This window comes from Miniopterus natalensis, chromosome 4 (genome assembly GCF_054644295.1).
Source record: "Miniopterus natalensis isolate mMinNat1 chromosome 4, mMinNat1.hap1, whole genome shotgun sequence".
NCBI lineage: Eukaryota > Metazoa > Chordata > Mammalia > Chiroptera > Miniopteridae > Miniopterus > Miniopterus natalensis.
This window is the reverse complement of record NC_142084.1, coordinates 79,591,405-79,832,763: the sequence shown is the minus strand read 5'-3', so window position 1 is coordinate 79,832,763 and position 241,359 is coordinate 79,591,405. Positions and strand designations below refer to the sequence as shown.

The 241,359-nt window shown below is 48.1% G+C and overlaps 3 protein-coding genes across 8 annotated transcripts in view; 1 reads left to right on the top strand and 2 right to left on the bottom strand.

Moving 5' to 3' along the window:
• The first annotated feature begins 8,234 nt into the window (after positions 1–8,234).
• Positions 8,235–52,117, top strand: PDE6A (phosphodiesterase 6A). Of its 4 annotated transcripts, XM_087816080.1 has the most exons (23): positions 8,235–8,708; positions 15,581–15,733; positions 16,417–16,506; positions 17,115–17,255; positions 19,634–19,708; positions 25,614–25,678; positions 29,437–29,503; positions 31,577–31,624; positions 34,357–34,506; positions 35,118–35,261; positions 36,011–36,076; positions 36,278–36,424; positions 37,249–37,356; positions 38,437–38,546; positions 40,089–40,176; positions 40,372–40,472; positions 40,866–40,973; positions 46,912–46,975; positions 47,277–47,351; positions 48,815–48,898; positions 50,451–50,598; positions 51,398–51,400; positions 52,041–52,117. In XM_087816080.1, the coding sequence occupies exons 1-23, from the start codon at positions 8,235–8,237 to the stop codon at positions 52,115–52,117; spliced, it is 2,586 nt and encodes an 861-aa protein (XP_087672206.1). The 4 variants fall into 4 exon arrangements, with proteins under 4 accessions (XP_087672206.1, XP_087672207.1, XP_087672205.1 ...); XM_087816081.1 differs by lacking the exon at positions 51,398–51,400; XM_087816079.1 differs by lacking the exon at positions 51,398–51,400 and having other exon boundaries at positions 48,815–48,902; positions 50,410–50,598.
• A 9,966-nt stretch (positions 52,118–62,083) lies between these two features.
• PPARGC1B (PPARG coactivator 1 beta) lies at positions 62,084–159,500 on the bottom strand. 3 transcript variants are annotated; one of them, XM_087816913.1, is made up of 13 exons: positions 159,353–159,500; positions 137,092–137,100; positions 87,636–87,800; positions 80,912–81,127; positions 77,664–77,780; positions 75,095–76,205; positions 74,289–74,325; positions 73,628–73,692; positions 71,736–72,522; positions 68,886–68,961; positions 66,545–66,666; positions 63,728–63,882; positions 62,084–62,819 (listed from the first exon to the last, which is right to left on the bottom strand). In XM_087816913.1, the coding sequence occupies exons 1-13, from the start codon at positions 159,428–159,430 to the stop codon at positions 62,719–62,721; spliced, it is 3,039 nt and encodes a 1,012-aa protein (XP_087673039.1). In that variant the 5' UTR covers positions 159,431–159,500; the 3' UTR covers positions 62,084–62,718. The 3 variants fall into 3 exon arrangements, with proteins under 3 accessions (XP_087673039.1, XP_087673040.1, XP_016066091.2); XM_087816914.1 differs by lacking the exon at positions 77,664–77,780; XM_016210605.2 differs by lacking the exon at positions 137,092–137,100 and having other exon boundaries at positions 87,636–87,809.
• Positions 159,501–224,594: 65,094 nt separating this feature from the next.
• The window catches only part of ARHGEF37 (Rho guanine nucleotide exchange factor 37), a 20,259-nt gene continuing 3,494 nt past the window's right edge, over positions 224,595–241,359 (bottom strand). Inside the window, exons 3-12 of the mRNA XM_016210638.2 lie at positions 240,455–240,602; positions 237,456–237,655; positions 235,739–235,869; positions 234,940–235,044; positions 233,215–233,325; positions 232,196–232,525; positions 229,459–229,587; positions 227,122–227,317; positions 225,519–225,682; positions 224,595–224,840 (exon numbers count right to left, since the gene is read on the bottom strand). Coding sequence (XP_016066124.2) covers positions 224,631–224,840; positions 225,519–225,682; positions 227,122–227,317; positions 229,459–229,587; positions 232,196–232,525; positions 233,215–233,325; positions 234,940–235,044; positions 235,739–235,869; positions 237,456–237,655; positions 240,455–240,602 — 1,724 coding nt within the window. The 3' untranslated portion in view covers positions 224,595–224,630. The remainder of the gene's footprint in view (positions 224,841–225,518; positions 225,683–227,121; positions 227,318–229,458; positions 229,588–232,195; positions 232,526–233,214; positions 233,326–234,939; positions 235,045–235,738; positions 235,870–237,455; positions 237,656–240,454; positions 240,603–241,359) is intronic.

The following is a 241,359-nucleotide window of genomic DNA, read 5'->3' as shown; positions in this document are numbered from 1 at the left end:
TGCCTGGGCCCGGAGAGCCAGGCGAGGTAGAAGCGCCGGGGACGCCGCGGAAGCGCCGCGCCGGGAGCTGTGAGGGGCCCCGCGTGTGCGACGGGCCCCGTCTCCGTCTCCGACTCCTGGGACCCGGTACCTCCCCGCCCCCTTCACAGACGGGGGCCCTGAATGGGAAAGGTCAGCGAGAAAGTTAGAGGCTCCTACCCGAGCGTAACTTACTCTCCGTCGAAGGGCCCAGGAGCCAGGGGCTCCCTTTAAAATGTAAATTAAAATGTAAAGTAAATAGAAAATGTCATTCCAACTCTCCTTTAAAACCCCCAAGGGGCTGAATACTCGAGACCCCGGCTCCTTCCGCCCCCTCGCTTCCCTCCCTCCCGATCTCAGAGAGTGGAAGGGAGAGGGCAAGAGAGAGATAGAAACATCAATGATGAGAGTCATTGATCGGTTGTCTCCTGCACGCCCCCGACTGGGAATCGAGCCCACAACCCGGGCATGTGCCCTGACCGGGAATCAAACCGCGATCTCCCAGATCCTAGGTCAATGTTCAACCGCTGAGCCATGCCCGGCGGGGCTTGGAGAACTTTTAAAAGATAACAATGTTCAGGTCCCATCCCCAGATATTATGATTGAATTGGTATAGAGTGGGATCAAGCATTGACATTTTTTTAAATCCCCCCCTCCCGGGAGATTCTAATGAATACCCACAGTTGGTAATTATTAGATCTATATATGTGTGTGTGTGTGTACACACACACACACACATATATATAGTGGCTCCATGGTATTCCATTGTTTGGGTGTACTGTCATTTAAACATTGAGGAATATTTATGTTGTGTCCTTTTTTTAAATATTACAAGTAGTACTTTGAAGGATTATAGGTATTTTTTTTCTGTATCACCTCTCTCCTAATCCCCAGAGCAGGCTTGGCCCTTCTAGATCTCTTGCCTCTCAAGGCCACTGTGTGGCAGGGCAAGAAACAACCATTCTCAGGCTCAAAAAGAGATCCCCTCCTGCTATAGACCTTTGAGGGAAATTAGGAATTGTCCTGGAGGAGGAAAGGAAGGAGAGCCATGTGGTTAGGGGGAAAGGAGATTTTTAAAAGCCTCCCCAAGAGTGAGATGGGGGCCTAGGTTTTACAGGATCCTTGAGTGGCAAAGATCTGGGCCTCTCCCTGCTCTGGGAGGCTGGAGCCATAGCAATGACCCTGAGCCTGGGTGAAGAACAGAACTGTTGCCCTTTCAGGGTCCATACCAGCTTAGATGAGGGGCACATTCATGGTAGCAGTGTGGACTGAAGGCCAGAGGGCTTTTTCCTGGCTGGACTGAGTTAGACCAACAGACCTTCACATGACCTTGGGGTGAGGCAGTGGTCACCATAATTATCAGGATTGAATATCCTGCCTACACTGTGGGATGGTAGCTTGGAACATATAAAATTTGATTTGGAAAAAGAAAAGAAATACCTGAGGTGGAGCAGAATTCACTCTTGCCACAAATATTTAGGTACAGAAAGTGATCTGTTATTTGATGTTTCATGGCGATCACACGCCCCAGAGTCTCAGATTTGTCCTTTCAGGGATATGCACAAGGTGCTGTGGGAGATTGTCATTCAAAATGGAACATGATCTTTGCATTAAAATATTTACTTTCCCATTATCTCTTTACTTAAACTCTCACATTTTTGAATAGCCAGGACAAATCAAAGAATTAGTAATGAAATTGTTCTTTCTGGTCAAGTTTTTTATTAAGAAGATAAGAATATAATCAAGCAAGTGAGTAAAGATTTAACAACACAAATGTTCATTAAGAATATCAAAATCAGAAACAGCCTAAGTAACTAACAGTTGAAGTATGTTAAATTATGCTATAGCCACCCAATGGAAATCTATGAGGCCATTAAAATCACATAGTAAAAGAATATTTAATGCACAGAAATATGTTTACATATATGGTTCAACATACAAAATGTATATTGCACAGTCACAGTTTTGTTTTTAAAATTATATGATTGGGAAAGGAAGATGTATATAAAAATATTTCTCTGAGTGATAACCATTCTTTTTATTTACCTGAATTTTCTCAGTTTTCTACAACACAAAGATGTATTACTTTCTAAAGAGAAAAATAAAAGTTTTGTTTAAAAATATGAAAATAGATGTATTTACATTACTTCTGCTTTTTACCAAATATCACTGCTTCATACTCAGCTTACAATATCATTATAAATGGCTACATTTATTGAGAACTGTCCATCAACCAAAGTCAATACATATACTGCCTCTAATCCTCACAACGGCGCTCTAAAATAAGTATCATTGCTAGCCACAATTCGCGAATGAGAAAATTAAGACCAGAGATTAAGTAATTTGCCCAATGTCAAAGTTTGTAAATTACAGGAGAGGATTAAAACTCAGCTCACTCTAGTCTGAAAGCCCAAGTATACCCTTTTACCTGTAGCCCTTCCTATTAGTATGGTCACAAAGTTTCTTTTTAGGGCCTAATTTTACCTGATTTTTCAGGATTCCCGAAGTTCCTAAATGCTTTTGACTTACAGATCCCTTTTAGAATCAGAGCTTTTCAAAAATGCACAGAAGGTTAAAATGCACATAAAGACAAACTTTTACATGGCTCATTCATCGACTTGGGTGAGACCCTCAAGGTAAAACAGAGAACTTCAAAGACTAGCTCCAGGGACAGACCCAAGTAACTGAATAAAGTCACAAAGTCAACAGGTGGCCAAACTATTAGGAACTGCTATCAACTCTGGGTTAAGGGTAAAATTAAATGAAATATGGGAGTGCACCAGGTAGTATGAAATGAGGGTGGAGACCAACCAGGCTGTTCCGGCAGTTCTAAGGGCTAGCTGGTGGGGCCAGAGGACATGGGGTTTGGAGAGCCAGGAGGGGAAAGGCCTTTGATCAGGAAATAGAAGCTAAATCAACATTTAACTCCATTGAAATGCCCTAAAGGGGGACACTCAGTGCCAAGTTTCCTACTGGGGCCCAATGAGACACTGATTACCCAGGCTTGCACAACTGTTTCTCATGCCTCCCTATCAGACAATCTTCTGTGAAGAGTCTTTCACACTCTTCTTGCTTCTATGCCCACTTCCTTCTCTTCATTCTCTTAACCTTCGTCCCAGGCCAGTCCCGCATATTTCTGGAAAGACCTCAACAGCTTCCATACTAACTTGCTATCCCCAGATTCAAATTCTTATTTAAATACTGATGTCTGTGTTCTTTTTTGCCATGTCCTCCACTTACATACCTTCAGTGACAGGGAGCTCACTCTCTTTAGAGTAATCCAGGCTGGACTCCTCTGCAGGGTGTGATCTCGGCAGGGCGGGGCCACAGGGAAGTAGGAGGGGGGGCAAGTGCATTTCCCCAAGCTGATGTCCTATGGAAGGGAGTGCTCAACCCAGGAAATTTGGCATCTGTAGGCAGTGTGGGAGAGGGATTCAGCCCAGGACCTTGCCAGCTGTCCCTTCAGCCCTCTCACTGAAGCCACATAACCCAGCCCCTCCCTGTACCTCAGTTCATTCTGAAGCTCAGTCTTTAAATCACCTCTGGACCCAGCAATTTCACTCCTGCATATATACCCAAGAGAACTGAAAACATTAGCCACACAGACTTGTATAGAAAGGTTTATAACAGCCAAAAAGTGAAAATAACCCAAATGTCCATTAACCAATAAGTGGATAAATAAAAAGTGATTTATCCATAAGTGGAATATTATATGGCCATTAAAAGGGACCAAGTACTAATACATGCAACAACATGGGTGAACCTTGAAAACATTATGCTAAGTGAAAGTACTCAGACATAAAAGGCCAAGTATTATATGATTCATATGAAATGTTCAGAATAGGCAGGCCCGTAGAGAGAGAAAATAGATTAGTGGGTTACCAGGGTATGAGAAAATAGATTAGTGGTGGCACGGCATAATGAATATACTAAAAACCATTGACCTGCACACTTTAAGACGGTGAATTTGTGTTATGTAAATTATATCTCAATAAAAAGAATTCTAAAAAAAATCACCTGTGATTTGAGTGACCTAACTTTTCAAAGCTTTTCAGTTTTCTCATCTGTGAAATTTGGATCTTGGAGTAATGATCATTCTAAATAAACAGTTCCAGCTGTTCTTCCAGGAGAATCTTTTAGCAAGGCTTGTGGTCAGAAACGGAGAGGTCAGCCATTCCTGGCCCATCTTCTTTTACTCTAAGCCCATCTGGAGTCATGGGTCCAGGAGTGTTAGAGACACATTGTTCAACTCTCTTCTTTCATTAATAGGGAAATATAAAGCTTTGAGAGGGGACAAGACTTTTTATGGTCACAGAATGAGTCAACGGCACAGTTGGGCCTACAGTCCTGTTTTCTTCTATTCAGCAGCACATGTGCTTTTCTAGACTGATTACACAAAAAGATCTCTCCCAACCCTACTGTTAGCCCTGCTCCCAATAAAAGAAGCTAGATTTCCTTCCACTGATGTTTAAAATCAGGCCCATTTAACAGGCCTGTTAGGAGGTACCCCCCTCCCCCTCAAATACCAGCTTATCCGTGTCCATCCAACAGTCAGGACTGAAGGTTTTCAGCAGATTTCCTGCAAAACAGTTGCCTATATTACTGACCAGAACTAAATCTGGTGTGGACATACTATAGAAAAGAACCTGGGCTGGGCTTTCCTTTTTTGGAAAATTTAAAAATGGATACAATTTTATTCCCCTCCTCAAAAAGCTTAAGTTTAAGGAGAGTACAGACATGCAGAAATAATACAACCTAGAGTGTAGAAACTCCCACTGACATGGAAGGAAACCAATAGTTTGGGGTTCCAAGTAGAAAAAGAGTCTAGTTGGGGCATCAGGAACCCACGCAGGGAATGGCATTTGGACCTGGTGGTGAGGGACAAGCAGAGGGCACAGCAAGAATGAAGATGCAGATGCCAGGAAGGGTGAAAAACACTAGCGTGGAGCTTTGGATGTAAGTAGAGAAATTGTGAAAAGCAAAGCTAGATGATGACTTGGGGCCAAGTTTTGGAGAGCTATCAATACCAGGACTTTTTAATTTTTATTTTTTAACTTAATTTAATTTCTTTTTAAAACTCAAACTTTTTTTTTTTTTAATATATCTTTATTGATTTCAGAGAGAGGAAAGGAGAGGGAGAGAGAGATAGAAACATCAACGATGAGAGAGTCATTGATCGAGCCTGCAACCCGGGCATGTGCCCTGACCGGGAATCAAACCCTGATCTCCTGGATCCCAGGTCGACGCTCAACTGCTGAGCCACGCCCGGTCAGGCCAGGATTTTTTTTAATTGCTTAATTTTTGAGGGATGGGGTGGAAGTTGGGATAGGTACTTTTATATACTCTGGTATTGGGTTGGAGAACAAAATTAACTTTATTTATCCAAACCCTAGACAGCTGCAAGCTCTTTGGGCCTGGGATTTCAATTCTAGGTATTTTTACTAAGAAATATAAGGATATTCATTACAGCATTATTAATAATACTAAAAAGTTAGAAACAACCTAAATATATAACTGTAGAGCAGTAGTTCTCAACCTGGGTGATTTTGCCCCCAGGGGACAATTTTTGATTGTCACAACTTGAGGGAGGGTACTGCTAGCATCTAGTGGATAGAGGCCAGGGATGTTGCTAAAATCCTACAATGTACAAGACAGTGTCCCATAACAAAGAATGACCTGGCCCCAAATGTCAATAGTGCCAAGGCTGAGAATATAAATATTTATATATTAATTAATATATATTCTCCAAGAAAATATTTAAATATACAAAAATATTGGCAATGGTAATATCTGGAATTATGTTTGATTTTTTTCCCTTTGTGTCTTTCTGTGTTTTCTAAATTTTAATCAAGAATATGTAGGACTTTATATTAGTTAGGGTGCTACAGAGAACTGGCTCACACAGTTACAAAGGCCAAGGACGTCCCACAGTCTGCCGTCTGCAAGCTGGAGAACCAGGAGACCCACTGATATATTTAGCCTGACTCTAAAAGAAGGCCCGAGAACCTGCAGAGCCAATGGTGTAAGTCCTGGTCTGAGTCCAAGAACCAGGAGTGCTAGCGGCCAAGGTCAGGAGAAGACTAATGTCCCAGGTCAGACAGAGGGCAAATTTGGCCTTCCTCCACCTTTGTAGTCTGTTCAGGTCCTCAGTGGATTGGATGACAGCTATCCGGGCATCCCTTAGCCCGGTTAAGTTGGCACATAAAATTAACTATCACAGACTTATGATTAAAAGAAAAAACTTACTGAGCATTAAAGGAAAAAACATACATTTACAGCGAAGTGCCAGGCAGAGCTGCAAGGCCTAGGGAACCAGCCCTGCTCTCATGGAACTCACAGTATCGAGGTGAAGACACACAACAGGCAAGCAAACAAAGGACGAACAAGGTGATTCCTAACAGTAATCAAGGCAGTAAAGGAAATGAATGGGACAGCATGGCAGGCGGGACCCGGGGGGGGGGGGTGGGGGGGGTTCAGTTGGGAGCCACTTGGGATAAGACAGCTGGGGACGACTAGCATGAACTGAGACCTTGAGACCTGAGGCTGAGGAGAAGGTGGGCTTTGAAGAGCTGGGGAAGAGCATTCCAGACAGACGGCTCATGTCAATGGCGGAGGGAGTGTGTGGAGAAGTTTAGGCTGCTGCATGGCCTGCCCAGACCAGGGGTCACCTGTGTACACAGTGCTGAATGGATGCAGCGCCCTAAGAATTTTTATTTATTTATTTATTTATTTATTTATTTATTTATTTATTTATTTATTTATTTTTAAAATATATCTTTATTGATTTCAGAGAGAGGAAAAGAGAGGGAGAGAGATAGAAACATCAATGATGAGAGAGTCATTGATCTGCTGCAGCCCGCAACCCGGGCATGTGCCCTGACCGGGAATCGAACCCTGATCGCCTGGATCCTAGGTCGACGCTCAACTGCTGAGCCACGCCCGGCTGGGCCTAAGAATTTATTATACTCTATAGTAAAGGAAGTAATCACTTTCCATTAAAGTTCATTTACAAAGTTCAAAGTACCAGCCAATCCATAATCCTGCCGTCCTCAGTGTTTACAATGTGGCGATGCAGGGCTCTAGCAGATATATTCAGGGAAGTTCAAGTACATCCACCCACAAAGTGTCCTCCTCTCCTAGCGTGTTGGGGAGGAGGCACTTCAGTGAGCAATCTGGTGTTTCCAGGTCCACTGGAGCTGATAGCATCTCGGTTATTGTGTGCATTTCTGACTGCCAACCCATGAAGGTAGATACTGTGTCCAGAAAAAACACATTAAGGCGCCAAGAAAAAGATCGGGGTGGGGGTGGGTTGATGGATTTTAAATCAAGTTAAACCTTTACAAAAACAATAGAAACTAAAATGGTAACTAGAGATTACCTCTAAGTAGCAGGATTATGAGCGGCTAATGGTCTTTTTGCGTATTTTCTACAGTGATATGTCTTTTGTAATAAAAGAAAAACTATGAAAGGTATTGTTTCCATGAGGGCCCAGCAAATTCTAAAGCGAGAGGATCTGAAATCTGAAGCTGGGAGAGACTTTGATGCAGAGATCGTGAGATCGGGGCCCAGAGATGCCAGACTCACAATGTACACAAGAGAAGCAGGCTGAGTGGTGAGCGTGCAACATGAAGCCCCAAATTAGGAGGCCCTGGGGAAGGGGGCCTGCAGGGTAGGGTGAGGGGCTGGCGGATGGGAGCTGAGTGGGCCGGCCCTCTCAGTTGGAATCATTCCTGCTGTGGAGGAAAGAGAACAGTTCTTAGAGCTTGCGATTCTCCAAGAGAAGCCAAACAAATCTAAGTAGTAAATGTAGGATTCTGTGTCAGCTGTTGAAAAACACCATGCAGGGCAGAGAAAACATCCACAGTAATAGGCCCCTCTTTAGTTGAGCTCACTTCCAGCCCTGGGCAGAAATCTCTTCTCAGTTATTAGTGGACCAAGGTGAAAAGAGAACTCTCACCTTCTCCCATCTGGGGCCCAGCAGCATCCGGAACACTCTGATCCTCATAATCCTCATAATAATCCTTGGGGAATATTAATGATTTAATCTCCCAAGCTCACTCCCTGTTCTCTGCAGCCATATCTGTGAGATTTGCAGACAAGACCCAGAGAAGGTGGAGTAGAGCACATCCTGACTCAGTTTTGCCACAGACGGCAAAACTGTCCTTAGAAGGCCAGTCTCAGCCCCTCCGCAGACGTCACCATCGGACTCCCCGGCCATGGGTGAGGTGACAGCAGAGGAGGTGGAGAAGTTCCTGGACTTGAATGTCGGCTTTGCCAAAGAGTACTATAACCTCCGCTACCGAGCGAAGGTCATCTCGGACCTGCTGGGGGCCAAGGAGGCGGCCGTGGACTTCAGCAGCTACCACCCGCTGAGCAGCGTGGAGGAGAGCGAAATCATCTTCGACCTCCTGCGGGACTTCCAGGAGAACTTGCAGGCCGAGAAATGCATCTTCAATGTCATGAAGAAGCTGTGCTTCCTCCTGCAGGCAGACCGCATGAGCCTGTTCATGCACAGGGCCCGAAATGGCATCGCCGAGCTGGCCACGCGGCTCTTCAACGTCCACAAAGATGCTGCCCTGGAGGAGTGCCTGGTGGTGCCCGACTCGGAGATTGTGTTCCCCCTGGACATGGGTGTGGTGGGCCACGTGGCACACTCTAAAAAGCTCATCAACGTCCCCAACACAGGAGAGGTACCCTCTTCCCCATGAGAGGGAGGGCGGGGAGGCATTTTCCATGGGGTCCTGGGGCGCCAGTGGGGTCGGAAGCTGCTGGCCACCAAGACTGGGCTGGTGATGACTTGGTGCTTCTCTTTATTTATTTATTTACTTATTTATTTATGACATTTTATTTTTGGGGGGGGAAATTTAACAGTTGAGCTTTAAAAATAGTACAAAGAACTATCTCTTTCACCTAAATTCACCAATTGTTTACATATTGCGGCATTTGCTTCATGTCTCCAGTTTTTCTGATCCATTTGGGGGTCAATCACAGACAACATGCCCTTTTAATCCTGGGCACTTCGCTGCGTGTTTCCAAAACAAGGACAGATCTTACACACCCACAGCACAATGATGAAATCCAGGAAATGTCACAGTGACACAATGCTATTATCTAATAAACAGTCATATTCCATTTGGCCAATTGTCTCAGTGCAGATATTTTTGGAGGGTACAGGCCAAATATTTTACAGGAATATCCCTCCATCTGGGCTTGTCTGACACGCTTTCATGATTAGATTCAGATTATGTGTTTCTGGCAGGATATCACAGAGGTGATGTGGTGTTTTTCTTCCTATGTTAAATCAGGAGGCAGGATGACAGTCTGCCTCACTACTGGAAATGTTAGCGTTGATCACTTGTTGAGTAGCTGGCTCTTTCATCTAAGAGTCCAGTGTTCTGTAGGATCCTACTAGCAGCTCTGACAAAGACTGCTTTGATCTCCTGGAGCAAATCCCTTAAGTGAAGTTCTCCCCATAGCCCTCTGCCAGGGCCAAGCTTCAGACCTCAGCTTAAACGTCACTTCCACAGGGAGGCCATCCCAGGTCCCTCTGTTACAGTCTCCTTCCTAACACCAGTTATCACAATAAATAAGCCCTGGAGCCAGGGACCATGCCTGCCTTATTCTCTACTTTATCTTGGGACCCAGGATCCAGCAAATGTCTGGCACAAAGCAGATGCTCAGTAAACACTTGGCACAAAAGACTCACAGTCAAGTAATTATGCCATAATTACAGCTGACCCTTGAACAATACGGTTTGAACTGCATGGGTTTTAAAAATCCATGCATAAGTGGACCCACACAGTTCAAACCCATGTTGTTCAAGGTCAGCTCTAATTCCTTTTGCATCTGTTTCACCTGAAAGAATGTTTGCCCCATGATGGCAAGGTCCATGCAGGCCTCATTTATTGCTGTACTGGACAAAACAGGAGCCTGTGCTCAGCTATTTCCAAGCTCTATCTTGGATATTTTTGTCTTTGTGCTCACCTGACCTCTGACCTTACTTCAGATTAAAAATTTTAAGGTTAAAGGAGGCGAGGGAGGGGGCTTCAGAGATCATCTCATCCAACTGAATTTCTTTGATGAATGAGAAGCCTGAAGCTAGGAGAGCTTGAGAAGGGCCTTGCTCAAAGTCACTAAGGAGTTAGGGCAGAGCCAGGACTTCATGTCCATAGATGCAGAATTCAAATGCGTCATCTTCTTGACTTGGGTTCCTTGGCAGGTCAAGGAGCATGAACTTGGGCCTGTGTGGGAGACAGTTTTCTTTGAAACACACTGGGCTGGACCTCCCATAGAATCTCCCTCTTCCTCGCCTCCCCTTGGACATCCAGGGTGAGGGCTAATGGTTCTGCACCCAGGGAGCTTTCCCGGGGACTCACCTGTAACTGGATTGGAGTATGTTCTCCCTTCAAGTCTCTCTAGACTTTAATTGTAGCCAACATGAATTGTCACAGGTTTATGACATACTCAGATTATACCTGCTTTACAGAAGATGAAACTGAAACCCAGAAAGCTAGTTAAGTAACTTGCTGAGAGTCATGCAGCTAGAAAGTGGCGGAGTGGGGATTTGAACTCGGGCACTCTTCACTGCCCCGCTGTGCTACAGGCCTCCTTATCTAGAAAACGACGGCACTGGGCTAGGTGCCGTGCACCAAAGGTCACTTCACATTATACGGCAGAAAGTGAAGATGTTGAGCTTTGAGGTCCGATCTGGGTGTAAATCATGACTCAGTCACTTTCTAAGAACATGGCCTTGGCACATTGTGTGGCTTGTCAGGGCTCACTTCCTAATTTATAAAATGGGGTGAGAATACCTATTTCTCCGTGCTGCTGTAGGATTGAACAAGAGGATTATTTCTCATCTAGCAAGGTTCTGGGAACATGATAGTGGCTCACAGTGGCAGCTTCTGCTTCTTGTTACTATTATTCCTGTTTCGTTGTTGTTGGGATGGATGCTATACCTGGTCTGCATGGGATTTGGAGAAGAATCCAGTAGTGCCCTTCTGGAGCTTTCGATTTAGATTCTATTTATAGGAAAAACAGAGAACGGAGGTGCCCAGAGCTCCTCCAGACTCTGATGTTGCAGGACTGAGGGTTTAGGAAAGTTCTCTGATTTGAAAGATCCCAGTCCAAGGGTTTGCTGAGCCCTGTGCTAAGGGATGGCCTGCCATGTCCTGTTCAAGCCCAAGAAGTCAGGCCTATGTTTCTCTGGAAATTTTCCAGCCTTGGGCAGTCTCCCTGGCTGGTGACCCAGGCCTGGGATGAAGTCAGTCCAGGCCAGCAATCCTTGTGTACTTGGCATTTGCATGTGTTTACTTCTGTTGTTCCTTCTAGAGAAATCTTACTCTTTTGGGGGCTCTGACAGTGACTGGGGGTTGGTGGGAGAAGGCGAAGGAAGATGGTATAGGCTGGGGTCTCAGTTGTCCCTAAACCTAAGTGACCCTCTGAGCCTCAGTGCCCTCATACACCTGGGAAATGGTCACAATCCTGGCATCTGTGGAGTTTGAAGCCATGAATGGAGGATTCCCAGGGTTGTGATGTGGTTCCCATGCCCTAGCATACCCCTGCTCATCCTTGGGCCTTCTCAGGAAGGCTTGCCATCAGGATTGCCAGATAAATACAGGATGCCCAGTTTCATTTATTATGTAAACAAAGAATAGTATTTTAGTATAAGTAAGTCTTTGCAATATTTAGGACACACTTATACTAAAAAATTATTTACTCACCTGAAATTCAAATGTAACTAGGCATCTGTGTTTATCTGCTAAATCTGGCAACCCTCTTTGCCATTCAGTATCTGTTTGCATATTAATTCTTTTTTTTAAGGACTGGTATTTATCAAATTTTGTTTTTTGCAGACAGTGGCCATCTGAACCCTGAGATAAATTCATTTCTTTCTTTTTAAAAAAACTATTTTTATTGATTTTTATAGAGAGAGGAAGGGAGAGGGAGAGAGAAAGAGAAACATGGATGTGAGAGCAGAACATCGATTGATCAGCTGCCTCCTGCAGGCCCCCACTGGGGATCAAGCCAGCAACCCAGGCATGTGCCTTAATCTGGAATTGAACCAGCAACTCAATAGTGCATGGGATGGCACCCAACAAACTGAGTTACCAGTCAGGGCACATATTAATTCTTTACCCTTTCTCCTATTAGGAAAGCATGAGGACTGTCTCCTCTTGTCTTATTTACCACTGGTTTCTGGCACCTAGTTCAGTGCCTGGGACAGCATGGGCACTCAGTACAGATTATTGAGTGAGTGAATAAATGATGGCTCTTTTCTAGTGGATGGTGATGTTGTGCTCTATAATCCGAAAGATACATTTGGTATTTGTTCCTGACACAGAGCTCCCAAGACCTTTGTAATTCCCTGAGTGTTAGGAGCATCTGACATGGAGCTCCTAAATCCCTTGGAATTTCCTGGGTGGTAGGTGTGCTTTTCTTCTAATGAGACAATTCTTGGTGGGCTCCAGGATGGGGTCTATTCACCAAAAAGCCATGATTAGATGTTTGAACTAGATGCTTTCATCCCCACCCTCCATTTTCCAGAAAGGGGAGAGGGGTTAGAAATGGAGTATAATCAATCATGCCTACATACTGAGGGCTCCATAAAAATCCTAAAAGTACTAGCTGTAGAAAGCTTCTGAGTTGGTGAACACATACATCCTCATGCCTCAAGGGTGGCCCACCTCAGCTTTATGAGGACAGAAGCTTCCATGCTCAGGACCCTCCCAGGCCTTGCTCTATGTATTTCTTTACGTGCCTGTTCATCTGGATCCTTTATTATATAACAAACCTGTAAACCTAAGTGTTTCCCTGAGTTCTGTGAGCTATTCTAGCAAATTATCCAACCCAAGGACAGGGTCATGGGAACTCAGTCAGAAGCACAGGTGACACCCTGGGACTTACTATGGGGGTCTGAAGTGGGGGCAGACTTATGGGACTGAACCCTTAACTTACGGGACCTGATGCTGGCTCCAGGTAGATAGTGTCAGAACTGAACTGAATTGTAGGACACTCAGCTGGTGTTGGAGAACTGGTCAGTGGTGGAGAAAACACGCACACATCTGGTTGCAGGAGTGGCATAAGGAATGTGGTAGCCATGTGACAGTAAAGGAAAACAGCTTTCCCGAGACACTGACAAGTCCCATTTCTGAAGACTGAACCTGAGAGCACTGTCATTTCAAAGAGTCTTACATCTGTTGTCCTGCTTTCCTGCTCTCCCTCTCTTTCCATGAGACTGGGAACCCAGCACCCTAGATCAGAAAGAAACTTCAAGGATAGCCTGTCCAACACTCTGTCTATACCAAAGAGGAAACTGAGGCCTGGAGAGGTTTCAGCTACTTACAATGTATTGATTGGCCCCTGAAGCCACTCAGAGAATAAGTCTCTCCCTCCCTGGGGCTCCAGGGTACCATTCATCCCATGAGGCATCCTACATCATGATTTGAATTGTGGGTTCATGTTTTTACATGATGTCCCCACTATTCTGTGAGAGCCCGATGGGGACAACCTCATCTTTCTTACTAGTCTCAGCATATCCAATGCCTCTCGCAGAGCCAGTGCTCAGCAAATATGAATGAATGAATGAATGAATGAATGAATGAATGAATGAATGAATGAATCAGAGTATCAGTGAATGAACAAAGTGGCCATACCACTTGCCAGCAAGGGAGTTATCTGTAGAACAGGGAAAGTGACAGTTCTAGGTGACAGGTTGATGTGAGAGTTAAGGAGAAAATATATGTAAGTTACCTGGCTCTGGGCCTAGTACATCACTATTATTCAGTAAATAGTAGATCTCATCATGGGACACAGTGGAGCTTGGCACTGTGAACATTGAAAAACAGGAATTGAGTAATCTGGAAATGAGAGGCAGTGTTGCATTGCACTGGAATAAAATCTAAACCCTGTACAGTGGCCTCCGCGGCCCTGCCGGGCAGGCCCTGCCCATGTCTCTAATTCCCTTGCCCTCCACTCTCCCTGTCCCTCCCTGTGCTTCAGCCACACTGATCTTTCTGTCTGCCAGCCCCCTGCTTTTGCCTTCTCAGATGCCGGGGAGGCCCAAGTATTGCTTTCCCTGGTAGAGGCGAAGTGGCTATTGCAAGACTGAGCGGACCCCATGAAACGAACTGAGCACACCCCACCCAGACTAGGGTTCCGGGACACATCAGTGTCCTTAGAGAAGGACACGGAAAATGCTTTGCGGCTAATGCCTCTTTAGAGGCTTTGTTTAATCTGCCAATGCTAATTAATTCAAGGACAGCAGGGCAGGCTTCTCTTAACTCCTTTACCCGTCACCTGGTTTGAAACAGCTTCATTGGCAGCCATGCCGCGGCCAGTTCATTTCATCTCAGTCCGCCTGGAAGAAATCCAAAGATGTGGAAAATCTCACTTTGAATTTCTGAATCGTGGGAAAGATTCTGCACAGCCATTTCTTGCAAAGCTCTCCGAACTGGCTCGGTGAAGTACATTTCCATTCTCAGAACAGCATGAACTGGGCATGCCTGGGCTGGCATGTGCCCCAAGCAATACTGACAGTTGGTAAACCTTCCAGTGCTACCAGGAAACAGAAAGGTGGATTCTTTTGGATTTAAGACAACAATTCAGGATCTGTCTCCTCTTTCTGACCACACAGACTGCGCTGCCCTATACTGGTCTCCCAGGCTGCTTTAGGGATGGAGGGTGGGAGGGGTGCTCCTCTGTACTCTCACAACTTTGAGCCAACCCCTAGGCCCTGTATCACTATTATGGATCTATCAATGAACTGGCCTGAATTTTAGTCTCCCCTGAATTTCTAGTGTTTAGCATAAGGCCTGAGGCATAGCGGGGCTCCCATTAAGATTTGTAGAATGGGGATATCCATTGGACTGCTATCCACTGGTGCTAGAATTGGACTGTCAAAAAAGCTGAAAGTAACACATTCTTTTGTTCAATGACCGGAACCCAGGTCTAACCTTATCCTGGCTTTCCCAAAAGGCAGCGGAGTCAAGGGCAGGTTTTAGGAGTCAAGCACACAAGTAACAAGTAAAGTTACCCTTCTCGAGTTTCAGTTTTCCCTACCATAAGATGGGGCACTAATGGTCCCCATCTCCTAGGTTATTGGGAAGATTAAAGTGAGATGATGCAGCTGAAGTGCCAGGAACGATGCCTGCTAGCGACTATGATTATTACACTCACCAAGGTCTTCTTCTCAGTCAAGTTTCTATTCTGGGCTTAACTGTCATCACCTCAAGAGATCCTTCTCTAAACCTCCCTCCCCAGGCAAAGTCAAGTCCTCACGCCCCCATCCCAGGCTCCCACGTGCTCTCATCTCCTCCATAGCCCTTAGTAGGTTCAATCTCAGACTTTCTTCTTCTACTAGACTCTAGGGGTCTCCAGGGCAGAAATTCTCTCTGATTGCCTTGCCCTGCAGAAGGAGACGGAGGACATATCTCCATTCTCTTGTCAACAGAGAACAGTGAGCCCCCTCACCCCGCCCCTACCATGGGCACCTGGGGCTCTGGGATGTTTTGTCTTTGCCCTTCATCTGCCCACCCATGCTTTTCTCTCTGCCTTCTTTCAGGATGAACACTTCTGTGACTTCGTGGACACCCTCACAGAGTACCAGACCAAGAACATCTTGGCTTCCCCCATCATGAATGGGAAGGACGTGGTGGCCATAATCATGGCTGTGAACAAAGTGGATGGGCCCCACTTCACCAAGAGCGATGAAGAGGTAAGTGCTTTAGAAACTGCTGGGTTGGCCACGCTAGCCCATTCTCCCAGCTCATGAAGTCTTCTGAACCTTGCTATTTGGCTTGGCCTCGGTTTCCCCATCTGTAAGACAGAGCAGCTGGCCTGAAACTCTCTCTGAGGGAGGCAGGGCAGGGTCATGGTTAAGGCTTTGGGCTTTGGAGCCAGGAATGTAGGGATGATTGTTCTGGCTCTGCTAGCACCTAGCTGTTTGACTTGGGCAAGTTACTTAATTTGCCTGAACCTCTGTTTTTGTGGAGGGGTTTTGTAAGAAATATTGACGTGGGGTTTTCCTTAGCTGGGTGTCTGATTCCTGGGCTTTAACATAAACAGTTTTAAAATCAGGATTATTTTACTGTCTTCATCTCTCGGGTACTTGTGGTGATCAAATAGGATAACATACCTAAATGACCCATCCCAGGCACTGCAAACTCAATAAATAGTAGCTATTTTTCATTAATCCACCCCCATCGACATTGACATTCTACATTCTGTGAGTTTTACTCTTATAATGCAGCATGTTATGAGTCAGCGTTCCACGCTCCATCTGCTCACACTGCCTCTGATGAAGCTTTTAAAACATTCTAGCATTTGCTGACGGTAGAAGTGGCCAGAGGAGGGATTTCTCTTTCTCACCTATTTCCCCACATGCTCTTTGATTTTCAGATTCTTCTCAAGTACCTCAATTTCGCAAATCTAATTATGAAGGTGTTCCACCTGAGTTACCTGCACAACTGTGAGACTCGGCGGGGCCAGGTAAGGGGTTTGGCTCAAGGGAACGATGCATTGATATAATCAGGCAGGAGAGGCAGGTGGTGATAAAAGTGCCTGGGAACCAGCACACAGTCTCCTCCCAATGCCCCTGGCATCAGGAGGAAGTGGGTGTTTAAAAAGCTCTATTCCAGAGTGATTATGTGCACAAGTTTTCAAGTCAGATCACTTGGATTTGAATCCCTTATTAGATCTAAGACCCTGAGCAAACCACTTATTCTTGCCAAGCTTCAATCTCCCCATTTGAAAAGTGGGGATCATTATGTTTCCACCCTCAAAAGATTATTGTATAGTAAATGAGATGATGTGTGTAGAGCACTTGTGCTCAGTTGATGTGTGTTATTGTTATTCTCTTTAACAACCTATGAGATCAAAGAAATGGAAAGAGTTATAAGCAGCCAGTTATTTCACCTCCCTGAACCTCAGTTTCTATGTCTGTAAAAGGGGGAGAATTACCTCGTCTCCAGCTCAGCGCTGTGAGGGTGAAATGAGATAAACTCTAGAGAACCTGGCAGAGTTGCCATTATTCTATAGCTCGGGGAGCTGCCGCTTTGTGCCTCAGACCCTTTGCCTGTGTTTTGCGCTTTCTTCAGATACTGCTGTGGTCTGGGAGCAAAGTCTTTGAAGAGCTTACGGACATCGAGAGACAGTTCCACAAAGCCCTGTACACGGTCCGAGCCTTCCTCAACTGCGACAGATACTCCGTGGGGCTCTTAGACATGACCAAGCAGAAGGTGAGAAAGGAGCGGCCCTTTCCAAGAACACGTTCCATAGGCACCGAGAGGAGCCAGGCGTGGCGGCCCTTCCAGCTGCACGGGGCAGAGGCTGGCAGAGTGTGCACAGCTGTGGAAAGTTTTCATTGTTTTCTACCGAAGAGAGGAGCACCGACATTTAAAGGGGGAAAGTTAACCTAGGGCACAGGCGAGTGAAAACAACCTGTCTCTCCCCTAGCCTGCTAGAAAAGCGCGTGTACATGAGAAGAAGGCTCGAAGAGTTGGTGCAGGTGAGTGATAAGGAAGTTTCTATGCGGGGTGAAAGTCCAGAAAGAAGAAAGTTGCCAACTTCAGGAATTCTCAGAATTAGCCCAAAGGCAAAAGCCTCTCCTATGGTTTGGAGAGCCCAGGACTGACCCAGGCAGTGAAGTGGAGGCAAATGCTTAGGCCTGGTCCCTCCGGGTGCTCAGGGGCCAGGATTGTCCCAGATACACTGGCCAAGGAGGAAGAGCCTGTAAGGCCCCTAGCGCTGTTTTCCAGCTCGATTTTCCCGAGCTAACTCTCACATTGCTCTTTCTCTGTCTTTGCGTCCTAATCGTTTTCTGCCTTGGAACAGATTTCCAGAGTTATTTAGATTTGTGATTTCCTATCCCAAAGGTCCAAGGTACAGGATTCCTGTCGGTTTCACTTTAATGCCTTGTTGTGCTGAGCGCAGTGCACAGAGCAATGGAGACTCTGCCAGTATTTGGTTGAATGAATAAATGAATTGCAGAATTTGGGGTTGGAAAAAAATCTTAGATCTGGTGTAGCAACAAACCCTTTGATAATCCTTCAGAAAGTAGCATATGCATGAATTCATACAAATGAATGGTTCTTTTTTAAATCAAAAGCATTTCTGAGTGGCTGATCAGAAGACTCCATCCTAAGGTGCCCAGTTTGCACCTTAAAGGATCTGCCCCCAGGTGCAGGCTACTTGCTCTATGCTGCAGCCTTCTACCCCCTGTTTCTTTAAACATCCTCTGAAAGGGTGAAGTCACATTTCAACAGGAATATTCCAACTTAGTGATCCCTGGAACATGGAACACCCTCGCAATTAGAGGCGGTTGGACCGCATACAATCACTCTGAGAACTTATTGCCCAGGGAGCTAAGCTCTTACCCGAGCTATGGACATTATGAAAGAAGTCAATAAAGCCACTGAATTATACACTTTAACTGGGTGAACTGTATGATATGTGAATTATATCTCAACCAAGCTGTTTAAAAATAAAAGAAAGAGGGTGGGAGGGAGGAAGCAGGCATAAACATGCCCCTTTTTCCACCAACCTCTTGCCGATGACTTCTGCTTCTCCTCGGGACCATCTTCAGAGCCTCTCAGTGTCTGACTCAGATAGTGCCAGCCCAGAGTACTTGTCCTTCCGGGCTCCTCTAACATTGGTGTTCTCCTTCCATTGCTGTTTTGGTTCTTAGCCCATCCACCTTATTATAGTCACTCGAGTCCTTGCTTCTTTCTTCCATGAGGCTGTAAGTTCCTCCAGGGCACAAATCGTGTCTTGTCCATCTCTGTATACCTAGCAGCTAGCATGTTCTGGGGTTCAGGTGGGGCCCCAGTTCATGTTTCACCCAGAATTGAATTTCATCCTCTCGTCAGCAGTCAAGAAAAATCTGACTCCCTCTTCTTGTCCTCTGGGAGGTATTAGAATAGGCAAAACTCCGTGACAAAATTGGTCAAATAAGAGAGAGGCCAAGAGAAGGAAGCTTGGCATACTATTCACAATAACCCAGCACTAATCTATCAGGGTCCCTAAAAATTAGCAAATGAACAGAGAGGGCACTGGACGGCAGAGGCCTCCTTCGCCAGGCCCAGGCTCGACCCCATGCCAGCTGTGTAGCTCCGTGTTCAGCAGGAAACCAGCTGGGGAGCGGCAGGGAGGAGCCTGTTGCATGCAGTGTCCCAGCTGGTTTCTCCTGAGCCTGGATGATGGTGCAGCACCTTTGTTGGCCTTTTGCTCTCTTCTTTCTGTCCCCATCTTTGCCAGGTGTCATCTTTCATGTTGAATCTCAGATACAAATCTATCTGTCTCTATTTGGCACCATTGTTTTTTCTTTCTTATTTGGAAAAAATATATTTTTTTTCCTGATTACAAAAGCAATACAATTTACTATGGAATAATTGCTACATAAATTATAGTCTCATTCCAATCACCCAGAGAAAATCAATTGTTAATGCTTTGTTACTGTAGGTACTATAATACGATTTAATAAGTCCCCTCCTTATTGGACACTGAGGTTGTTTCTAAATTTTCACTATTATAAATGATATTGCAAAGAACACTGTTTTAGCTAAACCTCCCATCATGTATTTTCAAGACATGTAATTATTGTTTTCTTCATTCCTAGGAATTCTTTGACGTGTGGCCAGTCCTGATGGGTGAGGCTCCACCGTACACTGGTCCCAGGACTCCAGATGGAAGGGTAGGTTTTTCTCTGGCCTGCTCAATATGATAAAATGTTTAATGAAATGCAAATGTAAAGTACTATGCAAACTGCTGACTTTTTTTTATTTTTATACTTGGGTATTTATCTTCTCTGGGTTGGGTTGTCTCCCTTAAAGTTATAATTTCTCACTATTGCCAAGTCCTGTAATGTACAAGGTGTTTTAAATATTTTGTCAGAATTTCACAGTAACCTAGTGGGGTTGGCCAAGAAGGATTCAAAATTCTCATTCCGCAAAGGAGAACATAACCCCTGAAAGGTTAAGCAACTGCTCAAGAATCTACCCAGCAGGAGTTCAGAGTGTAGACAATTAGACCTGGAAATATCCTTAATATCTCATTGAGAGTGTGTAAATTGGTAGCCAAAGGTCAATTCCAGTGAATAAATAAACTTGTTTGGCTGCATATATTTAAAAACCTATCTTTTTACTTAAAAGAATTGAATTGGTAGCTTCGCTCTTAAAAAGTCAAGCTATTTCCCATAAATACTTATATCCTCAGTTTCTTTTAGAAAGGTAGATCAGTCAAATCTGGGCCCACAATCCCACAGGGTAAATTTATTTGGAGCTGAGCAGTAGCTACCTCCTTAGAATGTGGCCTGAGCTCTCCAGTTTGCCACAGTCCCCTCCTGTGAACACCTGGTCCCCTGCTCACATTTTTGTTTCTGTCAGGCCTCTGGGCATTCGAGTTCATGACCACTGGTCTCATACCATTGCTTTTATTCGAGACGAGGCACAAACACTTTAGAGAAGCTGAAATGATATGTGTGGAAATGGGGAAATGATCCAAGGTAAACAGACCGGGTACTCAAATGGCCTATAGAACCTGTGGAATGACTAAATAACCTCCGTTGAGGTCACACGGGATAGGTAAGCAGCAGAGTCATGCCCTGAACTGCGTTTTAATCCAGTGCTCGTCCCACAAGCCCTTTTAGCTTATCTGAATGGTAGGTCAATTTCTGCTGGGAGGCTTGATCCCACCCAGCCAGCCCTAACCCTAACCAAAATAAAGGGGTGTGTGTGTGTGTATATGTAACAGACTTTATTTAGTCAATTCATACTTTGGAAATTCAAAATAAACACCCTTGCCTCTGAGCTTTATTTATACTCCAGAAGAGATCTCAACTTAGAAATCCACATGTTCTGCTGTGCTTTATCCAAAATGACCTTTATAGTCTGCTGTCATCCAGTTTCAAACTATTCTTTTACCCATACAAGTTCATAATTTCATTTGGGGAGACAGTCTTCAAGGATTGCATCCTGTACTACTATCACAAATGATTTGGCTACCCTTTTCCTTTTTAAGTACAGCTTTTCATGTTGGCATGGCTGACGTGTTATGACTTTTTCCTCCAAAATATGAGCTGGACTTGTATCTTCTGGAAATTTAGAAGGGAAAGAACTACAGTAGAGATCACCATGGCTTTCAGACACCACCAGCTTCAACTAACGTCAGTTTCCTTGGCTGCTTTGATATTCAGCAATCTGAGCTAAGCCGAGATCAGAGGTCATCTCTAACTCTAGGATGGCCAGAGAAATGTCCGGCTCTAAGTTACCTGGCTGTTCATCCTCGAGTACCCCGATCTTTAAGATTGAACTGAACAGGATATTTCTCACTGAGCGCCAGCCCAGGAAGAGCTGCCCATCATTTGATCAATTCAAGACGTTTTGGTTTCACTGAGGTAATTAGCACAGTAATGGTTCAGACTTTTCTTTCCCTAAGCCCTTCTCATCTCAGGTAGCAAGGGCTCAGTCAGTCCTTGCAAGGCTATGAGTCATTACACTGAGATGGAAAGGGCCAGAAGGCAAAGGACTTTGGATTTGGTTGGTTGCTAACTTGTAAGGTGAGCTTGGCCAGATAGTCCCTTGGGCCTTCCGTTTTCCCGTCTAGAGGAAGCTGTCACTGAACTCATCCCCAAAATCAGTTCCAGGTCTTGACACAGCTGGTGAGGATGGCACACATAGGCCCAAGCTAGGGCCCAGACACAGCAGGACGGGATTGGCCAAAAGTGGATGTTCTGGAAAGAGCATGGGCTTGGAGAGAAAAAAAAGTCCAAGTTCAGATCTCTGCTTCACCAGCTAATTCTGTGGCTTTAAGGAACCTCTCCAAGCCTCACCTTCCTCATCTGTGCCATCTGGGTCATCAAGCTGACCCAGTAGGGCTGTGGAAACTAAAGCGAATCAGGGGCTGACACACAGTAGGCACACCAGTCATCATGGCTCCGTGGGCTGAATCTCACTATCTGCTGGGCACTGTACCTAGACTATGTAACTTCTCCTTCTCCATGAGCTTATGAAGGAGGCACCCTCACCTTCCCCACTTAGCAGCTGAGGAGATGGAGGTTGGGAGGGGTCAAATAATTTGCACTGATTCAAACGCAGGATGCTTTTCTTTCTGGTAACTGACATTGCAGTCATGCTTTTTAACATTCCCGGTTGTCCTCTAACATCACTCCCTTACTTTATCTGCCTCACTTTTATATTAAAAATAGAGCTTTTGTCTGGATTTTGACCAATTAACCTCTCCCCAAATCTTGGGTCTAAGGCTCCCCAACAGCAGCTGCCCCTCACTTCACTTCCTTTTAAAAATGTGTGTGTGTGTTGATTATTAAAAAGTTATACAGGCTGATTAGGATTTATGGGGAAAAATAGCACTTGTTTTAAAACTAGTACATTTCCATGCACAATGATCTGCCTATGGCTATATTTGTGGCTCTTTCAAAGGCCCTTGTGTCATAGCCTTAGCTGCTCAGGTGGAAGGTAACAAAGGTGCTCATTGATGGCCTAGTTTTGATTTTCCAAAGGCTGGCGAATTCCTTCATGAATATGGCCTTGAAGGCAACTTAACTGAGCTAGAATGCGGAAAAAGCCCTATTTACCTAGGGTACACTGACTTTTTTGTTGCTTTCTGTGAAAGCAAATTAATTCTCTGTAGGTTTAAAAAAAAAACACCCACGTCCATTTCTAACCTTTCTAAAGGGGTCTCGTGAACACCCTGGATAGGACAGGCAGCTTGCCTGGGAGAGCAGTGAGCAGCCCAGGCCCAGGGACAGATGAGCCTGCAGCAAAGACCTGCAGAAGGTTGAGAAGGTCATAGAAGTCAGCCCCCCCTTCTCCCAGGTGGAAACTTAGCTCCACCAAAGCCCCAGCAGCTAAAGCAGCCACCTTTGCTTTCCGGAACTGCCTACAGGGTCCAACTGCACGTTTTAAAAATGTTCTTAGCACAATTTGTTTATGTTTACCGAATAAGCAATGCATGAGCACAGTGAGAAGTTCACACCGTACAGAAGGGACACCACGGAAATGCAGCCTCCTGAGGCAGACACTGCCTGCAGTCCACCTTTTCAGGAGTGTCTGTGGATATCCAGATACTCCTGGCTATAGATATGCATTGCACCATTACCACCCTCTACACATGGGATGATCTGTTTTGTGCCTTACTTTTCCTGCTCGACCATATTTTAGCATCTTTTTTATCAGCACACATATAGCTCCATCATTCTGGAGACATGCAGAGTGGCCAGTGTACTCAGGCATGCAGTTTGCTTGGAGGGCGGGGGTGGGGGTGGGGGGGTGTAAGTCTTGCTGTTTGTTCTCCTGGAGCCTCCCCCTCCACCTTTTTTGGATTCTTGCTGCCTCCTTCTGAGCCAGGATTGGCCAGTTGCTGACATGAAACCAGCTATGTATGAGGGAAAGGGATCTTCAACTGTGTCACCCTTTCCCTTCTCCCCCTTCCTGGATTATTTAAAAAGCCACCTGTGAAAACCCATTATTTAATAAGTGTAATAGAACCACGCACACAAAATGATGGCCATTAGGTTGTCTCCAGTCTTTTTAAAACAGTCTGACTGAGACCCCTGGATAGGGCAAACAATGCTTTTACCCACATTGGGAGTTTATCTATAGGATTCGTTACTCACTACAAGCAGAATCCCTGGGTCAAAGAATGTGTGCATTTTAACCTTTGAGGGATATTGCTAACTGTCCAGCCACAGTCTCAGAATCATAGCTGGGAGGGCCTTTAGGGATGCTCTAGTCCAGTTTTTAAATTTCTCTGATTATCTTAGAACCCTAGACTTCCACAGTGGCTGCCCTGGCCAGGGGCTGATGGGGGAGGGAGGACAGGAAAGGGAATGAGAGAGAATAGCAATGAGGATCTCTGTCCCCAACTCTGCTGCCATTAGGGCAGCTCTGCTTTCATCTGCCCTTTATGACTAGATCCCAGGCCTTGTTTGGGGAAAGAGTTCTGCTGCTTAACAGCAACAACAAACACACACCACTGATTTCACGGCTGGGGAAACTGAGGCCCAGAGAGTCCACATACTCAAACCAAGAGTAGAGCATAAGTCTTCACTCTAGAGCTATTCTTAGCTCCATTTCATCAAGCTGTGGGGTTCATCGAGTCTCTCTCTCCTTGGACGCTTCGTGCTCGAGGGAGCTCATGTCTACCCTGGGGCAGCGGACATCCTTGGAAGAGCTCAGGCTTCTGCCTCCTGATTAGCCAGAGTGTGCCTCCTGGAAGGGTTCCGTCACTGTTGCTGCTGCCAACGCTGGTCACTGAAGAGCAGAGCCTCCCCCGCGTGGGCTGAAGGAGGTCATGATCGCCTGTCAACCAGGTGGACCTTCAGACACCCTTGACTGGATCAGGAAGTTTTCTTTGTGAAGGTTCTGAGTCAGGAGACTTGGGTAGGGCCCAGGTTTCTACATGACAGTGTCCAGAGCTCCACTTCTCAAAATATCTGTAGTAAAGGAACTGTGATCTTTGCATATTTCTAATCCATTTTGAGCTGATACTTTTTAAAATGTGCTAAAATATATAACTAGAAAAATAAAAATTTAAAAAAGACATACAAAGTGTCAGCCCCTCCCCTCCATTTTTTATTAGTTTCAAGAGACCTAACTTAACTCAGCCATACTGCTGTAAGTTTCTAACTGCCGACTCTCGGTTTCTGTTTTCCTATCATCGTGGAACAGCAACAAATAGTTTACAGACAAGTATCAGTCCAGGGGCCCCACTTTGAACGCCCCTGTTCTAGGTGAGAGTGATGCAGAGAGTAAAACACTATTTAATTAAGCTATTAGCCTTAGGTGACATAGCAGAATGAGCTCTGAGCATAAAAGTCAAGGTCTGGTCCTGGCTCACTATAAATGAGTCCTTTCCTCTCCTCGCATTTCAGTCTCCGCATTTTTGAATGCTTGCTACCTGATAAGGTAATGGCGCTTTCCCTGGAGAGCTGAGGGAAAGGAGCTGTGTCAGTATCCAACTGTATGTGAGGAAGTCGCGTAATTAAACAGATCTATTCTGAGAGATCGGGAGTTTTAATGGTGCAAGGAGGTGGGAGAAATGAAAGAGGTGGAAAGTGAGTTAGAAGGCACGAGGCGTGATTGGGAAGACAGGTCGGAAAGAGCTGACAATTCAAAGAGAGCAGCTGGGCGGCAGGAATGAATGAGAAAGGGGGCCGTGACCACAGAGCTGAGTCCTGCATGGAGGATGACTCGGTTGACAATGATTCTAAATGGGACAGAAGCCTCCTTTCAACCTCTTTTTCTCCCTAGACTCCAGCAGCAGTCTCTCCCTCTCTCCTCCTTCTTGGGCTCAACTTCCAGATCCCCGTGGAACACGTCCCATCCTTCTTCCCAGCCCCAGATCCCAGCCGCTGCTTGGCCACCGCGAGCTGGGCCTAAGGAGGAACACGCTAAAGCCTGAGAGCCAGCTGAGGACACTGAGCCTCGCAGGCAGCCCGGCGCACCCTGGGAGAGTCAGGCCGGGGCTTCCAGAAAACCGCGGGGCACAGAGAGGAAACGAGGCCCGCCTCAGGGGCACGCTCCTGCGGAAGCTCTGGCTCAGACGCTGAACGCATATATTTCTCTCTCTCTTTTGCCTAGGAAATCAACTTTTACAAGGTCATCGACTACATCCTGCATGGCAAGGAAGACATCAAAGTAATCCCGTAAGTCACACGACCACACCGAACTTCAAGGGGACAGGGAATGCCACCCTCTCGGGGTCCCCAAGGGAAGCGAGAGTCAGAATATTTGTAGACATTCTGAACGGCTGCTGGGGTGTGTGCCGTCCAAACTAACGGGGGGATTTGATAAGTAAGTAAGTAAGTAAATGCTTTATCAGACCAGGAGATATTAGGCAAAATAAAAGTTTAGGAAGAACATAGAGCAGGTGCACAAAATACAAAGTGACCATTAGGATGCTATTTCAATCTAAATACACCACAAATTACTTTAGATACATATCAACTGAATGTTCCAGTTAATGACAAATGTTGCCGTGTTGGACAAGTAAGAAACCTCTCCCCTTTCACAGATCCTGAGGTACGCTGTTTTCTACTTTTTGACTTTTCGGAAATAGAATCCGCGAGCCTGCGCGGCTGCTGCTGCCCCGACGGCGGTCAGTGCCGCTGCGCGCCTGCCCGGGCGAGGACTCGGCTCGACCGCTCACGCTGCTACGCCCGCAGCTCAGCTTCATGCAGGATCGGTTGTACCCACACTGAATTTAATCGCCATATAAAGTGACTTAAAGAGATTATGCGATGACGCAGCACCGAAACCAAAGTTGCTTTGAGTGGCACAAAAAGACAGGAAAAGGGTATAAATTCTGTTAAAAATCTACATCTAAACTCTAAAAGAGCTGTGTTGACATTACTAAAGTAATAATTATAAGTTCAAAAAGAATTGCGTTACAGATTAATTGGGAGCATTTTATCTTTCTCCGTTGCATATAAAATATAGTTTTTCAAAGAACTGATAACTTCCTAGAAATGAAGGAATACTCTAGGTCCTGTTTACAAGAGACGGGTCTAAAAGATAAGAATACAGAGAGGTTGAGAGTAAAAGAGTGAAAAAAAGGTACACATGCAAATATCAGTCAAAAGAAATCTGATGTAACTATAGCAGAGGGCCTCAAAAGAGGAAAAAGAAAAAGCTGACAGAAATATAAGATAACAAATTCATGTGTGCTAACTGATAAGAGGAACAGACTAAAAAAGCAAATATAGAATATAGAATATTTGAGTAACACAAGTAACAAACAATAATAAAAATCTAATTTTAAAAATCCTCATACGCAAGTAGAAAATATTCTTCTGGGGGGAAAAAGGAATGCACTCCCAACTAACCCACGGGTAAAAGAGTAAGTCAGTGGAGGTTAGGGTACACTCTGGACTATAAAATAATGAAGATAGTTCATACCAAAACCTATGTGGTGAAGTAAAATCATGCTGAAGGTGAAATTTCCAGCCTTAAATATACATATTAAAAAAGAGTAAAAGCTGAGAAATAATGAACTATGTACCCACCTCTATCAGTCATGTTCTTAACAGATAAGAGGTGTCATATTCAAATTAGGGTAATTCAAGGAGGGATTATTTACAAAGGAACCAATTACAGAGGTGTGGGTGAAGTGAAGGAAGCCCCAAGATAATGTGCTAGTAGTGATGTTGTTGTGACCACTCTTGGGCCCAAAGAGATGTATCTAGGTCCTGGGAGGAGAAAGAGTCATGTAGAGCAGGGCACCTTGAGAGAAGCCGTGCCCTTCAGTCAAGGAACTTAGTGAACCAAAACCAAAGCAACCTTGCTGGGGGGGGACCCAGGGAAATAAGTAACCTGACCTCGCTGCTCTACCTTTCTCCAGTCTTTGGCCAGGTCTCCCCACTGGGCCAAACTCAGCCAGAAGCTAGGCGGCCAGGAGCCCTATTGATGAGCCATAGACACATTGGCCTCCTGGGACCCAGAGGAACAGGCTGGCAAGTAGATCTAGAGTGACAAACAGAAGCAATTCACCACATCAGCTCAAGAAATTAACAACAAGCAGGCACAAAAATAAATCCAAAGAAAATAATAAAGAAAAGCCCAGAAGTTAATGAAATAGCAAAAGGTAAATGATAAACAAATGCCAAAAGTTTGTTCCTTGAACAGATTAATAAAATTGACAAAATTTCTGGCAAGACCAAATAAGAAAAATAGTCAAATGAGCTGTATCAGGAATGAAAAGGGGGGATGATAGCTACAATGATACAGATGTTACAAAGATAATAGGGTGATATTATGCCAAAAATATTTTAAATATAGTTGAAATAGGCAACTTCTTAGCAAAAGAAAACCTACTAAATACAAATCAAGAAGAAATAAAAAACCATAATAGTCTTATAGCAATAAAATAAATCGATACCTTCCTACAAGGATGCTACAGGCCCAGATGTCTTCAGGGGTGAGTTCTACTAAATACTTATGGAAGAAATAAAACAATTCTTATACAAAGTATCCAAGAGAATGGGGGGGGGGGGAATAGCTATTATAAACTTGATACCCAAACCCAACAAGGGCTGTATGAAAAAGAAAATGCCGACCAAGCTCAACTGTGAGCATAGATGAAAATATCCTAAATAAAATTTTAGCAAGTAATAACTAAAAAGGATTATACTTCATGACCCAATTGGGTTTATTCCAGGAATGCAAGGTTGGTTTGACATTTAAAAGATCAATCAATACAATTTGCCACATTAAAAGAAACATGATGTAATTATCCTCATAGAAGAGAATTTTCTTAATCTCCTAAAAAGAATATTTTTTAATGTTTGAAAATGCTAAGTATTGACAGAGATGTGGAGCAAAGAAAACTCTAATATACAGCTGATGGGAGTGCAAATTGGTACAACCACTTTAGAAAACAGTTTGGCCTTATCTGGTAAAGTTGAAGATATGCACATCTTATGACCTAGCACTTCTACTCTTAGGCATGTACCATGTAGAATTGAGAGCACACATACATCAGATAGGTCATAGCATCACTATTTCTATGAGCCCCAAACTGAGAGGGAATGTCGACCAATAGTTGAATGGATAAATTGTGTTACAATCATACAAGAGAAAACTCCAATTGAATAAAAAGAATGAATTATAGCAACATGAAAAGAAGCCAAATGAAATAATATATATTGTATGATTCCATCCAAAGGAAGTTGAAAAACAGGCAAAATTAAACTAGAGAATACTGGAAAGCATACTTAGATGGTAAAACTATAGAAAAGCAAGAATTTCACATATAATGTCAGAACAATGGTTATCTTTGGGGTCGGTCAGGGAGAAGGCTGTCATTGGAGGGGCTGGTCAGGGGCTTCCAAGGTATGGACAAGGTTGTTCTTGAGGTGGATATGGTTTCATGGATGTTAAGTTTCAAATGATTGATGAAGATTGTAATGAATTTTTCTACATATATATTTTTCCTCACAGTAAACAAGTAAAAGATAACAATGCTAAAAATTGTAATATTGTTGTGAGGGATAAATAAGCATGTAAAGCACCTCGCTTAGTGCTTGGTATGTGGTGGGAGCTCACCATGGAGGAGTTTTCCCACTCTCTCTATGGTATTAACTCTCTCTACATAAGCCTTAATGGAGAGAAATGATGCTATCCATTTTTGCTCAGCTGCCAATAACAATCTGTTGAATGAATGTTGTCTCTTTTCTTGGATAGTCAAACTCAGTGTGCAATCAATAAAATGTAGTTATCACTCTGGCTCCAGTGTCTAAATTGGACGTTAAGATGCTTAGTGAGATTTGGGACTCATTCAGGTCTAGTGAACGTAAGCAGGTGCGAGGAGCAGCCATTGTGTGGAAGGAGGGCAAAGTACCTGATTCAAGTTTTTAGTCCAACTGTTCCTACAGCAAAAGTTACCATTTGTCTTTGGCCTTTACAGGAATCCACCTCCTGACCACTGGGCTTTAGCAAGTGGTCTCCCCACTTACGTTGCCCAAAATGGCCTGGTAAGTAATACAACTTTGATGGGGGAGAGTTTTAAATCAGGTGGAGGAGTGGAAGGATTTCAGATCAAGAGAGGGGGGGAAATGATGAGAAGTGTGATGTATAAAAGCCTGATGCTCTCGTTTCTCAATTCACTTGAGAGTTTGTCCAAGGAGATGAACAGAAAATTGACATTTGAGAAAATATGATACATGGAAATAGTCTCACTGACAAAGATACTTATGCATATGTCAGAGACAAAGTCGTGACTGGCTGGTCTTCCAGGTTCGCCACGGACTAAATCCCAACCTCTCCTGCCAGAGACTTAGCTGCCGCTTCCAACCCCTCATCTCGGCCACATTTCCAGCCACACCATGGACAGCAGAACTCAGAAGCTCTGCCTCCCACCATGTACCACCCACTCAGGGTGGAGTGAGAGCACCCCCTGCTCCAGAGAGAAGGGTCGTGTCTGTTAGTGGCACATCACCCCCCTATTTGAGCCTGGTTACCCCTAAATCATTCCCCAAGCACGCACAGAAACAGAAGGAGGTGTCTGAAGACTTAGGAGAGCATAGGAAATAAAATGGAAACCAAGGAAGTAAAAAGCTTCAACAAGAAGAGAGACAGCCAAATGCAACAAAAGTGATCTGTGAGCTAAGAATGAAAACCCCATTGGGTTTGGCAGTTAGGTCACTAGTGTGCCCGCTGAGAGGAGATCTGGTGTTGAGGTGAGGCCAGAAACCAGGGGGAGTCTGCTGAGGCGTGGAGGGGTAATGAGAAGGCAGAGATGCGAGAGAAGAGGGAAAGGCCTGGATGGTTGCAGCAGAGAGCACTGGGCCAAGGGAGGGTTTCATTGTCAAAGATGGGAGAGACTTGCCTGCCGGGCGTGGCTCAGCGGTTGAGCATCAACCTAGGATCCAGGAGATCGGGGTTCAATCCCCCTTCAGGGCACATGCCCGGATTGCAGGCTCGATTCCCAGTCGGGGGCGTGCAGGAGGAGGCCGATCAATGACTCTCTCATCATTGATGTTTCAACTCTCTCTCCCCCTCTCCCTTCCTCTCTCTGAAATCAATAAAGATATATTTAAAAAAAAGATGGGAGAGACTCAAGCATGCTCATGGGCTAAGGGGAAAGAACCCTCGGAGAGGTCATAGGTCAGGAGAAAATAACAGCAACTGATGGAATTGGTCCAAGGAGAGGCCCGAGGGATGGAGCAGTGGGTGGGCAGTTCTCAAAGGAGCAGGGACAGCTCGCCCTCTGGGTGGTCCATAGGGTGGTCAGGCCCATTGGGACAGGCAGGGTCGCTGCAAGTTCATATGATGCCTTTTTTGAGAACTAGAAAAATCTGTCCCTTCTCAATGATGAGAAGAGAAAGGCTGGGGACATGGCTCCGCAAGTCAGGACCAGACAGAATTTCAACTCCCAGCGTCCCCTCAGCCATAAGCCTTTGTGCAGCACACACGCTACACAACTGTACACGGTGGCCCCACAGGAGGGCTCTGGAGGGACCGGGTAAGTGCCATCTGCACGGTAGGTAAGGTGGTCCGATCTTCAGGAGAGGAGCCTGGCAACATACCGCAGAGCTACAGCTCTGTGCAGTGGAACACAGTGCAACATGTGGTTGAATATTCAGTGTCCTACTTGGCCGTTTATACCCCAAGCAAGGAAAATCTCCCTCCTGGGAAAACAAACAAAACAGAAGCCACATGTAATTGATTCAAAGATGCTTAGAATAGCATTATTTATGTCCATAAAAAGAAAAAAAAAAACCAGGACACAACCCAAATCTGCAGCAAAAGGAGAAGAGCAAAACAGGATACTGTACATACAGCTCTTAATAACGACAACTTGTAACCATTACTTTTTCAAAGCTTGGAAATGACGCAGGAGCAAAGTGACTGAGAGGTAATGTTTGTAAGGTAGCCTTTCTGTCCAGTAGCCTCAGTGAATAATTCAAAGCCGCCTTGCGCACGTCTACCTGATGACGTAAATGCCTTGGGCAAGGATGCGGTGTTTTGGAAACAGCACGCATTGCTTTGCCTGGTACTCTGTCAAGTCTAATAATAGCTCCATTATCCCTCTTAATGGCGTTCAGATTTGTAACATCATGAATGCACCTGCGGAGGACTTCTTTGACTTCCAGGTAGGTCATTTTTACTTTCTCTATTAGTCACATGACACTTTCCCCCTGAAAGATTAGAACATATTAGAATCCATCTACTGTATTGGAAAGCAGTCTCAACAACGTGGAAACACGAGTGGAAGAAGGCCATGTGCCCATGGACGTGGAGGGAGTTCATTTGGTGGAATTCCAAGGTCCCATTCTGTTTAAACATTCATACCCTTTGGTTTCTGGCCTCAGGACCTTTGCTCATGCTGTTCTTTCTCCAGCCGTCATGTTCTGCCCAAATCCCCTCTGCCCTTCAATGACAGCCTCAGCTGCTATGAAATTTCAATGAAGTTTTATTTTATTTCCCCTGGCTGAATATTATTTCTGCTTCCTTGGGATTTTCATGAAATATTGTTTAGTATTCCAGTTGATTTTGTATGTCTCCTTCACAAATGTTTATGAAGGGTATGCTCTGTGCCAGGCATATAGGCACAGTGCTACCCTGGTTACAGTGGTGAACCAGGCAGGCGTGGGCTTTGTCTCCGGGGAGCTCTGATCACATGGAGGGAGAGGCTGGTCAGGACAAGGCACAAGGAATAGAGGAGGAAATCTCTCGGGGTGGGGATGGGGCTGACTTAACCTGAGAAGACTCAAGGAATGTGTCCTTGAGACATTATATTTGGCAGTAAAGAAAGGAAAGATTTCAAGAAAGAGAAGTCTTATTGGAAGAAACTAGATAGGCCAGCGACTCTGAGTGAGGGACTGATGAGGTGAGGAGCGGGAGATATAGACAGAGGCCAGATCACGCAGAGCCTGAAGGCCATGCCAAGGAATTTTCCTCTCTGTTAGTGTATCACCCTTCGTGTTGTATGAGCCTTCCTTGTCTTTTAGGCTAATTCCTTTCAGAAAAATATTGTCTTCTTTTGGTCAGAGGTGAGATTTTATACTTCCTGACCTCTTCAGCTCTAGGTGTCCTGTCAATATTTGAATTTCCCATACTAAGCATATGAAAAACAAATCTTTAGCAATCAGGAAATCATTAAGAAGAGGAGCCCAGCTGGGCATGGCTCAGCAGTTGAGCATTGACCTTGGATCCAGGAGATCACAGTTCAATTCCTGGTCAGGGCACATGCCCGGGTTGTGGGCTCGATCCCCAGTCGGGGGCGTGCAGGAGGCAGCCAATCAATGACTCTCTGATCATTGATGTTTCTATCTCTCTCCCCCTCTCCCTTCCTCTCTCTGAAATCAATAAAGATATATATTTTTTAAAAACCTAATTCAACTTCCCTCTTTAAAAAAGGGGGGGGCAACCCCCACTACTAGGAAAATTAGTGAATTATTTTTTACTCCTTAAAGAACATTACAAAAGTGCTCAGAGGGAACATACTCCTAAGTTAAAATTTCATGTCTCGCCTTGCCATTTTGACCATATCAGCGCAACAAGCCCAAACTGCTACTGAGAGTCGTTACCCTGATTATAACCAGGCAGAACGTGGTTTTTACCCAAGTCATCTGATGGATTACAGTTTCCCCACATCAACAAATCAAATCTGATCTTGTTTTTAGATTCCAGTCTTCCCCATCCCACTCATCCTCCGTAAAGTCACATGAGTAATTTTTTTCAAAAACATAGGTAATATCAAGTAACGTCCCTGCTTCAAAATCTTTAATGTTTTACCATTTCACTTTCAATAAAATATGTTCCCTTATCATGGCCTTCATAGGGACAAGATTCCCTGAAGTCTAGGTAAAGAGTCGGGGAAAAGGCAGCCCTTGAACTCATTCCCTGACTACAGCCCTGTGCTCTTTGAGGGGCGTTCTGTATTCCTCTGGGGACACTCTCCCACCAGGTGCTGGGTTCCAGTGTTACTTAACTAATAACAATTATCATCTTACCACTATAAGAATCTTAGAACTTTTGAACTAGAAGATTCTCCAACTCCAGGAAGCCTTCCTTGACTTTCTTCCCTCCCTGGCTCCCTTTGTATCATAAAGAACTTCCCACACGCAATGTAATTGCTCATTTACTTTCCAGATTATGAGCCACCTGAGGACATCTGTGCCTTATTTGTCTTAGTTTCCCCAGCCTCTAACTCAGTTCTTTGCACATTATAAGATGTCAGTTCTTTGCACAAGATATTTGATAAATATTTGATGACTCAGTGGGCAGAATCTAGAAATGATATAGTCCAGTGATCCCCATTTTATAAATGATGAAAGTAAGGCTCAGACAGATGAGAAGGGACTCCCAATGGGCACCTTATGGTTGACCAAGAAATATCACCTCTATTTTCTCACTGGTTCCATGAAGCACATACTCTTACTACTGTCCCCATCTATAGATGAGAATACAGAGCCCAGGGAGATAAAATGACATGCCAAAGTAGCACAGAAAGTCAATCAAGAGGCAAAGGCACAGGTTTCTAGGGACTTAATTAATTCCAAGTTATAAGAATCCCCAGCATGGCTCCTTCTAAGCCAGTCTCCTGTGGTCGGTGCCTGTATTGGAAACACTGGCTCCCTGAACTATTTGTGCACACTGCCTGGCATAGAATGGCCCTGACATCTGAGGAATGAAAACAATACGACTCTCTGGCCTAAGGCGCTCCAACCACATGGGCTATCTGCTCATGGCGTTTGCTTGGTGGCCGAAACCATGCAAAACCCAACAGGGTCTGTGCTCTCGCTGTCCCCTTAGCCAGTCAGGGTCATGACGCAGCATGAGGTCGATCACAAGGAAACCTACTCCAGCTCTTATCTTGCAGAAAGAGCCTCTGGACGAATCTGGATGGATGATTAAAAACGTCCTTTCTATGCCTATTGTGAACAAGAAGGAAGAAATTGTGGGGGTGGCCACGTTTTACAATCGCAAAGATGGGAAGCCCTTTGATGAAATGGACGAGGCCCTCATGGAGGTACCGTTTGCAAGGGGTCCTCTGCCACTGAGATTTGGACACTCGGAGCCAGCTGGCCCCACGCGCGGCTTCTGGAGCTGGCGGCGGGGACCCCGAGGGCTGCGGCCTTTCCCGTGGAGGGGGGGACCCCCGAGGGCTGCGGCCTTTCCCGTGGAGGGGGGGACCCCCGAGGGCTGTGGCTCACCCCGGCCACGTGACCCTCACTCAGCTCCCAGGCCCACTTTCCTCGCTCTCACTCCTGCACTGCCACATGCTGTCAGAGAAATCCACATTCCCTTTTTAAAAAAAATCAGTAAACTTTACCTTTCAGAGCAGCTTCAGGTTCACGACAAAACTGAGCAAAAAGTACAGAGTTCCCACCTACCAACTGTCCCCGCTTACACACAGCACATCCCCTTTTGTGACACTTGGGTACATCAGGGCTTTATTGAAAGTGCATTTCTATGCGTCATTTTGCCCTCACTAGATCTCTTTGCAAAGCTCGTGGTTTATCAAACCCATTTACAGATGAGAAAATGGAGGCTTAGAGAACCTTGCCCCTAGTCACAGAGGCAGGAACAAACCTGGCTGTTCCGCCTCCAATCTTTCCTCTTTTTTTTTTTTTTTTTCAGTCTTTGGCTCAATTCTTGGGCTGGTCCGTCTTAAATCCTGACACCTATGAGTCAATAAACAAACTTGAAAATAGGAAGGATATTTTCCAGGACATGGTAAAATATCACGTGAAGTGTGACAATGAAGAAATCCAGAAAATCCTGGTGGGTGAAGCTCTTTTCTTGTTCTCTCTCTAGCAGAGACTTTGCCCTGGCGATGAGGTCGGGGTAAGGCGGGCCTGAGACCTCCGTGAGATAGATGCCCTCTCTGGCTGGCCAGAGGATGATGGTCGGCCTCTCAGGGACCTCTCCCTGGGGCCAGCTCTCTTAGAAGAGACGAGGAAGCCAAAGAGGAGTTTGGTGAGCAAGGCAGCGAGACAGAGGGAGTTAGATGGTAGTAGGGAGCCCTCACTTAAATTTATCACTTTACAGTTTATCGGGCAATTTCACACTTACATCGTTGGATGCTTACAGCAGCCCGGTGAGGTGGGCAAGGTAATGATTTCTATGCCCATTGTAGAGATGGAGAAATTGAGGCCCAGAAGGGGGAAGTAACTTGTCCCCAAATCATCCAGCCTCACTTAACCTTTATCAGGACAATAGGCAAATAGTCTACCATAATCTAACTTCAATTTACCAGTACTTCTATTGACCCCGTTTTACAGATGAGGAACCGGAGGGCCAGAGGCATTCAATAACACTGCTAGTAAGTGGCGGGGCTCAAATTTGGTTGCCGGCTCCAAAGCCCACAGCTTTGAATTTGCTCATCCGTGAATGTTAAACAGCAGCTTCTCTGAGTTGGTGGTTCTGTCGCAAGGACTTCAGAGGAAGGAGAAAAATGAAAATGTAAAAGCGGAGGCATATTTAGACCTTGGCTGTAGTAACCTACTTTTTCTCTCTGCTCTTCTGGGCAGAAAACCAGAGAGGTGTATGGGAAGGAGCCGTGGGAATGCGAGGAAGAGGAGCTGGCTGAGATCCTGGTGAGCGCTGGCCCTGACATCACAAGCACAGGGTGTCCTCTGAGTGTGTGTGTGTGGCGGGGGTCTCTGCCAAGGGTGACCCTTGCTATTCTGCTCTGATCCTCCCGGTACACCCAGATCTAGGACAGGCCTAGGTGGAGACAGGGAGAGACCCAGGAACACTTCACTGGCCCTAATCACTTGACTCTGGTCCATCCACAGCAAGAAGAGCTGCCAGATGCAGAGAAATACGAAATTAACAAATTCCACTTCAGCGACCTGCCCCTGACCGAACTGGAGCTGGTGAAGTGTGGGATTCAGATGTACTATGAGCTCAAAGTGGTGGATAAATTTCATATTCCGCAGGAGGTAAGGTCCAACCCCTTTGATTTCCCCTTTGCTTGCTTGCTTGCTGGAAACTTAAACTTAATCTATACTTAAAAATCGTATACCTTTGGATTTTGGGATTTAATGTATTAACCATGTTGCACAGGTGAGTCATTTATCAAAAATGAAACACAAAGTTCCTCTGAACTGTGGCATTTGTTGGGCACTGGTTTCTTGAGGTAGGTTCTCAGGCTATAGTCCAACAGAGGTGGGAAATGTGGGTTAAATCAATTTAAAGAGGACTTTTTCCCTGCAGGGTTTCTTATTGTTAAACCAGGGGGATGGAAGTGGACACAGCAGGGGGAAGTGGGGGTGTACTGTGTGCAGAAGTTCCCAGACTTGTTGACTCAAAGTGTTACCCCAAGCCACATCAGCACAGCCTGAGAATGTATCAGAAATATAATTTCTCTCTCCCTCTCTCTCTCTCTATCTCTCTCTCTCTCTCTGTTCTAATAAATCTGAGCCTGTGTTTTAACAAGCCCTCTGGGTGACTTTGATGTGCACTCAAGTTCGAGAACCACCGATTTAAATACCCCTTTTGTTTTCCTTCCCAGCAAGGTTCATGTTAGCTTCTCCCGGGCCAGGAGCTCTCTGGGGCACAGTGTGGGACTCACTGCTGAAACTCAGCCGGTGGAAACAAGTGGAGTGACTCCTGTCCCCTGATTTCCTAACGTCTGTTTCCATAGTGGTTGGCAGTTTGCAAAGAGCTCGCAGGGCATTGCTGCCCCTCTGGCTGGTCCCGCCTCCCGGTCCAGCAGGCCGGGTGCGGGCCTGGGCGCAGCCTGAGTGATGTGCGTGTGTCGCAGGCGCTGGTGCGGTTCATGTACTCCCTGAGCAAGGGCTACCGCAGAATCACCTACCACAACTGGCGGCACGGCTTCAACGTGGGGCAGACCATGTTCTCCTTGCTGGTGGTACGTCACACAACCGGCCTTGTGCAGCTCCACGCACAGCGGCAGCGGGGTTCTTCTCTATTCATTGCTTTTAAAATTATGCAAAAGAGCGCATGCTTAGCATAAATGAATTCCAAGACTAGAGAAGCATATAAAATAAAAAGTGAAAGGAAGCTACCCCCAACCCCAGTCCTGTTATTGAGAGGCAACCCTGGCACAGCTCCTTCCAAATTTTCTACTAGAAGCTTTGAAACATATTTGTACACACATGCGCCTTATTTTGTTGATAACCAATTGAATAATATTATCCTGTAATATTCTTTTTTACTTGAAAATAGGTAAAAATACCAATCACATGCTTTATATATTTTTTTATTATGGTAAAAATATACACAACATAAAATTTACTATTTTAATCATTTTTAGGTGCTCTGTTTAGTGGCATTAAGTGTGTTCACAATGCTGTGCCTCCATCACTACCATCCATCTCTAGAACTTTTTCATTTCCCAAACTGAAACTCTGTCCCTGTCAAAAAGCAACACCCCATTCCCCACACTCCCCAGTTCCTGGTGACCCCCATTCTACTTTCTGTCCTTATGAACCTGAGTAGAATCAGACGTATTTACCACCCTCTCCTCCAAAACCCAACAAGGAGTTAAGTATGTGAGGGAGGCTCAGGGAAAGATTCTTCTGGGCTGCGCTTGAGCCGCAGATCAAGCTGGGAAGGTTAATTTTATCAGTCCTGCCGTGTTCAAAGCCCTCTGAATCCTATAACCTGATGGCTGCAACTTTCTCAATGATCATCTAGCCTGATGTCCTCCACCTCTAGTGTGCAGATTGGGATACTGAGGCCCAGAGAGAGATGGGACTGGCTAAGGTCACTGAGGAGTAGGGAGGGTGACCAACCATTCCCGTTTGCCTGGGACTGTTCTAGTTCAAGCACGGAAAGTCCTTCATCCCTGGCAAGCATCTGGCCTCCCTGCAACAACAGGGGCAGAGCCAAGGTCAGATTGATGCTTCCGAGCTCTAGGCCCTCCACCTGCCCTCTCGGCCCTGCTTTCAACCTCACAAGAGAGTGGCGCCTCTGATTGTCCTTCTAGACTGGAAAGCTGAAACAATACTTCACAGACCTGGAGGCCTTGGCCATGGTCACTGCTGCCTTCTGCCATGACATTGACCACAGAGGCACCAACAACCTCTACCAGATGAAGTAAGGCAGCCCTAACCCCACCCGCCTCCCTACCACCCACCCCGGGCAGGATTCACTACCCAAGTCTGAACAGCTCCCAGGCAGACTCACTGGCCAGGGGGTAAATCCCACTGTCCACAGCTTCCCACTTCCTCCTGCCCTTTGGGTCTGGGCAAACTCCTGTGACAAACATAATAATGATCCCCAATTATGTCCACACCCCAATGCCTGGAGCCTGGGAATATGCTGCCTTACATTCAAAAGGGATTTCAAAGCTATGATAAAGTGAAGGATCCTGAAATATAGGGATTATCCTGGATTATCTGAGTGGGTCCCATGTAATCAGAAGGGTTCTTATAAGAGGGAGCAGGAGGTAAGAGAGGAGAGAAGATACTACACTGCTGGCTTTGAAAGTGGAAGATAGGCTACAAAATCCAAGGAATATAGGTGGCCTCTAGAAGCTAGAAAAAGTAAGGAAACAGATTCTCCCCTAGTCTCCAGAAAGAAAGGCAGCCTGCAGACCCATTTTAGACTCTGAACTCCAGAGCTGTCAGATAATACATCTTTATTGTTTTAAGCCATTAAGTTTGTGGTAATTTGTTATAGCAGCAACACAAAACTAATACATTAAACTCTCTTCCTTCCCTTCCTACCACTGCAAACTTAAGCCAAGAGGTTAGTCACTGATAATCATTCGTCCACCTTGTATTAATAATGCTCCTAATACAAGTGTGGTAGGCCTACGCTAGGCAGAGGAGGTACCATGCTGAGTAAAACAGGCACAGTTCCTGTCCCACGGAGCTTATATTCCAGGCAGCCTCTGAAGCTCAGTCCTTGAACTATGATCTTGGTGGACTCTCATGACCACCTTGTAGGCTGGGCAGAGCAGGAACTAATGTTATACCCAAATTACAGATGAGGAACTGAGGCTCTGCCCAGCGCCCATAATCTGTAAGTCGTTAACAAACACTAGAACATGCTTCCCCGAGTCTTCTCAATACTCGCACGCTGCTCCAAGACTAGAGATTGTGTTTTCACTTTATCTTGTGAGAAGCTAAGTACTGATGTCAGTGCTTGGCACATAGTAAATGCTGAACAACTTAATAAAGACAAGAATAAACACATGGCTTTAGAGAATTCAGTGGCTTCCCTAAGGCTCAGGTATGGAGGATTTGGGGCTTGGTGACCATTAAAGACTGGTCCAGTGCCAATGTCCATGGATGGCTATAGGAGATCCATGAATCTCTAAAATTGCATTTGTCATTGTGTGTGTTTGTGCCCTTTTTCTCAGGATGAGTCCACAAAATTCAACAGATTCTCTAAGGAGTCTATGACCCCAAGGAGACCCTCAGAATCAGTTGTGGAGAAAGCTAAAGCCTGAGAGTCAGGAGACCTGATGTCTAGTCCCAGCTCCCACTCTCTCACTGTGTCACAAGTTCCTCTCACTCTGGATATCAGCCTCTCTGCCTGGTGGCAGGGCTGGTTGATGTCCTTAACCTTCATCTTGGCCATTCCATGTTGATTCTCTCTCTATGTGTGCCTATTTCTTTCTCTCCCATTCAGATCCCAGAACCCACTGGCCAAGCTCCATGGCTCCTCCATCCTGGAAAGACACCACTTGGAGTTTGGCAAAATGTTGCTGCGAGATGAGGTAGGACAAGGGCCCTCTGCACTGGCTTTGGGGCCTGCACAGGGGACCCTGTCTCACATGAAACCCGAGAGTGGCCAGGCAGCGTTCTTCCCATTGGCCTGGGCTGCCTCTCCACCATCTGGGTTGACCATCAGTAGTTGCGTGACCTTACCGCCAACATCACTTCTCACATCTCTCCTCCGATCTTCTCTTTAGGGCTTGAATATCTTTCAAAACCTCAATCGCAGGCAGCATGAACATGCAATCCACATGATGGACATAGCCATCATTGCCACAGACCTCGCCCTGTATTTCAAGTTAGTATTTCTTCTCGCTTTAAGAATAAGTATAGCAATGGCAAGGATTATAATCATAACAAACACCAGAGTTCCAATTGATTAATGTGTGCTGTTTGCCAGGCACAACCCCGATGCTATGGACCATTCATTCTTGCCACAACTCTGTGAGTTAGATATTATTGCCCCCATTGCATAGATGGGAAACTGAGATCCAGGGGCAGAGATTTGCTAAGATCAGATACCAAGTCTGACAGAGTCTGGGTTAGAGCCACTTCCAGGCCCTGGTTCTTTTAACCTTGTTTTGTTAATCATGCCGTTTTAAGAAGCCTCTCTCTGAAACTGCCAATGTTAGAAGCCCAGGTGTTGCCTAATTCTAAGATTTGCTCCGTTAACAAATTGGTGTGTTTGTAGGAAGAGGACAATGTTCCAGAAGATCGTGGATCAATCTAAGACGTTTGAAACGCAGCAGGAGTGGACACAGTACATGATGCTGGAGCAGACGCGGAAGGAGATCGTTATGTGAGTTGAGGTGGAGCTTAAACCCTCTTATCTCAGGGTCATAAGATGAGCTGCTAAAGTGACAGGCCCTGCTGCCCTCTGAAGACCCCGGGACACTTTCCATTCTGGAGGCCTTCAACATATGGGAAAAAATGAAGTTATGCCAAACCAGAACTGCAGAAATCATGCTATCCTAATTTCCTTAGTATGTAAAGTGTTAATACAACTCAAGAAAGACTAATCCAATAGAAAACTGGGCAAAAAGCACGAACAGATATTTCCCAGAAAAGGAATTAAAGAGGGGTATAAACACGTGAAAAGATGATGACCGTACTCATATTAAGAAAAATGCAAAGTCAGACTACACTGAGACATAATTAATTGTTTACACTCCTATTGGCAAAGATTTAAATATTTGATAACACAGTGCAGTTGGGCAGAGTGAGGGCAACAGGCAAGCTCATTCACTGCTGGGAATGTAAATAGGTGCAGCCCTTACTGTGGGCAGCACCCACGACGATGTTAAATGCCCACACTCTCTGCCCTAGGAAAGCAATCCACACCTAGGATTTACCCTCTAGGTGTTCTCCCACCTATGCCAAGGAGTATGCACACAGTTACTCATTGCAACATTATTTGTAATCACAAAAAAGATTGAAAGCAACTTAAATATCCATTTTGGGGCACAAAAAGTCAGCCAGATATTTCACCAGCAAAATGGGTTGATTAGGGAACAACAAAAAATTGCAGTCCAGAACAAGCAACCATGGAGGGTCGCATACAAGTCCGCTAAAATAAAGGAGAGGGAACTCTTCCCGAGAGGGAGGAGGAAGGTGGAGGACTGCTATAAACAGAGATCTCCCTGTGGTTCTTTGAGGTCAATGCAGGGCACGAGAGCTCCCCCTTCTGGCCTCCTGATTACATTTTAAATAAAGTTTTTGTTTTCCTAGTTTTTTTCACAACTACATAGATAACTTTCATATAATGGAATGCCATACAGACTTTACAAAGAAGGATTTCCAAGATACAGTTTTTTAAAAAAGCGAAAGGCCAGACTTCAATCATTGAGAAAGCCAAGGTATTCTTCAGTGGAAGTCTTCAAACTGAGGCCCACAGGTCCCTCCCCCTTCCTCCCCAACCCAAAGCCTTCCAAGAGGTGTAGTGGCAAGAATGGCCTCACGGGAACCGGGGTTCTCTTTCGTAATATTATCTTCCTAAGAAAGCACAGTGGGTGAGGCCTTATCAGTTCCCTCACTCCTCTCCCACCTTAAAAAATAAAGGCAAACTCGCCCTTTCTTGAATCTTCCTATGGAGCAAACACCTCTGTGACATCAAACAGAGGGACTCTTTGAGGCCTGGCCAGTTTGGCTCAGTGGTCAGAGCATCTGCCCGAGGACTAAAGGGTCCTGGGTTTGATTCTGGCCAAGGGCAGGTACCTTGGTTGCAGGCTCGATCCCTCGCCCTGGTTGGGGCATGTGTAGGCGGCAACCCATTGATGTGTCTCTCTCACATCAATGTTTCTCTCTCTCTCTCTTCCACTCTCTCTGAAAAGCAATGGGAAAAATACCCTCGGGTGAGGATTGAAAAACAACAACAACAAAGGGATATTTGAAATACTGGTGTCCTCAAAGCGGCTTCTAATCAAGGCATTGTAAACCCAAGGAAGGGCTTCAGGCCTTCTCTTAGATGTTTTTGCTGTTGTTAAAAGCAAAACAAGGCATTAGCAAAAGAGAATTTTGTCCTGGGTTGTACAGCGGGGCAGCAGGAGCTGAGGCATTCTTCATGCAACAATCCTACCTCTTTCGAAGAATGTGCTGCTGTCCAGGGATGTCCTGATATCAGGACAAAGGGGCACCTGCAATAAGTACTGAAGGCAGCAGCAGCTGATGTCATCCACTCCACTATGGCCTGTCCCACTGTCTATCTGCCTACCTACCCATCTATCTAGTCTACCTACACATCTAGCATCTATCTACCTCTACCTTTCTTAGGATTAAAAATTTTAAAAATTAGGTGGGTGTCATCGGGATGCATCCTAACATGCTTATTTGAACTGAAAAATAAAATCAAACTCTTCCTGACAGAAACAAGTCTGACTCACCTGCTTTTGTTGAAGGTAAAAGACTGGCAATTCCAAGTATGTTGTATGACAAACATTCCCATAAGTTAAATGAGTCAAATCTATAGCTTCAAAGTTTTGATGAAACATAGTTAAAACTTGTTATAATATATACAAAAAATTTAACACTGGGAGATATATTAGAATTCAGGATGCTTTAATAGACCTAACTCATTCTGAGGATCTCAGGTTAACCAGAGTGCTGTGGAGAAACTGTCAGGGTGTAATTTATAGTCACATGAAGTCTTGGTCAAATCTTTATGGCATGCTTCACAGAAATTGAGGAAGCGAGTGATCGTAATGTTAGCTTTAAACGAAATTAAAGGAGAATCTCATTGAATCGTCAGCTGATCGGTCATTCAGAATAATGAGCCTGGTATGATTTTTAATGGTTAATTTGGAGGAATTCAAAGAATCAGGTGACATTGTTGTAACAAAATTCCGCCCATTGCCAACGTTTCTAATTACCTGCATCTGTAAAAAAATTTTTAAAATAAAATAGCATAAAATAGCTATTAAATCCTATCACAGCCTAACAATAAGAAATATTCATTCATTGACTGATTTTTTTTAAAATAGCCCCATCCTGTCTCAGTAAGAGGTGAATTTCAAAAAAAAAAATTTAGAGTGTTTAATAATTATTTCTAAAAATAGGTAATATGTATATTTTATTGTATTGGTTAATTGTGTAAAAATGATAACTTAATCCAAAAGAAAAAAATTCAACACTTGGAAGCCTACTGTCAAAGAAAGAAAATTCTTCACATAAGTTCAATTAATGGACATATTTAGTTGCAGGTAAATATGAAAGAGGTCAGTGAAAGACTTTTAATATATATTATACGTATACATGCTCAAAAGTCTTTCACTGATACATATACAGATATACAGACATATATGCATACACATGTATACACACACATATATAAAAAATTAGAATAGCCCTGGCCGGTGTGGCTCAGTGGGTTGAGTGTTCTCCCATGCACCGAAAGGTTGCCAGTTCGATTTCTGGTCAGGGCACGTGCCCAGGTTGTGGTAAGGGTAGGACACCCAGTTGGTGTCAGAGGGAAAAACCCAACACTCCTTTCCTGTACTTTGATTAACTTGGATATGTCAGTGAGCTTCCTCTAGTCAGAGGTCCAGACCTAACCCCTTGACACATCCTAAGCCCACTGACTTCCCTAGATTCCCACATAACTATTTCTTGGGTCGCCCTATTTCTATCTTTACTCTAGGGCCAAGATATTAAAATAACTCTTGAGTGTGGCTGTGACTTCCCTTTCTTCATAAAACCCTTTACATCTACTGCCACTAAATTCCAGATTTTACTCTGGACAGTCTGACCAAAGCATGAGTTGGGAGGGCTCAGAGATCCTCTAGTGCTGGGCTGTGAGACCTGCCAGCTGATTTTGTACAGCTGGTAAGGGTAGGACACCCATTCTTTGAGCTAAGAATGACTTACATTTTTTCAGTGATTGAGGGAAAAATCAAAATAACATTTCCTGGCAAATGAAAATTATAAGAAATTCAAATTTCAGTACTGATAAATAAAATGTTATTATTTTATGGAGGCCTGCATTATGAGTTTTGTGGGCCCTGGGCACTTTGCCTTCATGTCTTCTTTCTCCATTAAGATAAATAAATTAATTAATTAATTAAAATTTTATATTTTATGATTGTGTTAGTATAAAAACAAATATAATCCAGGCTGAATTATTATATATCCATCATTATTATATTCTCTTTTTTCTTCTAATTTTAAAAGAAATTAAAATGAAAACATTTTCATGAGTCCCTGAAAGTATCATGGGCCCTAGGCACTGAGCCTAACAGATGAGTTACCCTGACTTTCTATGGCTGCTTTCACATCACGAGGTTCAGTAGTTGCTATGGAGACCCCTATGGTCTACAAAACCTAAAATATTGACTATCTGGCCCTTTACAGAAAAAGTTGCCAGCTCCTGGTCTAGTGGTTTTCAAATGAGGAGTGTGAGGCCCAGAGAGAAAAAAGTGACTTACCTACTGTCAGTCACATGGACATTAGTGGAGCAGCAAGGGCTGGAGCCCAAGTCCCTCCGCCCCCTCCTGCACACCCACACCTTTCTCAGGCTCCCGAGGCCTCCGCAGGCCACACCCTCCGGGGGTATCTGTGAGCCCTGGGCGCTTTGGCTGGTCAGAGAGCAGGGCCACTGAGCTGCACGGCTGAGTGGAAGAGGCATTTGCTTTGGGGATGGGCCAGGTGAGCAGCTCAGCTTGTTTCAGGCCGCCAAGCGGACTCACCTGGGTGCCCTGAGCACATGGGCAATGTGATGAAGGTGACAGTAATGAAGACGAGGGTAATGCCTGCATTAGCAAAATCATCTAATGTGACAGTCACGTTGCTCTTAGGACGGATGTATTACATCGAACCATGCGAAACGGCTGACCTTTTCGACTGTTTTTGACCCACAAAATCCGTATTTCATATGATCCAGCCCAACATGATTATCTAATTTTACGAATGAGCAAATGGAGACTCAAACACATTAGCTCGCCTGCCTTGAATGCAGCAATTAAGAAGACTGAGGATCTAATTGCTCTGATTCCAAAGCTCTGTGCGGCATTTTATGCTGTTCTCCTGTTCAGCTCCATCCCCTGCTCTTGATGGCTTGCCTGCCAAGAGGATAGGTACAAATTTCTCAGCATACAGAGTCTTCACGGCTTACTCTTGCTCCTCTCCACAATAGCCAAGTTGTCCCTTACTCTCCTCCACCCAGACACCTCCCTCTTCCTCACTTTGCACGTCTAATCTACCCGCAAGCCCTGTTGCGTTTACTTCTCTAATGCCTTGTCTATCTGGATACTTCTTTTCATCCACCCCATGCACCAATCTGTCTACAAAACATTTAGGTGTGTTTCCCCAACAGCTGGGAGTGATTGTCACCTGATCTCTCCAGCCAAGGACAGTAAACATCCAGTGCTCTCCTGAAGCCACGGCCGTGGACTTAAAATGTGGACACAACTGGTAACAGGAAGCCAGTGATTCTTGTATGCAAAGCTGAGCATTCATTTGCTTAATCTATTTGACAGTGAGCATTTAGAAGTTTTGACAAATCCTTCCTCTACTTCTTAACACAAGGCTTCCTCACAATGACCGAGCCACACTTCTCCCCCATGGGGCAAAAAGTGGTTCTTGGGAGAAGAGTAAAAAATCTTAGATGCTACCATGGTCTGTGGCCCTCCAAACAGATATACAGTATGTCTGTGGCATTAAAATTTCATGGTGGAGCCATTCTAGAAAAAATGCCTAAAAAGGGTCTTTGACAGTAGAGAGGGGAAGATGATGGGAAAAAGGTTGACAAACATTGTTCTATACTAGTCAGGAGAGAAGGAACTCTGAAGATGTGATGAGATCGAAATGAAATTGATGTTTATGAAATGCCTAGAACAGTGTGTGGCATATAATAAAAACCCAATATATGTTCACGATAATCATCAATATTTATTGTGCACATACTATGCCTAAGCACTATGCTAAGATTTTTACACACCTTATTTCATTTAATCTTGCACCCTCTCCATATAGAAATTACCACTATCAGTACAGACAAGGAAACTGAGGCTTAGAGAGGTTGGTTTAATTGTTCAATGTCAAACTCCTGGAAATTGACAGAGGCAGCATTTGAAATCACTGTCTGATTTCAAAACCCCACCTCAAACATGCTGAGGAAGTCACCCCTCTCCTCATAATGGGGTGAGACCTACTAATGGGGGGACAGAAAGAAGAGATAGATGGAATTAACTAGTACGTGCAGCCTTAAATAGCTCTGGACTGATGATGGGTGGTGTCCTTGTGTCCAGGGCCATGATGATGACCGCCTGTGATCTCTCAGCCATCACCAAGCCCTGGGAGGTGCAGAGCAAGGTATGGACTCCTCCTGACCCAAGAGGAGGGGAATTCCAGTACTGGTGACAGCAGCTAAGGAAGCTTGGACCCCCCAGCTCCAGAGGCAGTCCACCTTGGCTCCATTCTCTTCTGGCAAGACATGGAAGTCACTTTAGGACTCCTCCCCTGATGACAACACAGTGGGGGTGGCGGGGCAGGGTGGGGTTTATGTTTGTGCTGAGCTGGAAATCCAAGTGGAGTAGAATAGAAGCAAGGGAGAGGAGCAGGAGGATTGGGGCTGGGGCTTAACTCCTTGGGTTGGGGGTTCTGCCCGTTGCAGGTAGCTCTGCTGGTTGCTGCTGAATTCTGGGAACAAGGTGACCTGGAGCGCACAGAGCTGCAGCAGAATCCCATTGTGAGTAGAGAGCGGACGTCAACCTGATGTTGGGCCTGTGACCTCATCCTGATGGACATTTGTGACCTTGCTGAGACAGAGAAATGTGTCCATTCCCTATAAGGACATAGAGATGTGTGACCTTACCATAGAGATGACCTTTCCGTAATGCAGGGTTTGTCGAAGTGCGGGCTGCCGTCAGCCTCCTTACTGGGGAACATGTTAGAGATATAAACTCACAGGACCCACCCTAGACCTACCTAAGCAGAAACTGTGGGGGTGAGTCCAGCAAGTGTGCCCTCCTAGAGTTTGGGACCCCTGATCCAATGTATATGTCCATAGCCATGTGTCCAATGTATATGTCACTCAGCTAAATAGACATTGACAAGCGGACACCAAAACTTGGATTTCTCTTCTAGTTCCAACAACCTGGGCACCCACCCCCTCCCCGCTCCCCGGCCCTGTTCTAACAGCACAGAGCGTGCAGGGGAAGAAAGATCTTGTTTGTCAAGCTGCTAACCTAGCGAAGTCGACAGTTGAAATCAGCTGGACAGTCTGACAGCTCCCTGCACTAGGTAGGGCAGGGCTAGTAAGTAAAGGTGGAGTAAAAGGGAAGACACTTTGGGGGCAGAATCACAGGTATGGGGATGGGCTAAACCTGTGAAGCGCTGCAAATGCCGGGGCACCAGGTGAGGCTCCGGCAGGGCCCGAGCGCGAGTGGCAGGCTGTGAGGAGCAGGCAGAGCAGGAACAGCAGGGGCCGGTGGCACCTGTGACTCCCGTCTTCCCTTTAACACCGTACAGTGTAGAGAGCACGGTTCATGGACTCTAGGCACCCACCAGCCAGACCCAACCATCAGCAACGGCCTGCCATTGTTTCATCTACGCCCCTCCCTTCCCCTGCACTGCTAATCTTTTGGCTGAAGTATTTTAAAGTAAAGATGTCATTTCTTCCATAAATGCTTTATAGTATGTATCTCTAAGAGAGAAGAATTTTCAACAAACACACACAACCGCAGTATCATGATGACACTCACAAAATTAGTAATAATTCTTTAATAGCACCTAATCCCTAGTCTGTCCACTTTCCCTGAGTAATGAAAATCATTTCGTTTGATTTGCTCAAATCAGGATCCAGTCAAGGAACAAACACCCTCCTGTTGTTGTGTTTCTTAAGTACCTTTCAATCAACAGTCATTTCCTCGCCTCTTTTTTTCCTCTTGTGTGCCTTTTATTTGTTGAAGAGGGTGGGTCCTCTACTGTTGGGTTTCCCACCTTCTGGATTTGGCTGACTGGCCCTCGTGGTGTTAATATGGGCCTCTATCCCTGTATTTCCTGCAATCTGCTAGTTAGATCTGGAAACTTGATGAGTTTGAGGTTCGGTCTTTTGTCTTTCGGCAAGAATACTTCATAGGTAGCGTGGGGCCCCTGGCTGCATGCTGCCAGGAGGAGCCAGTGCCGTGAACTCTGTCTCCCCCGTGACAGCCCATGATGGACAGAAACAAGGCGGACGAACTCCCCAAGCTGCAGGTCGGCTTCATCGACTTTGTCTGCACCTTTGTGTACAAGGTGGGTCCTCCGCTTTCTCGGGCCCAAGTCTTTGTCTTTGCCTTTGATAAAGCTGGGATTCCCAAATGCCATCGGGAATACTAAACCCTGGAACGTGACCAGTGGGTGGCATTTTCCAAAGCCCTTCTCCTCTGCAGTGGCATCTGGTCCTCAGGGGTAGCCCTCAGGGGTCACATGGGACAAATGACTAAGCATGGTTTCAGACAGGGAAGGAGGAAGCACTGCGGACTTACAGCCTCCTAACTCCCCAGCTGGGGAAATGTGACAGGTCAGAGTAACCCAAGTGTCAGAAGATGACCTGGAATTTCTCTCTGAGCTCTTGCTCAAAGCTAACGTCTCCCTCTTTAGAAACCCACTGCCCCCAATTCCATTATCTGGGCCACTGTTCACCTCCCGCTTGTTACTTAGGCCATGATTACACATGAGGAAACAGAAGTCGGAGATGAGAAATGACAGGCCCAGGGTCACAGAGTCAGCCACGAGATGGGCAGAGAGCCAGGGCACCTGACCCTGGGTCCAGGGCTCTTTCCGTTGTGCGAGCTGTACCCCTTCTGCTAGGAAGTTCAAGTGCTCTCAGAGGTGAGCCAGGCCTCTCTGCCATAACACAGGCTCACGGGGGCCTCTGAGCACCGGGGCAGAGTAGCCGATGTTCTCCATCACCCTCAGCAATGTCATTAAACGAGGAGACTGGGCTGAGGGCTTTATGCGTGTCAGTTACCACCACAGCCCTGCGAGGTAGGGATTATCGTCTTGATTTCATGGTTGAGGTGAAGCTCTGTAGCTGACCTGCCCAAGGTCACACAGCTTGTGGCAGGGCCTGGAGCTGGACCCAGGCAGCTCTGAGCACAGCCGGCCGTGGATTCACCCTTCTCCCTTTGGGTGAATCTACCCTGTCAATCTGCATATCAGTTTCCTCACCGAAAAAATCTGGGGGTGATGAATCTTGTTTTCCCTTCTCCCAGGAGTTTCTGAGGGGAGATAAGCGCTCCGTGAACTGTAATGCACTGCGCTCAGCGGCATGATAGTTATTCTCAGAGCTAGGAGCACTGAAGAATCCCCTTCGCCACAGCTTCATTTCGCTCAACAAGCATTTACCGAGTGCCTTTGTGTGGGAAGGGGCTTCCTGGAGGAGGTGCCGTCTAGGTGGAGGCCTCACGGGAAAAGAGGGCAAGTTAGAGCTCCAGCCGTGGGAAGGGCCTGTGTGCAGCCCACGGAAGGCGGGCTTCTCTCCAGCAAAGGGCAGAGGCTGGGGTGCCTGGAGGGCTCACGGTGGGGGGGGGGAATGGGACAGGCGCCGGGACTGCAGGGCTTTGAAAGCCATGTGCACGAGTCTGGCTCATCCTGAAGGGCTGGGGGAGCCACAGGAGGGTTTTAAGCAGAAGAGGGGTGGGATCTTGCTCCCTGGAGGCCACACAGCATCAGCATGCACACCGCTGGGTGGCGGGAAGCCTGCCACCTGCCCAGGCAGCTCCTTCCAGGGGCAGACAAATCCAGCTGTGCCCCGCCTGCAGCCCGACCCTGCTCTCTCTCTCTCTTTCTCTCTCTCTTCCAGGAATTCTCCCGTTTCCATGAGGAGATCACTCCCATGCTGGACGGGATCACCAACAACCGCAAGGAGTGGAAAGCGCTGGCCGACGACTATGAGGCCAAGACGAAGGCTCTGGAGGAGGAGAGGCAGAAGCAGCAGGCAGCCAAGCAAGGTTCGAGGGAGGGGGCGGGAGCCCTGACCCCCACGCCGAGTGCTCGCAGTGCCTGGCCTGGCCGCAGAGCCCCACACACGGGGTGCCATTCAGGCCTCGCCGCCTCCCATGATTGTCCCCATTCTCTGTAGGAGGGCACTGAGGCTCCCAGAAGGACTGTAGCCGAGTCATACCATCAGTAAGCGGCAGAGCCTGGTTCCCAAGATTGAGGCTTCCAGCAAGGATTCCCTGACTGCCCCGCAACCAGTGTAGGACGGGTTCCAATTTGAAGGCTGTGGACATAGGGCCCTGCTCAGGGACAAACGAGAAAACCCAAAATTATTGGTTGGAAGGAATTTTAAAGGCCATATTTCCAAACTTCTGTCTGATGTTTGAATCCTCCCTATACCATCATGAGCCTTTGCTTGCATACTACCAGTAACAGAGGGCTCACTACCTTACATGAAACCTCACTATTAGCTCTTCCTTGAACTGAAACTGTTCTCCTTGTTGAAACTTCCACTTAATGTCCAGTCCTGCCTTCAGGAATCGAATGGGATTCGTTTCTTCCTTCTCTCCCCAGTCAGCAGCACCTCCCCTCCCCCAGCCACTTCCTTTACTGGTTGTGTGGCTCTAGCTCCCTCACAGAACATGGCTTCTGGTTCCCACCCCACGCTGACTGACCTTCCCTCTTCCCATGGTTCTTAGCATGGACAGGTCTCCAGCTCCCCTCTCCTCTGTGTGGGGTGATTCTGAACTGGCAGCTACAAATGTGGGGCCACCACTCAGGGGTTTATAAGTTGCGTCTTCACAGCTCCAGGAGGTGTACGATGTATCACAGCCACCACAGACTTGTATCATAAACCCAATTTTCCAGAAAATGGCAGTCAAGTGTCCAGAGGAAGAAGTGTCTTTTTTCTAATTTGCACAGATTGTCTTACGGGCCAGTGGCAGGTCTGGGCAAACTTACAGCCTGCACGATGTCTTTTGTTTGGCCTGAATTTGTTTAAAATGTGAATTTGCTGTCTGCATTTTAAAATGGGGATATATCCAATTTTTAAAATCCAGATTTCCATCATGTCTATTTAAAAGATCAAGATCTGGCCACACCTGTCTGGACTTCTGCGTGATAACAATTAAGCGGAGCTGAGTGGCAACCCCACCCCCACCACTTTAGGTGGGGCAGTGGAATCTCTCATTTGCCACAGTCCCCCCACCCCCTGCTGTCTCTCAGACATTGGTGCCAAGTGCGGGTTGCCATTTACCATAATTGTTATTTTTCTTAGTTTCGAGAAACATTCTTGCTCTGATTCCCCTTATACTTGGCTTGCCTTCCTCATGTGTGGTTATCTGTTGGCCCCTGAAAACCCTTGCATTTGCAACTCCTGGTCAACACCAGTGCAAAGGAGAAGCCTTCTGCAGCCTCCCCTCACCTGGCGTGTTCTCCTTCTGTCTGATTGCAGCCACGGGAAATGGGCCTGGGGGGAATCCCGGCCCTGGAGGAGGCGCCCCTGCATCCAAGTCCTGCTGCATCCAGTAGCCCACGCGGGATCCGCTGACCAGAATGGCACTGCTCTTCGTGGGAAGAGATCACCCGAGCCAGGGCAAATGGGACACCTTCTTGAGAAGTAAAAGAGTCATAGGATTTGGAAGCTGAATGAGAACTTAGCTTACATCTTACCTAGGGGCTTTCAAACTATGTTTCAGGCTGGAGAACTTTTCATTGAGCTAAAGCCAACATTCTAGCTTTCGTAGTCATCAATTAAATACCTAATTAATGCCAGATTCACCTGCTTACTTAGAATCATTTTTGTCCTCATGCTTTTTCTACTTTATTATAAACACTTTCAACCATTCTCAAAAGTAGAGAATTATAGAGTGAATCCCCACCTATGACCCTATTCCGATATGGAGCTTCAGCCACATTTGTTTCAACTGTCCTTTTGTATCTTTCAACTTCTTGGCTGAAGTATTTAAAAGAAAATCTCAGACATATCACTCCAGACATACGGGTGTTTTCCAACATAACCACATCATTATCACGTGCAACAAATGAGCACCTGAAATCCAGCTGTGGCCGATGCTATGACAAGTTGTCAGGCTCTTTACTGAAGCGTGAAGGAGTCGTGGTCCCAGCAGCTGTGAATGCTGGGCAGACAGCCCTCAGTGGCAGCCCCTTGGGGATTACCTCACCTGCATAGGAACACTTGGCTCAAGGTCACATCCTTTCCCTGGGTGACACGCATCCAATGACTGATCCAAGCCAGGAGTTAAGGTCTGGCCATGTTGGCCCAACTCGGGACAGCTCTGCAGGGCCGTTGCAGCTCCAGGACTCCTCGTGGGGCCCACCAAGGCTGTCACTGGGCTCGCATGACAGCTTGGCTTCTGCCCCAGGCATTGTCCTAGGGGCACTCCTTAGTAACCACCCTGCAGACTAGGTCCAAGCAGAGGCTGCCTTTTGGGGAACCCACCTCATGACAGTGGTCCTTCTCTCTCATTGTCACTAAGACGTCTAATAGTTGGTTTGCTTAATCTGGTCCAAATAAGCTTTACACTTTTAGTCGGTATGTCTCTTAAGTGTGTTTTAATCTGTAACAGTGCTCCCTCTTTTTCTTGTTGCAGAAAGTACCAGTTGTCCCAAATTCTAGATTTATCCATTTGCTGCTTCTGTCCCTGGTTCTCCTATAAGCGGGTGTTGGCTCTAGCTGCTTTGAGGAGAGAGAATACATAGTTCCTCTGAACTGTTTGTAAACCACTGATCCACTCTAACCTCCCCTTTTCTAGATAAATGAGGAAATTGAAGGCCAGGGAGGGGATGGGCTGTGCGAAGTTCATGGCAGTTCCCTGGCTTCCCTCCAGCAGCAGAAGCCCAAGCTCAGGAGAACACGGTGTACAGGGCACATGCCCCTGTGACTCACACAGCAGATCGATCCGAGTTCCTGACGCATGAGCCCGGCCCATAGTTTCAGGACATGTCAATAGGGAGCTGGGCCTGGAGCCCTCATCTTTTAACTCCCAAGCTCGATTTCTCTGCCCTCCTGAAACTGGCACCCTCGGAGCAGTGGTCTTTTAAGCAAAGGCATGTCCCTAAGCACATCACATGCAGTGGTTAAGTGGCAGAGTAAAGAAAAGAAGTGTCACTAGGGAACATATAGGTGATGCTGCGGGTGCAGGCTCTGCCCCCCGGGCAGGTTCCCTCCACTCTTTGCCATGCCTGACTCAGGGCTATGGTTAGCACCAAATGATACCACTCACGATGAGGGTTGCATCTCATGTTGACTAAGTGTTTCTAATGTCCTAGGTACTGTGCATGATCTAAATTCATCCTCACAACAACCCTACAGGGTAGAAACAATTACTAGCCCCATTTATCACATGACGAGGAAGAGACTCAGAGAGGTTAAGGAACCTGCCCGAGGACACCCAGCTGATAAGTGGTGAAGTCAGAACTGAAAGCCAAGCAGCCTGACACCAGACTCCTGGCTTGTAATCATTTCCCCTGCAATGTACTGCTTCTGAGAACCAGCCATTTTTAGGACTTTGGAGTTCATCTATGCAAAATGTTTTATTTCATAGCTGAAAAGGCCAGGGGCCTAAGAGGTGCCTTGTCCAAGTCTGCACAATACAGAGGTGACAGAGCTGGGTCTCAAACACAGGTTTGAGGCTCTAAATCTCCCATTCTATTCCTTGTACCATTGAAGGGACTATTTCTGTGACATTGGGGCGTGGTTGCTTCCCCGGCAGTCATCAGGCCATCAGTGGGAACCTCTCACTAGGTTCATGAATTCCTGATTGATGGGGCTGGCCCCTGCAATGAACGCAGAAGCACCCTTCTCCTGAGGTTAGCAACTAGCAAGGGGGAGACAGACACTGAGTAACGAATCACATAACGTCTCTAAGGACCTCACTCCTGCCAGAGAACCCTGCTGCTCAGTGCCAACACCCCAATCATTTTAAAGGGAAAAGTTACGACGCGTTCCCTTCCAACCAAAGAAATCCAAAATTTCCAGGTGAAAAAATAGATCACCTGAACGACGACAAACTACGTATTCCTGCGGGCAGTAGACAATTAGAGACTAGTTTGCACGCACGTATCAGGAGGTGGGATGCTCACTGCGCCTGCCCTAGATGTATGACTTTCTCCGTCCACATTTCAGACCCCTGGGGGCACGTGGGTATCCTGCACTTAAAAATACTAATGTTAAAAAAACCCACTCACGTTAAAGTAGCTTTAGGGCAAAATAAAGGCCAATAAACCCCAGAGTGCTTTGAAACTGAGGAAATACATACACATCCAAGGCTCAGTCCTGGAAAATGCCACTTCTTCGGCGCTCTGGCTGGGAGTGAGCAAAGGAAAACGTTTGTAGTTCCCCAAATACAGCGCACGATTCAAATCTGTTCTCCACATCCTCTAACCAAAGTTGCTTTAGAGTCGTCAGTCGGTGAGTGTTTCTGGCTGAAACCACGTCAGAATACCTCCTGCAGCACATTCGTTTAGTGTGCTTGTGTGAAAAAGCTAATACGCCCAAATAAGGAGCCCTTGTTCAGAAAGTGGCACCGCTTCATAAAAGTCACGGCCAGAGCCAGGAATGGGACATCTGTTAGGTGAGGGGAGTCTGAATGATTCATTATGATCCATGAAAAGTGCTGTGAAGGAAGGAAAAGTGAGCTCAGAAAATTGTGGATGGGCCCGGGACACACCCTGACCAGGGTCTTTTCTGAGAAGGTGACGCCAAAACCAGAATCCTTTCCCCAGCCCCTCAGCGAGCACACAGGACCAATAAAGGAAGACACGCCTGGGCAGGGCTGTGGGTAGTATTTCCTTTTTAATCTCCATAGTGTATTTGTTAAGTTTATTTATAAGCAGATCACTTCACTATTTACAGTACATGAGCATAGAGATTCTACAGTTTTTGTGATGTAAACAATAACTCCACAGTGGGAGTCTGAGAAAAGAAGCCAGTTCTGAAGTATTTACAGACGTTAAAATAGAACTTTATACTCACAGAATAATAATACATAGAGCAATTTGGTTAAATTATCTATGAAACTATAGAATCTGACAATGTACAAATACAGGAAAACATTTTCTCATTTAGAAGGTAAGACAGATGAATCACACCAGAAATAAAATAGGGACATGACAACCACGATAATTAAAAGCAAAGAAGGTTTCTTCCTTGCCTCTACGGATAAAGTATTTATATAAATAAGGACACAACCCAACGAAATGGAAAAAAATATATAAAAATCCTCTACCAATTAAAAAAAATAGCAAAACTAAAAACTCCATTCCCAATCATTAGCAGTGTCCTTTAAAAAAATTAAAATTTAGCTTTCTATTATAAATAACAAAGCGATGTGTCCCTCTGTGTAGGTGAAATTCTTGCACCTTTCTCAATAAATGCATCAATGTAATTCCACACATACACAAACACAGACAGGCATGTGGGTGCACACACACTCACACACACACACACACAGCCCTGCACTCATGCACCCCAGGCTGTAGCTACCTTGTTGAGCTTCCTAATAAATAATGCCCCCTACGGAGTACCCCTGGGGATGCCCAAACCTCACAAGGTTAGCCATTCCCTGGTTTGACCCTGTCACAGAGCCGGGGAAAGCCCTGGCTTCCTATTGCTCAGAATTCTCCAGGCTGCATAGTCACACCAAGAGAAAAGGATTTGAGTCCAAGATTTGGAAATGCTGGAAGGGACCATGGGGACCACCTTGCCCAGTCGATTAAGGCTAGCTACAAATACTGTCTCTTTAGGAACCTGGGGGAGGGGAGAGAGATCTTCTGTTGGTTTCAACATTAGCAGCTGCCCCTGGAAGAAGCAGCTGCTCAAAGCCAATGCTAAGACCGTGGCACAAGGAGCTGAAGGGGGTGAGTATGAATTTCCGGAGCAGATGGCACTGAGCCGGACTTCTGGATGGTCGTCTTCCCCAGAAACCGCCTGGAAATCCAAGTGGTCCACTTCCCTGTCCCACTGACCACCCTGACCACGCACCCCTTGAGATTTCCAACCTGTTTCTATCGGAATAGAACATCCCTCAAGAAACAAAGTTGGGGATAGTTTATGACTTTTTATTCCTAACACAAAACACTTGACAAGATTTTAAAATACAAAATATAGAAACAGAAACAAAACAAACTAACAACAAAAAAATATATAACCTGTTTGGCTATTTGGTGGACCCTATCACAGGCCATGGCCAGCCCCCACACGGAATCCTGACACCCAACCTCTTTGCTTGTACTGAGAGTACAGTGTGGGCCACCTGGCAGAGGTTCACTTAAGGTCAGCAGCCGGGCTGCTGGTATTGCAGTTACAGTAAACCCCTCCCGGGCACCGGGACACAGGGTCCACTCCTGTCTCCTCTGTCCACGGCAGACAGTGCGCTGCTCAGCCTGTGTGCATCTATGTGGTTGATCCTTAATCCTCCTGAGTGGTATTCACGGGGCTCTAAATATTAAAGACAGTTCACCCATGACATCACATTTCATTCCCAAATTGGGTGTTGGGCAGCAAGGTGGCCTGAAGGATTTATTTGCCTTCCATCTGGGTAGCTGGTGGATACAGTCTTTGGCCACTAGATGGCGACTAGACATTGATAAGGCAAAGTGCTGAAGTGGAAGCGAACCAATCCCTTCAAAAATCACCCAGAGCAAGGCCAGCAAAGTGGAAACGGTTTTATTAGGCTTCCTTGAAGGATCCTTTGGCCAAAAAATGCAGCACAGAGGGGGTTCTAGCTATATAAACACCTCTCTGAGGTGCTGCTGCACAGCCCAAGGGCTGACCACCTACAAAACTGTATTTTTCCAAGCCCCCAATTTGGGCAGTTGGGTTTCTGAGCTGCTTCCAGGCGTGCAAGGCATTCTGATGAAACAGAATATCTGATAATCTGACCCTTCAAATCACGAAGAAGCTTCAGTCACCGCTGCAAAACCATTAAAGAAACAAAAAACCAAAGCTGCCCTAAACATACGCAGTGTGATTGAGGCCTCCTGTTGCCCCATATGTTTTACAATCATTTGAAAGAAATGCGTGAAAAGTGCCTAAGTTAAGCTGTTTTGAAAAAAAAACAAACCAGTGTATTGCTAGAATTGTCTGAGAGCAAGAGAGAAACAGCCAAGTGGTCAGAACATTCAGGTTAAAAGCTGTTTGGTGGGGTGACGACAAGGCTGACGTGAGGTTTGACAGTGCCACCAAGCCAAGCTGGGGTGGAACTTCGCACCATCCCCACTGGAAACTATGGCTTAGATCTGTCCTGCGGAGCTGGCCTCCTGGTATAGGGAAGCTCTGCCAGGACTGTGTGGGTTTGAACCAGCTGCTGGTTGGTTACCTTGCGGAGAATTTCACCCTGAACATGAGCTGGGCACAGCCAGAGAAGGGAATCTGAGCCTATCAGAGGTGAAACGGACTCGAGTGTTCACCCTGCCCAATATTCTCATTTGCTAGATGAGGAAACAGGCCCCGGCTCACATAGCAGGGAAGAGACATTGCCTTTTTCGCTCTGAGATGGCTTATAGTTAAATGACTTGGTCTGCAAATCCATTTCAATCAGCTGGGCTGTTTTAATTTTTTTATATAAAGAAGATAGGAACCAAGATCTAATCTCATCGTTCCCTGTTTCTAGGGCCTCCAACAAAGAGGCCAGCAAAGGGCTAGGCCCAGGATTGGCTCTCCTGCTGCTGGTATCTCAGAAGGTAACTCCGTTCTCTTCTCCCTCACACCAGCCCCCTTCCCTACCCCCTATCTCGGTCCCTAGGAGAGTATCTCACACAGCCAGAGGCGACCATATTTTCCAGTGTAGACACAGGGAGCCAGGCTGAAGTGTTGTGGTTTTCTCAAAGTGCTTTTATTGGTTCAATGCAAAGTCAGCCTCTGCCTACTTCCTGGGCATCCCGCAGCAGGCTCCCAAGGGCTCTCCCTCCTCCAATGTGTTTTGGGCCAAGGGCATCTCCGTGTACGTGGGTTTCCTAGCTCCCACGCTCTCCCTCCATTTACCCTGTACCTCCCGACTTGGCACACAGCCCTGGAGCCCATCTGTGTGTGCAAATGCCTCAGGGACTTGGGGACCAGCTTAAACATATTGCACGTAAGTACTAAGCAGCTTCCTTCCACCCCAATGGGAAGGGGTGAGAGGGCCCCTCTTCTTTGGCCAATGAAACCATTAAGTTCACTTTATGTGCTACTGTACATCCAATTTCCTTCCCTGATCATATCTAAGAGTGATAGCTAAACTGCAAATGCTAAGAGAATTACTGCGGTTTTGACGTGAAGTGAGTCAGATCAGCAAATCCTCTGGGGGGGGCTTGTACTTCACATTGGAGTTGACCCATCTCTCGAGCTGCAGGCTCAGCTGTGGTTTCAACTGACCCTGAAGCCGGGGTGGGGTCCTGACCTGTCCAGGCATTAGAATCTCGCTGTCAGTGTCTTCCCTGCTCCCTCCTCTCCCCACCTGCACAGCGGCCTGGGCATGTATTGCCTAGAAGAAATCGCTGTCAGAACGTCAACAAGCATAGGCTTTAGGCAATGAAAGCTCCTGATTGCGTCATCTCTTCCCACATCAGAGCTTGCCTGCTGAGTGTTGGAGCTCAGAGCGTTCCTCCCTTCCTCCTCCCGCCCCCGAAGCCCTGCCTCTTCCAAGCGTGTCCCACATGCAGTGCTGCCAGATCTCAGGGTAGCTGCAGAGCCCCCAAGGGTGCTTTTGGATTCCAAGCAATTCTCTTATTGGGGAGAACAAGGTGTGAAGGGATCGGGGGTGGGAGCTCTAGCTACACTCCATCCACGCATATTCTTTACCTCTTTGATGCATTTTCCTTCATAACCAGAGCCCCCGAGAGGGAGGATTCTGATTCAGCCTTCTACTGACTGAGGAAGGAGATGGAAGAATTCCACTTAGCGGTTGGATCGGATATTTTTGGAAAACACCAGCACAGCACAGAGACGGACAGTACAACCTACCCGGCGCGGCAGCTACCGGCACAGCCTACAGCAAGCTTTATGGCAATCACATGTAAACATCATCGAGAGCAAATACTAGGGCAGAGCTACAACGAGATGGTTGCCAGTGGCAGCTGCTCCCTCTGGGTTATTCCTTAAGTTGGTGGAAAAGAGCCCAAAGTTGACTAGTTTTCCTGGAGAGACCTTGGGAGTCTCCTTGGTAAGTAATACGCAGCACCGAATGAGTCTTCCGGACAGAGGTGGTCTGCAGGGTCAGTCAGCTTTAGAACCTGTAGCCTTTTCTGTACAGGACAGTGAGCAGAAACTGCTGGACGTCCTTGGCAGGCATCCCCTCCCATCAGCGGCCCCAGCTCTGGCCTTAGGCACATCCCATCCCACTGCCATGCTCAGATCTCTGCTCTGCTCAAGGGCCGAGTATAAGTAACTTCAAGGGCCCTATATTAATCTGAAGTGAAAGGACAGCTTCAGCTGACCCAGAAGAGGGGACAGACTTGTCCTTCACTAAATTTGCATTTCTTTACCCTGAAGTACTACCTGCCCATGGTAGAACCTCTGGCCTAGTGCAATCAGGGAAGAAGCCAATCGGAGGGGCTTAGAGGTGATCTAGTCCAATTCTGAAGCTAGAGTTCTTTCCTACTGGCTTCTACATGGTGAAATCTCAAGGGCTCAGGGGAGGCAGCAGACAGATTAAATTCCATTCCATAACCATTTGTTGTGTGCCTACTGTGTGCTAGGCAGTGAATAGCTATAAAAGGAATTTAGAATGTTCAGGCCTGTGCTGTGGAAAGTCCCTTTTCTTGGTCCATCCTCATAAACCCCACCTCCCCCAAACATGTCCATGTCTGCTATTCCACTCTCCACTCCCACCCCAAGTGGGATTTTGTGTCACAGTAATATCAGGAGTCTTGTGCCAAGGAATGACTTTAGGGAAATTTACTCTCACAGGTCAGGACATGACAGACAGGAATGGGCCAGCATGAAACTCAGCCACCATATTAATGTGTGATGGAAACCTTTAGAAGATTAGCCCAAGATGTCAAATAGGTTAAGCTCTGATCAATTAGTAATGTTTGCCCAAGGCACTGTGATGAAGATTCTAATAGCATGGCCAGGCTCAAAGAACATGTGTGCTGTGATCAATTAGTTATGTCTGCCACGGCCAGGGATGTGGCTATAGTGGCGCACATGCTGTGTATCTGCCATCTTCAGCTAGACACTGCCTTAGCAGAAGCTAAGACTGTAGAGCTGTCAGGGACCTTGGAGATCACCTTGCTTAATTCTCCCCCAGTCTATTTCACAGAAAAGAAAATTGGGACCCAAAGAGGTAAAGTGACTTGATACACAGCTCAGATTCCCTATTCCTTCCAAAGCCTGTCTCCTCCAGCCTTCTGTGTGGGCTTGGAATATGCACACCACCTAGGACAAGCTCATCAGCCCAGTTTACCTACTGAGGTATTTGAAAATCTTAAAAAAAAAAAAAAAAAAATCAACTATCAATTCTGAAAGGACTAGGCCTGGCATTAACAATAGGTTAATTTCGCTTATTTAGTTTAATGAGTCAATTTCAACTTCGTTAAAGCAGCAGGACCTTTTTTATTTTCTTTTTCAATACAGAAATTTACCAAGGAGCACTGATGTCTGAAAGAGATCGAGTGGGAGCTGCTCTTTCTGAAGCAGAAGCTACATGCTCATCCTCTGCCCCGCCATGCTCTCCCTCACAAATGGCCCCCCCCAAGGCACCTGCAGAACACCCACGCTGGATATGGTTTTGACATTACTCAAGAACACAAATTTTAAAGTAAAGCCCAATTAGAATGTTCTCTAAGTTGAAAATTAGCTTGGAGGTTGTTTTATCCATCCCCAACCCTCACGTCCTCTGCCTGCTTCCCAGTCCCATGCCACCCAAACAACCTTACAGCTGAGGAAAAGGAAAGACAAGCTGGAGGGAGTAAGATGGCTTGGTGACTGGTCCAAAAGGATGACTGCTCCCAGATCACTTGTCCAGGACACTCCAGGTGTGTCACTGAAGCTCTGATAACATGTCTACAGGTATAAGCAAACCACAGTACACCTTGGATCAAAACACACACCAGAGCTTGAACTCACCTAAGCTGGCGAATCAGCTGTTGATGTAACCCCCATGATGAGCCTCAGGTTTCTAGTTTGTTGTCCAATTTAGCTGAACTCACCTCTACCAGCCCTGAAACTCTGCATCTTTACCCCAGCTACTGTGGGAGTATAGGACGAGGGATTGGGAGGCCTGGGCTGGGTTGCTGCTCTGTCTACTGACTGGCTGTGGGACCTTGGGCAGGTCATTTTACCTCTTGGAGAACCGCCTGCCTCACCTGGAAGGAAGCTCACCCTGCCTTCCTCATGAGGATCTAAGGACTCATGGCCAGGCAGAACCTCTAAGTGTGAGCTGGGCACCCGCTGAGGGCTCTGATTGTAATCGAACCCGAACTCACTCAATGAGAGACAGGGCAGGGCTTGGCAGATAACGCCCAGAAACCTCTCTCCACTGCTCCTCATTGTGGCTGCAGGCCGCACCTCCCCAGCCACCCGGCACCTCTGGGGCATTCTGGCAAAGGGAGCAGAGCAGCTCAGTGGCAAACACCTCACGACAGTGCATAGTTAAAAAATCAAGGAAGCGATACAATAACCCCAGGCACAGTACATCTGAGCCATAAATACATTATTTTAAGGATATACTTCTTTTGTTCTTCAATTAAAAATGAGTTTATAATCCTGATTCTATTCACAAGTAACAATTTCATCATCACACGCTACAGACAAGAAATGTTATGGTGAATTCAGCTGCACGTCTACGCGGGGAAGTCAGTCAGGAAGGAAGGGGCGGTGGGTGACTGACCCAGCACTTGGAGACGCACCCGGGACAACCCGTCGGAAGCGAGGACACTAATGTGGCAGTGGAACGTCAACACCATGGAAACTCACAGACAGAAGCAGCTTTGTTCAATGTAAACATTGATTTTTTTTTTTAAAAGGACAGCAGTTTCAAGTCTCTCTCTCTCTCTCTCTCTCTCTCATGTCCTCTCACGCGCTCGCTCGCTCTCCTTCTCATAGACTTATTTTCTTTGAAAACGTAAACATATTGAAAGGGCCTTGTCTGAGGTATTGAGGTATTCCTCGGAGGTTAAGGCTGTGATCAGTGCAGGCTCTGCTGGGCCTCCTTCAGTAAGCTGTCAAAATCCATGGCTTCGTACTTGTTTTTCACGGACGCAGGAAGGGCCTCTTCGGAATTGGAATCTGGGCGGGGGGTGGAGGAGTCAGTGAGTGGGGAAGGCAGTGAGCAACTTAGAAAGGACAGACGATCAGAAAATCGGCCACCGTGGAGCGCACGCGGCCCACGGCCTCGGAGAGCCCTGGACAGCGAGCACCGGCCCTGCCACTCGCTGTCACACCTCCGCTGTGTGGCCAATGTCTCAATGGGGTGGGGGTTGACCTAGAGCCCCCCAGAGCTCCTTTATCCTATAATTCTACTTCCCCTAAAAGCTTCCTGCCCATTAGCAAATCACTGTGCATGTCACCTAAGGCAGCCTACAAAACTAGGGTGACCGCACTGTCTGGATGGATCTGGGTCCCAGAAGTGGATGTGCAGCCAGGGGGCGCGCTGTCTCGCCTGGAGCCCTCCTAGGTCTTCCAACGCTCGGCCCTGCTCTACGGAGGCTGCGTCAGACTCTCCCCTACAAATAATTATCTCCTAGATGGTAACTTCTTTGTCTTTCTTCACCAACTTCCCCCCCAAATGGTGAGGGCATGGCCACAATATTGTTTCACTGTGGCCCCTAGTGGACAAGGCTGCTGCCTGTTGGGGCCACCATGCAATGCCCCTCAAGGGGGCCGGGCAGCTAGTGGCCCTATGAGGGCAAAGAAACAGCAGTCACGGCTCTGCCACCGGGCTGTGAAGACAAGATTGGACCCTCCAAGAGGCCACGGGAGACCTGAATCTCTCTTTTTGGTACCAGTCCTGGGACAGGACAAGATGGGCCAGAGACCAGAAGGAAAGCAAGATAGCAGCCTCTAGGCAGAGTGGCTGCAGAGTGACACCAATCGGCACACTGGAGCCTGGGTGTGGGGCCTGGGTTTCGTTAAGGGAGGCTTCAGTCCCTCGCGCTTCGGGTCCCGCAGGAACGCAGCGGGCCCCGCGGACTTACCGTAGTCGGTGTACCGGGGCCAGCAGAAGTGCCGGAGGCCCCCGTAGCTCAGCTGGAGCGAGGGCTCGTTGTGCTTCCGCAGGGCAGGGCCGTTCCTCAGGGAGAGCGCGGCGTGCTCGGAGCACCGGTAGGTGATGAAGCCGTGCTTCTCGCCTCTGAGGGTATGGGACAAGGGGGCCGTGTCACTGGGCCCGCTTGGTCGACACTGTCAGACCGCCCATGACGAGATGGGGAGCGGAAAGCCAATGATTCAGTACCCATGTCACAGGACCCCCCCAAACAGAGATGGTGAGGACGATGCTATGCTGACCTCTGCAGTGTGACAAGAGTAAAAGCAGGCGCTTTACTGAACGCTTGGCAGTGCTGGTCAGCACGCAGCGCCCCACGTGCTCTTCAGGACCACCTGGGAGTGGCTGCTGCTCGGGGAGGAGGAAACAGGTTCAGTGGAGCTCAGAGGCTGCCCAGAGGCGGTGGCAGAGCAGGGGATCCGAACTCAGGCCTCCCGCCGTGAAGGCTGATGCTTCACACTCCCGTTTCGGTCAGGATCCCCATCTTCTGGATTTGCCACGCCTACGCCCCCATCCTTCAAAGCCAGCCCCAGCTACCACTTCCTTGGCTGCTAAGTTGGCCTCACCCTCCCTATCCCTGGAATTTTCTGCACATCTCATCCTTCATGGTTGACATCTGTTATGTCTGCCTGCTCAGCGTCCACTCCCCTTTCTCAGACAACAGCACCACGTGCTCAGCTGGACTCGGGGCACCGGAGTAGGTCACATGATTGTGGCCCTCCCTGGCCACTGTGATTTGTTCAAGGGTGAGCCTGTCATCCAAAGCAGAACCCCAGAGAATCCACCCCAGGTCTTTGCTGGACCCGTAAAGGAGATTCCTGCTCCCACTGGGAGGAGATAAGCTTAGAGGCGGAGGCAGCCACTTTGCCACCATGAGGGAAGCCTGCCACAGAAGGATGCCAAGACTCGGGGAGCCTCAAGTCAGTTCTATCCCCAACCCCGACTCTTCAGTTCCATGAACAAGAGAAAGAATCCTGACTGATATACCTGGCTGCGATGAAGACTCAGGGGCAGAGACAATATGGAGTTTCCCTACCACCCATGACAGGCTTACCAACAGTAGGCACCTAATAAACACTCCACTGAATCATGTTTCCTGACACTTCTCTGAGTCAGGCCAAAGTCGGACTCCTTCTGCCTCTTTAAATATGTCTGAGACTGGTAGTATGTCTCAGACTTGGGTGTGCTTTTAAAATATTAACAAACTGACCCTTCTCTTTAAATACTGATTTGCTTTTTGCTTTTGTATGTTATTGCCATATGGTATCCTGAAGACTGCATAGAATTTAACAGTGCCATTTGTATAATGGCTCTTTTTTGGAAATTGTGCTAAATACACGTAACATAGTTTACCATCTTTACTATTTTTAAGGGTACAGTCAGTAGTGTTGAATATATTCACACTGTTGTGCAACAGATCCCAGAACTTCATCTTGCAAAACTGAAACTCTGTACCCTTCAACAACTCTCCCTACTCCCCCTCCCCAGCCCTGCAACCACCATTCTACTTTCTGTTTCTATGAATTTGACTACTCTAGGGATCGCACATAAGGGAATCATACAGTATTTGTCTTTTTGTGACTGGCCTTATTTCTCTTAGCATAATGTCAAGATTCACCCATGCTTATAGTATGTGACAGGATTTCCTTTCTTTTTAAGATTGAATAATATTCCATCATATGTATATACTATTATTTTCTTTTTTTTTTTTTTTTTACTATTATTTTCTTTATCCATTCATCTGTGGATGGACACTTAGGTGGTTCCCACCATCATTGTGCACAATGATGCTATGAACATAGGTGTGCAAATATCTCTTTGAGACCCGTATATACCCAGGAGTGGGATGGCTGGATCATATGGTAATTCTATGTCTAATTTTTTAGGCAACTTCATACTGTTTTCCATAGTTGCTGCACCATTTTACGTTCCTTTCAAGAGTGCATAAGGGTTCCCTTTTCTCCACATCCTTGCCAGCACTTGTTATTTTCTGTAGCCATCCTAATGGATGTGAGGTAAGCAATGATTCTTATGCAGACACTATTTTCTCACTGAGGCTTTAAAAAATTATTATTAAACTAGGATTTAAAAACCATAATAACTTAGCTTGCAAGTATAATAGGAGATACTTTAGAATTATTTCAAAAGTGATCAAGTTTTTGACATCTAAGTTGTGCATTTATATATAACCTATTCTTGCAGATCCCCTGCCAGATGAAACACTGCTTCCCCAGGTGAGTGAGGAAAAACCAGGTTGCCCGGGAGAATGGAAGGTCTGGGAGTGGCTGCTGCAGAGGAACGGAGGGGGTGTGAGAAGCGTAGGGCTTGCAGCACAGGGATGTCCCAGTGCACGTACGCCTTTAACCCCCAGGGGCTGTTTGCTGCCCTGTGCCACCTGAAGCAGACACGTGGGCTGCAGATCTAGCTCTGCCACAAACTAGATGCTCAATTAACTTGTCTAGAGCTCCCCCAGAAAGGACAGTCATACAAAGAATGAATGTATACGTTACAGGCACAGTGTTGGGAAGTTTAAGAGAGTGCACAAGGAAACTAACTGGTACTTAGTGAACCATCAGCAGGTGTTTGCTGCTATTACTGGGCTGCAGGATCCTTACTGGTCCAGGTCCAGGCAGTGGATTTCATCAAATTCGTTCCACAAACCTTCTAGGACACCTCCTGTGTGGCCAGCCCTGGATAGGGGCCTCTGCCCTCCCCGCCCCCTCCTCTACCACAGCCTGACTCCACTCACCTCTTGCTTCTCCTCAGCACCTGGCACTCCACAATCTCGCCAAACACTTCGAAGCGCCTCTTCAGCTCGCGGGAGCTCATGTCGCTGGAGAGATTTCGAACATACACCACTCGGCCTTCACCCTGCTCGAGAAGGGGGACACAGAGGGACCCAGTCATTGCCTGCCTTCCCGGGGCCCCCTTGGTGGCAGGCTCCCATGGATTCCTCATCCCCAGTCCATGACACCTGGCTGAGCAAGTGACACCAGCTGGGGCTGGAGTCAGAGAGAGGACACTGACAGTCACTATCCCAGAGGACCTGTCCTGCTGGAGAAGGGGGCTGCTGAAGGTCGAATGGGGTAGTGACCCCCCAACGGAAGCAATTGCTTCCTTGAAGAAAATGAGCAGAGACTGGGTGGAGAAAGCAGGGGGGCTCACTGCTGTTAATATAACTGCGTACTCAACAGCTTCCACATTTCTCTTGAGTCTGAGACATTTTTTTGGTAGTGGGGTAGGTGTTGGGGTGGAAAGGCAAGGTGGTAGCGGGCAAGCCTTGGGAGTCAGAGTGGGCTGGGAGAAAAGCGATAGGACAGGGTCACAGGGCTACTGGAGCCAACATTAGCCTTGGTTCTGCCAGGGCAGTGTGTAGGGTGGGGAACCTTTTTTCTGCCAAGGGCCATTTGGATATTTATAACATCATTCGTGGGCCATACAAAATCATCTTTAAAATCAGCTATGAAAAAAGCTCCTAGCTTTAGTGAATTTCGAGTCCTGCCTGTGGTTGCCTTGAAAGGGCCAGACCAAGAGACTTCACAGGCTGGTGGATGTTCCCCACCCCCTGGTGTAGACACTGGAAGCAAGGTCACCTTCAGGTGGGCTCGGGACCATGCCCGAGAGCCCCTAGGACAGCCCAGCAAAGGGAAGGGGTCGGGGGATGCCTGGCCTCTCCTCATGATCTTTGATGGCATCCAGTTAAAAGCCCAGTACTACCATTGGAAGAATGGCTTTGACCTGCTGGAGAAACTCCAGCCATGTTCCTGGAAACCTGTGCTCCCATAGTTTGGACAGGCTTTCTCTGGAACAGGTTAAGGCCAGTGATTCTGGAGCCACCCCATTCTTATACCACCATGGGTAGGGAGGAAAGGCCTGGGGCTACAGAAGGGCTCTGCTGTCAACAGCCATGGGAACCATGCATCCCACACCAGGATACAATGGGCTCAGTTAAGCTCAATGGGAAAATCCCCTCCCCCAGCCTCCTGGCAGCTCCTTGAATTCATCACACTCTTTCCTGCCTTGGCCCCATTGTTGCTTGGTTGGCACCTTTCATCCCTGAGGGCCCAGCTCCTGAAAGATGCCCCCACCCCAGACCACCACCTAAATACATCTTCCCGGACAGCCAGAGCGTCCCGTCCTGGCTGACTACTTTCACCACACTTCTCCCGATCTGTAATTAAGTGTTTATTTTTGGTTTATGAGTCTGTTGTCTCTCTCTCCCTCTCTTCTGCCCCGACCACAGGAGTGGGGATCTCATCTGTCTTGTTCATTGTTGTTGTCCAGGCCTAGGACAGTGCCGGGCATGTCATAACTGCTGAATGGTCTCACAGAGATTCTAAGAAGATGCTCCATGCAGCCTATGGTCTTAAGCACCTGCTTGTGGACAGCTCTGCGCAGGCATAGCCCATGTGTGCCCCCTGACTCCTCCTGAGGTATCCGTCATGGGGAAAGCAATCAAGTGAGAGTCTGTTTCTTTCTGTGCTTCTGTCTTACTATCCCTTCCCTCCTTTCCAATGACATAGAGGGGCTGGCTACACCCTAACGCATCCCCCACAACTTGCCAATTAATCTTCCCTGTGGGGTGGGTGCTCGGCAATAGGTTCACCAGGCAGGGCTGGGTCTGTGGACTCACTTTGGGAGAGGATTATGGAGAGTGGGGAGTAAGGGACAGGCTCTCTTGGTCCCTTAGACCTGATCAAGCTGGGGGACCCTTAGGAAGCATAAGGCCTAACTCTCTTACGTACAGATAAGCAAACTGGGACACCTGCCCAAGGTCACACAGAAGGTGGTGGCGGGGCTGGTCAGCCCAGCTCTGCTCCCCCTACATGGCCTGCCCTCTGGGTCCTGTGCAGCCCCAGATGCTGGGTCCTAAATCACCAGCAACTGTATGCATCACAGCCAGCTCCTTTGCATGGTGCCACCTTTGATGCCCTTTGGTGACCCTTGTGCTTTTCCAAATGAGAAATATAATTATCTTCTGCAGGCCACAGACAACCTCAAAGGGCTTTGGAGCTACCAAATCCCGGCCCTTCCTGACACCCCTGCTGATTCCCATTCCCTGTGGGCTCTGGGGACCCCAGGTCACTTACAATAGCCTTTTCCCGCCGCTTCCTGGCATGCCGGACGCTTGGCATTCCGTCTGAACACGGCCCTCTGCTCTCACATCTGTCAGTGAACAAGCAAAGCAGAGGCACTCACTCTCGGGAGGGACCACAAGGGGCAGGGGTGGAGCTGCTCCAGGAGGCAAGGGCCGCTTCTTTCTGGAACTCACTCATGAGGGCAGAACTGAGGGCCCCCTGGCCTCAGCAGCGACTGCCAGCCCCTCAAGTGGGGCTGAACACTGACACACAACTTCTGCCCCCTTCTGGGACCAGATCGCTGGGAACCACTGCATCACTGATCATAACCCTTCTGAACCTGGCCTTTCCATGCCTTTAGGAATAGCAAGGCCCTTTTACTTCATTCTAGTATTTGATCTGATGGAAAAAACCAACGAGGTCTTATGTTTCCCCATTTTCCATATGAAAACCCTGAGGCTCAGGGGAAATATGGAATTTGCTGAAACTAGAGAGCAGGGAAGCCAGAGATAGAAGGACCCACTGATCTCTATTGGTGCCTGGCCCAGAAGCAAGCCCGGCCATCACAGCCCCATGTCCAGTCTGGATATCAGGCTACTCAGTCCAGATGCACAGCCCGAGGAGGCCCATGGGTGCCTCATGCCTGTGCCTTCCTGTCTGTCTGCAGGCTACCCCACCCTCTGGAGGGAGCACGGCATGTGGGGTGTGGCCGAGTCCAGCTCTGCCACATGCTGTCTGCATCCTTGGGAATCCAATACAGCACAGAAGATAAGAGCAGGGCTATTGAATCAGACAGCCTGTGCTTGAATCCTCCCTCTACCACCTCCCTGCTGGGTGACCTTGGGGCAGGTAAGTAAGCCCTGTCGGGTCATCTGCAAAATAGGAAAAAGCAATGGTCTCCACCTCCTCGGCCTTCTGGATCAAGTCAGAAAATGCACGTCAGTGCTGAGCCCAGGAACTGCTCAGTAACTGCTTGCTATGTATTTCTATTGAACCTCTTTGAGCCTCAGCTTCCTCATCTATAAAATGGGGATAAGAAGCAGATGCACCCTCCAAATGCATCTGTGAAGCTCAAATAGGGTAAAAGAAGGGGGCGTAACCTGTGAACTTTAAAGTGCTTGCTAAACAATAATAGTACCATCATCCATTTGCAACAGAATTGGCAGTTTCCCATAAAGAGTCGAGAGTAACTGGAAGGTTCTGAGGGGTTTGGGGTTTGTGTTTTCAAACCAGCTCAACATGCTTCAGGTTGAGCAATGTTTGGTAGTGAAGCACAGGGAAAGAATCGTGGGTCTGGAGAAGGCTGATGACAAGTTTACCAGGCTTACCAGGTGCTGAGCTCTGCCAGGCAGCCAAGCAGGAACTTTCTCCAGTGAGAAGAAAAAGCCAGGCCTGAACTTGGCCAAAGAGCGAGAAGACATGGGGGTTTCTAGAGAGGCTCCCAACTCTTTGCCAGCAAGCCCATGAACGCAGGCCCTACCTAAACATCCCTGAACCTGTCAGGGGGGGAGGAGGCCGAGCAGCTCCAGCTCCATTGGGTTACAACAGAAATGGAACGTCAGTAGCTTCTGAGCAAACGTGGCAGAGAAACTGCCTAATGTAAACACTGAGTCATTTAGCTCAGAGCAACCCCTAGGGAAAGGAGAGCGAAGCCGGAAAGAAAGAGAGCTCAGAGAGGTCTGCCGGAAGACGTTCTGATTGATCACCCTGGCTTATTCTATAGAAGGGCTTTTAGAGAAATCACTGGGGAACTCATTTTGAGTAACAGCCCAGGGCTTCTAAACATTAGTGTCTGGGGAGTCCCTTAAAATTGAATGCCCAGTTAGATGTCTATGCACATTTTAATGGGGGAGAAGAAGCCTTTGCTTTAATCAGATTTTCAAACAATTAAGAGCTGCTGGTGTAAATATGTAAATAGAAAGCTGAATTTCTCTAAGAAAAGGTATCTTTCTATTATCAAATTCTGGTTCACTCTGGGAACTCTGGGCGTCATCACCTGGGAACTGGTGAGAAATGCAAATTATCTTCTCCCACCTCCCAGACCTACAGAATCAGACACTCTGGGGATGGGGCCCAGCCATCTGCTGTTAACAAGCCCTCCAGGTGACTCAGCTGCGTGGCTTGAGCACCATCTAGTGGTCACCCAGGTGCACCTCAGGCAGAGGGTTTGGGACCTGCGCCAGCATCAGCACCAGCACCAGCACACCTCAGGCCTCCCGGCAGGAAGATCCCGCTGGGATCCGGGAGAGAAGCAACCTGTCTCCACCAAAACCTGTCAAACCTCCATTCTTTATGCCCCGCTCCCCACTGACATTTGGACCGACTCCCTCTGCAGTCCGGTTCAATGAGCAAAGATGGGGTGAGCGAACAGGCTCATGACGCACCACCGCCTCATCGCTGTGCAAAGGTAGAAGAGCTCCCCGGGGGGTGGCTGGCTGTGGAAAGTCACAGCGCCGCTCAGCAGTGCCGAGAAATGGGAATAAACCTTTCACTGCTTTAAACCCAGGTCTTTTTCAGAACACAGAATAGAATTATGCTGATTTTCCTTTTACACGTTAGTGTCACATAGATATTAAACTGTGTGGGTAAGTATGTTTCCACAAAAATCTATCCATTTTACAAATATGTAAGCAGAAAACAGATGAGTAAGAACTTTGGGCCACTCCTGACTCCCTGAGCAGGCTTCACTCACCTGCGGCACCTGCCCACGGCTCCCCCAAGGAGACACCTTCAGGCGTGTAACAAGGCCATGGACCACACAGGGAAATGCACACCCAGTTTCAAGGCTCCTCCCTCCCCTGGCACCCTGGAAACTGGGGTTCTCAGGTGCCCACCGTCCCTCCTGAGGCCACCCATCTGTACCTGAAGGTCCTGCGGATGGCTGGTGACCGGGAACGGCAGGATGAGGAGCCAGAGCTGGAGCGGCTGCGGGAACAGAGTTGCCAACTGGCCTTGCTTGGGGGGCTCTGGTAGGGGCAGTGGTCAGAGCGAGGGGGGCTGACCCCCGAGTCCTCGTCATTGTCCTCCTCCTCCTCCTCCAGGAGGAAGCTGCTCTCGCCACTGCTGCTGCTGCTGTCCTCAAAAACAGTGTCATACTCAGGGCTCTTGCAGGAGGCCAGGTCTTCGTCTTCCAGGGCAGTCTCCAGGAGCCCAAAGTGCTTCGTGAGGCTGGCGCGAATCTCGTGGTCTCTCAGCAGCAGACTGTCCTTGGGGGGTGCACCTGCATCACAGCTTCTGTGTTCCTCCTTGCCAGAGGGCTGCGCCTCAGCCTGCGGGGCACCTTGCTGGGGCCAGTCCTCAAGGTGGACCCCAGATGGCTCCCAGGACCTCAGCACCTTCCTCTGCAGGGCACCCTCCGGCTTGAGCACCTGGCAATAGTCATGGTCTCCAAAGGAACAGGAGAAGGGGCGCTTCTGGCCAGCCTGGGAGGCGGGCTGGGCTGTGGCATGCCGCAGGTGAGACAGGAGCTCACTCCGCTCCGGGTGCTTCTTTGGCAGCTTGTGGGCCGCCCCTGTGGCAGCCCTGAGCTGGAGGCCCTCCAGGGTGGGGAGGCTGGGAGCTATGTCTTTGCCTGGGCTGTGCTTGATGTCCGGCTTGAAGGGGTCCTCCTCTGTGGGTTTGTACGGAGGCGTGGTGGGTGGGGTGAGTCCTACCCGTGCAAGAGAAGAAACATGAGCTGGAGACTGATCACTTCTCTAAGAGACACCTAGTTTGGGATGGCAAAATGTGACTCCACTCCCAAAACCCAGCAGGCATCGCTAATGGATTACTGCACTGCTGGCTGAGCCTGGACGTGGCCTGGAACTCCTCAGAGTCCACCATCCATTTTTTGGAGCTGACATGTGATGAAATCCATTCGCCTTCCCTTCTGTAGCCTGGCAATGGCAGCCGAAGCCTCCGGGTCACCCAGAATAACTCTTCCTGCTCCACAGTCATTCAACAAGACCTCCTAACTCTTCCTCCCAACTGCCCGCAACCCGGAGGTGACCACCAGGCGTCCTTAGTGCTCCTGCATCTGACCTTGGCCTCCATTCTACCCCATGCACAAGAGGGAACTTGGTAAAATACCACAGATCAATTCCTCTCTGGGGCTGCCGAAGTCTGCAGGATCAAGACCAAACCCCTCAGCCTTGTATTCCTTGCAGTCTTTTGTGGCTGCTCTTTCCTGACCCCATGTCCTGCCATGTCACTACACCAGGTGACCAGTCTCCTCAGGTGCATCTGTACTTTTCACTCTGTGCTTTACTTGCGCTGATTCCGCTGCCAGGGATAACCCTTCTTTGTCTCTGCAACTACTACTCATCTTGCAAGCCCAGCTCAAATGCCCCCTGCACTGGGTGCCCTGCAGATCTGCCCAGGCTCCCCTCTTAACCTCCCCCCCACCTCTGCGCTCCCAGAGCTCTTATGCATACTTTGGAACTAGTGAGAACAAAACAGTCCTCATTACGGTGTGATTGTCTCCCACATAAGACTATGACTCCTTCAGGGGAAGACATGCGTGGCTCTGTCTTTTCTGACCCTGACATCAGCTCACAGGCCAGCTGGCAGATGAATGGCTGAGCAGGCTGGTGACTCTCCTCCTGATAACACCCTCATTGTACATCTCAAGACCCAGCACAGCCAGTGCCACAGTGACAGGGAGAGCTCAACGGGGCACCCCTCCCTGCTTGAGGGGTTGCTCAGTGTAGGGGACTCGTTGCTGGGCATTGTGCCAGCTCCCCCAGTGGCAACCCACAGCGGAGCCCCCGGCTCACCTGCCGTGCCACAGAGTTCCACCGTCAAGGTCTGCTCAAAGCTCTTCTTGCCAAAGGGAGGGTCACTGGTGGGGGCGGGGAACACAGAAAGGAAAGAGGCCAGTCAGCAGCAGCCCCCTGCCCCCCCCCCCCAAGCATTCCAGGAGGGCACAGGGACACCACAAAAGACACTGGTTCTGCTGCCCATGGAAGTAAGGCTGAGGAGAATTTTCTGGGGACTCCCCTCCCATCCTGGCTTTTAGAGGAATTCAAAGCGCAAAAGAGATCTACTAGAGAGTGGAGAGAGGACAAGGATCCTCAGCCTCCTTATTTTACAGATTGAGAACCTGAGGCCCAGAGAGGGAGAAAGACTTGCCCAAAGCCACACAGCATCTCCAGCTTTTCCCCATTCAGAAAAGAGCTACCTCCCTGGTCCTGGAGAGCACAGCTTACAAAATGGCAGAGGCCTTTATTCCCCATCCTTCCCTGGGCCTGCAGAGACCAGCTTCTAATAACAAACTCCATTCTAAGGAAGCCCAGCTCCTGAGGGCCCCCACTGGGCAATGAGGGCATGGAGTGGGAACAGGGCCAGGCTCAGGGCTGGTGAACCACCCAACCCCCTGACCCCCCCAAACAGGACAAAGTCTCATGGAGTAATAAAACAATAATTTCCAAAATCTACCTTTGTGACAAGGTCAGCATGAGGCACCTGGGAGAGTCTGAAAAGACAAAAAAGAAAAATATTAAGATTCCTCAACACGGCACCATCAGCAAATGTCTCCCTCAGGAGGAGACCCAAACTCCCACGGGTACCAAGCAAAGCTCCCTTCAGGCATGTGACCCAAAGCCTCTGCCATTTTTAAGGAAGGGCAGGAACAACCCAGAGCCACCTCCATTCCCAGGATCTTAGCAACATTAACAGCTGGCAGATCTAGCTGAAGGGATCACTAGGTATCTCTGTGCCTCCATTTCTGTCTGAGAATGGAGATTATAACAGAACCTGCACACAGGCTTGCTGTGAGGAGTCAACGGGGACACTGTGTTAGACCGTGCCTGGCACAGTAAGTACACAACAGATCATTGTGATTATTACCACTCCTATTGTTACCATTTAAAATTCACCTTCATTGTGGAGCCGAATTTATAGACACACCTTCTGTCGCATCATGACCCACGGAGTCTTCTTTAGAGCACTTATCACAATATGTAATCATCTTCCATTTTTGCTTATTTTTTGGTCGCCTGTTACCCCCACTGAAACACAAGCCTCATCGAGGCAGGCATCCCACTTCTTGCTCATGAAGTGGCGCCTGGCCCACGCATGATGTATGGGTAATTCCTGCAGATCTGCCCAGCTAGACCATTGTACAGAAAGGAAAGTTGAGATCCAGAGAGAAGGAACTTGCCCAATGCAGGGCTCCTGGCTCCCAGCACAGGGGGTGCACCCCATCCCACCCCTGCCCTCTCCTGCAGACAGAAGCCGACTACCTCTGGAAGGGAGCCGTGGGCAGCTGGGGTCCTCATCTGTGTCCCCACACCCACTCTCACAGGGGCTCTCCAGAGCTGGGATCTGGGGTCCCCGGAGTTGCTGCTGGTCTCGGCCACTGTCCTCGTTGGTGGGGCTGCCCAGCTCCCCCTCTGTGTCAGAGGCCTCGGGTGCCGGGCACAGTGAGGGCGAAGGTCCTTGGGGCTCCGGGGGCTCCAAGGGGCCCAGCGCCTCGTCAGTGAATGTCAGCCAGGGGCCCAGCTCAGGGTTCAGTCTCCGGGAGCGCCGCACGGGGCACACCGAGCTCTCCAGCTTCCGCCCCAGCTTGGTCCACGGCAAGCCTCGGCCTGGCCTTCTCCAGCCCCACTCCTCCTCTTCCTCCTCCTCTTCTTCCTCCTCCTCTTCCTCCTCTTCCTCCTCCTGCTGGACACGGCCTTTCACTTCCAGCCTCAGCGGGCGCAGGCTGGGGCTGGGCCCGGCGCCCCGGGGTGAAGCCGCGACCCTCACCTCCTCCACAGGGCGCGGGCGGCCGGGGGACACCTGGCCTTCTCGGGGCCTGTGCTGGGGCCTGAGCGAGGCATAGACGGGCGTGGCCAGGCGGTAGGGTTTGCTGACATCACAGGGGACATCTTGAGCCAGGAGTTCCCTCAGGATGGAAAACTCAGCCCAGGCGGCTTTGGAAGGATGCTGGGGCCGGGCCCAGGGTCTGACCTGCTTGGAGGGGTTGCTGCAGGGCTGAGGGGCGGGCTCCAGGGCCTGTGGGGGCAGCTTCCTCTGGGGGAGGCAGTAGGTGTGCATGTAACGAATAAGCTGCACCACTGCCTGCATGTCCTCAGGGGAGACCTGGGTGCCAGGGCCTGCCCTGCCTGGCACCTGGGAGTCCCAGGGAGAGGCTGGAGCTGGCTGGGGGCTCGGGCAGTCCTTCCCAGGCTCCTCATCCTCTTTGGCAGGGAGCCGGGGACTCAGGGGGGCTGGTGGCTGCAGGCCCCGATCAGGGGAGTGGGCTTTAGCCTGGAGACAGGATGGCACCGAGGTGAGGTGCTTATGCAGTTCTGTGCAGCTCCGGCTCTGAGACTGCGTCGTGGGGCCCTTCTTCTCTTGGGTGCTGTCCATCTAGAAAGGAAAAAAGACCAGAGTGAGGAGGGAGGCCCACACTGCTCCTCCCTCTGCCTCGCCCCTGTAGCCACGGGCGGGGCTCAGCAAAGATCCTCAAAACTTGTGAGGTTTCATCCATTTTATCCCCAGCTTCCAGCACAGAGTCTTGGCACCTGGCTGCGCTCAGGTGATGAGGAACGAAAGAATGACCAGCCCCCTAGCATGGGTCTCGCCCCTTCCAGAGTCACAGCAGAGCCCTGCTCTGAGCATCCTGCAGCCCTGTGTACAGCCTTCAGTACGAGTGCCAGGAAGTACATTAGCGGTTGCCTGGGGCAGGCGTGGGAGCAGGGATTAACTATAAATGGGGGCACTGGGGATCTTCCTGGGTTGGTAGAGATGCTCTAAAACTGGATTGTGGTCGTGGCTGCATGACTCTGTAAATTTACTAAAAATCACTGAATTGTACTAAAATGGGTGCCTTTTATATTTAAGTAGCACCTCTATAAAGCTGTTAAAAAAAAAAAAGCAAAATTCAATAGCTTCACAGTACCCATCTGATAAAGGGAAGGCCCCTTGGCCAGGCATTTGGGAACCTCTGCAATGTGGCCCGAGGACAGCTCTCACCAGCCTTACCTGTCCCCACTTGTCAATAGAGGCTTTCTTCCAGGGCACCTGTCTCTTTGCTGGGGCCAGAATGGCTGTCAGGTGTGTCTCACATCCCTGGGGCACTTTCTAGCTCCCCAGAGGGCAAAAAGCTGGCTCACCAAGGAGCTTAGCTGCTGTCCCCTCAACAGAACAGAACACGAGGGGTAGACATTTGATTTGGGAGATCAGCCAGGGAGGGGGCACAGGGACAGGTTCCTACACAGAGCCACTGTCTGAGAGAGAGGCCATCCGACACTGCTGTGAGGGTGTGGGACTGCAGGCCAGTCCCTGCAGGAATGTTGCAGGACAAGAGGGGAAGGGCCGTGTGCAGGCTCTGAGGAACAGGAACACTGGGAAATTGCCCCTGAAACCTCTCCTTGGAAGTCTCGGAAGACGGAGCCGAAGGGGAAAAAAGGGCTGGCTTCACTCCTACGTGCTCCCAGTAGAGTTGTCCACTCTCCAGTGGCTTCCCTGAAAGAAATCCCAGCTCCTTACTGTGGTCTCTACAACCATGAGATCTTCTGTGTCGGACTGTCACCCCATAGAAAAAAACCCCTGAGGACAGGCCATATCTTCCCTGTCCCTGCTCTAGCCCAGTGTTTGACACAGTGCCTGGAAGGTGGATGTGTGTGAGAATGTCTGGGGTTCTTTCTAGAACCCCAACCTAGCCTGGGTCTCAAGAAGCACCCAGCACACCAGCTATAAGGATGGTATGAGGAGGAGGAGGGAAGCTGGAAGCTGATTGAACTTGAAACCCCTAACAAGAGCTGAAAGCTGCACCCCCCGAAGCCACCTGGGGCCAGGTGGGTTTTCAGGCATGCATAGAAATACCTTGACACAAGGCCGCTGACTTTTCGACCTGAGGCCTGCCCGGCGCCAGGTGGTCCCTTCCTTCTGAGTGTCGGAGCTTGACGCTGGGTAGGATGTGGCAAGCAGGAGCTTCTGCAGCTGCGGGAGAAGCAGAGAGGAGAGGAGCTAGGGCTGACCACAGCCATGGAGAAGGGAAGAGGCCCGAGCCCCAGCTGGCCCCTCGGGACTGACCACACCCTGACCCAGGTCATCACAGGACCATGGAAAGAGCATGTGATGGGCATTTAATGACCCAAAATACGTTTCCAATAGTATATTCTAATCCCGAACAGATCTTGGGTAATGCCTGCCCATCCTGTTATAATGTCCAGGGTGGGGCAAAAACAGGTTTCCAGTTGTTTGTATGAAAAATAATACAATTATTAATAAATAATAACACAAGAATAAACTCTGTGTTGTGCATACTCACAACTAGAAACCTGCTTTTGCCCCACCCTAGACATTATATTTTAACAGAATGGGCAGGCATTACTCAAGGCTGTTTGGGTTTCTCAAAGTCACAGATATTCTTCTTAGGCAATTAATTTTGAAAAGGAGTAACATTTTACTGGGATGCTTATGTGTATTTGGGGCTGTTAGACAATTGGCTCTCCGTACTTAATACTATGTACATAGCACCTCCGGCCACCCAGCTGCTTCTACACAAGTGAAAGAACGAGACACTTCAGCTTGTCTGGGATTTCTAATTTTTCTAAAATGACTGCTGAGACCTTACACTTCCGCACCCAGAGGGCAGATGCACAACGTATCCCAGCCAAGAAAGCAGGCAGCTAGGTGCAAACGGAGTCCTATCGGGGATCCTATCACAGCCAAGGTTGAGAGCAAGTGAGGAAGTATGACAGGTTTTTGCTAAAGTACCAAGTGATCTTGGGGGGGTCATGCCCCCCAGGACATCCCAGCAAGAAGTGCCAAAGGCCCAGGAAACACAGAAAAGACCCTAGGAGTTGGAGGATCCCCACCTAGACCCCAAACCAACACACACACACACATCTGTGATTCTCTGACATGGACAGGAAAAGTTCTGCAGACTGGAGGGAAGGGACCTGGTTCTGGCCCAGCTCAGACCCAACTCATCATGAGAGCCTCCCTGGGCAAGTCCTTTCCCTCTCTGGGACTTGGTGTCTCCAATGGTATAACAGGGGCAGATAGATTAAATGACTATATCTGAAGCTTTTTTTTGACTCAGGAGTTCCTCTAAGAATACGCTAGAAGCTGCTGACCTCAGAAAAACGCACAGGAATGTAGAGGTCCATCGGTCCTTATCAGTCCAATGATGGACTCTCTGGGATCCATGACACCAGGTTAAGAACTGAGCATGTGGGTGCCATATAAGGGCCTTTCTAGAACTCTGAGTATATTGAGAGTCTAGAGGGTGAATCTGTTTCCTGTGTGCCTAGCACAGTGCCTGAAACAGAGGTGCTCAAAAACATGAAATGAAGGTAATCTAAGGCACAGAAGGGAACAACCTGTGGCCAGCAGGGGTCGCTCTCTATCTCCCAGAGGTTTGGTCCCTCTCCAGAGGCCCATACAGAAATGGCACTGAGAATAATTCTTGTTACTACTATTAATGGTTGTATATTACAACTATTACTTAGAGAGCATTTATTGAGCAACTACTATGTGCCAGGCACTGTTCTGAGTACTTTACATGTATTACCTACTGTATTCCTCCTAGCAGCCCAATTTGAGATAGACACTGTTTTTGACCCCACCTTATAGACCAGGGAGCTGAGTCAGAGAGGTTAGGGACACACAAGCATTCATTGGTGGGGCGGGGATTCAAATCCAGGAGGTTTGATTCCAGTCTGAAAGGAAGCATGACCCCTATCAGCAGGAGCCACAATGTGGGACTGCACATACAAGGTGCTTACCAAATGGTTCATACTCCTTTGGAGAACTTAAAGGAAGCAGGAAAGAAGAAAAGGCATCCTGGGCTAGGAGGCAGAATACCTGGGTTCCAGTGTTCACTGGCACACCGACTTGCTGTGTGACCACAGAAGAGGCCCTCCCCACTCTGGGTCTCCATTTCCCCATGGTCTTGATGGTTACCAAGGGCCTTTCCAGCTCAAAATTCTCCATGACCCCAGGCCCCTCCCCAGATCCAACAGGCTCTGATTTTCTGAGTCTCACCAGCCCCCAGGAGCCATAGCACCAACGTGAGGATCCCAACACAGGCGAGTGTAGCTGGACTTTATCTCGGCTTTTGTACCCTCAGCCTGAATCAAGGGCAACTGCTATGAACAACTCTTGAGGTCTAGACACAATTGAGAATCTGATAAAAGCTGAGGTCTTCTCCCCAGAAAGCTGTGATTCATGTGCACATTCCCACATTCCACATATACTCACACAGATAGCATTTAACCTTGGCTGATGGAAGTATAAACCAGTCTAACCTGTTTGGAGGGCAATCTGGAAGTACGTGTCTAAACTAAAAAAAAAAAACCAAAGAAGCCCATATATCTGTAGAACTAAGAATTCCATTTCTAGGAAATTTATCCACTTACATGTAGTAAGGGTCACAGCATTGTAGCAATAAAGGAGTTGGGACAACATATATATCCATCAACAAGGGGACTGGTTAAATAAGCTATGGTACGTCCTTACAAAGGAACACTATGCAGCCAATAAAAAGGATGGAACAGAGCTACCTGTTTTCATCTGAAAGCGTAGCCATGACACACAGTTCACTGAGAAAAGCAAGGTGCAGAGCAGAGTATAATGTAGGCTCCCTTTTTGGATTTTTTTTTTTTTTTAAAAAGATGGAAGAGGAAAGTTATATAACAGATCAGTAACCATGGTAACAGATGGCGAAGGAAAAAGCGATGATGAGATGAGTAAGGAAGTTTTGCTTCTAACTATTCACATTTGCTGCCTGAGTTTTTACTGTGTGTGTGTGTATAATCTTAAGGAAAATGCTTGCATGTAATTTCAAGGTTTTGCAACACAATTAAGGTCAATCCATGAAATCCCCAAGGGCCTACAGAATGCACATGAAGACTCTGTGACGAGTCCAGCTGTACAGGTGGTAAAGGTGAGGCCCAGGGAGGCCTCCCATGCCCCACCCAGGCTGTCTGCTGTGAACCCTGTTGCCACTGATGCACAGAGACCTCTGCAGGGTCTGGAGCTGGTTTCTCTATACCCGCTAGCCCTACAAACAGGCACCATATCCCAGGCCACCACCATCTTGTCAACTGGAAACAGGTTCTCACCAGTGAGAGCTCGTCCACCTCAGGGGCTGGGACTGGGGAGCTCTCCAGGGAGGGACTGGAGGGCGCAGATGAGGGGGCAGGCGACACTGAAGCACAGGATGGTGCGTCTCCATAGTCCAGGGCCGGGAAGGCAGCCAGACCCACGTCATCTTCGGGGATGTCATCCAGGGTCTTGGTGAGCGCTGCCAGGAGGGCCTCATTCTCACTGTCGATGATCTGGAACGCAGGGGGAGCAGAGAGGGAACACGATTAGTCAGTACCTTGGGCTCAGCCGTCTCCACGGCAGAAGCCTGCTGTGCACCCGCAGCGGCACCATCGTCGCCCTCCTGCCAAACCCTCGGATGCTTCCCTATCAGGTTCTCTCAGTGCTGTGGTAGAAGATGCCCGGGAAACGTGTTATCGACTTTAAAAATCTCAGAAGTTTAGTTGCAGGCAGCAGGTGATAGTGAAGATGGCCTTGCCCTGGGAGTCCCGGGAGTATCGGGAGTGTGGGGGACACCCGTCCCCTCCAACAAGGAAAGTGGCTCTGCACCACAGCCTCCTGCATCCAACCCGGGGGACACGGCCCTGAGGCTGGTTTATGCCCCTGGTAGCAGCATCCCACTGCAGGTCCCAGCCCCTCTGACCCTTGGGCCCAGGCAGGCAGTGGAAAGGCTAGAAGCTTCAGGGTTCAGCCACGACGATGACAACCACAGCTACCACTTCCCTGTGGCTTCTCTCTCATTCACTCAGAGAGAGGGACTTAGTGTTATGGGCAGGAGTTTAGGTTCTGGAGCTGGGGTTGAATCCCAGAATCCATACTTTTCAACTATGTGTCCTTAGGCAAGTTACTTAGTTTTTTTCATCTGTCAGATGGGATAACAGCAGTACCTACTGCATAAGGTTATTGTTGAAGACTAAACAAGTTAACATAAAAGAGTGCCTGGCACACAGTAGGCACTCACTGCTCTCACTGCTACTATGAGAATTCCTGCGGTAACGGTGGTGGTGGTGGTGGTGGTGACGACAGTGATGGTGGTGATGACGACGGAGACGGTGATGATTGTGGCAGTGGTGGTAGCGACCATTCCTCCCCCATCTCCTGCCTCCCTGCCTTCCCCTAACACACGTACTGAATGGCTACTCCGTGCGTGGCGTCGTCTGGCGCGGAGTAGCCATTCTCACTGGTGATACAACGTGCCAACGCTGGTACAGCCCCTGCCCTCGGGGAGCTTACACTCCAGTGGGGAAGAGTCGAACAGGGAAACAAACAAGATCATTTTGGAGACTGAGAAAGGCTGGGAGGAAAATAGAAGGAAGCCGTGAGGAAAAGAACATGGCGAAGATTTACAAGCTATTTTGAGGGTCAAAGAAGGCTGCTCTGAGCAGCTGAAACTGAAACTAGTATAGGCTGAAAGCTGAGATGGCACCGGCCAGGCAAAGGGTGCAGGAAAGGAGATTCGGGGCAGAGGGAAAAGCGAGTAACAAAGGCCTGGGACAAAGGATTTGGCTGACAAGAGGACCAGAAAGGCTCTGGAAATAGTGCCTCACGGCAACCTCTAAGAGCAGGGCACTGCTCTAATCTCCATCTTACAGGTGAGGAAACTGAGGCTTGTAGAGACTGAGTGAGGTGTCCAGGGTCACACAGCAAATCCAGGACAGAGGCAGGGCTTACACTGAGCACACCACGCACAGATGAACCAAGACCCTTCCTTCTCTGATGTCTAAGATCTATAACAACGAGGGTCATCAAGCACACCTCTAGCCCACCCAGACACTAGCTCCCCACCCCCTACCCCCCACGCCCAGAGGGCCTGGAGCATGGTGATCACACTGCCTCTAGGTGAGGCAGCGAGGACCTCATTTAGTAATCCCTGGCTGCCGGGCCTGTTCTGGCAGGAAGCACATTCTGTCACATGATGCCTCCCCCAGCACTCTTTCCCATCCCAGGTCAGGCTGTTTATCCTTTCTTCAGGAAGTTCATCTGAAATACCCATCTCGTGACGGCCTTTTGGCCCCACTAAATCTGTTCCAGGCCTTGCAGCCGGAGCAGCAGCTGAGTAACTCAAGGGGAACATGGGGAGAAGAGAACAAACGGATTTGTAATTTTTGGAACACAGCTAAGAATAAAAGAAAGGTCAAAAGGTTTTGGTTGGGCCCGACCCAGGCCCTGGGGGTGGGGGAGCCCAAGGGTAGATTTGGACCCAAGGACTATGGCTCAAGGATGCAAGGAGCTCACTTGACTTCTCCCACTCCTGCCCAAAGACCAGAGTCCCCCCGTGTTCCCAGAGTGATCTGTCTAGCCTGATGGGGAGTTAATGTCTTGGAACCTGGGGCTCAATGAACACTCTTGGGGCTGACCACGTGGGGCTCTGCCACAACAGGCTGATCTTGGACAAGTCGTTTCCCTCTTCTGAGCCTCGCTGCTTTGTCTGTAAAATGGGAAGCCATGATCCCAGGCCAGCCTCCCTCCCAGGTCTACTAGGAAGGCAAGTCTGGAAGTAATGATGAAAGTGCTTCCATGCCTAGTGCAGTGCCTGATGCACAGGAAGCACCCAGGCAGATTTTTTGAATGAAAGAAGAAATGAACCAAACAATGAATTCCGGCCACGAGGAGAGACTGTGATCAGGGTTTCAAAGAATAGATTCTAGAGGGACGTTACTCAGAAATGATGTCATCGAGCACTGGACGGAATGAGAATTCCCTTTCACAGAGGTAGCCGATGGCCCAGAGATATTATGAATTATCAAACATCAGCTGATTCCTCAGGGATCACACAGTGACCAGGGATGTTAAACCATGACCCAAGTGCTCGCATTCCCCTTACTGCTAACCAGATGGGGCTGTTCCTTCCTCACCAGCATCTTTCTTAACACAGCCCTCCAGGCAATAACTGCCCATGGCACTCATGAGGAAACTTATTTGCCATTCTTTTTAGGGTAGGGATATGAAGGTCCAGGAAAGAGACTTGTCAAGGTCACACAAGACAGCTAGTCAGACGGGGGTCAAGGACTTACTGTGTGCCAGGCACTGTGCTAAAATGAATACAAAATGGCAGAGACCTCAAGAAGCCCCTAACAGGTTGGTATAAACAAAATAACTAACAAAAGGCGTCCACGATCTCCCCAGCCCTCCCTGAGCTGCTCCAACTGGGGTTGGAGGCCCTGACCTGGCCTGGGAAGAAAGGCCACTCCTGCCCACAGAGTTGGCCCCACAGAATAATACAACAGGGAGAGCTGGGCCAGCCCTCTCCTCTTCCTGGGCCCATTAGCTCGACTCTCCCAGCTCTGCTTGGAAACCGAGTGTAAATTAATGGAGAGTTATTCAGCTGAGGAAGGGATATTAATAGCCTCAGCCCCACCCCCAACCTTCCTAAGCTGATGTCAAGAAGGAGGAAAAGGAGTCTTTACGAAATCTGAGGGAAAACGCTTCATTTTGGGCGGAGAGTGCTGGAAGAAATGTCACAGAACAGAATTTATGCTATTGGGGCTGGGAGGATGCTCAGAAATCCTCTGCTGTCCAGGGGGCTTAACTGGGGTTCCAGAAACCCAGGAAATCCATTCCCCCTCCCCACCCTTTGTACCAGGAATTGGTCCATAGATTTCATCAGAGTCTAAAGGACCCTGTGACTCTCCCCCAACAGGTTAAGAACCACTGATTGAATCCATGTTCCTTCCTCATTCCTCACATGGGGAAACTGAGTCCCAACCAAAAGAAACTACTTGCCCAGGGCCATGCAGCACATCATGACAGACAACCAAATGCCTGCTTTCTCTAAAAATACTTACGAAGTGCGTGTTGTGGCCCTGACCCTGGGACCCTGGGACCCTGGGACCCTGGGCACAGAGAGAAATGGAAGGTACCGTTCCTGCCCCGAGGGGTTGTCAGACCTGTCACAGCAGCGTGTTCTCCACTCTCCCACTCTGTTTCCATAGCAATGGTGTCATTTGACTGTCAGAACATGGCTCTGACAAGGCAGTGCGGCTCTATGAGTCCCACTGGTCAAATGAAGAAACTGCCCCAGCTAGTGGCAGAAGGACAGAACCTATGGCGCGTGAGTCCCAGCACAGGGTTGTGGAAATGGGTCATGTCTGGTCCTTGGCAGGAAAGAAAATATTACAATTGGTGCCTTCATTCAACACATATGATTGAGTCTTGACAATGTGTGAGGGCTCATCGGCCAATAAAATGCTGCTTGTTCTAAAAGGAGCTCAAAGTCTAAAGGACACACATGTAGACACACACATACACATACACATACACATACACATACACATACACATACACATACACATACATATACACATACACACACACAAGATGGGAGCCCAGGAGAGGAAGTAACTGACCAACTGCCTTAGAAGGAGCCAACCTGATGGCTGGAAATTGAAGGACGTAGTCATTTGATAAATACGTATGAAGCCCTGAGAAAGTGCCGGGCATCGTGCAGAGCCCTGGGACTATAACAGCGCACAATGCCTCATAGCCCCCACGCTCGTAGGGTTGACAACAGGGACAGGGGAGGAATCAGACACCAATCGCATGCATCACAGACGTGCATCGATGCATAATGGGAAGGGCTGGCCTGGTCTTGAGAGAGCAGGTGGGGAGCACAGGCCAGGAAGGGGCGAGGAGCTGGGTGGGTGGAATTCTGCACAGTCCTAACCGACTGTGAGGATTCTGCCTTCCTTGCTGGGCCGGGAACCTCGGGGGGGGGCCTGCACCAGGCTGACTTGTGTCTGAGACCATGTCATGTACATGGTAGGACCTTGGCAGGACCTTGCTAGTGAGACTGGCCAGTCTCTGAGTAGGCAGGGGCCTGTACAGTTTAGGTGGGATGGTCTCCACACAGCATTTAAACCCCTCTCACATAAGCATTTTCTGGAAGTTGGCACCCTCTAAGGGAGGGAACAGCATAGCGTAGGTCTCATTCCTTTTGTTCATGTAAAGAGTGAAGGTCACCAAATGGAAACAGCCCTGGAGCCCAGCCCTGCTGATCCTCATGGGGTTGGCAGAGAGGTTGTATAGTAGTGGGGGGCATGGGTTTCTGGGTTAGAGTCTTCACCTTGACCCTTCCTAGCTGTGGGATCTTGGGCTAACAAGTTAGTTAACCTCTCTGAGCTTCACTGTCCTCACCTGTAAAATGGGTTATTAATAGTCCTTTACTTATAGATTAGAATAGCTCTAGGGGGAAAAATCAAACTCCTTACCATGTCCCACAAGACCCTGCACAATATGGCCCCTGCCTACCTCTCTGACTTTACCTCCGGGCACTTTCCCCTTAGCTTCTACCCTCCAGCCCTTCCATTCCCCAACAGGGCAAGCTTCCCTGCTTCCCAACTCTTTACTTACTGCTTCCTCTGTCCCTGCTCTTTGGTCTTCATGAGGCTCCTTCCTCTCACCCTTCAGCTGAAGCATCTCCTCCCCAAAGAGGCGTTTCTCGACCACCCAATCTTTAGACCCCTTCTCGCCCCAGGTTTATTTCCTTTTGTGCCCCCATCACAATGACCACTGTTTGTTTATGTGTCAGCTGATCTAGGGTCACGCTCCCCTCTAGACTGTCCAGTCCACTGGTGAACACAGTGCTTTAAGCACAGAGCGAGCTCCATAAACATTTCTAGAAGCAACGATATAATCTTCAGGACTATCTGAAATGATGCTATGGCGCACCTGCATGTCAACTGGCACATAGTATTTGTTATTATTATCACTAGATTGCCAGCCAGGCGCAGGGGGATAGGTCTCTCCCCAGTCTTCATGGGGGAGCATATTTCACCCGTCACCCAGCTTCAACAACACTGCCAACCTTCTTTCATCTGTTACCCCCCGAGCCACCAATACACCCGCACACGCAAATTAATGTGGAATGTATTTTATTTATCTTTTTTTATAAGTTCATTTGAGCCAAACTGATGACATGTGCTGGGAAGCAAGATCCCAAATGCTCCTGGGCTTGCTTTATTCTGGAGCAAACCTCAGACATATCATTCCTCGTTAGAGGGCTTCTCAAAGGAAATGCCACCCATTACCTGCCCCTAGGCTGGGCGTGGGAGCACATGGGTTGAGAGGCATATGGATACATAGCAGTTCTCAGCACTGAGTATTTTAAAGACCCTCTAGGCCCCAACTGAAAAATAGAGATAACTGTACTTAAGTCTGAGAGTTGTTAAGAGAATTAAGTGAAGTAATTACACAAACAGGGACAGTCCTGCCACAGAGCAGCTGCTCAGTAAACGAGAGGCACTCCCATTATGGCATCATTGTGGCTATAAAGCCCTGGCTTGGGAGGCAGGCTGACGGGGTTTGAATCTAGCTCACTACTGGCTAGGTAAATGGCTCTGCGCACATGACTTTACTTCTTCAAGCTTCAGTTTCCTCATCTGCAAAATGGGGAAATAATCATGCCTGTCTCACAGGATAGAGAAGAGAACTGCATGAGATACTACAGGGAAGAGAGGACTTGGAACCTGCCTTGACCCACAGAGGGACTGGTTCTGATTGGGGCGCACAGAGAGAGCAGCTCTTCCCAGCCCTCACTTTCCAGAGGCCCGGCAAGGGATGACAGCTGCCCAAGATCAAGTGCAGATCCAGGACAAGAGACACGGTCCCAAGAGCTTAGGTGGTCCCAAGAGGAGATCTCTTTGCACAGGCAAGTGCAGAAGGAGGTGGTGCAAGTGGAGCCAGGCTTCCAGGGGCAGAGAGGGACCTGGCTGGGCAAGAGGTGGCACGGCTCGGAGGACATACCTGGAAGAGCTCCGAGTCGTCGGGGCTGTACTGGCTGGGCTCGGTGTCGGAGCTCTCGGGGCACCATTGCAGCTCCCCAAAGCAGGTGGCCGAGTCGAAGTCACTGACATCCAGCTGGGAGAGGTCAAGCTCCGGAAAGTCAGCACACAGTTGCTCTTCCCCGGACTCCACACCCTGAGGAGACAGGAAGGAAGGAGGCTGGTCAGAGCAAAGCTTGGCTAAACCCAAGCGGGGACATCTTACTCATGATGCTGCCAGCCCAGACCTTCAGCTGCCCTTGGCCAAAGCCATTTTGCCAAATGACCAAAAAATGTCAAGTTCTGCCCCACTCTCTTGCAGTTGTGGAATGTACCAGGAGCTAAGCCAGGCCCTAGCAATACAATACTGCCCGCTGTTCTCTCCTCCTCTCCTCTGCACTCCTATATATCCCTTAAGGCCTGCCCACGTAGCACCTCTTTTTTCTTAGCAGCAATGTTTTGTTGAAAACTTTATGAGAACCTATAAATAGAGACGTACTCCTTTACATACTTGCCCCCAGCTGAAAGGGGATTTCTGGAAGGCAACAATCCCTCAATATTAATAATGAAACAACAAAAACAGCAATAATAATAATGCCTGATGTTATCGAGTTATTACTATGTTGTGGACAAACACTTGCTCATGTTCCCAAGGACTCTACAGGAGTATCTGTAAAGTCTAAAATGTGGAAGACATTAGACAACAGGTAAATAAAACCAATATCACCCGCATCATGGAATATTACGGTGCTGTTGAAGAGAACGAGGCGGGTGTATATGCTCTTTAAGACATGTTAGACAGCCCGGCCGGACGTGGCTCAGTGGTTGAGCATCGACCTAGGATCCAGGAGATGGGGGTTCGATTCCTAGTCAGGGCACATGCCCGGGTTGTGGGCTAGGCAGCCGATCAATGACTCTCTCATCATCGATGTTTCTCTCTCTCTCTCTCTCTCCCTCTCCTTTCCTCTCTCTGAAATCAATAAAGATATATTAAAAAAAAAAAAAAGACATGTTAGACAAAAAACTAAACTGCAGACTATCAGTAGGTAGAATATTATCCCATACATGTAGAGAGCAAAACCAGGCTACACGTTTCTCTGCGTAATTAACACATATGCAACACACAGGAAAAGGTCTAGAAGGTCCACCTGCCAGTGGCGGGTGTGGACTCTGGAGGACTCTGATAACATCACTGACTGAACCAGTGCTTCTCAAACTGTGGTCCCAGGATTGGCGGTGTCAGCAGCAGCTGGACCACGTTAGAAATAATGCAGGCTCTCGGGCTGAACCCCAGACGCCCTGAATCAGAGGCAATCACTTTCTCATCCCAATCTCCCAAATTTAACAGTTACCAATAGAAGGGCTGCCCTGCTGATTTAGAAATAGTCTGAGTTGGGAGGCTGACACTGAAATGGCATAGCATAGGCCCTGGGTGGATCCCTGCTCAGTAGCTGTGAAACCTTGGACGAGTCCCTTCACCTCTGTGGAGCGCAGCTACCTCATCTGTAAAATGGGAAACCCCCACCTGCCTCATAAGGTTAAGATGAAACGATGGTATAGCCCGGTTTGGCAAGTGCTCAAGAAATTGTAGTTCACAGTCATGGTAACAAATTTTTTAAAAATAATAAAAACAACAGCAGTTTTTGGCAGGCAGAGGGGGCGGAACTGCATTAGAGAATGAAAAGAGGGCTTGTGTGACACTTAGAAGAAATAGGTTTAGCCAGGCCTTTCCTTAATTGTTTCCACTTACTAGGCCTCATAAATTATGAATAAATGTATATTATTAGCTCAACTTGACACAGGAAAAAGGCTTTTATCCGAATTTAGGTCAAATGTCTTAATTGGCATTTTGCAAGAATCCTACATGCGTGGGCTACACCGGGGCAAGCTTCTCTCGAGTGGTCCGCCCTCTGCTCTCAGGCGAGGAACCACGGCGCTCAGGCAGTCTCTGTCTCCAGGGACACCCCTAACCACCCTGCCCTCCACCTACCCAGTCTTTCTCCAACCCACGAATTCAGCAACCACGAATACTAAGCACCGCATCACTCTGGGCCCTGCCAACACCCTGACCACAAGTCACCACCACTCAACTGCTATGGCTGTAGGGACACTCAGGTGGATTCACAGCCACCCCTGGGGACTCCCTTCTCCTTCTTGCCCGGGGGACTGCTGTCTTGCCTGCTCTAGATGGAAGGCTGGTTTGTTGCTAGTTTTGGACTATTATGAAAAGTCTGCAATATTTGTGCATAAGTCTTTGTGTGAACATGTCTTCATTTCTCTTGGGTAGATATCTAGGCATGAACTTCCTGGGTCCTATGGTATGTGTGTGACTTTATAAAAGCTACAACTTGTTTCCCAAAGAGGTTGTACCACTGTACATCTATCAACTGTATGAGAGTGCCAATTGCTCTACACCCTCACCAGCACTTGGTATTGTCACTCATTTTTAATTTTAGCCATGCTAGTGGGTGCATTCCAGCACTTATAAAATGCTATGAGCCAGGTACAGTGACACAGAAGACTCAGTTCATTCTTTCAGGGGGTTGACATCTTCGTAGGGGAAGAAAATACATAAATATTTCATTATAGATCATGTCAGTACTGCGAAGGAAACAAACCAGGTGCGCTGATGGAGGATAAGGGGGGTGCTATCTTAGTTGGAGGAAGGGGGGTTGGGAAGGCTTCCTGGAGAAGCTGTCATTTGAGTTGACACTTGAAGGAGGAGCCATGTGGTAGAAGACGTGGGAAGAACGTTCCAGGCAGAGGGCCCAGCAAAGGCAAAGGCCCAAGTGTGGACCAAGCCCAGAGCATGAGGCACTGACCAGAGGTCAGTGAGGCTGCAGCTCAGTAAGCTGGGGGGGGCGGGAGGGGGGTGCAGATGCCTTCAGAGAGGCAGGTGGAGGCGGATCAGGTAGGGATTGTAAGGGATTTGGGGTTTACTACAAGTATGATAGGGGCGGGGCCAGCCTAGAAGCAGCCAGATGGGTTAGGCCAGTGGAGCATCCAAGAGGTACAGGAGGTGGGACAGGGAGGGCCCAAAGCAAAGACACAAGGGTGCTGGGCAGCTGGGCCTCCCTGGCCAGCAAAGCCCCTAACAATAACCCTGTGGGGGGCTCTTTCTGTATGTTCCTGATCCCCTTCATCCCAGTAACTCAGAGCAGCCACTTCTGTAGGACTTGTTCCCTGAGGCTCAGAAACAACTTTATCATCAGAATCCCAGAATCCCAGATAGGCCAGGAACCAGCAGCCCTGAGAGGTTGTCCAGGAGAGTTAATGCAGACAATCTGGGAGTCAGAGGCCCCTTCAAGAACCAGATAAAAGCTATGGAGAGCTTTTATGCTATCCATAAAATATGTGTGTGTGATGCATATGTGCGCAAGGAACTGATACTTAACTTCTAAGCCTTCAGAGATGCAGCTTAAGGACTCCCGACTTGGTTGATCTCCTTCCCTCACTCTGCAGTTTCCAGATATGGAAACTGAGGCCCAAGAAAGATAATGAATTCTCTCAGGGTCATCCAGTGAGGGTCCTTCCCATCAAAACCATGCCACCTCCTTTAGAAACACCCATAAAACGGCCATGACTGCTGCACTTATTGACTACCCATAACAGCTCGACACACTCGAAGTGTATCCAGGACATAAAAATAAAGAAGCCTCAGCTCCTTGGCCTTGTCAGTTAGGGCTGAGGCCACCCTCGGTAAAACCTTTAAGCTCTGCATGAGTAGTGATCTCTCTGGCCTTCTCCATATTTGGAGAGGCTTTTGAAAGGGTGCTAGGGATGACCCAGTTCTCTCTAAAAGGTCTGACTTGAGGCCTTGTTCTGCACTGGCCGCCTGCCGTGGGCCCCAGCAGTGGAACTGGGAGGTCACAGCACAGGACCAGGCCACTGCTATTATTGAGCACTTACTATATGCCAAGGACCACGCTGAGTGTAGTGCATGTATCCTCCCATCAGATTCTTCAAATACCCCTGCAGGGCAGGTGTCACGGTCCCCACGTGCTAATCAGGAAACTCAAAGACTGAGTCACTTGTATTAGTTTGCTGGGGCTGCTGTAACAAAGCACCACAGACTGGGGCTTAAATAATAGAAATGTATGGCCCCATGGTTCTGGAGGCTGGACGTCTGAGATCAAGACGTTGGCAGGGTTGGCTCCTTCTGAGGCCTCTCTCATTGCCTTGTGGATGGCTGTCTTCCCCCTCTATCTCTTCACATGTCTTCCCTCTCTGTCTGCCTGTCTCTCTGTCCAAATTTCCCCTTTTAATAAGGATTCCAATCATACAGGATTAGGTTCCACCCTAGTGACCTCATTTTAACTTGATTAACTCTGTAGAGAAACTATCTCCAAATAAGGTCACATTCTGAGGTCCTAGGGATTATGACTCCAACATATCTTTTTCTGGAGGGCACAGTTCAACCCATAGCACCCAGGATCCCAGAAAGGTGAAGTTCAGATTCAAGTCCAACTCTCTTCACTCCCTACAAAGCCTGTCATCACCCAATATCCTGCTTCTGAATGTGAGAAGGACCATTCAAGACCATTTATTCCCATTTAGAGATGGGGAGACAGAGCTCCAGGCGAGGGCTGAGAAAGACCCAATCACACGGTAAGTTCATGGCCAAGGAGGACAGTTCTGGGGCTAGACGCACTGCACTGTGCACCAGCCTCATCTGGATGGCCCCTCAGGGAACCCCCCATAGGTCTGTTCACACCCCTGCCATGGGACCCTTCTGATTGCTGGGCCTTCCACACCCATTTCTCCAGCAACACCACACTCTACTCTGAAAGGGCTGTGGCTGACCCAAGCCAGGGAGATAAATGCCCCTGGCAGTGACTTAATGGTGCTTCATCCAGATTCACATAAGTGGCTTCACTGGAAGCCTGTGTATCTTGTTGGAAATCGATTACCTGCTTAGGAAAGAATGCATCTTCAAGAGAAATTGGTGGCTCCACTTTGCCGACTGCAATCAGCAAATCGCCTCGCTTAGTGCCTGGCCCAGAGTGCATTTTCTGAGTTAACTGAGTGGAAGGAAGCAGGAGGGGGAGGGGGTGGCTACAGCGACAGAGCTTGGCTTCTGGATCTGTCCCTACTCACTATGCATCCTTCTATGAGTCACCTCCTCACTAGGGTTCTCACTGCCCCTTCTGGAAAAGAGAACATCAAACAGACAGACCATATGGGCCCCTTTTGCTCAAGCATTTGATACAATTCTGTATGTATCTAGTTTCTGAGATCCACATGGGCCTGGGGAAAATACTTAGGTAAAACTCAGTATTTAATGAGCAAATCATTTGCAGAGGGGGAGACAAGGGTGCAGAGAGAAGGGCAGTGCTGAAATGGAAAAAGGCCTAGACAGAAGGACAAAGAGCTGGGCCCTGGCTTTGCTACTAACACTAATGCTTTGTGGGCAGGACATACTTTTTGCTGCCTCAGTTTCTATTGACAAAACGAGGAGGAAAAAAGTATCCTACCTCACAGGGTTTTTATAAAGATAAAGTAACATAAGTTGGGAGCCAAGCATACAGCATGCACAGTTGACATTCAAGTGGCATTCACAGCCATGATCTCACTGGGACCCTCCCCCAAGATGCAGGAAGTAGTCAATGATCACAGCATCGCCATTTGACTGACGGGAAAAGGGGGGCTCTCAGAGGGTCACTGCTTCTCAAATTTGTCTTCTGACCCTTCCCCTCAGTTCTAAACCTACTGGCTCTCTCATCCCATGTTCCTTCAACCTTGGCCGGCCCCTGATCCCAGTGTCATCAGCGCTCACGGTTTCTGTTGATGGAGCGATCACAGCTCTACTTGTTGCTGAGCCCCGAGCCTGCCCAACATGGAGCCTTAGCAGCCACTATTAATCCATTAGACCTGGCCTGGTCTAGACCTGTGACCCTGTGCCTCTACTTGCCTTCTAGGAAGGAAGTGACGTAAGTATTCATGAAGTACTCACATAGCCATTTCATTAGACAATCTTCTCTCCTCCCACCTCTGTGATTTGACTAGCCCCCCACCCTAGCCCTTCCTAATGGTGGCAGCCCATTGATTTTTCCTTGGGGAAGCCCCCTTCTGCTCCACCCAGGAGGTCCAAGTAAGCATAATCTGGCTAATTTATGTGCTTCGTCTAGTGACCACAACAACTGGTTTGACTGGGTCAGAGTGAAACCCAGAAATTTGCTGGAGCATCTGGACAAGGGGGCTGGAGAGGCTGGCGGTCATCTTTGTCACTACCTGGGAAAAGCCTGTCTAAGAATGAAGCCAGCACAGGGAATGCAGAACCACGAAGCAGAGAGAGGTAGAGTCCGCAGATAAAAAAATTATTAATAATATAAACACTTGGATCCAGCTGTGCCTGAAGCTGGGCTATTCCCTGTACTCTGCAGTACTGTGAGTAAATTTCCTTTCCAGATTACATGCCAGTTGGAGTTTCTGTCACCTATCAGTAAAAAAGTTATGGCTAATTCATATCTCTTACATTAAAAAAACAAAAAAATTGAATCTTTCCACTGTCTTTCAAATTAGTTCAAAACTCCTAAAGAGGCTTCTAGGAGAAAAGTAGGAAGTCATTGGTCTTAGTCCCCACAGGAATACTTACAGCATCCTCTGAAATAAGGCTCAGGATCCTGAAACAAAAGGTTAGTTCCAGAAAAAGTAAGTAGCAAATGGAGGGGCTCTGAGCCCAGCTTAAAAGAACAAAAGACCCTGAACTTAGAGATAAACCAAATCATTGACAGGATCTCCCACAAAAACCCTCCCAGCTCAACATTTCAGCCTGGCATTCAAGACCTTTTCCATGCGGAAGCATCTGGCGCCACACCTGCCAGGCACAACCTCGTGATGCGCAGCCCTGTACAGTGGGGCTCCAAGCCCCAGTCTTGCAGCTGCCTACTCAGGGCTTAGTGTCAGGCGACCCAACAGAAGGTGGCCAGCTCTGGCGAGAGTGGGTTCTCCAGCCCAGAGAGCAAAATGGGGTCCAGGGCTCAGAACTGGGCCGCAAGGCCAGGCCAGACCCAGCCAACCAGGGGGGATGACCAGTTACTAGTGACTGGGGAAGGCAGCTCTGTATGGTGGGCAAGGCAATAGGATGAAGGAAGTCTGGGTCCCTGTGCTGTGACATGCCAAACTGGCCCTGGGACATCCATCTAACTTAGGATGTGAGAGGGTCTCGACTTGGAGCTTATTGAACTTTTTGTCATTTGGGGGGCTTTTCTGTTACTTGCAGCCAATGCTAATCCTAACCAGGCCCCCTCAGGACTTTGGTACAAGGCGAGCTCCCCTGACCAGCCTCCACCTAATCAACCAGCCAGGTTAACCAACTCCACCATCTCGTCCAGTAAAAATGCCCAACGTGCCGCAGAGCTGCAGAAGATGCTCTAGGTCACCTGCACGTCTGCTCCCACCAGCTGCGTTGTTTGTTTATTGGGAATCAGTTGTGTCTCTTCCCAAATCTGTTGGTTACTATAATTACAAAATTTAATTAAATGGTTCATATACAGAAAATACGACTACAAAAGAAGTGATTTCAAGGGAAACTAAGATGAAGGCTTTGGAAGGATTCAATAAAGTTGCGATGTTTTTAAAAAGCGCTATAAAATTATGTGTTGGTGAGATAATAGTAAAAGGTTAGGAGAAAGTGGCAAGAATCTGGAAGGATTCTGCACTCAGGTTGCTTGCCAAGAGCCTAACTTCTTGATCCCACTGACTGAATCCCACTCTGGAACTCAGAGCCCTGGAACTATGGGTGTAGACTATGCAGAGAGACAATCTGGATTTTCAGTGCCAGCACCAGAAGCTGTCCTGTAGCAAAAGACTGGCAAAATGAATGGACATGTCTTATGGCTTCATTAAAAGATAATGTTAGGTATTACGCTTTCTGATTCTGTTTTCACTGACATTTTCCTCGGAATTCCCCTCTCCATACCTCTACCCCCAGCTATAGTTCCCACTCTCATCAGATAAGGTGACTATTATATATAGATTCCCACCTCCACAGCACAGGAAATAAATCCATACAATGAACTGCCAAAACCACAGAACCAAGGGTGGGGGCCCTGGAAGAGACTAATGCCTTATCACCCGAGATCCACACAGCCACTTCCTTCCTGGCAGGGCCAGGACACAAACTGGGATCTCCAGGGTCCCCGTCCAAAGCTCTTTCCAAAATGATAGGCCACTTCCTCCACAGCTGTGGCCTGTACACCAACATGTTTTGTGTTATATCTGTCCCCTTTTAAAAGGCAAGGGAAAACAAGAACATAGTCTCCTGGGGCGAGTGTTATCTTACTCAGGCATCTCCTTTCCCACTCCCTGTTGCCTGCAAGCAGCCCTTTATCCAATAGAGATCTGTAAAGTCTCTTGTAGCTGTGCCCAGGTGAGGTTACCTGGGATGGAACAGCTCTTGGGTGTCCTGGCAGGTGGCTGTGCAGAGCCCAGACTCCTCTCCCAGGGCACTAAGGTCTCAGAGGGTGCCATCAGCTATTTCCCCTCCCCACTGCAGTTCCTGGTATCTGTTGGGGACTGTCTTTTAGCAGGCACAGGCTGCCCCAGGCCTGGGAAGGTAGTGTATGTTTCATTTTTTTATTTTAAAACAACAAAAGCTTGAAATATACTCTGTGACACAAGTGAGTGAGGGAGCCAAGGTGTTTTAGGGGCAGCGTAACATGCACAATTGTTTGCCTGTGATTGCAGTCAATTTTATGCACTTAAATTCAAGAGCCCTTGAATTCAAAGGAGAGTGGCAGGAAAAGTGTTTGGTAAACTGCAAAGCCTGTGCAGGTATCCATTGTTGAGCTCTGTTGACTCAGCGTTGCCCTTGGCTCATCACTTGCTAGTTCCAGGGAGTCACTGAGCCTCTGCGCATCTCCAGAGATCAGCTCCCTCAAGAACTGTTGTAAAGCTTGAGTTTCCATCCCGGGGCCTCAGTGCTGGCAGCTCCCTGGGCCTGAGATGCCTCCTCGGTCTTTCATCTCTGTATGGCTAGCCCCTTCGTACCAACCCCATCCCTGATTAAGTGTCCTTCCCAGACGGCCTTCCTGACCACTGTATCCTAAAGTGGCCAGCCTGTCTCTCTCTTACCCATCACCATGCTGTAATTCCCTCAATTAGTGCTTCTAATTCTCTGATATTTCCCAGTATTTTAAAAAATGATGGTAACATATACCTAAAATGAAATTTACCATTTTAACCATCTTAAGTATGTGATTCAGTGGCATTAAATGTATTCATGTTGTGCCACCATGGCCACTGTCCCTCTCCAGAACTTTCCCCCATTTTTCATTTATCTAAAATGAAAAATATCGTTGCCTTCTCTGGTGAGTAGCTCTATGTGAGCAGGGGCCGTGAGTCTTGTTCCCTGCTGTTTCACCAGTGCCCACTGAGTGCATAGTAGGTGCTCAATAACCCAAATGAGATCAGTGTGGCAGCACCTTGTAAAGGGCAGTACACAAAAGCAAGAGAACGCAACATAGACATTTTTTTCTATAACAATCCCAAGACCAGGCCAAATTGCTTGGCAGCCTGTTACCAGACTGCGATTTGAGTCCTGTCCAGCTGTGGGGGAGCAATACTGCCGAGAGCTACGTTCCTGGTTCCAGGCCCCTTTGTGAGGTCAAGAATGAAGATATTCGATCACACAAACCACCTGACATCTACACTCACCATTTCAACACATCAGCTCTACAGAGAGCAACATTTTATCAGTTGCTGAAGGGCAGGCACAAAAATAGACCGCCAGGATCAAATGCCACCCTCAGCTGCTCTCTTGACACTCAGGGGTGGGCTGAAAAGGCCTTAGTATATGGGGACCTGAGGCCTGGGAACCCAGGAGGGGGCTTCTTTGTCACAGTAGGGCGCAGAGATTGGAAGGTGGAATCAGAGCCAGAATCAGGGTGAACTCAGTAATGAAGACAGATCACATTTAAGGCAACATTGTAAAAAAAAAAAATTTTTTTTTAATCAAAATTAATGTAAAAAAAAACCCACACTAAGCAAAATATCAATATTCTCAATAAAGACAGGGTCAGTGGTACTGATAGGTACCTTGTCTTTAGGCACTTATCTGTCCCTGCATGGCACTCTTATTGTTCCTGTCTTTTTTCTTTCTTTTTAATTTGGTATTCTGCTCAGCATAGATATTTTGGCATCCATTGTTATTATTTTAACATGCTGCATTAAAATATGATTTATCTTGATTACTGTTTTGGCATCTCTGTAAATTCTGTGCCTGAGCCAAGGTATCTCCTTGGCCTCACCCTAATCCCAGCCTGGGTGGAATGAGACAGTGAGAGTTATTATATGTGCATGTGACTAAAATAACATTAGATCGCATTCTAGATCATGTCATGCCTCAGTTTCCACATCTCTACAATGGGGCCCATAACCCTCTGGCTGCTGTGGAATTAACTGTCCCTGCCTGGTCCAATGAGGTATTCTTGGATGGAAGAGTGTTTGGGAAAACTCTAAAGTGCTGTCCCTATATAAGACACTGTTATTAAATTTTTATCAAAGGTAAAAATCAATGGTCTAACAGAGTGGCGAGTAGCATTCAGTTTTGCAAAATACTTGCCCTCTTTATAATGAAAGGAATGAAGTTTGCTAAATGAATAGGTTTTGCTTAAGAAGAGAGAGATAAGAGCAGATTCAGGGTCTCCCTGCAACCAGGACATCCCCTCCTATTCCATCCGTTCAGATCCCTTTCCTGAAACGAAGGAAGGCAGAGGGTACAGATGCCTGTGGGAAGCATGCCTGTCCCACACGGCTGAAAGGGGCACCCACTGACAATCTAACTGAGCTGTGGTGATCAACTGGCAGGCGCCTTCCTTCTGTGGGGTTTCCTCAAAATCTGAACATGCCCAGGGGCAGGGGGTGAGGGGGCCGGCACGTGCCAGCCATCCTCATATGTCAGATGGACCAAAAAGTACCTGGTTTTGGGATAATGAAAAAATTCTGGGAATAGAGAGTGGTAACTTCTGACAACACTGTGAATAACCTTAATGCTACTGAAATGTACCCTTAAAAATGGTCGAAATGGCAAATTTTATGTTGTGTATATTTTACCACGATAAAATAAAAATAAATCTAAAAAAGTACCAGAGACCTAAAAAAAAAAAAAAAGAAGAAGAAAATAAAGAAAAGTACCCAGCATACTCCATGTGGAGGTGTTCTCTGGGGTCCTACAGTGTCTGTGTTCTTGGGTTCTATTTATGTGTCTCTTGCCCTGGCTGGCAGGGGAGACTGAAGGAGCTGGGCCAGGGCTCGGCTGAGCAACTTTTTTTTTTAACCTGTTAACACTGTTATAAATAACCCAGAAAGAGGCAGAAAGGGGGTCCTGGCAGGAGAGTGAAGGTCAGGCAGCCCCTTCATGGCATTTGAGGAAATGTCATGCTCAACAGGCCAGCACGGTGCCAGCTTACATCTTCAGCGCAGTGCTGCCCAGGGTCGACTGTAGCCTTGCGATCGTGCCAGGAGCCCCTGGGGCAGCTCTGCCACCCAGGAAGGGCAGCCCCAAGGTGGCTGGCTCCCGGGGGATCTGAGCAGGGAGGAGACTGTTGCATGGGTGGAAAGGCATTGGATACCTAAGGATTCCCCCAGTCCAGAGGACAAGGGCTGAAATCAGCTCCACAAGAACCCGGGACCAGGGTTCTGCCACCAACACACCAGCCTCGGCTCGTCAGCCAACATAGGACCATCCTGCTGAGGGACAGATGACTCAGCAACTGCCCCTGCTGAGGCTGCTGCAAGCGTGGGAGCCAGGAGGGGCCTCACAGCCCATCTGGCCCTGTGGTTCCCACGCTGGGCTCCCAGGGGAACCCCCTGCAGGATCTCCACCCCCGCAGCCCACCAGGACGCTGGGCTTTGAAGTGGGAGGGATTATGAGAGAGCTGATTAACTAGGTTTTCCATTTTTATGAACTAAAAACCATATAGTGGCAACCCATCATACTCTTATTTAGCCTGAGTGAATTGAATGTTAGGAGCTTGGCAAAAAAACAAACACATAAAAAGCCAAATCTCTATTTCTTTCTTACGTATTAGAAATACAGTGGCATTGTATTTTGCACAGGAATTCTTTAGCCTCCCATGCCCACGTGCCCATACCTATTATTCATACACTATTTCATGGCAATTTAAGGGCTCTAGGAAGCTAATTTGAATCCTCAAACTAAAAAGCCATTCCCCCGGTAGGTGGTATCCACCACTCAGAGTTCCTGAGTGGCATATGGAAGCCCAGCAAAGCGGGTATTTAAAATTCACCCATTCTGCCCTGGCCAGGGAGCTCAGGTGGAGTGTCGTCCCATACACCAAAAACGCTGCAGGTTTGATCCCCAGTCAGGGTATGTGTAGGAGGCAATGGATCAATGTTTCTCTCTCACATTGATGTTTCTCCCCCCACTTCTAAAATCAATTTAAAAAAACAACAACACATATCCTCAGGTGAAGATTGAAAAAAAAATTTAAATTCACCCATTTTACAGATGAAGAAGCTAAGGCTCAGGAAAGTAACATGACTTTGCTAAGCAAAGTGTGAATCCAGACTCAATCCCCAAATTCTTTGCTGCCATGGCCTCCAGCCGTGCCACAACCTCCAGCCTTCTACTCAGGTTGACCACAGCTGTTAATAACACAGTGGGGGGAAACCTCTTTTCCTTACACGGAGCAGGTTTATCGACCAGACTTTGAAATAAGGGGGAGGGGAAAGTAGTTCTCAAAGCCCTGCTAGTACTTTGCGAGTCTTTCTGAGTTCAGGAATCCCAGGTAACAAGTCGCTGGTGTGGATGGCGAAAGAGTGAGCCAAGGCAGGGGACACGACAGCCATCACCAGGGAGCTGGAGGCAGAGCTGAGACTAGAGTTAGTTGCTCAGTCTCCTGTATAAAAGCCATCCCTGCCTCCTCACTGCCCCTGACAAAAACCCGAAGTCCTCGCTGTGAGTGCAAGGCCTGGCACAGCCTGGGTCTGCCTCTTCTCCCACCATCTCCTGGATTCTCCTGCCCTCCCCCCACTGCAGACATAGTGATCTTTTTCTTGGCTTGGGCCCCACCTGGGACACCTAGGCCACTTGCCCAGCATTCAATCTCAGTGACAGAGACCTTCCCCAATAGCTATCCCACCCAGTCACTGTAGATTATATGGCCATGTATTATCCACAGCATGAACCCACGGACTGTCTGCGTCCCCTTAGAATGTAAGCTACATGAGGGCAGTGGGCTTGTCCTCTGCTGACTCCCAATACCTGGAATAGTAGCTGGCACAGAGTAGGTGATCACTAAACCTTTGTGGGATGGGTGGGGCAGGTGGTGGGGCAGTGAGTAGAGCCCCCATTTCCCAGGTCAGCTGGGCATCTCTGCTTCATTTTATTATGATGCCTGCAAGGTCTCCCTCTCATGCACTCCTATTCACTGGGGGTGGTGTTGGTTTCCTTCCCCATCCATTCATTCCCTTATGGAAATCCCTGCCTTTGCTTTTCCAGTAGGTCAGATGATGAGAATCCCAGATCCTTGAGCTCCCAGATAAAGCTGGTGGGAAACAGATTCTCTTGGGCCTCAGCAGGCCCTCCCTGGTCATGTGGTCAGTGAGGGCCAGAGGAGAAGGGAGGCCAAGGAGGCCTGCTTAGGAGACCCCCACTCAATCATGTCCTGTGTGGCCCAGGCCCTGGCTCCTGACAGCCACAGGTGAACCTGCCTTATGTAGAGAACCATGTTCACTGGGCACGTAAAGTAAATTTGTGTAAAACAAGTAACACGTTTTCATTCCCTTCTTTCATGTAACAGGGATGTGTCCCATGGGGTGGTATTGCCACAGGCTCCCTCCCCCCCGACCCCGCCGGGGCCAGGTCCTCTGTACTATGCATGAATGGTGGAATTACAGGCACCGAACTGTGAAAAAGGGTAACCATCTGACAGTGCTTATCACCAAAGCTTGATGGAAAACAGGCAGGAAGTGGGGAGCTCTAAACTGAGAACAGTGAGATCTTTCAGGGAGTGAGGTTCCTGCCATCCCTACAAGAATGTGCCACCTGAACCCACTTTCCTGCCCTACTAGGCTTCTCCCACCTACTGAGATTGGGGGTCTTGAGGCTTATAAAAACCCTTTATGCTGTAAACCAGACATTCTCCCATTTGATCCTCACAACAGGACAGAGGTAAAGGTATTTTTCTGATGGGGAAGCTGGAGTTCAGACAGGGGAAATAACTTGTCTAAAGTCACAAAGCAAGTTAAAGAGGAGCAAGACTAGAATCCCGAGACCTCTGACTCCTAAATGAAGCAATAATGGAGAGCACTGATTGGGAGTCAGAAGCCCGAATTTCTGCATTATGGGCATGGGACCTTGGACGAGCCCCCTCCACTTCTCTGAGTCCCCATTCCCCCATATTCCCACCTGGTCAGCCTTGGAGACCATTGTCAGTCAGCATGGAGTTTGGGACATACAGAGTCAGTCCATGATGTCCTAAGCATGGTGGGAAAGCCTGTGGAGGTGGAGAGCACTGTGGGATGGAGTGTCATGGTGGTGTGTGTCTGCACTAATGTTGGGGAGGAAGTATCGGCGATTTGCTAGCTCCTTGAGATGCTACGCAAAGCATGGTCCACAGATCGGCAGCATTGGCCTCCCTGGAGCTTGTTAAATTCTGCAAAATCTCATGCTGAATCCCTGAACTCCTGAATCAGAATCTGCATTTTTACAAGATCCCCAGGTGACTCACATGCACAGTTTGGGAAGCAAAAATTTTTAAATCAGGAGTCAGATCATAGCACGTGACCTTGCTTGGGTTTGACACCTAAATCCTTTGAGCCCCAATGTCCCCACCTGTAGAGTAGAGATGATTTGTACACCTCACAGGACCGCTGTGAGGGTTATGTAAGATCACGCATGCCCACAGCTTAGCCCAGTGCCTGGCAGGTAACAGCTGCCCAAATTGCCAGTTTCTTTCTTCCTGAAAGGCCAGAAGGAAGAAGGCCTCTGCTTCCATTCCAAGTCCTGCCTATACATCTGGGAGGTGAGGAAAGACCCCACAGGGCAGCAACAGATGGGGCCACGGTGGGAGCAGAGGGAAAGAGGAGAGGAGAGGAAATAAAGAAGCAAAATAAAAACAAGCAACAGAGATTATCTGAATTCCCAGGAGGCAGGCAACATGTGAAACCAAGAGACATGGCCATTTCAGCTCATGTCCTAAACTAGGGCTATCAAGCACTGCCAGAAGCCAGCGGGCTGGGAGGGATGGATGAGCGAGCAAGGGCCACAAGCCTGTGTCCCTTCAGGTCACACGTGACAATGCCTTTCCAGCCCAGCTCTGAACCAGTTCTATGGCCAGGGCAGACACAAGGCCGACCGTCACTACAGCAACAGACAGAAGCTGAGGGCTTGGGCTCTGAGGACACCAATCCAGGGGACTGTCAACCCAGAGAAACTGGACAGTGGGAGGCTGAGCCATGTGATCTTGGCCGAGTGATTTAACCTCTCTGGGCCTCAGTAAAAAGGGGATAATAGCCCCACCCACCACCTTAGGTTCTAATGAGGATTTAATGAGAAGGGCTTTGCATAGTGTCTGGTGCAAAGCAAGTGCTCAAAAGACAAGGACCATTAGTGAGATTACATGGGAGTCTTGAAGCAACTGCTGGAACAGCTGCAGCTTCTCTGTGACACTGGAGCTTCCTCACCATATAATCATGGGGTAAACTCTTTAAGCTCTGGCTGACTCAGTGCACACCACAATCAACTCACACCTTAATGGCAGCCACAGCCTCTGCTTCCACTCCAGCTCCCTCCAGGCTGCTGGACACAGAGGAGCCACAGCCATCTTCCCAAGATGCAGAACGGCCTGTCCCGGATTTCTCCCCGATAAAGACCAAAACCCTCCCTCAAGTCCGTAAGGTCCTGCATGATCTGACTCCTGCCTACCTGTCCTGTATCATTTCCCAGTATTAATGTACCACGCTCTATCCCAACTTTTGGTCCCACTGGCCTTCTTTCCACCCCTGGTACTTGCCAGAATCTCCCCCACTTAGGGCCTTTGCACATGCGGTTCCCTATGCCTGGAACATCATCCCCACACATAGATCTGCTTTGCCTAGTTATCTCCTATCTATCCTTCACTCCACATCCTGGGGGAAGCTTTCCTTGAGCCCCGAAGACCAAATGAGGACCCCTACTTCACCCGCTCTCAGCTATCGGGAGGTCCTGAGCCTTCTAGAGCGCATCACAATTGGTAATTATTTGCCTGGGCATTTGATTAATGCCCACCACTGTATCCCCAGCACCTTGCACATAGTAAGTGCTTAATAAATACTTGGGAAGTAAATAACCCCATTCTCTGACAGCCACCTCACCCCCATGTCCTAGGAGGTCCCACCTTCCCTCTCACTTGATCCCCTAGGCCTTAACTCTCCACACACATAGGACAATCCCCAATGCTGCCTGATCCTCAACTTACATCCATGACTGACAGGCCCAGCACCAAAGATTCAAATGTTTCTAGATCTGATTTTCTTGAAAGCAGTGTTGGGCCATGGCCAGGGGAGGCGTGCGCTGCCAGCCTCAGCAGTAAACGCTGATGAAGCTGTCTGGACCAGCTAAGCTGAGATGAGGAAATGCCAAGATTTAAAAGCATCGGAACCCATTTATTTATTGTTGTTCCTGCACTTCCAGGCTATTTTAAGTTTCAGATTGATCTGTTGCCCCTCCTCTCTCAAAATATTGCTCCAGAAACACCCAACACACACCTGGCCTACCTGTCAGGACTCAGCTGCCCCCTGTCCCATCTGACACACAACAGCAGCAAAAATGGAGGGCTGTTCTCATGTGCCAAGTGCCTCTGTGAACGGTAAGTGCTTTCACTGAAAGTCCCCAACAGTACCAAAGGGAGATATTATTAGCACCATTTGAAAGATGGGGAAATAGATACTCAGAGAGGTGAAGAAACCTGTCCAGAGTCACACAGCTGGAAAGTGCTAGGACTGAGATTTGACCCCTTATCTTTCAAATTCAAAGGTCAGGCTCGGCTCCTAACCACTCAGCAGTATTGCTTCCCTCATTCCCTGCCAAAGGTCCTCTTACATGCTGTGGGTTTTCTCATCTGGTCCATGCCCCTCCAGCTATCTGTAAGGACCACGCCACTGGTCAAAGCCACCTATCTCATGTGCACTTCTATGGGAAGATCGCCAAGCTGAGCTGTTAAGAAACAGGGGAAGTTAACGTTATGTGATCCTGTTTTTACTTTTTTAATAAAAATGATACATGGATGGAAGGACAGATGGGTTGTTTAGATGTTCAGAGATTATTGCTAAAAGACCACACAAGAAAACATTAAGAGTATGGGAACAGGAATAAGGAATTGGTTGGAGACAGTGGGAGGTCAGACAATACTGACTTTCTATTTTACATGTTTCTTTACTCTTTGAAGGTTTTATTTTTATTTAGTCATACGCATGCTTCCACCCATCCTGCAAAGCCCAATTCATATGCCATCTCCCCTGTGGAGCCTGCCCTGATTGTCCCAGCTTGTTCCTCCTATCAGTTCCTACCGTTTTCTGCCTGCATCTCTCTGGGCACATAGGCCACTGAACCTGTGTCCTCAACATGCATGTTAACATGGAAGCCCCCAGCCAAGCAGGAGCCCCAGGGCCTGGGTCAGTGTCTCAGGCCTCTAGGGTCTCCCCCAACACTGAGCCTGAGCCTCTGATGAGGTGGGGGTGTGGACAGCCCTGGTGAATGAATAATTGTTTTGCTTTCTATCTTGGTCCTTGGCCTTCTGAAAACAAGGAAGTTGAATACTCTAAAATGGAGCTTGGGGGTGGGGAGAAGAAAGCAGAGGATCAGAGGGTAAATTCAGCTCCTGGAAGCCTGCCCAGTGCTCGTCCCTGGGAAATGAGTCAAGCACCACTGATGCCAGCAGACAGTCCATTTGGGCCCTGAGGTCACCAAACCTTGTCATAGTCCTGCTTATTAAATATAGAGGTGCGTGAAATGAAGCCTCCACTCTGGTCCTGGGGCTCTGAGGAAGGAACAAAGAGACAGGGATGAGAGGCAGAGTCTGTCCCCTATTCCCCAGTCCTGACTGCTCACCTAGGAAGCGTTGGGCTAAGGTTGGACCCCAGGTTGGACTTGGCTCTTGGTCTTGGCAGGAACTGGGTGATAGTCCCGTCTGCCAGGTAGCAATGGGGTCCCTGCCCTCCTCAGCACCCAGCCCCTGCCTGAGGACCTCTGAGAATTTGGTGAAATTTGGCCCGTGATAATCATCATTTTTTGTTGAGCCTCCCTTTTGTGCCATGCATTTTACAGACATCTCATTTATACTGTGTAACAACCAAGTAAAGACAGGCAGACACGCTGGCCAGTACATTTTACAGATGGGGAAACTGAGTGTCCGGGAAGGTAAGTATTGTGCTTGAGATCCCACGGCTAAGTTTGTGACCTTGGAACTGAACCAAGGTTGCAGGCAAGGAAGAGCCTCAACTAGAATTTCATTGCAAAAGCTACGTGACTGTAGGCAAGCCACCCAACGGCCCCAAGCCTCAGTTTTCTCATCTGCTCAATGGGCTGCCTGCCAACAAGGAAGCATGAGAATCAACTGGGCTGAATCACGCTTCTCTGTCTCTGCACATACCCACTGGGGGCACAGGGGTGGGCTGAGAAACACTCGAAGGCACAGGACAGGCACGGTGCCTCTTCTCAGACCTCCATTTCTCTCCCATGATTCAGCATCATAGGAAATTAAATATTTTCACTAGTAAGACAATCTGTCTTCTATTCTTTTTTAAAAAATAAATAAATATGCTAAAGACTAGAAGGCAAAAGCTGTATTAATTTTTTCAGATAAATTATGAATGGTTTTCGTGCTGTAGATTCTGCTTAAATTGGTTGTAGGTTTCGCTGATGGGGCTACTGTGGAGGCAGCAACACGACTGTTATGTGCATCAGCTTTGGAATCAGAAAGAGCTACATTAAGGTGGGCTCAGTCACTAACAGGCTGTGTGACCCTGGCCATGATACTCAACCTCTCTGAGCCTTGGCATCTTTATCTGTAAAATGGGAATAAGATCATGCTTTTAAAGCAGGAGTCCTAAACCTTTTTTGAGCCATTGGGTCCTACTGGCAATCTGGGAAGCCTAAAATAAAACAGGATTATAAAGGAAACCAATAATATTAAAATACACTCATAAACTATTTAAAAGAGTAAATTTATGTTACAGTAATATAACAGGCTTCCTTATTACTGTATTAAATAATACCTAGTAGCAAGTGCAATGATCACCAGTAATTTCAAAGTAGCGATGAACATCAGTATTTCTAGATATCTGAAATAACTGCAACGTAATACGAAAATATCTATAATTTCCATTCGTGACAAAAATCACAGGTACCCCTAAGACTTTTATGGTTTGTCACCTACATTCACAATGCAAGGAAATGCTAAATTTCACTCAGAGGTTAGCGAAAATAAAAATGTAATAATTTTTTCCATCCAAGTTCACAGACCCCCTTGAATTCTATCCCCTGGGGTAGGTTGGTTGGACATGAGGTTAAGAGGCTCAGTTGTAAAGCACGTTACACATGCCTGGCCTGCTCTGTAAAGGTTCTTCAGGGCAAGCTGGTTCAAGCTATGCCAGCCTCTGCCCCCAGACACAATAGGGCCCAAGGTTCCACCAGCATGCCCTTAGAAGTCCTCTAGGGGAGTGGCTTGAGCAGCCCTGAGCCCTGCAGGGGCTCAGGGAGGGCTGAGGGTCATGCCTGGTTATTGGGTGAGGGAGGGAGGCCCTTAAAGCTAATCCAGAAGCTTAGGGCTGGAAGAGGGTTAAGCCCCAGTTAGATACACACTCGGGCTGTCTCAGCTCAAAACAGGCCATGTCCTGCCTGTGTCCTCAGCTACTCCTGCAAAAAAGCCCTTTCAAATCCTCCCTCTTTGACACCTCTGCTTGGGTGGTCTATTGGTATCTCAAGCTTATATCCAGTGGAATTCTATTTCCATCCAAGGCAGTTTCTCCTTCAGTCCTCTCTGTCAGTAAATAGCACGCCCTTCACCCAGCTGCTCAGAAGCAAAAGTTGGGATTCCTCTTTCCCTCACCTTCACATTCAATCCATCAGCCAGTCCTGTCTACTCCCTCTCCAAAGTACTCTTCCCTCTATCTCTGCTCTAAGCATACTAGCTCATGCTATCATCATCTCTTGCCTAGACTCTTACAATGCTGCCTAACAGGTCTCCCACTTTCATACCTACCCATCTCACCCCAAGCTGGTCTCTCCTAAAGTAGCCAAAATCACCTTTAAAAAATGGAAATCAGAGCATGTCCGAATCAAAACTTCAAAGACTCTCCAATTGCACTTAGAAGAAAATCCAAACACCCATGGTTTACAAGGCCCTTCCCTACCTTGCCAGCACCCTCTCCAGCCACTTTCTGCCTCACTCACCATGCCCCCAGCATACTGGCATTCTTAACATGAGAGCTTAAAAACTGGTCACTGCCCCAGGGCCTTTGCACAAGCTATTTTTGCATGGCTGTCTTCTTCTAACACTTAGACCAAAGGTCACCTCTTCAGAGAGGCCTTGCCTGACCAATCACTATAAAGTGGCTACCCTTCCCTACTCAAGTTCACTCCCCACCACATGGCTGTGTTATTTTCTGCACTACCCACATCGCTGAAATAATCTTATCTATTTTTTTTATGTTTGTCATCTCCCACTTGCATGGGCACTCCCGACTGCTGGGAACTAGTCTATCTTACTTCCTACTATATGTTGGCACATATTAGGCACTCTTCAGATTTTACTAAGCTTATTTTGCGTAGGAAAATGGGCTGGGCTCTTGACATGCACTGTCATTTAACCTTCACAACTGCTATTATTTCCATTTTACAGAGAAAGAAACTGAGGAGGCCTAAGGAGGTTCCTCAGCTGGTTGAGGTCTGAGGCCAAAGCCAGGTTCTTAATCACTGCATTATACTGCTTTAAAAAAATACCCCACCAAAATCATCCCCAAACAGAAGACAAGGGAAGGATGACTCTACAGGAAGATGCAGGGGGGTAGAGCTAAACTGATGGTATCCCAGTCCTCATGATGCCGTGGCCTCATCCTGCCCAGAAGCTGTCCCCTCCTGGACCACTCTGCCTAGAGGAGCGACTGGCAGGGATGTGGCGCCCACACCTGATTCATCTCTGCTTGCAGTGCCCGGGAAACTCCCCACAGCACCCTTCTCCTCACCTGCCTTTTCCCAGCCTCTAATCTCCAGATCTGTTTCCAGAGCTGTGGAGTGTCCTCTGCTTCGGAAATTCCCTAGTCAACTCTGGGGCAGACGGGAGACGTGACCAAGAGGCCAGAGATGGGATCGTAGAACCGCAGGTAGGAAAAGACCCGGACAGCCATTTAGTCCCACCTCCTCCTTATGCCTTAACCAAACAACAGCTGCAGGTACTTCCTGGGGTAGGCAACCTCTTTATCTCCATTTCACAGATGCGGAAACTTGAGGCTCAGAGAGGTGTGCTAACTTCCCTTGGAGCCATCCAGATAAATAAATCCTCGAGCTGGGATGGAACCCAGGCAATCTGACTCCCTAAGCAGTGACACTTCACCCCGTGCTAGAATAAAAACAAGACCCTTTTTGTTTCAGAGCCACTTCAAAGGAGGCACAGGTGCCAGAATTAGAGAACAGAATGAAAGGGGCCCTTCGAGCTGGTTCTAACTCTCCAATTTACCATGGGAGGAAACTGAGGCTCAGGAAGGGAAGGTCTGACTAACCCTCTGACTGCATCACACTGTTTCCTGTGGCCCTGGACACAAGGCGGGGTGTACAGGGGGCATGTTGGGAGTGGGAGGCACCGACCCCCCCCCCAAAGGACCCACTCCAGGGCTGCACCCCTGGAGCCTGCATTCCAATCTTGTTACGCAGGAAAGGCAGGTGCTCGGCAGACAATGCTGCGTCCACAGCGGGCGGGAGGCAGCTGTTGTGCGGGAGCTTGCCTTAAACAGAACTCCCTGTTTCCATTTTAGCCCTGTTGCTATGGGATGAGCCAGGCTGGGACAGCAGTCTCCTTATATAGGGCAAAGCAGGAATCCTTGCCCCCCTTCTCCTAACACAAAGGCAATGGACACAGAAAAGACAAAATAAGCAACTGCCCTTTAGAGGCAAACACATCTCTTTGCCGTTTTCCTGCTTAGAGAAGTGTGTGCCTGTGTGTCTGCGCGCACGTGTGTGCACTTGCAGGCGTGAGCCATAAAACAGCAAATCAGAACAAAGTGCTCTTGCCTGGGTTTCAGACTGAGATGCAACCATATACTCCAAGCCCAGTCCCCTTGCCTCCCCAGACCTCAGTTTCCCCATATGGATATGCAAGACTCAAACGAGACACTGTCTAATGTCCTTCTTGGGTTTAACATTTGATAATTCTATGAAATCCAGACGATCCAAAAATCTTTCCCACTCATTACAGCACCAACACATGAGTGACAACGCCATCAGCCAGTCTGTCTGCACATCCTTCCCCCTCACACCTCCTGATCTTGCTCTAATTTGGGCTGAATTTTTACCCTTCCTTGATAACTCAAGTCATCAGGGGTTGGCAAACTTTTTCTGTAAAGAGACATAGTAAATATTTGAGGCTTTTAAGCCATAAAGTGAGCTGCTCAGCTCCGTGGCAGTAATGTAAAAGCAGCCACAGACAATGTGGAAACAAAAGGGTGTGGCTGGGTTCCAATAAAACTTTTTTACAAAGAAAGGCAGCCGACTGAATTTGGCCCTCGGGGCCTCTGGGGCTGATCCCCAGAACCATCATCTTAACCACCACCCCCTCAAAGTGGTCCTTTGCCCTGACACAGCGCTGGCCCTCCCCTTGGGGCCCTGGCGTCCTCAGAGCTGCTTGTCTCTGCCCTTCGGTCATCATCTCCTGGCCTTTGGATTCTTGGTTTGTGCGTCTTCCTTCTGTGAGCCTGCTGTCTTCAAGATGTTCCACTTCTGTCTGCTTAGGGGCCAGTTCCAATCCTCAGCGGACTGGTCAACCAGATCTCCAAGTGGAGGCTCCACTCTAAACCAAGAGTCAGTGGGCTCTGAAGAGAACCCCTTGGGGAACAACAGCACCTGGTCTCCATGAGAATGGTCTGGCTACCACAGGCTCTGCACTAGAATCCCAAAGGCAGAGGCTGCTGGATGAGATGTGTGTGGAGGCGTGAGGAAGCCGGGCTGTGGGCTGTCCTCCCCACAAACACCTGTTGCATGGGTGGGCATTCTTTTAAACAAGGGGCCACTTATGCTATTACTAATAGTGCCCTGGGATTTTCAGAAGACAGAGGTTGCTCTGATGAACCGAACCAACTTCTTTCAGTCTTTCCCCTGGGACTTGTTGCTATAACCACTTCTCCCTTCTGACAGGAAAACATCTCATGAGTCAGGGGCTTCTCCTGGCCAGCAGAAACCACTGCCCAGCCCAGCACCTTCCCTACAGTCTCCACCCAGCCCTCCACCCAGTTCTCGGGAAGGCGATGAGGCAAGAGCAGGCAGCACTTGCTGCCCCCGCAGGCTGTCCTGGGGGTGATCCAGCAGACCAGTAGCCCCGAGGGAGGGAGGGCACACCCACCACCAAACCCAGTGGCCTTGGCTCCCTCCGACAGCATGAAGAAGCGGAGGATGTTGGGTCCCAATGCTGCGGTCCCTGTCCTTTCATCTGCACATCTCTGAAGGTCTTCAAGGAGAAGACCCATGAACTTCTTTCAAGTGACCCCAAGGGCAGATCCAAGACACCAATACAGGGAAGTCATATATTTTCTGTACAAGGAAGAATGTTCCAATAAAGTCCTCCTTTTGCTGCAATTTATAGTACAGAGGTCGACAGTGAACAGCAAAGGGCGCTCAGGCACCCAAGAATGCACGCGGCTTTAATTAATGTGGATCAAGTCTGTGCTCTTCCGTTTCTGATCCTTCATTAGTATATTCTTTAAGCCTCACAACGATCCTCAGGTAGAAATTAATAGTCCCACTTTGCAGATGGGAAAAGTCAGGCTCAAAAAGGTTGTAATGAGAGGGGAAAGTAGGGTAGCCAGCCAGGATAAGACCGCAGCTTCCCAGCATCAGCACCTGCACAAAGCCATGCTCCTTAAGTGACACTCAGAATTCGAACCCCATCCCCTTCCATCCCCAGAGTGGAATGAATTCATGTGGGAGGTGGTCGTGGTCTTTCTTTGACCCCTCCTACCTCTGGGGTGAGCTGCTGATGTGAGAAATGATGGGGTAGGGAATCCACGTCTTAGATGCCCCAAGAGGGAAGACTTATGTACGTGTACACACACACACACACACACACTGCCAAGGATCAGAAGTCTCCACCAGAGATCAGGAAGAGCCCTGCTGGCTCCAGGACTCGCCATGCTAATACCCATTTTACAGCCTCTTGCCCTGCCCTGCCCTACCCTTTACTCTAAACACCCTGAATGTTCCCTCTTCATCACCTTTGTACATACCTTTCACCACTCAGCCCACTCCCGCCTTCCCTGCTAAGGTGATTTTGTTCTCTGCACCACGTCTTCAAGGCCCTGCCCTTCCAAGTATTACTAGAAGACAGACACCCTCTGGCCTGTTTCCACCCCTCCAGTGCCTCAGCATCACTTCCCAGTGGGGAGGCTTGGAACCCAATGCCAGGGGATTATGGTGTGTGTCTTGGGGTCACCTGGGGAGCCCTGAGGCCAGCAGGTACACATTCATCTTATGTTTGTTGAATGAGTGAAACTGTTATAGGTGTATCCTTTTATATTTAAACAGAAAAACCACAAGGCACTGGGATAAGGGGCCGGCACTCATCTTAATCTGTAAAGGCTGTAAAAAGGGGGAAAGAGGACAGCTGGGTGCCAGTCCAATCAGACCAGCTCTCCTTGACTCCTTAACTCATTGGGTCTTAGGGGAAGATTCTGTACACAGAGGGAAGAAAAGCATTCCCACAGTGAAAGAAACAAAAACAAAGAACTCCCTTCTAGCTCCAACATTCTCTAATTACCACCCTTTCTGCAGATATAGACTTTTGCTCTAAAAGACTAGCCTCTTCAGGCAATGAAATCACAGAATCACAGCACCAAAGGAGACTTTGCACTTCGGTGGCTCCCCAGCCCCAATCCAGAGCAGGCACATTCTGCAGCTCCTTGCACACCTCCAGGGATGGGAGCTAATAAGGAAGCAGGGGGTCATCTTAAAAAAACTCTTAAGATGGAGCTCTGGGCATCTTAAGGTCTTTTGGCTGCCCCAAGAGCTGGGGGTAGGTGGCTCAGAGAATGGGCCAAGGAGAAACCTCATAGAATCAAAGGATAGTCTTTTTATTTATTTATTGAGGTATAATTGACATATGACATTATATTGGTTTTAAGTATACAACATAATGATTCAATATTTGTATACACTGCAAAATGACCACCTCAGTAAGTCTAGTTAACATCCATCACACAGTCATAATTTTTTTTCTTATGATGAGAACTTTTAAGATTTACTCTCTTAGCAACTTTCGAATATGCTATACAGTATTTTTAACTATAGTCACTGTGCTGTACAATACATCTCAGGACTTATTTATTTTATAACTGGAAGTTTGTAGTTAAGAGACTCAGCATTTCCCAAGGTTTGGTTCCTGAACCCCTGCTGCAGAATCTCCTAGGGAAGCTGAGAGAAATAGTTTTCTGGGCTCTACCCCAGAAGCTCTGAATCCATCTCTGGAGGAGATCCAGGAATCAGCATTTTAAACGAGCTCCCAAGTGATGATACAACCATCACTGTGCACTGTCCAGACTCCTGCCCCAGCCTAGGAATCTATATTTCACATATTCCTTTTGAATCATCAGGTACCATTTCACAGTGGAGTCACTGAGACCCACTCCCAACAGAAGGAATGCACCAAGGGTGATTGACAGGAAAGCAGATCACCAATGAGCTTTGTCATTCATGTCTTTGCTTATTTCGTCAGGTCCAAAAACAAGGGCACTTGTACACTCTCAAGGTGCATCATCCTAGAGTCAGACCCTCTACCAATTGTGTTCCTTTTGTTATAATTCTTTAAGCCTCAGAGGCCCCCAGGAAGCACAGACTGCAGAGCAGCTCACTCTGGAATTGGCGGTTTTGGGGCTGTTGCTGCTTGGACAGGGAGTGTGGCTGCCTGTCGAGCTGCCTGCAGACGGGAGAGCCAGCAGAGGCATGCAGGGGTGAGGGCAGAGGCACGCCCCAGAGGAGAGGGGTTACTGAGCCTCAAGTCTGGGAGCCTGGGTTGAGTGGTGGTAGCTTCCACCTGAGTGGAGAGAACCAGCTCAGGGCTGACCAGGGCGTCATAATAAATGATGCTGCAGAAAGGCTCTGGTCCTTTGCCTGGTCCTGAGAAGAGAAGTCCATGCCCAATCCACCCACCCCACCCCACCCATTCTGAGTACTTAATATGTTACTAAGCAAATCCCTAACATTATCCCTTTGACCCCTCAGAATAATCCTATACAATTGGTACAGTTATCAGCTCTATTTACAGATGAGGACACCAAGGCTCAGAGACGTTAGGTAATCTGTTCAAGATCACACAGCTAGGAAGTAGCAGAACCAGGTGAACCCAGGCAGTTTGACTGGCAATTGGGCCAGACTCTTAGGTTGCCCCTGCTTCCCCTTTCTTACCTTCCACAAAGTCTTAAAAAGGTGTCACTGAGCCCTAAAAGGCTGACACGCAGACCAGCAGAACAATTTCACCCCCATGGGTATTAATGAGGGCGTGAGTTAGTGAGGCATTGCCTGAGCAAGAAAGGAATTAGAGATGCTGCTTCAGGTAATCCCTTCCAGGTGAGAGCACTCTACAGTTTACAGTGAGAAGCACCATAATGAAGGGATTCCCAGCAGTGACCCCAGGACCAGGCTATCTGGGTTTGAACCCTGCTCCCACAGCTATGTGACCCTGGGCATGTGACTTAGTATCATTCTCAATATAATGAGAATGATGATATTAACCACTTCATAAGGTTGTTTTGAGAATTTAATGAGAATAGAAGTAAATCACTTACAACAGTGTCTGACACATTTAACTGCTTGCTTTTATATGTATGACAAGGAATTTCACATTTATTACTTGATTTGATCCTTGTAACAACCCTGCTTGGCTCAGACAGCTGGATTATTTGTCCCCATTTGCAGATGAGAAAAGTGAGCTTCAACAGGAAAAATAACTCCCACAAAGACACACAGCAAACAAACAACGTTAAGCCTGTGAGGTCTCAAGTCACTTCCCAGGCAGGCTCCCACTTTGCATGTTTCTCTTCTGAGCCCCAAAGTTGCCTCTATTTGTTCTGCTGATTCATGTCTAAAAGGAGAGAGCTAGGGGGAAAAAAGTTTGCCTATTTGACAATCATACTATCACTTTCAGTGCCTGTGCCCATGGCAGACACTGCTAATCAATCAATCACAGGCCTCTTTCCTGCTGAGCCAGCATCTAAGCTTTGGATTCTTCAACACAATATTCTTGATAGTCATGACCAATCGATCACAGATGGTAGATGGTCAAACCCAGCCCTTCCACTGTATAAACAGGCTCTTCTATCCAAGTTCAGATTACTTCCAAATCTAGTTATGATTGGGAGACAGGGGTGCCTATAGCTCAGTCACATCACTACATGTGTCAACATCCCTGCAGATCCTTCCCAAAAGTTAGTGTCCTGTGGATAGAATGTGGTCATAGCAACATCCGTCTTTCCTTACATCCACAAAACTGCCCAATACAGATGGCCTGCTTAGAGCTGGCAATCGCATCAGCTATTAGGGGAAGCAGCTGTTCTTAGCAGACATAGGCAGGTCTGCTCTCTGTGGCTGTGGACACCGGTGAAAGGTGTGGTAGGTAACTAGTTACTAATCATATTTTAAAACTCCAACCTAGAGAATGATTTGGTTTTAAGTAAAGGGGCACCCTCAACAGGATTTTTATCCCTCCACCCTCTCTGGAGAACAGTACCTTCCCATTCTAGATCATGCACCAGTGCTACTGAACCCACATTTCCCAGACATCATGATTGGCTCAGGGCTGAACATGTGCCCCAATCTAGACAAGGAGACAGCCCCAGGCTGCTAGCTGGTGCTTCTGGAAAAGAGATGCTCTCCTCCTATTGCAGTTGCTAAGCTGAGCCTTGTGGCCATTTTTTTTCCATTGATTGGGAAGAGCTTGTGGAAATGAAACCCCCACAAAGCAAAGCACAGTTGAGAGATGGAGCTTCTGAACCCAATAAATTCCCTTTCTTGGGGGCGGGGTTGTGGGGTGACCATTTTGAGACAGCTCTCTTTCACTTATAACCAAAACAATCCTGGCAGTTAAATACTCACATTCTGATGTGGGTGGGGGAAAAATCGAGCAGGAGCGTGGCCCTGCAGCTCCTCTTATCCACACCATAGCTGGTAAGTAGGGGAGTGAGCCTGTGTTCTTACACACATGTTGGGGTAGAATTAAAAATGTTTCAAAATCATTGAGCATAACCCCATGGGTTTTTTCTGATGTCTTTTTTCTACTCTAGGCACCTAATAAAATTGAAAGGGCTTGCTTCGGCCGAAGGGGTTCGTGCTCTGCTTCTGAGGCCAGGGAAAGGGTTCTGTTTCTGTGGGCAGGAGGCCTTCATTCATTCATCTGTTCATTCATTGCTTTACTCATTTTACTGACATTTATTGCTGTTGAACGGTCTTCACTCCAACCCTCTGAATTCTTCTCTACCTTTCCTAAGACATCCACATAAGACATTCCTCCTGACCATCTCAATTTCTGGTTTCTGCAGAGTCTGCAGCATGCAAGTAGCTGCGGTTAGACCTGAGGCCACGCGGGATGTCTGGGCAAGCATCTGCACAGATACACCTGACTCCAGATCCTGGATCCTGCCCCTGGAGTGTCTTCCCACAAAGAACGGGTGTCGGGCTCAGACCTCAGTTTGCCTTCACTCTAAGCCAAGCCTGGCCCAGACCCTTGGGCAACTAGCCTTGTAAATGTGGCGGGAGGGTCAGCAAATGATTCTATTCTCTGGCCTCTTTTAGTGCCATCCTGAGTTGGGGTGCCACCTGCCCCCGACAGTCACAACTCTAAGCCACAGCAGGCTCCACAGACACATTTGGACCACTTGTGTGGCACCATCAAGTAGAAGACAAGACCAAATGCACAGCAGGCTCTTTATAAATACTCAGCACTAAAATATATGGGGAGAAAATAACTTCTGAATGATAAAGATTTATGAGTCAGTTGAACTGCGACGTTCCATCATCAGACTATAAACTATAAAGGCGGGAGCCCGCATTTATTGGGTGCTTACTAAGTGTCAGGCCTTGTGCTGTATCATTGGAGACAGAAAAAATTATTATTCCACCCCCTCCTTCACAGAGGAAGAAACCAAGGTTCAGAGAGGCCCAAGATCACCTGGCCAACAAGCGATGAAAGCCAAGATTCAAACCTGGGTCTGTCTGGCTGCAAAGTTCATGCCTTTGGTCTCTTTGCCTTATGTTTGTTCTACCTTTAGAACTAAAAGAGCCCTCAGACAAGAGCATACGGTCCAACCCCTTGTTGCACAGACCAGACTGAGGCCTCAAAGGAAGAGGCCTGCTCGGGACCCGGGGTTCCTGCAGCCCTGGGTGAGGCCTCTCCCCAGATCTCCTGAACCCTGAATATCAGTATGGAGAATTCTCTATTGCTGAAAGTATAGAAGCACTTTCTCTTTCCCAAACAGTTATTTCAGTGGTAACCTGTATCAGGCGACTACCTAGCACTGGGACTACAGCAGTGATAGAAAGATGGGGTCCCCACCATCCAATCAGGTGGGGGAGTCCCCAGACCAGTGCTCAGGTGATCAGAACATGAAAAGGAACTGAAAGAAGTTCAGTTGGTTGGAGTGAGGGTCAGGGAGCCTGGGAGGGAGGAGGGGGATATATGGGGGGCCAGAGCCTGAAGGACTTCTAGGCCACAGCGGTGGTACAGCTCGCCTTTGCCCTAAGACCACGGGGCTTCACTGAGGGGTTTCTGCTGGACAGGGACATGACAAATCTGCATTCTGGCTGCCATGGAGAGATGGGGCAAAATGGCAGCAGGAACTCCAATTACATGGCTGTCTCATTGCCCAGTGTGACAGAGTGGCCTCTGAGTGGAAAGGAGTAAAATGAAGAGAAGCGGGTAGACTGGATGGATTGTGATCTATATTCTGGGGTGGGACTGAAAAGACTTGGTGATAGCCAGACTGTGGGAAGTAGGCAGGAGAAATTGAGGGCTCCCTGGTTCAGCACTGCGGCAACCTGGGTGGAAGAGGCAGCGGGAACAGAGCTGGGGTGGGGGTGAAATGCAACAAGGAGCTCCACCTTGGGCCTGCTAGATTTGGGGCACCTAAAAGCAGGTGAGCAGTGCTGTCAGCCTCAAGCAGGCGGGGCAGGCAGTCTCCAGTGCCCACCCTGCCCAGACTGGGCCAGGCATCTGCATGTGCATGTGCATGTGCACGGAGGGGGTGTGAATATGGCTGTTACCATGCTCCTGTTCATATAATGCTACAGAGCAGATTCACACGCTCCCCAATCCTTTCATCTGGTCCTCAAAGCATCCTAGTGAGTTCTCCCCATTTCACAAATGAGAAACCTAAAACCCAAGAGATCAGATGAATGCCCCAAGGTCACAACTCCATCCCATGTGTGCTGTCTTCTAGGCCCCACACAGTAATCATGAAGGTCACTGATTCCCCCTAACTCTTTTATGAAAAACTCTGCACAGCCTTAACTGAGTCTCCAGGGGAGCAAAATGGGGCAGATGTGCTGGTAAAGACAAGTTCCTTAATGCCGTCAGTGGTTCGAGTCTTGATGAAAATTAAGTAACTGGTTTCTGGGGTGTTGAGTGTGGCAGGAGGGCGAGAGATGTGTCCCAAGGGTGAGGAAGGCCTGAGTGGGCCAATGGTCTCTTCTGCTCTGTCTTATTCCAGTGTGACATAGACACCAGGACCCAGGAGTTCCGATGCCCATTCCAGAACCTCTGCCCTAAGCACCCTGACCTTCCGTCCACCCTGTGAGCTCAGAACCAGCGGCCTTCACACAAACCCTTTCTTCTCTTCATCTCTGCCCCCTCCCCACCTCTGTCCCAGCAGGCACTTGGCAGCACCCCAGAGGCCCGCTGGGAGTCAGGAGGGAATGTTGAGCATCTGGCCAGAGCCCAGGCCAGCCCTGTGGGTTCACATTAGGGCACCTGCTAATGTGCAGGACCCTGGGGCCAGCCGCCCTGTGATTGGCTGGAAAGACCTGGCATCCAGCCATCCCAGCACCCAGGGCCCCATGACCCCAAATCCCAGCTATAAATAGATGAGAACCTGACAGCCCCCCCTGCCTATACCCAGCCTCCCCATCCTCTTGGCCAAGAATGAAAGGGCGCCTTGAAATGGTGCAGAGGCCCAGACAACCAGCTCAGCTGCTCTGGACCCAAACCTTCTGCCAAGCTCAGGGAATATGCTCCATCCTCCAGAAGTCTGAGGATCTGTCAAAGCCCGGGCCCTGCTCAGCCCACATCTTGTTTCTTTCCCCAAAAACTATCCTGGTGTAGCTACTGCTTCCAGCCCCCAGATTTCTGAGTCATTTGAATCACACTTTAATATGCTGCCACTAACAAGGTATTCATTAGGGACCCACTGGCCACTCCCAGGGGAAGAGGGTGTGCGTGTGTGTGCATGCATGTGTATGTGTGTGTGTGTGCATGTGTGTGTATTGGGGATGCTGGTCTTTGCAGAAAAAAATGTTAGAGCTCCTTTACAGCTTTGAGGATATTAGACCAACCCTTGCCCCTTACCTTTCACAAAGGGAATAAGTAAGCCTTACTCAAGGTCACGAAGTAAACGACTGGCAGAGCAGGGACCCGACTCACAGGTCAGCAACTCACCCAGCCTCAAGCTGATCACGAGCCCTACTCCCAGCCCAACACCAACTGGGGTTTTTGCTTATGCTGTGCCAATGGCCTGGAGTGCCCTTCTTGCTTCTCTCCCCTTCTCTTAATATCACCCTTCTTGGGTTTAGCCCACTACCACCTCCACCAGGAAGGCATCACAGCTGTCCCAAACCCTACTCCCCACCAACAGATATAGTCCCCTTAATAATGCATTTACTGAGTCACTTGCTAGGAGTTGACCAAAAGTGGCATTAACATTATTTTCCTTTACTTAGGAGTAATGAATAGAGTCCATCTCTTAGTAGTAGCTGTCATCATACAGGTAAGAATTGTGAGGCCATATCCAAAATCAGCAGGAAAGAGTGCAGTGATTGATTAGTGATGTCTGCCTGGTCACAGAAGATGTCAACTCTCATGCCAGGTTTTGCTATCCCTGTTTTAGCATTTACTCTTCACTCTGCTGCCCGCAAAGACTAAACTAAGACTTAACTTTCAGTTAAGACAGAAGCTGAGCTATATAGATCAGTCAGCTACAGGAGTTGGCAAGTTCAGACCTGAACCCAGGTCACAGAATGGCAGCCATCCAGAACTGGCAGAAATCATCCAGTCCAGTGCCCTAAAGGACAAAGGACAGCCAAACTGCCAGGTGACCGTTCCACCTGCCCTCTCATACCTCCCATGGCAGGAAATTCCCTATCATCCAATGCAGGCCAGTTCATTCCATCTGGGGGCAGTTCTGGCTGTTTGGAAAGCTCCTTCTTAGCCTGAGCTGGAACCTCTCCTCATGACCTCCACTGGCCAGGGCCACCCCTCTCCCATGTCAAATATTTGCAGGCAGCTCTCATGCCTTCCCGGAATCTTGTTTCCTCTAAGTTACACATTTCTACAGCACCTGTCATTTGGAAGAACACCTGGTTTAGAGTCATTCTGCTTCCATTCCTTCCTCTAAGAGCACATCTGTTTGCCTATTTTGGTAACAGAACCATCTCCTCCCTCATTCTAGACCCCAGACTTCTATTAATACAGCCAAATGTTCAGAACTATCAATAATTTTTTGAGCCCAGCCAGGCATGGCTCAGCAGTTGAGCGTCAACCTAGGATCCAGGCAATTGGGGTTCAATTCCCCGTCAGGGCACATGCCCGGGTTGCGGGCTCGATCCCCAATCGGGGACGTGCAGGAAGCAGCCGATTAATGACTCTCTCATCATTGATGTTTCTCTTTCTCTCTCTCTCTCTCTCTCTCTCTCTCTCCCCCTCTCCTTTCCTCTCTCTGAAATCAATAAATATATATTAAAAATAATAATTTTTTTAGCTTCCCCATTCTTCACACTATACATCTCCTCCAAATACCCTTCCTCTGCCAGGGATCTATCTACACAACTAGAATAATGCTGTTAGAGAAAGAAGGGCCTCAGAGACCCCTAGGTTCAAACTTCTCACTCCTCTGACGAGGGAGAAGGGCCCTGTCTCAGGTTCAATGCTGAGATGGTGCCAGACTAGAACCTAAATATCTTCCTCTCAGTCTTGGACTCTGCCCACCAAACACTAGGTAATGTTTGGCTTGAAATCTTGCACCCAATTCAAGGTCAGGCGAGCCAGCCTGGGTCATACTGAGGACTGCTGACAGGTCAGGATGAGAATTTGAGCCCTGCAGGCATGGGGCTAGGCCCTGGGCCACACTTAGCTCCCGCTGGTCTCCACACAGGGCTCATCCTGTGTTAGAACTCGTGCTTGGGGCTTTACCCTCCTAGGTGTGTGGGCTGATGATGCTCCAACCTCACATGGCTATGCTCCCCAACTCCTGCGTGCCCCCCCCAACTGTGTCTTCTTCCTGAGCATACCTGTGTTCCTACCACACCAGCTTTGTCTTGGGATCCCTTCAGCTCTTTCAAACGTTCTTTCCAAGAGGTCTCAAAAGTCAATTCTGAAACAAGCCTTCCCTGATTTTTTCTTCCTTATGCACCCCCTCATCATCCCAGAGCTTGTCACAATTTTGTTTTCTTGTCTCTATGTCTCTGGAGAATTCATGGATGCAGCAACCTATCAGTCTTTACATGAAGTTGTATCCTCAGAGTCTGGCACACAGTAAATGCTCAATAAAAACCCAAAGGCACAAATGTTGCATGGTGCCTGAGATGGTCCAATAACACTTTTGGGAAAGGGGATACCAAACTTGACCTTGAAGGCAGGAGACGCAGCCCCTCTCCCAGATGCAGGAGTGCCTGTGGTTTTCCCGTTACTAAGCACTTATGATACACCAGGTACTTGCATTCACTGCAGATTTCTAACCACCCTCACCGCCATCTAAATGATGGGGAAACTCAAGCTCAGAGAGGCTTAGTGATGTGTACCCACGATGTGGCAGAGATGGAATTCAAAATTCAGGACTCTTCCATGAGCTGCACTCAGATTTGGAGCCTGGCCCCCATCTAGACTTTACCTAGTAGCTAATAGAAACCAAGGAAAGACCCTACTGAGAAGGGGCTGACATGAGCCCTTCGATCTGTGACATTAAAAAAATAGGTCTCATAGAGAGTAACAGCTTTCTAGGGTACATACTCCATAAAAGACTGGTCTGTAAGTAAACTCCTTGTCAAACACAGACACTGGGCACAGGTCATTTCTCCCGTGAGATGTTTCTAGAACCTTCTGGATACTCTCTTTCCATAAAATCCTGGAAACTGAGGATAATTTTAAGATCACAGAGTCAGTCAGACTTCCATTTTTTCAAACAAGGATACGGAGGGCACAAGGGCTGGGTCTTGCCTGAGATCCTAAACCACCTCCAGGTAGTTACAGATCCAGGATGTCAGGGCAGGAGGGCAGGGGGACCTGGAAGGGCGTGAAGAGCTGTGACTTGTAGGAAGGGTGAGCTTCACTCTGAGGTCCCACAGGGCTGAGCCACGGCCAAGGATGGGAGCTGAGACTGCAGCTCATGTATCCTAAGGAAGCACCTGTGACAGTCAGTCTGTGAGGTAGCGACCAAAGATGGTCACAGGCAGCCTTGTGAGGTAGCGAGGGCTCTGGGACTGGGTGCATGCAAACCTGAGCTCCTTGGTGGGACGGGAGGGGCTGCAAGCACTGGATGGTGGGCGGTCTCCATGAGAGCCTTGAAAGTCCCCTTGACCCAAAGAGCCTGAGAGCCCTGCTCTGAGCCTCTTCTCACTCACTGCCTCTGGGGTCCCTCTTGCTACTGGAGTTCTAGGTAAAGTCAGGATGCCTCACAGACCCCTCCCCCTCCTACCTGCCAAGTTGTAGGCTGAGGGTAAGAAATAGACTAAAGTTTTCTTGCCAGGAGCGTGGGCCTCCTCACCGCTCTTAGTTCAGGGGCATCTGCTGAGACCCAGCTAATGCTGGTCCATGCATGTGAGCAGCCTGGTGCTGTGTGTGTGTGTGTGTGTGTGTGTGTGTGTGTGTGTGTGTGTGTGTGTGTGTGTGTGAAGAGAGTTTTAAATCCCTATATCCAAGTGTTCCCCTCTTGGGAAGCTGGAGCTCTGGGAGGAGCATGGGGCGGTGCAGCTCTCATGGGGAGAGAGGACCAAAGAAGGCAAGAAGTTAGGACCGAGGGGGAGGGGGCAGGCCACAGGCAGTTTCCTGAGGAGACCCAGGCTGTAAAAGGAGTGAAGAGGCCTCCGTGATCCATGAGGGACAAGAGAGACACTTAACTCTTCCCTGCCAGCATGGGACAGTAACAGAATTTCCCAACACATTCCTGGGCATGGAGCCAGCAAACCCCCTCCCTCTCCCGGCCATTAGCACTACTCTGGCCAGGACTTACTACTGCCCAGGGCTGGCAATGGCCCAGGGGTGGTGGGCTTTGTGAAGGAGGTAGGAGAGCATTGGGACGAGGGAAACAGACTCTGGAGACAGTGAGAGTGGCCTCAGATCCTGCTATGTCAACCTGGGCAACCTTGGCATGATTTTGGGGACTTCTCTCAGAACAGGAGTTTCCCCATCTGTAAAGTGAGCAGACTATGTGTGTGTGCATTTCAAATGATTGAGAAAATTACTCTAAAGCCCTGGACATAGGAAGTCCTTGATAAAAAGTAGATGAAGCAAACCACAAAACTTCCTTGGCAATAATGACAACAACAAAAATGGATGCAGACTGAGTTCTGGCCCTGGCCCTGCTGCTTCATGAAGACCAGTCCCATCACCTTTCTGAGCCTCCGGCCCTACATCTGCAAAATGGAGATAATAACCTCCCTCTTGTGAACCAAGTGCAACGGACCAGGAAATGGTTGTTTCTGTCATCGGAGAGCTGGGTGGAGGGTGAGGTTAGGACTCAGGGCAAGAGCTAGGCAGGAACGTGAGGATGTGTGCACGTGTGTGTGTGTGCACGTGCAGAATATAAGCAGCCTGGGAGAGCCTCACCCTGTCTGCTGCCAAAGGAAAAAGGTTACTGGGCTATTTCCACCCTCCGCTGAGAACTACACACAGTCCTGTTCAAACCTGTTTCAAGTCTCAGAGCTAGTAAGTGGCAGAGCAGGGATATAAACTCAGGTCTAACTGCTCAGGTCCCTCTGTTACTCTACAGCACCGGCCTCTGGGTGGCTCACTCCTGGGGCTCCTGGATGAAGTCATTGCAGCCTAGCTGTGGCTGGCACCAACACCCACCTCACACATGATTGCAAGATCTGTGAATGCCAGCCATGGATGGTACCACTGCTGGGGTCATTTTGGAGTTCCAGGTTGGCCCAATGCTTTGATTTGGGAGCCTGGGATGCTCTGTGTCCTGGATATACAGGCAGTCCCATACAACAAAAAGCTGCCTGGATATACAGGCAGTCCCATACAAAAAAAGCTGCTTGGCATTTCTTTTGCAAAACACTGAACACAGGCAAACTTTTCATGGTGTAGATAGGGAAACTAAGGCTCACAGAGGGAAAGGAATATGCCCATGGTCACACAATAAGATAGCAATGGAAATGAGGCTCTTCCTACTCCCGTCCTGTGCTCTACTCTGCTGTCTTTTCTACAATACCTGTAAGAGTTAAAACAGAGTGCAGAAGTGGTCCAAAAGAAATATACTTGCCCGGCTGACTTGGCTCAGTGGTTGAGCAGCATTGATCTATGATCCAGGAGATGGTAGTTCAATTCCCAGTCAGGGCACATGTCCGGGTTGAGGGCTCAATCGCCAGTGGTGAGTGTGCAGGAGGCAGGCAATCAATGATTCTCTCTCATCATTGATGTTTCTATCGCTCTCTCTCCCTCTCTCTGAAATCAATTAAGATATAGTAAAAATAAATAAATAAATAAATATTTATGTATGAGGAAGCTAATAACAATGATGGAGCAAAAGGGGTGAGGTCATGGCTGGTCAGGGAAGAGAGGAGGTGGTGGGCAAAGGGCTGTGCAGTCAGTGCTCTCTCTATGCTAATCACTAGGGGGTACTGTTGGCCTCAGCCAGCTTGGTTGTGCTGGAAGAATGTTAGAAGGAGACCAGAGAGGGAAGACGGGAGAACCCTATCCACTGATTTCTACCTCACTTGACATACTTTCCTTATAAACCATCCAGTGCACCTAATGCTCCAACTCCCTTCCACGCTGCCTGTGGAGAGAGCTACAAGAAAATGAATGAATTGGAGACAGAGGTCCAAAGACAGATGCAGATCAGTAAAGCCACAGAGACCCAGAGGCCTGAGCACTTCCTAGCTCCCATGCTAGGACAGAGTAGGGGAGCAGGTAGCACTAGCTGAAGCCTCCAACACAAGAGATGCCCAACTGCAGACTCAGCATCCCTTCCTAGATCTCTTAAAAAATGCTTATCTCAAGTGCCAGCTCCAACTGATTGGGAGGACTGCCTAAGGCACTGTTGCAAAGGATTCTGAGGCCTGTCCAGATTCAGGGGGGGAAATGTGGTGATTGATTAGTTCTGTCTGCCATGGGTGCTGAAAGGGGAGTTTCAGCTCCTGTGCCATCTCAGGCATCACTTTCTTCCTTCCAGGAATCCTCGGCAGGCCTCACTCTACTGCATCCTCCAAGCAACCTGGGTAGTGGGCGGAGCAAGAATGATTGAGCCGCTTTGAAAGGAAATAAAGTGAAGGCCTGAAGATCCAATGAAACTGCCCAACGATACACAATGAGTCAATGATGATCATGGAGACAAGAACCTGGGACTCCATCTCTCTTCCTATTACTGCTCTGCCCCCTGCTCCCTGGGGACCCACAGAAGTGCCTTCTCAGCAGCTTCATGGGCCTGTAGTTATGGCTTCTGTAGGAGGGGTGAGAGTTCAGCCACGTGAGGCTATCAAGAGGCTATTAGAGGCCTCCACAGCAGGGAATTGCCCTACCCCACCCCTCAACTGTCCTCGAACACACCTCACCAAAGAAGGAAAGGGGAGACCAGTTCATGTGGAGTTGTGTGACCCTTTCCATCCGTCTGTGCCTACCCAACAGCTGCTAGCACCAGCCGCAGCTCTCCCTCCTCTCTGACTGTAGGGACATGTCCCTCAGCTGGGTCATAGCCCCAAGTCTCAGGTGAGCCCCTAGACCCTAGAAAATACCAAGGTGGAGTAACCACATCAAAAGGTCACGCTGGACAGCAAGGAACACTGCACTTGGAGTCCACAGAGACTTATATTAAGGTTTGGGCTCTGCCACTCACCCACCCTGGGGCCTGGCCAAGTCCCTACCTCACCCTGAGATTCAGTTTCCTCTCTGTTCAATGAAGATTCATGGCCCCCAAAAGCCAGTCCGTGGACCAGCCATAGCAGAGCCATCCACACACGGGGACTTGTGTAAGCACATATAGGCCAATCACAATCCCAGACCTGAGCAAATACCTGGGCCCAGAGCCTGGAGTCTGCACTGTGAACCAGTTCCCCAAAGGACTGATTTGGGGACAGAACACAACCCCTGGGCAAAAGGCCCTCACAGCTCCCAGACCAGCAGCCTCATCTCCATGACTCCCGTGAGCGGGTCCCAGAGAATCTCAGCCACTTTCTGAGGAGGTCAACAGGGCCTAGCTACAGAGGGGAGTGTCCATGACCAATACAGAGCAGAGGTGGGAGGGAGAGGACGTGAGACTCAGATCACCTGTGGGGCAGGGACCCAGCCATGCTCATCCTTGAACACCTGGAAGCCCGAAAAGGGCCTGGCTTATAAGGGATATAGCCTGCATGCCGTATGAATAAATGTCACAGCTGGGAACCTCAGAGGTCACCCCAATCCCCCCTCAGTGCTCAGATGTGGCAACTGTAGTCAGGCAGGTCATCATGGGACCAGTCTCCAGAAGGATGACAACAGCATCAAATCTTTATCGAGCCCTTATTCAGTGCCAGGCCACTGCTAAGCACTTTACCTGTATCATCCCATTTAAATTTCACTACCCCTCAGGGGCATGTAATATTTTCAGCCCCATTTTGCAGGTGAAAAAAATTGGGGTCTGGTGCACACCATAAGCAGCAACACTAACTTTACCCCCAGCCCCATGCCCATGCTTTGAATTTCTCTACTATGGCACCTGGCCTCTCACCAGAGGGAGCAGGGGGTTCTACCAGGCTTTCTGCCTTATGGCTGCTGCAAGGTACCAACCCCTGGACTTCTGCTGGGGCTCAGGAGAATCCAGGACAAGTGCCTCATCTGCTCTCCTAAGTGATGCTAAAATAGCCCAAACAGGCAAGCTGGGGCTGGAGCCCTGAGGCACACCTGTAGACACACCTCCTTTCTGATTGACAGGGTATGCAGGCTGCCATGGGGCCCTGCTCAGGGCTGGGTGAGATTCTGGGGACAGAGTACCAACATCCTACAGAAAACGTCAGCAGGGTGCCTGGCAAGAGGGGTTGGCACCCCGGGCCCTGTCCATAGTCACCCAGTCCTAGGGAGTCACCATCAGGCCAGGCAATTAGGTTCCCTCCTTCAGAAGTTCACACTCAGCTCCCTCCCCAAAATACCTGCCCCACTTCTCCACCTGCTTTCTGTCGCTTCAGCCACAGTGCCAACCCCACCTCAGTCCATCTCCCTGGCTGTTCGGCCTCCCACCACCCTATCAGTTAGCTTCAAAGCACTGGTGCAACGCATAATTACACATTGATTTGTATATTAATTATTGTCTGTCTTATATCTTCCCCCCCCCATCCCTTTCCACCAAGGCAGGGATGCTGTCTATCTTGTTCATTTACCCAGTGCTGACAAACAGTGAACACTTAATAAATGCTTATTCAAGAAAGGAGTAAATTCAATGGGGAGGCAACATGCAAAGTTAAGAGTGAGTGGTCCCAACAGCAAGGGGCTGACAGAACCCCAAGGGGCAGAGATCACTCAGGGTTGGGTCAGGTAGGGAAAAGGGAGTCAGTCAGGGAAGGTTTCCTGGAAGAGGAGTTAGGCTTTGAAAGATGGGTAGGAGTTCAACAGTCATTTTAAGAGAGTGGAACTTCACAAGGCAGAGGTAGAGAGAAGACCAGGAGGGGATCAGGCTGGAGGAGAGCCGCAGGGCGGGGACCAAGCTGAGACAACCTCTAGTAGAGGCTACGTCGCCCCACCCCTGCCCACCAGCCACAGAAGGATCCAGCGGTGTCTTCCCTCCTGTGGGCAGCAATAGTTGAGAAACGTCAACTGACAGATTGAGTCATATACTAGCCCACACAAAACACTAGGCAGAGACCGTAACAGGGTACCAAGGGGCACAGGAAACGTCAGGCTTTGGGAGACATGGTTGTGATTCCTCTGGAGGCTGCTTACTAAGAAGCTGTAGATCTCATCTGGCTGCACAAACCACCACAGCAATGTCTGCCCACAACCACCAGAAGGTACACACTGAAAGCACCAGCCCAGCCAGCACTGCTAACCAAAAACACCAGGTGCCACACCCCAGTAGCAAATAGCATCCTGCAAACCCACCACAGCCAGGCCATTACCTTACACACCAGATACATTCATGGTGTGACCATCACCAGGGGACACCATCATACGAAACCACAACACATACGCAAGGTCACAAGCACTGTTGCACCAAACCTCACCACAATGCCACCACCTCTGTCACCCAGTTAGCAGTTATGGAATATATAGTAAACGCACAGCAATACCACACAATCCCCATAGCCAAATCCATTGTACCAAACACCACGATGGATGCATCTCTAGCACAAACCCTACATCCCACAACAGCCAGCATGACACAAACGCCATCACACCCTAACCCACCATTGACAAAGCACAACAATGTCCCTGCCAAATTACCCTCACAGCAATGTGTCTCAATTGCCAGCCCAAGCTCACAGCAAAGGCCTTCACCACCAAAGCTACTAAAACGAACTCTGACCCAACATCTAGCACTATGCTTGTGCCTGCGTATCCAAGGATCACGGGGTGATCCCAACACCGAGCAGATCAGAGCAGGCCCCTCAGAGGGCTCTCCACCCTAACACTGTAGTTATAGCCTGCCTAATCTGCTTCTTCCTAATCTGCTTCTTAACTCCACTGGTTGCTGAGCCCATGCTGTATGAGGTCCATCCTGGCCACACACCATAGCCACAGAAGACCAGGACTCACAAGTCTGGTTTCCCATCCCAATGTTCTTCTTGGCCCCTTTGGGACCTGTCTTTTCCACCCCACCCCTCTCCCACCCCAACATTCTAAGTATCTTTCCACCTGGTACATTCTCCAGATACATGCTCCCATCTGTCACCCTGGCTGAACTCTCAAAGGAAAGTTGAGCTGTCATAGAGCTGAGGGGGCTCTGGAGATGATGGAGTTCTCCCCTACTGCAAGCAATGTCCCCCAAAGATGTCCACATCCTAATCCCACAAACCTGTGAATGTGTCACTTTACATGGTGAAAGGGATTTTGCAGATGTGATTAAATCAAGGGTTTTGGGATAGGAGATTATCCTGGATTATCTGGGTAGGTCTCACATAATCACAAGGGTCTTTATCAGAGAGAGGCAGGAGAATCAGAGTCAAAAAAGGAGATATGATGATGGAGGCAGAGGTCAGAGCAATGTAACCACAAGCCAAGGAATATGGGCAGCCTCTAGAAGCCGGAAAAGGGAAGGAAATGGATTCTCTCTCCTTGACCCTCCAGGAAGGTCAACATCTTGATTTTAACCTACAGAATTCTAAGATAATAAATATTTGTTTTAAACCACTGAGTTTGTGGTTAATTGCTGCAGCAGCCCTAGAAAGCTAATACAACCCTCATTTGATGTGTAAGTGAAAAAACCAAGGCCCAGAAAGAAGGGAGTGGCTGGTGTCCCTCAACTCTGGGGAAAGACCCAAGGAGAGGGGAGATGGAGGGCTTCCAGTCCCAATGAGAACCCACCCACTCCACAGCTCATCATTTAGCCTTCTTGGTTATCATTTGTAAAGGGGAAACAAAGGACAGAACGAACAATGTGAACAAATGCTAGAAAGTTCCAGAGCAGCACAGTTCAGCTCAATGAAAGGAACACCTAAGCTGTCAGATGCCCAAAGGGAAGGTGATACCCCCCAGTGAGAATAAGTGTTCTGCCCTTAGAGGTGACAGCTGAGTGGGTACAGCATTTTCAGGAATGCTAAGAGAAGCTTTCTCACTTTGGGAAGAAAGGTAGACCAAAGGATAGCCACAAAAATTCATGATTTGAGAAGATTCTAGATTTCTAGAATTCCCCTACATTGAGAACAAGGCTCTAGATTGCCCTTGCAGTTCTAAGACCCGCCTCTGCCCTTCAATAAAGTCTGAGACCCCCTGCCTGTGAGACATCCAAAAGGCATCCCTCCTCACATCCTCAAAGCCTCCTGACTCAGAGAAAAAAGCAGGAAGACTCTTCCCCTGGGAACCCTAAATAAACCATCATTTCTAAACAGTAATTTTATTACCAAGGAATCTTTGCAGCCAGCCTCACCCAGAGCCGGGGAAAACGCTGGAGACACAGGAATGTCCCCGTGGGCTCTCGTACCTCCCTGCACAAACACCCCCTCAGAGCCCACCTCCCTGAACTTTACACCCCACCCAGCCCTTACCCTTCCCTCTGAGCCAAGCCAGCGTGGGAAATGGGCCGAGACGTCCAATGTTACAGAAAGAGGACTGTTGTTCCCTAGCTCGGGCAGACTTCCTCTCCCAGCGCAGGGCATCCTTGCCAGGGGCCAGGAAGTTGCTAGGACAGCTCTCCACCCACTCAAAGCAGGGACCTTGTCTTCATCTCCACGCCAGCCACACCAGCCACACCAGGCCAGCACCACCAGCCAAAGTGACTTGGAAAGAAACATGCTTATTCCTTACACCCCTGCCACCTCCCCTGAGTGAGGGCTGGGTCCACAGTCAGGGTCTCAAAGTGCAAGCAGGAAACCTGCTTCTTTCTCAGAGCCACTCAGAGAACACCCGCCTTCCCCAAAGAGGCTGGCCACCTGACTTAAGGGGGCCAGGGGACAGGAAGTAGGAGAACAGATCACCCCATCATCTCACATTTGCCTTCCATGGAATCCAATGAAGCCATGATGGGTGCTGCCAGGCTCTGAAAAGGACACGGGCAGAACTATATAGGCAGGGGGTGACCACGCTGCTTCTGTAGGCTGGCGGCAGACAGAAACCAAGAGCACATTAAACTCTCTGGGATCCAGGAGCTGGATAGATACTTGGTCTGGGCTTGGTTGAGAGGCAGTAAAAAGATGAATTCTTCTGGGTACTTACAGGAAGGAAACAAAAACACTAACTCAAAATTATATCTGCACCCCCGTGTTCACTGCAGCATTATTTACAGTAGCCAAGACACGGAAACAACCTAAGCGTCCATTAATGGGTGAAGGGAGAAAGAAGTGGTACATATACACGATGGAATAGTACTCAGCCATAAAAAAGGAAATCTTGCCATTTGTGACAACATGGATGGATCTCGAGGATATTATGCTAAGTGAAATAAGTCAGACAGAAAAGACAAATACCATATGATCTCATTTACATGTGGAATCTAAAAAAAACAACGAACTCATAGATACAGAAAACAGATTGGTGGTAGCCAGAGGCTAGGGGTGGTAGAGGTAGTAAGTAACAGTGGTTAAAAAGTACTTCCAGTTATAAAATATGAGCCGGCCGGGCATGGCTCAGCGGTTGAACATCGACCTAGGATCCAGGTGATCAGGGTTCGATTCCCAGTCAGGGCACATGCCCGGGTTGTGGGCTCAATCAATGACTCTCTCATCATTGATGTTTCTATCTCTCTCTCTCCCTCTCCTTTCCTCTCTCTGAAATCAATAAAGATATATTTCAAAAATAAATAAATAAAATAAAATATGATGTAATATACAGCATGGTGACTACAGTCACCCACACATTGCCAACACTGTCCCCCAAACATAACAGGTGGCCTTCAAATATTGCACATTTGAAAATTTTTAATTAAAAAACTAAAGAAGGTTAAGATCACACACAAGCTTTGGACTCGGGCTGCCTGTTCAGCTCAGGTTCTGGAGAGAAGCCCTAAGGAGCTGCTTCTTCTCTGAGCCTCACACGAGCGCACTGACTTTATCCTAGCCCCTCATCCTTGCTGGGCCTCAGCTCCTCTCTGGGAAAATTCTGGAACGGTAGCATCTGAGGTCTTTCCAACCTAATACCTTGTCTCCCCGGGTCTGTTACCTTCACTGGCCAAGGATCAGTTCATCCTTGTACCAGAGCCTGTCTTAATTCGACCATGAATTAATTCACTGGCTCCATATCTTTAACCAACTCTCACCACCGCTCTCCAGCCTCCATGACTGATCCAGCCTCCTCTGCAGGGCTGAAGGCCACCGTGCCCAGGGCTGATGTCCCTGTGGGTTCTTGTCCTTGCTCATCGCCCCATTAATCCTGCTCCCACACACATCCCACCAGCCCTGCCTCTGGATGAGCCACCCTACCACTACTTCTGCTTTTGATCCCCAGCCCCGTCTGCCCTACCATTATTGTGAAGTGTGGGGGTGCATCTCTGGACCTCAGTTTCTCTATCCAATGAAGGCACAAGGACTCAAATAGAAGTTCTTATTTTGGGCCTGTGCCTGGCTATCAGTCTATGAAATCACATGCAAACTATCTTGTGTTTTGAAATTCTTATCTAAAAAGAGTCTATACTGTCTTCAGACTCCCGAACAGAAGCTCTGCCCCCCAAAAGGGAAAAAGCCCCAGGAGCAATGGTGTCTGAGGCCTTCGGGCTGTCTCCAGACACATTCCACACCTGGGACCGAGAGCAATGGGCATCAATAAGAGACTAAAACACCCTCTCTTTGCCCTCAACTCCACCCTTCACAGTCAACATGCCCTGAGTACAGGAAAAAAAAACGGAAACACACCAAGTGTTTAATGCCTTTCATTCAACTTAAGAGCCAAAGCGAGTGATAACTTTAATAAGAGATAAAAAGAAAAGGTGAAGAGTCACCCCAGGACCTGGGGCCATGATGAAACTCTCAATTCCACTGTGGTTTCCCCAGAGACCAGAATGAAAACTGCAGGACCTGGGCTAAGGGCCAGAGGGAGAGAGGCTGCAGGGCCAGGGAAGGAGAGAGAAAGGGAGCAGGGGACAGGCAGGTCGCCTCCCTGAAGAGACCCGAGGGGCAGCCCACAAGGAGAGCCAAGGGACAGAAGTTACAGATTCAGCTCAACACCCACACATCACCAACACTGTCCCCCAAACATAATAGGCGGCCTCCAGAGACAGTGACCCTGACCTTCCACATGGGCAAGCAGCGGCTGGAAAATCCAAGCCCTGCCCGGGAGGATGCTGGATGAGATGCCCTCTAAAAACCTTTCCACTCTTGAGAGTTTCAGAACCCTCCCTCATGGCCAAAGAGAAGGCTGGGGCCTGGGAAGGCGGGAGAGACTTGTAGAGAGAGGCGCTGGTGGGGAATCCGCAGGGAGGCTGTCACAGGATCTCCTGACCTAAGTCACCGCACCTGCTCCTCCGCTTGTCACTGCCCTTGCATTTTACACCCACCGTCTCACCTAAGTCCTGGCAGGAACCCAGGGAGGAGGAGGGTCTGGCCAGAGAACAGGATGGGGAGTAGACTGAGCTAAGGAGGAACAGCAAGATAGAGACAGGCAGAGCAAAACACAAGTGCCCGTGGTGGCAAGCACTGTGCTAGGCTCTTTAAGCACGCTTTTTCCCACCTCACCCTCAGGGCACCGCCATGAGGCCGGTGCTACTGGCATCCGCGGGGTTAGGTGTGCTCCCCTTGTTATGCAGGAGGGGCCTGAGGACAGCGGGGACCCGTAGCCTGTCAAGTTAACAAGCCACAGAGGATTAGACCCCAAGCCGCCCCTCCTGGGCCCACAAAACAAAACAAGGTTGTGAAGTGTGAGAAGGAACTGGATGCTGGGCCAGCACCAGTCACTGAACAAATTTACCCAGGTGCCCGTGCTGCTTTATTAACTAGAGCAGCAGGAAATATGCCCCGATTCCAGAAACTTTCCTGCTCCCCCGGCCTGCCCCCCCCCCCCCCCCCCCAGTTCAGGGCATGAGCCTTTTCTTTTATGTTTATTTCAAGGATGGACAGGCTCTCCTTGAATGCTCAGCGAGGTGTGCACAGTGGGACCAGGTCAACTGGGATCTGCTACCTCTCAGGGCAAATTCCAAAAATGACTCTGCCCCTCCTCCTCTTAAGAGGCAGCCAGGCACAGCAGGCCTCTGTCCCTTTCTTATTTGTGTGGCAGGTGCATGAGATTGTTAGTAGGACAGTGTCTGTCATATTTGCATAGCATTTGGGCTCCGCTTATATTGCACTCCACAATGTACAAGCAATGCCAATCCCAAGCGGATCCCAGACTTCCGCACACCTGCTGTCACCGCCGTGAGGGACAATGACATAAAGAAGTTGTGATGATAACCACGTGGCTGCTATAGATACATGAGGTCCCTTTATTCTCATTTCATTCTCACACCCTTTGAAACAGGGTAGGGAGCTCAGTAAAGCCAAGTCACTTGCCCAAAGCCACAGAGCACATTAAATGGCAGAATTCTCAGACCCAGCACTCAAGTTGGTCTGAGCCAAAAGCCCGGCCCTTAGCTACCATCCAATGCCAAGGGGCCCTGCCCCTGGCTTCAGGGGCACTGCAGCGAGTCTCCAGCCCAACATTAAGTCCCACTCCAGGAATTCTTCCCAGGAACCGCCAACACAATATTCTTTTCCTGCCTGGGCCCATCAGCCTCGACTGTCCGACAGTTTGCTGATTGCTGGTCCACGCAGTCTGCTGGCCCATGGCTGTATACAGGCGCTGAGCACAGGGCCTGGATCAGCATATGCCTAAGGAATGAACCAGTGGACATCCCGGCCATGACCTTGGCCCCTTGCAGCCTCTCCTGCATTGTGTGTGCCGGTTCGGCAAGAACCCTACTTTGTCTGTCCCCCCATAGCTCCTTGCATTTATAGATGCTCCATCCGATGGGGTGAAGGAATTACAGGCGAGGAAGAAACTTTCCTCTACCCTCAATGTCCTTCTGGCTGGTCTAATAATCAAACAGGCATGAGAAAATAACCAAATTTAATACAAACATATGTATGGAAACGCGAATACATGAGAGAGTCAGAGACACAGCCCCCAATGCACACCCTGCCCAATAGATAAATCAAAAGATGTTATCTCTGCTAATCTCTTATTATGGGCAAAGCCTCTCATCCAAGTTCTTCTGGGTAGTTCAGGGAGGGCAGAAGTTTCTCTTGAGCCTGTGGCTAAAGTTGCCTTTACCTCAAAACAATGCACATACTAGAGACACATTTTGGGGTGAGTCATTCTGGACCCCACAGAATCTAGCATGGAAGATGTGGTAGGAAAGCCCTGGGTTCGAATCCCAGCTTTGCTATTAACACACCACCTGATGGGCCAGTAGCTTAGTCTCTGAGCCTCAATATCCAGGGCAAGTGTGGGTAGGTGTGGGTGCCCCTCAGCTTGAGGGACTCTTGGTGACCAGGCCCTTCACCAGCTCCCAAGGAGCTGTCCCACACTGCTGCTGGAAGCAAGCCCAGTGAGGGATGTGGGTCATTCTTAACCAAATGCACTTCCTCTGGTTGGGAGGAGGGAGGAGCAGCAGGAGTGCCATCTTTGCATGAACCAGCACAAGGGTCAGGGGCATAGCCCAACTTTCATTTATGCTTAAGTTCCACTCCGGTCAGCAGGCAAGTTAACCCTCAGAGTCTCAAGCTCCTGGCCACCAAATAGGCATGGTGGCAGCACCTCCTCTCTCTGGCTCCTAGGTAGCAGCTATTGTTAGGGCATTCTCCTGGAGGGGGCTCATCTCTAGATGAACCCTCCCACGCCCACTCCAAGGGGCAGGTAGTTATTTCTCATTTTTACAAATAAATGAAGAGGCAAAGAGTCGTCAATTACTTGCCTGAAGGTATGAGTAAGACCAGACTCTCAAGGGGAGAGACCAAACCACAAAAAAAAAAAAACAGACTCTCCATCTACATCCATGAGGAACATCACCTGCTGTCATCAAAACAGCAAGTTAAAAAATGTAAGGCCACAGAGAAAGACCGACTATAAGCCTTAATAAAGATTAATGAGACTTTCATAAAGATGTATAATCCAGTAGAATGTTAAATGAAAAAGTCACAAAGACAATATAACCTGATTTTTTTGTAAAGGAAAAATGTATATGGGAAGAAGGACAAAAGAAATGTTTATGACGGTCGCTTCTAGGTAGTGAAATTAAGGGTGCTTTTTATTTCCCTTTGGAGGGTATATTTCTTTAATGTTCTTCAATAAAGATTTAATTCTTTTATAATAAAAATTTTTTAAATATATAAAACATAAAGCAGAAGTAACTCTTATAAGAATAAGAGTAATTGTGAATGTATAAAATTAATGGCCAATTCTTCAATTGATTATATCTGCTTTAAAACTGGGAGTAAAATGTGAAAAAACTGTAATTATTAAATATTTGTGTTTTTTTTTTAAAGCGGGCTATGACCCCACAGTAGAGACATAAGATGCCATGGAGCCTGGGAGGAAGGCTCGAGTACAATGGGCAGAACTAGTGACCACCCAGGAGATCCCATTTGGATTCAGATCCCCCAGCCAGTCCTGGTACTTGTCTTTTGAGGTAAGTCTCACCACAGTAACTGCCGTGTACAGCTTCAATCATAATGATGCTAATGTATGCAATGCACAGGCCCACTTCTTCCTCAACCCAGTAGACACTAAGCTCTAAGACAGTGGGATGGTCTGTCCTGTTGTGACTGCCCCTAGCACCCAACACAGAGCCTGGCACAAACTATGGCTCAATAAGTATTTGTTGACCAAATGATCAGTCTAAAGGATGTGAGTAAGGTGAGAGGCAAGTTACCCAGCCAGAATCCACCCACAGTGGGACATGAGTTGGCACAGTGACCTTTAGCCCTACCACCATGTTCCCTCACATGGCCATCATGGTCCCCAACACCAGCTGGCACAGACCACAGACAGTGCTATGTGTGAGATGGGGGACAAGAGTCATAGTATAAAGGGGAGGGAAGGAGAAAGGTCCCCATCACCCAGGCTGTTGTTAGGGGAGATTAATCCAGGCCAGAAAATGCCCCAAGCTGCCCACCTGGGCAGGGGTGTCCATAAGAGTCCAATGCCTCCATATTAATCTGTGTCACTCCAGCCCTGTGACCAGGGGCTCCCTCTGGCAGGGCTTCCCTTCCTCCTCCGGGCCTACACCCCCCCACCCTCCCACCCCCGGGTCTAGCCCTGCTGGTTTCCCTGCATCCTGACCCTGCCCTGGGCCCAGCTATTCCAATTCTAAGAACCTCTTTCTTATTAAGCCACCCAATTAGCCCCACTGACCTCAACTCTCTGCAGCTATCTGAGCAGCCAGGCGTTAAATCGCGGATCCAAGAGTGGAAATTGACTTTGTGTCCGCAGTGGCTGTGGATGCTGACACCATTAGATGGAGAGCCAGTGAGGAAGTCCTCATTCGTTAAGACAGCCTGCCAGAGCTACTCTGAACTCCAGAAGGCCTCAATTCTGCAACTTACAAAGATCTTGAAGATTTTACTCATTTCAAAAAAATACTGTACCTCAAGCAATGGCCTAAAATGCATTTACTCAGTCACTCACCTCACCTAGGCTGACTTGATGATCCCCTCAGGTGGGGTCTGCTCTGATTAATAACTAACACGTCACCTACTCTGAAAAGATGCTCAAACACCCCAAGTCCCTACACAGCCTCCCCTTGGATCTGGTTTGCACAAGTCGTGGGTGTAGGTTGTGAGAATGACAAGCTCAGCTACTCACGGCCAGCTCCCTTGGTGACTCCACTGCCAAGAACCCCTTTCCCCCAAAGGGTTAATTCCTTTCTGGTTTCTGGGACGTCAGCGTGAATATCACCACAGAGGGGTTTCTAGACCACCCATTCCAAAGTGGCTCACAACCCTCATCATCACATGTTCTTGTCTTACTGATTCCCTTTCTCAGGACTTATGTCTAGGCTGCAGTCATCTTGTTTATTTTCTGCATCCCTATGCTAGCTTGTCACCAGCAGGACTGAGTCTAGCTCACTGCTGTGTCCCCAAGTCCAAGCTCAGTGGTGGCACACAGGAAAAGTACATTAAATATGGGCTGGATGAGAGGGAAATGCCCCTTGACCGAACAATGAATGAGCCAGAGAGACCCAGGTGAAGCCAGATCCAGTCTCAGTGGGACATCAGACAAGGCACAGGACGATAGGGCTGCTGGCCCAGTCAAGGAGGTTCTGATCCCCTCCGCTCATAAGCCAGCAGGTGAGGCCCCCCTCTCCTTGTGGGAAGTCAAGGGAGGCCGGCTGAGTCAAGTTCCCTAAGGTTATAGGCAGTGATCTACTGAGTCTATAGGCAGGAGAAATCCCTGAATCCCCTCAGAGTGTGTGTCCTGCCGTTTCTAGGCAGGGGACACGCAAAATCTCCATCAGAACCTAACACTGGCCAGAAGACTACACTGCCACTATTATGACCAAGAACAGACGAAACATAAAGCAAAAATACACTAGGATATACGCTCCCCAAGGCCAGGGGCCCCGCTTCTTTTCTGCTAAATCCCCAACATCTGGACCAGGGCGGGCATATAACAGAGGTAATTATCTCTTTAATAACATTCTTTTATTTAGTGCCTCCTACGTGGTAAGCACTCTCTATACAAAGTCCATTGGTTCTTCCGATCAGCCTTGTACAGCCAGGACTCCTATCAGTACCTCAGAAAGGCGAAGTCAGATGCCCAACCATCAAAGGCGGTCAGGGCAAGGCCTTGAACCCAGGGTGTCAACCCCACAGTGACTGGCTCCCTGACTACAGGCAGCATGCCTCCTGCAAAGCCAAAAAGTAATAATGACATCATCAACCAAGCCCTATCATGTGCCAAATGGGGAACCGCTGTGGTCACAGTAATCCTCTCAACAGAAGGCAACTGTGGCCCAAAAGGTGAAGTCTCCTGGTGTGGAGTCGGTAACTAACAGCAGGTATTTTTCAGCTCTGAGGTATGGGCTTCCTGGGAAACGTTGTCGTGAAAGCTGGGATAATTTACTATAAAAGTCAGGCTGCTCTCGAAAACACTGCACATCGCCCATGGCTCCTACTGTATGTAACATGACAAGGACCCCGTTCCCGCTCAGGCCAGCCTCTGGCATAGGATTCTGGCAGGCCCGTTCTCTCTGGGCCACACTTTGCCCACCTGTTTTAACCAAATGACTGAGCCTGAAAGTTTTAGGAATCTAAAATCTTATCATGCATATGAAACTTTGATAGGCAGTTAGGCAGACATGAGCAGAGCAAGGACGATGGGACAGGTACAGAAGGTCACCAGGATGGAAAACCCTGGATGCCTAGCAAAGGACAATCGTAGGGTGGAACCTCGCCCCCACGGTGGCCTTCCCTCCCCTAGCATATCACACTGGTCCTATGGTTTGGACCCCCTGATCTTTCCTTCCTAGAGATAACATCTAAGCCTCAGTTGTGTTTCAGCTCCAGGCCCAGAAAAGCAACAAAACCAGCCACAGCTGACCTCAGGACCAGCTGCTTTGGATAATGACACCCCCCTACCTGGACGACAACCAGTCAATCAGTGGAGACCACAACCCTGAAAGGACACACCTGGAAAACTGCTGAATATTCTATTGAGATCTTCCCCTGGGGCCGCCCCTAAAATCTCCTCCCTTAAAACCCTTAGGACGGCCCAGCCTCCGGTTGGCTCAGAGGTTGAGCATGGACCTAGGATCCAGGACATCAAGATTCAATTCCTGGTCAGGGCACATGCCCTGGTTGTGGGCTTGATCCCCAGTCAGGAGCGTGCAGGAGACAACCGATCAATGATTCTCTCATCATTGATGTCTCTATCTCCCTCTCTCTCCCCCTCCCTCTCTCTGAAATCAATAAAGATACATTTTTAAAAAAAAACAAAAAACCTTTAGGACGGAGGACCCAGCGCACTCTCCTTCCGGAGAGCTCGTCGGAGCCTTTCCCTTCCCTCGCCTCATCCCCCCACCCCCTCAGGGATTTACCACTAGCTTCCTCACTCCCAAGCCCCAAGGGCCCTTCCTTTACCTCTATAACTTGTTTCCTAAGCCCATTTCTTCTAGGAACTACTTTTTCCACCTCTGTAATTTTACCAAGTAAATGTTCTCTCACAGTTTGGGCCTTGACTCTGAGTTCTTTCCTAGCCAGAACCCAAGCACCGAGACTGCTGAACCCAAGCCTGGTCTGACCCCCTCCCCACCCCCACCCCAGGGCTGTTCCCACCGCCTACAACAAAACTAAGTAGATATTAATGTGATGTGATGTTTTTACAGTTTTCTACAGTTTATAAAACACTCTATCACTGATTATCTCATCTATCCAACCAATCTTGCTGCTGAACTAATATTCTCACCCCTCTGAGTGGGAGTCAGTGACTCAAGAGTGTAGGTGAGTCAGTCAAGGTTACAGAGCCGGCAGGTGGCAGGACCAGGGTCTAGATCTACCGAATCCCAGAGGGCTTTCTCCTCCAAGCCAGGCCGCCAGAGGGAGGCTGGAGCCTGAGACGGTCCCAGGGTACTGTGAGGGAACGTGGGGAAAACAGTGAAAGAGCCAACAACACTACAGGCAGTTCATTGGAGAGGAAACAAAACTCCAGAGAGACACCAGACTGATAAAGATCTAAGGCCATGCCGTGTTGGTGAAGGTGGGAGGAAACAAACATTTCTTATTCCTTTTTGTGGGGATGTAAAACGGATAATTTCATGAAGGGGAATGTGGCAATATTCACCAAAACTTTAAAGGCACACACCCTTTACCTGGGCAGTTCCCCTCTGTGGTATTTACCCTACACATCCACTCACATGCACACAAAATGACACTCAAAGATATTCATGCAGACTAATAGCAGCACTAAATTAGGAATAACCTAAGTCCCAACTGAGGACTGGTTAAAAAAAACTACAGTCGAACCAAAGTATGAAGTAGATCTTTCTTTGTATACTGGTATGAAATTATTTTTAAGATAGATTAGTAAGTAAAAAAAAAGCAATTTGCATGGCAGTGTTTTTAGTTTAATGCCATTTATTTGTGCACAAAAATAGAGGCAGGAAGTAAGACCATATATTCGCTGGTGTCTGTACGGTTTATCTCTGGAAGAACATGTTAGAAATTGGTAGCAGGGTTGCTCTGGGGATAGGAACACAAGAATGGGAGAGAGGACTTCCACTTGTAACTTCTACAATTTTTTCAAGAAAGATCACCTATTACATGTTTAAAATAAACACAAGCAAGTCTATTGTTTCTTGCCCATTGAACAATGCTGTATGTTGAAACCAATACGAAAATTAACTTGTTAGGCAGCTGGATTTTCCTGGGATGTGCTCTGCATGACCCTACCCCCCCAAATCTCTTCCCCTTGGGTTGGCTCCAATTGCAGCCTCAATCACAAGGTGGATCAGTTAACACTTCAAACAGCCTGGCTGAGTAATAGATTCTAAATCAGGAAGCCCAGGTTTGAATGCCTTCTCTACCAGCAAGGGTGTTTATCTTGCTCGGTACATATTAGCAAATGTATATATAGACCAATGTGGTATGCAGTTGTGGAATAAAAGCCAAATCTCGGGGGTGATTAAATTCTGGGGTTTAATGGTGATCGGTCATGTGAAATGCTTGGAGGTGATCAGATAGTGTGATAAGATACTATCTGAGTTAAAACAACAGCAGTTAATGTGGTGGTCTCAGGCTGGCAAAGTCCTTACGAGGCCTTCCCTCTGTTTGTGACTCTACAACCTGCAAATAGCTTCGAAATCCGTGATCTGTGCACTGCAAGGATTGTTCCCATTTTATGAAGAGGAAGAGAGGCTGGAAAAGGTCACATGGTGGGCAACAGTTAAACCATGACTACAATCTGGGCTCTCTCCCTCTCAAGGTCACAGGCAGAAATCAGCCCATAAATGACCGCTAGGAAACAGGAAAAGTGTGCCCAAAGAGGGAAGTTTGGCTGGAGGTGGAACCTACAATGTTACTTAAAAAAAAAACACTGTGTTTGATTGGCTGTTTCTGGGAGCTGGGGTTTTTCCCCCCAAAATTGTATTCTCTCAAATTGCAATAAATTAACACTTGTCACTTTTGTAATAAGAAAATACAATGTATATAAAAATGTTAAGCAGATAACCAGATATTCAATTGAAAGGCATTTAAGAGTAGTTGTTTCTTGAGGGGAGGAGATTATAAAATGAAGGTGGTCTCACTTTCTCTAACAAGTTAGTTCCTAACACTGGAAATTTTTTTATTACTACTTAAATTTTTTTATAAAAAAGATTTTTAATATTAACTTAAAAACATAAATATAAATTCAGCTGAACAACCAGCTAAAATATAAAATGAAAAAAGGATTTAAGACAATCAGTTATTTCTCCAAAGTCTTTGGGGGTCAATGGTGAACTATGGAGCAATTAAACTGTCTTGAGTTATAACAATAGAGAATTTTTGTTTTAAATTCCATAATCTTTTAGCTTCCCTTATTCCCTGACAAAATTGCTTTTAAATTAATTGTTCTGTAAGGCTCAGAGCAGAGCTTCCCCCGAGTGTAGGCAGATCCTGTCTTCCAGGCTGAAGCAGGGCCAGGCCTCCTGCGGGCACCCACTGTGTGCACATGGCCCTGCCCGTCAGTCAGTCCCGCCGTCACCTAATCCACCCGGCTGCAGAGCGCAGCAGCTGGTGAGGGCCGGAGGGAGTTAGGTAGCTCTGGTGTTGAATTGCCTACTGGCCACATGGTATGGTAAGTATGGCTGCTGTTTTTCCACTTGATGTGAGCTTTCTTTAAATAATTGCAGACCTCGAGGTTGAGCCAGCAGCAGCTCTGCTGGTGACCAGAGCCCAAGAATGTCCATCTTGAGCCTCAAAGAGCACCCAAGGCCAAGACTGCAGTCCCCTGGGGTATCTGAGAATTCACTGACACCTTGCCTCCCCTATTAAAATAGGTTTTAGCTGCAACAGAGAGCTAAGAGGCATCTTTCCAGATTACAAAAAATGATCCAAGATGGATAAAACAGTAATGTGGAAAAAAGGAAGAAATCCATTGTAGATAGAATCTATCAGTAGAGGATTTTGAATAATTGGCTCCTTTTTACAAAATCTGGCCTGAAGTTCCTGATTTTCACCTAATCTTTCCACCCCCACGAGTGACTTATCCAAATGTTCCATGATTCACTGGAGAGGTTGGAAATCGGGGATTCTCTTGCCTGGAGTTCCTCCTCTGCCTTCGCCTCCTTCCAAACCCACTCATTTAAGGCACATGCTCCCATGACAAATTTCTTCCAACTTGCAGTTCAAAGAGAAGTCCGTACCTGTCACTGGGAAAGGGGACGCAACCTGGGGAGTTCAGAACCTGCAACTGGCTTTGCAGTCTGGATGTAGGGAAATCACGTGGCCTGATGGAGATGTGACAGTTCCCAAACTCCTCCATCTTCAGTAACTAATTTCCTCCCTCTCTATCCACGTCCTGGCAGTTCCGCCGCAAGCAGATTTTACAAAAGCAAGACAGCCCCCACAATAGAGAAATAATGAATCACAGCATGGCAGAGATGGGAGAGATGGAGAAATTCAAGCCCAGAGAGGGGGCCAGACTTGTCCAAGGTCACACAGCAAAGAGGGACAGGCAGGACCTGAACCTGGACTCCCAGGTGCAATGCTTTCACCATCTCCAGTGCAGCAACAAAAGAGATTTTCTCTTCACAACTCTCACTTCAAGAGGAATCAATGGAAGTTACACTTTTCTGGGGGAGTTGCAACTATTGCAAAATCATACAATAGAAGGATGTTGCAATTCCAAAAAAGACTGGGGATCATTGCTCCAAGGAGATAATCTTGGGAACTCAGTCTAGACAAGGCACAGACATGAATGGCTGAGGGGCCCTGGTCAAAAACCATCTCTTCTCCAACAGGCGGACTTGGCGAGCCACAAGTTCCACATTCCTGTCAAGTCCCTGCAACAGTGACTTTATTGGGCAAGACACCTCAACATCCCTGGGCTGCAGTTTCTTCATCTGTAAAATGGAAATGGAAATCTTCACAAGGATGTGAACTCTGGATGTGAAAATGCTATGTGAATTTCAGTCACATGCTAACGGGAGAACAGTAGTGGTGAAAGGAGTAACTATCATTACAGCGATAATTCTCATGATTAAATTTATTTATTTATTTATTTTTAAATATATCTTTATTGATTTCAGAGAGAGGAAAGGAGAGGGAGAGAGAGAGAGACAGAAACATCAATGATGAGAGAGTCACTGATCGAGCCCGCAACCCGGGCATGTGCCCTGACTGGGAATCAAACCCCGATCGCCTGGATCCTAGGTCGACGCTCAACCGCTCAGCCATGCTCGGCCGGGCATGATTAAATTTATTGAGGGCTTACTCTGTCAAGCTACTAACCTCCCATACCTGGTGGCAGGACTGCAGGTGAGAAGCTGTGTCCCAGCCTTGCACCTCCAATCCCCGCCTAGGGCTTGATTTTCACCTACGGGTGACCACAGGATGATACCAGTCATTCCATCCTGCCTGTGAGGCCTGGGGAAAACCTAGTCACTGTCTTGAGACCTCCCCCACTCCCCCAGAGCAGCCTCCAGCTAGATTCTCAGGCTGGAAATCCTGGTGCTCAGGCTGTTGATTCTTCCTGGCACTTAGTCCAACTGTTTGTTCTTCACCCTCATGGGAGTCGTCTCCAGCTCATGTCTCCCCCCGGGCACAGCCACAGGATGTGTTGGGCCTTATGACAGGCTGGTCTCTGCCTAGGATGCCCTTCCCCATCCTGTCCGCAGCTCCCACTAATCCCTCAGTAGTCTTTCTGCTACACAAGCCGTCTGGACACTTCCTCTGCACTGGCCACCCTCCAAGGTCACCGCAGATCTGTTCTTTCCAGGACAGGGAACAAACCTTATTCAAATCTGCAATCCTAGCTTCCCGCGCAGAGGGAGTGATTGCTGCACAGATAGGAAAAAAGGCACCAAATGAGAATCCATGGTCTGTAACTCATGGGGTCTATCAGTTTCCCCCACCAATCTGTAATCAAACCATCCAGTCACTAATTGTCACTATTATTTTTAATAACACTCAGACGCTTCACTAGGCTCTTCGGACAGTGTATCTTCTTGTAATTTCAACCACTCAGTGAAATACATATAATTATTCTATTTCACAGGTGAGGAAACTGAGGCAGAGGCAAATTCAGGGACATGCCTTAATTCATTCAGCTGCTAGATGACAGACGCTGACTCAGAGCTCTGGTCTTCATCACTGTTCTAGTCTGCCTCCCACTGACCCTCAAAACCCAGACCTGGGCTGAGTCTATCACCTGGAACTGGCTGCTCCTCCTCTGGTGGTCCCGCAAACGGATCACCAAAAATTTACAGAGAGGATATGAGCAAAGGCGGTCTTCCATCTCATTCTGGGGTGGATTCGGAATCCCCCTCCTCCCTCTCATGCTTTTCCCCACATCCTCGAGCCCACCTCACTCTCCCCCCAACTTGACCCACTAATATGGGCCTACTTTGGCTCTAGGGAGAAGGGCTTCCCCTCTCTAGGTTCACCTGCTATGGTGCCCAGCTTCAGACCACCCCCACCTACACACCGCTCCCACCTGCACCCCCAGAGGTGGGAGACTGCCACATTCCTGCTGGGCACTGGTCCACAAAGTTCAAGCCAGGCAGCCACTCCCTCGCCCACTAGGACAAAGAACAAGTGCTAGAGAAGGCTCGAAGGTACCTGTGACTGCACCCACAGGACAGGGAGGAGCTGTTGCCCAACCCTAAGGAGAAAGTGGTGTGAGGTCAACAGGGCACTGGGGTATGCCTCCTTTGGGGCAAGGCCCTAGTCACACCAGCCTGCAGGGCCCCTGGGGGCTTCTGCATGGCTTGGTCAGCAAAGGATCTAAATCCCCAGGCCCCACCACTCACCCTCGGAGCCTCAGGACACTTATCTGAAGAATGGAGCTAATAGTATTTATCTTCTGGGGCTGTTGGAAGAGCCAAGTGGGCTCAGCACAGAGGCCAGTACAGATAAGAGCTCAACCGGAACTGAATGAACTCATTTGCTCATTCAAGAAACATCCAACAAACACCAACCACGTACCAGGCCCTAGGCTAGGCCCTGGGGATACAGTGGGAACCAGACCGGCAAGTCCGGTCATCATGGAGCTTCCATGCCCACAGGGGCAACTGGCAACCAGTGAGGAACAAATCCATAAACAATAAAGTGTCTGGGAGTGCTACAGGCCTTCCAGAAGAAGGAACAGGTACTGGGATGGAAAGTGGAGGGAGAGGAAGGTCGGGAAAGGACTCTCTGAGGAGCTGGTGTCTCAGCAGATCTGGAGGAGGTGAGGGAGTGGCTAGTCACCTGAAGCCACAGCGTTCCCAGAAGAGGGAACGGCAGGGACGTTAGCTCCCGAAGACCACTTCTATTCGAAGACCACTTCTATTCAAAGACCACTTCTATTATCACTAAGCCACACCCCACCCACTGAGTACAAGCAGAACACAGCTGGACGGACATCAGAAGTGAACTGGGCATCAGAAGTGGGTTCTAATCCCCTTGCTACCCCTAAACCACCGTAAGACAGCCTGGGACCATGGCCAGCACCCTCTGGTCTTTCAGGGTCCTGATAAATAAAACGATCACTGGTCTGAGGGTCCATAGATGGCTTGCATTCCCTCAGGCTCCCTCCTTTCCCCCTCTGAGGTCATGGTGGTCCCCTGACCTCCTGAGTTGTCCCACCAGTGGATATGTGTCTGAGGATCAAAGAGATCAGATACAGGGATCATGACAAATATTTGAAAATCTATTCACTGCAGGATCCTATCAAATCCCTCCCTGGACCTCCATGTCTCTATCTGTAAAATGGGAACACTCCTTTCCTCCTGCCCACAATGCAAGACTGAAGATCAAATGGATATGCCAGATAAAGACACTGTCCTGCTTTACACAGGCCTTATAAAGGGGCCTTCTATCTGCTGTTTGGTCAACTGGATCCTAAGAGCTACCCTATAATCTGGACTAAGACAGGAAGGACAGAGAGGGGAGGGGACCAACAAAGTTAATGCCAGACACTCTACAAATAGTATCTGATTATTTAGGACCAAAGCAGGGAGTGCCATGAGGAGCTGTCTAAAAACAAAGAAGCTTAAGGGCCTGCTCTCAAAGATTCTCAATCAATTAAGTCTGGGATGGCCCCAGATGTATAACTTTTTTTTTTTTTAACTACATGGTTGACAACCACTGATTAGTTCTACCAATGGAAGGAAGGTAGGACCTTATTATTATTCCCATTTGGGAGCTGACTAGAGCACAGAGCAGCTATCTCACTCCTTGGATTACACAGCTATTAAGTCATAAAGCTAATATTTGAACCAGTCTGTGCTCGTTAATCACTAAGCAACACGGTTTCTTGAAGCCAGCCAACATTTTTAAAAATTGATTTTAGAGAAAGAGAGAAACATAGATTTGTTGCTCAACTTATTTATGCACTCACTGGTTGATTCTTGTATGTGTCCTGACTGGGGATCAAACCCACAACCTTGGCATATTGGGATGACACTCAGACCAACTGAGCTACCCAGCCAGGGCCAATCAGCATTTGCCACATACTTTTTCTACCACCCTGTGCAGTCTTGGAAATACAAAAGACATCACATTAGGAGACAGCACTCACCTTCAAAGAAACTGTTATAACTAGACCAATTCCTGAATCATCTGGTATTCTCAAGGAATAGAGTTCGTGCAATAGCTAAGTTTATGGCTAACTATGAAACTTTTCCTGTTTTTAATAGGCCTCCTATTTTAGATGGTAATGCCCAAAGGTATTTCACTCTTCCTTGGTTCCTTAAACAGAGAACACTGGACAAAATACACCTTTCCTCGGGATGACACGCTGTCAATGACCCACTATTTACACTTTCATACAGTGATGTACTCAAGAACAAGGCGCCTCCCTGCCCCTTCACTTAAAGGCCCCAAATGGCTTTCAGTGCCACAGTCCACGTGTTTCTGACTCTAGTGGAACCACACCCCTGACCCGTGCCTGCAGAGACACACTAACAGAACTAACTTGCCGATGCTAATGTCACAGAGGCCAGGATAAGACTGCCAGGCTTGTAAGAATGATGCATAAACTAAGAGCTAATTGGTCCTAAGCAGAAAGGATGAGGGGTGATCAGATGTGGGAGGGACCGAGTCTTGATGGGATGCTGAGCAAGGAAACGTCCATATGGTACCAGGCTTGTAAGAATGATGCAAACTAAGAGCTAATTGGTCCTAAGCAGAAAGGATGAGGGGTGATCAGATGTGGGAGGGACCGAGTCTTGATGGGATGCTGAGCAAGGAAAGGTCCATATGGTATGGAGTTATTCCTCTTGGGTTGGAGAGTGCAGTCACTGGTCCCCAAGTACCCCCTCACCCCTTTACCTCCCTGGATCCCCCAGAGTGGAGGCCAGCCTGCCCAGTCCCACTGGGCAATGGACATGAGCCCAGTGTAAGGTGCTGGTTTCAATCTCTTTGGAAGGTGTAGGGACATTTGACCAGATACCTCCCGGCAGATACTGAGACTCCGGAAGCTCTGAGCTCCTTCCCAGTTGTGTCTGACCAGACTAGATTCCTAACAGTGGTTTAACATTCCACAAAGACCTACCTGCTGGAAGTGTATTCTCATAGAGGGTTCTGGAGACTCCGAAAAGTGTTTGCCTTTCATTCCTTTGTGGGCAAGGCTGATCTTGGAGACAAGGCAGTGGACTCCCATGGAGACCAGTACAATCCCCCTAAATTCCCCTCACACATCCTAGTACAGAGATGTGGCCTCTGGAGCCAGACAAATGGTTGGTGAATTTTCTGAAAGATCAAACAGCATCTGTTCATTCATTCAATATTCATCAAATATTCAACAAATAGTTATTGGGGGGACTATAGTGTGCCTGCCAGGAACTGTGAAGGCAATGGGGGGGGGGTTGATGGTGAGCCAGCTTGATGAGGTCCTTTTGCTTAGGCAACTCCGGTCCTGGCTGGGTAGAGAAGGGTAAAGAATAAATGCACAAAGGTTATCACGGCTGCGATCAGAGTTTTTCATTTAACAAGGCTCCAGGCACAAACCTGGCACACAGTGGACCCTGAATAAATGGTTATTCTCTCCCCATACAAATCCTCCCAAAGCAAATCCTCATCTGCAGTCTTCTCTCAGCTGGAGGGATGCCACTCTGGGCCCCCTGCACTGTGCCTTTCCTCCCACATCCCACTCACTTCCACTGAGCCGCCCGCAACGAGGCCTCGTGCAGATGCCTCCTCCCTGCCACCCATCACCTCCATTCCAGTCCTTCCTACGTGCCCAGCCAGAGTAGCCACACTGCCGTGGTTTACACCATGTGCTCTGAAGCCAGGCAGACCCGGGTTCAAATCTCAGCCTTTTTACTTACTATCTGCCTGGGTGATTTGGGGCAAGTCCCTGAACTTCTCATAGCTTCAGTTTTCTTGTTTGTCATAGTACCAACCTCACCAGGTAGTTGAAGATTAAACAAGATAATGTACCTGAGGCCTAGCTTAGTACCCAGCGCATTCCAAGTGGTCACTAAAGGTGCACTATGTTCTATGATGACTGTTATTAATCACAATACTAATGGAAACCTTTGCTGACTCCTCACTGCCTGCCAAGTCCAAACTCCTCACCAGGACATTCGAAGCTCTCCCCTTTAGTTTGTTTCCCCTGTTTTGTTTTGGTGGGCTGGAGGGCAGATAGAAACCCATCAGGGTGACAGATACAAAGTGAAGGTGGGGCACACAAAGAATCTGTAACAAACTGTGGGATCACAGAGCAAAAAGGGGCCACTTCTGAGAGGGGGACTTTGGGGAATTAGCACTTGAGCTGTCCTTGAAGGATACAGTTGGAGATGAGGGTGGAGACAGAAGTCTCATGGTAGGGACCCTCATGGTTGCCCGGTTCAGGGAAGGAACTGCAGAGCAGCACCAGCACCACAAACTCTGGAGTTGGCCGCAGTCTATTCAACTGTAGAATAGGGATAACAGTGAGGACTACTTCATGGGGTTCCTCTGAAATTAAATATGACTATACATGTGGCTAATTTAGCACAGGGCCTAGAAGAGTAATTGCTTGAAAGTGTTAGTAGTTGTTAGCTGTTCTCATCACCATAATTGTTAAAGATACGTCAAAGATGAGGCCAGGCTGAGAATACTTAACTCCAGGGTCCATGTTAAGAATATTATGTTGTTCTGCTCTTGTAGCAGTGGGTACAGTGGTGTGTGGTCATTCAGTATTTGATGAGTAGTTTGATGGATAGGCATTTGAGGCCTTGAATGCCATACCCAGGAGTATGCTCTGCAGGTTGTGCAGGGTGCAGATGTTTTGACCAGGGATTGCTGTGGCCTGGGATCACGAGCAGCATGAAGGCCAGGTCATTCTCGGTGCCAAGGGGCCAGGGCAGGGCCCTCCCCAGTGTCCTGGGTACCACACTCCCCTGCGAGGAGCCTGAGACTAGAAATAAAGGCTCAAGCAGCCACGTTGCCAAGGCTGTTTGCCATGGCAACATCAGGGCCGGGTTTCTACCGTCTCCTCGCTCTCCCTCTGCTACATGACTATGTTCTGCCAGGCAAGCACAAGGGAAAAACACGGCGGAAGAACTGCTGGGAAGCATCCATCTCAGCCAAGCAGGGCTCGCCCGGCTGAGTTCCCAGACAGTAGGTCCCAGACAGTTGAGCCCCTGCCACACAGAGCCAGCCCTAGCCAAGCAGACAGCAAATGGGGGTCCTGTCCTGCCTCGACTGTGTGATCCAAAGGCATCCCCTGGTCTGCTCCCAGTCTGCCTCCTCACTCCAAGGTAGGGGAACTGAGCAAGATGGTCTCTAAAGCACTCCAGACTCCCTGAAATCTCAAATTTACATTAGTGTATTTACATCACTGTCCTGGTCATCATCACAGTGGCTGCCATTTACTGAGCGCTTGCTGTAGGTCCAGCAAAGCTGCAGGCATTATTTATCCTCTGCAGTTAGCCTAAGAACCTACTATTACTATCTCCAATTCTCAGGAGGCAACTGGGGTCAGAGGAGACTCTTGCTCGAGGTCACACAGCTAGTAAGTGGAAGACCCCTGATTTAAACCCTTGGCAGTTAAACTCCAAAGCCCAGAGCTCTTAACCACTATCTGATATTTCTACTCTCTTGAAGTGGCATCTAACTGAATTTGGTTTCCTCAAAGCCAGTATTATAACACTTGCTAAGGCTGGATGGATTCCTCTTCAGTTCCCCCAGAGGTTTAGGGGAATGAATATAATACTTGGAAAGAGGAACCATGGGGCCCAGACAGGATCAAGGATCTAGAGTTTGGGTGTGCATTACATGTGACTGTTTTTAATACTAGCCATGGCTCCTACTGACTGAGCATTTGTAAACACTTGACAGGCATCAATGAATCTGCACTAAAACCCTTTAAAGTGTGTGCTGCTATCAGTCCCATTACCTAGATGAAAACACTGAGGCACAAAGAAATCTTGTGCCAAGCCCGGAGTTGAATCCTGGGATACAAAGCCCTCAGCTACCTAAAGGAATAACTAGGGCAAATGTTTGTTTTCTTACCTAAGACTGAGCAGTAATTATAACCTTTGGGGATAACTGGTTTTGCTCTCCCAGGAGTCACTCTGGTCTCCTACTCTAGACCTGGCAGCAGCTCAGTTTCTGCCCTAAGGAAAGGGCCGGGCGGGAGCCCAGGAGTCCAGCTGCCACCAGGAGCCTGGAGATCCTGTGCCCAGACCAGCAGTGTGACATCAAGCCAGGCCTCTCCTCTCAGCTCTGTGAACCAGGCTGCTGCCCCTGCAGCCCTCTCTCGGCCATTGGGTGGTCCTGAGCACCTAGTGAGAAAACTCAACGTCAAACGCAAGGGGCTGGGTGAGGCCTTTGGGGTTTAGGAACAGTGAGAGCAGAAAAAAAAAGCTGCCTGTCCAGGGCTGGTGGATGGACTGCACCCCAGGGTCCCACAACAGTGTCTCTCCAAAGACTTTCCACTCTGTCCCCTCCCCACCACACATACACACAAGTCTTGATATTAAAAAAGAACTGGCCAGGGAGCCAGGGACCTGGGCCTTGTCCAGGCGGGTGGCTTCTCCTTCTGTGCCTCAGTGCACCTTCTTCGGGAAAGGGCCAGGGAAGACGATCTCTAAGGGCCCTCCCAAGCGTAGTGGGAGAGGGAGCTGCTCCGGGGCCAGGGTTCAAATTCCAGGTTAGACACTTACTACTACAAGACCCTGAGTGACTTAACCCTCTGAGCCTCAATGTCATCACATACAAAATGGGGAAAACAGAACCAAGCTCACAGTTATTGGGAGAACCCCATCCGACAGTACTCAAGAGTCTCTTTGCGAAAGTCATGGGTGACATGTAATGTGTGGGTGGATGGACAAGAGTGGCTACGGGTCCAAAACGCCTGAAGCCAGGTGACAGGGCCATGGGGATGCACTACACCATTCCCTCCACTGGCTCCCTTCTGTATAACGTTGACATTTTCCATAGTAAAATGTTTTTAAATACAAAGTTCTTTTTAGAGACCCTGACACCTCGTCGTATAAAAAACATTATTCTGCTCAAAAACTCGTTTACTTAATGGGTAACCAAAATGCTAGTCTAGGCTAAAAATATTGTTTCTTGCCCTCCCAGAGCTGTCAACCTAGTTGTAGGGTAAAGGAACGCAGGCAGCCCAGGATAGTAAGTGGCACCCTCCACGTTGGTGTAGAGGCAGACAGGTAGCTTAAAAGTTAAAAGGCTTTCCAGAGAGGACAAGTGTGAGCAGAGGCTTAAAGTGCAGGCAGGCTATGAATACACGATCATGGTGGGAGTGGGGGTATGGGGAGGATATTCCAGGTCATTCCACAAGCACCGATTAGTCTGTCCCTTCTCGGGAACACACGGACTGAAGCCACAGGAGCAGCAGCATCTACCCTGAAGAGGCTCGTGGTCTTGCGTATTTCTTTACTCGGTGAGGATTTTGAATGACTGCTGTGTTTCAGGCACTTGTCTATTCGCTGTGGGGGAAAAATGCTGAGAAAAACAAACAAAAACCCTTGCCCTTGTGGAGCTTAATAATCTGGAGTGATTTCCTGAATAACACTTAAGGTGGCCTGGATTAGATGGGATGCTTCTATTATTTGGTGCTTAGTACATGGCAGGCGTTGTTAGCTTTAAATCCATTTTGTCATTTGATGTTTATCGACTCCCTGCAACCTTATATGGGAAGTAACATTTATCTTTATGGATGAGGAAAGGGAAGCTCAGAGAGGTTATGGAACCCACCAAAGGTCCCACAGCCAACACTTTGCGGAACCAGGACTCAAACCCAGGTAGGCTGACTTCAAAGTAAGGGCAGGCTGCTACACATGGAATGCAGCTATGCCTGGAAGTCAGCAAGAAGGTTTCCCCAAAACAGTGGTTTGGGAGCTGGGTCTTGCAGGATGATGGAAATGGTGGAAATGGAGACAGAGGACACAGAAAAGAAGAACATCAGCCTGAGCTTCCAGGAAGAAAATTCATAATACTGGGTGGACCAGGATCTCAAAGGGAAAGCAGACAACTGAGGATAAAAGTGGGGGCCTAACTCTCCAACTTCAAGTACCTGAAGGCCCTTAAAGAAGAGCAGGTTTAATTTAAAAGCTTTAATTTAATTTAAAAGCAGTGGGGAGCCATGGGTGGTATGTGAGCAAGGGAGTGACATCAGACATCCACCCTAGGAGGACTGATCTGCCATCAGGACCAAGGAAAAGTGGAAGAAGGCAAAGTCTACTGTGGCCAGATCTGTTTGGTAGTATTTGCAGGAACCTAGTTATGAATGGGCAAGGGTCTAGACCAGGAGAGGGGGAGAGGAACAGGAAGGTCAATCCAGTCACATGGATTTTACATCGACTGAGTGTCCACAGGATGACTATGAGGCGCTTGACTACCTTGGAGGAGGAGAGAGAGTACTCACTGCTCACTCTCTTCCCAATGACTTTACTTGGGTTCCCTTCACCTTTGCATAACAAGAATTATGCTTCCCACTTTTTACATAAAAAGACTGAATGGATGGGAGTCATCTCTCTAGTGGATCCTGTCCCTCTGAAGTGCTTCAAAGAGAATACCAAGTTTTCTGAGTAGCAGGCAGATGCTCATTTTACATACATTATATTATTTAATGCCCAACCCTGATAGTTAGGGCCTATCAGCCCCATTTCACAAATTGAAAAACTGAGGCCTAGAGAAGCAAAGGGATTTCTGAGTTCTGTTTTCACTCTATACACTATGCCTCCATTTGCTCAAGGTGCTGGCAATACAGTGGAGACAGAAATAGAAAGCTGTCCCTGTCTTCATGGAGCCTGGAGTCAAGCAGTCTGGAAACCTCACTCGCTGATCCTGCCTCTTCTACTTACTCAAAAGGTAGTGTAGGTAGATGGTCATCAGCTCATCAGTAAGTTCGCTGAAACTGTAAAGCCTCATCTATTTAATGGGGATAGCACCTACCCTTGTAGAATCTTTTTGAGAATGAAACATAATAATGCATATAGAAGGTTCAGCAGAGTGCACGGCATCTAGAGGATGCTCAATAAACGTTGTTGACGATGATGATAATGATGAAGGTGGAGACAGCTGTTACCTGCAGCGTTCCTGTTATGACCTAACTTCCAAGCCCAGGCCCCCATCTGCAAGGTTGCTTCTGACTCAAAGAAGTATCCTATTATTCCAGAGAGAAGGAACAGGGTGACTCACATCCTGGCAACGGGGGAGCTTCTGGCCGGCTTGCACCACCTGGGAGAGGGTGGCCCCAAGGTGAAGGGGAAATATGAGCCCCTGGGGGCCCAGTTGCTGGGCCATTACCTTTCCTGGGTTTCATAGGCATCCCAATCATTAGCACCAGTGAGTGAGCCCCAGTGAAAATGGAGCCTCCGAGGCCTCTGATAAAGCCATGAAACCTGCCCCCTTCTGGGCTCAGGTGAAGAAATTATTCCCCCTGGTCTCACACAGGTGAAGGGTGGGCAAAGGCGCCCAGCAAAGGCTTCACTTTAATTTGCTCCTACAGGTGACTAGGCTAGAACTTTGACTTGGAAAAGATTTGGCCCTGCTTCCAGAGCTGTGGAGGCAGCAATATTCCTCACAAGTGAACACTAGGACTTCAACTCATTTTCCCAATTCTCCGTGTGGTGGGGGTCCCTTCTGGGAGCCCAGATCCAGCTTTAGCATAATAACGGGAGAGGATACCAATTGAAAAATGGGCCAAGTTTTTACAAGCACAGCATTTTACAGAACAGAACCATAAATGGTCCATAATCATATGGGGGAAAGGTTCAGAAATCACAAGTAATCAAAAATGCACATTAAAACTTAATAAGGGTGGCAGAGAATTTATTGATGAACAGACTGGTTAAAATGAAAAACAATGAAAATACCAAGAGTTATCTGGGAATGGGGAACCAGGTGTTCCCCACACAATGCTGGGAAGCATGTAAATTAGCACAATCTTTCTAGAAAGCAATCCAGAAATGTGTTTACCAAACGCCTGCATAGTTCCTTTGACAGAGTAATTTCACTTCTAGCAATTTAAATGAAGGAAAGAAGACATATGCAAAGACATTCATTTCAGCAAGGCTTAAAATAGCAAAAAAATAAAAACAGCTTAAATGACTAACAATAAAGGACTGATTAAATACATTTCGGTTCAACCCTTAAAGAAATACTATATAACCATTAAGATATTATGATATTAAGTAGGATAATGAGGCAAGATAGTCACAGTATTTTGTTTGGAGGAGAGGAAGAAAACAAATTACAACAGTGTGATTCCAAGTTACAATTAGTATATAAGGAATGACTCCGTTTTTCTACAAAGATGTAATCAATAGGAATCGGCAGGAAAGAAAAAAGTCTGGAAGTATTATACATAAAAATTAACAGTGGTTATCTTTGGGTAAGATTACATATTTTCAATTTCTTTCTCTATGCTTGCCAGATTGCTAGAATTTAATTCTACAATTAAATTTATATTTTCTAATGATAAGGGGTTGGACCAGATGATTTATAAAGTTCCTGCCAACTATGACATTTATGACTGATGTCCCAATTGACTTCAAACAGCCTATATTTAGCGTGGGCTTCTGGTGTGGCCTTTGGAGCCTAAGTCATTGCCCACAGCTAAAGCCCTCTGCATTTCTCTCTCCTTACTCTCTGCCCAGCTGTCACCCTAGCCAGCCTGGGAGCTTCCCCTGTAATTCACGTGCCTAGCCAAGAGCTGAGAAAAGGAACTCAGCACAGCGACAGGTGCCATGGGGGCACAAAGAGATGAAAGGCAGAACTCTAGCTCTAGAATCTTACTGGGACACGGGACTCACACACAAAGTGCCTGGTTGTATAACACAAACTAAGAAAACCAGAGAAGAAAGAAAGCAGGGCAAGCCAGGCTGGGAAGGCCTGAGAGAAGAGGCCATGCAGGATGGGCGGATGAGAGCATTGCAGGCAAGGGGCAGAGCCTGAGCAAAGGTGAAGCCAACCCAAAGTCCTTTGGAATACATGTCCGAAATCTTTCCAAGAAACTTTCACAATCCTTGGTCTGCTGGATTTCTGAACTTTGGCCCAAATGTGTGAAAGTTAAGTCTCCTAAACAGAAGTCTTCCCTCTGTCTAACCCTGGATTAGCCACCAAAGACAACTTAAGTCTTTTGGAGAAAAACAATATAATCTTTTTATTCACTTTCCCCACCCCTTCCAATGGGAGGAGAGGACGGTGAAGAAGGGTCTGGGGTAGGAGAGGGAATTGCAGGAACCAGCCATCTCACATGCAAAGAGTGCTCACCCCCACCACCGGGCCATGCCCTTGGCTTCTCTCGCAGGATACCACCAGCCCCATTTGACAGATGGAGGAAAAGAGGCTCCCAGGGTTAAAATGGCTTGCTCCAGGGTCACCCAGCCAGAGAGTGGGGAAGGCGACTCCACTCAGGCCTTCTGACTCCAAGTCCAGTGCTATTTCGAGGTAACACACAGGACCTGGAGTCAGGAGCCCTGGGTGGCTCTGTCACCCGCTGGCTGCGTGGTCCCGCACAAGCCCTCACCCCTCACAGCCTCTATCCCCAGGTGTAAAATGAGGAGGCTGGGGATGGCACGCCCAAGGCCTCTTACCGCTGGGCTCCCTAAGCCTTCTAGGGAAGGCTGCAAAGCTCTCCCTATCAATTACATTTCCCAAGTTGGGCCGGCAAAGATCACCCGAAGATCCTCGGCCTGTCACGTGGTTAAATAAAAAAAGCAAACGTCCCAGATTAACTTTCACTGCGCTGCTTCTGCTGACACCTGATTACCCAATTTTCTAGTTTCCTTGGGTGAAATATCCCTACTGGGTAGGCCCGCTAGGCGGCTAACAGGGCAAATAATTTATTGGTGAGCCAAAGAACACTGAAGATGGAGTTAAAACCTGGAGTCGGGTCCCCCGCACCGTCAGTTCTTGCTCTGGGCCCCTGAACAAGTCTCGGGCTATTTCAGGCCTTCTTCACCCGCGTCTCAATCCAGAGGCTTGGAAACACTCCCAGACAAGTGCGACGGCCGAGGGCAGAACTTTCCCAGGGGCAACCCTGTCCCGCCCGCACCCAGTCCCCCCAACCCCCGCGGTCCACGGGGGCGCGGTGGAGCCGGGCCAGGCTCCGCAGTCCGCGCAGCCCTGGGCTCCGCGCTCCGGGCGTGTGACAGCGCCGGGTGACCGCCGCGGGAGCTCCACTGCGGTTTCGTCAGAGGGAAAGGTACGCGCCCGGCGCGCGCGGCGTGTGCACACAAACGCACACCCCCGCGCGCGCAGCCCACTCGGCACACACGGCCCCGGCCTGGAGAAGCGCAGTCACCAGCCACCAGCCCCTCCGGCCGCGGACCGGAACCCACCCGAGCGCGCCCGCCACCGACCACGCGGCCCCGCGCCTCCCTGACGCAGGGACGTCTGCGGCGGACGGGGCCGGCCTCCTCCCGCTCGCCGCGGGCTTCCTCTCCGCGACGCCCGGCCGCGCCGCGCCATCCCCGCCGCCGGCCGCGAGTCGCCACCGGGAGTCCTCCTGGAGCTGAACGTCTGGGCTGCTGCGTCCCCTCCAAGTCGCGTCTCGCGGCTAAGGAGTCAGCTTGCAAGCCTCTCCCCGCCCACCCGGTCCCATGACAGCTGCTGCCGCCCAAAGACAGGCGGATTACAACAAGAAGCAAAGTTTCCCTCTCTGCCCTCCCGCCCCCGCCCCCCTCCGCCTTCCCTCCCTCCTCGCGCCCCCCCCCCCCCGCTCCAATGTTATGCAAAACGAGCCGGCACCGGCGCACCGACTCCAGGTACCAAACCAGCCCCCGCGAGCCGCGCCCGGTTCCGCGCGGCGGCCCCGCTCCCAGCCCCAGGCGTGCGCCCGCATCCGGGGTCTCACTCTCCGCTCCGCCGCAGCCCCCTTCTCCCGGCTTCCTGCAACCCGGCGCCCCGAGAAAAAGCCCTAACTACGGGGCCAAACTTTATGCCTTCAACAGGCGTGGGGCTGTGGACAACAGGGAAGGGGTGGGGGGCGCGCACGCCGTGTTCAGGCGTTCTCCGTGGCCGCTCGTCCCAGCGGCCCCCGCCCCCCACCTCGGTCTCCAAGTCAACAGCTTCCTCGCCACCCCCCGCCCCCCGCACCCCCGAGCACCCTCTCCTGTCACGCGCGTGTAGCCAGCGGGGCTCCGGGGCACTGCCCGAGCCCGGACTGCCGCCTCGTCTTCCCTTCCCCCAGCATCGCCGAGCGCGCACCGGGGCCGCGCGCCGCAGGGGGACCCAGGCGCCCCCAGACAGCCTCTCCGCCCCCATCCCGCCGCGCTTTCCCCGCGGCGCTCCGCCGAGTAGCGTAACCAGGAAGGTGCTATACCCGCCCGCATGTCCACGTGCCCCTCAGAACCCTGTGCCTTTAGCGGGCAACTGGCAGGAAACTCCGCGCTGAGGGCGCCGCTGAGGAGCCACTGGGCCGACGGGGAGTCAGGGGGGACTGGAGACTGGAGGAGCAGGTGACTCCGGGGACGGGGGTAGGCGCCCGTGCCGGGGCCACAAGTCCACGTGAAAGTACGGCAGCAAGTGCTGGGAGCGTGAGGGCGCGCCTCCAGCACCCAGAGCCAGCCTGAGGGTCCCCGCACCTTGGCGCGGCTCCATCTCCCCAAGGAAACGCGGTACACTCCCCCCCCAGCTCTGCGGGCGAGGGGGGGCGGATTCCAGGAGACCGAGGCTAGACCCTCCTCAGCGGCAGTGGCGCCCACAACGCTCCGGCTTGCGCGGGGGGACCGCCAGCTCCCCGCTCCTCGGACCGAGCGTATCGCAGGGTGCACGGAAGGGGGGCTCTGCAGCCTGGAACCCCCGATCCCCTCAATGCGCCCACCGCTCCCTCCCAGCCTCCGCGGCTGCAGCGGCAACCCCTGCACCTCAGCACCCCTGGCCCCGGGCCCGCGGCCCCCAACTGGCGGTACCTGCGTGTCGGCGAGATAGTTGAGGAAGAAAGAGGAGAGCTCTTCGTCCAGCAGCGCGCCGCAGTCGTTCCCCGCCATCTTCCAGCCGCGGCTGCAGCGTGCGGCGGAGTCAGCGCCGAGCCGGCCGGGGGGAGGGAGCGAGCCGGCGCGCAGGGGAGGCGGGCGGAGGGAGCGGGGAGGCGGAGGGCGGAGCTCCGGCCGCGGTGCCGCAGGGCCGCCGGCTGCGGGGGCGGGGCCCGCGGGCCCGGGCGAGGCGGGGGTCGCGCCCCCACGCTCTTGAGCCAGGTTTGGAGCCGCGATCGGAGCCGGCAGCCCCCTGGCCTGGAGGACAGCCGCCGAAACGGGGTGACGGTACCCCCCAGCCTGCAGCCCGATGCCTGCGCAGCAATGCGGGCAGCCCCCAGCTTTTGCCAGAGCGAATCACGTTGCCTTAGCGCTGGGCGGGTCTGTGGAGACAACCTCCTTGTGCACCGATAGGGAAACTGAGGCCCCGGAAAGCGTAGGGCCGCGTTTGAAGCCACAGCACCCTTCACTAGAAGGAAGACAAAGCCTAGGTCTGACTGCCCCAGAGGCTTGAGTTCCTCCACCGGCGCTGCAAGGCCAGAGAAGGGGGGATACCATAGTTCGTAGGTGGAGAAATCAGGGAAGGCTCCTCGGAAGGGGTGCGTTTTTAATCTTTAATTTGAAGATGCATTGATTCATATTCTGTTAAGTTTGGCAACCTCTCTCTCTCAAGTCTCCCTTCAATCCCCTAAACCCCTTCAAGAAAAAACCAAACCAAAACAGAACAAAACCCCAATAACCTCTTTTACCATGGCCCACAATGCCTTGAAGTAGCCAGGCTTCTGCCGGCTTCCTCAGGCCCACTAGCCCTCTCTGAGCTCACCAACCATCTCACAATGGGCCTCAAGGCTCCGGGGGGAGCTGTCCCCTGCCCCATGGCCATTCACCTAATAACCTTATCTTCAGGGCATCCTCCCCCACTGCCCCTCAGACTCTCAACCCATTCCCTCTTCCCACATCCCCACCATCATGGGTTTTCTTAGCTCTGAAACCTTCCTTTAAAGCACTGGTCCCTGTTGCCATTTGACATTTGTTTCAGTGAAAATTTGATCTACATATCCCTCCTTACTAGACTCCAAGACCCACGGAAGCAGGACTCGAATCTGCTTTTCCACCTGCCGTGACTCCAGTGCCTCACACATAGTAGGTCGTTCAAAAATAATGTGTTAATGAAAAGCCAGGATGTTTTTAATTCCCACCCCTCACCCCCATTACCACCACCACACATTGTATAGATAAGAAAACTGCCCAGAGTCAAAAGTGCACATAGATTGAGCACCTGAGCCAGAAACTGAACTCAGGCTTCCTGACTCCTGCTTTGAACTCTCATCATGATGATGGTGATGCCTGTTTGCCAGGCAGGAGATGAGGGCATAGGCAGGATAATGGCACGAAGGCGGGAAGATTTAGACCTGTTTCATTGGGCATGCCTGCCTCCTGCTCTTCCCCCACCTGCACCCACAAGGGCTGCCCCACCCTGCCCTAGCACCGACTCCCTTGCAGCCAGAAGAAGAAACAGGGAGAGTCCCAGTACACCTGCTCAGACTTGAACACCAGAGCAAGAGCTTCCTTCTCAGGCCTGAACTTCCCAGAACCACGGAGTGTGCTTTCCCTCTTCGGGCTTTAGGCCAACACACTTTTAAGGAACAGTTAATTACAACAGAGAGTTCACATCTAGCCTTGGAGCACTAGCCTGGGAGTCAGGAGTCCTGAGGGCTGGACCAGCCCTGCCATATCTTGTTCCAGTCTTGGGCAACTCAGAAAGTTAAGCACATGGGCCCTCTAGTCAGACTGCTGAGTTTTGAACCCCCACACTTAGGCACTTAGTTTCAGGCCTCAGTTTCCTCACCTACACAAATGGGGATCATAAAATTGCTTACTTCGTAGAGCTGTTAAGATAAATGAGGAGATAATACATGTAAAGTGCTTGGCATGGTGCCTGACCTCATGGGAGATACGCAAAACTCTCTGGCCCTCTGTTTCCTCATCTGTAAAAATGGCAATATCCCTTGAAGGCACTGGTGGGTGATACTTTCCTCTCCCCCAGCACTTACGGGCTGTTGGCTATCTTGGTCTCCAATAGATCTAGATTTGAACCCTGGTGCTCACTAGTTACGTGCCTTTGGTTACTTACTGAACCTCCCTGAGCCTCTGTTTCCTCCAAGCAGGAATCTTGGGAGATTTGCATGCAACAATGCATGTAAAATAAATTGCTTGACTCCGCGCCTGGCAGAGTGGAAATGCTCATCCTCACTGTCACCATCACCAACATCATGACCATGAGCACTGGGACTTGAACTCTCTGAAAGCCCTGCTTTTCTGCTGTTGCCCACTGCCACCAGAATCAGAGCCCTGCAGGATAGTTTCCAGAGATGTCTCTGGGCGATCCAGCTTCGGCTTGTGCCCCTTATAGCCCAGAGGCTGGACTTGGAGGGTTCCCAAGGATAGCCATCTCCAGCCGTGACCTTGCAGAGCTGCTAGACCAGATAGGGATTCCCAGGGAAGGCCTCAACAGTGCTCACCCAAAAGTGTTCGTCTTTAAAACTCCAGTGTTGATAGAAAAGCCAGAAATTGTCCAGCTTCAGGAACTTTCTCACTAATCACTGTATCCTCAGAATGGACTTCTGGCTAGCAAGAAACTCAGGTGAGAGCCACCTCAGCTGGGATGTCTCACTTCCTTTTCAAAATCATCTTATTCCAGAAATTCCTTCATTGAGGCCCCCCACAGCTTCAGCCTCATCACCCCCTCTAGTCCATGGAGGAGTTTGAGATTCTTCATTGAAATTAGAAGCTCTCAAGAAACCTAAGGTACTAGACGATCTTCTGCAATTTGCTTACCCTCTCGGAGGCTACTTCCTTACCTGTAAAATGAAAGAGTTGGGGTAAATGATCCTCTACTGAACCTTCCAGCCCAAAGATGTTGGCAGTTTATAGGTATCAACCAAAACTTGACAGTTGTTCTGTCCTGGGCATGTGCCAGACACCTGGGTGTATATCATCTCAGCTTGCTTTTGACAATCTTGAGTAATCAGTATTGCGATGTCCATTCTGTGACTGAGGAAACTAAAGCTTAAAAGGAGTTAAAGTGATGAGCCCAAGACCAAGTAGTTAAAGACACACTGAGATCTGAACTCAGGACTGTGCTCGGTCCAAGGCACAGTCCCTGGAAAGGGACTGAGAAAAGCCTCACACTAGCTAACCACTCCCAGGATTGGTGGCACATTTCTTATTTTATGACTTTCAAGTGAAGGACAATAATAATGCCAAACCTGGATTGCATGTGGCTCAACTCCTATCTTCCCTGCCTTTTTACTGGCCTCGCCTCTCCCGAGATTAGTGAAAGTTCGCCCTGCGCATATTCCGGGCAAAGCCCAGACTCCTCCAGGCTCCACGGAAATGGCTACAGCAAAATGAACCTATTTGACTTTAATATTGCAGTCCCTACCGACAAATGCTCAAAAGTAAAAACATCAGCATTTTCTCCCTTCTGGTAACAGGAGAATGCTTTCATCAGACATACACTGCAGCCATGGTTCTCCAGCTCCGGAGGGCATGACAGTCACCTGGGCCCTGTCACTAGACATTATCATTTAGTTGGTCTGCGGTGGGCCTAGGAATCTGCATTTAATGAGCTCCCCTAGGTGAATCTGGTGCAGGAAACTACGCATCATTCAGCAGGTGGTAAAGGAGCCCCTACTATGTGCCAGCCACTGCGATAGGTGCCGTGGATGAATCAGCGAACACAGCAGCTGCCATTCCTGCCCACATTCTATTCAACACAACTGCTTAGTAAATTTTTGTTGAATGAGTGAGGGAGATAGGACGTGAGTCTTGATAATCGCTGAGGTTTCCTGCCAGCCACCCACAACCCTGTAATTCTATGACCCAGGCCAGCGAGCCAGACACACACCTACTTCCCAGCTTCTGTCCAGGAGGCAGGGACTCCAGCCAAGATGAATTAAAAAGGCACCTGTATTGTATTGTTAATTCTGAAAGCCATCTCTACCTTCCATGGAGTGATAAGACTTTAGGCCTGTGGAGGGGCACTGCAGAGCATAGCATGTTGGCTGCTGACTTTACTGTCCAGGTCCAAGAATGTGGAATAATAAAGCAGGGAGACAGAGAAATGTGTTTTCTTTCTCATCTGCCCAAAAAGATCTTAGGGCCCTCCTTAAGCCCATTTGATAGATGGAGGAAAAAAGGTCCAGCTATGTGAGATTTTTAAGTAGAGGCATAAATTCTATCAGATGAGTGTGTGTGTGTGTGTGTGTGTGTGTGTGTGTGTGTGTGCCAGAACAGCAACACTTAAACAGTCAACTGACATTAAAGGGCAACATCTAAATTTAGTATCCCTATCAAATAAGACAAACAGATGGCAAGAATACTGGACTACCTGTTTGTTTACAACTGTCACTTACTGACTTTGGAACCTTGTAAAAATTAGTCCTTGGTGAGGACCATCCTGTCTGTACTACTTCACCTAGAGTTTGTGTGGATCAAGGTCACTTACAAAGGGCTTTAAACTTTACATTCATTATCCTAAGCCATCATTAACGCTCCCTCGGGGAATTTATCCTAAGGGTCTGATTCAAAAGATGGGAAAACTATAGCATGCCAGATACTTTGATATATATTTTCTATACTTTGATTCAATAAATAGTTTTAGAATCTGCATGTAGCACAAGTGATGCAGTCTTTGCTCACGTAACTCACAGCTCTGATCTCCGCAATGTGCAGGAGAGAGACGAGTGAACATGCAGTTTGCTAGGGTGGAATAAGTTCTTCAGTGGAGGAAGCTGTGGGGCTGGAGGGGATGAGGCACTAGTTAGGAGCTCAGAGACGACCCAGGGGAGAAGAGGAGTCCTGAGCCAAGACAATGAAAGGAGGCGAGATGTGGAGGCGTGGATGTGTTAGAACCACCGTTTAGAGGGGGAATCAATAGGCTTGGGCCATAGGTAAGAAGTGGTACAGGAGTTAAAGAGAAGAGTCAGGATGCCCTGTTTTTGTCTTCAATGAAGGATGGGTCTCAGAGGAGAGGCAACTTGGGGGGTGGGAGTCCCTGAGGGAGATTTTTAGATGACTATGGGACATCCAAGTGGAGGCATACAAGCAAAGCACACTGATGCCAAGCAAAAAATTGGAAATAACCTCAACACCTAGGAAGACAGACAGTTTGTTCCTACACCTAGTTACAGACAGTAGACAAAAGCTCACACATGCACAAAGAACTGTGTTCACTGCGGTATTTTTAATTGTGGCCCAAAAAAAAAGAAAAATAGAAGGTACTGGAAAAAATGAACTGTGGCAAGATCACACACTGGAATATGAGACAATGAAGAAAATCAGTGAAATCTATACCAATCTACACAGATAAATCACAAAAACAGTAAGTGAGATAAGCAAGAAGCCTAAGGACACATACAGTGCTATGCGACTTATGCAATATTTTTAAATACACAAAATAACACTCCATTATGTTGGTCAATACATGTATATGAAGTAAAAGCATAAAAATGGGACCACGGAGACACAGATCAGTGTTAAGAAAGACAGAGGAGAAGGGGAGCCAGGGCTGGCTTCAGGGGGGTGTGACCTGTGCGGTCTCATGGGGCCCTGCACTCAAGAGGGCCCATGCTGGGCCGCATGCTCTGCTGTGGCCGTCTTGAAATTCATAATGATTTTTTAATACATCCCTGTATTTTCATTTTGCACTGGGCCTTGCAATTTATGTACCTTGTCCTAGAAGGATTAGAGTACATTGTACGGAAGAGAGCTCCAACTATACCTGTAATGTTTCATTTTCTTAAAAAATCTCAAAACTATTTTTAAATATTAATACTTGCTAAATCTGTGTAGTGTATTGCTCCTTATGCTTTTCTGTGTGTTTGAAGTGGATTATCATATAAGAACAGTGAAGATATAGTTATGTATGATGCAATACTCTGCAGAAGGTAGAAAGCTATATGGAAAATGTCCAGGGAAACAAGTACAATATTAAATGAAACAGGATTATAAAATGTTTGTAAATGTTTATAGCTCTAAGCATAAATGCACATGTAAAGTATGTATGTTCGAGTGACATAAATGTAAACAAATGAAACATGACTAGGATGGCAGAAATAATTTATTTTCATATTTTCACTTGTGTTGTTACAATTTTGTTTTTGCAATAAGTGAAGTAACATGTAACTGACTCTCTGCTTTCTATACTAAAAACCAGCTCCCCTGATAAACTGTTTCCAGGTGCTAAGTGTGTTATTTAAGTAACAGATACACACTGTGACAAATATTTTGTTGACCAAGATCTCAACATAAAGGAGGAACTATGATGGTGGACCTTTTGGGAACCTTCCTTAAAATGAGCTGTCAACGGGGAGTCAGGATGGAGCCCCACTCTGGCATGAACTCACTTGGATAAATCTCTTCTCCACTCTGAGACTCAGATTCCCAGTCTGCACAGCGATGGGCTCAGGCTGGATCAGCCGTCCCGAACGTGCCTCAGGTGGGTGTCTTCCCCGGGCCTCTGCCCTGACGCGAGATGCTCTCATTCCCTCTCCCGGTTGCGTTTGCGGGGGAATCATCTGGGCCGTGAGGAGTCTGGCAGCAGAGGTGGCTGGAGTCAGGATACTGAGAGGAGAATCTAGGTCAGTAGGCCGCCCCAGGGCCGCTTTATATGGGGTGGAATCTCCTTGGCTCCTGGAGCAGCCAGAACTGCAGAATCCTAGGGAAAGGGCATGGCCTCACAGGCGGGGCAAGGTATAGATGGCACAGCAAGGCACCATGGGCACAGGATGGTATCATGGGCACAGCCCCGCTCTCTTCAGCTTTCCTGAAAATACTGACAGACACCTCAGAGGGTTAAAAAAAACAGCTTAAAAGGGAATATTCCACCTTCTATCAGAGTTGCTAGATTATTTTTTTCATTATAAATTATTTTAAATTACACAGCTGACCCATATTTATTTTATCCTTGCACAAAAAATGTAAATAATACAGGAAACGGGTAAGTTTCTGTGACCACCCCCACCCAATACCACTCCCTCCTCAGAGGTGCCCACTGATAGAGTGGTTCATGAGTGGCTTTGCAGACCTTTTCTTTGATTTGCATACTTATTATGTTTATAAAGAACTCAGAGTTTTGCTTGGGAGATTTTGTTTTTAATGAAAGTGGAATCTTATTGTAATTACTGCTTTGTAATTTCCTTCTTCATGTGTCTCGGGGCTCTTTCCATATCAGCACATATAGGTACACCTGAGTCTTTAAGTCGCTGCGTGGTAGTCCCCAGTGTGTTTGCCTGGGACTGATTTGTACCTGTTTCCGTCCTGATTCTAGACTTGTGTTCTTCAGGAGGTTACACGGTCCAGGTGATGTCACTGAAGAGTATGGAAAACTGGGATAGAAAAGAATGACAATGGATGTGTTCCTTTATTCATTCAACCACAAAAGCCCAAGGAATGCTTCCTTTGAGTATATCCTTCATCTTTTAATACAGAATCAAGTCGGGTCTGCATAGAAGAGTTTAGTCAATATATTAATCATGTGGCTACATTGTTTGAAATTCATCATTCTTTCTTTGGCAAAGTACTTTGTGTCAGGCATGCTGCTAAGCTTTGCAGGGCTACATTAGTCAACTGCTTTCCTTGCAATGAATGGAAAACTCTACTCAAACTGGCTTTAACAGATAATGTATCGGCTTCCATAATTAACACATTAAAAGGGGGAATGTTGCCAAGATGTGAATGATCATTTCTCAGCTTTGCTCTCCCATGTGTTTGCTTCATTCTGAGTCTGGGTGATGGCAAGGTGGTGTGCTCCGGGACCAAATCCAGTCCCCTCAGTGGGTTCAGCACAAAGGAACCATCCCAGTTGTCCAGCAAAAGTCCAGGATTCATTCTGATCGCATCAGTTTGGCTCCAGTGCCCATCGTTAAGCCAACTCCTGCTTTGATTGGCCAGCACTGAGTTACATGCCTACTTCTGAATCCAGGAATCAAACCATTTTATACAAACCTCCAAAACCAAGGTTTCTTAACAAGGGACCATTAATTTGAATGGGAAAAATTTATATCTCTTTTGGATAACTTCTAACTGAAATTTAGCATTTCCTTCTATCATGAAAATAGCAAATAAGTCACAGTAAACTATTAAAAGTACCTATAACTTTATCACCAATAGAAATCACAGATATTTCATATCACATCTCCGTTGTCATAGATACCTCAAAATACTATTTATGTTCATCAGGACTTTGAAATGATGGTTGCTATTAGACTCACTAGATCTTGTTATTTAAGGTGTTAATAAAGAAATATATTACTATATCATAAATTTGTTACTCTAGGGATAAAATGTCTCTATTTAAAAAGATCTCAGATCAATAATATAACCTGGAAAAAGAAGAACAAACTAAGCCCAAAGCAAGCAGAGAAAGGAAATAATAACAGTTAGAACCAAAATTAATGAAATCAACAGAACATTCGAGAAAATCCCAATAGTTGGTTCTTTGAAAAGATCAGCAAAATGGACAAACTTTTATCTAAGAGGGAAAAAAAGAGAGAAGATTCAAATTACTAAAATAAGAAATGAAAGAGGAGACATTACTACCAACCTTACAGAAATGAAAAGGATTGTAAGAGGATACTGTGAACAACCATATGCCAGTAAATTAGATAAATCAGGTAAAGTGGCCAAATTCCTGAAAAGACACAACTATTAATTCAGTGAGAAAGAGAACACTTAAATAGACCTAAAACAAGCAAAGAGATTGAATTAGTCATCAAAAAGCTGTCCACAGAGAAAGGCCCACGCCCAGGCGGCTTCATTGGTGAATTCGACCAAACATTTTAAAAAGAATCAATATCAATTCTTCACAAGCTGTTCTAAAACTTGGAAGAGAAAGGAACATTTCTCAACTCATTCTATGAGGGCAGTATTGCTCTGATACCAAAACCAGACACAAAGACATTACAAGAAAAAACTACAAACCAGTATCTCTTATGAGTATGGATGTAGAAGCAGTATACATGAAGACTTAACCACAGAATTAAATATTAGAAGTGAAATAGATATATATAAGATATTCCAAGTTCCCAGAAGATTTCCATCATCAAAAGCAATAAAAGATAATGGAGACACATCAAATTGAATTTAAGCATGGAAATAGAGTGGACCATTTCGTAAAAATATGCAAGGCAATCCATAAGAAATTTTTTGTTCTATAAAGCAAACTCAATAATACCTGTCTGCCATATCTCTCCAACCTTTTTTGAATTATTCTGAGGATCATTTAAGATAAGGGATGTGGTAGTATTATTATTGTTAGAACTCTTCACTGTTTATAGAACATGATCCTGCTCATGAACTCTATTCTATTCCTTGTAATAAGTTATCTCCTGCCTCAGGGCCTTTGTACTTGCTGTTCCCTTAACCTGGAATGCTGTTCCCTGGGTTCCCCTTGTGCTCTGCTCTCACTCTTTATGCCTTAGTCCCAGCTCACCTTCTTAGAGAGACCTTCTTCACTGACTATCTGATCTAAATTAAATCTCTGACATTATCTTGCCTGTCTACTTGTAAAACAAGGAAGGCGGACAAAGAGGAACAGTATCTTGTTACCCACAGTATCCCCCAGAGCCTAGTACAGTTCCTGCCATATGTCAGGATGCTATTAAGTGATCCACATCTCTGTAGAAATGGTAGCCAGGCCGGCTGTACAGATGACGAAGCTGAGGCTCAGAGCAGAAAAATTATTTACCCAAGTTTCTGTGGCAGGTAGAGTAAGCATATAACTTACTATACAAATTAGGAGGATTTTTGCCTCTGACAAACACTAAACTGGACAGGACAAAGAACAACAGGTGTGGATCCAGTGAGATAACCCATGTGAAAGAACCAAATGCTCAATATATATATATATCTTAAATAAAAGACATTTAATAAGACATCAATATAAAATTATATAACATATACTATTAACATAAGTCTACATGTTTCAATGTTTTCTAATCACAGCAATTCTTTGATTGATGGATATATATTTTTGATATAAGGTGCCAAGAAGAAAATAGTGAACTTTTTGTCCTCATTCTGTAAGATCCTTGAGACAGGGATCATGTCTCTCTGGTTCATGGACATCTCAGTGTCTGGGCCACTCAAGTAGGTGCTCAACGAGAACTGAATGACACCATGCCTGCATCGCTGCGATGACAGAGTTCAGAGCCAGGGCGGAAGTTGCCCTGAGCCACTGCCCCCCCCCCAGCATCGCCCTTGGCTGGGGAGAGTGCTCTTCCCTGTCTCCTGGGCTCACGTCTGTTAAGGCACTAACACCTTCAGTGAGAAAAATTTCTAAGTATCCATTTCCCATGAGACTGAGAAAATCAAGGCCAGGAACTGTTTGGTTTTTTGTGGGATTTTTTTTTGGACAAAATTAAAATAATTTTCAGCTTTACTTCATCAGGGTATGGTAACAAAATTGGCACATACAAAAAGATACTGATACTGGGCTTAATTAAAGAAAATGCCTCTGGCCGCGTGGTAGGAAGGTGAGAGGAACACAGAAGACAAACATAGAAGTTGGAGTTTTTACAAATGGAGTTCAAATTTTAGTTCTGCCCCAACCTGTGACTGGAGGCAACTGGTCCTATCTAAAGCCATTTTCTCATCTGTCATTGGACGTGAGATCACTCATGTTACCACTATGATAGTGAAGCCTTTTGTCACTGGTGTGTGCCTTCTTGGCCATGCGAGACCACACTGGTCCAGGCTAAGGAGAGAAGGCCACATGGCTGAGGTGCTTTGAGGATCTGGATTTGGCTCAATAAGTTTCACTGGGTTTGCTCAGCCTGCCCCCAAAACCGGACAGCTTGACTGTCTGGTAACGCCACACCCAAATCTTAGGTAGCAGGGGACAGAGAGATGGGGAAGGATCAGCCCTATTCTGGAGCAAGGAAGTCAATGAAAATAAAACTCTCCAATTCTGCTTCTAATTTTTCTACCCAAGCTGTTTTTAACCAAGTTCTGCCCAAAGGGAAAATGATCTGAACTCTTCTGCAACCTGTTCTCCCCCATCTATGTGTCTGGTTTTTTAATCTTTCTGCCTTTGTTTTGACAAACCTTTAACTAATCACGACACCTGTTCCATAGGTGGTGCTTCTAGTCAGGGACTGGGCCTTAATCTTAGGTACATCAGACCTCACAGTGAGTGGCATGAAGTAAGTGATCAATAAATCTTTGTTAAACTGAACTAAACCAATAGAGCTTAGAGATTTCTAACAGCAGAAAATATTGCTTTAAAATTTCATCCATTTTTTACAAATGGCAAATAAGCACACGGAAAGATGCTCTACATCATTAGTCATTAAGGAAACACAAATGTCCATCTCAGTGCAATGCCACTACACATTCCCTATGCTGACTAAAATCTTACAAACTGACCATATCTGGTGTTTGCGACAATGTGGAGCAACTGGAGCCCTCATGCAATATTAACAGGAATACAAAATGATACAAACATAAATGATACCGCTTTGAAAATAGTTTGGCATTTTTTTTAGAAAAGTTAAACTTATATATTCAATATAAGCCGGAAATGCCATTCTAGGTGTGTATAAAATAGAAATTTTTTAAAAAGTATGTCTATACAAGTGCATATGTGAATTATCATAGCATCATCGTTAACAATAGAACAAAAACTGGAAAGGACCTAAATGGTGGGTTGAGTAAACAAACTGAACAAATGAACAAATTGTGGTAACAGCCATTCAGTGGAATATTATTCAGCAGTTAAAAAGGAAGCAAATGCTGACATGCGCGATAACATAGATGAATCTCAAATGCATTATGCTAAGTGACATATGCCAGGCTCAAAAGACCAAACAGTGTATAACTCCACTAAAATGGAATTCTAGAAAAGGCAAAACAGTAGCGACTGGAGGTAGAGGTCAGGGGTGGAAAGAGCAGATCGACTACAAAGGGGGACAAGCAAACTGTTTGACATGACGGAAATGTTCTAAACTGGATCGTGACGGTGGTTGCAAAACTGTATACATTTGTCAGACTCACTGAATTTTCTACTTCAACTGGTTCATTTTATCATATGTAAATTATGCTTCACCAAAGATGAGTTTAAAAATACATTTCTACTGTTTGTTTTAAATATGGAGTGCTTTTTGAAGTAGTGAGTATCCTGTCCCTGGAGAATTCCAAAGACAGGCCAAATTAGTATCCGTCAGGCATGTTGTAGAGGGGATTCCTGAGTTGGGTGGAAGCCCAGAATAACTAGCTGTTAGAGTACTTAAGGTTATGGAATTTAGGCTTAAGGTCAGTATTGCCTAATGGGTAGTAGCAAAAACAATGGTCTAGGAGGCAAGAGCTGTTCATTCCTTCATTCATTCATCATTTACTGAACACAGACCATGTGCTAGTTTGAGTTGGGGCTCTGTGCAATCACACCTAAAAGAAGCCCAACAAACATAAGCCCGTTACCAGGTATTGAACTGGGTGATACGGCCTATAAGTGCCAAAGGAGGAGATCAGCGAGGGCCCAAAGGAGTGAGGGAGAACGCCCACGTATCTCCATCTCCACTGCCACCGCCTTGGTCCAGGCTGCCATGGCTTCTCACCTGGACAATTACAGCAGCTCCCTCAGGGGTTTCCTGAGCCCATTCCAACTTCCTTGGGCCCGTTCCCTATACAGCAGAGGCTTTCAGCAGCCACCTGACAGCTACACCTGATCCATGGCTCTCCTGACCCAAAATTCTTCCATGGTGTCTCATTGCCCCTGGTTAGAGTCCTCAATTTGGTTTACAGGGCATTTTGTGACCCAGCCCTGGGCAGAAGGAAGATCAGCTAGGGGGTGTTGTGGTATCCCTGTGACAGGTGTGGGAGGAGGGATAGGAATGGATGGCATGGAGAGATGTTTAGGAAGCGAAAACCACCTGGGTTCTGGCCCTGGCTGTGCTATTGGTCTGCGCCACCTACGCCTCAGTTTCCCCGATCATCGGTGATGGCACAGGTGATCTCGAAGGGCCCTTTCAGGTCCAGAGCTGTAAGTTTATGCTCTAGGTACGTTCTTGGCTGCCCCTCTGTCTCTGCCTCTCTGGGTGTCCCTCTCGCTCAACAGACATCTTTACAGAAAAATTTTTATCTGCAGATATGAGTCACAGGTTATAACTGGCTCAGTCTGCAGGAGGCTTCACAGCCCATCCTGCTGACATGATTCTTTGCCCAGAGGAGCTCGAGGGTCATGTTACTGACCTGAAGTGCAAAAGAAAACCTGGTGAGTGTCCTTTGAAACGAAAGAAGAAGGAATGCACTTATAACCACTGGCACTTTCCTGGACAATGACTGTTCCTGGAATCTAGCAAAAGGGAGTGAATGGGAGAGGGAATGGTCCTATTTTTCAGGTATTTCAGATGCTGTTTGCCCGAAGCACTCAGAACACTGCTGGGGAGGTATTTCCTTCCAGTCAAACGGAAAGGTCACTGAACTGGCCATGAATCAATGGGCCACGGAGCCTTGGTTTGACCTTGACGATGTCACTTCAGCTGTAGCTCAGTTCCTTTACCAACCATTCACACACAGTAAGAACAGCTCAAGCTCATCAAATATTTCACATTATTTTTAATTTCACAGGCAGTACATATTCATTAAAGAAAATGCGAAGTATAAATAATCACAAAGGAAAAAATATTCCTTAATCTCACCATTTTGACACAAACAGATGTTCTTCTATTTTAACCAAAATGGGGTTGCAATTCACATTCCCTTCTGCACCCAATTATTTTCCTTAACAATATATTGTGGACATCTTTCCACATCATTACATTTTCTTCCACATTATGATACTCAGATGTAACTGGATACCCATGGGTATTCTCTGATTGAGGCCAGTCTCTGTATTTCATTTCACCCTTCAAAAAACATCCAATCCCCAAAGCACTGCCAGGCACCGTATATTTTACTGAAGACTTTGTGAGCCGTGGAGGAGAGACATATTGCTCTTCAGCCGGTAAACACCCTCAAACACCCTACTCGATAGCTCTGTTCTCTCTATAATCTGACTTTCCCGCTCCCCCCTTCCCACGGCCTCTCAAAACCACCTCTGGATCTTCTAGTCCACTTATATATGCCTTGCAGCGAAACAACAGTCAATGGCATCCTTCCAGATGTCCCTTGGAAATTAATTTACAGCACTTATTCATTCTTTCAATAAAACCAAACACCTATTCTATGACAGGTATTTTGGGTGCTGAGAGGTTCATCATTCAACAAGAGAAAAATAATTTGGTTCCCATGGGACCTGTATTCTTCATTGTTTACAACCTTATTGAAGGAAGTCTCGTAACATGTTTTAATAGTCATCTCTTTTGGGGCATCTATGTCAGTTCCCGTTCTCCATCTCCCTGTGGTAAACAGCGCTGAAGTGAACATCTTTGTGGCTCTGGTTTGCACTGCACTGTTTTCAAAGACCTTTCCCTTTCCCTAGCCAGTTTGGCTCAGTGGTTAGAGCATCAGCCCGCAGACTGAAGGGTCCTGGGTTCAATTCTGGCCAAGAGCACGTATCTCAGTTACAGGCTCAATCCCCACAAGGTGTGTGCAGGAGGCAACCAGTCAATGTGTCTCTCTCATATCAATGTTCCTCTCTCTCGCTCTCTCTCTTCCTCTTTCTGAAAAGCAATGGAAAAAATATCCTCAGGTGAGAATTAAAAATAATATAAATAAATAAATAAATAAATAAATAAATAAATAAATAAATAAATAAATAAATAAATTCTTTCCCTTGACCAATCTTGCTTTTGTCATGGCAATCTAAAAAGATTTTACTAAGTAGGAAGGTAAAGGTCAAGAAAAAATATTTTCCCAATGTTACATATTTGGTTACTGGGTGACAAATGAAAAAAAGAAGAAAAGTAAAACACTTTTTCAAGAGGAAAACATGAATTTACAACAGCTTGAGCCACATGAGCTTGAGTCTTGTCTCCTAGCAAATTTGTCTTAAAATTTTGCATAGGAATTTGCTAGTGCTTCTTGAAAAAACCTTTCCTAGGCAGGCCAATAGTTATTAGACTAAGCGTTTTTGTAGCATCATAGTATCCTAATAATAAAGATCACTGTGACATTGTTACATTTTACAATTTCACATGCTACTATCTCACTGGCTCCTCAAAGCAAATGCTCATCCTTCAAGGCCCAACCAGAAGCAATTCTCCAGAAAACCCTCTCCAACTGCCTCCAACTGAGAAGCTCCCCTCCTGAGCCCCATGGGCCGCCATACTGTTGTTCCTTTGGGTTGTATTGTTATTATCTATCCCTGAGAGCGGTGACTGGTCTTTTTTACCCACCCACTCCCTACTCCAATCAGGCACTAGGCCTGGCTCACAACACACATTCTATAAAAGTTCGGCAGCACCATTGCTCACACTAGGTTCCTAGAAGGGAAATGAGGATGAGAAATCAGTGTTCTAATTCCAATTCTTCACCATAGATTTTTTTTCCTACCCCACTTGCTTTGAGCTCATTTTTTTTCAAGTAGCTTGAGCCCTGTCTGGTGCCAAAAAAAATTTTCAACAAAATACTAGCAAACAGAATCTAGCAATACATAAAAAGAATTGGACACTATGACCAAGTAGGATTTAGCCCCAGGAAGGCAATGTTGGATTAACATCTGAAACTCAAGTAATGCATATACCATTTATCAATAGGCTAACAGACAAAAACCATACGACCATCTTGATTGATGCAGAAAAAGCCGTCGGCAAAAGTTAAAACCCTTTCATGGTGAAAACATTCAGCAAATTAGGAATAGAAGAAAAAGTCCTTAACTTGATAATGTGCATCGACAAAAAACCCACAGTTATATCACACTTGATAATGAAAGACCGAATGATTTCTCCCAAGTCAGGAACAATGCAGGTCTGTCTGCTCTCACCATTTCTATTCAACATTGTACTTGAGGTCTTGCCAGAGCAATTAAGCAAGAATATGAAATAAGAGGCACCAGACTGGAAAGAAAGAAGTGTAACTATCTCTATTTAATTTACTTTTTCTACCAGTATCTCTTTGGTATGGTGGGCAGGAATTAATTCATTTCAGCCATACTTACTAATTGCCTTAGGGGGCATGAAGTCCTGCACTGGACTCTGGGGAACACAGAGACAAGCCAGATTTGGGGACTGTCTTTCAGAAGTTTCTAGGCTGTTTGGGGAGATGAGGTCAACAGAGCCTATAAAATGAGGTGGAAAGTGACCAGAGGCACGTGAGGGTACAGATAAGGAGGGTCCACGAGATCTGAGGAAAGGGGGTCATTTCTCTCTGGGGTTGGGCCTGGGGATGCTCCTGGAGATGGAGCACCGGAGCTGGGCCTTAAGTGTTGGGAAGGATTTCACCAAGTTAATACAACATCAAGAACTACGTTGCCTGCTCCAGGCACCAGGGACTGCCCAGAGAGCCTACAGTGGGTGGTGAGTGAGGGGAGAGGTGGGATAAGGGTCTGGGCAGGAGAACTGAAGTCTAGCATGCCACACGTAAGAAGTGAGGCTTCCGTTTGAAGTATAAGCAGCTTTTGAAGGTTTTTGAACACAGAGACATCTGAACAGATATCATTTGGGTATATAGGTCCCTATGTTTCCTTCATACACTTGCTGGATGATAAAAACCCTCCGGAGAGCTTGATAAAATACAGATCCCAGACCCAGGTTGCAGAGGATTTTGATTAAGTCTTTCTGGGAGGTGCTGGTGGGAGGCTGAGTGGTGGAGGGAGGGACGAACGTGGTTTGGCCCATTCCGCGTACCAAGGCTGAGCCTCATCTCATGCCAAGTCCTCTGTCTCCGGTGTGTCCAAACCTACCCCCTTCAGTTGTATCAGGGGTGGGGTGGTAGGTAAAGTGTGGGGATGTTTCCTGGGGTGTGATGTGTGAAAGGATCAACAGGGAAATGCCTGCCACCCCCGTGACCCCCACCCCAGTGAACCCATCCAGCACACAAGGGACCGCGATCATCCCCTCTCCCCTCAGCCTCGTGGGTGCTGGAGAGGGAGGCAGGCTGTGGCCAACTGGCACGAACTTTGGCCCAGCGTTATCGCTTTTCTTAAGTATTTCAAAGGTCTTTTATGACCAGGAGGACAAAAGTCAGCTCCAGCCATTAGCCACTGATTACTCGTCACCACACCTTGGGCAGGATCCTTGCCCCGGCTTTAGGGAGTGTGAAACTGAGGTCTCAGGGTTACTCCAACAGGTCCCTAGATGATGCCAAGATGTCTTATCAGACTCCCAGGCAGGCCGGCTTCTAAGCGCACACCCGCTGCACTTGTGCGTGTGGGCAGGGGGGCGGGTCGATGTCCTGTCCGGCAGAGGACAGGGTTACACTTAAAGCCGGGGTTCTCCACAATGGCCATTACTCGAGGCAACGGAGGTGTTAGCCAAGCTTAACGTGGTGACCGTTTCACAATATGTGCATGTATCAAATCAGGCCATGGGACACTTTCGACTGGCACCATGTTCTACGTCCATTAGGTCTCAATAAAGCTAAAAATAAACAAACAAACAAATACATAGTAAACCAAACCAGGATCCTTCCTCTCTGGCAGTGTCGATAGCAATCTGTATCAACAGCTTCTAGAACTTTCGTCCAGCAATTCCATTTCCAGGAATCTCTCCTAAGGAATTAACCTTTAATAGGAATGAGGCTCTGGACACAGGCGTGTACACTGGGTGAAAACGAAATCAACCATGTCTACACCAGCAATGGACGAGTTGCTAACACAGCATCGGGCTGTTGGCAGGACATTTTTCCTGCATTATCTCACTGGATCCTTGCGGGGGGCCCCCGTAAGGTAAATACTGGTATTACCTCCGTTCTGCAGGTAAGGAAATGGGGGCACAGAGAGGTTAAGCAGCATGCCCAAGATTACACAGCACAGCAGAGCCAGGATTCACGACAATATAAACAACTGCTCTGTTGAAATGGTTTTTATTTAAAAAGATCAAGCTGATATATGGAATGATCACAACACTCTACAACAACAACAATAATAAAGATGACTCTGAGATTTATTTTTAAAGACTTCAAAGAAATACTTCATAATATTACACTGGTTCTCTAGGTACTGGGTATATGACTCTGAGAGGTGGAGGAGCTCCTACTTTTTTCTGCTTCGCACATTATATATTTTTATAATTCAGGGAGAAAATGAACTTTTTGTTCATTTCTAAATTGGAATTTAGAATTCCCAGCAGCTGCCAGAGGACTGTGAAAGTTTCTGATGGGCCCACTTCAGCCTGACCCAGTGTCACCTCAGAAATGTGCAGGGAGCGGCAGAGCAGAGAAGCCGAAACAGGGAAAGGCTCAGAGAACAAATCCCAGGAGAAAACTTCCAAACCCTCGGTCTCAGGCCATGGGGGCAACCCAGGGAGGTTTTCCAATGACATATTTGGGGACAGGGAGGCTGGAGGCGTCTTTGTTTCCCTCTTCCATCTGGAGGGTGGGGACTGGCAGTCACACCGAAAGGACTTCACCAAGGCGGCCAGACCATGGGCGAGGGGCAGGGCAGGTGGTCTCGGGGCTAGCCCACTTCTCCTTCTCCCTCCCCAACATCTGTGTGCCCCCTTCTTTTTTTTTAATGCTCAGCCTATAATATGTTTTTATTGATTTTTTTTTTTTAGAGAGAGAGGGAAAGAAAGAGACAGAGAGAGAAAGAAAAGAAAACATCAATGTGAGAGGGAAACATCAATGGGTTGCCTCAATAAGGGCCCTGACCAGGGATCAAACCCGTAACCTAGGCATGTGCCCTGACTGGGAATCGAACCTGCAACCTTTTAGTGTAGACGACGCCCCAACCAACTGGACCACCCCGCCAGAGCTATGTACCCCCTTCTTTAAAATGGACAAGCATTGTTTGCTCAACCTAACATAAAGCACGAATAAAAAATCTCTTGAAAACTTTGTTTTTATTTGTCTATAACATGCTATGAGAGTAAAACATGGTGCTTGTTAGACACACACACCTTGAAAACAGCCCCGCGCCCCCTAGAGAGGAATCGGGAAGCACTGTGCCCTCCGCGTGTCCGAGCCCCCCAGCCAGTCCCGAGGGTGGGGGGCGCGGTGACCAGCTTGGCAGGCAGGCCGGGCGCCTGAGGGCAGCGCGGGAGCCTGGGCCAAGGAGGCCGCAGAGCAGGCCAGGGAGAAGGGGCCAGGGCTGCTCGGAGGTCAAGGTCAGGTCAGGACTGCTTCCCCGGCTGCCTAAAACCGGTGGCTTTCTGGTGAACAACTCAGTTACTTACGGGCCTTTTCCAGCAGAGAATAATAGATTTCATTAGAGAAAATGTAGAAAAAAAGGCCATTTCTCTGATACCTTTATTTTATTTTAAAGTACATTTTATTATTAAATATATTTTTCCTTTGAGAGTAAGCCATGAGGAGTGTTCTGTGTTTACTTTAAACATTTGTGTTGTTTGACTGTTAAAAGGAATACCTGCCTTATTTATGTTAAGTAATGCTTGTTGTCGATTTGGTAAATACCAAATAGGGTAAAAACAAACAAAAAGTGTTTTATTTTTACCTAAAAATATATGGTCCTATGTTTTGAAACTTTCTTTTTATGACATAAAGCAGGTATTCAGGAGAAAAAATATAGATCTTTACCTTTCGGTGCTCTGGGTGATGGCCAACCCACTGAGCCACACCGGCCAGGACTCAGTTCTTTTGGGTATATATTTAGAAGTGGAATTGCTGGGTCAAATGGTCACTCTATAATAACTTATTTAGGAGACACCAGACCATTTTACGTTCTTACCAGTGACAAAAGTTCTAATTTCTCTACATCCTCGCAAACACTTGTAATTGTCCATTTTTGTTCTTTGTTTGTTTGTTTATTATAGTGCATGTGAAGTGTTATCTTATTGTGGTTTTCATTTCTATTTCCCTAAGACTAGTGACAAATGATATTATACATCTTTTCCTGTGCTTGCTGACTATTTGTATATATTCTCTGAAGAAATACCTATTCAAGACCTTTGCTCATTTAAAAAATTGGGTTGTTTACTTCTTCAGTGCTTAGTTGTACAACTTCTTTACATATTCTGGATTTCTTAAAAAACCTTATCAGATATATAATTTGCAAATGTTTTCTTCCATTCCATGGGTTTCTGTTGACCTTCTTGGTAGTGTCCTTCGATACATAAAAGTTTTTAATTTTATGGATGAAGGAAGCCAAAAAGTACAAGCTTATAGCTGTAAAATAAATAAGTCACAGGGATGTAACGTACAGCAGAGCAGGCATAGTTAACAAAACCGCACTGTACATTTGAAAATTGCTAAGAGGGCAGGTCTTCAAAGTTCTCATCACCAGAAAAAAAATCGTTGTAACTACATAATTATGTGTGGTGATGGATGTTAACTAGACTTATTGTGGTGATTATTTCACAATATATACAAATATAGAATCATTATATTGTATGCCTAAAACTAATATAATGTTATATATCAATTATATCTCAATTTTTGAGAAATTTTAATTTTGATTAAGTCCAATTTATCTATTTTTTTCTTCTGTTGCTTGTGCTCAAGGTCATGAAGACTTACCTCCTATGTCTTCATCTAAAAGTTTTTACAGTTTTAGCTCTTATATTTAGGTCTTTTACCCATTTTGAGTTAATTTTTGTATATGGTATGAGGCAATGATCCAATGTCATTTTTTACTTGTTGATATCCAGCTGACCCAGCATCGTTTGTGAATGAGACTATTTTTCCTCCATTGAATGGTCTTAGCAACTGTGTTAAAAAACAACTTACCAAAGGTGTATAGGTTTATTTCTGGTTTCTCAGTTCTATTCCATTGATCAATACATGCATAAGATTATCTTTATACTAGTATCACACTATTTTGATGATTGTAGCTTTGTAGTAAGTTATGAAATCAGGATGTGTGAGTCTTCATACTTTGTTTTTCTTTTTAAAGATTATTTTGGCTATTTGGGGTTCCTTGCAATTCCATATGAATTTCGGAATCAGCTTTCCTGCTTCTGAAAAATGGAATTTGTGGATTTTTTTTTAAGGGATGGCATTGAATCTATAGAATCCTTTAGGGAGTGTTGTCATCTTAACAATTTTATGTCTTCAACTCTGAACACAGATGTCTATTTATTTAGGTCTTCTTAATTTCTTTCAGTAATGTTTTGTAGCTTCAGTATTCAAGTCTTGCATCTTTGTAGTTAAATTTATTTTCAAATGTTTTATTCTTTTTTGGTGCTGTTGCACATGCTTTTTTCCAATATTTAATTACGACAAAATACACATAAAATTTACCATCTTAACCAGTTATAAGTGTACAGTTCAGTGATATTAAATGCATTTATAATTTCGTGCTATTATCACTACTGTCCAACTCCAGAATTCTTTTTATCTTATAAAACTGAAACTCAATACCCACTAAACAGTAACTCTCATCCCTCCTTCCCCCTGCCTTGGGAACCACCATTCTACTTTCTGTCCTAATGATTTTGACTACTCCAAGTGGCACATATAAGTGGAACCAGACAATATTTTTTGTGTGTGACTGACTGGCTTATTTCATTTAGCATAATGTTCTCAAGGTTCGTCCATATCGCAGCACATGTCAGAAATGTCTTCCTTTTTCAGGCTGAACAATACTCCACTGTGTGTATATAGCACATCTTGTTAATCCATTTATCTGTCAATGGACACTTGGGTCGCCTCCACATTTTATCTACTGTGAATAATGCTGCTGTGAACACCGGTGCACAAATATCTCTTCAAGACCTTGTTTTCAATTCTTTTGAGTCTATGCCTAGAAGTATACTGGGTTATATGGTAATTCTATTTTTAATTTTTTAAGGAACTACCGTAACAGTTTTCCACAGTGGCTATACCACTTTACATTCTTACTAACAGTACACCGGAGTTTCAATTTCTCTGCTCACAACTCTTTAAACCAAACATTTTAACTTAACATATGAATATCTTTCCAATTCAGCTATATAGAGGGCTCCCTAATCATTCCACAGCAGTTTATGGATATACTACAATTTGTTTCAGCAATCTCTTCATATTGGCCATTTTGGTTATTTTAAATGTTTAACTATCATAAATAAGGAAGCAATGAGCTTATTATAATGTACATCTTTGTGTACTTATCCAATTTACTTTGGATAAACCCTGAAGCAGACTTACTGGGTCAAAGGAGAGGCATACTTTTAAAGCTTTGGTGAACGTTGCCAAATTGTCCTCCAAAAATGTCAAACCAACACCCACTCTGAACAGCAGGAAGAGGTGCCTGTTCCTCACACAGGGTCCAATGACTTCTCCAATGTCACTACTGGGGGGGGAGGGTGGTGGGACACTGGAGGGGCCCTGACATGATCTTTCACTGGGCAGAAACCTTGAACAAGCTGGTAACAGTCCCACTTCAACAGTGACGTCCTACTCTTAGATCTGGAAGGGCCCTTAGCAAATCTTTATTGGAATTTTTATTGTAAAGACAATTTGTCTGTTGTTGTTTTTCATCTGTTGTCTGTTTCTTCCTCTAGACTGTAAGCTACATGTGGCCAGGGACTGTGTCGGGTTTGTTCATCAATGTCTGACAAAGTGCCTGGCACAGGGAAGATCTCAGAAAATGTTCGTTATCATTAGGATGGGGTCCAAGACAGCTCACCACAAGCTTACACTCCAAGAGACTAGGAACAGCACCTGCCATCGTCTTTCATGTCCCTTGTGCTAGCGCAGTCTCTGGCATATAGTGGCTGCTCAGTATTTGTAGAGTGATTCGATAAAAATGCCCAGCTCTAGAGTGTCAATGGTAGTCCCAGATCTCAAGACTCCTAGTTCGGTGCTCTTTCTGCCTGCTGCACTCCTTTACTCACTTTTAATGTTTGCATTGGGTTTCTGTCTTTATGGTCCCTTGGTTTCTGTGTGTCAGCGAAACTCACATTTCTGCTGCCATAGGAGCATAGGACATCATCTGTCAGCAGCCCTGAAGTCCCATCTCACATTCTTGAGTGATTTTCCAGTGCTGAAGACCAGGGAGGGGATTTCCCTGTGCGTGCCCAGCTCTGTTCCATCTGTGCCCCCTTCGCCTGGATGCTGTTCTGTGGGCTGGAGTCAGCATGAGAGCTATTTTTGACTAAGTGGCTACCTAACCTTACATAACCCTCAGTGATTCAGGCCAAGGTCATTTGGCTTAGTGCATGAAAGACACTTCAGACTTAATGATCCCCTTCCCCAGAGCCCCTCCTGAGACCCAGAGCTGGGAGGGTAGTGCCACGATGGTGGCTGCGGGTCTCCACTGCAAAGCCCAGGTGGGGCCTTCTGTACACGGCTCAACTTCTGGAACAACCCCTGGGAGAATTCTCCAAGTATCTGCTTCCCCAATATCCTTAGCCCTCGAGTGGAATTACAAATCCAGGAAGCAGGGTGTTGGCATCCTGCTTCCTCTACACACACATCCAGTCTCGCTCCCTCCCCCAATGTGGAGGTGAGCGAGCTGGAGGGACTGGAGGGGGCCCAGGGAAGGGGAAGCTTTGCCTCTCCTAGGGGACAAGTGATAAGTTCACATTTTAATCTAAATTTTGTTTTATTGGAGAAGAAACAGAATGGCATTCAAGGTCCTTTCCAACCTCATCAGTAAGCCTTTAGCCAAGAGCCTGGCATACAACAGCTGCTCACTAAATGCTTAGGGAATGGGATTCGCCACCTGCTCCCTCAGACCTGCCACACCCAACTACCTGCCAACTCAAGTCCTGCTGACCCCGGACCCTTGCCTATGCTGTTTCCTTCACCCAATAAGCCCTTCATTTCATGCTTTACCTTCAGGGCCCAGTTCAAAGCCCAAAGATTGGCTCAAGGCCACCTTCCAAGATCCCCCTAAACAGAATGCTATTCTTTGATCTGCATTTACCTAGCACACTGTTCACGTTTGTTTTGAGATTCTTATAACATAACTGGTTATGAACTCATTTGTTTTTTCTGCCAGGCTGTGAGCTCCTTGCGGGCAGGGTCTGGCCCTTAGTTGTCGCTGTATCCCCAGCATGGATTGCTGCCTGGCACTTATTGGGCCCCTTGTAAATGTCTATCTGTTGGATGGATGGATGGATGGATGGATGGATGGATGGATGGATGGATGGATGGATGACTAAAGACACAAATGAGCTCTGCGGTTCACAGAATCACTTGTATTTCAAATCTAACAATGGCTATCCGAAGGCAAGAGACAGGGACGATGGCCTCTTGAGTTGACATTCCAAATACTTGTGGAGTCAATATAGCTTTTCCTCTCTTAAAAAATTTTAATCTCACAAAATTGGTGTTCATTGTGGAATACACAACACAGCTGCAAGAACATTTTAACACTTTTAACATGTTAGAACATCTTTTCAGACTTCTTTCTCCTCTTACGGCCTCTCTTCTATCCCACATTTTCACAGAAATAGGACCTCACTGTGCTTACTGTTTTGTTACCCATTTCCCTTAACAATAGGTAGAGGATAACTGAGATTATCAGCCCAGTTCCCTTTCCTGGGAAATAATGTCCTTCTCTGTCTAACTCAGGAGCTCCCATGTTAGGCCAAGGAGACCCCTTCGCCCATCCAAGTTCATTGGTCCAGAGGCATTGGTCCAGCTGAGCCAATCGCAGTGCCCAGCTGCCTTGCCCACAGTTGACTGGTTCTGATTTGGGTTATTTGACCTAAGGTGGCCAATATATTCCTGGCTTGGGACTTTTGGAATAAGCGCTAGAGACAGCTTCAGGAAGACTCTTTTCTGTGTCCCAAATCTTGTTCCCCACTCTCAGTGTGCAATGAGAAAGTGAATCGGGCATGCAGGGAGAGGCAAGCATGGATGGTAGACAGGGCGCCTTGCAGCTGTCCAAATCCAGATCCCAGCTGTTCTTAAGGTCTGGCCAGTGTCCTTCCCAAAACTTGGTTGTCCAACTCCCCTTTGGATCCCATGGATAAACAAATCCTCCCTGTGCTTTTTCCTTTTTGAGATGGAGTTCTCTCACTTTCCCATGCATTAGTTTATCAAAATGAATTTCTTGAGGTAGAATTACTGCAGCAAAAGGTAGTCATATTTTTAAGGCTTTATGACACAAATTTTGATGTTCTGTAACTATTGCCTCTTCAGGGTTCTGTCCACACTGTTGACACTGTCGTTGGATGTCCTCATTGGATTACATTATTTCAGACTGAGTTGGCCCCAGTAAGTTTGACCCTAATTAGTCCTTTGCAAGGGGTGAGGGCAGGTTTTGGCTCCAATCTGCCTATAAACTGTGTCCAAGTATTGTGTTGAAAAAGTAGGTATGGGGTCACTCATGGTCATGAGCATTTTCAGGGGATTTTGAAACACAAGGACAAGTCCCTGAGTGCACAGCAGACACTGGGTCTCCCAGCTTCAAGGTCATTAACTGGGTCCCGAGGGTTTATTCCAGAAGGCACAGAAAGAACATGGCTGTGAGGACATGTTTGGCACCTGATGCCAAGGAGCAGGGCACAGTCCTCAGTCTGGGAGGTCATGGGACAAATCAGTCAACCATCCCTGTGCTGAACACTGTGTCAGATTACAGGGGACAAGAAGGCAGACAGAGTGCCCACTGCCCTGGAACTCAGCCTGGTGGCCAAGGCAGATGCTGAATGTGTCCTACTATAGAGAAGTGAGGGTCTCATCAGGCAGAGCTGGCGGCCTGGAGTAAACAGGTCGGCAGCTCATCCTGTTCAGGGAGGGGGGAAGCCCCCTGAAAAAAATGGACCAGGCCAAGAAGTGAAGACGTGGTAAACCCGCGGAGAGCGAGCACGCACCCAGGCAGAGGAAACGGACCACGGAAAGTCCTGGGAACAGGAAAGCATGGCGAGCACTCAGTAGACAGAAAGAAATTCCCCGCATGGCTGAAACAAGGGGGGGCCAGTAAATAGAGTGAAAGACAAGGCTGCAGAGTTGGTAAGGCCTCCTCCAGGCCAGTGCTCAGGACTCTTCCCTGAGGGCATGGGGAGCTCTGGAGGGTCCAGCAGGGGAGAGGTGTGACCATGTTCTTTAGAGAGAGGCAGGGACAGATAGAATCAAAAAGTCACAGGGCCCAGCCCGGCCGGGCGTGGCTCAGCAGTTGAACGTCGACCTAGGATCCAGGCAATTGGGGTTCGATTCCCTGTCAGGGCACATGCCCGGGTTGCGGGCTTGATCAGTGACTCTCTCATCATTGATGTTTCTATCTATCTCTCTCCCTCTCCTTTCCTCTCTCTGAAATCAATAAAGATATATTTAAAATAAAATATAAAAAAGTCACAGGGCCCACTTTTCTGGCACTCGTGGCCTGTCCCAGGGGCCCAAGGCTACCTGAAAGCTTATTCTCTGTCCATTGCCCTTGGGTCTCAGGCCCCTCAGCTCAGCCCCACTGCAGCGGGAGCCTAATCCAGGGCCTCCGCCAGCCTTTTCATCGTGGCTGATGCCCCTGCGGGTCAGCGCAGGCTCCTATCCCAGGGCCTGCTCTTTCAATAGAGAAATACAGCATGTTCACGGAACAGCGTACACGCGAATATATCTCTACTCTCTACAGAAAGAAACAGCACTCCCACACCTCACCCCCACCTAGCCTCCCATACAACAGTCTTTGTCATGAAATTAAATGGAAGGAGATAATGGAACTGAAAGTGCTTTGTACAAGGAAAAGGGGCTAGAACAGTGGCTTTTAATTTTTCTCTCTCTGAAGCAGCAGAAGTCTTTTTATCAAATGAATCTTACTGTACATTTGTATATCCATCCACTCCCATGATGTTGCCTTTGGAAACATCTCAAATTTTACATGTCCAAAACCAAGGCCTTGGATTCTGCCATCCTCTTTAAATCGGTGCCTCCCCCACCTTCTCTGTCTTCATTCTCACACCTCCTTCCACCCGGTGCTCAGGCCAGAAGCTGGGGAAGCAGCCCTGAACACACCACCCCTACTCTTCCCACCATCACCAGTCCCATGGACTCTTCTCTCCAAGCCACTCTCATGTCTCCATCACTGCCACCACCCTCTGGGCCAACCGTCATTTACCTGGATCCTGCAATAGCCCCACCTCGTCTCATCCAGACTATGCCTACCCCTCTTCTAGCTCAGAGCTCACGTCCTGGCCAGAATGCAACATACAATGACTGTGCACAAATAAGCATTAAGCTTGATGAGTTTGCCTAAACTGAACACACCTGTGTAACCAACACCCAGGTCAAGAAGCAGACATCACCAGCATCTCAGAAGCCCCTGTGTGCCCCCTCCTAGCCACCCCTCTTTCTTCCACAGGATAACTACCATCCTGACTTCTAACCATAGGTTAGTTTCACCTATTTTTGAACTTTATGTGCATGGATTAATGCAATATGTAGTATTTTACATCTGCCTTAATTCGCCCATCATTCTGTTTGTAAGATCCATCCACATGGTTATAAGTAGTTCTAGTTTGTTTATTTTCATTGCTGTGTAGTATTCCATCATTTGACTATATCATTATTTATTTAGATAAGTATGGAGAGTCACTTGAGTGGTTTATAATTGGGGGCTATTACAAAGAGTGCAGTTGTCGATATTTTTATCTTTGATGCACATAGGTATGCATTCTTGTTGGGTAACTACCTAGGAGTAGAATTGTTTCATCATAGGGTCTGAATATGTCCACAGAGTGATATTTTTGAAGTACAATCAGAAGCAGCATTCCCTTAAACCCTCATGGCTCCCCTTGCCTTTAGAATCACATCCAAACTTTTTATCTCAACCTCCACAGGCCTCGCATGCTCTGGAACCCCTTGACCTCCTCCTACCCACCTCGAACTTTGCACAGACCACTTTCCCGCCACATCAACTTTCTGTACCGACCTTCCTGCTTGATGTGCAGCCGTTTCCCACTCGCCAGCTCTGACTCACTCTCTATGTCTCAGGTCAACAAGAAAATTCTCAGGAGGGCCTCTCCTAATCGCCCAGTCTAAAAGAGCAATAATCAATATGGTCTCCTTTGCATGGCTCATAATTGCACTTAACTAAAACTTGAAATTGTCTGGTTGTTGATGATTGCCTCGCCCAGAGAACTGTGAGCAATAAGAGACTGACACGGGCATGTTTGCTGGGCAGGGATGTAGTAGGTGTTCAGTAAGTATCCATGTAGCATGGAGAGTGGATAAGAGAAGAGCCAAGGCCTTTGAGTGACACTGGGGCAATGGTGCAAATCTTGGCCCCACTACTCACTACTTGTGGGCCTTTAGGCAAGTTACTTAAGTTCTCTGGGCCTCAGTTTTCTCCTCTGTAAAACAGGGATGCTGCTGCTGGCCTCTTAGACAGGCTTTAGGGACAGGGTGAGAATATATGGATGTACATTGCCTACAGCAATGGGCACATGGTAAGTGTTAATTAAGCAGTGGCTTTCCATGTATCAGCTATTGAAGCCTCACCACAGTGCCAGGGGCAGGCACTGTGCTACGTTCCCATCTCACAGATGAAGAAATTAAGAAACTAAGGCCCAGGAAGGTAAAATATTTTGCCTGATAATTCTGGCTCCAGATCCTAGGCCCTTGTCCACTACAGCTGCATGTGAAAGATCAATAAAAAGAGGAAGGGACCCAGCCAGTGTGGCACAGAGGCTGAGCATCCGGTAGGGTGTGTGCAGGGGCAGCCAATCCAGGAGATCCCTGCCGATTCCCTGTCAGGGCACATGCCTGGGCTGTGGGCTCAATCCCCAGTAGGGGGTGTGCAGGAGGCAGCCGATCAATGACTCTCTCATCATTTCTTTCTATCTCTCTCTCTCCCCCTCTCCCTTCCTCTCTCTGAAATCAACAAAAATATATATTAAAAAAAGAAAAAAAAAGAGGAAGGGGCTGTGGTGAGCTCCTAACAGCCAATAGCCCCATTCACACCCACCCCCTTGACATCCATTCATCCCCATGAAACCAACTGAAAACCACTGGTTATTAATAGCTCTGAAGAAAAAACAGAGGGATCTGATTACATAAAAATCTTAAACTTCTATATAACAGAAGACATTATGAATGAGGTCAAATGATAAATGAGGGTGTGGGAGAAAATATTTAAACTTCATATAACAAAGGTTTACTATCCCTGGTATGAAAGTGCTCCTGCAAATAAACTGGAAAAATGCAGACACCCAATGGAAAACTGGGCAAAGAATGTGAACAGTGTACAGAAGAGGAAATGAAACTGGGAAGCAAATGTATGTGTGAGTAGGGAAATGAAAATTAAATAATGAGCTCCCACATGTCTCCTAATGTTGGCAAAAATGAAAAATACTGGTAACATTCATGGCTGATGAAGGCATAAGAAAACCAACACTACCATACCCACTGTTGGGCTATAAAAAAAATGTACAGCCCTGACTGGTGTGGCTCAGTTGGTTGGGAATCACCCCATGGACCGAAAGATCGCTGGTTTGATTCCCAGTCAGGGCACAAGCCCAGACTGTGGGCTTGATCCCCGGTAGGGGGTGTGCAGGAGGCAGCCAATCTGGTCAATATTTCGTTCTCACATCGATGTTTCTCTCTCTCTCTTCCTTCCTCTCTCTCGCTAAAAAAAATTAGTCTTCTAGGAAAAATTTTCCAAAATACTATGTCAAAAAAAGACATGTGCGACAACTTCCAGAAATGAAAGCAATAATAGATAGTGATACAAATCAATAGATAGACTGACAGACAAGAATAGTCATTGCAGCATTTCTGTAGTAACACGAACCTAGAAACACTCTGATTGCATCAATACAGTTGCATATTACATACCTATTAAAACAAATGAGGTAGATCCATGTGTGCCAACTTAATATTATCTCTAAAACATATAAAGCGAAAAGGGGGTGTTAAAGAACAATGCCTATGGTTTGATTCCATTTTCATAGGAAACAAAATAAACATACGCAAATTGCCCCGAAGCCCTGTTTAAGCAAAGAAAGTGGTAGGGGAGTCAAATTTCTAATTATAGTATCAAAAGAGTTTTGTTTCAGATACATCTTAAAGTTTCTATTGTTGCAATGAGCATGTGCTTTCTTTAAAAATTAATTAATAAGCCCTGCTCATTAAAAATGACTTCATACGTGTTGTCTGCCGGTCTACTCTTGTAAACCCTTCTCTGCTTTAACCCTGACCTTGCTGCAGTTCCTACAAACGATGCCGCTGGCTGGATGAAGGTGTTAACTGTCTCCTGAGTCACTTCACCTGGCCAACCTCCTGGCTTGCTCTGCTGGGGGGAGAGAGGGGGGGACACCTGCTATTGTTATTCTGAAAAGAAATGTAAGTTCTGAATATGCAACTCATGCACATGGTAAAAAATTTTTAATGAGGAAAAGAATATAGAATGAAAAGTGAGCCTCGATCCCTCCCTCACGCCCTAGCCACCCAGTTCTACACCAGTTCCTTGTATATCCTTCCAGAGACATTCTAGGCATATACTAGCATATACATGTATATGTCTTATTTTTTCTCAATCATCACTGGAGGGTTTGCTTTCTTTTTTATTGATTTTAGAGAGAGCAGAAGGGAGAGAGGGAGAGAGAAATATTGACGTGAAAAGGGAACATCAATCAGCTGCCTTACGCACACACCCCAACCAGGGGTCAAACCCACAATGTCCTGTCTGGGAACAAAACCTGCAGCCTTTTCGGTGCTTGGGACAATGCTCCAACCAACTGAGCCACCTGGTTGGGCTATGTTCTATTTTTTAAAAAACACAAATGCTGTATATAATGTCTTTACACACAAATAAATATGTTCATATGGGAGATACCTCTTCATTTCTTCCCTAATTAGTTCCAAAGTTGCAGTTCTCCCCTGCTTGAGAAGCTGAATTTCCCCAGCTGAGGCAGTTCCCCGTCCATTCATTCATCTACCCATCCATCTGTCCCATCTGTCCGTCCGTCCATCCATCCATCCATCCATCCATCCATCCATCCATCCATCCATCCGCTAAAACCCACTAACAAGTACTTGGTGAGCACTCACTCTGCACCAGGCACCAGGCTAGCAGCTGACGATGACAGAGAGGTGAGCAGATAAATCCTTCCTCTCACCCAGCTAAACTTCTCGTGGGGAAGAAACAAGTTATGTAGAAGAAAACAAATAATAGGAGAAAATTAGCAAATTTCAAGTGATGAAATGTGCCTTGGAGAAACTCATTCTCTGTTAAGATACAGGGGCAGGGGAGAGACAGCAAGGGGAAGGGAGGGGAAGAGAGGGACCTGCTTTAGATGGAGTGGCCAGAGAAGAGCTCCCTCAGGAGGTGACATTTAAGCTAAAAATTGAATGACAAATAGGAGCAAATGTTACCGGTTTCCTTGCTCTGATGACGTTCCAAAGAGAGATTTTTATGGGCAGAGTTTCAACGTGATCCTGGTGAAGAGGGTGAGCTCTGAAGTCTGGGGACACGCAGTGAAATTCCAGCTCTGCCACTGAAAGCCGGGCGAGCCTTGGACCAATTACTTCAGCTCTCTGTGCCTCAGTTTCCTCATCTGTAATATGAGGTTATATAATAATAGTACCGCTCTCATAAGATCACAGTGAAGGCTAAATGAGTTAGGTAATGTGGGCTGCCCAGGCTAGCATTTAGAAAGTGATCCAAAAAATGATGTTAGGCAAAGTATGATCTATTAAAGAAAAAACACCAATAGACATTTTCTTCATCAAAATGAGAAATGTTTGCTCTGTGACAGAAATGCCAAGAGAATTAATACACAAGTTATAGTCTGGGAGAAAATATTTGCAAATCACACATTTGACAAGAGGCTGAGGCATCCAGAATATAAAAAGAACTCTCAAAACTCAAAACAACAACCCAATTAAGAAATGGACACTTCACCAAAGAAGATAGATTGTAGCAAAAAAACCCAAAACCAAACCAAAACAACAACAACAATAAAAACATACATAAGAAGATATTCAACAGCATTAGTCATTAAGGAAATGCAAAATGAAGCCATGATGAGAACTACCACACATCTATTAGAATGGCTTAAAAAACAAAGCTAAATTCTGACAATGCCAAGTGCTGGCGAGATACAAAGAAACTGCAACCCTCCTGGAGTGCAAAGTGGGAGTGCAAAGTGGTACGGCCAATCTTAGAAACGGCTTGGCAGTTTCCCATAAATCTATACCTACACTTAGCGTTCAGCCATCCCACTCCTAGGTAATTACCTTAGAGAAGTGAAAAGTCATATTCACACAAAAACCTGTACACAGATGTTTATAGCAGCTCTATTTGAAATTATCAAAAACTAGAAGCCACTCAAATGTCCTTCAAGAGGTGAACAGATAAACTGTAGTAAGTCAATACCACTAGAAAGTTATCAGGAAAAAAAAATAAAAGAAGGTACAAACGACTGATCCATGCCGTGGGAGAGAAGCCAGTCTCAAAAGGCCACACGCTGCTCGATCCAGTCATTAGACACCCTTGACAAGGCAAAGCCAGAACAACGGCGCGCAGAGCGCGGTTGTCAGGGGCTGGCTCCGGGGTGGGCTGCGGCTACAGGGGCTCCCCCGGTGGTTTGGGGGCTGCTGGAACTGATGTGTATCCTGACTGCGGTGCTGGGCACCCAATCTACACATATCTTAAAATCCATAGAAATGTACACAAAAGGTCAGTTTTGCTGCATGCTAATTTATAAAATAAGCAAAATAAAAAATGATCGATGATCTGTTTATCTAACTCACCTCCAGTCCCTCCTCCCTCATTTTTCCTCCTTCTCTGCAACCAGAATCTTCTAAAAGAAACATTTCTACCCCCTAAATATTTGAAGACATCCTTATATGACTTGGTTTTGTTACTCTGCATACGAAGGTAATACATTTTTGTTGGGGGGGAAAATGAAGGGAGGGAGAGAAAGAGGGAGGAAGGCAGGGAGGGGGGGAGGATTCAATCATAACAGAAAGCGCAGGTCCTCAGGAATCCCACCATCTAGAACTCGCCGCTGGGAGAAGCTTCCACCAGAACCATTTCAAAGCAATTTTATGCCGTTGTTTCCTCACAAGGTTCAGAACCCATATGGTGGGATTTATTCCGATTGATTGCTCAGGGAGACAGGGAGGGCCCTGGGGAGCCGACCTTGAAAGAGGAACATCCTGGACGCCGGCCCATTCTCACATCAAGTCAAAGCATTTCACAGCTGGACAGAATCTTAGGGTGATCTAGTTCATTAAAGGTCAGCCAGTCCCTCCTGTCCCTCTCTGCCACAAAGCTCTGTATCTCATGGCGCCTTTGCCCCCCCCCCCCCCCTTCCCACTCAGCCAGCTCCCCTTGCAATCACTGTTTGGGTCATCTGGTCAACGTTCAACAAATCATTCATTCATCTGTCCCTTCCCTCATTCCAAAATACTTACTGAGCATCTAATGTGTGCCGGGCACGGTGCTGAGTCGCAGAAATACCTTAGTGAACAAGATCCACACAGTCCCTGCCCTCCCGGAGCTTCCATTCTAGGGAGAGAGGCAGCAATGAACTGCAAGATGATTCTAACACGCAGTTCAATAGTGACTGTACTAAAGCCTAGAGAATGGAACTACATGGCATGGTGAGGATAAACCTGGCCAGGCTGGGCTGCCCTGAGGAAAGGGCCATTGAGCTGAGACCCTGCAGGATGAGCAGGAGTTGGCCCTGTGCAGAGTAGAGGGAAAAGCATTAGAGGTGGAGGGAATTACACATGCACAGACCCAGAGGTCAGGGTGGCTCACATGTATTGTGGGGACCGGCAGGAGCTGGGGTCGCAGAAGTGGACAGGGCACAGTGACAGCTCTCCAGGGAAGCGTTTTGGGAACTTCTGCCACTGGCTTTGTGGCTTCTCTTGCCCTTTCTTTTAGAGTCCTGCATCTGAAACAGAATGCTCCCTCTAGGGGCTCCGGGGTATGGGATCTGGAGACAGACTGATAGAAACCCATCAGACCTGGGCTCTGTCACTCACTATGTGTGTGCAGGTGGGCCACAGCTTATTGCCTCCATGCCTCATTTTCCCCACCGGTAACATGTGAGGATTTAATGAGATAATCGCATAGCTGTGTGAAGTCATGATCACAGTGCTTCGGCAGTGCTCAGTCCATGGGAGCTAGTGTTGTTGTTATTAGGAGAGGCACGAGGGTGCCTGACCCTGGAGGAGCCATCTCTATATGGTCAAATATGGAGTTAACGCAGAGCCAGGGAGGGTCTTCCAGCCTCTGGATTCCTGTAGGCAAAAGTCCAAGGAGTGACTCCATTGGAAAGACATTCTTTGAATCCATCAAGTATGTTTTGATTGCGGACCCACATTTGTCAATGACACAGGCTGGAGAGTAGAAGACAGATAACACCCAGGAAGGTTCCTTAGTTGACAGATGGGTGCTGATGGTTGACTGTCGCCCACCCCCACCCCCACGTCCCACCATGGAGGCTGGACTTAGCCTCAAAGGATTCCAACGATGCTGTCGGTAATGAGAGCCCCACGAAGTCCTCTCTGGGCGGAGGAGTCACGGGTTCTGCCTGCCCAGAAAAGCACCTTTGCTCCAGTGGGAGCGTGCCTTCGGCCTGATAAAGACGCGCCGTGTCCAGTTATGGGTAGGAATACTGCAAGGGGGTGAAGCTATTTTTTGCCACATGCTCTATCTCTCGGGCAGGCACAGTGACATTGCTTGGGATCCAAATAGCCCAGCCTTAGAAGGTCATGGAGCTGAAGGCTACAAGGCCTGGTTCTCAAAGGGTCAGGCTGGGGTGGGGAGGTTATTTGCATCACCAGTTGGGGGGTCCTAGGACCTTTAGCTGTCATCCCTTCCATCCCCTAGCTCAGTGCCAGCCCACTGTCCACATGACTCGTGTTGAACTCATTTCCCCAGGCCCAGAGTCTAGTGGCAAGGGTCTATTTTTAGCCTATGATTCCCCAAGAATTCGGGTGGGCCACTGTGGAGCAGGGGGAGGGAGGAGGGAGGAGGAAGGGAAACTTCAGGGCCTGGAGGGCCAGGGAGGACACGGCTGCTAAGCCCTTAGCTCAGCCCTGTGACAGCCTCCTGCAAGGACAGGGCCGAGTCCTCTCCCTTCTCCATTCACCCCAACTCAGGGCCAGGTTGGACTCGTGACCCCGTGTTCCCCTTTTCTTTGCCCCTGAAGGCCCTAGAGACTGTGGGTCTTCTATCCCTCTTTCCAGACACCCCCATGCCCTTGATACTTTTGGGCTGTCGTACTTAAATAAGGTGAGTGTGGAACAGGGCTCCTCAGCACCCCCTTCCTCCTGCCTCTGAAGAGGTATCCCAGGCACATCCCCTTGGGCCTGCCAGTCACCAGAGAAGACAATGAAAAGTGTAGAGTCAGAAGGATGGATTTCACTGCTTCTCCCTATAGGCAAAAGGCCTGAATAATGGAAGAACCGATAAAGGGAAGTTATAGTGGTTTAGCAACTTACAAAACCCTGAAGTCATTGTCACTGGTTGCTAGTTCCTACCTCTTTTCTGAGAAGTTCCCTGGAGCCCAGGCCTTATCTTCGCCTCTGTGATCCAGACACAAATGTATGTCACTTCCTCTTCAGTTCTACTTTCAGCCTTCCCTAGACCCTTCTCTCCAGGATACCCAGGCCCTGCCCCGCAGCCCGCATGAGAGTCTGGCAAAAGTGAAACCATCTGGCCGAGCTGGCTCCAATCCTGGCTCCACCACATACTAGCCGCGTGGCCTGGGGCAAGATGGCCTGCCTCCTGCAACAGATTGTAAAGCTCTCTTGTGGGCTTGTGTTGAGGACTAGCAAGAGTGTGGGTAAAATAGCTAGCACATAGTAGGTGCTTAATAAACGGCTGTCGCTGCTTTATTATCATTCAATAAGTGGTGTAGAAAACCAAGCCTTCCTTTTTAACATCTTTCACGCTACACCTGATCACTCTTTATATTTATAGAGTGTTTTAATAATTTATAAAGCACTTACATGTCCATTAGCTCATCTGATCCCCATGCAACCCCTTGAGATGGGCTAAGTTATTACTCCATAGTTATTGCTCCCATTATACAGATAAAGACACTAATGCTGCAGTAAAACAGGTGGGCCTTGCTTATCTGTGTTTTCAGTGCCTGACCCAGGGCCTGGCCCAGAGTGGGTGCTCAAAACAAAACAAAGCAAAACCCTTTTGAAGGCATGGTTTATAGGATGCAATCCTATATGCCACTTACATCCTGGGGCTTTGATTTCTCCTGGTTTCTCCAGAGGGAAGCTAAGTTTTAGAGAGACGATGGGCCTATGTGAGTGTAGTCATGGGAAGCAAATCCCAGAGGAAGTGGGAAGCCTTCAAGAGGAGAAATTAATATTTCCTGATATTGACTCCATGGGGAAAGGCTCTACTGCATTTGGAAGCAATGGAGTGGGGTTGATGAAAATGTAAGTGAAAATTAAAATATATACAGTCCTTTTCAGATCAAAAACATCTTATTAATTTGGGGACATAAAAATGTATTATGTGTAAGTTGATTTTGCTGCAAATTATCACACAATCAGTATGTTACATTTCAAAGCATAATCCTAGTTGTCAGGCAATAATTTTAAATCTGTGATTGACTTTTAATTTATTGAATTAAAAAAACAAACAAATGGAGCTTTAGCTGTTAAATTTAAGGAATCTCTTCAATTTGCCTGTTGAAGAGAAGCAGAGGTCTCCCACGCCTAACTTCAATAAGGCCTCTGATATTGTGAACTTTAAGGGTCTATAAAGAGAGGCCACTCATCTTTAAGAAAGTTTCCAAGCCCTGCCGGTGTGGCTCAGTGGTTGAGCATCAACCCATGGACCTGGAAGTCACAGTTTGATTCCCAGTCAGGGCACACGTCTGGGTTGTGGCCTCGATCCTCAGGAGGAGGCGTGTAGGAGACAGCTAACCAATCACTCATCACTGATGTTTCTATTTCTCTCACCCTCTCCCTTCCTCTCTCTGAAATTAATAAAAACATTTTTTTAAAAAAAGGAAGTTTCCAAGACAGTGTAGGAGGAAAAACTCCAACTGACTGATGACAACAGCTGTCCCTTGGAACTTATTTCATCATTGTAAGTGTATGTTTGTTTTCTAGTGACTGTAACTCACACTTTTTTTAACAATTTGCAGTGCTCTTAGGTTGTTGGAATCTAAAATGAAGCTGACATTTACTGAGCATCTGCTATATGGCAGCCACTGTTCTAAGGACTTTCCATGCCGTCGCTCATCGAATCCTTCTGACAGCCCTGGGACATAGGTACTTTTATTATCCTTATTTTACAGGTGAGAAAACTGAAGTTCGAGGAGGTGAAGTGACCTGCCTGAGGACCCATGACTACCAAGCGGCAGAGCTAGGATTTGAACCCAGGTTGAGAGCAAAGGGGTGGATGGTTGGCTATGAAAATCGGGCTCCAGTCACCTCTCTTCTAGAGCAGTTACCGCCTCACGATGAACTGACTGGGACCAACTCCCCTCCTCCAGCCTCACCGTCAGGTGGAACCATGCGGACCCTCTCTTTATCCCAGGCCCTGCCACAACAGGGACACTCTTGTGACTTCGGTAGCTGATGAAAGCATACTAAAGCTCCTAAAATATTGCTTTAGCTTTTTTAACTCAGAGCAGTTTTAAACTCTTTAAACTTTCATTTGAAAAGGATTCTTTCTTGAATCCCTTTTATAGATGATGGGGTCACAGGGCAAAGAAAAAGCCGGTTTCCAGTTCCGTCCCAGCTCCCTAGTCCTGTCCTGCTCTAACTAGTCTGCCTGGAGCCTTGGAAGGAAGCCGACAATAAGATCACGTCTCTGGCCCTTCCGTGCCCGTGTTCAGCACTTACTGATGGAGGGCTAGGCCCTGTGCAAGGCGCTGGGGGCTCAGGCAGAGCAAGTCCTCGCTCTGCTTAGCTCCTAGGGGTGACAACTGCCAATAAACAGGAAACAAAGAGATGGATAAGTTACGGCCACTTGCTCTCCAGGACTTTTGGCCAGGCAACACCAATGCCCAGGCAGGCTCCCAGCCGCCAGGTCCTGGGGAGTGGGCAGGAGCACCCCCAACACCATCTGCACTGAAAGTTTACAAGAGGAAGCCCCTAGGCCGGGGCCACGGAGTTCTCAGTCCTGCAACAATGGCAGTTCCGGGCCACAAAGGGGCCACTTCCCCTTGTTGACCTGAGCGAGGCCATCTTGCCCTCGGTGCCCCAGGAACTGTACTGAGTTGGCGCCAGCACCAGCTTGACATTCAGAACTTCCCTGTGGTTTGATTTTTAGACATCAGTCCAGGAAAGTGAAGTCTACCTGGTACTGTTTGGACGACTTATCTGAAATAGTTTATCTTTGGGGAGATTTGTGTTTCAGGCTTAATTTCTTCAAGGATCCAAAAAGGTCTCCAGAATAAGACGGCACTGATCTCACTCCACACCTCTAATTCCTACCTTCAAAGCCAGTGGAAGGATCGGGGCAGAGACCACCTCGTCTTGTGAGCCTGACACAAGGACTGTCCCAAGAGCCATCCTCACTGGCCTGCACCTCCGAGTCCTGGAGTCCTGTTGCTGTCCATGATGTCAGCCCGTCTTCAGGACACATGGGAGAAGCACAGCGGGTCATCTGCTGAGCGATACATACACACAGGTTCGTGACTCCCAAGTCAGTGCTCTCTGCCACCCCAGTGTCCCCAACCTTCTGTCACTCAAATCCTCCCTCTGACTTTTGCCACATCTCTGAACCACCTGGACCATTATTTACTTGATAATTTTTAAAGGTGGCCCATTGCCCCCCACCACTTAGCTTAAATGCCTTCATTTAAAAACGAAAGTTGATATCACTGCCCTAATTGGAAATCTGGTTTCACTTACCGTAAATGGAAGGCAGACATAGGACTAAATGCAAACAAATGTTACCAAATCCTAGCTAGACAGGGCTGCCTGCTGAAGGCTTCGAGCCTGAGGCCTGTTCTCTCTTCGTAAAAAAGGGAGAAGAGCAAGTGTCAAGGCGCTAGAGACAGGCTAGCACCCCCTGAGGCTTTCTCCTTGAAGGACTGAAGGAGAGCTGAGGAAGGGTGACCTTTCTTGCTATGCGAGTGAACTTGTGCCAGGCCTGTATCTTGGATGCTGCACACCAATAGCTGCAGTCTCGCCCCTGGGGAAACCTGCACCGTGGCTCCCTTCTTGGAGAGGAGAGGATTTGCCCTTGGCAACCCTCAACTTGGCTCCCCAAGCACCAACCCAGCAGCCACCCTGACCTGCCTCAGAAGCTGACCTTTGCAAGTCCCCCGGCCTCTGCCTCCCCGCTGTGAGGCCCCAGGCTCCATCCCTGCCACTCATGTCCCGCCCGAGCTCTTCTCTCTAACCCAGCCTCTGCCTCATTGCTACAACCCCTTCCACCTGCTCCCGGTCTCCCCTTCTCTCCTGTCCTCCACGCCCAGCCCAGGTGCCTGCCTGAAGCTCAGATCTGACCATGCTGTTCCCTGGCTCACCCCCTTCGGGTCTCCCCCTGCTCTCAGGACCACCCCTTTCCTCGCAGGCCTAGGAGGCCCTGCCCACACCTCTCCCAGCCCCACTCCTCCCACCTCCTGCCTCGGCTCTAGGACGGCACCATGTGGGATTTCTTCATTTCCAGGCTCTCTCGGACTTGGGAATTTCATAAACAGCATTTCCTCTGCTTCACGCCGTCACCCACACCGCCTTCCTCTCTCCGCTTAAATGTCACTCTCCTAGCAGCCTCTCCTGCTCTCCCTGGAGGCAGCCCCCCTCCCACTGGATGCCTCTGCGCTTCTCCCATTTCTCACGCTCTGTTGGAATCACCTGTGTCTCTTCGCCATGCTAGAAACAGTGCCTCGCACTGGACCAGGACTGAGAGGAGCCCCAGAAATTCTTGTTGATTGAGTGGAGGGTTATCGATCCCCACGCCCATTTCCTACTTGCCCTCCCCTCTGTCTTCATCTAACTGCTCCCTCTCCAGCCTCGATGCTCCAGGTCAATTCCCACCTCTGCCAGGAAGCCACCCCTGATAACTGTAGCCCAGACAGAATCCACCTTCCACAGAACCCCTGTGGCATCTGCTTATTTGCTGAATGGATGAATGAATTATAAATGGAGCACAGTGAGAAAACTATGCCATTTAAAACTCAAAGTCACTGTAACGACTTCTGCTTTCTAAGAGGAAAGGCATAATTCCTGTCAGTGGAAACAATAAATCTCTAAACTATTTACTTCCTTAGAGAGGCTGGTGGGAGGAGAGACAACTGGCTGAGATTACAAAGCCTTTTTTGGTTTTTCTCTGAAGTAAAGGTGGGATCCTAAGAGGAAGGCCTCTTTCAAGAAATTACTTGGGTTTTGTTGGTTTTTAAATAAACAATAGTTTGCACATGGCACAAAATTCAAACAGCAGATGGCCTTTCCTTTGCACGCCACATTAAGGAATCTTTGAATGTGCTGAGAGAGGTATGGGTGGGGGTGGAGAATCCATTGTCTCATTGGAATGAGACAGTGAGGGACACTGCATTCCTGGGGGAGTCTCCAAGGGTGGAAAAATGGACCCTAAGGGCAAAGGACCAACCATCCACATGGACTTCTAGGGTGTGTGAAGGGCAGGGTGGCCTAGGACCTCCAGGCCCAGGGCTGGCCAGCGCTAAGTTATTGTTGCTTACCTTATTGGCCACAGCAAGCCATCGAGGTACAGTTGGCTGCACTCAAATTCCTGGAGGGAATGTTTGGGGGGCAAACAAGGAAAGGTAGGTCTAATTGCCCTGATATCAAACAGCCTCAGAGAGAACAGGAAGCCAGGGCCTGGGGACACAGGGAGGACGAAGGGCCCTGGGAACTTGCGGAAACCTTGAGAGGGTATCAGGGCTTCCCACGAGGAGGACTACAGCTCCAGTCAATTTTAATCTCAAAGGACACGTGACCTCAGCCAACACTGGAGTTACAAGGAGCTTTGCTTTGTGTTACTATCTCTCTTGTTTATTAACGCTCTGCGTTCCTAGCTCGACTATAGATTCTCTGGGGCCAGGGACTGGGGCTCATTGCTTCTTGTGCTATATTCATTGCCCCAGCCAGTAACAGTGAGCTCAGCATGGAATCCATTTTTGTGGCAGCCCACATCCTCAATGAGAGAGAATTGTGACTGAATGATTCGAATCAACCCCTCTAAACACACACACACACACTGAACTTGGAAACAGCCCAGGGAAGGGCAAGGGCACTACCTGGGCCCCGATACCAATGTGCCACTTTGGGCAACCTTGACTAATTCAGCTTCTGTTTCCCACACCCTTCAATCAAGCTCAAGGAACCACAAAGCAATCTTTATGGCTGTTGTACTAGCTAGATTGTAGGAAGTACAAATAAGCCTGTTTCTAAATAATTCCCAAACCGTTGAGATATGAAGGTTGTAATGGGCAGAGGGTGGCATGGGCTGGGGAGCCAGGCAAAGCGAGATTGCCAGAGGCCTTTGTAACTGCTTACTGTGCCTGTACTGGTCTGGAACCAGCTCCAAGTCAAATATATGTACAAATAGGAAGCTCGAACCCCGCCTGCTGGGTCAGGCCTGGCCGCCTTGCTGCCTCCACTGGAGAGATAAAGAAGAAAAGACACAGAGAGGTGAACACAGTCACATGGATGTAAATAGGGTAGTCAAGAATTAACCTCAGTAGAACAATCCCTAATCCCCGACTTCTTAAAGGATCCAAGCTACTGAATGCCTACTCAACTGAGGTTTTTCATTACCTTCCAGAGGAAAAAACTGCTCCAAATGATTCCACCACTGTAATAGCAGTGTGGGACTGCTGGGGTCTCAGGGGCAGACTAGCTGGCCATCGGTTTGTTACGCTGGATTCTTGACATTGTTTAGTTAAAATTTTTGGTTTTAATGATTTGTGAGTGAACCAGAATGCTCATGGCATGTACTGATGTGTCATTTTGCAGGGCCCAAATTTAAATCACAGCCCTTGGAGGCTGGTGTACTGGAAATACTAACAGCCAGTAAGTAAGCCCAGACTGCTGCCCAGCGGCTACATTTCAACTTTACTGCATTGGTGCCACTTGTCATCTACCTAGAACTCTCAAGAGGTAATATTTTTTTTAAATTAGCTTTCTATAAAATATGGTCCCTTGAAAAATAAGTCAACTTGTCTTGGTGATAGAAGGAAAAACTAAGAGAAGTTTAAATTTATGTGGGTCTTTAAGCCAGAAAATGGAAGTTTGGGGTAAACTGCATAGTGGAAGATTGGACCCAGTGGGGGCTCAGATCCCCAAAGTGACAAAGTTCTTCTTTTTCTCTAAACAGTAATTTTCTAAAAAGCAATTTGTTAAACCATTTCGAGCAGTCAACAGCAATAACAATAACCAAAAAAAAATCCCTTTGGCAAACAAGAGAAGAAACTTTAGAGTAGTTGAAAAAGTATTTGATGGGTGGCAGGAAGATGTAACCATTGATGGAAATGGAGTCCTGGAGTAAGGCAGTTACCCGAGCAAAGATCTCCGTACATACAAAGTTAGGGTTCACAAAGGTTTCAAGCTATTAGTCTGGAAAACACTGAAGGCCCACTGGGAAGTCCAGCCTCACCCCATCAACCGGTTCATTCTTCAATTTTTACCCCCACTCCCAGCCCATTGCCATTGGGCTGCCACGGTGACGTGCCACCTAGTGGTCAAAATGATCACTGCAAGTAACTGCCTCAGGCTCTGGTTTGATTTCATTACACCTCATTCATTTATTTGTTCATTCAATCGATTGTTATTGTGGCCTGATGCTGAGAATATGCTAGAGAACAATAGAGACATGGCCTTTCCTTCAGGAACCTCTTAGCCTAGTGGGGGGATCACACACATAAAATCCAATATGAGGGTAGATTTGTGACATATCACTGGGAGCTACAGAGCACAGAGGAGGCGGCCCCTAAGCCAGATTCAGTGGTCAGGGAAGACTTCCCAGAGGAAGTGGCATCAGTGTTGGGACCTGAACGATGAGTAGAAATTCATTAAGCAAAGGAGGGGAAGGGACGAGACAGTCTCCCAGGCAGAGGGAACAGCACGTCTAAAAGCTTTATTAAGAACTTTGAGCTTCATCCTTGGGAGCAGTGAGAGCCATTTCTTTTCAGGGAAAATTTCAGGAAGACTATAGAATTTGAACTTCTTCCAGGCCCTGGCCTACACCCCTTCCTCTTAGAGTCCATACCCTCACAACCACCCCCTCCAAGGGTAGCATGATGTTACTTTTTTTTTTTTTTTGTCTTCTTCCCAGGCACGAGTTGCTCGTCCCACATGCCCTTGATCTCTCTTTTCCTTCTGTCAGCAAAGAAGTTTTCCTCACATTGTAATCATTCCTAAGCCAGGGCAGAGATTCAGCTCCTGCAAGAATAGGTCTGGGAGTGCCAAACTCCTTTCGAGGGCCAAAGTCCTTGACGGGGGACAATGGCTACTCTCGGGGTGAGGTCCTGAGACTCTGCACCAGCGTCCTCCCAGATCCCAGCCCAGGCCTGCTCAGTCCTCACTCAGAGTAGGGTGGCCCTGGAAGGGGCGTCAGTGCCCCAGGTGACTGCTGCTCACTGAGGTTAGAAGCACAGGTGCAGTGGTCAGAGCACAGACTCAGGGACGATTCCCTCTGTGGTCCAGTCCCAGCCCTGCCTCAACCTGCGTGCAGCTCAGCTTAGGCTGTTACTTCATCTCAACCTTAGGCCAGTTACTTCACCTTCCTAAGCCACTGCTTCCTGTTCTTGAAAGTGAGACTAAAAATCATAGTCCGTACCTGACAGTGTTATTGAGAGAAGTAGATGCGGTCATGCATTCGATGCACTTGGCTCAGAGCCTGGCATGCAGGAAGGGCTCAATAAAGATTAAGGGCAGAAACGGTCATGTCTTGAGCCCCATTTCAGTCATAAGTGGGCACAGGGGTTAACGGCAGCAGACCTGGATAATCAGGGGCTAGAATCTAGGATTGAATACATCCAGAGGAGCAGGCTGATGCTGAAGGGAGGCGAGAAGGCCTAGGGGTGTCAGACAGGTTACCCAGAGAGGAGGGTGAGAGCCAGCAGGACAGACAAGCAGACTGCCTCTGGGCAGCTGGGAAGGGTAACAGAGGGTCCCAACTGCACAGCAGAAGGAGGTGGAAATAAAATCTCCATGAAACGTCCAGAGAATCTGATAGGAAGCTCAGCTCTGCCAACTCTAGATAACAGTCATAATTCTTGCCACTACAAATCAGTCTAAGCAAAAACAACACACACACACAGGAATATTTGGTTCATTTAACTAAAAAGGTCAGGGGTAGCCGAATCCACTTTACACAGTGTCATCAGAAATCACTCTCCAGTTCTCAGCTCTACTTTCTTCCATCTTAACTCTGTCCTCAGGCAGGCTTGCTCTTCGTAGTGGCCAAAGTCAACCAGCAGCTCCAAGTGTAGTTCCGCAGGTAGCAACCCCAGTGTAGAGAGAGCACCTCTTCTGCAACTGCTCCAGCGAAATCCTGAGGCTGACAGTCACTGGCTTGGCTTGGGTCACAGGCCCATCTCTGAATCAACCACTGTGACCAGTGAAATGGAATGTTCTGATTGGCCAGGTATTTGTCACATATCCAAGGGGGGGGGGGGGAGGCAGCCCCACCCAAACTACTGAACTGAGCCCTGGAGTTCCCTGAATAAGATCGGGGCCCTGTTTCTAGAAGAAGGGATGAGAGCAAGCACAACAAGGGGTGTCCTCAGTTTGTCTGTGTGTGAGACACTTGTGTGGTCTGCTGTTTCTGGAGCCAAGCACCTGGGCATCTGAACATTCGTGTAGCTCTGCTGCGGCCACCACAGGCTTGTTCCTTGGGTGGGGGACTGTTGCAGCACCGATGGGCAGGTAGGAGGAGACTCTCCCCCCAGAATGATGGTACTGCAGATGGTACTTGCTGAAAAGGCAGTTCCAGGAGCAGCAGGCACAGCTGGTTTGCGCAAGCCTTCAGCTACTTTCGCCTAGTGTCCTTCAAAGAGGTTGTAAAGGACAGAAAATTCAGGGACCTGATGGAGGTGATGGAGGTGGGGAGTGGGGAGAGGCCAAAATGCCTCCAGCTCTCCAAAAGCCTAGAGCTTCTCAGCCAAGGCACCCATAGATTATGGGGAGCTGGCAGCCTTGGCTGGGGAGGGGTTAGGGGTAATGACCCTGCTCAGACACTCTCGCCTCTCCCCCTTCTTCCCAGGCCACCCCACTCTAGCACCCTCTGAACTATGCGTTCCTCCTCTGAGTACACCCCCTCACTCCTGATACACATCCCTTGGGTTCTTGTATTCATTCAATAACTAGACTAGTGCCTACAGGGAGCCATGCCCTGGGCCTGCAGCTACAGTGAGTCCCCAGGTATAGCTCACAACCTCACAGAGCACACAGCTCTAGAAAGTGAGCATTCTTTACTTTTAATTACACAGGTTATGCATGACATGAACTCTCCTTGTAAAATATTCCAACAACATATTTACTACTGAAACTGCTTGACTCCCAACTCCAGCCAGCCTCTTTCTCAAAAATACTCAGAAAGTATTTTGATGGCTAACCTCATTCATTTGGTAAATAGCTGTTAAAATACTTGTCTACGTATAGACATCCTAATATGTCCACATGCTGACATATAGTGCTTTTGTGTTGTTGACTTTTTAAAATAGATGCAAAAGGAATACACCATGAAAAGTCTTCCTCCTACCCTACCCCCCAGCTGCTCAATGCTCCCTCCGAGCAGCTGGTCAAGATCGCCAGCTTCCAGTGCCTCCTTCCAGCTAAGCTAGGCCAGAAGTCAGTAAACCTTGTCTGTAAGCGGCCAGATCATAAATATTTTAGGCTTTTCAGGCTTATGGTCTCTGTCACAACTAATCGACTCTGCCATTGTATTGAGAAAGCAGCCATAAATAGACAAGGCACAAATGAATGAGCATGGCCGTGTGCCAATAAAACTTTATTTACGGGCATTGAGATTTGAATTTCATGTCATTTTCACATGTAATGAAATATTATTACTCTTTGGATTGTCTTCCAGCCGAAAAATCTAAACATCATTCTTAGCTCACTGACTGTACCAAGACACAGAGCAGGCTGGATCTGGCCCATGGGCTGTAGTTTGCTCACCTAGTCTAACCACATAAGAAGCAAGTGTGCGCGATCATTCTTTCCCCTCATTTTTACATGAGGGGAGCATGCTATCCACACTGTTCTAGACCTTGATTTTCTCACTTGGTGATATGTCTTAGAGATCATGTCACAGCAGTTCATACAGAACTTTCTGTTGTCTTCCAAGCCTTGAAGGAACCCACAATTCTCGACTGGTCCAGGGAGCATTTCATTAGTAACCAGCAGGATGTCTAGGTCAGGCTAGAACACAGGGGTGTTTCAGAACAGGTCCTAGGATCCTGAGAAGCAAGTTCTTTTGCTGGAAACATCCTCATACCATCATTCAAACAGAACTGAAAAAGACCTTAGGTGTCAGTGAAAGCCATCCCATTGTACAGATCAGGAGACTGAGGCCCCAGCTAGGGAAGTGACTTGCTCCTGGTCGAACAGCTAATTGGGTGTGAAGCTGTGAGTGCAGCCCAGGTTCTGATTCCAAGCCAGTGCTCTTTCCTCAAAATGTGTGGAATCGAAGGATTTGCCTCAAAGCCCCTCTCTGAGATCCTCTATTCTTAACTGGAGACCATGACCTTTCCCAGAAGGCAGCATAGAGTGGAGCTTAAGGGTCCTGGTTTTTGAACCAGACGGTTCTGGATTCAAATCCCATCTCAGTCACGGAGGCCTAGTGACTTTACCCTTTGGCCAGAAATGTCTTCCTCTTTGACAGTTAATATTACCAGGATTATAATCATACTTCACAGGATTATAGTCATATTTAACATTACCCATCTCGCAGTTTAGTGTCAGATTTAAATGAGCCAAATGCATTGCCTGGTTATACAGTAAGCACTCAATAAATTGCCTATTGTTTTTCCCCTCTACTTCTCTTCTTGGTGAATCAGCTGTAAGGGTATAAAGATTAATTTATCACAGTGTAGGAAATTCCCAGGTCAGGCTCCACGCAGGTGGGGGATCACCGTGACTTCATCTGGCTTGGCCTGAGTTGCTGCCTCCCAAGTTCTTTAATAAATCACCATTCACAGCAGAGTGACTGTCCACACCCTTATTTATCTCCACTGTGGTAAAGTGGAAGGAGCTGGGAACAAGATTTCCTCTGAGTTCAGTGGTTCTCTCAACCTGTCGCCATTAGAATCACTTAGGGGAATGTTTCCAAAACACCAAGGACTGAGCCCCTTCGCCTCTCTTATCCTGATCAAATTGGTTGTGAGGGGGGTCCAGGCAGCTTAAAAGCTGCCCTGTAATTCTAATTGAAGTTAGGCGTGAGAGCCACGGGTTTGAAGACCGCCCTGAGTGTATCTGAATCACCTGTAGAGTTGGGCCCCTTCCATTCAGTGGGTCTGGGGCAGGGCCTGTGAATTTGCATTTTTAACAAATTACCATGTGATGGTGGTGATCTGTGGAACACACTTTGATTGATAACTGCTGATGTCGATGAACCTGAGTAGGCCCAGAGATGGGGTTTTCTTTCCCGCCATCCTTTCCTTTTCTGGTAACAGCTCCTGACTTGCCTTTAGTGGACTCCTGCTCCTCACCTCTCAGGGCATGAGGTGTAAGTGATACTCACCCTGCCCCCCAGCTTCAGGAGTGGAAACATGGCCAAGTCTGGCCAGCCACCCAAGTCCATCCCCCCGCTCCAGTGGGTGATTGGTTCGCCCGCGGGCATGTCATTTAGCAAAGTCCAGTGAGACTTAGCCCTGGGACTTTTGCTGGAACCCTCGGGAAGAGGCACTAAGCTGGCGAGATGTAAGCCTGGAGCTGCTGCTGACCATCTGCCTTTGCATGAGAAGGACGGCGAGAGGATCAGGCAGCCAAGGGATGCAGGAGCCGAAGAGAGACCAGGTCCTGACGACACCCTCTCTCCTTGGATCCAGCCAAACCTGACTCTAGAGCTGAATTTTTCAGTTATATGAGCGTAAATGTCCTTTTTTGCTTAAGCCAGATTGAGGTGGGGTTTTGTCCCGTGCAACTTAAAGAGTGCTGACTACATGGGACATTTAAGCGTCTTTCCCCCAGAGAGTGGGGTTCTAGCTTCTCTCCTGGATGCTGCTTCCATCAGGCAATGACCTTCAAAAAGGCCCCAGAACTGAGCAGCAGAACTTAGAGGTCACTTAGTCCCATCCCCTCCTCGTTCATGTGGGGAGACCTGGGGGGAACGGGGGGGCAAGGAGGGGTGAGGACTTATCCTGGGTCAACCACACAACAAAGCCAATGGGATATCAGCGCTTGGCTCTGTCAATAAATACACCGCTTCCAGTGGGGTGATAGCAGCCAGCGGAGCGGTGCCAAAACGCTGACCAGGTCTCCTTCTCAAGGACACCCACACAGGGACAGGGGCTCACTCTTTCAGCACAAAAGAGAGCTTTGTTGCCCTTTCTGTGTCTCACTTGCTCTAATTGCAATGGAACCAACAAGCCCATAAATTGTTTTTAATCATACATGGAGTGGATGGACATGGAAAAAGATTTTCAGGGGACAGAGATGAACAAAAAGGGGAAAATGAAATCCTCAGACAACCTCACCACGTGCACTGACACTGAGATTTGGGGAGCATATTCTTGTGTTTGTTTGCTTGTTCTAAAAAATTTAAATCAGGCAAGGTGAGGGTTAGCCCTGAGGGACTCAAACTATTCTCCTGAGGAAGGAATTGGGGTGAGGTTTGGAAGTGGGAGTGGGAGGGAGATCTTCCACTCTTGGGGGCTGTATCAGACAGGGTTCTGGAGCGAGCCTCAGAAACTAAAGCAAAGGGGGCTTTTTCAAAGGCCGGTGGAAGCCTACATAATTGATGAAAGACGCTAAGAGCAGGCTTGGGTCAGCAGGAATTAAGGGAACTCTGAGGGCTAAGAAGCAGGAGGTAGGCAAAGCAGTCGTTGCCTTTAACAGGGGCAGAGATGAGGGTGCTATCAATGACACACAGCTGCACTGCCACAAAGGGAACGGCCAGAAACTATTCTCTAGTCCTTGCCAGAGTCAACATCCTTAGAAAGACCATCTTAAGTCACGTTGCCCACTGATGCACCCAGGTGAGGAGATGAGGGAGCTGCCCCTTTGATGTCAGCTAGAGGAGGCCAGCAGTGGGAGGAAGGAACCAAGAATGACCCCCTGCCCCAAGGCAGTCGGGGAGAGGCAATTTCCCTCAATGACACTGGGATGCCTTTAGGAAGGGGATGGGTGCTGGACAGTCCCAAACCAAGAGCTACCCACTAGTGAGCATAGAGAGAGCCAGCGCTTGGGGGCTGCTGCTTCTAGGGACAGTATGTATGAGTCAGGAGTCTTGATCCTTAACCCCAGCTTAGCCATTAGCTTGCTGTGTGATCCTGAGCAAGTTGCTGGAGCTCTCTGAGCCCCACATCCCTCCTCAGGCAAATAACCCCTGCACTGCCCATCTCAGGGCCTGCTCACTGGTTTGAATGAAGTTAAGGTTATAGGCGCCTAGAAAAGACAAAATAAACAAAGAATTATTAACAATATGTAACACAGGGAGATTTTCTGCTGCAATATTGGCTTTTCTGTGTCTGCAAAGTTGAGTAACTAGGAAATAGGGTTCTGGTTCAGAAAAACAGCTGCTAAGGGATCTTTCTCTCTATGTGTGTATGTGTCCATCTCTCTCGGATTCCATGTTTTTCTCTGTCTCTCTCTCTTTGTTTGCCCCCAGCTCTCTGTCTCTCTCCTTCCCCTTTCCTCCCCCACCTTTTCCCAGCTGTAGCCAGGCCAGAGCTGAGGTGTTCACACAAGTGGCAGCTCAGGGCCCTTTTAAATCAGTTCTTCCCTCCCCTAATGACTGTGATTGGCAAGATCAGACTAAGTGAAAACAGCCTCTGGGTTTTTCTGGGGCTCTGGCTCCAGGATTAGAAGGCAGGGCATTTCAGTCTCTTGCAAGGCCCAGGAGTGAGTGGAAAGGGGACCTCAGTGACAGATGGGGGCAGAGAGACCCCAGACTGCTACAGTCAGCTCCTGGGGAAGAGAAAGGTAGGGGCATCCTCCAGCACTTGGTGACTGATGGCTTCAAGCCAAGGTGGCAGCACTGATGCCCCCAGCGCAGCCCTCCTTCCTGCCCATCCCGGCCTCTGCCAGCTGTCCTGCCGCTGCGGCCTCTGGGGTCCGACCTCACGCCAATCCTGCCTCCCCCACCTCCTCGTCGTGTAACCTTGAGCGAGTCATGAACTTCTTCGAACCTCAGTTTCTTTGTCTGGAGAATGGAGGTGATGAGAAGTGAGGTGCAGTTGTAAGGATCAGGATGGTCAACAGCATAGCGCAGAGCAGCAGTGGGCACTCGACACACAGCCTGCCGGCAAATCTGGCTCGCCACCCGCTCTTACGTGACCTGCAAGCTAAGAAAGGAGTTTGATTTCTAAACAGAAGAGAGAAAAATCAAAAGAAGAGTAATATTTTATGACACTGAAGATGACATGCAATTCAAATTTCAGTGTCTCTAAATAAAGTTTTATTGGCACACAGTCACACCCACTTGTGTATGTATTGTCTACAAGTGCTTTTGGACTCCAGTGACAGAACTAAGTAGTTGGGACAGAGACTCAGTGTCTAAAATACTACTGACCCTTTATAGAAAAAGTTTGCCTGTCTTTGTCACAGATTTAAGAGGGCAAACTGCCTGGGTTCAGATCTCTGCTCTGTCACTAATTTTGTGACTTTGGGAAGGTCACTTAATCTGCATGTGCCTCAATTTCTTCTTCTGTAAAATGGGACTAATAATTGTGGTTATGGGTTGTCTTGAGGATTACATGAGTTAATGTCTGTAGAGCACCAGGACCAATGTCTGGACTTAGTATTATGTAAATAAAAAATGAGATCATATATATGAAGAACTAAGCAAAATCAAAAAGAATGGCGGCTTCATCCTTGTTACTGTCCCGGAAAACTTTTTTTAAAATCAGACGCTCAAATGTAGAGCTCTGATGTAAGAAGGTAGAATGCACTGAGGGTGTGCAGGTGAGTGGGAGTCACGGGGAGAGACGATAGGATTCCCAGAGGCTCTGTCGGGAACAGATGCGCTGCGTATAGAGATGATGATTTGGAGGCGAAAACCTAAGTGTGGCCAGGTATTCCACAAAGATATTCATATAAGTTTTGCTTTATTGTTTTTTGCTACATTGAAGAATTTTTTTAAATGAGAGCTGGTTTCTTGTCTCCTCCTTGACCACTTCACCTCCCCAAGAGGAAAAGATTTTTGACTCATGCAATCTTGAAAAGCAGTTGAAGGTGAAATCAGTTTTCTCAAGGTGAGAGAGGGACTGGAAGACTTGAGGTGACCAGGGAGACATGATGTAGAGCATATATGACATCATTTAAATACAAAGCATAATGTGCTGCCACCAAAGTGAGTGCAATCCCAGGCAGCATTAATAGAAGACGGTCATGTAGGAAAAGGGAGGTGATGTCCTTTGCTCTACTCTGTCCAGCTCATGTCCTATTCCGGGCAATTTAAAAGGGATTTGAACACATTTGGTGAAATCGCCAGACCTTCTCATCAGTTGCACGGGGTTTCTCCCCACCCTTATTATCCCTGGCCATCAGGAGCAATTGATAAGTGCCAGTAGCTCCTGTCTTCTAAACATCCTCAATTATGCAGAACTCACCCAACTCTCTCCAGGTGAAAGCATGCCTGGAAAATGAGTCCTGCTGCTGCAGGTCAAGAATTCTACTTCATCAGCAGCTACAAAAACATTAACTCGATCCCTGGGGGCAAAGGTTAGCCTGTTTGGCAACTGCTGGGATCACCTGGCCTCCGGAGATCCTGCATCCCCCCCAGTGGTTTCTGAGACTGCGCAGTCCATCTCCAAGACTTCAAGGCCCCCTGCCATGTATCTGCAGCCTAATTTCCCAACCTTATCTTCCATTACCCCCCTTTACACATACACGACTCAGCCAAAGGAGAGCACAGTTCAGCTTTTCAAAAAAAACATGCTATATTTGTTGTTTTTTCATTGCAAGGGGCAGAATGCCAAGTCAGACTGGGTTGACCAAGAAAGGAAAGTTTATTGGCTCATGTGACTGGGATGTACAGGGTTGCTGGCATCAGACCCAGTTGGATCCAGCAGCTTAGGGTCTCTGTCTCTGTCTCTCAGCTCTATGTTAACTTCATTCTCAGACCAGCTTTCCCCTCAGAAGTTGCAAAATGGTGGCTAAAAGCTTGCAGTTCAACAACCTAAATAGAAATAGAATTTCTCTCCCCCAAGAGATTGAGCCCAAGGCCCAGGAATTGACTCTCAAAGAACAGACTGGGGTTCTTTTTTAAAAAATATATTTTTATTGATTTCAGAGAGAGGAAGGGAGAGAGAGATGGAAACATAAATGATAATAGTCATTGATGGGCTGCCTCCTGCACACCCCCTATTGGGGATCGAGCCAAAACCCAGGCATGTGCCCTGACCGGGAATCGAACCCTGACTTCCTGTTTCATAGGTCAACGCTCAACCACTGAGCCAAGCTGGCTGGGCCAGACTGGGGTTTTGTGAGAACAATTGTTATTCTCATTCTACAGAAGAAATTGAGGCACATATAGATTAAGTGGCCTTCCCAAAGTTACAAAACTAGTGACAGGACAGAGCTTTGTCCACCCCAAATCAAGTCCTGTGGCAAGAAACATTAAACACAGTGACTGAACAGACCTAAGTCACATGCCCCAGGCTACAGGGGATGAAACCTCCTAAGAGTTGGGGATTCCATGAGGGTCAATGTTGCTTACACCACAGGGCTTGAGAGTGGGAAAGAGTGAGTCGCTAAGGGACAATCTGCATTTTGCAATTAAGAGCAGGAGAACCAGGTGATGGGACGTGCCCACTACAACACAAGGGGTATCAGTCCTCCCAACAACCCCATAGACCGGTAGTAAAGGAAGTAAAGCCAGGAAGAGCACTCTGGGTGCTGGAGGGAACATCCACATTTCTTCAGGATGCCTTACTGGCTACGGGAGAAGACTGGAAGAAAGAGCAAAGGAACCGTGGGGAAAATTTTGAACTTCGAAAGTTGACCTTACTGCAAGGATCATGACTAATGAAAAGAGAGATGCCTCTGGAGCCTGGGCCCAGAATCTGAGAGGGAGACCCAGGGAACAGGAGAGAAATTGTGCCCAGACAGTACCCAACATCCTTTGTTTCCTTCCTTCCTCTTGAAGATCCCTGAACTGTTCAGGGTGCACCTGGCACAGGGTGCAACAGGATTAGTCCAGGCCCAGCACAATGCTCCCGCCCCTCTTGCCAATGATTGGACGAAGTATGAACATGTGATGAGATTCTGACCAATGAGAGGCAGAGGGCTTTTCAGAACAATTTTCTTCACTGATAAACACACAAGAAGAAACAGACTAAACTCCTATGCTGGACATTGTCATGTCTGAAAGTGGAGCAGCTATCTCGTAACCAAGAAGGGAGCCAACCTGAGGGCGGGTTGAAACCAGAAGAGAGCAGAACAGAAAAATGGAAAGGACCTTAGCCCTTGATTATGATATTGAGCCACTGAATTAACCAACCCTAGAGCCATCCTACTTTGGGACTTCTTAAAACCTAATGTAATAAATATCTCTTGTTGTTTAGGCCAATCCTATTGGTGCCCTCTCTTACTGTAGCGGTAGCACACTAAGTGACTCGAATAAGCTTTGCTTTTTGAGAGCATTTCTAAAGAGAGAGGACTGAAACTTTCAACACTAACTATTAAGGCTCTAGGCAAGCCACGTTGCCATGCTGGGAAGTGTAGAATGGTGGAAAGAGGATGAGCTTCAGAGGCCAATGCTCGTAGATCCATGCCCTTGAACACATTAATTCACCCCTGTAGGCCTCAGTGTTTTCATCTATAAAATGGAAGAATAACCCGCACTTCATTGAGTTGTGAGGATTGAGACCATGCATAGAGTCCTGACATACAATTATAATGGCTATTTATGGAAGGATCGCTTTTTTCTGCATATCCTTGGACCAGGATCTCAATGATGTCCAAACAATGACTTATAAAGTGGTGACATTTTATCAGAATTCCCTCAAAAGCTTTTTGAGAAGTCCAGATTTTGGATTCCATTCATGGAGATCATGATTCAATGGATCTGAGATGGGGTCTGTGAATTAGTCAGGATTCTCTCAATTGCAAATGGCAGAAACCCAACTCAAACTGGTTGAAGGAAAGAAAAAAAAAAGGCAATTTATTGGCTCATGTATCTGAAGAACCTAGGGAGATAAACTTCAGACACAGCTGGATCCAGGTGGTCACAACATGCCTGGAGGTATGTCTGCCTGTCTGTCTCTCGTTCCAGGTCATGGTTTGCCTCTGTACTGGCTTCATTCTTAGCCAGCAGTTTCAACCTAACAGCTACCAGCCTAAGGCCTCTGAAAAAGAGAGCATTTCTTCCCCTACAGCTTTGCCAAGATCCTGGGGCTGCCACTCCAGCCAAGCTGTGACCTTGGGCTAATCATTTTCTCTGTGATTGGCCCAGTCTGAGAAACATGCTCACCCCTGGAGACCAAGCGAGTGGGTCTCCAGCCAAACCACATGGGTTGTGTATGAGGCAAAGAAGGCTCTGGAAGGGAACACACAGGCTATCCTCAGGGGAAGAGGAGTGGGTACTGAGCAGGCAAACATGGCTCAGAATCCGTATTTCTTACCAAGTCGCCCAGTTGATTCTGCTGCATAGACACATTTGGGAATGAGTTCTGATTAGAACACTTGTTTTAGGACTTCTTAGAGCCACAGAATCCCTTTCTTCCTAGGAATTCTTAAATAGGAGAAAATAAAATAGATAAAAAAATGGTCGTGCACTGGTGGGAGGGGTTTGGGGCTTCCCATCGTCCCCCAAACAATCCTGAAGGTCCCCAGGGGCTCCCCTGGAGTAAATAGGGACAAGAGGGGCCAGTGGCTGACTTGGAAGGGGCGTCAGACATGCCACATCAGGATGCTTCTGGCTTTGAAAGCCCATCCTGGCTGGAGGCCAACAGGCTTTGTGGGCTCTGCAGAGCGCCAGGCCCTGGGATGCGTGGGCGTTGATGACCGCCTGTCTGCTGGTGACAGAGGGGATGTCGCAGCGCCTGCATCAGTTGTAACAGGGAGATGCTACAGGGACACACTGGCTGGGCAGAAGATGTGGCGCAGGATGAAGTCAATTTCACACTTTATTAGTCAGTCCGGGGCCAACTGAGGCCATCCTGAAACTGGGCTGAGGCCCCGACTCTCCCTCCTCCCTTCACCAGCAAGTAAGGCCTCTCTCGCCTGAAATTCTTCTTGTTGAAGGAGCAACGTTATTTTATTTATTCAAAATCCCACAGAATTCAAACAAGGAGTTGGGATCCCATTTATTCTGCAAGACACTGCTACAGATGAGAGGCCTGCAAGGCTGAGAGCTGAACAAACCTGATGTGCGTGTAGCAGCTAAAACACAGGGCAGCTAGTTAAATGTGAATTTCAGATAAACCATGAGTCCTTTTTCAATATAAGCATATTTCATTTGGGTCATACGACAGAGGATTTGAATCTAGAGTTGAATGAGATGGATAAGAGCCCTGCCTTTGAGGCGCTTACTTTCTAACAGGGGAGTTAGACAAGATGCAAACAGGAAAATAAGAGGGAGTGGTACCGTCTGTAATGACAGTAAGACAGGCTGATGCCACAGTGAGTGACAGGGATCGGGGTGGGGAGGGTTGGAGGCTTCCCAGTTGGAGTGGTCAATGAAGGCATCATGGAGAAGCTGACCTGCGTGGCAAGAAACCAGCCTTGGGTAGATCTGGGGGAAGAGTGCCCCAGGGAAGGGAAGGGACAGTGCAAAGTCCCCGAGTCAGGAAAGAGCTTACAGTCATTGGGGACTAGAAAGCAAGCAGGGACAGTGAGAAAGCCACAGTACAGTGATCAACGGGGAGGGTGTGGGGAGAGGGAGGCAGGGGCCCATCACACAGGGCCTTTTAGAGGAGAGGAGCTTGGGGTTTGTTCAGTTTCAAGCAGAGTTGTGACATTCTATAATTTGCTTTGTCCAAGAATCACTGTGCTGTGTGGAGGGTGGACTGAGGGTAAAGGAAAGGGTGGGAGCCGAGAGCCCAGGTGAGAGATGACGCTGCTTTACCTGGAGTGGAGATGGTGGACATGGGAGACGGCGACCAGTTTGGTGAAGGTTTTGGAGGCCTTGCTGACGGATAAAATGTGAAGGGCTGAGAGGAAGAGAGGAATTGAGGTGAATCCCAGGTTTTGGTGTGAACAACTGAGTGGATGGTGGCACCATTTACTGAGGGGAAAGACGGTGGGCAGAGAAGCTGTGGTTGCAGGTTAGGTATTGGCTGGCACTGTGCCTTACAGGAGGCCCAAAAGTGTCAGACTAGGGGGACGAAGTGATATAATTCAAATTCCACATTCAACTGTATTAAAAATAACATATTACATGCATTCTGCAATACATTAAGAAACACAAAGAGCACATCATTGTCACAATGCAAACTACAGGGGGTAAATCTGTATCAAGTGTTCTTGGTTTTGGCTGGTCACTGATTCTCCAGTTGGGGGTGGGGACACATCAATCCTAAGGAGGTGCCACACCTTGGAATCTCTTGCCTGGGAGGTGGCCAGGGGGCTGCTATGAAAGGGAAGGGGATGGATGTTGAAATGTTTTCAATAGTCTGTGTGTATGTCATTGTGCTGTTGTTTTATTTTATAGTTCCTGTTCTGACCTATGGCTTCTTTTTTTGGGCTTTTTTTTTTTTTTCAGGAGGGATGGGGGAAAAAAGTGTGATACAAACATTTAGAAATTTAGGTGGAAAAAAGTAGGGGGAAGGTAGACCCACAAACACTGGTCTTATCAGCAGGGCCATCCACAAGTGCGCCGTGGAAGGAAGAAGTAGTCCAAGATGGGCGGCTCTAATCGCAGAGTATCTGAGGACGTGGTCACAGTTACAACCTTTGGCCTCTTATGACATCCACTTGCTTTCAGTTTTGAAAGAGCTCAGGCAGAAAGGGGCTATTTTCCAGAGTCCGAGGTGGTGAAGGGTCAGGAGCACACAGACGTTAGAGGAAAGGTTGAAGGCCCAGCGAGTGTTAGCCCAGAAAACACGGGGGCAGGGTCACTGCCTGCAGAGTGAGGAAGGGATACCGAGGAGGGGGTGGGAGGGAGCGACACTGGCTCCTGCGATCAAGGATCAATCATTTCTTAAGCTCCCATACGGCCCAGATACAGTACTAAATGCTTTCATGCCTTATCCCATTTCAACATCTCAACAACCCTTTGAGGTAGGGCTATTCTTGGTTTACCCACAAAGAGGAAAGTGAGGTTTTAAAGAGATGAAGCAACTTGTTCAACGCAGCTGGGAAGTGTGGAGTCAGGATTGAAACTCAGGCGCTTTGCAATGTGAAGTCTGGGCTCCCGACCACCCCCGCTCCTGTCCGAGCCCTAGGTTCAATGCTGTCCTCAGGTGGGAGGGTTTTAGGCAGCACCCCCGGGGGCTCAGTATGAAGCCCCCTGTGCTAAAAGCTGGCCCCTAACCCTGCACCCAGCTCTCATCCCTGTCTTCTGCCATGATCTCCATATCTTTAGTGGGCCTGATCCTAGAGTCTCCAGAACCTGGTACTCAAATCTCAAACTAAAGATGGGACCTTACTGCCCACTCTGTGACCTTGATCTCTGTCCTGCCTGGACACTAAGAGATACTTGTCATCAGGTGCCCCCCTGGGGCTCCAATTGCCTGCCGGATACCAGCTGCCTCCCCCTGCATCCCTGGGGAGTGCGCCCTAGGATCACCATGCCTCCCAATCTCCTAACTCCTTCACCTGCCTTGACCCCCTTCTAGGACTGGCAGCTGGATCTGTGTCCCCAGCCCCGGCTCTGCCCCAGGGGAGAGGCCAGGACCTCAATCCCAACTGCAACACCAGCCCATCCGGTGAAATGCCTACAGAATGAGGTCCAGGGTAGCTGGCTAATGAAGAGATTTGCGTTTGTTTTTCAGCTTGCAGCTCTTGAGAGCTTCTTATGTGTCAGGCACTGGGTTAATCACGTAAAGTGGATTCCCTCCTGTAATGCTCCATCAGCCCCGTGAGCGGCGAAGGAAAGCTGAGGTGAATGCTATCAGCACACTGGTCTTTCCCCAGGCGGGGGCTCGGCTGATGTGCTCAGAAGCCCAGAGACCACAGAAATCAAGACGAGCAGCCTTCCCTGGCCAGGAGCCCCGCTCCCACTTCCCGTCTCCTTTGCCTGGGCTCGCTGCCCACCCCTTCCCGAGCCAGGGCCAGACGCAGATGCTGCTGAGACAATATGGCTGGAAGGAGGTGGCCCTCTCCCCTGCCCATAGCCTGGCTCTGCTCTCACACAGCACCCCTGGGACCTCATTTGTGTCTGTCTGCTCTGGGCCCTGCAGGAATGGCCTCAGCTGGTCATGACTAGGGGCGGCTCAGCAGACCCTCACAGCCACTGGACCTGGAGTGTGACCCACTTGGCTGCTCTGTGCAGCTGCAGGCATTTCCACGAGTTCTAAGTGGGGAAAGCAGGACAGTCTCCTGATCCAGGGGAGGTGCAGTTGACCTGGAGATGGTCCCAGTCTTCCCTGGGGTGCAGAGGTACCTGGGAGCCCCATAGGTTCACTGCCCAGGCCCATCCTGTACCCCCAGCTGCTGAGCAGCATGCTGGTCACTGTCCGGTCAGAGAGAATCACTCTATTCATGTTTAACGGAACTTTAATACATGGAGGAGGTTACACAGGTGAATGGAGATCTGAGAAGTGCCCCAGAGATTAACAACAGCAAAAAGACACTCCAGTTCTTAGGCTGGAGGGAGAAGAAAAAGAGGCAGTTTTTATTAGTGTCCAGTATCTAGGGCCACCCAACAGAAATGGGACACATAGCCAGACCTGTCCAACAGGACCTGAGACCTTGAGGAAGGGGCGGTCCGGTGGGAGCTAGAACCACAGAGAAGACCAGCCACAGGCAGAGATGCTGCCTGACGCAGAGAGAGGGAGGAATGCCTAGGGTTCTCCCTACCTCCTGCCTGCCAGTGCTTCCCATTGGCCAAACCCACCATGAAATCAGAGGGCAAAGGGGCCTGGGAAATGTAGTTCTCTGAATTACAGAGCTGAGCAGGGTAGGGAATGACTATGAGAGCGAACAAACATCTAACCCCTGGAGATGTGAGATGCTCAGAGGGGTGGCTGCAACTCCTATGCCCACTCTAGTCCAATCTTCCTTGGGGCTCAGGACTGTCCCAAACCTGCAGCCACTGTTTAGAGCTCTTTCCACTCACAGGGCCCAAGGATGCCCGAACCCCTGGTGACAGGCAGATGGGCCCGAGGTAGGGAACCCAGGACCACCCTGAATGTCCTGGATACAGAGTGGCTGCCTAAGACCTCAGTATTAACTGAACAGCAGCTGCTGATGCCCATGAGCCCAGCCATAGTCAGAGCCCATGACAACCTGATCCTCTCATTCTCTTCACTCCCTAGCAAGGAATCTGGGGCCCCGAAGCTGCTGGGTCCCTTGGAAACACCCCAAGAGGATGCTCCTGGCTGCAAGGCCTCCGGCAGTATCAGTGTGCCTGATTATTGCTGAGTGCCTGCCCAGCATGCCTGGGTGCAGTAAGCAGCAGGAAGTCCTATGGCTGCAGAGAGGTGGGGGAATCTGGGCCACTCGCACCCATGAGCATTGTCCTGGATGGGAAACCTGCCCGCCCTGACCCAGCTGGCAGTGATGGCCAAGAAGGGAAAGTCTCAGGAATGTCTTTGGAGTGTGATGGCCAAGTTCATTCAGGCCCTCAGGAGCCAGGACCAAGGGGCTTCATCTACATAGGGGAATGGCCAGGACTTGTCACCATCCCAGAGAAAGACAGGCCCTGCAAACCTTTCTCCAAATGTCATGCCATCTCTTCTACAATCCCCATAATGATGATAACTGTGTTTGTTGAGCACTAATGAGCCAGATGCTGGGCTAAGTGATTTTACATCAGTATCTCATTTAATCCTCAACAGTCTTGTAAGACAGGTGCTGTGGAGATCCTCACGGGTGAGTCAGAAAATACGGCGCACAAGCTAATAAAAGCTTGAGACAACAAGTAATGGCAGCATAAAAGGAAACAGTGCTCCCCAGAGATCTACCAAAGGGGAAGGAACATCTGATAGGTAAAGGCATTTCACAGGAAATGTAAAAATATGAAACTAATTCTTCAGAGATCCTCCACCCGGGACGGTCAACCCACACTCAGGCAGAAGATACCGAGACGGGGCCTATTGCAGCCCACACACTCTCCACACGGAAGACTTCACATCAAAAGATTAAAACAAAACCCATCCAAGTACTAACAGGCCTGACCCTGCTTGGCTTCTGAGATCAGATGAGATTGGGCACATTCAGGGTGGTGTGGCTGTAGACCCCGTAGTTTAGTTGGTTAGAGCACATTCCAGGTGTGCTCGGGTTGTGGGTTCAGTCCCCAGTCAGGGCACATTCAACCCATGAATGCATAAGAGCGTGACACAACAAATTGATGTTTTTTTTCTTTCTCTCTCTCAAATCTGGTTTCTTATCTGGTTTCTGCTTCTCTCAAAAAGTCAGACTCTCTGGCACCACTGGGCCCTCATTCTGATGTGGCAACACAGCTTGGAGCTCAGAAGCTGCTCCTTTATTTATTTTTGTTAATCCTCACCAGTAGATATTTTTCCCCCCAGAGAGAGTGGGAGGGAGGGGGAGAGAGAGAGAGAGAGAAACATCAATGTGAGAGAGACACAGCCCGGATCGGGGCAGGTATCAAACCTGCAACCCAGGTAAGTGCCTGTGACAGGGAATCTAACCCACAACCCTTTGATGTGAGGGCCGATGCTCTAACCACTGAGCCCACCGGCCAGAGCAAGAAGCTGCTCCTTTTAGACTGAGCATGAATGCTTGGGTCCAGCACAGCCTCCACCGCTTCCTAATGTCTTTCATCTGGTCCTTCCTCTGATTTGCACCACCTGCCCAGTTTGACCCCGTGGTGCCTCTGGGTCCTCCTTCAGTTGAATTGTAGAGCCCTACTGCCATCTGGTGGTCACAGTTCCCCTCGTCCCTGTTGCACAGCTCTGATGCTCCTCATGTGGTAACATTTGTGCTGATTGTTTCATTTACTCCTCTCACCCATGCTGTGAGAACAGGACTTGTGCCCATTTTACAGATGAGAAAACAGAAAAGGTAAGTTCAGAAATTACCAAAAAGAAAACAGATGAGCTCAAGGGGAACACTTTGTAAAGCATATTATTGTCTAACTACTATGCTGTACACAAAATAATATTGAATGTAAACTGTAATTGAAATAAATAAAACAGACAAGCAAGGTTCGGTGAATGGATTGTTCAGGATCCTAGCTCCTTGTGACCTTGCCAGGAGTAGAAACCAGCTCTGTCCTTACCCCAGTCCTTGCTTCAAGGACTCTTCTACACTGGAAGTTAGGTCCTGGAGAACGGAGCCAGGGGCTCCTTGAGATAAGCCAGAACTCTACAATGAGCACTTTGGGACCAAGTAGAGGGGAAGGGTGAGACTAGGGGACCTCATCAAACATCTTCACGTGCAGATAAGTGAATTTTCTACTTGCCTGTGGTCAACTAGGCCTTGAACTCGCGTTTTTTAAGGCAAAGTTCTGGGTACTTCTCACACCACCACACTGCCTCTCAGGCCTGAGAAGGCCACACTGCTTTCCCCAGTTCTATTTATCCCACTTGCCCCACCTCCTCCGAGAAGCCTCCGTGACCACCTCAGCCCCCTCAAATCTCCCTCGTCTCCTGCCCTGTGGTACCAGGTAACTGTTGCCTGGTGCTCATGTGCCTTGCCCCCCCAGCTGGCTGGGAGACTCCTCAGAGACAGGGCTCCCATGTTCCCCTCCCCTCTGGGATGTTCATCTGAGCAATATGTGTAGAACATCTATCACCTGAGGCACATGACAGACTCCTGGGTGAACCAGAGCTTGCATCCTAAAATACAGCCCTGGGCATGTCTCTCCTCCACTTCAAACCCTTTAGTGTGTGTGTCCGTCCGTCCCCCCCCCCCCCCCATGGCCCTCAGAATAAAAACCAAAGCTCCTTACTATGTTGACCTCCCTAAGCCATCTCTCGCTGCACCCACCACCCCTACCCACGCCTGTGCTCTAGCTCTACAGCATTTCAGCTTCCTGACGGACGGTGCTAGCTCTTGCCTCATGTCCTCCCTCCCGCCTTCACTCAGCCTACTCACCCATCACGCCTCAGCTTGCATGTCACTTCTCTTAGGAAGCCTTCTGAGTCAGAGCTGGACCCTCCCTGGGCTCTGGTGGCGCCTCTTATTGCCCTAATCTAACACACTGCATGTAACTGACTGTTGACTTGTCTCTCTTACCAGACCGTGGGCTTTGGGAGGACAGGGCCCCCACCTGTCTGACCTCTTGCTTTATCCCCAGAAGCTAAGGCCAACTCCAGTAGGCACCAAAGGTGTGCTGTAGACACTCTTTAAATGAACACACGAGTGAGTGAGGTACCATTTTTATGTATAGCAAGTCCCCAGTGACGAATGTCACACTGGGGCATCCATCAAATGGTTAGAGTCACACAAATTCCAGAGACATTTTCATCTTTGAAGTCCTTTACTCCCAGTAGTTCACATCAGTTATTCACCAAGCTAGAGCTCATCATAGTAACCAGAATCCACTCATCCTTCCTTTGACATAGTAAACTTGTCCTCATGTCCAAAACTGGGAGGGGGCCCCAAAGGTTAAAGGGGTGTCACTCTGCTGCAGGGAGCAAGGAAGGGACAGGCCTATGAATCAGTCTTCAACTCTTAGGAGTCTTGTTGGGTTCATAGGCAAATACCTTAGCAAGTTCAACAGTGAAATAAAAGAGACACAGTGCAACGGTCCTAGGCACTTGAAGGAGAGGAGGCACATAATACAGGGTCCCCTGGAGAAAACTCAGGCCATTCTCCATCTTCTCAATATGCATTTTCTCGCCCTCAGTGACTCAGTCTCATCCCCTAGTCCACAAGAATCCATAACCCATGTGCTACTGCATACATTTTCATTTTCCCTTCATGAGATTGATTTGGTTTCAAGCGTATTTCAGTTTTTTCCCTTATGCCTACAAGAACATCCAATTTTGTTCAGGTCCCTTTTAATGGCACTTAATAAATATACATTCTGGGACCTGACAGAACAGGCTGTCCAATTTCAAACCACCTCTGAAGCTGTGTGTTCAAAACAACCAAGCTAATACAAAGCTCAGATGGGGCGTGTCCTAGCTTATAGCCTGTGGCCATTTCTGACCCCAGGTCACTCTTGTCCACCATTGTGTCTCTAGGGCAGAGGTCCCCAACCCTGGCTGCATATTATGCCCCTGGGGAGCTTTCTGAGGTCCTAAGGCCCATACCACTTCCCAGACTGATTCCATCAGGCTGGGGGGGGGGGGGGCCTGGTATGAGTGAGGGTTGAAAGCTGCCAGGTGACTGCAGTAAGCAGCCACGCTGAGAAACCCTTAGTGAGGGTCCCAGCCCACGGCAGGCTCTCGGTAAGTATTGTGGAACCGCAAATGGACTTCTTATTTTATTATCTGCTCCCTCTGCTTCCTATTTGTAAGAAGTCTAAGGAGAAGGGAGCAAGGAAAATAAGAGCATCTTGTAAAGTGAATTGGAGGCTGGGAAAGGGATGTGGGGACTGAGTTTCCCTTACACTATGCATTCTTCACGCTTTCACAAGCCCAGAGGAGGTGAGTTGCAGTCGGTCTGACACAGACATGCATATCATTCTTAAAAGCCCTCTAAAAACCAGAGCTAACACTTAGGGGCACTCCAGTTACAAGAAGATAGAGATGTTCTTGGAAATAAGTCTTAACTTCCACCCTGTTCTTACACACTCTAACTTGTTGGTCCCAGATTTTGTCATTTGTGCTGAAGATCATGCCAGGTCACCTTTCTGTTCTTCTGTGGGTCCTGCAATTTATCTTAGCTCAAAGTGGCCTCCTAGAGATGATTCAATGGCAGATGTACCCAAAATCGCCCTGCTGGGCCAGGTTTTTATTGAGGGGCTTCCATTTCCAGGTTCTAGAAAGGGATGATAGTAGGCTTGATCTCACCAAGTTCAGGAGTTTGGCTGCCTAGAATGCAGTCCTGAGGAGCCTGCCATAGATCCTAGGTTGATGGGAAAGGATGCTGCGTTGATTAACAATGTCTGCGATGGGCAGGGGAAGTGACAGCGCAAATGCTGATGCTGGGGCACATCCTGCTACCAGTGGGAACTGACATTTACATACACTGCACAATATGCAGGGACCTTCCCATCCTTAGCCTCATGTCACTCTCACCACCATCTGTGAATTAGGTCTTTATGGATGGGAAAACTGAGGTTGTGTCCTATGTCTAAGGTCCCACCTGCCATCACATCCACTGTTGCCTCCGGGCCCTCAGTGGCCTCCTGCAACCTCCCGGAGTTTCCCTGCTTCTCCTGCTTCCAGAAACAGGAAGCCAAGCCATTACCTAACCTCCCCACCCACCAGGCCAGCCATCACTTGCTTCACCAGTTTCCTTTGTGATTTACATGTCCCTTTGTCCCCTAGTTCAGAGAACACAGCAACAGTGTGCAACCCCTTGGCAACAGCCTCACACATCCCACCTAACACACCCTCCAAATCCCTTCCCTGGAACAGGCTCTGAATTTACCTATACACATTCCAGAACTGTGACTTGGTCACACCCATTCCCAGGCTAGGACAAGGCTGTCCTGGGAACCTCTCCACTGTCCTGACAAGCCCCGGCTCCCAGATTAGACAGGGTTCTCAGGGCTTCATTGTCAAGATAACTCAGCTCCCAGCATGGAGAAACAGAAGACCCCTGGTCAGCTGTGGTGCCTCCTGGTACCACATGTAGGAAGCGAACTGTCAGGCCGGGCAGTCCTGGGCTTCTCCAGCGCCCCTCCCTGCACCCACACTGACACAGATAACATTCACCTGGGTGACCCACTCCATGGGCAGGCCCAGATGGGGGCACGAGTAAGAATGGCCATTAGCTACAGCAAACCCTTATCAACTTGACCTGCCATCTGAGATGCTGTGACTCCAGCTTGGAACAACCTCTTCCCGAGGACATCTGAGCTGTCCTGGCTGGAGCCTTCCGTGCCCAGGCATTCTGCGAGGCCCGCCCACCTCTCCTGGCTGCCTTCTGGATGCCCTTCACCCCACCCAGCCTGATCTCCCTCTCCACCCTGCCTTCTCTTTGCTTTTCTTCCCGCCCAGGGTCACAGCCTCTAATCTTCAACCTTTAGCAACACGGGCCCCTAGGAGGGCAGACTCCAGCCCCATGGAGCCGGGCCTGGGGCCCTGGCCAGGAAGCTGGAAGGCACATATCCCCTCTGTCCATTCACTTCCACGAGGCTCCATTCGGGGTTCCCCTTCTTGTCCTGGGCCTCCAGGACTGCCACTGGCTCGCCTGCCTGCAGACTCACTTCATGGCTGCTTCTGGCCACAAAGGGGTACACTGCGACCACCTGGAACACACAGGAGTGACACAGCAATGGTCAGGGTGAGAAGACACAGGCCCAGCCCAGGGAGGCCGTTTACCCCTCCCAGCCAATCAATCGCCACTGCTGGGCAGTCATCGCCTCCCAGCTAAAGACACGGCTGCTGCTGCCGCTTCGCCCGCTAACACCCACAGTGTGGCCGGCTCGGCTCTAGTGCTCTGCCTGGTTTTGCTCGTCACAATTCTCTGGCTCTATTTGCCCCATTTTTCAGATATGGAAATTGAGACTCAGAGAAATGAAGGAACTTATTCAAAACCGGACAGGTAGTTTTTAATGTGTTCACATGGTTGTGTAATCATCACTACTGTCTAATTCCAGAACACCCTCATCACCCCCAAAGAAACCCCACACCAGTTAGCGGGCACTTCCCATCCCTCCCCTGCCAGCCCCTGCCAACCACTGATCTTTCTGTCTCTGAACGTTTCATATAAACACAACCACACAATACACGGCTTTCTGTGTCTAACTGCATGTGGTAGCATGTATTGGCACTTTCTCCAGGTCCCACCCCTGGCCAGGACGCTGGTGTGGCCACCAATCAAGGCCCTGCCTCACAGGGTAGTGGCCCCTCCGGACAGGAGAAAGACCAAAGCCCCACTGCAGGTGGCTGTGAGGAGGCAAGCCCCCACCCCACTCCAGACTCACCTGGGTCCCGGCTGGGACAGAGGGGACTGGGACTAAGGCTGGGGTGAGCTCTGGTGTTAGATGTCGGGAGTCCTCATGAGGCTCTGCCTGCTCTCTGAGCTTCTCCTCACTGGGGACAATGTGATACAGCTCCAGTTTCCCAGCCGGCACATACCCTCGATGTCCTGTGGACATACAGAACGTTATCTGGCTACAGGCCACCTTCTCCATCCCTTTTAGTGATAAAGGACATCACTAACATGCATGGATGCCCATGTCTCCAACACAGCTTCTCTGCACTAAAAGGGTATCTAGGAACCTCACACCTCCCCACCCCCTACACTCACTGGCTCTACCTTCTTCTTGCACACCCCCAGTGACAGGGAGCTCATTCCCTACTGAGACAGCTCACTTGGTTATGAACAGCTCTGACAGCAAGAAAAAGTTCTTCCTCGGTCTGGGATGAAAACTGCTTTCCTGCTGCTGGCACCACGGGTCCCCTTACCCTGAAGTGGTGGCCTTGAGACAGCTGCTTCCTTACCCCAGGACAGCCTTTCCCGGAAGGCGAAAACTGCCTTTCTCCTCTCCAAGAGCCCCCAGTTCCTTCTCATGTAGCAGCTACTCCAGTGCTGTTCTGGCTACTGTCATTATGAACGGCCACCACTTCCCGAGAGTACACTAGGTGCCAGAACCTGCATTGGTTATCTAGTCTTCACATCAACTCTCCATTTTACTGCTGAGCCAACTGGGCTCAGAGAGGTTCCCCTCTGTCTCCAATTTCAGCAGTTAGTTGAGTGGCAGAGCTTGGATCCACACCCAGTCCTCGTAACCCCGGGGCCTTGTTTTGATTCCCATTCAGCTGTTTTGGACTTGAGTCATGAGACTGCCCTTTCATGATTTCTGCTGGACTTAGACTGTTTTCTTAATTTTTTTCATAGACTCACTTTTTAAAACTTAGAATTGTATTATACAATAATATGAATAAAGTCATGGGTTTAGGTACTAGTTATTTTTTCTAATGCACATTAATATCCTTAAGTAACAATGATAATAAACTGTCTGATGGTGGAAAACTGCCCACAGACCCCTCCCAATAATCCCGTGTGACCCTCATCTTTAGAAGACGCTCTGCTGGTCCACCTCCTCCTGGGTTCATGGTGCCACTTGCCTCCTGCTGGGTGATACTGGGGCACCCAGACCTGAGCACCACACCCCAAGGGCGTGACCAGTGCAGAGGGGACCGAATAACACCTCCGTCCACTTAGCTGGGATCCAAGCATCCCTTCTCTGCATATCTCCATCTCTCAGGGTGATACTGAAGTTCTTTCCACCCCAGTGGTCTGCGAGGTCCCCAAGGCAAGGTCCTTGTCTCCCTTACACAGTGCCCAGCACACAATAGGTGCTTGATAACAGATGTTGCAAGGAAAGACTGAACTCCTCTTTTTGGCCTTTCATGCACCACACTAAGCTGGCTGTGCTCCATGCCCTGCATTTTCACCTGGGCTCATTCCCACCTTAGATTTGCACAGCCAGACTCTGGCCCACAAGGGCACCTGTGTCTCCCAACTGGTCTTGTGGGCGGTTTTCCCAAAGCGGGGGAAAGGGCCCACAGAGTCCCACATACCCCCAGTGTCCACCAGCCAGCGGCTGCTGTTGCCTTTAGTGTCCTTGTTTTGAAGGAGGGCCACGATTTGGCCCCGCAGCAATGTCAGGTCCAGAGTCCCAGCCCCGCTGGTGTTGCTTGTCACCTGATACAGCTTTCCTGGGCCATACCTGCTCAGGAGAGCCTGCACCTGGCGTTCAGCCCCTGGAAGGAGTGGCTGGGGAGAGGAGGGACAGAGACAGGTGCTTGAGTTAGCATGTTGAAGCTGCAGCCAACATCTGCCCAACAGTCCCCTGCCTAATAGATGGCTGGGTCAGATGAGAAACGCATGCAATTAGTATCCAAGGGCATCTCACCTAATTTAGCCTCTAAAATTCCTCCCAGGTCTAAACTTCTGGGGTTTTCTAAAATTCTAATTTGGGTTCTGAAATTGCTCAGTTACAGAACTCCAAGGTTGGGCTAATGGAGATGCCTGGCATGGGTCTTTCAACCCCATGAGATTGTGAGCTTCATGCAGGCACCAGGCCTTACTCATTGGGCATCTCAGCCAGCACAGGGCATATATATATATATATGGCTGTATTTATACTCACCATGTTTACGTGGTTAGTTATTTCTGGGTAGGGAGGTGCTGGGTGGAGGGAGACAGACAGAGGTGCCCTTCGGGGACATTTGGGCACAGGCTGCCATTACCCATACTCCACTGGGTTCACTTAGTCTGGATCAAGAACTAGGAGAACCCAATGTTTCAAACAGGCCCTAATGGAAGTGTAGAGATGCAGCAGCTTTTTTGCAAACCAGAGGTGTTAACATGCGTATAAAAGCCAGTGAGGTAGCAAACATTTGCCTTTCTCAAGCCTGGCAGCCCCTACCCGTGCGGAGGACAGCAGCACTCCCTGGATGGGCCGCCTCACTTCTGTGGGTTCTGTACCCTTAGCCGAATAAGTCAGGAATTTATAGGAAGGGTGTGGGGGCGAGAGGTGGGGAAGGGGGGTCTCTTCTCTTCCTACCAATTTTCAACACACACTGGGACTACTATATTCCCACTTGTTTCTTCTCTTTGTTTTTTTGAGTCCTCTCTTTTTTGTGCAATCATCATGGATTGCTGTTCCAATAAGAAAACTGTCATTTTGTTTTAAGTAGAAAGAGAGAGGAGGTTCCTGTGACTCGATTGCCTGCTCTGTTCTTCCTTTTCGGCACACCTCCTCCCCCAAGTTGCAAGGCCCATGTCACACCCCCGTGAGGCCTCTGCCGGGGCAGCCTCAGTGCAGGGGAGGAAGTGGGGGCAGCTGTGGTCCAAGGGGCATGAGCCCCAAGCCCTCAGAGGGGACACACATCTCTGATGGTCTCGGACCTCTGCGCTCAGGACAGGTGCAGAGGCGGCCTGCATCTGCCCGGCGCTGCTGGGCTCTTTCCTCATCTCTCTGTGTCTCTGGGCCCCTTCTTCCTTCTGGGGAACCTTGGGGCTGTCTCCTGACCCTTCATTTCACATCTCGCATGTGACTGAATCCACAGTTTCCATTTCCTCAAACCCTGAGAGCCCCTTTTCCCTTCGGCGACTTCAGTTACTTTTAAAACATACACTACCTGGGTATATTCTTTGAGTGGACTGACTGGAAGATACACTTTCCTTGTTTTAGAGAAACATACTTTACCAAAAAAGCACTTGGCCATCCAAAGTTTTGTAAACCATTACGGAGCTGAAATACTGTCTTTTACGATGAAAAATTCCATAGCATACAAACTTTGTTAAGTCGCAGGATGTAAAGTACAGCACAGGGAATATACTCAATAATATCACAATAACTGTGTATGGTGACGGAAGGTCTTACCATGGTGATTATATCTTAAGGTATATAAAAGTCAAATTCACCTGAAATTAATATAATATTGTATGTCAATTATACTTTAATTTTTTTTTAATTCCTTAGCAAAAGAAAATGTAAATGACTTCTTATTCAAACTTTTTAGTCATCCCGAACGCTGATGTCTGAAGCAGGGTCCGTGAGGAGGTGCTGAGGAGACGGTCAATTTTGATGAAGTTCCAGGTTTGGGGATGTTCAATGCCACTTGCTCATTACTATGCCTCATTTCACTAAATATTCAAATGCTTGGGTTTTCTCACCCCTGACCCAAGAGTTCTGCTCTGCTCTAATGCTCATTGGCCACGAAGAGCATGTGTATGGGGGGGGGTTAATCCCAAACACCCCCCACCCCACCCCCACCCCCGGCTCTCGGAGAGAAAGGAGGAAGGGAAGGGGGAGTGTTTCCATAGGTAACAAGAAACACTGATAGAAAAGGGAGAGGAAATAGGGAACTGAGCCCTCGCCCCATGGCAGGCGAAGGAGGGTCACTTACTTGCACAGTGGGAGGTGGCAGCACTTTCTCGAAGTTCTCTTTAAAGGACTGAAGCTGGTGACGGGTCTGGCCTAGTGCATCTTCCACCAGCTTCCTGAAGGCCGGCTCAGAGAGGTGGTGGTGGGGTAGCTGGGTAGGGACAGACACTGTCAGCCCGCACGGAAACCCCAGATGTGTTAAGATGGGCCTTTTTGCCCCGGTCAGCTGTTGTTTTTGTCTGCCTACTGCCCCACTTTCCTTAGAGGAAGCGTCCTTCTATGGGGGTCCAGTAGAACCGCAGAACTGCCCATCGTGGTGCTCTAGCCACAGGAGTGGCAGCCACGGCCACTTCTCCCAGCCACCAGGATCCGTTCAAGGATCGGACGATGGACCCGAGTGGGGCCAATCGGAGTCCTCCCATCCGATTTAGGTCGTGAAGGCTGGGAATGAGAGGGTCCTTCTTCCTTTGGATTCTGGGATGTAAAGGTAAGTGCTTGGAGCTGTTGGGAGCCATCTCTCCCACCATGCAGAGAAAGCCTGCCTGAGAATAAAGCCAATGCAGAGAGGGAAACAGAACTAGAGGTGGAGTGAAAGTCAAGCCCTGACATCATCTGTACTGAGCGCAGCCAGGCCTCAGGCTCGATCCCCTCATGGCCTCCCAGTTATGCAAGACAATGCATTCTTCTTTATGCCTCACCTGGGTGGGGCCCAAGGAGTTCTGAATAACGTTCTGTCCAGAGACTGGCCCTGTTAGGCATCTCCTGCACTCTCATCAGATAACCTGAGAGCGAGTGAGGCCCCACAGCTAACAGAGGCGTGTCCTCTCTGCTTGTCCTCAAACTCCCTGCTCTCGCTTCTGATTAGGAGCCTTCCTTTCCCCGTCCCCAGGATGCAGACAGATTGAGGTTCTACCATGCAGGTCTTTCCCAGGCTCCCCAGGACGAGTCTAGGGGAATGAGCCATGAGACAGAGAGGAGGAAACTGGCAGCAACTGCTGACAGGGCCTAACATTCTACGTTACAGGACCCACCAAGACATGCTCCCATTCTGCTTTTATAAAGCTGACCTCGCCCACTGGCACCTGTGGCGCTCCCCAGGCCCCCGAGTCCCAGCCTAAACATAGGGGGTCTGGAGAGAGCACTAGAGGGCCTGAGGAGAACGAAAAGATCATCTAATCCGTTTCCCTTCTGTCTTCAGAAAAGATAAATGCTTCTTCCCGCAATTGGTTCAGGCCTAATTCAATTCAAAAAGAGTATCTAGCCCGGCAGGCGTGGCTCAGTGGTTGAGCATCGACCTAGGATCCGGGAGATCTTGGTTCAATTCCCGGTCAGGGCACATGCCTGGGTTGCAGATCGATCCCCAGTCAGGGGCGTGCAGGAGGCAGCTGATCAATCACGGCTCTCATCATTAATGTTTCAACTCTCTCTCCCCCTCTCCCTTCCTCTCTCTGAAATCAATAAATATATATTTTAAATAAACTATTTTTTTAAAAAGAGTATCTGAGACAGAACTCTGCACTAAATGCTGTGAGGGCCAAAAAGAAGAAAAGCCCACAGTCCCCGCCCCCCTCAATGAAGAAAAACAGCTTCATCCACCACCCCAGCAGAAAGCAGGATCTGAAAAGCACTTGGCGAAGCACATGCTGGAGTATAGAGGGTGGGGAGGTGGGGTCTCCCACTGGGGGATGGGGATTCTGAGAGCTTCATGGACAGAACTCATCTGTCACATATTTGGGGAGTTCCTACCATGTGCCAGATATTGTGAAAGGCATGGGGGATTATGGGGAAGGGCATCCAGACCGAGGAAGGGTTCTGTGCAAATGGACCAGAAGTGAGGTACTGAAAGTGGGGCCCACAGGCAAAGAGTGGGACTATGGGCTGGAAAGGTACTGGAGGGGCCAATTTTAGAGGAATTTTCATGCAATGAACTAGAGGGAAAGCTGGGCTGGGGAACATGAGGCACAGGGGACAGCATACAGTATGGTCAGTACTGAAACTGCCACCAAGCTTGGACCCACCGGCCAGTCAGCTCTGATGTTGACGTTAGGGAGAGATCTGAAAGCAGCTAAGGATTCTTTCCTATACCAACCTCAGTCCTCAAAATTCCAAAATCACAGTTTGTACTTGGAGGTTTATCCAACCCTCTTTGCAACCTATTTATGCTTTCAGCAGACTGCTCCTTTTACAAGCTATTGAGCCCAGGCTCTGGAGGAGCAGTTACGATTCACATCCTGCTATTAGCTGTGTGGCCTTGGGCAAATTGCTTAACCTCTCTGTGCCTCAGCATCCTTTTGAATACAGATAATAAGACCTTCTCTGTAGGGTTGTTTGAGAAGTGAGATAATGCATGGAAGGTGCTCCAAACAGGTACACAGTAAGTGCTCACGAGGGGGCAGCTGCTAAAAGTGGTGACAGTCACAGGACACCAGCTGGACACATTTATGCCTGTGTAGAAGGGACCTTGTCTCTGTCACCAAGGTCTAATCCACCCCTGGGAACAGCCCCCAGGTCTGCTAGTTTTCAAGGAGTCTGAGAATGACCTGGAGTCCCAGTTCTATCCTTGCTTTCATGGTCTGACTCTATGAGTGGGTGGAAGACAGGCATGAGAGAGATCCAGAAGGTCCCCATGGCCTCCTCCTAAGCATCTGATGGCCTGTTGGAAGGCCCAACTCCCTCCCAGCCCCTGCAAAAGACGGCTGAAGGGGCTGCGAGGCCTTGCCTGGCTTTCCCCAGAGGCGCCCCAGTCCCAGAGGCCTTACCTGTGCCAAGCTGCCCTCTGCCCTCTGCAACACTTGCTCTGCAAGGTCCCTCTGAAGAGCCATGAATGTGCGGAGGATCTGGCCCAGCCACTGCATGGCCAGCTGGTTAAACCGAGGAAGCTCAGCCACCAGCAGGGAGTTGAGCGCCTGGTAGGTGTGCCGCTCCTCCTCTTCCTCGTAGGTCACGCTGCCCACCTCCAGCAGCTTCTCTTCCAGGCGCTCAAAGTCCAGTAGTTTATCCAGACGCTTCTTGATCAGGTTCCGAGGGCCGGCCAGAGCTTTAGCCAGGCTGCACAGCGGCTGCCACACCAGGCCTTCCAGCCGCTGCTTCTGTGGGGAGAGGGGAGCTTGGGGGTCCAGGAAAGAGGTGGCAGCTGGTGGACACTGGGAAAAGGGGCTTTGAAGGTAGGCAGGGCTGGGCTCCAGTCCTACCCTCACTGACTAGCTGTGACCTCTAGCATGTTATCTAACCTTTCTGGGCCTCAATGTGCCCAATCTGAAAAATAGGGACAGTGCAGTTAATGAGATTAGCAGAATGGTATTAGCAGAGTGGAATAGAATAGGCATTTAATGTGTCACTTCCTAATATTGTTACTGTGTGCAGATCTTGAAAAAGATTTTGTATAGAGTAGTGGTCAAAAGCATAGACTTTGAGGCTCAGATCCAAGCTTGCTACAGATCAGCAGAATAACGTGGGTGGTCGCCCCCTCTGAGCCTCAGCTCCCATCTGCAGAATGGGGCTATTAATAGTATCTAGCCCGTAGGCCGTGTTGTGAGGATTAAATGAGGTGAAGAATATGAAGGGCTTAGCTCAGTGCCTGGCAGACAGTGAGGCTCAGTAAACATTAGCTGGAGCTATTTTTATCGGTAAAACACACTAATAATAATCTCTGCCCTGCTGACTACCCAGGGTGTTTATGGATGTGACAACTGAGTGAAGGGCCTAACGTCTAAATATTATCCTTATAGGTTCTGTCACCTGCCTAACAAAGAAAGAGGAAAGGGGACATTCCACTCACAAACGCAGGGAAGGCCTGGAGCTGAAGGTCTCTTGCCAGGTTGCAGTACTGCCCCACAGGCCCCCCGGGCATGTCCAGATCACATTCCTGCGGCCGGAAGCGGAGGAAAGCCTGGACCAGGGCAGATGAAACAGAAGATCATGGCGCATCACGGCCATCTCACATCTGATCCCGCTCCACCATACCCCTGAAGAGGCTGTCCCGGCCGTCTGCACATCCCCTGTGACAGGGAAGCACACGGCCTATTCTGTCCGTGGACAACGTGGTTGATCAGGAAGTTCTTCCCAGACTAAGCCAACATCTTTCTCCCTGTTCCGGTGCTTCCCAAACTTCACACATCTGCACACCTGCCTTGTGATTTTCTGCCACGTCCATATTCCACAGGCTCCACACTTTTCTTTAAATCAACTAAGCATTCCTACTTAAATTAATACATTTTTAAAAAACACGCCTTATGACCCTACCATAAAGGGAAAACCAGTAATAACTGCCATAAATAGGCATGGAAGAATAATTGCAGTAAAAACAAGTTACTAAGTTCTGCCTGATGTCATTGCCTGCTGTAGGCTCCCAGCCCGAGACTGGCTCTGCCTCTGAAAAACATGCTTTTCCTGGACTCAGGATGAATAGAGTGAATCACTGTGTCCCTGTGGGACTCCATGTTAACACTGGATCTGTCGTGTAAGTCCTGCATCCAGGGAGACACAGTCTGCAAGCTTTCATATATTACTCCTTCCAAATATTAGAACCCTGTGCCTCTGGGTTCTCTCCCTCAAGGCTGAGTATTTTCCCTTCCATCTCCGTGTGCTGCTCAGATCCTTCCACTGGGGGCCGGGGATGAAGCAGGAGCCAGCAGGGAGATCTGCCCACCCAGAGGAGTGTGAAACAACCACCTCCCTCCTTGTACATACTTCCGATAATGCCACCCCAAGTGCCATAATCCAAACAGCCCATTATTGTGTGACTGAGCTGGTTTGCGCAAATGGACGTGCCTGGGTACAAAACCACGTAAAAGGGACACGGTGGATGGAATGAGTCAGCATCGATGACAAGAATGAGAGGGGGTTTTGGCACAAGGAAAGTGACATGCTGAATGGGAATACAGCCTGCTGCTGCTGTGGGCTGAATTCAGTTTCTAGAAATATATTTCCTTGGGCCTGAATACCATTTAAATTTTTACCTAATTAGCTGCTCACATGGACACATCGTGAGATTTCACCGAACAGTCAGAATTTCCAGTTTTATTTTTTCCTTAAAATCAGAGCTGGCTGCACTGGGCCCACAGCAATAACTTCCCTGAGTCGGGTAATAACTGCCCGTTTAGATTTTACTCATTCATTCGTTCATTCAGTCATTCAAACTCCAAGTAATATTACATATTGATTTAACTACCAAAAAGGTCTCATAAACGGACATTAGGCTTTGTATACGTGCACACTTCACTCAGTAATGTTACCTGCTTGGCCCCTTTAAGCACCCGAGTTTGTCTGGCAGGGTCCTTCTGAGGGCTCTGGCCCCACTGAATTTTTACCCTGCCCAGTGGGAACCAATGGTCTCAGAAGCTGCTCCAGTCTAACGACCTGTGGGCTGAGGAGTCCCTGCCCATGGGCCCTCTTCTGGCCTGCAGCCACTGGAAGATCCCTTCCATTTGGTTCCTGCAGCCCTATATGCCTCTGCTCAGGGGTCCAATCCAGCCCCACCCATTATTAGCTGCAGAATCCTCACCTCCAGGTTGTCCAGGTAAGCAGCCATGTTGTTCTTCAGCTCAGTCACACACAGCGACACCCACTGGAACTTCTCTTCTAGGTCATCAAATTCCTTGTCTTCCGTCTGAGAGTACAGTTATGCTTGTGAGGACCGAGGATATCCACATGGGGGCAGTGTACACCACGAACCTGCATCCCCAAGTCTTTACTGGGGACCATCTTTCCACGCACCTGCCCATCACAGCCAGTTCCTCCAGCCCCAAAGCTGAGTGGGACAGTTAGAGGCAGGGAGTGTTGCTTAGTGGTTTTATATTCAGACCACAGAGTCAAACACATGAGCATGTGAGACCTGGTTCACCTGTTTCCAAGCTGTGTAACCTTGGGCAAGTGTTCTACCCTCTCTGAGCCTCTCATCTGCAAAATGGGGGAGGGGGTAATAGGAACACCTACTTCATTTGTATGGATCAAGTAATGCCTGGTTCAGAGTAAGTACTCAGTCAACCTGAGCTGCTACTGCTACCCATTAACCAAAGCTGGTTCTATGCCCAGACCCAGAGCTTAGCTCACCTATCCGTGCAAAGGTCCCAGAGAGAAAGTAGTACAAGGTGCCGTGGAGAAAGCCCTCCCCAGGCTCCACAGAATCAAGGGGGCTGCCAACTCTGCCTATCCCTGGCTATCAGTCCTGGGAAGTCACTTCCCTCCCCTAGCCTCAGTTTCCTCATCTCTGAAAGCAGTCTTAGCCCCCTGCCCTACCCACTGCAGTCTTGTTTGCCCCCTGAGATGGCTGGGAGATGACCCCTCCTCCTGCTTATGCTCACCCTGAACACGAGTCCCGCCTCCTGCTTCAGCAGCTGGCTCAGCCGGGTGGTCTTCTTGGAAAGGGTGTGCGTGTTGATGCGGGCCAGCCGCTCCCGGAGGGTGAGCTGCTCCACCTTGGTGTACTTGGAGGCTGCACAGAGAGGCAGGGCATGGGGACAGAAGCTGACACCGGAAAGCAAGCATCCAACGCACATGGCTAGGCACCTGACTGGGCCCTCTTCTCAACATCAGGGTCACACCCATGAGACGGGTAGTGAGTCAGGGAACATAGGCACAGGGTCGAGCCCTCACTCCGAGGTGTGAGCCCTGGCTGAACACCTGCTTGACTTTGGCAAATCGCCACTTCTTGGGTCTGTTCCTCATCTGTAAATGGTGCCAGCCAGCTCAAGGGCTTGCTTGGAGGATCATAGAAGATGATGAGTCTGGATCTACTTTCTAAAGAACCCAAGTGAGGTGATTTGACTGAGGTCCCTCAGTCACTGTCAGCATGGCCAAACTGGGACCATACTTTCCCACTCCTGTCTCAGGACTTTCTACTGATTGCCTGACCCCAGGCTTGAGTTTGAAACCTGGCTCTGTCCCTTACCAGCTCCACGACCTGGAACAAATGACTAAAACGCCCAGTTTACACAACTGTGAAGTAGGACTAGCAGTGCCAACCTCAGAGGATCACACAAGATAATAAATGAAATGCATGTCATAGTTAGCCCTTAGTAAACATTAGCTAAATTATCGTTTATTATACTGTCTCATTGGGCAAGTAAGTTTCTCTCTCCTTGGGACACTGCTTTATTTTTCAAAACTTTCTGTTTTAACAACCCAAGAAGCAGGATCCCCACTTAATCCCCTCCCTTGCCCAGGTATATACACCTTTGCCACTCCCCACTCCCACCCTCGACCAATATTCATCTCTCTTCCACAGTATAGTAGCCCTGTGGTTTGGATGCGATTGATCTCACTTTAATTCAAGGGATGGATGCTAAATTATATAAACCAATCCATACAATCCCATCCCCCTGGCCACAGTGATTGATTCAGAGAAGAGTACATAACCCAGGCCAAAGCCAAACAGCTCATGGCATTCCCCTAGACACAGTGACTAGTTCAGGGTGGGTGCATGCTCCAAGTGGGTCCTATCAGAGTGAAGCTCCAGTCTAATTTTTTTTTTTAATATATCTTTATTGATTTCAGAGAGAGGAAGGGAGACGGAGAGAGAGATAGAAACATCAATGATGAGAGAGTCATTGATCGGCTGCCTCCTGTGCACCCCTGACTGGGGGATTGAGCCCGCAACCCGGGCATGTGCCCTGACTGGGAATCGAACCTCAGTCTCCTGGATCCTAGGTCGGTGCTCAACCGCTGAGCCACGCCCAGCTGGGCTCCAGTCTAATTTTTATGGGTAAGAGGAGAAAGGCCCTATCTTATCTTGGAGGGTGTGGTATACAAGTGTGTGTCTTGGAACAGCAAGAGCCATGTAGTACTATGAGGGAGACCAGCCTGAAGATGAAGGTGACACACAGTAAAGAGCAGGGACAAGGGAATTATAGGGAAACTGAGCTAGCACCTTGGTCAAACCCTACTTAAAGACCACTACCTCTGGACTTGCGGTTACATGAGCTACTACATGCCCTTCATTGGTGAAGCCAATCTGAAATGAGTTTTTTGTAACTGGAAGTATGCTCACTGATGTATCCTCTAAATTGCCAGAGTCCTTACCCACTTCCTTGTGCCTCTTGTACTCATTGATGTTGGTGTTCACGTCGTGGAGGGCAGAGGTAGCTCTCTGGAGGACAGGATAGGCACTGGCATCAGGGAGTGTGTTCTCCAGAATTTTCTGTAGCAGCAACGGGTACTTGGTAATCCTCTGCAGAGGGATGACCAGTAAGAAACTGAGGCCTGAGGGTCCAGCTTGTGGCCTGAGGGAGAAGGCTGGTATTAGGTAGGTAAAGCCCACCCTTTGGGGCACCTGGGGTCCTGGGTTTCTAGTTCCAGTTCTGCCATTGAACTCACTGAGTGATCTCAGGCAAGTCACCTCCTTCTGTGTTTCTGTTTCCTCATCTGTAATTTGTAAGATCTAGCAGTTAGATGGTGCTGCTAGTTCTCATTTTACCCCCTTTCTGGGCCTTGGTTCCCCATCTGTACCAAACCCAATGGTCAGTTTCCTGCCCTTAGCTTGCTTGTTCACTCAACAGCAAACACAGATGACTACTCCCTCTTTATCAAAACACTTTATTCTTCTGGCCCCTGAGATGTCCTCTGTCCTCGTACTCCACAGGGCGCTCTCTTGGCCAACTCTGCTGGCCTCTCTCCAACGCTGGGGTGCTCTGGGGCCTCCTCTCCTCCCTCTCCATCCACTCTCTTACTGACTTCATCTGGTCCTATGGTTTTAAACACATCCAAAACCCAGATCTTCGCTTTCAACTTCTGTCTGGAGCTCCAGACTTACATGGCCAACTGCCTATTTAACATCTCCACTTGGATGTGTCTCAAGCATAACTCTCTATATTGGGCATTCATGTGATATTTCATTTAATAAAATGGTTCTGCTACTTTACAAAAGAAAAGCTTTTAAAATTACAGGAGCTTAATGTTTAGAGATACACTTTAAGTATTTAAGGGAAAAAGTCGTAACATCTGTATTTTCCTTTAAATAGTTTAGCATAAAAATAGATGAAGCAAACAGCAAAAGATTAACACTGGTTCATTTCAGGTGGTGGGTGTGTGAGTGCTCATTACGTTCTTCTACTTTTCTATAGGTTTGAAATTTTTCATTTACTAAAAAGTAAAAAATAAAACACAGGAACTAATAGTGTCAAGGTCCCTTCTGGATGCTCCAGTTCATCCCCTTCTTGATGATGGCTGGTATTTGCAGAAAGACTGCCCAAGTCAACGGCATCTTGGAAATCTAGGTTATCTCCAACAGTCTTTCCTTGATCATGACCAGTAGCCCTCAGCCCTGGCTTTTGAGAAATCCATGAGGGTTCCCAACCTCAATGTCCAAGCACGCCTCATGACTGTTCTCTGGCCCCCTCTCTATGGTACCCTAGCCTCTTGCTGTCTTTTCTAAGGAAAAAGCTCCGGACCAAATGGCCAGGAAAGATCAGCCATGAGGCTAAAAATAGCCAGAGCAGGTGGGAGCCCCCTCATGAGCTGCAGGGAGTGCGGAGGCAAGGCTAGGATCAAACCGTCAGGACACACCTACGCTGACCATCTGCTCTCACCAAGGGTTTCCTAGTGGTTGGCTGACCATGGGCAGGGGAGGTGGAAACAATTGCCAGGTTTTGGCATAACTCTGTCCTCTGGGCTTACTTTCCATAGAAAAGGGCCAACTGCCTCATGGGGACAACTGTCACCTCACGAATCAGAGGGCAGGGAATCTTCAAAGAAATGATCACATCTCTTCTCCACAGTTATCAAGAAACCCTCTTCACCAGAGAGTTACAGCAGCCTCTCACCCGTATGGCCTTTCTAAAGTAATGGGGAGAAAAATTGGTATTTGGCCTTTTAGATACGCAACAAAAATGCCAAAATAATATCCAGAGTTGGTGAATGTGAGGAAACAGGCCTCTAGGTGGGAGTGTCAACTGGTGAGATCTCTTTGGAGAGCAGCTGGCAATGTGTGAAATGTATACACCCTTTGTTCCATCAATCCTGCTCTAATAATCTAGCCATGGAAATGTCAACTCAAGCTATCAAGGCAGAAGTTATTTAGCAACTATATTTATGACAGTAAAAAGTTGGTAACAACCCAAATATCTACCAACAGGGTAGTGGTTAAATAAACCATAAACCTGCCCTGGAAAAGAACTCCATGTAGCTATTAAATAGTATATATTGGAATTTGCTTGTACATACTTAAAGAAACTCTGTTAAGATCCACAAAAATTATTAAAGGTTACCTTAACTTTGGGGATGGGAGTTGTAAGTGAGTGGATAAAAGACCGAGGGTGGGAAGATCTTTTTTACTGAATAAATGTAGATGTTTTAAAGATTTTGAACCATGTAACTATGTTACCCATTCAAAAATTCCAACTTAAAAAAATGTGTTCTCTACATATCTCTATCTGGAGCTTCCACTCACTGCCGTCAGCTCTGGCTGTGATGCCACCCAGGGCAGTTCTGAGCCTTTTCCTTGGGGCAGGACTTCAGCCATCTGGAGAGAGGCCTCCCTAGATGAGGCACGCCTGCTTCCCGGGACTGCTGCTTACAACTCTGCCCTTCCTGCGGTAGTCACAGAAGCTGTTTGCCAAAGGTTTCTACTTTTTCACTTCTGGACAGGACAGCACACCCTGGCCTCCAGGAAGTTAGATAAAGCTATGGGATTAGTTCTGGTCCATGAATTATGAGAAGTGATAGATATCGTTTCTAAGCTGGAGAATTCCATTACCAGCGTTAAACCCTCCAGAGCTCCTTTTTCCTTTGCCACAATTAATGGAAATATGCCGGACAGTGGCTGCTGTCAGCTTGGATCCCAGGGCAAGGAGTTGCTAAGAGCCCCAAGTCACCCCTCAATGGAGGAAAATGAAGGTATGAACCTTCATGGTGTGAGCCACTGAGAGTTGGGAATTGTTTGTTTCTGCAGCATAGCCTCGCCTAGCCTGACTGAGACGCTCCTGAAGCTGTGTGAGCAGCACCAAATGGACGGGAGACCTCAATGGTGCCTGACCTTGGGGTCCGTGCAGCAGGAGCAAAGGCTCGCTGGTCATTCTACTCACACCACTGCCTCAATGATGCCCTGGATCTCTCGCTGCAGCTCCGGCTCCCTCCGGTATGACTCTACCAGCAGCAAGGCCTGGTCATAGTTGGCACAGTAGACCTTATAGACGCGCTCCAACTCCTCTTGGAATTCCAGGAATAAGTTACCTGAGAGTAAAAAAGCAACAGGAGTTCACAAAGGCATGTCTGCATGTTCCCTTGCCTGGGGCAGGGAGGTAGTGAGTGAGACTACTGCGGGCTTAACCCACTCTGTGACCTTGGGCAAGTTCCGTCATCTTCCTGAGCTGCCATTTGTTTCATCTTAGTTCCATCAGTCTGCTCGAAGGATTAGGTGGCAGACTGACGGAGAGCTCAGGCTAACGCACTGTGAGTACCCAATAAATGGGAGCTATAATTAGAGCAATAATATTGATAATACTCGTATTTGTACAGTGCTTCACAGTTGACAAAACGCACTCCTGTTATATCGTTACAGTTACTGTGATGCCAAGTACAACCGCTAACCCCCAGTTCACAGGCGCACCAGCACAGGCACGGATGGGCTTTGGACTCAGGGAGAACTAGTCAGCCCTTGCCCAGTTGTGTAGCCTGGGGCAAGCCTTTGACCCCTCGCACCCTCTATTTTCCCATCTATAGATTGGAATAAAAATAGTAGTCATGCCCTGCCGGGTAGCTCAGTTGGTTAGAGCTTGTCTCCATATGCCAAGGCTGCAGGTTCGATCCCCGGTCAGGGCATATGCAGGAGTCAACCAATGAATGTATGAATAAGTGGAATGGTGGATCAATGTTTCTCTCCCTCTCTCTCTCTCTTTCTCTTTCTCTCTCCACCCCCCTCCCTCTCCCTCACCTTCCTCTCTCTCTAAAATCAATAGATTTTTTAAAAAATTTAAAAATAGTACTCACC

Bases quoted from the DNA above. Each gene is read 5' to 3' on its own strand.
- PDE6A (XM_087816079.1), top strand. From the start codon at position 8,235: ATGGGTGAGGTGACAGCAGAGGAGGTGGAGAAGTTCCTGGACTTGAAT. The intron at 16,507-17,114 runs GTAAGGGGTTTG...CGCTTTCTTCAG, and splicing joins GTGAGACTCGGCGGGGCCAG to ATACTGCTGTGGTCTGGGAG. The intron at 19,709-25,613 runs GTAGGTTTTTCT...TCTTTTGCCTAG, and splicing joins CCAGGACTCCAGATGGAAGG to GAAATCAACTTTTACAAGGT.
- PPARGC1B (XM_087816913.1), bottom strand. From the start codon at position 159,430: ATGGCGGGGAACGACTGCGGCGCGCTGCTGGACGAAGAGCTCTCCTCT. The intron at 81,128-87,635 runs GTATGTCCTCCG...CCTGCGTTCCAG, and splicing joins ACGACTCGGAGCTCTTCCAG to ATCATCGACAGTGAGAATGA. The intron at 74,326-75,094 runs GTAGTCGGCTTC...TTGTCTTTTCAG, and splicing joins CCCACGGCTCCCTTCCAGAG to ACTCTCCCAGGTGCCTCATG.